This window comes from Xyrauchen texanus, chromosome 30 (genome assembly GCF_025860055.1).
Source record: "Xyrauchen texanus isolate HMW12.3.18 chromosome 30, RBS_HiC_50CHRs, whole genome shotgun sequence".
NCBI classification, from domain to species: Eukaryota; Metazoa; Chordata; class Actinopteri; order Cypriniformes; family Catostomidae; genus Xyrauchen; species Xyrauchen texanus.
This window is the reverse complement of record NC_068305.1, coordinates 29,850,146-30,138,503: the sequence shown is the minus strand read 5'-3', so window position 1 is coordinate 30,138,503 and position 288,358 is coordinate 29,850,146. Positions and strand designations below refer to the sequence as shown.

The 288,358-nt window shown below is 39.1% G+C and overlaps 7 protein-coding genes across 11 annotated transcripts in view; 3 read left to right on the top strand and 4 right to left on the bottom strand.

Moving 5' to 3' along the window:
• Positions 1–13,091, bottom strand: part of LOC127624092 (protein Niban 1-like) — a 14,811-nt gene extending 1,720 nt beyond the window's left edge. The window contains exons 1-14 of one of the 2 annotated variants that reach the window (XM_052098742.1): positions 13,003–13,091; positions 12,042–12,143; positions 9,444–9,574; positions 9,183–9,311; positions 8,980–9,094; positions 7,868–8,032; positions 7,490–7,605; positions 5,534–5,638; positions 4,923–5,085; positions 4,492–4,679; positions 3,871–4,014; positions 3,634–3,744; positions 3,449–3,556; positions 2,561–2,672 (exon numbers count right to left, since the gene is read on the bottom strand). In XM_052098742.1, the coding sequence (XP_051954702.1) occupies positions 2,561–2,672; positions 3,449–3,556; positions 3,634–3,744; positions 3,871–4,014; positions 4,492–4,679; positions 4,923–5,085; positions 5,534–5,638; positions 7,490–7,605; positions 7,868–8,032; positions 8,980–9,094; positions 9,183–9,311; positions 9,444–9,574; positions 12,042–12,093 (1,639 nt within the window). In that variant the 5' untranslated portion in view covers positions 12,094–12,143; positions 13,003–13,091. Of the gene's footprint in view, positions 1–2,560; positions 2,673–3,448; positions 3,557–3,633; positions 3,745–3,870; positions 4,015–4,491; positions 4,680–4,922; positions 5,086–5,533; positions 5,639–7,489; positions 7,606–7,867; positions 8,033–8,979; positions 9,095–9,182; positions 9,312–9,443; positions 9,575–12,041; positions 12,177–13,002 lie in introns of those variants that run through there. The other variant, XM_052098741.1, reaches the window with a different exon arrangement.
• A 2,436-nt stretch (positions 13,092–15,527) lies between these two features.
• Positions 15,528–27,672, bottom strand: trmt1l (tRNA methyltransferase 1-like). Its single transcript, XM_052097896.1, has 16 exons — positions 27,615–27,672; positions 26,643–26,777; positions 26,487–26,549; positions 26,258–26,371; positions 26,032–26,096; positions 24,165–24,321; positions 23,680–23,800; positions 22,965–23,044; positions 22,598–22,841; positions 20,513–20,725; positions 20,180–20,370; positions 19,797–19,875; positions 18,828–18,994; positions 18,647–18,712; positions 18,307–18,436; positions 15,528–17,224 (listed from the first exon to the last, which is right to left on the bottom strand). The coding sequence occupies exons 1-16, from the start codon at positions 27,670–27,672 to the stop codon at positions 17,026–17,028; spliced, it is 2,082 nt and encodes a 693-aa protein (XP_051953856.1). The 3' UTR covers positions 15,528–17,025.
• A 115-nt stretch (positions 27,673–27,787) lies between these two features.
• LOC127623554 (transcriptional protein SWT1-like) lies at positions 27,788–55,003 on the top strand. Its single transcript, XM_052097938.1, has 18 exons — positions 27,788–27,884; positions 28,368–28,461; positions 28,679–28,746; positions 29,571–30,615; positions 31,801–31,845; positions 31,930–32,059; positions 32,170–32,271; positions 32,405–32,593; positions 32,759–32,852; positions 33,145–33,296; positions 34,692–34,846; positions 35,030–35,168; positions 37,820–37,962; positions 38,046–38,188; positions 41,215–41,355; positions 46,214–46,280; positions 46,540–46,607; positions 52,636–55,003. Exons 2-18 carry the CDS (start codon positions 28,378–28,380, stop codon positions 52,721–52,723), a joined length of 2,853 nt encoding a protein of 950 aa, XP_051953898.1. The 5' UTR covers positions 27,788–27,884; positions 28,368–28,377; the 3' UTR covers positions 52,724–55,003.
• A 2,088-nt stretch (positions 55,004–57,091) lies between these two features.
• LOC127623846 (influenza virus NS1A-binding protein homolog A-like) lies at positions 57,092–84,565 on the bottom strand. Of its 2 annotated transcripts, none has more exons than XM_052098402.1 (15): positions 84,395–84,565; positions 72,478–72,740; positions 72,090–72,229; positions 71,661–71,830; positions 66,736–66,811; positions 64,740–64,913; positions 64,281–64,406; positions 62,066–62,173; positions 60,534–60,660; positions 60,182–60,409; positions 59,645–59,766; positions 59,422–59,548; positions 59,143–59,274; positions 58,791–58,964; positions 57,092–58,288 (listed from the first exon to the last, which is right to left on the bottom strand). In XM_052098402.1, the coding sequence occupies exons 3-15, from the start codon at positions 72,198–72,200 to the stop codon at positions 58,032–58,034; spliced, it is 1,932 nt and encodes a 643-aa protein (XP_051954362.1). In that variant the 5' UTR covers positions 72,201–72,229; positions 72,478–72,740; positions 84,395–84,565; the 3' UTR covers positions 57,092–58,031. The 2 variants fall into 2 exon arrangements, with proteins under 2 accessions (XP_051954362.1, XP_051954363.1); XM_052098403.1 differs by having other exon boundaries at positions 72,090–72,224.
• Positions 84,566–101,770: 17,205 nt separating this feature from the next.
• hmcn1 (hemicentin 1) lies at positions 101,771–225,646 on the top strand. Its single transcript, XM_052098916.1, has 107 exons — positions 101,771–102,166; positions 127,146–127,216; positions 137,564–137,722; positions 138,046–138,168; positions 139,751–139,922; positions 140,418–140,524; positions 142,409–142,529; positions 144,252–144,515; positions 144,636–144,780; positions 145,194–145,315; positions 150,785–151,054; positions 158,269–158,410; positions 158,513–158,640; positions 159,099–159,212; positions 159,293–159,451; positions 159,667–159,861; positions 160,230–160,325; positions 161,945–162,072; positions 162,567–162,711; positions 166,705–166,817; positions 167,727–167,886; positions 168,259–168,442; positions 169,044–169,171; positions 171,364–171,630; positions 171,750–171,845; positions 171,954–172,148; positions 172,245–172,375; positions 173,645–173,792; positions 173,922–174,048; positions 174,138–174,292; positions 174,400–174,678; positions 174,939–175,220; positions 176,011–176,119; positions 176,200–176,369; positions 177,672–177,826; positions 177,986–178,109; positions 178,212–178,313; positions 178,945–179,121; positions 179,212–179,363; positions 179,652–179,775; positions 180,242–180,417; positions 182,208–182,304; positions 182,687–182,809; positions 186,447–186,602; positions 186,701–186,982; positions 187,125–187,292; positions 189,889–190,002; positions 190,420–190,506; positions 190,623–190,814; positions 190,899–191,072; positions 191,313–191,426; positions 191,527–191,672; positions 191,766–191,916; positions 192,216–192,398; positions 192,536–192,649; positions 192,810–192,997; positions 193,183–193,279; positions 193,452–193,613; positions 193,722–193,835; positions 194,251–194,453; positions 194,578–194,659; positions 195,767–195,898; positions 195,996–196,145; positions 198,765–198,921; positions 199,383–199,507; positions 199,632–199,815; positions 199,931–200,028; positions 200,213–200,491; positions 200,587–200,783; positions 201,502–201,583; positions 201,683–201,819; positions 202,261–202,402; positions 202,491–202,635; positions 202,718–202,845; positions 202,927–203,083; positions 203,468–203,589; positions 203,685–203,849; positions 203,942–204,049; positions 204,182–204,319; positions 209,360–209,494; positions 209,585–209,854; positions 210,066–210,256; positions 210,336–210,549; positions 210,691–210,825; positions 211,000–211,190; positions 211,454–211,535; positions 211,727–211,996; positions 212,102–212,272; positions 214,211–214,381; positions 214,463–214,633; positions 214,774–214,944; positions 215,170–215,340; positions 215,573–215,743; positions 215,869–216,015; positions 216,142–216,279; positions 216,365–216,486; positions 216,613–216,850; positions 218,174–218,236; positions 218,341–218,460; positions 218,570–218,704; positions 218,893–219,006; positions 219,091–219,216; positions 220,636–220,764; positions 221,636–221,998; positions 223,010–223,129; positions 223,268–223,394; positions 223,655–225,646. Exons 1-107 carry the CDS (start codon positions 101,917–101,919, stop codon positions 224,019–224,021), a joined length of 16,881 nt encoding a protein of 5,626 aa, XP_051954876.1. The 5' UTR covers positions 101,771–101,916; the 3' UTR covers positions 224,022–225,646.
• Positions 225,647–232,183: 6,537 nt separating this feature from the next.
• LOC127623897 (cytosolic phospholipase A2-like) lies at positions 232,184–256,707 on the bottom strand. Of its 3 annotated transcripts, none has more exons than XM_052098487.1 (18): positions 256,538–256,707; positions 254,543–254,651; positions 253,706–253,787; positions 253,323–253,471; positions 252,431–252,544; positions 252,299–252,336; positions 251,728–251,872; positions 242,650–242,786; positions 242,330–242,552; positions 242,066–242,180; positions 240,144–240,281; positions 239,360–239,449; positions 238,766–238,831; positions 238,063–238,260; positions 237,559–237,743; positions 235,875–236,064; positions 234,953–235,110; positions 232,184–233,547 (listed from the first exon to the last, which is right to left on the bottom strand). In XM_052098487.1, the coding sequence occupies exons 2-18, from the start codon at positions 254,567–254,569 to the stop codon at positions 233,410–233,412; spliced, it is 2,193 nt and encodes a 730-aa protein (XP_051954447.1). In that variant the 5' UTR covers positions 254,570–254,651; positions 256,538–256,707; the 3' UTR covers positions 232,184–233,409. The 3 variants fall into 3 exon arrangements, with proteins under 3 accessions (XP_051954447.1, XP_051954448.1, XP_051954449.1); XM_052098488.1 differs by lacking the exon at positions 256,538–256,707 and adding an exon at positions 254,762–254,844; XM_052098489.1 differs by lacking the exons at positions 251,728–251,872; positions 252,299–252,336; positions 252,431–252,544; ... (2 more) ...; positions 254,543–254,651; positions 256,538–256,707 and adding an exon at positions 243,517–245,705.
• Positions 256,708–267,785: 11,078 nt separating this feature from the next.
• Positions 267,786–288,358, top strand: part of LOC127623898 (prostaglandin G/H synthase 2-like) — a 39,514-nt gene continuing 18,941 nt past the window's right edge. Inside the window, exons 1-11 of the mRNA XM_052098492.1 lie at positions 267,786–268,179; positions 268,947–269,063; positions 269,159–269,302; positions 269,504–269,647; positions 270,015–270,196; positions 270,303–270,386; positions 270,598–270,844; positions 271,086–271,372; positions 271,529–271,676; positions 272,240–272,547; position 276,487. Coding sequence (XP_051954452.1) covers positions 268,119–268,179; positions 268,947–269,063; positions 269,159–269,302; positions 269,504–269,647; positions 270,015–270,196; positions 270,303–270,386; positions 270,598–270,844; positions 271,086–271,372; positions 271,529–271,676; positions 272,240–272,547; position 276,487 — 1,723 coding nt within the window. The 5' untranslated portion in view covers positions 267,786–268,118. The remainder of the gene's footprint in view (positions 268,180–268,946; positions 269,064–269,158; positions 269,303–269,503; positions 269,648–270,014; positions 270,197–270,302; positions 270,387–270,597; positions 270,845–271,085; positions 271,373–271,528; positions 271,677–272,239; positions 272,548–276,486; positions 276,488–288,358) is intronic.

The window sequence follows — 288,358 nt, the reverse complement described above, 5'->3', positions numbered from 1 at the left end:
TTACTGATGTTAAAAACAGCACCATCACTATTTGAAAAAAGTCATTTTTATCAAATCTAGACAGGCCCCATTTCCAGCAGACATCACACCAACACCTTATCCTTGAGTAATCATGCTAAATTACTAATTTGAGACTAGATAATCAAATAAATAGTTTAGTTGAAAGCTATTTGGTTGTTAAATGAAGCTTAACTTTGTCTTTGTGTTTGTTTTTGAGTTGCCACAGTATTCAATAGACTGGCATGTCTTAAGGTCAATATTAGGTTAAAAAATGGCAAAACTACAAAGTTTTGTAGTTTGAGAAATAGATGCCTCACATGTCCTCAGCTGACAGCTTCATTGAATTCTACCTGCTCAACACCAGTTTCATGTACAGCAGTAAAGAGCAGACTCGGGGGTGCAGGCCTTATGGGAAGAATTGCAAATAAAAAGCCACTTTTAAACAGAAAAACAAAAAAGAAAAGGTTAGAGTGGGTAAAGAAACAGACATTGGACAACAGATAATTGGAAAAGGGTGTTATGGATCTAAACCCCATTGAGCTTTTGTGGTATCAGCTTGAACGTAAGGTGCATGAGAAGTGCCCGACAAGACAGCCATATCTATAACAAGTGCTACAGGAAGAGTGGGGTAAAATGTCACCTGAGTATCTGGACAAACTGACAGCTAGAAAGGATCTGCAAATCTGTCATTGTTGCACATGGAGGATTTTTTTGATGAGAACTCTCTGAAGTAGTTTAAGTAGTTCAGAATTTTTTTTCCAAATTTGAATAGTCATTTTTCACGTTATTAATGTCCTGACTATTCATTGTGATCAGTTGAATGCCACTTTGGTGAATGAAAGTACCAATTTCTGTACATTCTGTACATTATTCCAAACGTTTGGCCACCGGTGTGTGTGTATATATATATATATATATATTCTATTCCCAGCCTAGGTATACTGTACATATTCTTGCATAAAACATAAGATATAATAATAGCTATAATAATTTTATAAATAGATTAATTTGAAGATTTTTTTTTTTTTAATTATTATTATTATTTTTATATTATTAGGAAACACATGCCCTCATAAAGGTAAAAAATGCAAGGTGCAAATATTGCCCCTTAATGGAAGTTAATCCCTGACACAGTTTTATGGACATCCACAAGTTTGATAAAGTGTCTAAATTAATTTGGAACACTATATCTATTGTTTAAAAGTGTGTTTGTGCTACATAAAAATAAACAAAATAAATAGAACTTGCTTTGATATTTGTTATCAAGTAGCACATTTACAGTATTTTAAAAATCCATGAATGTACAGTAGTTTTAATGCTCATTCTGCAGTGTGGAGCGGAGCGGAGGGGGGCGGGGCCGGTCGGAATATCGCGCGCCCGGTCCCCAATCAGCCTGATGAGGCGCGCGAGGGATAAAGGCGGCCGGTGACGATTGTTCGAGAGAGAGAATTACGGACATGTCCGTCATGTGTGTTTGTTTATGTGTTTTGAGTTTCTCATTAAAATATAATTTATGTTGACAAGCGGTTCTCGCCTCCTCCTTGCCCATCCTTCAACTGTGTTACATTGGTGCCGAAACCGGGAAGGAGGAGGGATGCCCGTCGCGGAGTCCTCGACACTGCCGTCCACCCAGGGAGCGCCGCTGCCATCTGCCGGGGGCGGAGTAGCCCGACCGCCCGGATCGCGGAGTGCGGCCGTCGTCCGCGGGGCAAGTGGGGACTGGATACCCCGACCGCCTGGAGCGAGGAGCCGCTGCGGGGCGGAGGAGTGCCCTGCCGTCCCCAGAGACGCGGAGGGGTCGAGGGAAGACCGCCGTCCGCGAGGGAGGAGGGAAGAAACTCTCCGACCGCCCGGGCGGTAGAGCCGCTGCCAGAGGCGGAGGAGTGTCCCCATTTGCTGCCAGAAAGCGGAGCGCGTTCTACCCGCTGGGGTCGGCGGTTTCACTCCGGTTCAGCCCGGTGTTGGAGCGGCTGTCGTCCGCCTGAGTGTGGAGGAGTGTTCGAGGACCACGCGACGGTACATCAGAGAACCGGTGAGTGAGCTTTTCTCTCTCTCTCTCTCTCTCCCTGTCGCACCGTGTTGGCCTTTTCCTCGCCTATTTTGTTTTTTTTGTTGTTGTTGTTGTTGTCTTCCCTCCTGTCTCCTCCCAGGGCGAGGAAGGCGGGGATGACCACGCGGGACATAAGATACACCCGCCCCAGGGATAGGGGGGTATGCGTCATGCCGGTGGCACCCGGCCTGAGATAACGCCGGGAGGAGTGTGGAGCGGAGGGGCGGGCCGGTCGGAATATCGGCGCCCGGTCCCCAATCAGCCTGATGAGGCCGCGAGGATAAAGGCGGCGGTGACGATTGTTCGAGAGAGAGAATTACGGACATGTCCGTCATGTGTGTTTGTTTATGTGTTTTTGAGTTTCTCATTAAAATATAATTTATGTTGACAAGCCGGTTCTCGCCTCCTCCTTGCCCATCCTTCAACTGTGTTACATGCAGCAATATTTAAAAGTGTTATACTTTATAGTGACTAATGTGAAGAACATCTATGCAAGATCATGTGACATACCCATGCTGACATCCTTTTCCAGTATCTGTTGGAGAATATCCTCATACACGTTTTCCACACTGATGAAGTTGGAGTAATCAGCAAATATATATTGCTGAAATTTTGGTAGTTCCTGCATGGAGATTGCAAAGGGATAGTTTACCCAAAAATGTAAACTCTCTCATCATATATTCACCCTCATGACATCCCAGATGTGTATGACTTTCTTTCCTCGGCACAACACATATGAAGATTTTTAGAAGATTGTCTCAGTGCTGTTAGTCCTCACAATGCAAGTTAATTGTGACCAGGATTAAGACAGTCCAAAAAGTACATAAAGGTAATAAAAGTAATCCATGTCAAGCGATACTCTATGTTAGCAGTAGGTGAGGAACAGATCAACATTTAAGTCCTTTATTACTATAAATCTCCACCTTTGACCAGCCGCAACCATTAGGTGTCTAAATGTGAATGTGAAAATCACTTCTACACCAGAATGTGGAAGCGAAAGTGTAGATTTTCAGTAAAAAAAGTGCTTAAATATTTTTCACCCACGCCTATCATAGAGCTTCAGAATATATGGATTAAACCACTGGAATCGTCAAAGTTCTGGTCGCCATTAACTTGCATTGTATGGACCTACAGAGCTGAAATATATCTAAAAAAATATTTGTTTGTATTCTGCAGAAGAAAGAAAGTCATGCACATCTGGGATGGCAAGAGGGTGAGTAAATGATGAGTGTTTTCATTTTTTGGGGGGTGAAGACTATGTCTATTTTGGAATTTGCACCATGTAAAACAAAGAACCAATGTAGAATGCAGATGATTTGAAGGCTGCTTCAAGGCTCTTACTTCATTGTTATTTTATCTGTCATGATGTGATTGATTCTAATATCTCAGGAAATGTACCTCTTTGAAAGATGTGTCCAGGTGTTTCTTTATGCTGGGTAGGGTGATGCTGATCAAAGCCTCCTGAAAGATCTTCTTTCTCACTGTGCTACTGTCATAGTCAAATTGCTGTTGGACACAGATAAAGTCAATTAGGTAAGCAATCAGACACACAAGTGTTTGTAAATGTATAGTTAAATGCATACCTTCAGAACTCTGTGTTTGGCCTTTTGCATAGCCATTGGAAAGTTGACAGATGGGTCCTCCAAAGCCTTTCGCAGCAGCAGCTCAAAGGTGTACTCTGCATTCTCCATCAGCTGAACAAATCACACAACAGACACGTTGTAGCCCAGAATCAATCACCGTATAACTACAGAGTGTGTAACATCAGTTTAGAACAGGTTATACAACATGAAAGGAGTTAAACACTACAGGTTGTGTACCTGTTGTATGTCTATTTCTGTGCTGTCCTCCAGACGTTTGGTGGAATAGTTGAAGGTTTGCTGCAGCTTTTGAATGTGATCTGCCAGTCCACTCACTTTCTCATAACAGCTTCCTAAATTAGCCGTACTCATTCTAAAAAGAGCCTATAGGATATCACTTCAATGTTATCACTACTCTTTATAGGCTAACCCTTTATAATAATATTCATGTTCAAGGACAAAGGTTAATGTAGAAAATGTTTTTAAAAAATACTTAAAAATAGAAATCTCATTCATGTTTGAATATATTCAAATATGCCACATGACCAATCACGACACAGCAAGTTTAAATATACAGAAGTGCGGATCAGCTAGCAGCACTACTATGGACGGAAAGATTTTCAGTGAATAATGACTTAAATTTCCGTCTTTTTTCATACAAAGCTACTGTAGGACATCATAGACTTATTTTATGTCACTTTTCCGTCTTGACAGCAATATAGGCTTTCATTGTATGAAAAAACTTCTTTTCCATTCTTCAGAAGAAATTAAGTCAGAATATAACTTTTGGTGTGATCTAATCTGTTTATGTAAAATGCTTCCACACATCATGAAGATTTCAAGTTTGTTGGTTTCTCCAACCTCTATGAATTCCTCCCTATGCTCAGCATCTTGGAAGTCCTGACACAGCTGCTCCATCATGCTCTTGCTTAACTGCCGGGCCTCTGTGAATCCCAGGCTGATGGGCACCATCACTTCTTCCAGGATAGCTGGCAGGTAAGGCTGCACATGCTCTGTGCAATACTTCATTGCTGGCTCAGTTACCATGGCTACACATTGGGTGCAGAGTGGAGAGAAGAAATTAGAAACCCTGATGAACACCTACATACACTAACAGAAGCCACATTAGAGTATAGATTACAAAATCGTGAGAACATATTCTTAGTTCTTAAAATGTGTTTTCCTTAGTGGCCTTAGAGAAGCTATAAATTACTACAAAACTCATGTTGTCAAACACACACACACACACACACACACACACAAACACAAACACACACTGTGTTCATGAGTACCTCTGAGTTCGCCTTCCAGGAAAGTTCTAGAGCTGGTGATCTGGTCCATATTGGAGCGCATGAGCACCCCTTGCTGTTTCACCATCTCTTTGCATTCCTCTTTCAGTGCATGCAGTCTCTCCATCAGTTGCATTTGCACCAGGTAATAAGCAGCCTTGACTGTCTGCAGAGGTCAAGGGTCACTGATTATCATTATTTTATTTTTACATAGGTTTTATTTATATCATTCTTTGTTTCTCACTGATGAATTTGTCAGTCCATAACAGCTCTGGAAAGCAATGTGTTTCTGGTATATCTCTAGATTGTCCCGCCCTTTAAGACACACAAAAGGGAAATTTCTGGCCTCCCTGGCCCAAAGCTATTTGGGTGTGTGGTGTCAACTGTCAAATGCAAGTCTGGAGAACTTCAAAGCAATATCAGGAACAATCTGTACAATCTCTACAACGCTTAGTGGAGCAATCTACTGTAGGTGTAATGGCTACTTTAGGAAATACAGGCATCAGGCAGCAGTTGATACACAGTAAGCAAGACCTGTAGACACTGTGGCCTTTCCAAAAAGAGCATTACTGTACTGTATGTCTGATAATGTGGATATTGTTCAAGACACATACCGCAAACCACACTCTCCTCTTGTCTGCCTTCGTGGACTTCAGACATGGCAGAAGTTCCTTCTCCAGGTAGGGCACGAAGTCCTCCATCAACAGATTAGCAAGTGCCTGAACACAGGTGCACAAGTTCAGAAATATTACATGTGCATGCAGCTATCCTGAATAACTAGTGAGAGAAAACACTACAATTCTAAACCACACTTGGCTAAACCATCTTGTGTAAACCACAGACTAGACTGAAATGAACAATGGACTGATATGATCTATTAACCTAAAACAACAAGATCTATCATTCATTTCAGTCATTTCTTAAACAATAACCAAATAATACTCAATTGTGGTGTATTTAAATTAACTGAATACAGCGATATGGTCACAATTTTGTAATTAAAATGGAATACTTAAGTAATAAGCCATGACATGCTTTTACCACATTAAAGGGGGTTGGACACACACATTGTGCCTATGAACATCCCCTCATCTGATGTTGATTCAAGCCTTGTAGTGCATGGCCTTGGGTGGCTTATTTCTTTTATAAACTGGCAACAGAAGCAATATTATAAAAGACACCAATATGCAAATAAATAGTTACATTTATTATTAATAATCAGAATTAAAAATTCTTCCACCAAGTAGTTGCTAAACACTTGATGTGCTGTTGCAGCTGTGCACATACTAGTTATTTACTGTTCTCCCAAGCTTCCTTTTCATACCAGTATTAGTTATTTAATATGTGTGAGACAAACTTGGTGTATCGTTAGTTAATTTTCATGATGGCTGTAACAGGTGAAACTACCCAGAGAAACTTCCTGTGTGCTAGTGGAGCATTATTCAAATTCCACATAACTCTCTGTCCTGATGTAACTGATGTAACACTGAGGCTGGGGTTGTGGAAAATACCAACATATCTGTGAATAAGAAAGGCTTTCATATGTGGGATGGAAGTTGTATCTCTTTTCCAAAAACTGAAATAAAATTCAGATGCATTTCTTCAAAAACCAACAATTTTAATGCAAAAAAATCTACTATTTAGTTATATAAGTAAATGTTTATATGTGAAAGCTTGAAACAAGAGCTTTCTCCCAATGTGTCTTCACAACATGTATTGTGAAAAGCACAATACAAATAAATGTCATTGAATTTAGTTAGGGGAAAACAATATTGCTGGTGACAACTGCCCAATTGTAGGGTACAACGGGGCTAAAGGCTTCTTTGGTTTTATTTTCTCCCAAAATACTATATAACAACAAAAACTACCACAGCACTTTCCTAAACACCTGTTTGTCACTATACACTGTTCCATGAGATCTTTGCATGTGGTGTCTAATGGTTGATTTTGAGGCAATTTGATCTAATTTTTATTATTTTGAAAATTTTGAAAATGTATGTAGCTAATGAAAATCCCTGAAATTAACACATTTCTTTTGAGAAAAAAAAAATGCTTATTTATCAATATCAATTTTGTTTAAGGTCATTAAATCAAACATTTTTCAATTACTGTCCAATAAGTGTAAGGATATTTTATGGGGTAAAAAGCCCCCCTATTGCAGGGTCTAAATCCCCCTATTAAACAAACTGTTTTTCTTAAGTGGGGCGAATATATTTGTTGTGAAAAATGTTCAAAGTGGGCTCACATTGACTCATAATAGAGATTAGTTTATTCATAGAATACTTGAGATTTAATAAAATGCCAAATTTACTTGAAATGACAATATGTTACTCAAAAAAGCATCTTGCTGTCTCAAAGTTATTTGCATTATTTGAATGATTGTGCCCTATATCTACTAAATATATAACTATATCTACACGATATTACTTTAAACCCCCTAGGGGCCTTTTACCCCAGTTTTGGGGTAAAGGATGGTGATTTATATTTTTAGAACATTGTAAAGAGTATTTTTGACATGATGTCAAGGTCTAAAGAAAAGACTGCCAGCACCGATGTGAAAGGATACCTACCCGCACATCACTGCCAATGAGCATATCCCACGATTCATACTGGCCTTTCTCCTGCCTATATATCTGAAGGGCTTTGAGGAAGGCTTTAACCTCACATGTCTTCTTCCTTAGAAAGTCTGTTGAATATAATAGTGCAATAGAAAGTGAAAGAGAGATACTGAAGGTGTACATTATCACAATAGCATTCTTTTAATTTTTATCTCTTTTCTGTTCCCTCCTTTATGTTCAAGTATGCTGATATATATTTCCTAAGGTATGTAATTTACTGAGGCCTATGTAGAGTAAGGCATAGTAGGACGCCACAGCTTTCACTGGGTCACGTGTCACCTTTGTGAACGTTCTAATCACTCTGTGTATTGAATGCAAAGGAGTTGATACCTTTGTTCTGGTGGCGAATACAATCAGATAAGATGGAGATGAATTTAACTAGGTTTTCCTTCACACAGAAACAGAAATAGGAATCCTGACGGTATGGAAGTCTAAGATAAACAGGGAACTGCCCTGGCATGCCCGCCATAGGGGGAGCAAAATCTTCCCGGGCATCTGCAACAAAACACACACACACACACACACACACACATACACTCATTACTTTTCATGTTTACGATTAACTTTATTGCACCATTTCTTGACTAGAGCTATATCCGTTTCATAGTTGAATATTATTTGTTTCAATATGTTTGTAGATTGTGAATACCATCAACATGATCACACTGGAAATCGACATGTTGCTTCCGAATATACGGGTAACCTGAAATTACCGACAAGCGCCATCTCCCATCAGACATTTTTGCATCAACTCAAATGTGTTTACCCGTTCATGTGGCATTCATACTGTTGTGTTTGCACAAGCAGCCTCAAAGACAGGTTCTGGTACCGTGGAAACCAGGAAGTATTTGTATTTACATAAATAATTATTAACATGAGTCGTAGATTGCATTTTCCCTCTAAGATTACATTTTACTCCACTGACAGATAGGTTTAGGGTTGATGTTTGGGCGTAGGACTAATAAAATATGTATTACTTTTTATTGTATTAGATAATTTACTACTAAAAATACAACTTCCATTTGGTGCTCTCTGAGGACAGTTTATCCAGAAAATGGAGTTCACATGTGCCCAAACTTTTAACAACACTTCCAGCTTCGGCCACTGGGGGCAATGCTTCGATTTTCAGTAGGCAAACACTGCACATAATCCACTGAAGATTAGGTTTAGGGATAGGGATTGACATTTACTACTAAAACATGCTATACACGTACTGATTCCAGCAGCAGAATTAACAACCAACTGTAACTGAATTCACAGGGAGATCAGTCTGATACATCATGGTACCTACAACACCACAACAAATTCCTTGTATGCGTGAAAAACGTACTTGGCAATAAAGCTTTTTCTGATTCTGATTCTGAAATTAGGTCTAAGCAAACTTGCATTTTATTTTCACCTTTAATGTATTCATCAGATTCTTATTTTTTATTATTACTTACTGTTAGTGCAAGGGCAGCACTGGTCCACCATTTCCATGTACTTATCTTCTGTAGTCAGAATTGTGCCCCCTGTAGGTAGAAGGCTGTGCAGTGCAGGCACACCTTTCATAAATGTCTGCAGGACAGGGAGTAGAAGACACTGCAATAAATGTTATTGGTTTGTGGTACCCCAAATGTTCATTTCTAGATGGTAGAACACACACCTTGTAGCTTTTGTGGCACTCGAGGACGTAACTGGCACGCACCACAACAAATCTGTCTTTCCATTTCCTGCTATCATCAAAGCACAGCACATGCTCTTCATAAAGTATCTGTCCTGCATCTAGAGGCTCCTGTGTTATTAGACATAATAAGTCAATAAACAGTATATAATCAATGACTGAATGATACTCATGCCTATGTTCTTTAGAGTTATTCTAAATTGTTGGAGGACAATCTGTGAGGTTCACGATTCTGTACCATACCCTTTGTTTGAGGAGCTGTGTGTGTTCCTCTTTGCGTTGCTCAAGTTCATCTTGGATCTGGGACAGGAAGGGCAAAGAAAATTGTTTCCTATAAATCGGTGCAAACTCCTGAAATTTGACATCCACTTCACCTGTAACACAACACATTGCTGAGGTCAGTTTCATTTTTTTAAATACCAATTGTGAATGCTCAGAAATTCAAAGGTTGTCTTGTTTTTAATGAATTTCAATGAATATACAGGTTATTCAAAGGTAGACTGTTTCTGATCTAAACAGCCAGCCTGGCCTTGCAGGTAAACAGTCTAATATTTCCCCCCTTCTATAACTAATTTATACCTCCTCAGCATGAACACAAAATACATGGAATAAAATGATCTGAGTTTTACTTCATAACTTACTATGTCTCATAGTATAATATGTATTTTGTGTTTTGAGGACATCATCATGTTTTGAGGACTCCACTTTGGGCTTCAATGGAGAAGAATGCAGTTAATTAATGAGTACAAAGGATGCAAACAGCTTGTAATAAAGTGGCCACAATCCAAAATCAGAGGAGAGGAAATTGATGGTCCAAATTATGAAATAAGCTCAGTCCAAAGGTGAAAGAGGAGATTGTGTAAATTAACACCGCCTCTGAGGCTCAAAGGATCTCTCAAAGGAAACCTGTTTTTTCCTCTAGTGCCATCTACAAAATTAGCTGAACAATACAATGCTGCTTTAAACAGAGGATATTAATGGATTTTGCAGCCAATCAGACCACGCCCTCCCTACCTGAACATCTCAACAAGCTCTGATTTTGAAACCTATTAGATCTATTGCAGAATCAAATTCTTTTCAATCCAGTTTTTTTTTTTTTTTTTGACAAATGGGCATATCGTGACATGACTAAATTACTTTAATGAGGTATGACTAAAAGTCAATGTTACAATGTGTGTACCTATGAGCATATTACTATTACTGTTACTGTAATTAAATTACTAGCCTATATAATTTTAATTCTAAAATGCAAATTTTTGGTTATGAATGTTGATTGGTCAAAACAGTCTTGCAATTCACTATATAATAATAGCTATGCCTCAAAACTCCTGTTCACCTAGCCACTCACTGTTGTGTAGCACCTTTAATAACATTCTGTTTTGTTTACATGTTATTTTCTAATGAAAGCATTTTTTTTAATTTTCTTAGGAAAATAACATTTTAAATAATTTTTCTTGTAACAATGTGGTAACATTTATGGTTTTATTCAAGTTAAAACTATTTTTGTTTATATATGAAACAACCTGATGACATTAAGTTATTTTTAAGGTTCAGATTTACACATTTCAATTTCATAACAAAACTCCATCAAATTGATTATATGTAATTTTTTTATAAAATTTAAATTAAGTTTTTTGTTTTTTTTATTTTGTTAAAAATTACTCAATTAAAGTTGATAAAATTGTTACGAAACTGAAATGCGTTTATTGTGAATATAGTCATTGCTAAAGCAGTGTTAGGAGTAACACACAGACCTTGTACCGTATTGCAATACAATTATCAAAGAATTTCAAGAGAGACAGAATATCTCTTATATAAAAAGTTCAATTATGTTTAAAAAAAATTTTTTTTTCAATGCCTATGTGTGTAGGGGAATCTAGAAATTTGCCTGAAATAGAACAAACATTTTGATTTAACACCCAAAAATGCCTTGTGTAAAAATGTTCATAGGCTTTGAGACTCTTACATTATGTAACGTGACTAAAATTACAGTAGATGACAGCTGATAGCTATGGCATTCACATCTATCATAAGAAAATTGATTCACAATGGAGCTAAAGTAAAGAGCTTCATTTTCTCTCTCTCTCTGCTCTCTTTTTTTTACTTTGGCATTATATGTCTCTTCATTTATACTTCTAAAAAACAAGTGTTTTGTGAATAAGAGAGAAAGAGTTAATGTTTTAGAAATAACTCGTTTGAGTCTTGAATTCTTTAGCTCATGAAATGTTAAGACGCTTTGTCTACCATATGCACATAATGTATGACACAGCATGACCTGCAGAACCAGTTCTGTATGAACACACTTCATACCACAAAACAGACTAGCACACTAGCAAGAATTGTTTGACAACGGAACGTGCGTAAACACCTGTGACTATACGTTTCATTTAAACAAACATTAAATATACTGTAGAGATGCTGTGTTTGCAGTTTGTTTTTTAGAAACATCATGGGGCTATGAGCAGTTGCTTCTTCATTAACCACAGACACCATTTAAGTTTACTGTCATATGATAGTGCCATTTGTATTCCCTGGCACTGATGAAAAAACAGGATAACCTTGTCACGTTATTGGGTGTAATGCGAAACACCATTTCATGCATTTTACTGTAATGGGTTATCTACAATAATAATAATAATCCTTTTTGCGGATGTTGTCTTTTGTATTTTAACAAAATGATAAAATTATCCAAAGCATGAATACTTTAAGTACAGCAGAAAACAACTTAAATACGCTAACGTCCATTGCTGCTCCTGCACGCGCTAACTCGACAAACTCTTTCTTTTTCAATAAATATTAAAACCACTACTTACTGGTCTCATAGCCATTACAATAACATACCTTTTATGTAGTTGGATGTATTTTCATCCAGTAGACTGGACGATGCTCCCATACTGCCCCGATTTCAGTTCAGTGAAGTTTCAGGTGAAGATGAATTCAACACTGAAGGAGAATCAGAAAGCCGCTCAGATTTCACAAACGTCGACGTCACAGCAGAATCTGGGTGTCTCTCAACAACTAGAGAGCTGTCTAACTAGGCAGCTCACTATGTATTTTTTTTATTTACACATCGCCTTAAAGGCAGGGGCGCAACTACCCCGTGTTAGAGGGGTATGCAGCAACAATTTTGGCGCCCCCACCCCACACCCCACTTATAAATAAATAAGTTTGCCGGACATCATCATGTACGGGCTTCAAATAATAAAGGTTTATTTGAAAGTATATCAGACAGCCACTGTAGGCCTACAGTATATATGTACATATCTATATATATCTATATATATCTATATATATATATCTATATATATATATATATATATATAGATATAGATATATTATTAACAATGTTAACAAATAATAAAAAGTTACAAACAGAATAAACAGTAACAAACAGAATAAACAGTTAGAACTAGTCAGTCACCGATTCTCGATGCCCAATCCAAGTAACAATGTTGCTACCAAACATTCAAAAGCGCTCTTTAGTTTCTACTAAATTGTAACATGGCGTGCCTTTTCACTTGCCCATTTATCTAGTTTTGCATCGAATTAAATGGTTCGTGCCACACTGTTTTCAATTGAAATGACTGCTAATTTGGTTAAGCAATCATTACTCATGTTGGAACAAAGGTATGTCTTTATCAGCTTTAGCTTGCTGAATGATCTCTCCGCAGAGGCAACTGTCATAGGCATTGTCAGGAAAACTCTCAGGGCTACTGTTACATTTGGAAAATAGGTTGGTCAACATAACTTCACACCATACTGGACATTTAGTTTTGTGTAGTCTAACTAATATAACTCCTACCTGATGTCATCACTGGTCTCCTCTATACTTGATGCCATTGCCGACATCATGTCTGTCTCTTTTACCCCTTGCCTGTGTTCTTCTCCACTAAGACATTGTCAAACAAACATTATGTAATAGATTTTCCATATTACTTTTTCCATATCAATAATATTAATAAATTAATCTGTTGGTATCAAGTGGCTCCCTCTACACTTCCACCTAATGTTAGACCTACCTGTTGCCTTCCCTGTCTTTCCTTATCCACCATCCTCACACCTGAAAGAAATGAACTCACTGTTAAATAAAGCAGCCTAAATTCAATTCTTAAATCAGCCTAGTGATGGCATCATATAAGACAACTATTATGCAGTAAGGTTGTGCTGCTGTTGAAATTACATTAACATTTTGGATTTTAAAAAGTACAAATATGGCACACACACACACACATATATAGATATGTAATTACAGGGTCACATCTCTCTCTTCCTTTAAAGGTCTGTGCTATATATATATATATATATATATATATATATATATATATACATATACACACACACACACATAGCACAGATTTTTAAAGAGAGAGAGAGAGATGTGACCCTATAGGGTTTAACCAAAATCTAAATGTAAATATCAGCAACATTATTTTGCATTAAGTTAGCAAACACTTGCCAGTCTGTTAACATTAATATTTGCAAGCCTCCAAGTTTGCTAGCAAATCTATGCATGATTCCATGGTAAACCAGAGATATTGCATTAGTTGTTTTCCAGATTCTTGTAATTTTTCGTACATGCTTCCTTATATTTTTCAGTTTTCAGCTCAGCAACCTCGGTTTTGCATATTCTAAGCTAGCTAGCAACATATTCTGGCTGCTACATTCCCAGTCTTAGCAAACGCTAGCTAGTCTGTTAACATGAATATTTGCGAGCTTCTAAGCACAGACGTCACACTTTAAATCCTACCTGTTGCCTTACACCATCCACTTATTAAGCTGCTGTCGCATCTCCTTTTCACTCTTTCTTTTTCTGTTTTTAGCCCTCGACAGCTTTTTTGCTTTATCCATCTTTGAGTTTTAACGACAACTCACTCCTGCTGCTCACTCAGCGCTCGCGTCGCGATATTACCCTTCTGTCAAAATAAATTCTATGATAGAATCTTATGAGGGCGCCGGCGCCTACTCTAGCCTGTTAGTCCTCTAAAATGTATATAACTTTTTTATATTTAACTTATATAACTTTTATATAAATGTTATAAAACTTATATAAATTGGAATTTTTCTTTCGTTTTTTTTTTTTTTTTTACCATCTCTTTGGCCGCATATAGCGCATACCCACTTTTTGCGCCACTGCTTAAAGGAATATTCAGAGTACAATGCAAGTTGAGCTCAATCACCAGCATTGTGACTTAATGTTGTTTACCATAAAAATGTATTTCGGCTAGTCCCTCCTTTTCTTTCAAAAATCTGGAATACAGTGAGGCACTTACAATGAAAGTGAAAGGGGCCAATCAGTAAACGGTAAAATACTTACGGTTTCAAAAGTAATACACAAGTTTTAACAGAAGAATTAAAATGTGCTATACAATAATTGCTGTAATTTCTGCCTTTAAATAAAATTACATTGTAAGTGCCTCACTGTAACCTCGATTTGCTTCTCTCTCCTCTCTTTAAATGATCCATTTCTCATCCACACCTATCATATCTCTTCTAAAGACATGGATTAAATAACTGGAGTCATAATGATTACATGTATACTGCCTGTATGCTTTTTGGACCACTTGCATTGAATAGAACAACAGAGCTGATATATTCTTGTAAAATTCTGAAGGGTGTAGCTGAATTAGCTAAACCTGTAAATTAATGTGTAACAGTACAAGTACGGGCAAGGAGGAGGCGGGAACAGACTGAACAGTAAACTTAAGTTTAATGTGAGAACACAGACACACATGCAATGCAGCCACATGCAACATGATGGCCCAGCCATGCCCTCCTTGTCACACTCCTCCCCCGCCCGATTCGGGCCATGGTGCCACCTGTCTGTCTAACCCCCCCCCCCCCCCAAAAAAACACCTCTGGAGGGGAGACGCTACTCTTCCGGCTGTTCTGTCAGCCGGTGGTCCACCCCGCCGCCTGCGAACCTGGGGGAGAGATGAGAGGAAGCGCGGGGAGAGGGGAGCGGAGACACACAGAGAGGGAGAGCGAGAGAGAAAGAAACTTGCTTGCCGGCTCCCGGAAGCACCGAAGCCAGTCCTAAACCGCTCCTCCGGCCCCTGGTGGACAGAACTGCTCCTCCCATTCTTCGGTAGACAGCAGCGGTTCCTCCATCCCCAGGAAGATGGTCGCTCCCCTGCCAGATGACAGTGCCGAGGACCATGCGACAGCACATCCCTCCTCCCTCCCGAGTTTCGGCACCACTATAACAGTATAAGGATGGGCAAGGAGGAGGCAGGAACCGGCTGAACAGTAAAAGTAACTTTAATGTCAAAACTCAAACTTAAAACAACATAAAACAGACACACATGTAATGCGGCCGTCTGCGTCTCTCTCTCTCTCAAACTGGCACCTCCAGCTCCCTTTTATCTCGTTCTGCCGCTGATCAGCTGATTCAACGTTGGCTGGCTTGGCCACGCCCTCCTCATCCTTTTTAGTCTAATGATATATTAAACTAAAATAATAAACAGCCCATTGTGATACCACTTGTACAAAAAAGTTCTATGCTGGTTCCATGGTACTGAGATGGCCTCAGGTTGTCATATCATGGTAATAAATGATCACCATTTTAATTTACCATTGTACATACATGACACTCTGAGGTATTTCATAAACAACCTTAACCCTTAAAAATGTTGTACTCCTACTTTTCTAATACAATTGAAACTCTGTTTTGCAGCACTTTTCATGTTACTGTCTCCTTAAGATGAATCGCTTGTGTTGTATTTTTCCTCAATTTATAAGTCTTTTTGGATAAAAGTATCTGCTAAATTAATAAATGTAATTGTAAATGGACTTCAAGGAATTGTAATATGGCACATTTCCTAAAACCATAGTATGTTGTGGTATGTCTTTGTGAAATACAATATCCCTGTGACATACTGCACAGGCTTGATTACAAGGTTTATCACCACAAAAGTATTTTGCTAAATGTTTCCCTGTTCAAATGAACATACCAGCTGTCAATTTAAGTGTGAACATATCAGGGAGGTCTAGACATTGTGCTATGTATATTACACAGGGGTGGCACTAATTCGGAGACTTCTCACAGGTCATATTCAACCCTAAAAAAATGTTTGTGTCCTCAGAAATACAAACATATAAGAGGCTGGGGAGAGGAGCAATGAGCGAGTCAGTCAAATGTTTGTAGAAAAATATTGAAAAGGGGTCCCTGCATATACTAAGGACATGCAACTTTGTACATAATGTCTGGCATCAACTCACAATCGTTAAGCAGCTTTTTTGAGAGGACATCTGACCTCAAGGCAAACACTCCTATTTTTCAATGTTATTTTGTTAATACCACATCTTTGGCTTAATCTTCTTTGTAAAAAAAAATTCATATTTGTTTAGAGTTTTGGGTCAAATGAGGCCTGGATATATTTCCGTGGGATTCACCCAAGCGCTAAGTTTATGTTCTCAAAGTGTTTTGTTCGTAATGAGACATGTCATCTGAAATGTTTTATTGATTTTGTAGAGCATACTGAAGCAAAATAATTAAGTGGAATAAAAAATCAGACAGATCAGACAAGAATCTTTAAACCTTAGAGTCCTTATAAATATTTAAGAGATTAAAAAAAAAAAGAATATCAATACTGTCATTACTCTCATCACAGACTTATTTGTTTAAATCACTATGAAGCCCATAATGGGCCAAAGCGACACTGCAATCAACAAAAACACAAACAACATTTAGCATTAATTAATAGCTGAAGCTATTGTTACAAGAACTTATCCAATTTTCATTGAAAATACCCATCTCTAACAAGGGCTCACAAAGCACAACCAAATTGCTCAAAAAAAATCTTCTGGTTACATCAATATCTGCAAGTCAGAGAGTTTGACGTCGGGTGTTGTCTGGGCTGATAGTGCTGCTTTGGGGGGCTGACGAGTAAGTGGGCACGCTATATTTTGTAAGCACTTCCTTAAACTGCGCCAGGGTGGCATCGGTCCGTACGCCAGTTGGGTCAAAGTGTGTGCGGCTTACTCTGAACCCTGCCTCTGTGAGATACTGCAGAAATTTATTCAACCTGAGGGAAAGAGCTCAGTGTCAGATTTAAAAAAAATGTAAAGACCTGGTCAATTCCAATGGCTTAAAATATTGGGCAAAATTATATCTGTTCTTTTAAAGATATGCTGTGCAGAGAGTTGTATAAAATAAACTTCAACAATGCTATTAAAGTTCAAATAAATTAGCACACTTTGCTTTCTTCTGTTGTTATTGATTTATATTCAATGATATAAGCAGGATTCAAAGGGGGATTGTGACATTTTATATACTCTACATGGCCAAAAGTGAGTGGATACCAAAACACCAAACTCAGAAGTGCTTGTTGAACATTGGCATTAATAGGGAGTTGGTCCTCCCTAGGCCAAATATTTTCTAGTTGAATCAATTGTAAAAAGATGTGTCAAAATGTTGGAATAATTCACCTAAAATCTTTCATTCTCATTTACTCAACCTCATGCCATCCCAGAGGTGTAGGACTTTCTTTCTTCTGTTGTTCACAAATGAGGATTTTTAGAAAATATTTCTACTCTGTAGGTCTATACAATGCAAGTGAATGGTGGCCAGAAATGTGCAATTTCCAAAGAGCATATAAAGGCAGAATAAAAGTAATCCATGCGACTCCAGTGGTTAAATCCAGATCTTCAGAAGCAATATGATAAGTGTGGTTGAGAAACAGATCAATAAGTCATTTTTATTCTAAATTCTCCTCCCTACCCAGTATGTGGCGATATGCCCGAAGAATACGAATAGCCAAAAACAAAAAGAACATCAATGTGAAAGTGAAAATTTATAGTAAAATAAATGATCTGTTTCTCATCCACACCTATTATATCTCTTCTAAAGATATGGATTAAATAACTGGAGTCATAAGGATTACTTTTATACTGCCTTTATATGCTCTTTGGAAATTGCACATTTCTGGCCACCATTCACTTGCATTGAATAGACCAACAGAACTGAGATATTCTTCTAAAAATCTAAAGGGTATAGCTGAATTACCTAAACATGTTACATATATAGGGGTGTTTGCATACTTTAGGCCATGTAGTATAAGTGTACATCAATGCATGACAGTGTATGGAGAGATTTGTGGGAACTGACTTTGGCATGTTCATGCCACGGATGCTGTGCCGATGGATGCTATAGTAGAACGCTGGATGCTCCAGAGATGTGTCTGGTTTTATTTTCTTCAGCACATTTCCACAATCTTCTCCTGTGGTCTTTCTTTTCCCTAAATATAAAAAGTCAAATAAAAATACATTATGTTCTATATACTCTATATATTTATATTATATTATGAAATTTGTATTAATAATATTACTCTATTCTACCACAAACCTATCTTAATATGGGAATAATCTGCTACAAACATCTGCAGTTAAATCCCATATATCAAATATGTCAATGGATGAAGCAACAAAAGACAATAATTTTCCAGTACCTGACTGCTCAGATATATCAGCCTCTTCAATCTTCTGTAAAGTTTTTATTACCACACCACACTCCACTAGAGAAAAAAAAGAAAGAGTTTCTGATTAATCACATCCAAATTGCATTAAACAATGGCTAGCAAAGAAGTGTACTGAAAATGCAGAACCATTGCTGTACTAAACCTCACACACCTTGGTTTGAGAGGGCAGAGTATCCTGGGACAGGGGAAGGCTTGAGAGTGGTGCAGTCAGCCTCACAGATGAGGGTCTTCACAAGAGGCTGGATGTCCTCCATATTGTGATGCACTGCTGCCACTAACATCCGCCTCAGAAAACCAGTATTAAACAGAGGACCAGCCCTGATTAAAAAAAAAAGAGTGAGAGAGAGTTTTTAATATTGATGAATTAAAGGTACGGTTCACTCAAAAATGAATATTCTCTCAATATTTACCCTCTTGCCATCTCAGATGTGTCTGATTTTCTTTCTTCTGCAGAACACAGATTAAGATTTTTAGAAGAATATTTCAGCTCTATAGGTCCATACAATACAAGTGAATGGGTGCCAACATTTTGACACTCCAGAAATCACAAAGTCAGCATAAAATGAATCCATATGACTCCAGTGGTTTAATCCATATCTTTAGAAGAGATATAATAGGTGTGGATGAGAAACAGAACAATATTTAAGTCAATTTTTGCCTGAAATTCTTCCCCTGCCCAGTAGGGGGCATATGCATGAAGAATTTATAGTAAAAATTGACATAAATATTGATCCGTTTCTCACCCACACCTATCAAATCACTACTGGAGACATCGATTTAACCACTGGAGTCTTATGGATTACTGTTATGCCGATTTATGTGATTTTTGGAGCTTAAACATTTTGGCACCCATTCACTTGCATTGTATGGACCAAAAGAGCTGAGAAATTGTTCTAAATATCTTAATTACTCTAAATACTTAAAAGAAAATTCTTAAATACAGCTGAAGAGAGAAAGTCACACACACATCTGGGATGGCATGAGGGTGAGTAAATGAGACAATTTTCATTTTTGGGTGAACTATTAACTATTGGGTGAACCTTTATTTAATAATTTATGCATATATCGAGATGAATATGTGATTTAAAGCATAAAATCTGCATAAATGATGTCATCTCACCAAAGTGGCCCAAGCTCTACTGCAGTTTTCCCTGGCATGCTCCCGTGGCACTGGCAGGGCAGCTGTCTGTACAGATTTTCTGTTGATGCAGTAAGCAGCAAGGTGATTATTTATGCTTAAAAAGACCAGCATTGCTGTTAATCAGCATATCTTATGTTTTAGAGGCTGGTGTCTCCACAAGGCTTCTTAAATAACTTAACCAACAAGTCTTCCGTGGTCAACTAGCTTCCCCAGAAAGGCCGTGCTGATTGCCCAGCATTCATTCCACCAGCTAGACCAGCATAAACCAGCCTGGACAATGGAAGTTCATACTGGTCTAAGCTGGTCACTTCAGCTGGCTAGAATAATGTGGTACAGCTTTGTTTGCAGAAGAGCCCTTTCACCTTCAACCATACTTCCTGGCTTGAGGAACACCCTTTCTTCACACCACTGGCAATGCAAGAGCTGACGCAGTTTCTTAGCAGACTCATCAGCCTGGGTTGGCCCTCTGAGCACACGCACCACCACAAGGACGAAATGCTCGAGAGCAACGGCTAACAGCAGCTCTATCCCTTTGTTGCACCGTGCAGCTGCTCTGCAAGTACATATATTAACAAATTTATTTAAGACCACTGCAAGAAGCATTCTATCCACATCTGAAAAGGGACCCAGATAAGTCTTGTCCGATTGTGCAGTTTGCAAACTTTCAAGTACATAAAATAAATAGGTGATCCTACCTGGCTACTGATGACAACACCATACGTGCTGCCAGTTCCCTGTAGTACTCAGTTCTGACGATCTGGCAGCCATAATGTCTAAGTGTCACATTCAAGGATTTGGAGTAAAGTGAGCCAGTGTCCGTGGATGTCACGGAGACTATGCCCAGATTCCGAACGTTCCGAAAAGCAGCATCCAGATAGTTCACAGACGTTCCAAAGGGGTCCAGGTGTCTGAATTAAAAGAACACTGTGAGAACTTGTTTGGTAGGAACTTTGTCCTTTTTTTTTATTTTGTTTTTTTAAAGGCAACAAAAGCTTGTCTTGTTAGTACTTACTCACTTATGGGTTGTTTTAAAAGAGACCATTTATTTGCACACAAATTTTTACACTCAAATGCGATCCTGGATCCACATCATAGATGAATAAACATAACCCTATCCTTACCTCTAATCATAACCTATCACTAAAAGTAGAGAGAAATAACAGATTGACAAATAATAATAAATTATTAATAATTCCTTACATTTATAAAAGCACTTTTCTAGGCACTCAAAGCACTTTACATAGTATAGGGGTAATCTCTTCAACCACCACCAGTGAGCAGTATCCACCTGGATAATGCAACGGCATCCATAGTGCGCCAGAAATCCCACCACACTCCAGCTATTGGTGGAGAGGAGAGCGATGTAGCCAATTTAGGGATGGAGATTATTAGGAGGCCATGATGGATAAGAGCCAATGGGGGGAATTTGGCCAGGACACCGTGGTAATACCCCTACTCTTTACGAGAAGTGCCCTAGGATTTTTAATGACCACAAAGAGTCAGAACCTCGGTCTAACATCTCATCCGAAAAACTGTGCTTTTTTTACAGTATAGTGTCCCCGTCACTATACTGGGGCATTAGGACCCACACAAGACTGCTTGGTGAGCATCACCTGCTGGCCTCCCTAATACCAATTCCAGCAGCAACATTTGTTTTCTCCCAGGAGGTCTCCTATCCAGGTATTGGCCGGGCTCAACCCTGCTTCGCTTTAGTGGGCAACAATGCAAGAGCTGCAGGGTGATATGGCCACTGACAAAGATAATTCACAGATAAAAATCCTAATTAGGTTGATAGGAATGTTTTTCAAGGAAGTTTTTCCAGAAACATTTGCTACTTGGCAAAATGACCCGTTTGACATTCAACCTTCGGACAAGTAAATTGATCATTCACTTGAGTCCAAAATTTACTTGTCCGGAAACAAAAACAAAAGAAAGGATGTAAGAAAAGAAAGCATCCATAATCATCATTTACACCTAATAGGGATTAAGAACACTGCAGAAAGACGGTAAATCATTACTCACCCTCAAGCCTGTATGCATTTCTCTCTTCCAAGGAACAGTGTTAGTCAGAGTCACTATTCACAGTCACTGCATTTTTTTGTATTTCTCCATAAAATAAAAGTGGATACAGACTGAAACTAATATTCTCCCTAACATCTTTTTAGTTCCATGGAAGTCAGACTGGTTTGGAACAACAAAGGCAAGTTATGATGACAGAATACTGCATTAGCTATCATAAACTAACAACAACTCTTGACTCAACCAACACCCCCCCCCCACCCCCCCCCCACCCCCAAACAACTTTTGGGCCAGTTGCTATGAAAATTCCCGGCCGATTTCTCTTCCCAGTTCAGCCCTGAACAGGAGCAATAGTTTTATTGCTTCGCTTGCATATAGAGATGTGGTACAACACCCTTCGCATGTCCAGTTAACAGGTTTTTACCCATATATATTTTTTAAATCTAAAAGTTCAGTAAATATGCGCTTCCCCTCTGCGCATGCTACACAAGTGAAGGCAAAAGGGAGAGAGGGCGACACGAAAGAGGGAATTACCCACATTTTGAAAGTGAAACATGCAGGAATTTTTAAAATTGTGCTCAATCCCTGCAATTGAGCAAACATTTGTTATTGAGATTTTAGTAAGGCTGCCGGTCCTGTCGGGCAAGTAAAATTCTCTTTAACTTGCCCATTCAAAATGTGTACTTGTCCCGGACAAGCGTTAATGTCGAGCCCTGATGCATGTAGAATTAGGACCAGTAATGCCTCAGTCTCTCACTCACATGTAGTCAAAGGATCTGAGGTGCATGATGACATTGGCATCCATCTTCACCACCTCCACAGAGGCAATGGGTGAGTCTGTGTCTCCGGTTCCTTCTAGCTGTCGGGGCGTGCGGTTTCCTTCCACTCGGATGTGGTTCAAATTACAATTCTCCTTAATCATCTTCACACAGGCTTCGTTTATGTCATTGATAGTAACCTTTACAGAGTTGCGTAGATGCTTTGCCCACTGCAGACCCATTATACCTACAGAAACATAAATTATGAAAATGTATACAAATGATCCTTTCATTATGATTAAATCAATCTGTGCAAAAGCGCAGCAGTGTGAATATCTTTGTTATCATCATGAAGTATCAGTTTTCTTACCAGTGGCTCCAAAAGCATCAAGACATTCCAGTGGATTCCTCTCCTCTGCTAGAACCGCGAGAGAGCAGAATACGAGCTGCCTACAACATCACATAGAGACGATGTCTAATTTTAGTCAATAATTAAAGCTGAAGTGTGTAAATTACAAAAATAAAGAATTAAAGGTGCACTCAGTAATTTTTAGCTTGTGTCACCTTGGACTTACAGTGACACCTAGTGGTGTGGATGCAGCATCATTTAAAATCAATAGTTTTTTTATTACAGATGGCATTGTAGAAATTCACAATCAGCCATGTTTAATTTAATCCAAGAGTGTCCAATAATAAGATGGTTACTGAGATTAAGCGAGTAGTATTCAGCTAGTCATGTGATTCTAAAATGGTTGCCCCAGTGACGGCACCCCTGCCCCTTGTGGAATAAAACATATTTTATAAGGTTACTGATATGACTAGATATGTATAATTTTATACATAGGTTTCAAAATTACAATAAATTTCTTTAGGAGGAAAACCTTTTTAATGGGGAAAAAATTATTGAATGTATCTTTAATAAAGAAATAAGGGTTTGCCAAACACACCCCTATCTCTTATAGGTTGATAAACAGACATTCCCACCCCAAACTGATGTCATTGCACAAGCTAATTAGCTGTGTTGGCCTGGCTGGATAGTCAAACAAACATAGCAATGCATTGAAAGCGCCATAGATTTTTCCTACCTATTTGCTTTCATCTTGCGGCTGAAATAGGTGTCTGTCTTTTGGGGTGTGGTGTGGTTGGGCATGAGCTGGACGTTGGTGCCCAACTCTTTCATAATCTCATAGGCCTGTCCACCTGTGACTAATAGGGACATAATAAGAGAGAAAGAAGTAGAGATAATAATTTACTGCAATTCTAATACAGCTACAGTGAAACTGGCCTATAGCTTATAGCTTGCTGAAACTTAATTTGAGCCATTAATTTCACAAAAGCAATCCCCTTATTACAACAATGTTTCTGCTCAAACCCAACATGTACTTTATTCCACATCAACAAACTGGCATCCATTTTATGTAGTTCTCTTTTAAAGACAATTGTCTCACCCTCTGCTGCCTTGGCAACACAAATGCACAATTATTTGTTATGTCAGTGAAGGACTCAAACAAGGAAGCATCAAAATATTAAAGGATGCAACTCTAACAACATTGGCATGGTAAAGGCTCACCGGGTTCTTCGAAGGGTACATCAGAGCTGCCAGAGAAGCTGGCCTCGGTCTCACCCTTATTGATGTGGCGTTTGAGATGACTGATCATGTCGGTCTTGCGAGCGATAGTGACAGAGCAGACCACACAGTGGTAGTGAGCCACCAGTCTGCTTTGAGTCTGAAGATGAGAAAAAAAACCACAAGTATAAGTCCATACCTAAGACTGATTTTTCCATTTTTTAAGTAATTGAGCAGACTAAAATATATAAATTTATAAAGACCACGAGACAAACAAACTGGGGGAAAAATGCACAATAAATAATAAAGCTATATGTTCTACAAATAATAATAAAGAGGCTTTCCTTGTCCTATCTTGGAAGTCAGACACAATGTTTTTGGTTATTTGATATCTTTAAATAAGTTACATTATTTTAAATTAATACAAATTATTATGATTCTCAAAAATGGTTGATTCCAAAATGATTCCCAAAGATCCTTAAAGAAATATTTCACCCAAAAATGAAAATGCTCTAATGTTTTACTCACTCTCATGATGTTCCAGATGTCTATGACTTTCTTCTGCAGAGCACAAATTACATTTTTATAAGAATATCTCAGCTCTGCAGGTCCATACAATTCAAGTAAATGATGACCAGAACTTTTGAGACTCCAAAAATGACATAAAAACTGCATAAAATAATAAATAATACTCTAGTGGTTTAATCCATGACTTCTGAAGAGATAGGATCATTTTGGGCGAGTAACAGATCAATACTAAAGTCCTTTTTTACTATAAATCTCCACCTTTGACCAGCCCCGACCAGTAGGTGGCGATATGCACGAAGAATGCGAATTGTCAAAAAAACAAAAGAAGAATAAGTGAAGATTTATAGTAAAAATTGACTTAAACATTGATCTGTTCCTTACCCATGTAACGGGAGCCAGCTGGTAGATAGCTGTGCAGTGTGTAAACCTCACTCTCCTGACCTCAAGAGGTGCACTAGCGACTGATGCTGTAGCATTTAGCCTCCTTGTTAGAGCACCCGCCTCCCACATCGGAGACGTTTTGGGTTCGAGTCCCGTTCAGAGCGGGGCGAGCAGGACCGGTTACAATGGTGCCGTGACCCGGATGGGAGTGAGGTTTAGGGGGGTGAGTGTAACGGGAGCCAGCTGGTAGATAGCTGTGCAGTGTGTAAATCTCACTCTCCTGACCTCAAGTGGTGCACTAGCGAGTGACGCTAGAGGCGTCTAGTCCCGTCCGGAGCGGGGCAAGCAGGACCGGTTACACCCACACCTATTATATAGTTTCTGAATACATGAACTTAACCACTGGAGTCATATGGAGTACTTTTAAGCTGTGTTTTTGTTTTTTGCAGCTTCAAAATTCTGGTCACCATTCAATTGCATTGTATGGACCAACAGACCTGAGGTATTCTGCTAAAATCTTTGTTTGTGCTCTGCAGTAGAAAGAAAGTCATACACATCTGGGATGGCATAAGGTTGAGTTAATGATGTGAGAATTTTCATTTGTGGGTGAACTATAGTTTTTAGAATCATGAAGATTATTAGATTCTTAAGAAAAAGAGGCGTAGTGGCTAAAGCACATAGAGAAGTGGTGGCGTAGTGGCTAAAGCACAGGGCTGTTAATCAGAAGGTCATAAGTTCTAACCCCAAAGCCTAGTGCTTTGGATAAAAAAAAGCGTTTGCCAAATGCGTAAATGTAAATGTAATAATTTCAGTAATTTTCCACTAAACATCGGCTCTTCCTTAATGGCGACATTCTATGGTCTATTCTGCCATCTTATGGGTAAAATAATAACATCTCAAAGGTGTATCTGGGAAGAAATGCTTTTTGATTTTGAAAAACACCACAAAACCCTGAACTTACCTGGTCAGAGCCTAGACTAGACTTGAGTTGTCTACAAGGCAGATGGCAGATGCACATCCTTTGGCCTGTGGGAGCATGAAAAGAACCCAAGTTTTTTTTTTATCCTAGTGAATTCCTCACACACATATAATGACTAATATCCTGCTTCACTCAGGCAATATCTTTCAATTGCTTGTTGAGTTAGAAACATACAGAATAGTCTTTTGATCGACTTAATATCAAATACCTTCAAATTCAACATAAACTTTCCAGTGCAAGTTTTGCAGGTGCCGTCTAAGTTTATGACTGTAACAGGCCTTAAATTTCTCTTCTGAACACAACGGACACGATTTCCTTCCGGCTGTGGAAATCAATGAACACTCATTTTGAATATTTGAATTAACAATTCATATTTGTCTTCAGAATTCAGATCCATGTGGAACATTTAACAACTGAGATACTACAGGTTTCTGTACCTCCATTCAAATCCACAAGCATCTCAAGACCTTCCAGTGTGGTTTGGATAGACACATGTCTCTCTGAAATAGAGACAAAAAATATTAATTTCAATGATTTAATCATGTTGAGACACAGGGAGTGTGCCAACCATCACATGTTGTGATTCCCCTTACCTGTCGTGACAGTGGAAGATGTTTGTCCATTGCTGTCCTCTGTTTTCACTGGTTTAGAAGAGGCATCGTGACTGGGCACCTGTTCACACTCCTCCACAGATTCAGTAAGCGTCTTATCAGTATCAGTCCCATTATCTGATATAAAATAGAGCATTAATTCACATGAAACATTTTTTTTTTTAGCTTACTCCAAAACAGGCCATTTTTCCTCCCCCATTCAAAAGATAATAAATAAATTCATTCTAATATCATACATTTTATAATATTATTTAATTGAAAATAAATATATATATTTCAATATAATTATAATTATTTTATTAAATAATTATATATTTTATTACTAGCTTTCTTTTTCTAAAAAAATGAATAATAAAGTTTATAAAATCAAAAACACAGTGCACCTTAAGGCTGAATTTAAATAATTATCTACAAAACAATGTTCAAATAGAGTCTATACGTTGTGATAGAACAAATTTAATTCCAGTAAAGGATAAAAGAAGCATGACTGATTGTTACCACATTTGAATAAAACAGAAAAAGTACAGTGGAGCGCCACCATCCGTTAGTCTATGCATATTTCCATAGAGTAGCCAATAACGCTTTTTGAGGCTGATGTTTCCAAGCAGAACGACCCTATTGCGGAGCTCCGTGGTAAGACCATTTCTATGCAGTATATAGATCTAATTGTAATTGCCATCTAATTGTTAAACTCGGAGAATGCGTGGATTAATGCATTTAATTAAAATGCCAGTTCTCTGCCGAGATACGGAGTCGTTTTGAGCATTTACATTATTTACACCTAGGTCCTATGGTGGAGCTCCGTGAGGAGGCCTATATTTACTTCAGCAGTTTTGAAGTCGTTTTAGAAATATTCTGCATAAAATTACAAAATGTATAAATACTGAGTGTTATTTTAGCAACCTAAAAAACACACTCGAGCCAACTAGTAATGAATAAAGCAAATAATTGTACCTTTAATATTGGCGTCCTCCTGGTGAAGTTGCTCACTGCCCTCTTTGAGCTCCGCCATTTTTTCACAATCTAGCGTACGTAGAATGCGTTCGCAAATACTGCACTCTGAGCGTAGAGAGAGCACACCAATCGTCATTGGTTCTCAAACTACGTCACCTCATACAGCGGAAGTAGTTTCAGCAAGACAGCAGTGAACAAGTTGAAGCAAAGAAATCTTGATTTGTCTATTGTTATTCAGTTTCTAATTAAGCAGCGTTTGCCCCTTTTCTGGTGAGCTCCTTTAATTTCGAATATGCAAAAAATAAAACAAAAACTTACTGGATACTGTAGTCTTAAATTCCAATTTCACAGTGTGAGATTTAAGGTTCATGCTGTACCTGACAAATGTACTGCTTAACCCTGAGTTGTTTGTTTTGATGTTTTCTCTGTCCCTCTCAAGGATGGAATGGATTTCTGTTTGGGATTTACTTACTAAAAATCACTACAAAGTACTACATTTTTGTATGAAAGGAACTAAATGAAATATTATTATTATTATTATTATTATTATTGTTATAAAATGGATCCATGTGTTAATGATATAATTTTTTCTATTATTTTAAATTGTACAGTGTTTTTATTTTTTAAGTGTTTCCAGATGTCAGCCTGGAATTAGTGCATTTCAAGCAATACTGTAACAGTCATCCAGTACTAGAGTTTCTCTGCTGTCCTCTCAAAGGACTAACAAGCAACTGAACTGTGTTTGTATTGCAGAGTTTTCAAGATGTCTAGCAAGAAATCAAAGAAGAAGAAGCACAAAAAAGAGGAAAGAATCTCATCGAGTTCCTTGAGAGAAGATGATAGAAAGGTGAGTAACATAGCGTTTGCTCATCTAGTTATTCTGAACATATGATTTATGCAAGATTCATTATGTCAGTTTTATTTATCTTTTTATATATAGCCTAAGACCTGTTTAGTTCTAATAAGGATTTTCACTTCTCATATTTATGTCACTATGGATAAAAGCATTTGCTAAAATAATACATGGAAATATATTAATTGAAGGGGGTTTGTTTTGTGTATAGGAGAGAGACGCAAAGAGACTCGGCGGCCCAAAGAACAAAAATAAACATCGGCGGCGACGGCATGAAAAGTGAGTCTCGGGGCATAATATAATGGATTGGAAGATGTCATACACTTTTTGTATTGTAGGTGCAACTGACAACTTAGAAAATGTCTCCGTCATCTTTGCTGTTTTAGAGAAGTTTTTATTTCAGTTATTTAAGAATGTCTGAAATTAAGTAAGAAATGTGATTTTTGTAATCACGTCATTTCAATACATAAAAAACATTTAAACAATTTTCAACAAACAAACTAAGAATTTACAATAAAAAAAAATAAAAAAAGAACATAAATGAACATGTAAGAAGAAAATATTGTAGAAATCAATGAAATATGACACAGGTGTATTTTTGCTCCCTGAATGATTTGCTAACTGAGCACTGTTGACTGTTCTCTCTCCTGATATGATTCAGGACCACAATAAACTCTCAGATAAGATACACATACTCACACACACACAGGTGGCTTTTGCAAACCAATTATATCCCAGCAACTGTGCTTAATACTTAACAGTTTGTCAAAAGTTATTAGGAAAGCAGGATGTAACTTGTGCTTGTACACCGGCAACCATCTTGAATAATTACTTAACATGCAGATGCAAAGTGTTCTTGCATAGAATAACTATATAGAATTAACCCTAACTATCATATATGGGCTGCCCTGTGAAAGTTCACAATGAGTGACAGGCTGAAACAGGGCTGTTATATAGACAGGTGTGATATTTCAGTGATATTAAGTGACAGGTAATAGATGTGTTTTCTGCATGTCGTTTCATAGAAAAATGACAGCACATTCAACTTATTCAGAAAAACTTACTGAAGAATTCTTACTGTCATCATTCCCAATTTGTTGCAGTTCTGACAAAGATAAAAGGAGGAGGGCCATTGACTCCCAATCAACAAGAAAAGACAGCCCCAAAAAAGAAAGACTGAAAAAAACAGATGTGGAAATAGGAAAAAGCAAGAAAGAAAGTTCTCCAGAAGGCAAAGCAACTGAGACTTCCAGGACAGTTTTCAAGTTGCCTATCACAAAGGAGAAAGAGAGGGTGAATGCCAAATTGATGAAGCATGAAAATGCAAGTCCCCATATCTTGGGGAGAAGTTCCAATAGACACACTGCAACAAAACAGCCGTCTTCAAAGGAGTTGGAGGAGCAGAAACAAAAGCTGATGTTGAGGAGATCTGCACCTGAGCAGCTTAGAAGTAGACCTTCGCAGAAGGATTCTTCCCCTGAGGAACTCCAGGAGAAAAGGAAAAAGCTAATGAAAAGGTCATTATCACCAGAGTTTCATTCTGAAGCTAAGCGAAGGGACATCAAAAACCTGACCAATAGTAATTTAGCTAAAGTTACATCTAAAGTTCTGTGGGAAATGAGGAAGAAGTTGGTGGGCAGGAGGTACAAGGAGATTGACCAGACTGTCGGTGCTAAGATGAAACAGAGTTCTCATGATAAAACGGTGAATGACTACTCCAAAGAGGCTTTGCCTGTAGTGAAATATGTAGACACTGGAACTAAACTCAAATTACCACCATGTACTAAACACCATGTACAGTCAAATATAGCACCTAGTGCAATTTTAAGAGAAGAAAGACCATCCTCTGGTCCCATGCCAAAAGTCAATTTCAAGATTCCAAAGAAGGCCAATGCTGTTAAAGCTCAGACAAAAACAGATATTTGGAATGTCAATTTGGATTCTTCTGACAGCAGGACTCAATGTAATGTTGGTTCTCCATCCATCTCGCAACAAGGACAGAGGCCTCCAAAGGTTTTTGCTCAGCCCTCTAATAAACCCTTGTCTCTGTGTTCATCACATTCTTTATATTTATCTCAAGTCAAGGAGCTGCAGACTGATAAAACAGAGGCCACGACACCTAGCAATACTCCATGCAAGGCAGAACATGTAAGTGTGTCATGTGCTTATGCTGCGTTCCATTCAAAATCGGATGTGAGTAATTCCGACATGATATCTCCAATCTCAAACAATAAAAGCATTCCATTGCACGATGCTCAGAAGATGGCGTATAAGCTAACAAAACTGCTAGGTGTCCGATTGTCACTAGTGACATCTCTAAGCAACCAAATTGATGAATGATGCTCCAATATTGGCATTTGTTGTACAGACGTACGATTAACAAAAGATAGTATAATTTACCGAATTTTGAACATCTGTCACTGCAGACGTTTGCTAAATGGGTTTTATTATTATAATGTAATGTAGGAACTTTGACTCACCAATGGATATTATTTATAAAAGTGAATGTTTATTATTAACTTTGTACATCTCTCTGGTTCCTACATGTTTGCGTGACGACATGCACCTGCATCTCAGCGAAATCGGAGTTGAAAATTTCCGCACAAGTTTTCAAGCTGGAATTCTGACTTCATACTAGGAAAAGTGCAATGGAATGCCCCTTGAAGTTGGAAATTCCAATTTTCAGAATTGAATGGATGGAACGCAGCATTAGTCCAACGTCATATGGTTTCAACACTTTTATGGTTTTCTCATGTTGTTGATGACAGATGCTGTTACATTCTGTGTCATTATTGTACTATTTTGTTCTATTCTCTCTCTCTCTCTCTATCTCTCTCTCTCTCGCTCGCTCGCTCTCTCTCTGTATCTCAGTGTAGTGTGTCTTTCTCAGGTCTCTGAGCATTGGTAAATTGATCGCTCCACCTTACAGTGAACACTTTGTCCAGTTTGATTTAGGCTATTTTGATTAAATCAAAATGTTAATTCTTTGAGATTGGGGTATTACATCATGTGTTATTTTGTGTAGGCAATACTATTTCACTCTGTGTTCTGTGCCCTCTCTCACTCTGTCTCTCTGTCTGTCTCTCTGTCTCTGATGCCTTAAGAGCCATGTGAGGTCACATCCACACTAATACATTTTCATCAGAAAGCACATTGATTTTGCAACATTTAGGCCTCAAATCCACACTAGAATGGCATTTTCTTCCACTGAAAACAGACAATTGAAAACATTTTCCATAAGTGCATACTTTGGGAAATTAAGGAGTTTTCAAATATTGGATTAGTGTGGATGTGGTCTGAATTTCTTTTAACCGTTCTTTTGTACCATTTCAGATAACTCCTCAGAAAGATGCAGAGACCTTTGACTGTGACCATGAGGTTAGCATTGTGCCTCTCCTTTCAGAATGTAATGTTGTGTATATCTTGTCTGTATGTTTCTCATTCCGTTTCATTTCATTTTAGATGCAGCTGGTCGAGGAGCTGCATCTGGCACGCTCAGAGAGGCGTCTAGTGGTTAACTTGGTGGAGAGCTGTGGAGAACTCACCTGCATGGATATTGATCCTCCAGAAGAGGGTGCCAGCATGATGTTCAGTAATGTCAGCTATAGTAAACTCAAAATATCTTATTGCTGGAATGACAAACTGTGCAATATTTTGTCTGTGTATGGGATTGAATGTGAATTTCTTTCTAACTCTGCACAGATGAAGAACAACATAAACAGGACCTCCTTATCATCCTGGATACCAATGTGCTCCTCAGCCACCTGGACTTTGTGAAGAAGATAAGGTCACGTGGTCTTGGTGGTAAGAATTCAAATGTTTTGTGAACTATTCCTTTAAGATGCATCAATCCACACATAATGAGTATCCATACCCTTTTTTACCTATCCAAATAAAACAAACATTTTGAGAAATTCCCCCTCCTTTCTCAATCTAGTGCTGGGGTTTCCCACTTTGCTTATCCCATGGGTGGTTCTGCAGGAGTTGGACTCTCTGAAGAGTGGTAGACTCTCCAGTAAGGTGGAAGACAAAGCCAGGCCAGCTGTCCAATACATTTACTGCTGTTTGAAAAACCAAGAGCCCAGACTAATGGGCCAGTCAATGCAGCTGGCCTCCCAAGCTGTCTGTGAGTGAACATGCTCTTATCCTGAGATGCATCAGTATTTTCATTTGCTTCCTTGTCTGGACTTTAAAGAAGAGTGTCAAACGTATTTCTTAATCTGGAATACTATATAATATGAATAGACAAAGAGGTGTTCAGTGTCTTTCCCTTGTCCCCTCTCTACAATAGGTGAGACTGGTGTTGTGAACAATGATGACCGAGTACTGCAGTGCTGTCTGCAGTACCAGGCGTTGTACCAAGAGGGAGCTCTTGTACTTTGCACGTGAGTACAAATGCTCCATACATCTGTTTGACCTCTAGACATGTCTGCATTATTGTTAAGGACATTACCATTTTTTTCCTGATCAGTCTTGTCATTTTAGATTGCAAATTAAGTTCAAGATGGCCATGTGTTTGCCTTATGAAGGAAAATTATGTGATTTAATGATTATGTTTCAACCATTAGTGTCACGCTGAAGAATGTTCATTTTGAAGGTAGAGAACAAAACTTACTAATGCTTATATTTATTCTATCTCTCTGTGTTTTGTCTTTTCGATATGGTTTAATTTTTTAGTAATGACAAGAATTTGTGCAGCAAGGCTCTGTTTAGTGGGGTTAAGGCTTTGAGTAAGGCAGACTTAGAAGTGGAGGGAAACAGACCTACAATCATAAACTACCCTCACGTTCATCCCGTTGTGCTTCCCCCTGCTGGACCTGCAACGAAAGGTCTGCTACTGACACCTGCATCCAAAAGCATTGGCTCAAACTTTTGTTACCTCATTAAAGGGATAGTTCACCCAAAAATGAAAGTTTTTGCATTATTTACTCACCCATGTTGTCCCACTGCTGCATGAGGTTTTTCTGTGAAACACAAAAGGAGATGTTGGGCAGTATGTAAGTCTCAGTAACAATTAATTTTCATTGTATCTATTTTCCATGGCTGGTTATTGATACAGATTTCCCAATTCAGATTTCGATTCACAAGCTCTGGAATTTTGATTCAGTTAGATTCAATATAGATTCATATGGGTTTATTTAAGTTGTAATGTCCTTTTTGCTCTCAAATAAAATATATTCTCTCTCAGCTTATGCTGTTAATTATACAGGGGACCTTTTAAACAAGGTATATTTGGAAAATATAAATTTTACTCATTATATTTTATTACTTTTTCATCATTTTAGACACATTTTGGCTTTTAAAAAATTAACAAATGTATTCAGTCAATAAATAATGTGTATTACATATTTATTGGTATATTGCATAATTTGTACTATTTACAAGTATTTACATTGTATATAGTACAAATTATGTACTGACACACATCAAATTATGTACTGACGCCCAATATAGTAATGTCTCTTTAACAAAAACAACATTTCTGAAAACAGCGCCTTTAAATGAGCGCATGTTAACTAGAGAGGACTCTAATGGCTTTACCTCACCTGTGCGATGCTGCATGATTGGAATGTTTTTTGTAGTTGTTCTTTACAGTCAACAACTGACTGTAAAGAACAGAAAGGGTATTAAAAAAGACCGTATTCAATGACAAATGGATTGAATGGATCTCGTCATTGGACACACATTACACGGAACATATTTTACTCTCAACACGCTGTGAAAGGATCTCACTGCTGAACATTTCACAACTAAACTACACAATTACTGGTGAGTGAAATGTAAACATTTACCAGCCAGTTGCCAAATATATTCACTTTAGTCGCATAGCACGAAATTTGGTTGCAATCAAATGTGAGTGATTTCCTCTCATTGTAGTGGGATCTGATCTGATCTGATCTGATCTGGGTTGCACACTGTGTGAAAGCTCGATCTTGGGGTTTAAGAGTCGATATCGAGATTGTTCAAGTGAAGATCGTGATTAATCGGAAAAACAAAATTTTTTACCCACCCCAACTGTTTTCCATACAATGGATGTGAAAGTGACTAACGTACTGCCTAATCTGATTTTGTGTTCTATTGAAGAAAGAAAGTTATACAGGTTTGTAACAGCATGAGGTTGAGTAAATGATGGCTGAATCTACATTTTTTGGTGAACTTTCCCTTGAAAACCACCTTTATAAGTAATTTGTTGCCGTTTTTCACACCTCCCTTGGTGAATGAAGCAGAGAAAGAAGAAACGCAGGAGAGAAGAAACAATGCAGTGGAAAAACAAGAGCTGAGTGAGTGTGTGTCTGCACTTGAATCCTGCCTCCAGTGGGCACTGTCTGAGGTGCTGGAGGAGGAGATGAAGGCTGCCTTTGGAGACCTGTGGATCGAGGTACCACTGCACTCTCCTCAGCTAATGAGAGCTCATTTATCTATATATTTCATATGAGGTTTATATAAAGTCACAGAAGAGCTGATATCCATTAATTAACATGCTTAAGTCATCTCTCTCTAAATGTCCTCATGTCCATCTTCTATAGCCTATAATCTGTGGCCTGTCTGTTTGTATGTGCAGATAGTGTATATGAAATCTCCTTGGAATCTGGATGGTGTACTCCAGTGTTTTAAGAAGCACTGGATTGCTGTTTTTGGAAACATTATGAAGAGGAACCTGCTTACGTGCGTGAAGTCGCTGAGTGACTTTCTCTGTTCAGGTACAAACGTCTGACAGCTTTAGTGATATTCTTTATGTACTCAAATTTGCTAGGGCTGAATACATTTACTTTTTATCATTTAGCAGATGCTTTTATCCATAAACAGCATATGTGAAAATCCATGGATAGTGTAGAATAGAATAGAATTCCATGATAATTTAGAATTTTGTTCGATTCTGCTTTATAATTGTATTCTTTTATGGAATTATACTTTATTATCTTTTAGATTTTTTTCTGAATTCTATACTATTCTATTCTATAATTCTATTAAATTTAATGTTCATCTATTATTCTGTTTGTTTGTTTATTATCCAGTTATTTCCTAGAATTCTGTTCTATGTGTAAGATTTCTATTCTAATTTCAATTTCTATTCTCTCCTGTTCAACTGTATTCTATTGTGCTACACTTTGCATCCTCAAATTAAACATGTTGAATGTGAATATGAATTAATTATGTCTTTCACGTAAGCAAGGCTAATCCTTTTAGAGAGAAAGCCTGCTGGCTTCTTGTATGTCCTTGAGCTATTCATTATGTCATTAAATGTTCCCCTATTAACATTAGTATTATTGGTGTTCGAGTGTGTATATGCCCTTACATGCACTTAAGAGTTTGTGGTTTTGATCATGCACATACTGATCTCATATGGTGTTGTGTGTGTGTGTGTGTAGATTTCTGAGTTTGACCTCGTTCTGTCAGTCATTTATGCTGGAGTATGTGCCTTTCTTCTCTGCTGCCTTTGGCTGTAAGCCCAGCCTGACAGGCAGGAAATGGGTGTACTTTAAGAGTTTCTGCAGGAGTGGGGGGTGGAAAAGTACCAGGGGCCTCCTGTTCGTGGCTAAATGTGCTTTACTGCACTTTGTGGTTTGCCTGGGGTAGAGGGAGTGCCTGACACTGATTTTGAGTGTGTGTGTGTTTGTGTACTTATTTTGTTTCTCAGTGGCCAAGTGGCGATGACCTTTAGAAACTTGAGGTAATTGACAAAATACGAATTAGATGCCTGGTCATGCTTGACCTTTTATCTAAAAGTATTTTGTTTAGTCACCTTAGAGAGTAAACACTTAATTAGAGTTACATTATTTCTACCCAGAGGTCATGACCACTAGACTTTAGAAAGATTTACCAACAATACCCAAGTTAAAAATAGCTTTATATAATCATGCCATAGTTTCCTATGCACACATAGCAAGAAATATTCTTCAGTAACCAGAGGTTTAGACTTCACTCTATTTAGGCTTGACTGATCAACTTCATGTTGTCCTAAACGGAAATTCCATAACGAGCCTGTACACTTTAAGTACACTTGAACTAATGCCAATCTGTTAGTCGGAGCTCTAAATTCTCAGTCAATGTGCCCCATGCTCCACTCAGAACTGAGCTTTAGTCCACTACTAACCTGGTCGTAGATTTGCAGAAACATAACATAATCTACTAAAGACAATAATTTCAGAATAAATGAGAATAAACTAAAATGTAACAATTTATTTGCCAGGTAAAATAATACATTCACCAATTCCAATTAGATAATAATAAGTCAAATTTAAACATTTATCAAAACATAAGAAAAAATAATTGGCACACCTGGTAGAGAAAACTACACACATCAATTGTGCAGGAGATCTGAATACAGATTCCCGAGCTCCTTTGCCATCTCTCCTTAAGTACCAATTATTTCCTTAAGTACCATTATTTCAGATGTGTTTGTTTGATGTTTTTCAGGATTTGGTTTACAATTCAGGGGGTTGTAAGTAGACATTTAAATGAGTAGGTCGTTTGATGTTTACAAAGAATACACCTAATCTGCATACAGCATATGGTTCTTGTGGGGGACCTGGGAGAGGCATGCCCCTGATAGAATACAGTATTTTACTAAGTTCTTAAATCTTACTTGTGATTTGACCTTGCTGAAGGGGAATGAGACCATTTTCCCAGTTGCACTGAGATCTCTTGGATGATACCAAACATGAATGATCAAAAAACCTTTTACATTACAGAACAGGATAAGTCATAACTTAGTTTTTGGTGACTCTAAAGGTAGGGTGTGGCGTCTCAGGTGGAGACAATGATGTTGGTTCTCGCAGAGTTCTTTCACTTTTACCTGAAATGGTGCCTTTTGGGTGTAGACATCCTGGTGCCAGCCTTACACAATGAAAGTGAATGGTGACTGTCATGCCTAACATCTCCTTTTGTGTTCAATGAGAGAACATGAGGGTGAGTAAATAATGACAGAATTTGCATTACTGGGTGAACCATCTCTTTTAAAATGCTCTTCTATTGTGAAAATAAACTTTACTTCTCACTTCTGTGTTTCTCGTCTCTCCTCTCCTCTTCCCCTCCCCTCCTCTCTTTTCTTCAGCAGTGACCCAGCCCATCATTGCCTCCAGATTAGGGAAATAGAATTTATTAAAAAACACGAGATCTCAAACAGATTTTCTATGAAAATACCAATAAAGGATAATGACTGGACTGTTAATGAACGGTTCTACTGAAATATATCGCCTGAAGGGAAGGCATAGCTGGAGAATCAAACCCATTATATGCATGAGTGCTCTGTTATTTAATCGCCTGCTTTAAGGCCTGTTGATCATGAATAGTTCACTTTCAAAACTCACTTTCTCCTCTCAGTCACACTCACACATCTGTCTTTCTGTAGATAGGTCCATAGAACACAGATCTGTTCTCAGTGCTGTGAGAAGGGCTATAGAACTGTTGTTGGGACTAGCTGGCAGATCCCAGTACAGCGGTCATGTGGATCAAGCTCTCTCCACCCTTCAAATGCTACAGCAGAAACTACAGGTCAGTCTCAATACGTTAACAGTGGATTATTGTTTAATTGCTGACCCTCATTAATTGTGTGTGCATGTGTGTGTGTGTGACAGTTTCCGCAAGCTCCGATAGAGGTTGAGGACAATGACACACTGATGGCAGAGCTAGATGAGGATGTAGCTCCACCCCCTCTGACGTCATATCAAGACATTTGGGTGTTGTTTGAGAGCATCTGGAACAATGTGTGTCAGATTAGGTGAGAGATGGGATGGGAAAGAGTGCCGTTCCATATCTTTTACATTTTCATTACTGTAATAAAGTAAATAACATGAACATGCTTTTATCTTTCATATTCAAAACACTTTAACTGGGCATTGTTATTGCTAAACAATAACACAACTATTTTATTAACCTCCTGAGACCCGAGCATGACTGCTGTATGTATTTTCCATTTATTTTTTCGATTTTTAACTAGCAGCACCTAATAAACAAGCAAAATAACAAATAAATAAATCCAGAGCAAATAGTTTTAGTATACAGTAGTATAGTAACCCCTATTCAGTGAATAACTTAACCTCCAGTTTGCTGTCTGTCTGCACTGGTCTCAGAACAGTTCGTAATGCACCTTATTTTCATCGTAACTCCATATAAATCCTCTGAAAGCAACAATTTTCAGCTTTTGGATAATCCCATTGATTCTCAATGTGAAAATGCACAGTAAATATATTGAAACGCATTTACTAATGTTAATGAATTTACATGTTTTGTACAATGATAACAAAATAAAATATAACAAAACTTATATTAAAATGAAGTGACCCACAGATGTGTTAGTGTTAAAAATTATTTAAAATAACATGTTTTTTAAACTTTTGGGGTAATAAGGTCCCAATTTCCACATATGTGGACATCATGTTTATCAGTGCGCTGACATGCGAAATATGAATGGATGACGTTACATTTTGCAACCAAATAGGTTTCAATGAAATAACTTTTTTGTTGGCACTGCGCCTCATCATGTTGTTGTGTCACGTGAATCAGTGCGGCAGAAGTTTAACCATAAAATGACAGTGTAGAGTGTTGTGAACAGTATTCAGTCGGTTTAAATTATTTGAAATGATGTGTTGCATATAGCAAAGCCAAAATACAATGTACATACATGTGGCGTACGGTCACACAAGGTTACGTATGTTTACTTTTAATATTAACTACATGTGTTGTGTGTTTTTAATTCCTTTTATTACAGCAAAACTCTGTAACAGATATGTATCTAATTTAACTATCACATTGTCATATGAACAACAAGTCAATAATTAGACTGATTTAATTAATTAGTTTGAATAAATAAATAGATATTTTGTAAACTTTTTATTGGGATTGTTTGTGTAAATTCAGTTATTATTTTGTCTTTGTCATAGTTACATAACAGATATATCCCACAAAACAAAATAATAACAATTTACACATCATCCTGTTCAAATTTTTACATCCTATTGGTTCTTAATATAGTGTGTTGCCTTTTTGAGCATCAGTGAATGTTTGCACCTTTTCTAATAGTTGTGTATTAGTTTCTCAACTAATAATAAGTGTCGAAAGTTGGATGTCAACATCATATAGCCACTATTGGGAAGATCTCTTTCCCGGACTTTCAGTTTCATCATACCACGGTGGTGGAATAACCTTCCCAACTCAATCCGGGAAGCTAACTCACTCTCTATCTTCAAAAAACGGCTATGAACACATCTTTTCCAAAAGCACTTAACCGGTCACAAAAAAATAAATAAATAAAATAATTTACATTTCTTGTTGCACTTAAATCTGTTTTGTATACTATTCTGATAATAGTCCGAAACTTTGTAATATGGCACTTTTTGTACCACTGTCTCCCTAAGATGATTCGCGGATGTTTTTCCGAAAAGAGAGCTGAGCCGAAAGGCAAAGCTCTCGATCTACCGGTCAATTTTTGTTCCTACCCTTACCTATGGTCATGAAGGCTGGGTCATGACCGAAAGAACTAGGTCGCGAGTACAAGCAGCCGAAATGGGCTTCCTCAGAAGGGTGGCAGGCTTCTCCCTTAGAGATAGGGTGAGGAGCTCAGTCATCCGTGAGGAGCTCGGAGTAGAGCCGCTGCTCCTTTGCGTCGAAAGGAGTCAGTTGAGGTGGTTTGGGCATCTGGTAAGGATGCCCCCTGGCCGCCTCCCTAGGGAGGTGTTTCAGGCACGTCCAGCTGGGAGGAGGCCTCAGGGAAGACCCAGGATTAGGTGGAGAGATTACATCTCCAAACTGGCCTGGGAACGCCTCGGGGTCCCCCAGTCAGAGCTGGTTAATGTGGCTCGGGATAGGGAAGTTTGGTGCCCCCTGCTGGAGCAGCTGCCCCCGCAACCCGACTTCGGATAAGCGGTTGAAGATGGACGGATGGATGGATTTTGGTACCACCTTTTCAAGCTTCAAAATAATTCTAAGTCTAATACATTACTGTTTGTGACTCATGCCTTGTTTGGAAGGAATACAGTAAGGTTTGGTGAGAAACAAACCAATATATAATGTATTAGATAATGAAAATGCTCTTCGACTGTTGCTATGCTGTGTGCGTTCATGAGAGTGCACGATAGCAACAGAATACGCTGCGAGATGGGGCATTCAAGTTTTGCTTTAGAACCATCTGCAATATTATCAACAGAAAACACACCACACCTCCACACAAACCAGAGAGCAGAACTTACAAAACATGTCTATAGAGTTTTCCTATGCCCAGCCATAATTGTTTAATTAATCGCTGCATAGCTTGTTCAGAATATTTTATTGGCTGCGATCATGGGTAGTGCAGTTATTCAGCATACATAAAAAAAAAAAAAAAAAACAGTTTGTAAATAAGGTTGAAATAACGCATATAACATTGATTACATCGATTACCACCACGGTAGGTCTGTACCGGTTATAAGTTAAAAAAAACAATTCCCCAATGTTAAAAATGAATGGGAGCTTCCAGAACCAGACTGTTGTGCTGTAGCATTGCAGTAAACTCTTTAATGTAATATGTACTTAATGTGGATATTTATAAACATGCTCTGCTAAAATCTTAATTTTTAAATGAAATGCTAAAGGTCAAGTCATGTATCCATAATGTGTGTAATTTAGAGTGCTGATGTAGGATGAGGTTTGTACTGTCCACTGAGCTCTTACCATCAACACACAAAACAGTTCCAGAAACTGACACTGCACTACTTTACTGTGACACGCCACTAATGTGTTGTGATCTTTTTCTGTCTGTTTCCTTCTCAGTTCAGCTCTGTTCTCAGCATTCCACTACACTCCAGGAACCACTGAGCCAAGTCTACTGCCCACCTCATCCCTACCTCAGGAAGCCCTCTCCTGCCTGCACAGGGTTTCCACTGTAGTCAAACAGCTGGAGGCTCTTCAGAGGTACACACACACATTCTTTTATGTAACGATTCTGGTTTTAATTCAGATAGCTCCTAAAGGTATCCTTAATGATATCATTTACAATTATTTTTGTACTTTTGATAAAGAAATATTTGAAAATAATAATTCCATTTCTTATGGCATTTACTGCTCATGGCAGTCTGTTGCCTAATGATGAGATCATTTCAAATATCAACTTAACAGATATAGCAAATCAGCAATAAATTAAACACAATTCTTGCTAAATTTGTGTTTTTAATGTGGCACAGAGGCAGACTAATGCAATCCAATAATTGGCCCTAGCTTTATTTTAAATAAAAATGTATAACAAAACATTTTAACATATTTCATTTATTTAATCATTCATTCATTCATTCATTCATTTTTATAAAATACCACTTATTACAAGCAAACTTATTAGAACTTCATAATGTATATCTTTAACACTTGTACTCTTATCAATAGAGAACCCCATTCCATAGTTCAATCACTATTTTAACTAAAGTAAAAAAACTAAACTTATGCATGGGTTTTATGGGCTTTTTGACCTTATTTACCCCTACTTAGTTACATTAATTACTCTATTCACGTTCATAAAAAATAAGCATGTTTTGTTATCTTAATTTCAATAAAAACATTAATTTCAGTCAATTGAAAGATTGTCAAAACATAAAAAAAGTCATGCATGGGGCTTGGGTAGCTCAACGTGTATCGATGCTGACTACAACCTCTGGAGTCGTGAGTTTGAATCCATGGCGTGCTGAGAGCCAGGTCTCCTAAGCAACCAAATTGGCCTGGTTGCTAGGGAGGGTGGTGTCACATGGGGTAACCTCCTTGTGTTCGCAATAATGTGTGGTTCTCGCTCTCAGTGGGGCACGTGGTGAGTTATACGTGGATAAATTGACCCAAACAGTGATTAAGGAAGGGATAATTACACATTTTCAGATAAACAACCAGTCAGTTACTATAGCGATAGTCATTGGCTGTCATGTTATCAGCTACTCAGCATTTCGAATGCCACTGTACATCTTACATAAGATAATAGATAATAGATTTAAACAAGCACGTGCAATTACCAATCTGAAATAGATTGTTGCAATCATTGTGGTTTCGCTGGTTCATTTTCTTCTGCCTCAGGATCTGAATCGGGCACAAAACGTATATGGATCAATTACAGTTCTGGCCATCTCGAGCATCAAAACACATTACACACAGCCTGAGAGAGGGCGTGGATTTGGCACAAAGTTAGCCAATCACAACAGTGGGTGTTTACTTCAGTTTCTGAAAGAGGTATTTTTGACAGTGAGTAAAAATGAGGATGGAAAATATTTCAACTTTATTGGTGAAAAAGACTATGGAAAACTATGCTAACTTCATAACTAACTTTGAAAAACATAATATAAAACATACATTTGGGGTCAGACATTTAAAAAATAATCCCTCACAGTTCAGCAAGTAAGTCATTTAATAGAACAGTCTTATTATAGTCATTTGTTCAGAAATCTGACTACACTGCTTGCACTGTATATTTTGTGCTACAGATTCAGTAATGCACAGTAAACACTCATATTATTATATTTTAGTACGGCATTCCATCTGCATTGGTGAAAGAATGTATATAAGTTTACTAAAAACTTATAAAAGTCTTAATAATTTGGTTCCATTCTTTTTTTTTTAAATGGTGTAGTCCTGAATAAGAACGAGTTCTTGTTTCCCAACCCTAAGGTTTATCCTCAGAATAGTCTACATAAACTCAGTATCAAACCTTCCCCTGATCCTGTATGTTTATGTGACTCACATCTTTGCTCAGCATTCCTGTCGCCTTTATGACTCATAGCAGAGGGACATCTTAACTGCGACATGGCTATTTTTCCTCTGAAATAAGATCTCGGCATCTTTCGAGCAATCACTTTGGTTGATGAAGCGTGTCATAGCTGTAGTCACGCACAAACAGTTTTGCCATGTCTTAAAGCTTGCTTCCCCTCACTAGCATATTAAACTGCCTGCTCATATCATTCAAGGTCTTGTTATAAATGATGTATCTCTAAGAAAAAAAATATGTCTATACTAAATCTGAACTTGGTTTTATAGAAGTAGGAAAGTAGAACATATGAAGAGCTTTACATTTGGTTTGTCAAATAGCTTGTTCCTGGTTGCAAAACAAGTTTGTGGTCGTAAGTAGTATGCCAAGCATGCAATAACCCAAAACTGACACACAGTGATATTGAATAGAAAACTGTAGAATCAGATGATGCCGTGCATTTTTATTTATATACTCGCCCTCATGTTGTAACTTCTAAACCTGGATGAAGAGGAGAGGTTTAACAGAATGCTCTCTTCCACACAATGAAAGTGGATGGGGACCAGCATTTGTCAAAGTCAAAAAAAGTGTACTTCGACAGTGAATTGGCTTGATTTTCTATATTATTAAATATATTATTTAGTCTCAATGTATAAAACAGCCCACTGCTATACAGTGAGACTTTTGTTCAACAGAGAGGGATATTACGCTGGCTCAACACTGCAAATTAATTGAATGATGAATTTGTAATGTGAAACGTTGTGCTGCGTTGTCAGCCTAATTGATCATATGCTCCCTTATTCTCGCAAAAGACACCACGTTCCTGCATCAGTGTGTGCAAAATTGATTTGCTCACCAACTTGTTCACAGTATTTGGCTTTACTATGATATACTATTATTATTCTGTCTATTTATGTTGGTCTTTTTTGAAGACGATACAGTGGAAAAGCAGATTCTTACATGTTAGTTTATGAGGTCAGAACCTTCAAGTGTCCTCATTCCCAGTCACATGATCACATGTAATTATGTGCCCTTCAACTACATTAGTCATCTGCCTGAAATTGATGTCACCCTTTACCAATCAATCCTATTTTCTGATTCACTTATGCTGATCACTGGGTCTCCATTGACTGATAGTCATTGCCATAGTGTTCATATAGGCTTCATGTGCATGTTGTCTTTCTTATAGGTTTATTTTTTTACTAAAATGTTTTGTTGTGTATTTGCATCTCTGCTTGCATTCTTGAGAGAAATACTGTAGAGGGAAGGCTTTCAGAGAAGACAATGTTTGAAGGGAGAATATGGCAGGTTGCCATGGATACGGCTAGACTCTATTTTATATACGAAAAGCTTACAGATAAGTCAGAGTTAGAATATTTAGTTAGAGTAGAGTATAAGTCAGAGTATTTTCTCTCTGTCTTGTCCTGCCCATTGAATTACTCTACTTTTTCTCATCCCTCCTTTCTCTGCCATCTGCATCCCTTTGCAGTCCATGCTGTTCTATTCTTGCTGTTTACACTGTTCTATTCTTGCATTCGTCTCATCTTTCGTCAACAGTCTTAGAGCTTGGTAGAACATGTTGGACATATGGTTGTGTGTCCAACATGTTCTACCAAGCTCTAAGATGTTGGTTTAAAGGAATTGTTCAACCAAAAATGAAAATTCTCTCATCATTTACTCAGCCTTATGCCACTCAGCCACAATTTCTCAGCTTGTTTGATCCATACAATGCAAGTGAATGGGTGCCAAAAATTTGAAGCTCCATATATCACATTGGTCAGCACAAAAGTAATCCATAAGACTCCAGTGGTTAAATCATTGTCTACAGAAGTGATATGATTGGTGTGGGTGAGAAACAAATTAGCATTTAAGTATTTTTTACTATAAATTCTCCTCCCTGCTCAGTCAATCTCCACTTTCACATTCTTCTTCTCTTGTGTTTTTGGTGATTCACATTCTTCATGCATATCGCCCCCTACTGGGCTGGGAAAAGAATTTATAGCAAAAAAGGATTTTAATATTGATCTGAATCTCACCCACACTTATCATATCACTTCTGTACATATAGATTAAAACTATGGAGTCATGTGGATTACTTTTATGCTGCCTTTATATGCTTTTTGGAGCATCAGAATTTTGGCACCCATTCACTTTCATTGTAAGGACCAACAGAGCTGAATTATTCTTTAAAAAAATCTTATTTAGTGTTCTGTGGAAGAGAGAAAGTCATACACATCTGGGATGAAATGAAGGTGAGTAAATTATGAGAGAATTTTCATTTTTGGGTGAACAATCCCTTTAAAGTTAGAGCTGTATTTTTGTTTAGCATTTCATTATAGGTCTCTTTAAATCCATTTTTTAGAGTTTACCCATGTCATATAGTTAGTGTACAATATGCATTATTTCCATACTAATGAATCTGACATTTATCCGATGCTTTCTTCACCATCAAGAGATTTGTGGGGGGGGGGGTGGGGGGGTAATTGTTAAAATGTAGAAATATGCCTTGTTACACTGATGCATTTAAGAAATATCACACGAGCAGAGTACTGTTGTACTTAGTACCAGTACAGCATAAATTAAAATGTATTCAAATTCTGGGGACATATTCGTCACGCTGATATTCAGTAATGTAAAGTGTTTCATATTGCTTGTATACAGTACGTTTGGCCTGAACGGCCCATTATTTAGTTTTGCTCCACTAACCATTCAACCATTAACTGGATTAACTGTTGTATGTCTTAGAGCAGTGAACATACAGACAGCCTGTCTGTAACAACATGCACACAGACAAGTGTGTTGATACAAACAGTGCTGTTTTACTAAATATCACTCTTGGAACACAGCTTGTCCAATCAGATTAGAGGACAAGAACTGTTATATAATATGGAATTATAAGCATGATTTTGATTGTTTGAATGGTCTAAGCATATCAGCCAATTACCACAAATAATATACACAATTCATGTTCTTCGTTTTCTAGTAAGTGCATAGGTGGGACTTTATGTTATATGTGATGTTTAAAGTAATGATTAATAAAGGTTTGTCCTTCTTCAGGGTATTGTCTGTGAATAGCAGTGTAGAAGATGCTCAGTCACTTCTCTCCTTCATTCAAGCCAGTGCGGTAAGAACTAAAGCCTTTTGGCAGTGTTACTGTATGCAAAATATGCTTTATTGGCCACACAAAAGCTTTATTTAATGTATTTTTTTCTTCGGTCTGAAGAACTACTTCATTGTTTAGATCAGATTCAATAACTGACCGTCGAAAGGCCTAAAGTCAATAAAGCATTCACAATAAGTAGCTGTAAAGCAATGATTATACAGAAGGACGTGTGTGTTGAGGTTTATTTTGTGTTCTTAAAAGACATGCTTTCTGATTACAGATTGCTGCTATGGAGCCACGTTTCACTGCCAGGGACCTGTTTGATTGCTTTTCAAAACAGGAATACCGGTTAGTTCAGAGTCATGTGAGATTGAGTGAACAGTTATATTCATTACCTTATCTGTAAATCAATATCACAAGTGTTTATTGTGCTTGTAAACTGGCCATGTGCATAATGCATTTTATTCTGTTCTTAGTATTTCAACACTGCCCACCTAGTTCACGGGAATATGAAAAACCTGTCATCATTTACTCAGACTCATGTTGTTTCAAACCCCTATGACTTTCTTATGTGGAACACAGAAGGAGATATTTAGGCCGAATGGTATGTCCCAGTCACCATGCACTTCATTGTATGGCAAAAATAATTCTGCCTAACATCTCTTTTTGTGTTTTGGAAATAACTAAATGATGACACAAATCTTCATTTCGTGGGGAACAAAAAGCAGATAAGCTTTATTGCTGAAGTTCGGTACACTATTCTCTCTGGTCAGTGCTTGTTTCAGCAGGTATCCGCTGTCTCAGAGGAAAGTTGACTTTCCACTGTCATGGCGTTATTGCATCACAAGCTAAATAAAAAAAACATAATAAAAAAATCTACTCGTGTCCATTTATGACCTTACACCAATAAAGGAACAGCGTTTATTACATTTACATAACCACACGCGTTGTCGACTTATTAAGCATAATCAGTGAAAGAATGTGCATGTAAATACACTCTGAATAAGCATTTTACATGCCCGTTCTTACGATTAAGGGATCAAGAGAAAGCAGTTTAACACACCTGGGTTTCTCCTGGAGAACACAGCTTACATTGCCATGTAAAAGCATAAATGCCATTTTTACGGGTGTTTGAGGAGTGCACGTGTGCGTGTACAGACTGATAACAAACGTCAGTTGAGGGAGCCCAACATCAAATCAACATGCCACAAAGGATTCAACATTTCTGAGATTAAAGTGTAAAAATCACATACACCAAAAACTATACCATTTATACACACCAATGTAAAATATCGACTGTCCCTCACGTTTGCGAATATGCGCTCGTACATTGGGGGAATCCCAGAGTTTTATGTAAGAGGGATACCCCACTTTTGCAGTGCAATTCCAGTGCAGGTGGCTTTGGAAATTAAGGAAACATACACAGCAACAACTCTGGAATATCTGGAACTAAGGCAAAGCAATGGAGAATAAAATTGTGAAGGGGAAATTACATAGCTGTGGATAAAGCTGCTTACTTACTGAGCCACTTGTATACGGTTGTATAGAGTATGCCACTTATACAGTGCATGTAAACAGGAACGCCACTTTCACGCAATAAGATGCTTTCTGGTGTCCATATATACGTAATCAGTCTTCAACAACTTGGCCCCCTGATACTAATGTGAACTTTAGTATGCAGAAGTTACCCAGACAATTAAAGGATAACAGGTAATTTATATATAGATGTCTTAAAGGTACAATTGCTAAAATAGCCTGATTTATTATTAGGGCCAGAGACAGGGTGGTCACAACAGAATAAATTATTTGATTTCCATATGGTTTGGTTTACAATAATCCCTCAAAATTGTAGAATATTTTTGTTTGTTTGGATAATTGGGATCGTCATACTTGAACTGGATGTTTAGAGTTAACCTGGGAAACTACTAGGAAAAGCAAAGTGTATTCAACTTTTTTTGGAAAGTAATATGTTCCTGGAATTGGACAACATTGCAGAAATGTTTGTTCAATATTCAGAGCATTGCTTTATTGTAATTTGATTCAAGCCTCTTCATTTTATGATGTAGTTAAGAACAGTGAATCTTTGTCCTCTACTTCATTCTTGTTATGGTTTAGGTCTTTGTTTTGGATAGATGTTCTGAATAGAGTGTTCTGACATTGCGTTGCATGCGGTGCACTAACTCTCACTAATGTGACACATGTGTAATAACAGGTTGTGTTGAAAACTGTCCTCTTGGGCATTTTAAATCACACTTTAGCACTGAGAAAGACTTCAGTGACATAAAGAGTGAATTTAATTATACATCACCTTTCCCCATTTGCCTGAAAAAACATTCCTGGTAACAATATTTCGCAATATATTCCCAGTAGTTTCAGAGGTGTTTGTGGAACTTGCCTTGCCTGGAAACTAAGATGTTAGAATTATCTATCTTGCTTTATATAGTTTCACACCGCTAATGTGCTGATTTTGATGTTGCATCGGGCATATGAGGAGTGCAGAATATTTGCGATAGATTAATAATATTATTGACCAGTAGATAAATAAAGACTAATATGTTTGCACTAGAAAATATTTGGATTTTCAGTAGGGTGTTGTTTTCTGTCATGTTACTGAAGGAGAGTCTGTGATTAAGCTGGAGAAACTAGCCATGTCATTCCCTTAGAACTTTGTGTCAGACAGGATTAGACAGGATGGCACAATTTCCACACATATAATGCACAAATTCCAGACTGCTCAAACAATTTATTTTTAATAAAATTTTCCTAGGAAAGTGAGACTGGAAATCAGACAGAAAGACAAACAAAAGAAGAAAAATGTATGAATACTCTTTAAAGTGAAAGATTATTAAACTGACCTGGAATAACCCTATATTATATGGAATGATATTTGTGCCACTGGTACTTAAATTTAGATTTTTAGCCTTGAATATGAATATAAAATGTAATATGCAGTAAACTTGAATTACATTAAACTTGACATTCAAATGTAAATGGCACAACTAAACCCCACATTGCCACTACTAGACCACTGTTCTTTTTTCCTCTAACAAACTTGACCTGTGAGCTGCGTTATGATTGGTCAAGAAGGAATTTGATTACATACAGGCTCAATTGCTTTCTGAGCACCCCAGATTTCTTTGTCGATTTGTACCACATACATTTTCATTTTATGTTTGGTGTAATTGAAGTTAAAAACTGCATTCTTCATTTTAAGTAAACAAATTAAGGTGAAATGACATCCTAAAATTGTAATACAAGTCCTAATGACACAAATATTATTCTATATATTCCCTACTAATTCCCAGAATGTACTGTAAGAGTCAGTTGCTGGGCTTCCATCAAACTGTTTTTAATGAGAATGTTAAATTTGTACTTAAAAAAACCTGCCTGAAAATGCTTTATATGTGCATAAACTCAAAGTTAGCTTAAAAGCTTATGTGCTAGGCAGAGGTGGATTGTCTACATAAGAAATAAGTAAAAATGTGCATCATGTAAAAATGCGCTTTTAGGCGATGGAAACTGTTTATTCGCACAATGATGACGTGTTTTGACCATTTGTGCACATGTTCCCACTCTTTTTTTACAACAAAACAATTCTTCGAACATAGCCCTGGGCAACATTCAGAAGTGTTTAACCCACAGATGGTCATTAAAGTGGTTCCACACAATCCACCAGAACAGTTTTGAACGCAGGCGCTCCCAGGTATACGGAGGCTGGTGGCATATGGGTATAGCAGCCATTTCAGCCCTCATTATATGAGATATTACATGCATTCGTATTCATGATATACTGATATTCAAGTCATAGGGAACTAGGGAGTGGAAAGAGGCATACATTTAGACAGCAGGCAAGGAGGAGCTGGATTACTCTGAGATAAATTTTCACCCAACCTTTTTTTTTCAATCTGTTTGTTTAGCTGTGAGCAGGTCTTGAGTTCCACTTAATACCTGTCGAGACCTTTTGCTTGGAAAAATAATTTATTGAGCTACCGAACCTCCCAAGTCTCCGTAAAATACAGTGTCATCTAAAAGCCAAACTAGTTCACTTCTGGTTTGTTAATGTTTTTCACGTTTGTAACTCTGTGAGATCACCACTTGCAAATTTGCCTTTGTTTGTGTTTGTCAAGGCTCAGTCAGATCATGTCTTTAGGGACAGAGAAGAGGTTCATTGATTAACATTATCGGCCATGCATATTGCTGCTACACTCTCACATACACACACATTTCTAGAGTGGTTGACAGTTGATCGTTAGCGGCTCACTTACCTCTGTCGGGTCACTGAGCCGTGACGCCTAGCATACATCACCTTGCATACTTACAGAACTCCGTGACCTAATTTCACACGCTAATCCACGTGTTTCAAAGAGTGCTTTAATGGGTTTGTTCTGTATGTTAACGGACAGGGCACAATGACCTGGTCACATTCCTAAACCACAGTGGCAGGGCTGAATAACTTACAAATACATATGAAATATGTTTTTGTACACTATGTATGTGTATTACTCACATTATCTCTTGTTTTCAGTTGTGTGATTGTAACCTGTTACATAATACACTGGTGTCAGTAAGTAATCAAGCTTTGCTTCACTGAATGTTTCATAACTTCAGAATGGCACTGGTCATGCGATTTTTGACATAAGCTTTACATCGTTTGGGCTGTCACAGCATGTGATATTGATGTCCTTAAAATGAACCCTTGGAGTATTCTTTAATAGAAAGGAACAGGATAGGATAAATTCAATAAACAGTTACACTGCTATGCGATCCTGATAAAGCCGGGTTCACACTGTACTATTTTTCATAATGAGTTAAGGCTGCTTGATGTCTGCTCAAAATTCTGTTTAAAGACAAAATGCCGCGTAAAAGCCAGACTAAATCCCGCCTGCTTGCTTTGGTTCTGTGTAAATGAAATGCAGCATCCGAGCAGCATTAACAACAACTTTTTTAAAAAGTAGAATTTAACTATTTCATTAATTTCTCATTTCTATTCAGAATTTTTAATTAATAACTTTAAAACATGAATCTCATAGCATTATTTATGTAATCGTAATTGCTGTGTAAATGCATTTATGCCTGCTCTGAGCAGCATTAAACATTCTGTGTAAATACACCTTAATGTCACTAGTTGCAGCTTCTGTGCCACCTGTCAGTTTAAAGATAGCTTTAGTGAATTCCTCCTTTAGTGACTCGGTTCCTCGAGCCTTTTAAATAGTAATAAACATATGGCGAAAACAAGTGTTTACAGACTTTATTCTTTTAAAGTGTCACTAGTCCTGCAAAACCTCACTGGTGTGATGATATACATATATGCTGTCACTGGTGTGATAATGCCAGTAGTTCTCTCACTGGGTTCAAATGTGCTGTGACGGTAAATTGCGCAACAGGATGATCGCAGCACATCTCAAAGCTTGCAATAGATGCGTACTGCATCCTCCTGTCCTTCCAAGTTCGTTCTTCCAAGGTAGCTTGGCAAGACTGGTCTTCATAAGAATGCAAGTCTGTTCTGCGTTCTTAGAATTGAGAAACACCCCTCATCTAATTTTAAGTAATAAATATATAGAGAATAAACAGAAATACAACTTTTTCACTCGTGCAATCAATTTTAAATAGAACCTGAAGAAGGTTGCATGACCGAAATGTATCAATAAATGTGTATTCATTTTGCAAGCAACAGCAGTGTATGGGATTTTTTCTAGTTCATTCTCTTCAGTGTTTTTCAGGTGTGCGGAGGTTCTTCTTTTTTGTTTAAGAAATAAATATCTTCAAAATGTTCTCATCAGTTCTCTGCAAAGTCATTTCTTCAGTCACCTTCCCTTGACCTCTTTCACTTCCTATCTACAAGACTTCCACTTCCTGTTTGTATGCTCAGGCTCTGGGCGGAAGTTATACTGTGTGAAGTGAAACTGCAGGAACAATCAAGGTCACCTCACAACTGTTTGCACAGGTCAAATCTTCAGCACTTGCTTTACTGACTAATGATGACCTTCATTCATTTTGTTTCTGTTTGAATCAAATGGAAAAAAAACGATATAGGCTTCTTTGTTTTACGCATTGTTTTATATAATGGATTTAAGAAGCTGAAAAGTGCTGTAAATGATACCATGTATAAAAATGTCTGTACTTGACAGATATTAATGAAATGGTTGAATTGTTGCGTTTGTAGTGTGCATTTTCTCACCACACAGGCACACAAGCATGCTAAATTGGCTTTAAACATAAACACTTTTTTTTTAGCAGTCAGGTCAAATAGGATGTTTTCCCCTTTTTCTTCCACATACTGTACTATTTTTTGTACTTGAAAATGTCTGATAAGGGAATTCTATTTGGGCTTAAAACATTTGACAGAAGTGTTATCTTACTGTGTGTATGTCTACAGGGAGAAGCTGTGTGTGGGTTGTTCGCAACTGTCTGAACTGACTGCAAATCTGGATCGCTGTGCTGCTGCTCTGAGTCCTTGGACCTGAAGATGCTTGGACCCAACCTGATTTTGACGGCAATGCCCTGGTGGGACAGCACGCTAACGCTTTTTAACGCTAAATAAAACAAGATATAGATGTGTGGTTTTGGTGCTTTAAACTGTTAGGGAGTAAGATGAATTGCTAAATCTCCAATCTCTGCCCTGCCACTCTGCTCAAAATCCTTCTGACATTCAGGAGCTGTTGTGGAAACAGGTTATTATGTATTCGGTTGGAAACTGAGGTATTAGTTCACAATACTTTCTCAAATGGCATTGCTCATCACTCCTCCGAGGCTTTGTATTATTAAATTAGTTAGTGCGGCAGTGAGTCACATGTCGATGCCAAATTTCTCGGCCATCAGTCTTGCCCAGGAAAGTCTATCTAGAAATCCACTAATTTGTTCCATGGTTTTAAATACATCATTTTTGTCTGGTTTGCTGCTTTCCTTGAAATTTTCACTTGTCATAACTTTTAGTTCTGCCACTGCAAGATTCAATGCACCAACATTAAGAGCATTACTTTTTTCTGATTTCAAGCTGAATGACTTCCAATTTGTCTGAACAAGAGCTGATTCTACAAGTAAAAACAAAATGTGGACCACATATTACGGAGATCTGTTTACAGTTGAAGTCAGAGGTTTACATACACCTTGGCCAAATATATTTAAACTCTGTTTCTCACAATTCCTGACATTTAATCTCAGAAAATATTCCCTGTTTTAGGTCAGTTAGGATCACTACTTTATTTTAAGAATGTGAAATGTCAGAATAATAGTAGAGAGAATAATTTATTTCAGTTTTATTTCTTTCATCACATTCCCATTGGGTAAGAAATTTACATAGAATTTGTTAGTATTTGGTAACATTGCCTTTAAATTGTTTGACTTGGGTCAAAACTTTGTGTAGCCTTCCACAAGCTTCTAACAATCAGTTGCTGGAATTTTGGCCCATTCCTCCAGACAGAACTGGTGTAACTGAGTCAGGTTTGTAGGCCTCCTTGCTCGCACACACTTTTTCAGTTCTGCCCACAAATGTTCTATCAGATTGAGGTCAGGGCTTTGTGATGGCCACTCCAATACCTTGACTTTGTTGTCCTTGAGCCATTTTGCCACAACTTTGGATTAATGCTTAGGGTCATTGTCCATTTGGAAGATCCATTTGCGACCGAGCTTTAACTTTCCGCCTGATGACTCAAGATGTTGCTTCAATATATCCACATAATTTTCATGATGCCATCTATTTTGTGAAGTGCACCACTCCCTTTGCAGCAAAGCACTCCTACAATGTGATGCTGCCACCCCCATGCTTCAGGGGTGGGATGGTGTTCTTTGTCTTGCAAGCCTCACCCTACTATGGTCTTTATGGCCAAAAAGTTCAATTTTTGTATCATCAGACCAAACGAAGTTTCTCCAAAAAGTAAGATCTTTGTGCCCATGTGCACTTGCAAACTGTAGTCTGGCTTTTTTGTGGCGGTTTTGGAGCATTGGCTTCTTCCTTGCTGAGCAACCTTTCAGGTTATGTCGATATAGGACTCGTTTTACTGTGGATATAGATACTTGTCTACCTGTTTCCTCCAGCATCTTCACAAGGTCCTTTGCTGTTGTTCTGGGATTGATTTGCACTTTTTGCAACAAACTTTGTTCATCTCTAGGAGAAAGAATGCGTCTCCTTCCTGAGCAGTATGATGGCTGCGTGAACGTGGTACCTTCTGGAATTTGTGAATTGCTCCCAAGGATGAGCCAGACTTGTGGTGGTCCACGATTTGTTTTTCTGAGGTCTTGGCTGATTCCTTTTGATTTTCCCATGATGTCAAGCAAAGAGGCACTGAGTTGGAAGGTAGGCCTTAAAATACATCCACAGGTACATGTCTAATTCAGTACACCTCCTATCAGAAACGAATTGGCTAATTGTCTATAGGCTTGATATCATGTGGAATTTTCCAAGCTGCTTATAGACACAGTTAACTTAGTGTATGTAAATTATGAGCCACTGGAATTGTGATATAGTCAATTAAAAGTGAAACAATCTGTCTGTAAACAATTGTTGGAAAAATGTTTTCATGTCCTGCACAAAATAGTTGTCCTTAATGACTTACAGTATAACTATAATTTGCTAATATGAAATCTTTGGAGTGGTTGAAAAATGAGTTCTAATGACTTCAACGTAAGTGTATGTAAACTTCTGACTTAAACTGTATGTTACTTTTTCAGATCTACGCAGTGTAATCTATGCAGTTCTCAGGTTTTGAGATATTTTTGAGTTGTAAATATATTTCATTTGTATTAAAGTGTGAATAGTTAAAAAACAATAAATTTTTCTTTTACGTATATTTTCATTTTGATTAAAATGTTTTATTATTAATGATGTGTTATGGCTTTTATTGTCACATATTACTTGAGGATGTCAACCTAGGTTTCTGGTTTGTAAAAGCAGCACTGCTACCTCACTGCTGGAGAGGCCTTACAGGATTAGGGGAACAGTGATGATGGTCGTCTTCAGATTCCACCAATGCTCTGACGTAAACAAGATAAGTTCATAGGTTATTGAGGAGTAAGGATGTGATTTTATTATTAAGTACATGATTATTTACTACTTTTGACTGATTTTGCAGTTTTATTTAAAAGAAAATGGTTACACTTTAAGGGTCCACAATAATGCACTAGTAAAGATGAATACGATTTTAAGAATTAACTGAATACATATTAAGGCTGTTTTAGCATTAATTTGCAACTTATGTGGAGAAACTAATGTATTTAATTCTCCATTTCAGAAATGTATCACATGTCAATTTCACAACTATATTTAGCCAGTAATTAAGACAAATTAGTATTGGCTTTATAATGCTTATCAAATATTGTAAATGACTCAAATATTCTATTAAAGACAACTGGACACCCTATTTGAAAGTACAAAATGTATCTACTCAAGTTATTGGTTAGTTGTGCATTTATTAGGTGGCATTCAAGTTTATTTAAATATATTAAGATAAATAATTATGACTAATTAGTACTGGTTTTTACTAAACTGTTACAAATGAATTGAAATTGACTAAAGTGAAACATTTCTATTTGAATGAATCAAGTTAATAATTTGACATTTATTACGCATTTACAGTATTAATAGTTTATTGTAATTGAAACAATTGTAATTGGTTGCGTAGTGGGCTAAAACACTAAACTGTTAAGCAGAAGGTTGTCGGTTCGATCCCCACAGCCACAACTGTGTCCTTGAGTAAGGCACTTAACTCAAGGTTGCGCCAGGGGTATTGTCCCTGTAATAAGGGATCTTTAAGTCACTTTGGATAAAAGCGTATATGTAAAACAAACCAATAACTTGAGTTGGTTAAACTTTCACTTTTGAATAGGGTGTCAAGTTGTCTTTGATGAAAGGTTTGAGTAATTTAATAGAAACAGCTTTGAAAAGCCAGTATTAGCCTTAATTACTGCCTTTATATTGTTTAGTAAACTTAATGTATGATCTCTGAAATGGAGCATTAATTACATTACTTTCTACACAAATATGAGACACTTAACGGTTAAATCAGAAAAAAGTATCAATAATCTTATCTAATTATCTTGTCTTATTCATGCTTCACTAGTGCACTATTGTGGACCCTTAAAATAAAATGTTACAGAAATATTTGTAATATTCTAAATTCTTTTAATATTTAATACATCCGTTTTTTTTTTAAACATTGTTAAGAAACTGCAGAGTTGTAAGCAAGTCCTTTTTAACAATTATATTTTTATCTCAGTTTAGATTACAGGCACACATTGGAAGGTCGTTTAGTGCCTTCTTGCTTAAATCCAGTAGGTAGTCAGTGCCAGAAAGGACCTGCAATCCCTCCTGTACACCATGTGCTTTTGGGTCACTTCCTGCTAGCATGACTTGCATGTGATTTGTCAGGGATTAAGACAGGTTAACATTTGTGAGTGAATTTGTTGGACAAGTGTCAATCCAAGAATCAACTAATAAATAGACAGATGATAAATTATCCCTTGGGCTATAAAATGCAGTATGGAATTGAAGTGATTATGACTGAGGATCAATACAAAACTTCAAGGTTAAAACACAGCTCCACTTTGGCATAACATAATGCTTTCAAGTGTTTCACTCTGGAAAATATAGCCTTGGCCTTACTTTGCGTCATCTGATCCCAAACCCACTTCTAAAGTAAACCCTTGTGTAATCCCAGCAGAATTTAATCCCACTAAAATTAAAGTCTAGAGATGAAATGTGATAAAACACCTCAATACAGACTCCAATTAAATGAGGCCTACAATGTTAAAACTCAATTTACTGCTAGATTAGCAAGTATTATCATAAATACATTGATGGCAATGCTTGAAGAGAAATGACCATTAGAAATACTTCACAGGTTGAAATGGTTTATTAGTAAGTAAATATCAGCTCATAACAGAAATTTCTTCTTGAGAAAACAAAACCTTGGAGCCAAAAAACTCTGTCGCTTCCAAATGCTATACAGGAAATTTAAAAAGAGGTGTTAAGAAAAAAAGCATCGTCTCACAGCATGAATCTGTCAAAAATGGTAACAAAAAGACCTAATTAGCACTAAAGCATGATCACCTATACGCATGTTAAAGTCTAACTAAACTGGCACTGATTTAAAGTTTATAACCTCATGAGTGTTGTGCGTTTGCTAGCTTGTCAAACTACGTATCTACTGGTTCCTTAGCAGTGTATCAAAAATATAAAAAAGGCCATCTTTAAAGATTGGTACAGTAATTCTGCATCACAGCTAATGACAAAAGGAAAGCCATGTATTTAATCATTTTGCAAAATAAGGCTTTGTATAAGCATGGCGCTTTACATTTATTGAGCTAAATATCACTTGATAAAGCATAGAAACACTAATTCAACCTGAATCACTTCCTAATGGGTTCAACCAGCCAATCCTATCTTCAACTCTGACAATCCTTTCCTGATAAAATTCATAAACTACTCAATTCAAAAGGGTACACTTAATGTGCAATAAATGTTGGCATCCTTGATGAAACAAAGATTGAAAGAAAAATTAAACAACAATATATACACAACACAAAAAATAAAGTATGCAATATGCAAAGGCTTAATGTTGCTATCAGCAACCCCCCCCCCCAAACGCTGTAAGAAAATTCGGTCTCCTGGGTGACTTCAGTGAAGAACCCCCCCACCCCCCCATCCATCCCATTCTCTACACCTTTCAAGATCCACCCACCCGCATACATACAGGACATCACAAAGCACGATTACATCACTAAGCCTGTTAGTTTGAGTGAGACGACCCCCCCGCATGATTCCCAAACCCCTGGCTCTTAGGAATTGTTGGAGGCATCTGCACAAGGACTCCATTCGTCTGTTTTAGGGTTGTAGGCCTCAATTGAGTTGAGGAAGTCATTTCCATCAAAGCCACCAACGGCGTAGATCATGTCACCAAGCACGGCCGCACCAGAATTGCTGCGTGGTGAGTTCATGCTACCCAGCATCCTCCATTCGTTCCGGGAAGGGTCGTACACTTCAACACAACGCAAGGCATGGGAGCCATCGAAGCCACCGACAACAAAGAGTTTATCTGAGAGGGAGAAAACTTTGGTCACTATTGGCAACACATTAGTAACTACAGCTAAATCAATGGCATTTTTTGGTGAACTGTAATTGTATCCTGTCATTTGTCCTGTTCTGCTTATTAGTCATCGACCGATTGTATCTAGAGAGCAGAGCTGTTGGAGGATATAATGCGATAGTGATATCTCATAATTTACTAATAGCAAATGACATGCACAAAACATTTTTAAAAATGTAACTGGATAGACACTGGATTTCCACAAGTTGAGCGGTTTGTGGAATTAAATCTGTTGAATGGCAAACTATTCTTGTGGTAACAAGAGACGACGCAACAAAACGAGCTGCAACTAGTTGTTTTACATGTCGAACAGATTGCTCAATTACACCCAGTAGCCGGTTCTTGTTGCCATCAAAAGTCTGGCATACAAAACGAATCGGCCAATAGGAATACTGATCAGTTGATGTTGGTATTTATAAAGAGTATCGGCCAATATATAGGTACTGCTTACATTCATAGACGACCACTCCAGCTCCTCTGCGGGCTATGTTCATTGGGGCAATGAGGGTCCAGGTGTTGTTTTCTGGGTTATAACGCTCCACACTGTTCAGACAGTTCCATGACTCTGCTCCACCAATCACGTACATAAAGCCATCCAACTCACACACAGCAGCCTGATGCCTCCCTATATATTCCAAAACAACATTTAGGATAGCATCTGCAGATCCTACTCTATTATCTGCCATTTCAACAATGTAATCCCCACTGTATGCCTAAATTAAGATCTCTAAAGTACCTTAAACCTCATGGAAGCACAAATTATAGTATAATCAGGGACATTTTGTGACGTCAATGTGACTTACTGATGTTTAATGGGGCACAACTGGTCCAGGCCTTGCTCACAGGGTCAAAAACATCACAGTTCTTCAGACCTTTCTGTCCACATGGATCTGATCCCCCAACAACAAACAGCTTGTTGTTCAGAGAGCAGACACCTAGAAAATCAAACAAGCATTAATGTACTAAACCAACTATATTCTCTAGTGTCACTCAAACATACATCCATACTGGAAGGACAACCTCAAAGCCTCGTCATAGTGATATAATTGTTATGAGCTCCAAGATGCCATCTCATTCCTTACCTGCATTGCAGCGATTGGTCCTCAGCTCTGGCACTTGACTCCACTCATCAGTATTGGGTTTGTATGTCTCTCCACAACTCAATTCGTCAGAATGTCCATTGGACCCACCCATCACATAAAGCTGACCCTGGTTGGATAAAAAAAAAAAATATGAAACAATTATTTTACAGCACTTTGTGTGTGACCACCTTAATGCACCTTTGACTTTTGAAATGATACACACCATCAGCACAGCCATCTGAAATCGAGCCCGTGGAGTCCTCATGGGAGCGATGAAAGTCCAGCTGTCAGTCTTCAGGTCGTAACATTCCACAGTCCTCAGGCACTCCTCACGGTTGTAGCCCCCTGAATAATGGATAGCCCGTCAGACAGTGTCTCTCAAATAAATGAGGGTTCCAATACTTAAGCAATGAATTTCCATGATCTTTCCGGAAATTTTAAAAAATCTTTTTGATCCAGACCAATTCATTATGAATGATTTGCTCATAAATTGGACAAAACTATGGCTGGTAAGTTTTACTCTACACAAGAGCAATATCTAGCCAATTAAATATTTGGGAAAAATGCATATTTACTATAAAAATGTCCATGATCCTTCAATTACTTTTAATATTTTATTTCCAGAACTTCTCCAGGCTTGGAAAACACCATTTTGAAATTCTCTGATATTTCCAGGTTTTCCCCAAGACTGTGTGAACCCCACGAGGAGAGATATACAGAAATTATTTCGTTAGAATCAGAGATGTCTCCACCCACTAACCTGCTGCGATGAGTCGGCCATTGAGAGCAGCAGTGCCCAGGCCGGAGCGAGCATAGTGCATAGGTGCCAGCAGCTTGTCCTGCTCCTCTTCCAGTGGCTGGCTCTCAAAGCTCAGGCTCTTGGTTAGGCAAGGTGTGGCAGAGGGGGAGGCCTGGGGACTGCTGCGCCCATGCAAAAAGATCACGCACAGCATGCCATTCAACACGGCCAGACACAGATATGTACTGTCTGTAGAGATAGACAGAAGAGGGTGACTTGAAAGGACTCCATCAATTTTGATTGTAGAGCATTTGTTCCATAATGAAACACCAATTTCAATGATCTAATGACTGTAAGAAAGGTGTTGACTTACTGGTGATCTTCTCTGAAGCAATATATTTCCACTCCTGCTTGTAGGACTGTTTTGCGGTTCCGGGGGAGAGACTGACGGAGGAGCTGGTGCTCGGCTGTCGGTATACATTCTCACGTGGGGGCTTCTTCTGCAAAGGCACAGTGCAGCTACAGTCTTCGATCCCATGGTCCACACATACACAACCTCACACAGACCCAGACTCAGGTGCCCAACTCAACATCCTACCAGTTCTGATGCTTGGCCTACATCAGGTTAAACTTGTGATATCTACAGTAAATAAATCTAATCTGAATGTGAAGCCACACTTGAAGCAGCACTAAAACCCAATCCACAATTCCACACACATCAGATACACTAGGGTTGGTGTGCTCAATCCTGGTCCTGGAGATCGATCTTCCTGCAGAGTTTTATTTGCAACCCTACTCTAACACGGCAGCTTAATTATGTACTTAATTATTATGGCTGTGTCCGAAACCTTGCACTTTCATATAGTGTATTTAATGAAGAAATTAACTTGTCGACCATCGATGAAGTAGGTTCTTTGTGTATGCAGGCGTTTACTGTAGAAAAATATTCCTGAACATACTACCTTCGCTATGTTGAGCATCATACTTTGACCCATGTGTTCTTTGACGTGCTAACTACAACTACAAAAACTCATATTTTGTTAAACAAGAATCATAGACAGTCAGCATAAACGTCATCCACACGACACCAGCTTATAAATTTATGTCTTCTAAAGCGGCCCGATCACTTTTGGTGTAATAAAGATATAGATTTAAGTACTTTAACTCTAAATCATGCTTCCATTTAACAGCATTAAGCGCATGTGACGTAACTGCATTGGCATTTGAAACACGTGAGAACTAACGCACATTAGTCACAGCCGGAAGAGCAGTGCTGTTTACAAGTGAGGAGGAACGCTGTACAGTAGCTTAGTTGGTTTTGGTTTATCGGTTTCTTAAGATATTTTTTCAATTTTTCTACAAATGTGTTCTGGATAAGAAAGTCATACATGCCTAGGATATCATGAGGTTGAGTAAATAATGAGAGAATTTAAATTTGGGGGTGAGCACTTGGGTGCCAATGGGTTGCATGCCATTTTTCCCACAACTTTTTGAATCTGATAGCTTCTCAGCTCCCGTGGACTCATTGGACAGCAAAGTGTCCACATCATAATCTCAGTAGATACAGTAGGTCTTTCTGATATTGTTAACCTACTGTATCACGAATACTTTTCAAAAATCAAGAATTTTCGAACATCCTACTCATTTGACAGCTTTTTGCATATTTAGACACAAGTGAACCTCAAAACTTTGATTAGCAGGTTCAGGTGTGTTTGATTGGAGTAAGCACTAAACTTTCCAGGAAGGTTGATCTCCATGATCTTTCAGCTCACAACATTCATCAGACTCAGCAGCCCAGCACAACAGCTGCTCTGTTAGCATACAGTTTAAGTCTCAAAAGCAGGCTGTGTTTGCTACGGTCCTGCTGCGGTGCAGCCTGAGAAGAGCTCGGCTCTGGATGTGTACCTGCACAAACTGGATGTGGTCATCCTCAGTGCCGAACATCTCAGCCTGCCCATCAAGCAGGCTCCCATCGAGCAGCTTGTGATCAGCCGAATAGTACAGCGTTTGCACCTGCAAAACACACAGCAACAACAAAACCTATGTGGCTGTCTCCATGGCAACAGAGCACCCAACTTCATGGGTCAGGGGGAGGGAGGAAAGTAAAGGAGGATAGCGCAACGCCACTTGCTCTCTGCTGGTCTGCAATACTCTGGTGAAAAAGCTTCTGTAAAGAATATGAAAAGTGTAGCTTCTATACAGGATTCTGGAGAGGGACATTTCAAAAGATCTTCAGCACTTTCTGACCAATCACTGCACTGAAATCAGCTGACTCTGAATGACAATACTGTTGACCACAAAGCAGCCTGGGAAGCCTTCATTTGTCAACACGTTTGGAGAGGAAAATAAGAAACCAAGCTCCATGTGCATGTTTAGCAGTCATCTGGTTGGCATTTTCTCAGCTGAGGAGGTTAATGAAGTCAGACGTCATCAGACAAACTCTTAAAAAGCCGTTTAAAACTTTCAGAGCTCCATAATGAGTGTTATGTCCATAAAGGAAATATGTTCTTCGCTTGTGTACAGTCTTAAATAAAAGTAAATCCAAAACCAAAATACAACACACAAACAAAAAATCTAATTGAAGTGAAAAAAAGAAAAAAAAAAAATGTCCGTGTGAATGTCCCCAAAGATAGATCAAAGGAACAAGGAACAGAGTAGAGACTTCAGATTCTAGAACATCCTTTAAAACTGTGCTTTATTTAGGACAAAGCACTTCGCAGGTGCCGTCATGAAGCCTTTGAGTTGATGGCTCTTTTTGTTTCTTTCATATGCATTTAAATCATTGGTTTAATTTAAAATTTAGATGTAAAAGATGTAAATCTGAAGTATATCATAGAAGCATAAATCATCCTCATACATTCCACATTGAAAATCTTGGATTTAAAATTTAATTTAAACCTGGAAATAAACCAGGAAAAATGTTAAATAAAGAAACGGTATTACAAATAAATAATTTTGTATCTGTAATAATTATAGGTCATTATTCTAAGCAAATTTTTGACATTAACCAAGTCTTTTAACAACTGTTTAAAAAGGTCAGATGCTCTTTTAAGCATTCTCAAATCATGCTGGGGTAACATGGAACATCAGGTTTGGCACAGATTAACTTATTCTTTTCAATTCAACCTTCGATTGAAATTGCTGATTATATCATTAGTAATGAAAAAGAAAGAAAGAAAGAAAAAAACGGTTACATTTTCACAAATGGTCTTTTGGACCCCAATGTATCTGTGCTGCAAATTGTGAAAATGAGCCATGTGAACTTCCTGAAAGTACCGGTACATATATGAGGAATTGTGCCAGAAGCTTTGATTTACTTAACTAAACAATGTGTGCTTTTGAGAGTTTGCTAATGCAATAAATTTGAGTTATTTAGCCTTAGTAAATGGAAATCTATGGTGTATTTGCCACACTGTAATACTCAGAGATTTGGAGTGTCATTTTGAATGTGTACTTTTGGTGCGTGTGTTTTATTAAAAGATAGAGGCCTAGCACTCGTTTTGCCACGGCTCCCTCTTTCTTTCTTTTTTCTTTGCTTTCACTGACTCATTACCCTGGAGGGCCCCAGTCTTGGCTTCTTCAGTCTTGTGAGAGTCTTGCTGATGTTTGCTCTAATAAACCTAAGGAGAGATAAATCAGCGGGGAGGAAGAACTGTTAGTGCTGGATCCCAGAGCACAAAAACACACACACACACACACACACACACAAACTGCTTAAAGAAAACCTGCTTAAAGAAAAGAGAGATGTCATTGAAAAGACAACATGCAATGTCACTCTCTGGGAGACAGATTAGCTGCAGCAGCAACAGTTAATGTACAGAACTGAGCAATCAGGAGGCTTTTAGTTCTGCTCACCTGGACTAACCACTCGCCTTTGCGGAGGGTGTAACAGCCCCATTCTGTACCTAAATGTACACTCTTAAAGGCCCGGGGTGATTTTTGGGTGAAGGGGGAAAGGAAACAAAAAAAAAAATGGAAGGCAGAGAGAACAAACCCAAACAACCTCTAGCGTTAGGATGGCTGGTGTGAACGGACCTGTTAAATCTGTGAATGGGATGAAATACGAGCGGAAACAGGGAGGGAAGGGAGAAAGGATCTCACAGTGGAGCACAATACTGACCTCCTCCATCAGTCGCTCCAGGTGTTCACCGTTTTCCCACAGGCTGCGTTGCACCCAGCCAATCACCTTAGAGTACAGTTTCCCATTACTGGGCAAGGTCAGGTTATCCTCCAGCATCACCTCCAACTATAAACACAACCAATGAAAATAAACATTAAGCTTATTAATGCATGTTTAGCATAAATCCATTAGGTACACAATAAAGGATTTAACACCATGGCTTTTGTGATCTTGAGTATACTTTTTATAGGTGAGTCAAACTGCATTTATAGGAGGTTAAACTGCATTTTGTTAATCAAGACTTATGGACCCCACTGCATTTATAGCACTATATAGATAGTTATATTGCACAATATTGCTTAAAATAAATTACATTTGTTTTGAGTATAATTAATCTGTTTTTGTATTGTTTTCCAGTGAATAAGAAATTATTTTTAGCAGTTTAAAAGGTGAGCTCACCTTAAGGCGTGGCAGCTTGAGGAAGTCCTCCTGCTCCGACACCTCAAAAAGATGCTCCTGGATGTAACTGTCGATCTTGCCCAGTAGGCGCGCATCTCCCATGCAGCTGGCAAAATTACGATAGGAGATGGCACTCTGGGAATCCATCTTAGAGAGTAGGTAGTCACCACAGATCTGCAATCAAGTATGAAAGTGTCGGTTACAAGGCCTATAAACTGCATTCAAGTATTCAGACCCCTTTTTTCACATTTTGTTAAGTTGCAGCCTTATATGAAAAAATTATAATTTAAAGCATTTTATCATAAGTCTACACTCCATAATGACAAAGCAATAACCAGATTTGTAATAAATTTGCAAATTTATTTAAAAGAAAAACTGAAATATCACATAAGTATTCAGACCCTTTGCTATGACACTTGACATTTAGCTCAGGTAAATCCCATTTCTCTGGATCATCTTTGAGAGGTTTATACACTTTGATTGGAGTCCACCTGTGGCAAATTAAATTGATTGGACATGATTTAGAAAGGCATACACCTGTCTATATAAGGTGTCTCAGCTGAAAATGCATATCAGGGCAAGAATCAAGCAAAGAAGTCAAAGGAACTGCCTGCAGAGCTCAGAGACAGGATTGTGTCATGGTACAGATCAGCGGAAGGCTACAAAAAAAAAAACTTTGGCTGCATTGAAGGTTCCCAAAAGCACAGTGGCCTCCATAATTCTTAAATGGAATAAGTTTAGTAACCAGGACTCTTCCTAGAGCTGGCCGCCCAGCCAAACTGAGCAATCAGGGGAGAAGGGCCTTGGTAAGAGAGGTGACCAAGAACCCGATGGTCACTCTGGTTGAGCTCCAGAGATCATGAGTGGAGATGGGAGAAACTTGCAGAAGGACAACATCACTGCAACACTCCACCGATCTGGGCTTTATGCCAGAGTGGCCAGACGGAAGCCTCTCCCCTCAGTGCAAGACACATAAAAGCCCGCTTGGAATTGCAAAAAAGCCCCTAAATGACTCTCAGACTGTGAGAAAGAAGATTCTCTGATCTGATGAAATGAAGACTGAACTGTTTGGCCTCAATTCCAAGGATCATGTCTGGTGGAAACCAGGCACCGCTCATCACCTGCACAATACCATTTATATTTACATTTACATTTATGCATTTGGCAGACGCTTTTATCCAAAGTGACTTACAGTGCAATTATTACAGGGACAATCCCCCCGGAACATCCTGGAGTTAAGTGTCTTGCTCAAGGGCACAATGGTGGTGGCCGTGGGGTTCGAGCCAACGACCTTCTGATTAACAGCCCTGTGCTTTAGCCACTACGCCAATACCATCCCAACAGTGAAGCATGGTGGTGGTAGCATCATGCTGTGGGGGTGTTTTTCAGCAGCTGGGACTGGTCAGCGTTGAAGGAAAGCCGAACGCAGCAAAATACAGAGATATCCATAATGAAAACCTGGTCCAGAGCACACAGGACCTCAGCCTGGGCCAAAGGTTCACCTTCTAACAGGACAATGACCCCAAGCACACAGCCAAGACAATGCAAGATTGGCTTAGGGACAACTCTGTGAATGTCCTTGAGTGGCCCAGCCAGAGCCCGGACTTGAACCCAATCGAATATCTCTGGAGAGACCTGAAAATGGCTGTCCAACGATGGTCCCCATCCAACCTGACAGAGCTTGACAGGATTTGCAGAGAAGAATGGCAGAAAATTCCCAAATCCAGGTGTGCAAAGCTTGTCGCATCACACCCCAAAAGGACTTGAGGCTGTAATTGCTGCCAAAGGTGCTTCAACCAAGTACTGAGTTATGTGTCTGAATGTCAATGTGATATTTCATTTTTTTCTTTTTAATAATTTTGCAAAGTTTTTTTTTTTTTTTTTTTTTTAAGCGTTTTAACAGAGGTGTAAATACTTTCTGAATGAACTATATCTCAAGTAAAACTCACTAATACAGAGCATGACTTATGAATACACAAAAACGTGCAAATTCTACCTGCTTCACTCTATCCATTTTGAGTCGTTTCGCTGCGGAGTAAACCTCCTTAACCAGTTCTTTATCTGCCTTCAACCTGCCGAGAAAAACATTAAAGAACCTCAGAAATCCGTGCCCAACACAACAGAAAAGACACAATATGGTAACTGGGCTGGGCGATAAGTCTTAAAACATTGCGTCTCGATATTTTTCAGCCTATTGGTGCGATTCAATATATATCTCAATAATTATGTATTTGCTCTGATAAAAAAAAAGTAACACTTTTGAGCCATTTCAGAGGAACCATCATTTCATTCAAATAGTCATTGTAGCAAGTAGATTCAATATTTTAAAGACATTAAACAAAAATCTATTTAAAAACAATTAGTTTTTCATCAAATAAACACAAGGAAGAATGAAATCCAATAATTTTCATAGATAACCACTTTATATTTATATTTCATATACAATGATTCATACTAGCTTAATAAAAAGCATTATTTACCTTCAAATGTTTTTACTTATACATATTTGTGAAGGAACAAGGTGTGCAAAGCAACTTCACCAACTTATTTTTTAATAAGTTGAAAATTGCATAATACAAAATTATTAAATGAAACACGTCAGGTTTATTAATATACTGCTGAACTTTCATTATTATTATGATTATTAGATTTTCCTTATACAAAAGTTAAATATTTCTGTCCCGTTTACTTCACCTCCACCTGGGGCTTTTATTTTGACACTGAAAGTGCTGTCGTATTTACCTCAACTTCACAAGAAGTTATTATTTTGGAGGGTCAAAGTGGTGATAGGGTAGTCTGGAGTGGGGATTTTAATGCACATAGCACTTTATGGGGAGGGGCAGTGACCGATACAAATGGCCAGGTGATTGAAGGTTTGATGGACATAAAAGAACCTGGTATTCCTTAATGATAAGAGTTATAAACAGGTGGATGTGACTTCAGGTTTGGAATCAGTACTTGATTTAACACTTGTATCAAGTTCTTTAGGAGGAATTTTTAATTGGGAAGTGTTAAGGAAATATACAATTGGTAGTGTTCATTTCCCAATAGTGAGTTCAATTATAACTACCAGTGAGTTGAGGACGAGACAAGGTGCTTCAGTAAAATGGATATATGAGAAAGCTAACTGGGGAAAATTTAAGGATATGAGTGAGGATGGATTGAAGCAGATCTGGATCAGTGAAGGAAGTAATATAGAGATGATAAACACCAGAATAGTTTCTGTCATAAAGAATGCTGCAATGCAGTGTATTCCAAAGAGCAAAGGACAGAGGCAGGAGAGAGGATAGTACCCTGGAGTGAAGAGAACTCATAATTGGCAACATCTGATAATATATAAGAAAGCTCAAGCGGAGGTGAGAAGAACAATAAGGGAGGCAAAGAGAGAATATTGGAGAACCTTTTGTAATGAAATGGGTAAGAGTACTCCAGTACAGCAGGTTTGGAGTATGATCAGAATTCGGGTAGAATATGAATATCCAGTGTTAAGTATGGTAGAGGAAACTGCAGTGAGTAATAAAGAGAAAACTGAAAAGTTTCGAAGGGATTTTACTAAAGTAAAGAGTTCAGATATCTTGACAAGTGAGCATGGAAATAAGAGAGAAAATGTTAAAAGAATATCCTAACTTAATGGGAAGAAGGGCAACAATGGACAATCTTTTGTATGTTCCTTTTTCCTTTCCTGAATTAAAGGGAGCATTAAAGAGAATGAAGGAATCAGCTCCAGGGCATGATGGAGTAAGTTACAGTATGTTAAAACAATTGAGCGTGATCCTAATGTAATGTAAATGATGATTACTGACTGACTGATGTAGAAAAATGTTTCTCTCAGTATCAGAGTGGATTTAGGTGTGGGAAGGGAACAATGGATCCTATTATAATTTAGAAGCAGATATAAGGAAAGCATTAGTAAGTAAAGAATCGGTGGTATTTTTTTTTATGTTAAAAAAGCCTATGACATGTTATGGAAGGAAGGATTACTGATAAAATTAGACCAGATGGGAATAGGTGGAAGACTATACAATTGGATTAAAGATTTTCTATTTAAAAGAAATATAAAAATGAAGATTGGAGAATCTATATCTACTAATGGTTTGGTAAGAGAATGGAACCCCCAAAAGAAGTGTCATAAGCCCTTTACTGTTTATTATCATGATTAATAATTTATTTGCATCAGACGACATTAATAGAGGCAATGATTGCTCGCAGAGGACAGAGCCCTCTGTTATCAAGGAAGAAAAGTAGAGTATACTGTTCAGAAAATGCAAAGAGCCTTAAATCATGTTGATATATGGTCCCATAAGAGGGGTTTTAAATTTTCTGTGGAGAAGACTCAAACAATCTTCACAAATAACAAAATAAGAGAGGATTTGTAACAGGTAAAGGTTGGCGGGGAGGAGGTGGGAACCGGCTGAACAGTCAACAAAGTTTAAATGGACAACATAAACTTAACCAACATAAAACACAAGGACACACACCACCTTGGCCACATGCATCTCTCTCGAACTGGTGCTCCGGCTAGGCTTTATCCCCCTCCCGGCTGATTAGCCTGATTCAGGGCCAGCCGTGACCTCACAAGCCGACCCCACCCTCCTCCTCATCACAGGATTTAAATTTGAAATTTTATAATAAAAGTATTAGATCGAGTCTCAGTAGTGAGATTCCTTGGTATGGGGTTTGACAGTAGAGTCAGATGGAGGATGCATATAAATAAAATTGTAGAGAAATGCAAGGATTTTAAATGTAAAGAGGTGTATGTCAGGACGAGAGTGGGGGGCGGATAGAATGGTTTTTAAGACCATTTATGCAACAATAGTACAGTGTTTGATTATGGATGCATTGCATATGGATCTGCATCCAAACCTCAGTTAAGTAAATTGGAAAGAATTCAGTCACAGGCATAAAGAATTTGTTGTGGAGCCTATCCATCTTCTCTAGTTTTGGATTTGCAGTTGGAGTTGGGGGAGATGCCACTCCATATAAAGACAGCAACTGCCATATTGGGTTAATTTAAATGGTCAGAATGAACATCATCCTACCAAAAATGTGTTAGAAGTGTGCTGGGAATATGAAAAAGGCAAGAGTAACAGAATTGGTTGGATTGTTGATGACTCAGTCCATGAAATGGGTATTGGGGAAATGGGTAACCAATAGTAATATTACCACCATAACTTAGGATTTTGCCTAAACCTAGTGTTGACATCTCTGTTGGATGCAAGGTAAGAAATGGTTCAGAATGAACAAGAGGAATGCATAGTGAGGGAACATATCTAGTCAAAATACGGTCAGTACACAGGTTTTTACAGAGGCATCAAAAGATCCAGAGAAGGGGCTGGAGGGGATTGCTTATACTATCCCAAAGATGAGTGTCAGAGGGGAAAGGGGTATCTGATCATGTTTCAGTGTTCACAGGAGAACTTTTAGCCATTATGATATCAATCAAAGGATATATGATTTGGGATAAATTCATGCTCTCATTTGTTCAGATTCTAGCTCAGCACTGTTAAGTCTAGATGCTCAACAGTCTGACACAAGACAGGATACAGTGTTTGAGATCCTCAAGATCTTATCTATAATGCAGCAGGCAAACATAAACGTTTAGTTTTTGTGTTGGAGTGGAAGGGAATGAGGAAGTAGACAGGTTGGCAAAACAAGCTATGGTGAAGCAGGTCATTAATATGCAAACAACATATAGTAGATAAGAGCTCAAATCAAAAGTAAAAAAAAAAACAAATGACAGCAATGTTGGAATAAGGAGGAAGAAGGCAGACATTTATACTCAATACAACCACTGGTGGGAAGAGAAGGAATTAGGGTTGACTCAGTTTGGGGCACACAGGACTTAATATAGTGATGCATCTAATAGCAAAACATCCAACAGGATTATGTGATTAGTATGGGGTCAGTGAATCAGTAGAACATGTAATAATGAAGTGCAGGAGGTATATAGAGGAAAGACATAAACTATCAGAAGAATTGAGGAAAGGAGAACAACAAATAACACTAAAGAGTCTTTTAAATCCAGTAATGGGAAGTAGTATATCACCATTGATACAGTTCCTGAAAAGCACACATTTAATTGAAAGAATATAGGTAGAAGTTGGATAAGTAATTAATAAAGGAATTAATTAAGATTAGGTATATAGTATAGAATGGCATAAACAAGGTTATTTTTTCCCCTTCTTTCTTTCTGGGCTGTGGAGGGGCTCAGACCATACGTTGGAGGAGCTGAACACACGTCGCAGGTGGAGGCTTCAGCTCTGATTGGTCCAGGAAGAGGGGGGCTTCAAAGAGGGGTAGTCTCTGTTATTATGTGCCGGATTTGTACATTTTTATTATAACTTGTAGCGGTTACTAATGTTTGGTATTACGCAAATGCTTGATCCTGCATTACTTTGAATTCACAATGAACGTGAACTGATCTGAGAGCACTGCCATGCGCATGCACACAGATCAGCATCAGGGGTTTGTTTGGAATGACACACAGACTGCGTTTGTCCGTCTTTAAATCGCAGCTTTTTGTGGATTAATAATCACATATGATATGACCAACTTGCCATTTTTTATGTTATTTTGATTAATTGTGCATTAAATGAAGGATCGTGGAATTAGTATACTGATGCACCCTTTATCAAACTTTATGGCCAAATTAAATCACATTAAAATCATAGCGATATTAACAATATTGGTCAATTAAACATCTTCAGCAAAATTTACTTGATTATATAATTAATATTTAATACATCGCCCAGCCCTATAGGGTATTACAACAGAAACTGCTGCACACAAACTGCTGTTTTTTTATATGCAAATTGTGACTCCTATGATGACACCACCCACATCTCTTAAAATGGCCCTGATTGATCAGTTACATATTGCATCTTTGAGTATATCACAATGTATGTGCAGTGTGTCTCATACTGGGCAGTGTAAGCATAGTTGAGAAGGATCTCCACAGCTTCAGGGTCCAAATCTTCAAACTTCACATGGGAGATGCCATGAGGCTCCAGGTCGCTGTTAAAGATCTCAAACAGGTACGGACTGCAGCAGGCAAGCACAGCCCGGTGAGCCATCAACTCATGACCGCATACCTACAGAGGTAAAAGAGCAGAGGTTAACATCAGCTCTGTAATGACACCTTCACAAAAAGGCAGGCAGCATTTTGATTCCATTTACTTACAGAAAAAGCATAACCTTAAGTATATCAAACAGGTAGAGAAACTATATTTTTACATTTTCTGAAGAAAATTTAGCACGTGTGCTTACTCTGTCATATGTTTCAGCTGTGATCAACACCTGCTGCAGGACTTTTCATGTCATAGACAATAAGGTTAAAAGAGCGTGTGTTACCTGAAGCCTCACGTCACAGAACTGGCCGTTCTTTCTAAGCGCATTCATCTTGGCCACGGTGGAATCAAGGAAACTTTCGTCCTCAAAGATCAAATATCCGTTGGGAATCATTTTTGCCTGATTTTGAAATTTTGCCTGTGCTAAAGTGAAACAAATACATGTTTGGGTCAGTGTTTAGATTTTACCTCAGAACACTTGGTGCTACAAGTGTGGTGCAGTCTCTATCCCACACTCTGTATCTTACATAAACAACACCCACCCACAAATAGACACAATATACCATTCATCTGAGCTGCTAGGCAAAAAGCTGTCAAAGTCTAGAATCACTACAAATCCATCCTATTGTGCACACATAATACTCAGTCTCATGTATAAGTAATGCGCTTACCTAATACTGAATGACGTACGTCTGGGGCAGATAGTTGTCTTTTGGAAATGCGTGAAAAGGCTTTAGTGAAGCTGAACCTGGGAGTGCCTAGGTCTTCCTTCACTACAAAGTGGGTAGACAAGGCAAATCCAGGCAACCAGTGGGCACGTTAAGGGGGGCAGAGGTGACTCAAACTCTCAGGCTTAGAGTGACTGCAATCAAGTCCTCAGGTGTCCCGTTGGCTATAGACTCAAACCTTTTCTGTGCTGGTCATGCATTATAACCTGCAGGACACAGAACAAAGGGTCAGGATTTTGCTTTGTTAGTAGGGCAGCACATTTAATTGAAGAACTAATCGCGATTACGATAATGACTGGCACATTTGCAGCATTTGATTTAAGTCTGCTCCTGTTGCATAAAAGGTTTCTATTTATGACTTGTTTTGAAGTAGTTGAGTAGGGATGTCACGATTACCCAATTTCACAATTAACCGTGATTAAAATTATAATGTTATTAAACCATAAGAATTTGGAAGCTACGGTTAAAAACTGGAAAAAAATAACCATGTCTATTTTAAGAAAATTTACAAAAAGAATTTGTCTTTTCGGTGTGGGTCTAACTACTTGCGCCGTGTGTGTGCCCTGCCCTCTGCCTGGCTGGTCAGTGAGGCTGTTACTATGGTAACGGAGTTCACGAGGTGATTGTCTAGGTAAGGCTGGGCGTGTGCAGAACATGTACTTTCAGCGCACGCGAAACTCTCAAAATGAAAACGTGGTGGAACAACGTGATCTCCCAGAGTTGTATCTGCCGAAGAAGCAAATTAAATCAGCTATTTGGAAGCATTTTATCTAAAAATTGATGATGGAAAGTGTCAGCAAAATTGGTGAAAACATCTCATGTGTTCCAGCACCTGAGGGGTCAGCATCCAAAGATTCATGCCTAGATGAAATTAATAATTCTACAAAAAAACACAGTAAATATTATATGTAGTTTACTATTTACATTTTGGTAAAGTCAAACACTGAATTGAAACTGTAAATCAGAAGAGTTGTTTATTTTAAATTTAATTTATATTACAATTAATTAGGGCTGTCGAACAGGTGGTACTACAAGCTTGAATTGACAAATTTTTAGACAAAAATGAACGCGTTAAAAAAAATGAACGCACTTTAATCGCAATGCTTAACTGAGAAATTCAAGCTTGTAGTACCACCTGTTTACACACATTAAACTGCACCTGTTTACTGTGTGAGCAACGAACAGTTTATACAGTGAAGAAAACAATTTCTTGCGTTCAAAACACTTGGAGCGCAAATGCGATCTTTAAGGGATCTTAATATGTGTTTAAAGATTGAGTATTAAACTATATTTAACTTGACACAGTGACCTAAACATTTTATTTTTATGACGCAACACACCCCAGACGCGACACAAGCATGTCTGACGCAGGTGGTACGGTCTTTACCTCATACATATTTAATTACCAACAAGGTTAAGGATGTGTCCTTTAAACTGTTACACCGTTTTTACCCAGTCAATCTTTATTTAAGAAACATGCTCCCTGAAATAGATCCACTTTGCTCCTTCTGTAATGCTGTGATGAAGTTTTTTTGTTTGTACGTACCTCTATTTTAACTAGTTTTTCTTTGCTTTATAAAGACGTTTTATTTGGTTTTCACAGATTTGATAACCAAAACAAACCCTCACAATAAATCTCCTACTGATTGACAAATTCACTTGTGTAATGGATTGCTGTGAACTGTATGCCAATGACTGACTTATGATCAATAATATGGTAGTAAACAATACATTGTATTCTAAAGCCACTTTTATATTGTCTTATCAATGACTAACTCTTCTGCTACAAGAATGTAATGCTTTTATATTATCTGAATATTTGTTTATTTTATATATATATATATATATATATATATATATATATATATATATATATATATATATATATATTTGTTTATTATTTATATATATAATTTTTTAATATTTAAAGTTAACTATGTATACTTATTTCATCATTATATATTGAATTATTGATATATGAGGGGCTTTCTCAGCAAATATTTGTATATGCGATTAATTAATCGGGACACCATGTAATTAATTTGTTTACAAATTTTTATCGATTGACAGCCCTACAATAAATTATTAAAAACACTTTACAAGACAATTAAACAGCCCTTAAACAGATTTTATCATAATAGTCGCAATTTTTTGTTTGACAATTAATCGTCAGCCAAATTTCATAATCGTGACAGTCCTATGCATGCCATTGAAGCGATGGTAAGCCTTTCCCTCACAGCCTTGTTTTCATTCCAGTTATGGCATGGCAGTAATGTGAATAAGGTCTATCACAAAAATCTGTATATGTAACTAACGTTATGTTCCATTCAACCCAGAAAGTCGGAATTTCCAACTTCCTACTCAGAATAGTACAATGGAACGGCCCTTGAAGTCTGACTTCCAACTTGGCAACTTGTGCAGAAATCCTCAACTAACTGGAGATTGGAGATGTCAAGTAGCAATATCCAACATCCAACTTTAATAGGAATGCAGCATTGGAGCCCATGTGCAAACATAACAGATTTCAAATTGTGTACTTCCAAGCATCCTGCACTAGCCGAGCAACTACCATTGTGTTTATTTTTCCAGTTTCTCTTTGTAATAATTTTTGTCTTTTGATGATAATGTCCTTTATAGGTGCTGTATGTAATATTTTTACTGTACTAAATCATAAAATGACCATAACATGTCATTAGAGATTCAAATTAGGAAACATGCTAAATTGAAATACTGGCTTCTCCGATAACAATGCTACAGCCAGAATATTCTATTTTGAAGTTTCCATTCCAGGCCGGAATTTCCGTTTATGTTTTGACCTGTGTGATCCCGCCCACTGCCCACTCACCAATAGTATTTCGCCACCGCCGGGTTGCCAGAATTGAACAAGTTTGCAGGAAAAACAACACTGCGTGCTGAAGCCATGGAAGTCAGCAAACGATCTGGATCAGAGATAACAGATTCCACCTGACCTAAACAGCCACGCCATCAATCTAAAAACCACCATGACCAGAGGCATAGTAAAACAAGGATAAATATTGGAGATGCCTTTGGAAGATGGAGACAGCTTAAAGCCCAGAAATCCTTTAAAACAGATGCTGAGGTGGCTAATTTGTGTGTCAACATTCTGGCAACCCGCATGAGTCTGGGGCAGGGCAGACAACTCTCCAATATTTTGAATTTGGACCCATTTCAAACACTTGTTCTCAATCTTACATATATCACCTTTAAATGTAATCAATAATTTTCTCATTTGTCAAAAAAAAACTAACTACATGCTATCTTGCGCTATTTTTTTTGTTGAAGTTATTTAGTTAAAGTTATATTTTCTTCAACTGTACATTTTAATTTAAATTGTATTACAATCATGATGCGCCTTTTTGTTCTCGTTTTCACAGGCAAAATCAACTAGCATTTTCGTCAATAATTTAATTGATGACATTAACAACTTTCCAGGTATTATAGACTTTCTTGGAACAAGCAAACTAGGTGTTATCATGATGACAACACCTAGTGGGATTATCTCTGGTACAATGATTACATCAGAAAATCAATGGCAATTTCTAGAACACTGTACCAAAGGCAGTGACCCTCAACACAATCAAACTAATACTGATGTGGAATAAACAAACACAGATGAAAGGTCATAACACGGCGTAAAGAGCTGATGTGCCACTCTAGTGCAGAGATGCTGCCTATCAGAGACTGACTCAGCTTTCCCATACTGATATCTTTCATAGAGTTGACAAATATGCTTTAATCGGGATCAGCCTTAACTCCTGCAGCACAGTCATGAAATGGTCTCATATAGACTTAAACCAGGATGCAGTCTAAATCTCAACAGACAAATTCAGAGCCTCCCAAGAAACCCTCCTGTGGTCAAGCCCTGCTCCCCTTTCTAACAATTTGCATACAAATTCTCTCTATTCTCCTCCTGTTAACCACTTGGCCACTAACCCCTCAATCACACCCACATGCTTCCAGAAATTTCCAAAGGTCTTTTCAAAGTAATTTCAGCCAGAAAATGGCCCAATTTGAGGGGTGGAAATGGATGGGGGATGGATTGTTTCTTATCCAACAAATCACTCAGGAATTTTTATGGATTTATCACATTCCTTCAATGAGGGCTACAGCTGTGTGGAGATGGAAAAAAGCAAAAGAAAACAAACAAGCTACAGTGTGTGGAATCCTCATGTTTTACATGAAAACTGCTGGTATTTTTCCACTCACATCCACTTCAGTCTCTGTTAATGCAAATGGGAAAGCGAATGTGCCAAACAGGCAGTAGTGGCCTATAGATAATCTCGATCAGCTCTAACCTCCATAAGTGTTTTTTTCATTTTAAACGTCATCAGAAATGCCTAGGTCTTAATTTACCTAAAGCGAAAATACAGACAGTCTCCTCTTGACGTGGCATGCGAGAAACGATTTCAAGCATAACACTAACCAGTTGCAACGCGATAAGACTCCAGCAACAAGCAATCTGTCTGTCCACACTAGGCGTAACACTGCAATATTCATACACTAAAATGATAAAATGACAAAAACTAACAAAAATAACCCTGGACATTCTGTTTATTGAATGAAACTAATTTTCTCACTGAAGCTGCATTTGGCCATATGCTGTCCACTGCCTTCCCCGAAGGGGATAAATATAAAATCACACACATATGCAGGGCAAAGTTACTTAATGAATTGCATCCTAATTCAGTAAGCAAGCCGGTTTGGCTCCACCTTTCGAATTGGGGTGTGTGTGACAGACCTCTGACTGAAGAGAGCGAGACCTCAAGCACAACATTTAGTAGGTGTGTGACACCCTTGGCACAAAACCAAGTTGTTCTGATCCGTCTAGTGAGACGCTGGCTTTAATATACTGTAATGAGAAGGATTTTAGACCCATTTCAAATCTCAATGTTAAACCAAACTATTTCCTGGCAAACAAGCATAACAAAAGGTCAAGAATGCAATACATTCATTTCAAACGTGACTGTTTCCACTATTAAAAAGTCTGAAATGTCCACTTACAAGCTGGTGACCTTAATCTGAGAGCAGTTGGTCCACTTGGAGTGGAATCATGATCTGATACTTTAAACCAGGGCATTAACAAGTCAAACAGCAGATAACGCCTATGGTGACTCAACTCTCCCCATTGTGTGCTGACAACCACAGCATCCCCATAAAATAATTGACAGATCCAAGGGTAAAATGATAAAAAAATATGGGCAGATGTTGAAAGACCTTTTTGTGTGTAATTCTTTTGTCCCCACTGGCATGCAGTAAACAGCATGCTCAGTCAGTAAGCGTGGGACAGACAGTGAGACAAGAGGGAAAGAGGAGAGAATGGGTTGGAGGGAGGCAAAACACACTGCAAAAGTTGTTCTATTGACTCTGTGGAAGCACTCAACAAATAACCCGGATTGAGCAACAAAATGAATGCATCGCTTAAGGCCATGCAAAAAAAGAAAAAAGAAAAAGGAACTGGGGCTGAATGTGTTCAACGAGTTCCTTGTATGCAATCTTATATAGTTCTACCAGTCTACGATCCCATGACCACTGGCTGTATGCGCGTGTATGTATGGATGTGGTTAGGCATTAGTCTCTGTCATGAGACTCTCTTTTTATTTTTTTAGCAAGTCACACATTTATTCTGGGATCTCTGCGAACTCGGTTTAAAAAAATATATATATATATAATGTATTTACTTCATTAAGTGGCACTCTCGCAGGCTTTCAAACATTTACATTTATTCATTTTCCAAACACAAAACTGCCTGCAGCACATTACAGATATAAATGTAATCAGTACACCTGTTCCCTGGGAATAAAGCCCATGACTTTGACCATGATTTTAAAAGGGAGAGTTAATCCTTTTATCATTTACTCATCTTCATGTTGTTCCAAAACCAAATGACCAAATGAGATTAGGCAATATTTTAGCATACACTTTTATAGAATTATTTTTTCAATGAAAGTGAATGGTAACCGAGCAATCATTCTGAATAACATTTCTTTGGGTTCCATGGAAGTAAGCAAGCCCATACGGTATTGTAACAACATGAGGGTGATTCAATAATGACAGAATTAAAATTTTTGTTACGATTATGAAATTTGGCGGATGATTAATTGTCAAAAAATAATTGCGATTATGATAATTGTCTCTTTAAGGGCTTTCACGTTTAACTGTCATATAAATTGTCATATTTCTTAAGGCCTGCTTTTTTCAGCATGTGTTCTTCATACGCATTAAGAAGTAATTTTTACATATTTAATAATGTAATATATATAAAAAGATGTGTTTTGAGATCCTTGCATTCGGTCTGTTGTGTTCCGTCTGTTTGAACAGCCTCTGGCCTGGGCTAATAGTCTGAGCCGCTTCACCACAGAGTTCATAAATCTGTACTGAATAAAAAAACAACGTGGTATTTCGCTATTATTATGAAGCTTGAGTCTGGAGTAATAGGAATCAGTGGAAGTGTAACACCATGTGAAATGTCTATTGAAGCGTTTTCCCCCTTCATTTTACTTTTGACTTAACGTTTGAGAATATGGTCCAACTAAACATTTTTATTTATTTATTTTATGCACATTAGTTGAAAATGCCTTGCTATGTTGGGATTTTACTAGTCTATTTAAGTACTTTTTTACCCCCCAACATATGAACCCATCATACCCATGTGATATTATCATCCATAACCTAACATTTTGTTCCTCCTCCCACAGAATATTTCATGTATACTGTGTTGTGCACGCATAAACTCAAGTCATGCTTTATATCATAATCTCATTTACACGCACAGGAAGCAGTGATTTCACATCCCTCAAATCTGTTTCTGTTCCATCTGCCTACGGATGACCTATTTGGTGGTGCAATACTTCATTTGTAAGGGAAATATGTGCAGCAAATGGCATACTCCTCAAACTACGAAGCATTTGCTTGTGTATTTCAAGATTTTGTGAAGATTCCTCAGTCAACACTAAAGAGTGAGAGATAAAAGGCTGTTACTTACATTTACATTTATGCATTTGGCAAATCCAAAGCGACTTACAGAGCCCTTATTACAAGGACAATCCCCCCAGAGCAACCTGGAGTTAAGTGCCTTGCTCAAGGACACAATGGTGGTGGCTATGGGGATCGAACCGACAACCTTCTGCTTAACGGTTTAGTGCTTTAGCCCACTACGCCATGACCACTCTGTTTTGTTGGCAAAGACTGACACATTCTCAGCATATTGGCAAAACCAAAGGAAAATAAAGTAGCAGCAGCTCATCTTTTCTAAATGGAAGAAAAGTGCTCAGCTGTGTACTGCATTGTCATTCCTCAATTTTTCAGCCTTTTGTGTGTGCTGTGATCAGTGTGCATCACTGTAGGAGACATTTTGTATTACGGACTGTTTTTTTAACATTCCACACGTAGTGCAGAATTCAGTTCAGGCGATTGCTCTGTAAGCTCACTCCTTAAATTGTGTTCTCCCATTAACCTTTCTTCACACAGGTTAGTGTTTCATTAGTGAGGTATTTAGATAAATAAGAACTGCACTCTGTAATAGCTAGGATAATAATAACATCCCTTGAACTCTCAAAAAGCTGCCCTTTGACTGCTCACTGTAGTCTATTAATTTACAATAGAGTTAAAAAAAAATAGACTTAATTTTTTTTTAACTGTAATTACTATGATGGAGTAGTGATGAGGTGAATCGTTTCCATTTTTCATTCCATCTCTGTAATTATGTGCTCTGTTTAAATTGCATTAGCTCTTACATCAGACTGTGGGTTTTTGCTGTAGTTTCTATTAGTTTAGATCAAGAAAGAATTCACAGATTTTCTGAATTATGTAACTCCTGGAAATGCAGCTCAGAAAATTGTAGAGCACATCTGCATATATTTGTTTATTATATAAATTCCACCGAGTTTCTTCCACAGCATCTCACGATCTTACACAACCGTTCAGATTTGTCCGTTGTTATTTATTTTCGTTTTAAACTGCAGTCACTTTCCTTGCTCACCCATTGATCCGGGTATCGTTCGTTCATTTGTTTTTGCTTTCATATATAAAAACGAAAAAACAACTCCTTTTTTCGTTTTTTTCATTTTTTTTGAAAAACGAAAAAACTAAATTATGACTTGATTTTTGGTTTTCCCGTTCTTGCACGGAAATCAGAAAAACGACTTGATATTCCGATTTTCCCCTGTGGGTGGGGCTAAATCTGATTGGCAGGATATGCATTCATTGTTTTTCAAATTAAGAGTTTTCCAAACACTGTATTTGTTAGCCTGTAAAATTAATAGTCTATATGCATGCTATTTGTCACCCAATTATTTGGCTTCACTGACTGAAAAAATCTATTGAAATAGCCTAAATGTAAACATGTTCACGCATTGAAGTTGTCACGGTGGTTATCAGACAAAAGGCTGAATGGAGAGAAGGCCCTTCTTATAGTTTATATTGCATTCCATCGCAATATAGGTTACTTTTGCCGTCCCTATACTCCTGCTCACTACAGTTTTGAGGATGCCTTTCAAGACAGTCATTGGCAAACACCTACAGTAGTCAACCAAAATGCCTATTATCACGCAAGAAAAAATAAACCAGTCGCATTTGAAGTCATTCAGCGAAATGACCGCCAGGTGGCGCAAATGGATATTGTGCAAAACAGCAGCAATTGCCGCATTTTGAAATGTAAGTGGGGTTAATGTCAGTTAACAGTAAAGATGAAATACTACAACTATGGTAAACAGAATAAAACATTTTTAGCCCAGAAAAATAGAAAAAATAGAGACAAGAACAATATATAGCCTATATATTTCATATTGTAGGCCTATCTTGACGTCGGTTGGCGACATAAGCCTATTCCCCGGGCCGGGGAGCAGCGCGATAACAAAAAAAAAAAATCACATAAACTAACAAAAATAAATTAGGTGCAATTAAGCTGATATTTTTTTACTATTCTATTGAGGAATGAAAGGAATGAAGAGCGCTTCTCGCTCATGTGAGCTGAACACACACTGGAGAAACGAATGTTTGGGCATTTCTCAGTGAGTACACTCATGGCCGAGTGGTAGAACTTACGTTACGATCATGACACGGGTTCAAATCCGAGCAAACACAGCAATTTTTATATTAGCCTATTAATGCATTTAATACCATATTATTAATGCAGAGATTTGTCTAGTTCTAAAACTGTTACAGCATAGTTTTTTGCTCATATAATAAAATTACCATATACTTCCATTTTACACTAAGGAACAAATATTATCCAACAGAATGACTTTACATTTGTATAATAATTTCAAAAGCAGTTCTATATTAAAAAAGCTACTTCACCAATAGACTATATCAAATATATAAAAATAAGTAACAACTGTTACACTTTTGAATCATGAATTAATAATCTCATAGGCCTACAAATATCCACATTTGTCATCTGAAATGTAGGGTAGCTTTCACTAAGATGTAAATGAAATTATATTTCAATATGCATGGAAACACTTACAGAAATTTTAGCTTGTTACATGCATTTATTTTGATTAAGTAAATCGTTGAAACATCAGATAATCAATAAAACATGAACAATTTTTAGGCAAATCTTTTTGTTGTGTTTATTAGACACATCAACGCATTTTTGAAAGGTGTGCCATTGTAGTTCACTGCCTCATCAAAAAGAACAGAAATGTCAGGCCACTGTTCTGTGAAGTGCTGTTCCACACTGGCTCTGTCCTCTACTGATGTGATGGGATTACTGCCAAACATGGACAGCCTGGTCAGAGTTGACCCAACTTCTTGATGATACATATCTGCTGCAACAGAGGCATTTGGCAGAAACACTTCATCAATCTTTTTTTAGACAATAATCGCACGACCTATTCGATATTCTATAATTAAATCAACAAATCGAATATTCGAAAATCGTGACTCATCCCTACTGCTTTATTAATGTATTCAGTGTAAAACCCGGACACCCCCACACAAATGTGGCTTTTTGTTAATGACTGTCCTACTACAGGATTTAACACAGAGTAACAGCTCACTACCAGTTACAAAAGACACTGTAACAGTCTGTCACATGCAATTCTAGTTGCATTTTTCATCAATTAATTTCTTAAATTATCCATTGACTATGTTCTGGCCAGCCATCAAGTGTCAAAAATATTTTTTGGCCCGATGCCAACCTTACTCTTCGACCCCTGGAATAAAGGAATCAACTCCCTCATTAGAGACTTGCCGCCACCTAATGGCGGTGTTAGTTTCATATAGTTAAAAAGTAGACGTTTCATTTTTTTTCCAATAATTTCATATTTCTACATACAATTTTTTACATTTAAAACATTAATCTCTTAACATAATTTATGCAATTATAATTTGCTGTGTATGTGTAAATCCACATGACACAGGCTAAACAGCCTGGGTCAATCTCAATCCAAAATCTCAATCCAAAAATGTATTATATTGATACCGACTTCCTTTTATTTGGTCATAGTAACCATACACCAAACACAGTGTCTTTGCATTCTGACTGAATTTGTTGACTAAATTTAAGAATCTGACATAAGAGGACAGATGACAATCCTGCATTATATTGTATTATAATGACGATGTAATATAGCACTAAACTTTGACTATAGCCTGCATGTGGCATATTACTAGGAACCTCAAAGCATATTTATGTGTATGTGCATACAGGCCATAAATAACAAATAGACATTATAGAAAATATATTATTCATAAGAGTTTTTATGAACTTAAATATCTAAAACAAAGAATAAATGTATTATTTAAATTTGTATAATGACAACTGTCAGTGCGTGAACAGGCTTTTAGGCTTGAATTTAGGCTATTTCAATAGATTTTTTCAGTCAGTGAAGCCATATAATTGGGTGACAAATAGCATGCATATAGACTATTAATTTTACAGGCTAACAAATACAGTGTTTGGAAAACTCTTAATTTGAAAAACAATGAATGCATATCCTGCCAATCAGGTTTAGCCCCACCCACAGGGGAAAATCGGAATATCAAGTCGTTTTTCTGATTTCCGTGCAAGAACGGGAAAACCAAAAATCAAGTCATAATTTAGTTTTTTCGTTTTTCAAAAAAAACGAAAAAACGAAAAAAGGAGTTGTTTTCTCGTTTTTTCGTTTTTATATATGAAAGCAAAAACAAATGAACGAACGATACCCGGACCCCCATTGCCCTTTTTGCACATTTTACGCAGATTCTGCTCAAGTTTATCACTACTATCCAAGGCTGCAAGCCATTCATGAGCTCAAAGGTACAGCAGAGAATTTGCTGATTCAATATGAGACCAGCTTTTTAGCTACTGTAGACACTAATGTACGCCAGAGACGCATGCATTTTTATTTATTTTTTTATAATAATTTTTTGCCAGACATTGCTTCAGTGTCATAAAATGTATTATGTACGTTTTCCTATTCGTATCACTGCTAATATATAGGCAGATTATTAGATCAGTGTTCCAATCAACGCTGATAACGGCTACAACCAATAACATTCGAAGCTGGATATGATTGTTAGCAGAAAATATGAAAATCTCAGCTTGACAGTGCAATCACACTGCTTTAAACACGATCACGATCACACTCTCACACTCTCTCGCTCTCTCTCTCATGAAAGAAACGCACGCGGTTATCAAGGAACGAATCCGGCAGGTTACAGCCGGTTACAGTGCAACATAATGCACTCGCGTGAGTACAAACAAGTATTTAAGCGTTTAAAACAAATATATATAAGCAAATCATATTTACTGATGTGGCTGTAAAGATCCAGTTAATTATCGAATCCTAGGAGAACTGGAGCTGCGCGCGCAACGTCACACATCACTGACTGGTTCGCCAAGATAATGTCTTACCTGATCTGTTTGACAGTAGACGATGCTAGACATATTTAAGGTCAATTCAAAGCTGTTGATTGTGGATATTGCAGAAGCAATAGATGTGGTACGTTTCAGCGTTCGTACAGCCCTTTCGCTCAGGGTCTCGACACTGATCAATGTGCGCGAGCTTGACAGCGTCGCTGGCTGAAGCACGCGCTTAACAAAAGCCACAGGGCTGTAGCTTGCGTGACGTAGGACTAGAGCTCCGCCTGCGGAAAAGTACCAACTGTGTGTGTGTGTGTGTGTGTGTGTGTGTGTGTGTGTGTGTGTGTGTGTGTGTGTGTGTGTGTGTGTGTGTGTGTGTGTGTGTGTGTGTGTGTGTGTGTGTGTGTGTGTGTGTGTGTGTTACGGTCGGAGACTTTAGTCTGGGGCAAATGGCTGATAAAATTAGTTTAATTTGACGGAATTTTACCCTGATTTTTTTACTGCATATGTCTGTTTTGCTTTAGAAATTACATAGTTCTTCCTTGCATATTGTGTGGTGAGGGTCATTTTAGCCTATATATTTTGTCACTTATCAGTGAGTCTTTGCATAAGGCCTCAAATGAGTATCATGTGTCCTAATTATGGCTTTCTAGATTTCCAGTATACATAGTCCTTTATCTCTACACATGTGAGGAGGAAGCTTAGCGTCTCCTGTGATGGCAGCAACGTATGTGACGTCAGAACCAAAGACTTATTCTGCCTCAGCCAGCGTTGTAAATCTTAATTGGATCATGGATCAGCTCAACAAGTCAAGACTGTGCTAAGCTGCCCTTTCTGTAACTGCCAGCAAGTGTAATTCACTGACCGCACAATGCCAGTGACAGGGGCTCTAGAAACATCCTGGCCATTGTGAGCAAATCCTGGCCAACAACTGAATCGACAAGGATTTGTCCACCCATGGATCAGGTTTTTTTCTTTTTTCTTTTTAAACATAGATGTATGCATAACTGAAAAATAGGATTAACTGGAGATCCTGTTTGCATGTGGAGCCATTGTAGCCCTATCAGGGAGCCAAGCAAGCATTTGTACTTGTTCTGGTCTAATTACTGTATTTTTTTGTCAACTCATTCCTAAGCAACACGACCACTCATGTGTTTTCCAAAATAACGTTTTTTCTGCACCATAAAACGCAGGATCATACTGTAAAAACAATGTATTGTTATTTTGTGATCCTCAGTGGTAACAACATAGGAAATAGAACTGATGTGGAAATATACTTTTAATATCTTTTATTTAATATCTTTTATGTATTTTGGAATTTCAATAAATCTAAGAGTTCACTTTAGGGATCAGGGATCGTGGACTGAACACCTCCATTGAAATAGGTTCAATGTATTAATCAGATGGTTACATACATTTGTATTAAAGGGATAGTTCACCCCAAAAAAAAATCTCACATCATTTACTCACCCTCATGTCATCCCAGATGTGTATGAGTTTCTTTCTTCTACTTAACAAAGATTTTTAGAAGAATATTTCAGCTCTGTTGGTCCTCACAATGCAAGTGAATGGTAGCCAGAAATTTGAAGCTCCAAAAGCAAATAAAAGCAGCATATAAGTAATCCATACGACTTCAGTGGTTAAATCAATTTCTTCAGAAGCGATATGATAACTGTGGGTGAGAATCGGATCAAAATGTAAGTGGTACTCTTTCACTTGCATTGTTAGGACCTACAAAGCTGAAATATTCTCCTAAAATCATTGTTTGTGGTCAGCAGAAGAAAGAAATTCATACACATCTGGGAAGGCATGAGGGTGAGTAAATGATGAGAGAATTTTCATTTTGGGGTGAACTATCCCTTTAATTAATTAATGGATTAGAAACTATCATAATCCAACAATGAACAATAGTACATATAACATTTAACCATATATAATAAATGCTGTAAAAAAATGTTTTAGCTCATAACATCCAATGCTGTATTAACTAAAGTTAACATATAAAACCTTGCTGTAAATCTGTTCCGTTCTTATCACAGTTCCACAATTGTTACTTACCACATCCCATTGCACTAAAAGATTGTTTACACAGTTTTTGAGAGCTAATATGAAGCATATCCAAAACCTTATCAGACTGATGAGATTTGTGGTGTCAGTTTTGACCCAGTGCAATGTTCATGTGCCATCAAGTTTCAAACAGATACACAGCCAATCTGACGCCTCATGCTTAATTGGATCATTTAATCACATTTTGTGTGTGTGTGTGTGTGTGTGTGTGTGTGTGTGTGTGTGTGTGTGCACGTGGGTAATTGTGTGGTTAGCTTGTCTGAAATCCTCAGGCTCAATCTAGTGGCAAAGATGTGTTCTGACAGCAACAGTATTAAGATTTCAGGTGCGAGGCCTTGTCTCACAACATCAACTAACACATGAGGCGTCCAGGGAATGTTCTCGTCAGGACATTCAAATCAGCACAGCACTAAAAAGGAACAAAAATACTTTGTTCAGCAGAACGAAAGCTCTAAAAGGGACTATAACTGTGGACTATACAAAACCTTTGCTGTTAATTGTCTCTCTAGCATGCTAAACCCCAACATGCTACTTGATTGAGTGTGATTTTGCATTCATGTGAATATTGAATGGTTTTACAGAAATTTGTTTGCTCATTTATGATGAATGAGGCCAAGTGGATCCAATTCAATCAAAATTGGAGTTTGGTTGCTTTTAGTGCTTAACTATTATCTTTGAAGCCACCAATATCACAGTGCACTCCTCAGTTTATTAATGTAACTTTTTTGCTGATAAGCACATTCAAATTGCTGTCTTTTGCTCCTAGGAAAACAGACCACAAATACTGATGACTCATCTTGAACTACACAGATTTTTGTCCAATCAAATGCTCTAGAATGAGAACTTCCCTCCCCCTATATACCTCCTGCAACTGACTAGCACATAGCAAATCATGTTTTGTGGCTAATGCCTACTGGCAATTAAAAAAAGAGACAAGCCGTTCAGTGTCCTGACTTTCAATAGTAAATAATATGTTATCAAAATAACATATTTTACCTTGGGGTCTTAAAGAATAAGTGCAGTCTCAAAGATGGCTATGCTCACATGCAGCTAACATACACTATGTTAAGTAAAAACGGGGTCACAGTGTACTCATAAAGACCAGATAAAACGTAATTAATGCATGCTTCATGAAGTCATATGCATTAACGATGTAGCCTGGTCTTATGAAAGACAGCTAGTTTAAATTTGTGTTATGTAGGGTGATGGTGTAATTTCTAGTAGTTTTGACTGCCAGAGACTTTCTTCTGAGTGAAACACTAATAGGGGATGCTGGGAGATTTAAAAGATTGCTGTTTATGTCATGTTTTTAACGTTTAAGGGATAGTTAATAAAAAAAAAAACTGTCATCATATACTCAACCTCATTGTTGTTCTTAACCCGTATTACTTTTTTCTTCTGTAGAATACAAAAGGAGATGTTAGGCAGTATGTTAGTCTCAGTCACCATTCAGTAACCATTGCATGTTTCTTTTTTCACACAATGAAAGCAAATGGTAACTGAGGCTGTCATTCTGCCGAAGATATCCCATTGTTCCACAGAAGAAAGGAAGTCAAGTGGGTTTGGAATAAACATGAGGGTGTGTAAATAATAACAGAATTTTCATGTTTGGTTAAACTATCCCTTTAAGATATTTTTTAAGTTATTTGCTATATGTAATCACAATTTCATGTTATTTGTTATTTATTAGGTTATTAATAGGTTTCCAGGATGCAGTGAAGACTTCATCCCTTTCTGTAATATTCCTATGGACATAAAAGCAGTTCATAACAAGCTTTTAATAATACCCATAAATCCCTCAGAATAATACTCTGTAAATCTATACAGTAATAACATTCATCCCAGCCAGTGGTTTGTAACGTGTGTTCTGTTCACTTCATTACTCATAATATATACCAATTACATGAGTTATTGCAGTGTGTTAATTTAAAAGACCGAATTACTCTAGAATAACAAAGAAATCATCATAGATTAAGAACTGTGCCAGTAATTTTACAACTTAAATTTGTTCATTAGACTTATGAGTTGCAGACGTTCTGACTGCTAGCATCTGATGCTGCAACCTAGTCATTAATTCTCCAGCAACCGTCTGTCTGACACATTTATTGTTTATATCGAGCAGCTAAATGTAGCAAGTCTAATTTCATTATTCTGCCGGGCTGGTCATTTTTCACTCTGGAGTTTTATTGCAAATATCACACAGTAATCATAACAAAATGTCAGATTTGACTTATGGAAGCAAATTAACCTGTTTTATGGTAAAATTAATTCTGAGCATCATTATTTCCAGATAAACAATTTTGTTAATTTGTTTAAAAGACTCTATAGGTAGTCTGATGTATTTAAAACTTCTTTGCAGGAGTTGTAGGATGCAATATTTTTACCGGAGACAAAAAAATCACATGTGTAATCTCTTATGACTAATTAATTGCAGGATTAGTAGAGCCTAGACAAAATGATGGAGCCTAGACAAAAGACAACCCAGTGACTGTGGATGCATTCTTTAGACCTGCAAGACACCCGGAGAGGAGAAATGAATCTTAAAGAGATGGCAGTTTTATTTTGTAACAATCTAAACCACAGAACATTCAATGATACTCCATATGCACAGAAAGCCCACGTACATTAAAATGACAGTTGGATAGTTTGTATATTGTGAAAAAAAGATAATAACAAGAACATAATACATTCTAGGACAGCTCTGCAGGAGCTGCACTGTCATGACTGGAAATAGCCTCCCGAGAACGTTCGAAAGATGGCTGATAGTGGACTGACTTGCTAAAAAGACGTTGGTCTAGTTTAGAGTGTTGGAAATAGAGAAGGAAATAATAGCTGTGCTCTACATTGACCACATTTTATTAAAAGCAAGGCTACAATTAAGCACATTGCATTCTGGCCTTTATTGTTATTATGCAGGCTAAAGCTATGACTGATTGCACAGGCAGAATCCTATTTTACACACACACCCTTGTCAATAAACATTCTGTACTGTGCAAATGTTAGATGTTTCACAAAAACATTTGCCTTCAGATTGTTATTTTATATGTTCTGCTTTAGTGTGTCACTAAAATATATCAATTTTAGATTTCAAAACATACCTTTTACAAATAGAATAAATAGACGTTGAACAAGGAGTCCTGCAACAGTTGGTAAATGGCCTTCACAGAGCCCAGATACTGTATCAACATCATTGAGTCACTCTGGGATTAAATAAAGAGAAAGAAGCAATGGCATAGGGTGGTCACACCAAATATTGATTTAGTTTTTTCTTTTCTTATTTTTTTATGTTTTCTGCACTTTGCATAATGTTAATTGATAAATAAAGATTGTTTCTGCCATTATTATTTTTTTTAAACATTGTCACTATATAATATTTTTTGTTGTGCCTTAACCATTTGCACAGTACTGTATCTCTATGAGAATGCTTGGTGGGTTATGAATATGAATAAGTAATTAAAAAAAATTCTGAAGAAATTATGATTTTTGCTACTAGCCACTCACCACTATGCTAGTGTCTTGTAGGTGGTTGCCAAGATGTTGCTACAGTATGTGGTTGTTAAGGTGTTCTGAGTGCTTTTTTAGCTGATGTTATGCGTTTGCAAGGGTGTTATGGGTGTGTGACAGACTTGACAGATTTGTTTGTGTCTTTCTAATTACTAGTAATAATAAATAGACGGGGTGTATTTATTGATTTTTTATTGCTTTAACAGTATTTGCTATGCCTTTATTTCAGCATTCAACACCCAGCTTTCAAGGGTATCAACTAATCTTGTAAATATTTAACAGTAAACAAGTAATGATTCTGTATAGCTGGAGCAGCGTTATGAATCGGAGTGTGGAACTGCCCTGTTTAAGCTTGCGGGTCAGGGTCATATCCACACAGACTGCAACACATGAGTCTTTTCCCCCTTGACCCCATTCTAGACAAACAGCAAATGGATGGCACCATGTCAATAAAGGGTTTAAATTTGAACCATCATATGACTAGTTGAGGGGACTGCCATTTCACTGTGACCCCTAATATCTCATGCTGAATCAGGGGAACTGATTAGTTTGATGGGATTTTGCACTGATGGCAAGAGGCTAAAAGTGGTATGATCAAACTAGCTGTGATTGGATGAATGCTGTGGAAAAAGCTTCAGCAATGGAAAACCCAGCAATGGAAAACCCTGTTTACATTTGCATAAAGTGAAAATATGAAAAGCTGCTGCCTTTAGAAAGGGAGAGAAGAAAAGAGCAGTCTGGCCATATGAGTTAATGTGTGAATGCACAGCAAATTACGGAGGGTGAAGAGAGATATCAGATATCAGTGAGAGATAAGAGGTTCCCAGGTTACTGTATGATCATATCATGTGCTTTCTGAGAACTGAATGTACAGTAAGCAGAGTCCAAAATTACCTTTTTGCCACACCTGCCAATGGCCAGGAGAATTGAAAAAATGTATTGGTCATAAATATTGCTTGCCTGCCATGAAAATGTATTTTGTATAATTTGTTATAAAAAAATATTCATATCTAAATGACAATGTAGTTATTTTGCTGTTTTTGTCCTTGCTAATTCTCTTTCTTAGTCTCTGTCTTTTGATTAAATTGTACCTGTCAAAAAATGTAAGTTTAGCCTTCTTAGTTTTGTTTTGGTGGCTTAATACAATGAATATTCCACATAAAATTTTTTTTTGACTGTTTGGATGCCTTTGATTTAAATTGTGCATGTCACATACATACTCTAAATAAGGGTCAGGTTATCATTCTTGCAGTTTGACTTTAAATATAGTCCCTAATAAGGTTACTGGTCAACTAGCATTTTATTTACTCACCAAAGGCAACTTTTATTTGAATTTGTCTCTTGCCGGAAGTTAATTTTTTACTCTGCCATCACATTACTAACATTAAGATTAACATTTAAATTCTGAAATTCTGTTACATTGTAAACATAGTAGGCCACATACATTTTTGGATTGTATGATTGTTTAGATAATAAAAGATTATGAAACTCAGTATTTGTGTGTCAATTGTTTGCATTTGCTCAGTGAGTGCTGACAGGTTTATAGACAATCAATGTGCTTTTATCTCCTCCAATATAAGTGACTCTTTTAGCTGAGTAAAGCAGGCTTTATCATTTTAAAATCATCTCTCTCTCTCTGTCTCTCTCTCTCTCTCTCTCTCTCTCTCTCTCTCTCTCTCTCTCTCTCTCTCTCTCTCTCTCTCTCTCTCTCTCTCTCTCTCTCAGCCCCCCACCTCCTCCTCTCTTTCTCTCAGTCAAGTGTTGTTCGAATAGGCAAATCTCTTTCAGGACTCATGGCCATAGCTTTACTTTATAAAGTTTCTGCCCTTCATCAAATGTCACTGTGTTCTAAACAAATACATTCTCCTATGCACAACACATACACACAAGCATAATAACATTTTGAAAGCCATGCAAACATGTTATGCATTAAGCACATTGTTGATTCAGGATGAAAAATACCCCGGCAGTAAAATCAAGTTAACCACACAGACAAACACAAGAGCTCTGTGTGGTTCGGAACATTTGTGCTTGGATTCACATTCATGTGGTGCCCATAATATTTTGTAAAAAAAAGTACAATAATTTCTTGAATGTCTTTGCCCGTATTTGTTTATTCTTGTTTTTTTTTTTTTTTTAGTTTAATTTTAAAGGAATATTCTGGGTTCAATACAAGTGAAGCTCTATTAACAGCATTTGTTACATAATGTTGATTTCAACTAAAAATAATTTTGACTCCTTGTTTAATAATAATACAAAAAAGCAAAATCTTGACAATCTCACAGTACGGCACATTCTTATGTCTATCTCCACTCTCCCTGTTGCAAAAACAGCATAGTTTTTGGAACACAGGCTACATTAGCATGTTTCCCACAGTTGTTTGCTCAGAATGTTGATGTAGGTGTAATCTGTTGTTGTATTGAAATGTTAATGTATAAGCGTGTCCCCACAGCTCCTCTACGAACTTGTGGCCCTTTGCCTTACTGGATCTCTGCACACAAACACACACACACACACACACACACACACACACACACACACACACTTAAAGGTGCCATTTTGACATCACTCATCATGACTTATTCACATGCTCATACCAAGCAGGCATTACATTTCTCCCTTAAGTGATTCACACATGATAAGAATGACCTTCATCAATGCTTAAAGGACTTATTTTATCTCATTCTGTCTGCCTCTTGACTGACAGCAAAGAACTCTGTGTATTTTATAGATCTGAAATTATAATTGAAGTGACGTACAAGCTGTTTATCCTTTCCATTTGAAAGCTCTGACTGTTGAAGTGTGAGCGTACAGACGAAGCCGGTCAGTGCTTTCAAATACAAAGGACGATACAGGAAGGATATAGTTTATTCAAGGACACAGATTAAAGGGGGTCTGGGTAGCTCAGCGAGTATTGACGGCGACTACCTACCTTGGAGTCACGAGTTCGAATCCAGGGTATGCTGACTGACTCCAGCCAGGTCTCATAAGAAACCATATTGGCTCGGCTGCTAGGGAGGGTAGAGTCACATGGGGTAACCTCCTCGTGGTCGCTATAATGTGTGGTTCTCTCCCTCGGTGGGGCACATGGTGAGTTGTGCATGGATGCCACTGAGAACAGCTTGAAGCCTCCACACATGCTATGTCTCCACGGTAAGGCACTCAACAAGTCACGTGATAAGATGCATGGACTGATGGTCTCAGACACGGAGGCAACAGAGATTCATCCTCTGCCACCCAGATTGAGGAGATTCACTATGCCACCATGAGGACATAGAGCACATTGGGAATTGGGCATGCCAAATTATGGAGAGAAAAAAAGGATACAGTTAAAGAGGATAGGTTAATCAGTGGCAGGATATTCAGCTTTAGAATTGGGAGAGGATTCAGTATTGAGCACAATTTTGTTCTATTAAACATTAAGCCAAAACAGTTTAAGCTGTGAAAACCTGCTGTTTATATTTGAGGCATATAATGCTGCCAGAGGGGATCTGCTTCAGCTCAAGTGCACTCATACACATACACACTTTTATTAAAGGAATAGTTCACCTAAAATTGAAAAATCTTAATCTGTGTTCTGCAGAAAAAAAGAGTCATACACATCTGGGATGGCATGGGGGTAAGTAAATGAGAGAATTTTCATTTTTGGGTGAACTATTCCTTTAAGCCACATAGAAAATAGATCAAAATTACAAGACAAATCTCTTCTCAGCAAAAGGCCTGGTTTAAAAAATCTTAAGTGATTTTATGTCCAAAGAAGTTGCACATGATTTCTGCTATGATAATGAATGACCTCCCTTTGATTTAAAAAATGACCTTCGATCCAAACATCAGCGCTGCTTACAGTAAAACCAAGTGACTCTAATTCACCCCCATTAATTTAATCTGTGAAACTATTCATGCTCAGTGTGCTTGTGTAAACTGCTTATGTAATATCATAAATGACTACTCTGTGTGACCCACAGAAACATCCTTTCTACTATATAGTAGGCACCAAAAGCTAGACTATTTTGCTTTATTTTCTAATTGAATGTACTTTTTTAATAATAATATTTGTATATTAGCATAAATGCTATATTCAGTGGCATGCTGATATAATTCTTATTTCAGCATATTATGACAACTTACTGTCAGTGTAATATTACATAGAGTGAAGCAAGAAAGAAAGTATAAAAAAAAATTAAATATCTTTCCAAGCCTGTTTGCTCAATGACCTTGTTGTCACGGATGGTGTGAGTCTTGTGTCTGAGAACAAGCATTGTTTCATTGGAAACAGGATCAGTGAGTGTTGTTCCCACATACACACTCTTCCTGTTTGGCATTCCATTCTGAGACTAGAGACGGACAAGTAAACATGACCAGTCAGCCCCTGTACACAGGCTGAACATGGAGTATTATGCAATGTTTGAGCCCAGAAAAGGTATTTGTTATGGGAAGCATTTTACAGATGGATTAGCCAATCAGTGTGTGTGGCTCTACTTCTGTATATTGATATTGATAGTGTAACTACTTGAACTGACAGTCTATTAAATCAACAGTGTGTTTTGGTGCCATATATTTATTAAAACATGTAAATTGGTCAGGGAATAGTATATTCTTACATGGGCTTAGGTGGAAACCCCTGCTACTCATTACCTCCAGCCAGTATCAACCTGTTCCATTATCTTGTGGCCGGTGCACTATGTGTACCTCTTTCAGTGCCAAACAAAGCATTGTTGTGTGCATCATTACTATAAGGTGACCAGAGTTCTGAAATGAAAAACGGGGACATTTCGTGTTCAATAGGTCATTGAAATGTCATGTTACTTATTAAAAAAGGGGACAAATCGAATTTGATGTATTTTGACCATGTTGAATGAAGTAATGTGCTGAACTATGCATTGTAAGAAATCATTTTAGTTAAACTTAAAAAGGGAGTAAGTAACCTGGTTATTTACTGTTGAAATAAAAATTGATAATTAAATAATAATTTTAATAAAAGGTCTAGTAAACTAACAATTAGTGGAATTAACTCTTCTTCTATTTTTTTTTTTTTTTTACATTATATCATTGTATTGACATGGTGCCATTGTACTCAAAAACACAGATTGTTATGTTATCTGAAGAAATTAGTAAATCTAAGTTGATCTGGCAAAAATCTAAAATTAACAAATCATGGAAATATTTTTTTACAGTGTGGTATATCATGCTCTGTTGAATACTGTAGCCTGTGTCTGGTCCAGTTCTTAGTGGAAAAACTGGCCAGACCAAGTAATCAGTAAAGGAATACAAATTAATGTTAATTTTTTTGGTTTGGGTTTGTTACTTGCAATGTAATATTTCACTATGAATGCTGTCTTGAACTCTCGGGCAAAAACAGGGACATTTACGAGAACAGATCCAGTCAGGGAATGTCTGGTCACCTTGCGTTACTAGGATAAAAAATGGTGAAGACGACACAGAATGGCAAGCCCAGAAAAAAAAACGGCAGAGAGAGGTTTTTTCTTGCCACTAGTGGCAGTTCATATGGCAGCTACACAACATTCCTCTAGGCTTCATTAGGGCAGCACTTGTACCCTTCTCTCATTTCTCATGCCTCATTCTTTCATTTGTGTGGGTCATTGTATTAATTCGGTCCTCTTGGTGTCTCCATTACACAATCATGTACTAACTATAGTATATAATAAACTGTGGGATATATATTTACAATATGTACTGTATATCTTATTGCACAAAACCTGTTGTCCTTATGAACATACTGTATGTTGCCAGTGCAAATTACTAGTGTATTGTGTGGTTTGCATGTAGATTTAAATTTTGTATCTAAATTGAAGCAGAGTTTACACGTTTGTATCAGTGTATATCTGTGTGCATTTGTGCAAGTGCAGTGGACTGGATTGACTTGTGTAGTCAGACACAAAGAGGGTCTTTTTGGGGATTAGGCGCAGTATATTCCCTAGGATTAGGGCTATTGAATTACAGCACTGAGGGTGCTTCATTAGTGTTCAGTTTGTGTCGGATGTGGGGGCGGATGGAACAGGGTGTCATGTGTCCTGTTTTTGGGAAGAACAGCACATGCTTACGTTTGTAAAACTTGATCCGCATTGTTGATGTCAATGTCAATAGATGGTTTTTTTATAGACTGTAAATACTGACGCGCTAACTCAAGTGTAACAAGTGGGTCATAAAATCTCAACATGGCTTCCAATTCACCAAAATACATTTTTGGTCAAGATTTGTGACTGTAGTTGTGGGGGTGAATGTGGTGAATACTGTGTACTGTGTTCACTATGGGTTTGTATGTTTGTTTGTTTTTTCATAGAATGGTAATGTCAATGTTCTTATATATGAAATTATTAAATACATTTATTTACCAGTTTTTCCTCTTCTCTTTTGCTGTTCTACTTGCTTTTCTCAGCAAATAGGAACATTTGAGAAGGAAGTTCTGCATCAGATCGTCATGGTTGTGGTAATGCCTTTTGGGAGGTTGCATAAGATTGGGAAGTCTATTGCACAAGCCAAACACGTAGAGAACTTTCTGTATGTTCTGACACAATTGACAATCCCATCCAGCAATTAGCCTTTGCACAGTATTGCATTTCTCTGGTTTCTCCCCATTTAAACAGCACTTTTTTAGGTTGGCACCTCACTGTTAAAATGGCAATCTAATTGGGTATACAAGTAGGTAGGTAAGTATTCTGCGACTGTAATGTGTAACATTCTTGCAGGTTGACTTTATGCAAACATTTACTTGGATTCGTTAAGTGTAGACGTTTGCATTTGTTTTGTGCCTAAATAGAATACAATTTTAATAGAATTTTCCCACAAGAATTCCTGGTACAGTATTTTTACCTTCTTAATTAAGTCTAAAACTCATTTGACTCAAATAGCGCTAATTATACCCAAGCAGCCTTAAGTTCAGCCTTAAGTTCTTTAAAGGAAAAATTCTGTCATCATTTAATCAAAATTAGATGTTAGGAAAATGTTAGTCTGTCACCATTCATTTTCACTGACCCCATTTACACCTGGTATTAAGATGCATTTTTGGTGATCTGATCATGTGTGGTAATGATCTAGGGTCTAAAACGTTTTGTGATCAGATCACAAAAACCACATACGAATGTGGTCAAAAAGCATATGACCACATCTCATTTGAGGTGTAAATTCTAATCGTTTCTGTATGCGTCCTGGCAGCAACGAAGCCCCACCCTCACCTGTCAATTAACCACTGCGCTAAAACAAGAGTTTAAACTTTGCTGGTTACAAGCGAAGTAACTAACTAAGGAAATGACTAACTGATCGGAAATGTATCAAGCAGATACATGTACAAGCATGAGAACTTCAGTTCACGGATCTTCTTCAGTGTGTTTGAAATCAACATGCAGGGACTTATGAGAAAAATATACATCTGCAGCTCAGGTTAATATAAGTAATACACAATATAACCGACAGTTCTGCTCAAAATGTTGCTTTTGTGCTTAGATTAACTTTCAGCTGCATCATGGAGAAATAGCACTCCATTTTTTTCATGCTTTCTTTGTATTTTCTGACTTTGTTGAGCTTTAATTTCATGAAGTAACATGCTGATATGGTGATTGATGTATGCTGTCATGAAACAGAGTCCCTCCCCTCCAAATCCAATCACAAGTGGTCACAAGAGATGCATTTAAGTGACCAGGTTGAAAAAGCAAATGTGTCTCACCTAATACCAGGTGTAAACGGGGTCATTGCATCATTTTTTGCAATGCAGTGAAAGTGAATGGTAACCAGAGTTGGGTGTAATCCAATGACAAATAATTATTTACTGTAATCAAATTACTTTAAGTAAAAAAGTAGTGTGATGCATTACATTTAAAATTGTGTAATACATTACAGTTACTTTCAATTAATTAAATTACTTTTAAGTACATTACTAGGGTTGCACATATTTCTCTAATATAATTTATGTGGAATACATAACATAAATTACGTTAATATTGCTTGCATTTCTTTGCCAGCTGAAGGGCATGTGCCCCGTAACAAAAGCAAATAGAAAAAAAGGAGGATATATAGACAATAGTTTGAAATTGTTTAGCAGCAAAGAGTTTTAGAAAGTAACTGAAAAGTAAAGTAATGTGATTTTTAGTCATTAGTAATGTGACTTTTAATCATTATAAATCTGACTTTTCCAATGAAGTAATCAGTAAATTAATTTGATTACAATTTTAAACTAGTATTTATTACTATTTTGTAGTGTTTTACTTTTTTAAAGTAACTTACCCAACACTGAGGTGACTTAGTCGCTAGTGGGCGTTTCTACTGCTGTCACTCTAACGTTATTGGTGGACTGCAAGTCTGTCCATGTCTTTTGAAAATCTGATCACAGATGAGGCATTTTGACAGTAAAACTAAAATATCACTCTAATTTGACAAGGATTCCGTTTTCTTATCTCTAAAAATGCATATTCTGCAGGGGACATTGTTTTTATAAACCTGCAGCAGTGCTCAATGCATCATATCATTAGTAAGATGAATCTGTCACTGTACAAATCAAACTCTCTCAGACTGCCGGCAGTTTTTTTCCATGCATCATTTTTTATTAAATCCATGCTTGTGATTACGGACTAATCATATAGAACTGTGAAATCGCTAACAGAATCTTCTCCTCTGTCTTGCCTGCACTCAACTCCATTATCTCGAAGTAGACGTTAACATGAGCTCCACTGACACCCGCTTCACTCCTAATGGTTGTCGCTCTCAAAAGTTGCTCCTCATTTGCATAAAGTTAAAGTTTCTAACTTTCTAGTGTCACTCGCCATGCCCACATCTAGTTGTCAGAGGTTGCTGTCGTTCGTGTCGCCGGAAGTCACCAGCTCTCATTGAAAATAATGAGAACTAGTCGCTTTGTCGCTGGAAGTGTTGCATGTGTTTTGGGGGCTTGAGGCTGTCATTCTGCCTAACATCTCCTCTGTTCTATGGAAAAAAGGCAGTCATACGGGTTTGGAACAATCATTTTTGGGTGAACTATGCCTTTAAATATGTGTGTGTGTACATACATGTGTGTGTAGCTGGCACAATATCTTTTTTTGGTTATTTTTTCCTAGCTTTGTGTATCTTGGCAGCAACCCACACTGGCAGCCTGCTGGTCTTGGGCCCTGATTCAAACCCGCAGCCAGCAGATCACTAGGCATATCCAACATAAACATCCCCGCCTCAATTCCATATCATCCCCTCAAGCCAAAGGAGAAATAAGATAAACACATGTGTGTCATCATGGTGAGACCATAAAAAGAGGATCGCATGAGAGAGAGCTCATAATTGGTCAGTTTCTGGTCAACTTGGTAAAGCTCTGAGAGCTTTAAAAGTGTTGCCTAAAGGCTGAAGTTTTTATTGCATCTGAGCTCCTCATCTGTTATCATTTTGATGTTCACACGATATTTTAATCTAATATAAATGAAACTAGTCTTAATATGTATTAAGGTTTGTCTCATATTAATTAGTCATTGGTGGTATGTTTTTAGCTTTCGTGATATTGCATTTTAATTTTAATTCATCAATAAATTAATAGTATTTGTTAAATTCTTTACATTTTCAAATATTGTTATTTTTATGTATCTGTGTTGTGTTTTCTTTTTTGCTTTTCCCATGCAATTTTTGTTGTAAAGGGTTTTCATGGGATTTTAGATCATGCTGATTTTTCCTGATATGTTGCGCCCTCTTTTGGACAAAATCGAAACTTCTATCTTTTTCTTATGTGGGGGTGCTTTGAGATGGGTGAGAGTGTGGGAGAGTCAGCCACCCTTGTAATCACTCAAGCCCTTGGCAGCATTGCTTTGAACTACCATTATTATGGAGATCAGGATTTTTATTAGTGTTGGACTAATGGACCACAGTCCATAGGAAATTGGTTGCTAATTGGATTTTAGAGAAGTCTAATTTTCTTTCTTCCATTTAAAAATTGAAAAGTATCAGGTGTTACATGCGAGAGAATGGAATGTATTTAAGGAATTAAGAAAAGAGACTGACCTATCCATTAAAGAGATTACAGGGTTTTGTGTGAGTGTGTTTTATTTTATTTTTTTAGCTTGAGCCACATCTATTCATATGGTGAAAAAACTTCAGTTGTTCTTATTTTTGCTCTGTATTTTTTGCTAATTTTTCCAGTGTCAAACATCTTTCTTCAAAAACACACCAACTCATTTACATCAACACAGAACTGTGAATTAATGACAAACTATTCCCTTTCCCCCTCCTGCCAAATGCCCTAAATTTAACATCTCAATCAAACAAAATTGCATTATTGTGTTGTGGTCTGACGGATGGCCAACTCAAAGCTTCTCACCAGGATATATTTATGAACTGGTCTACCGTGCATGGTTCTCTGTTTTTGGCTCTTATTTTACTACTCCATTATGCCTACACACAAAAATCTGCTGACGCTCATCATTACTAACTATAAAGTCTTGCTTTACAAGCAAACATTTCATTGACTCCAGAAATGTACCACCAACCCAGTTACATCATTTAATATTTTCAGCTGTTACCTTTCACAGGCTGACTTCATTTTCTGTGCACAAGTGGTGTTTTAGAAGAGACATGTTGTCTCAACATCTGTCGCCTGCCATTAGGTGGTGGTATAATGGAACAAGAACAGGCCACAGAGCATTGGACGTGTGTCTGTGTCCATGCAGTCCAGAGATCCTGAATACATTGAATGGCTGATAACCAATTCTGTCTTAATAATTGACATAAATTAAGCCTTTTTTTCATTTCAAATTTATTTGATATCTACTTCATTGAATATACTGAATAATAATGTGCACAATTAAAATGTATGTTTTTTTGGGAGATAGGCCTATACTGGTTTTTATTTTAGGTTATTGATTTTATTCTGTTATTTATTGTTTATGATGTTTTACAGTGTATCTTATTGGGTTTGATGGGTTACTTGGGAAATAGGCACAGTTTCATTTATTTTCTCTCAAAATAATTATTTTAAACAAAAACTACAGCACTTTCCTTAACATTTGTTTGTGGTGTGCAATGTCTAAAGGTTTATTATGAGGTCATTTGATGTAATATTTAATAAGGTTTAAAATGTTGCAAATTTATGTTGAAAATCTATGAAATTATCACATTCATTTTGAGACAAATTACTTATTTGTCATGTTCAGTTTTAATCAAGGTGATTAAATCAAAGGTTTTTCAATAACTGTCCAATAAGTGAAAGGAGAGAATTTGTGGTAATCACTGATGAAAAATAATAGATTTGTTAAGAAGAATGTTCAAAGTGGGCTCACATTGACTGATCTGTTAACAATGGAGATTTGTTTGTTGAATAGAATAGGCTATTTCAGATGTTATAAAATTCTAAATCTGACTGAATCAGGAAATAATAATAAATGGTACACATTTTTTAAGTGATAATTTTGAATAAACATTATCTTTATTTGTTACTCAAAAAAGCATCTTGCTGTCTCAAAAGTATTATTACAATGTTGTTAATTTCAACGGTGTTGCGTTGGGTGTAAATACAGTAGCCTATTTTTAATATCATCCAGGATTTATTTTTTTTTTAATTTTTTTTTTAATTGGATAAGGTTTCATGTTTCCTTTTATCCAATTCATAGGTTTGTCACAATGCACAGGACACCCTCAATCCCAAAAAGAGCTTCAGACCAATCCGCACACAACGGTTTGATATAGCGAATTCGCCTGAGGTGCTTGTTGTCTCGCGCCTGGTGAAACGAATTTATTGGATCAGCAGTTAGAAAGGCGACAGTTTGCTGAGAAACTTCAGAGGAGGAGGACGCGAGCGAGAGAGTCACGCGCACACGCTGAAACAACTCGCAAGCATCATCGCACAAACAACGGGGTTTTCCCCTTTTTGTCTCCCGAAAGACTTTATTTTTTACATTAGTGTCTGCTTTGACATTTGAAATGTCTTGCCAATTTCCTTCAGTTAGTCGCTAAATTTTGTATACATTTTTTTTTCAGCTGTTTTGCTGAGGAACAGAGGTTCCTCTGAACTGGGAGACCTCAAGATGGACTTGAGACTTTTGTCGTTTTTGCTTTGTCAGCTATTAGTCTTTGTCGTTTTGTCAGCAGCACAGGACACAAAAGAAAACATCCCAGAGGGAGCGTCGACCTTGGCGTTTGTTTTTGATGTTACCGGCTCCATGTACGATGATTTGGTGCAAGTGATCGAAGGAGCGTCGAAGATTTTGGAGACATCGCTCAGCAGACCCAAGAGACCACTGCACAACTTCGCCCTGGTTCCCTTTCATGACCCAGGTACAAAATAACAATAAACATGACTTTTCAGTATGTTTTATTAATTTCCGTTATTCCATAATCTATAATAGGCCTACCTAAAATGAAAATTAATAAAATTACTCTGTATTGGTCTTTACGTTTGTTCACATTTATGTTCTTACAGAACTGAATTTCACTTCACTCAGTATCCTTGTTGAATTTGAGTAAAATGCCTGTTTCTGTTTTGGATGTTTGAATACTTCTGACTAGTTTTTACGGTAGAATAGAAACTTTGTGCTTAGTTTTCCCAAGAACACTGCTCCTATCTGCGGTCTTGTGAATTACATATCAACACTGATGCTGACTGACCTGTTGAATGAATGCAGCTGATCTAAATACGTTCTTGTTGCCAGAAACACGACAAATCTGGTAGTTTGCTGAGAGCTGCTTGTTATGAATGCTGAAGCGCCTCGCACCTACGGGCGGTATCAAAGCATTGTTTGTAGCTACCAGATGTTCTGTGTGGTGAATTCACTGTCATTATCATTCCGTCCATTCAGTCGGAACAACCTTGGAAGCAAGCATTTGACTGCCTGCTAGTGCAGTCTTTTTTCCAAGCACCATTGTGTTACTGTATAGGACGATAATGTTACTCTATAGCTCTAATGATCAGGTATTTTCAAAGTAGATATGCGTGAGTTAAAAATCATTAAGTTAGACACATATGCACACATACTGGACTCTTTTTGTCTAAAGTAAGCCCGCATGTTCAGAAGTCACTAAATGATTGATCAAAAACAGACTCTTTGGCCGGTGGCACTCTCATCTCCAAACTTTGTTTTTCTGAGAGCTGAACATGAAGTCTCCATCATGTGAAAAGAGAAGTTGGATGTGTTTGACTATGTAATCAGTTGCGGAGCTAGGGGGTGGCCGTGGCCACTATGGACCGAAGCCTGGCCACCCCATTCGCAATTGTTTTAGTAATGTTTTTTAGTCATTTTTGGGCAGAATTTAGTTCTTTAGAGGTGAAATCATCTCTGTACAAATGTAGAAACTTAACATGTATGCACACCAAGGGTGTGTATCCACACAGTCTGACAATACAGTCCGACAATATAAAAATGCAGCCCGAAAATTTCTGTGCCAACACAGACTGATCGCATTCCCCTGACTGGCCACCCCTTTGAAAAACTTTTGTCTCCGCCCCTGTCTATAATTAGTTGCTGCAAATATGAGTTCACATTTACTCAGCCTTTTTAATCTTAACAAAGCCCAATGACACCTTGTGGAGTATGAGGTGAGAAAATGACATTTAAAGTGTAAACGTGAAGATCAAGCAACAACTTGTTGTAAATATGGCAGGAAGGACAAAAACTATGTTTCTAGAATCTCCACAAGCCTACAAAGAATGAGCAAGAGAGTCTCAAAAGAAAGTATTGTCTCAAGAGATGTAAAGCTTCCCCTTCTTCATTCCCAACCTGAATCTGACCTAGAGTGTCCAAACACAGCGTGCCAAATACATTTTCCATCCACTCCTTGGGGCGCTGTGGAATTTCTTTCAAGATGCACGCTATATCTGGTTATTGCTTCAGAATGCACTGTCCACTGTAACTAAATCAAAAGATTTGCAACACAATGAAGACTCTTTGAAAGTGAGAGAGAGAGAGAGAGAGCGAGAGAGAGACTGAGAGCGAGAGAGTAAGCCTCTTCCCTTGCAAAATGGTAAATCGGTATTCCAGATGTGTGCAATCATGTACTGAAATCAGACTGTTTCCTATTTCTTTGCATTATTGCAGATCGTTTTACGAAGCCTCACAGATGGGAGACACTGCCAAACAAGTGGAATACACATTATTTAGACAACACATAACATGAACAGCTTGTTTGTCAAGAAATTGTCAATCTGCGTGGAGCTTTCTGGAAAGCGTCTATTCATTTTATTACACAAATAAAAAAAAAAAAACAACATGCTCCCAGGACAGGAGGCCTGTTGTTGACATTTAGGGATCTGTGTATAGGTATTGGTTTTCATTCATTTTAGTAATTTGCCAAATGTGGCTTCTGCAGTTTCAGTTGTGAATTAAGGTATGCATACCTGCCAATTTATAAATTTTTTTTGTAACATGCAGAAGAATGCCTTTTTGAGTCCTCTACTTTTTAGTCAGAAGTTTGGGTCCATTTGTTTGTTTACCTATCCAACCAAGAGAAATGCTCAGGAATGAGAGCTCTAATTGGAGAATTTGAAGAGTTTGCCAGTTCTAGAAAGAATATCTGTAATTAAGGTATGGGTGGAAAAACATGCTTATTGACTAAAAAGATGAATCCCCTGGTAACTGTCTGGCTTTGACCTGGAAAAGGATATAGAAAATCCTTTGGGCTCTGAAGAAGGGTAAATAGCTAGAGGAGACTTCAATGAGTTTCAGACGTCCAGAGAGCTTTTAAAGAGCAATTGGCTCATTGATAAGTGTGTGGCCACAGGCACTCTGTGCTACTGTTTCATGAGAGTCCAATGATGTGCTTCCCACACACACACACATACATGTATATAAATGCACATAGACAGACTTACATGTGTTTATATCTGTGTGTTTATGTGTGTACATGCGTGTGTGTGATTTTGTGCTTAGATATGATTGTCAGGGACTTAATACGTATGGGGATACTGACATCTGTCTCTGTCAACCCACTGTACATTTAGCATGCTAATTTGTCATTGTAACACTTGCAGTATATGTCTTTAATACCATAGATTCATAGGTTGAAGAAAAACCGGTAGTTCACACATTATTTCATTCCAAACATGCAGGGTGTTAATTTTTTTTTCTCCATAAAACACCAAAATAAAAATTTAAAGGATCTTTATGCAGCTCTATTCCACACAACAACAGTTAATAGTGACCACATGCTGTCAAGCTTAAAAATGAAAAATTATAGAAGCAAGTATTGGATTTTGGTCAGGCTTAATGGAGATGGCGATTTAGTCACATCAGAGACTAAATCTTTTTTCTTATTGTAAGATGTAGTCAAACCAGGAATATTTATTCAGTTCATACCTGTGATCCTAATACTGCCAGGAATGGCAGTGAAAAAGTATATACATTTTATAACGGACAATTTGCAGAATGATCAAAGGGGATTCTTATTGGACCATTATTCCAGGGGACTGGCAGAATTTCCCAGGTTCCTGAAGATCCTGATTGTGGCTGGGTGGATATGAATATCGCTCACTCTGGTGGAGAGAAGGGGCTTTATTTTGTTTTGGAAGTCAATGATAGCTTTCATTTCCAAAGCAAATAGACCAAGAGCTTTTGTCTTTCTCTTATGGAAGAAAAAAAGTTTACTTATTTTGGTGTGAGCTCTGAAGCCTGATCACAATTATATGAGGAACATTTTATGACTGGTGATATTTTTGCTAAATTATATTTTGTTGTTCCTACACGTATCGCAGCAGTTCTGGGGTGAAATGTCCACTTTGTGGTGCTAAAAGCATGTTCAAATATTTCCCAAACAGAGGAGGTTTTGAGAACTCTGTTGAGTTGTAAATAAACAAAACCTACCTCCATACCCTGAACCTAATTTATAACATCATAAAAAGCAAATGTGAGATGAAAAACAGATTATTTGTTAAAGGAATAGTTTACCCAAAAATGCAAATTCTCTCATCATTTAATCTCATGCCATCCCAGATGTGTATGACTTTCTTTCTTCTGCTGAACATAAATTAAGATTTTTAGAAGAATATCTCAGCTCTGTAACTCTATATTTAATTTAATTTAATTTAATTTAATTAATTTAATTTAATTTATCAATTGTCACACATTATACATACATTTCTGCATATACATGATGAAATTATTTATTTTTCACATACAATGCAAGAGGATGATAATCAGCACATTAAAGCTTCAAATAGCACAGACACTCCAGTGGTTAAATTAATGTCTTCTAAAGCAATACAGTAGCTTTAGGTGAGAAACAGATGTATTTTTAGGTCCTTTTCATTATAATTGTTTACTTATGGTCTCACTCCAATGCGTGTTCATGAGGGGACCTAGTTTATGTAGCCTCTCGCTTAACGTAAGCACGTTGGCATGTTCACATAAGAACTGACATGAAGCACCCGGAAGTGCAGCTCAATTTGTTTACAAGAAAACACAGTTCACAAGCTTCAATGGTTTGCTTTCATTTGAGCATGCCAACTCGCTTACGTCACATGAGAGTCTGCGTGAACTGGGTCCTCTCATGGATGCGCATTGGAGAGCAACCAGAAGAAAACAATTATAGTGAAAAGGACTAAAATATTTATGTTTCTCACCCAAAATAATTGTATCGCTTTAGAAGACATTAATTTAACCACTGGAGTTGTATGGATTACTTTTACTATGACTGTCTGTGCTTTTTGGAGCTTTAAAGTGCTGATCACCTTTCACTTGCATTGTATGGACCTACAGTGCTGAGACATTCTTCTAAAATTCTTCGTTTGTGTTCTGCTGAAGAAACAAAGTCATACATATCTGGGATGGCGTGAGGGTGAATAAATTATGAGAGACTTTTCAATTTTGGGTGAACTATCCCTACATACTATAAATAAAACCTACCTCTATACCCTAAACATTAAACCTAAACTTAACCGATAGTGACATAAAAAGAAATGTGATATAAAAAACACAATTGCTGATGAAACTTATGGTACTTCTGTGAAACTTTTGGCAGTTTCAGTACTTATATGATGCCTTAGTATCGCAAGTGCAACACTCTATCAGTTGAGCTACCAATTTGATTGCATTGAAACAAGCTTTTAAATGTAGTTGTTTGTGTAATGCAAACAATAAAATTGTTCACAAGTCATGCGCTATAGTAAAAGTCTTTTGATGTCATAAGATGGCATTAAGAGTAAGAGGGTGAAAGGTAAGTGTTTTATGAACGGATAATCTTTCATGCTACTTGTAATTTGTGTGAAAGGGAATAAAAGTCATTGTTGTTGTGTCTTCTCTTTCATGCACAGACACACACACACACACGCGCACACACACACACACACACACACACACACACACACACACACACACACACACACACGTTGGTGCAGCTATCCTTATGAGGACTCTCCATAGACAAAATTATTTTTATACTGTACAAACTATAGATACTATCCCTAACCCTACCCCTAAACCTAATCCTCACAAAAAACGTTCTGCATTTTTAAATTTTCAAAAAAAAATAATTTAGTATGTTTTGTAAGCGACCTGAATTATGGGGACACAGGACATTTCCTCATAAACCACATTTATAGCATAATACCCTTGTAATTACCAGTTTGTAACCTAAAAAAAGTCCTTGTAAATCACTTAAAACTGCCCCCCCCACACACATGTTGGTCTACCTATCATTATGAGGATTTCCATAGACATAATGATATTTATACTGTACAAACTATAGATTCTATCCCCTAAACCTAACACATCCCCTAAACCTAACCCTCACCAAAAATTTTCTATATTTTAACATTTTCAATAAAACATTGTTTAATATGTTTTTTAAGCTATTTATATTATGGGGACACTAGAAATGTCCTCATAAACCACATATATAGCATAATACCCTTGTAATTACAATTTGTAACCTAAAAAATTGTCCTCGTAAACCACATAAACACACACAAACATTTCAAATAGTGTATACTGACAGCCAGCTTTGTGAATAAACATCGGACTGACATGCTTAACACCAGCTGATGCCTTTAGAGCTGTAATAACCTCCACATTCTTGATGAACATTCAAGTTTGTCATAGGTTTTCATCTATATGCTATCATCTGGTTGGCCATATCTGCTCCCTATAGTTAAACCTGTTACAAAATCTTTCAAAATTGGGTAGGAGGAACAACTTGGAGCTTAGATGCTTTTAACGCTAAACATTTTCAAAGCTCATTCCACAACTAAACATCTCTTTGACTCTTTAGGTGCTTACTCTTAGAGTCTACATTCATCTTGGAATACCCCTAGATTACAAGGGTATTGGCGTGAACACTGTCCGTAATGATGCCATTAGGGAGGAATTTGTGGCGTTGGGTAGGGTGGGGTAAATAGGGTTTCAGAGTACGGTGTAATTCTCTTGCCTCATCTCTTTAATAATGAGAAGAGAATAAGATAACGCTCTCTAATTTAAGAACAGTGCTTGTGCTGATTCCAGTGCCTCAGGTGTTACACAAGAAACTATTTTTAAAAGTGCTGCTGTACCCAGTAGTTACTGTAAAGCAACAAGTGCACTGTTGATACTCAGCTATTCAAACATCTTCAATTTATAAGGAGACTCATGAAATTCTATTTTATATGTTGGCAAAGAGCTCCTCTTTAATACATACAGTATTATATATAACTTTCATTTTTACATTTATGCATTTAGCAGAAAGTTTAATCCAAAGCCACTTACAATGCAGGTATACAGATTTTGTGTTCCCTTGGAATCGAACCCAAGACATTGGGGTTGAGCAGAGCCCAAGACCTCTAGCAAGTGAGCTACAGTATAAGAATAGGAACAGTATACTGTATATGTTGTATTTGTGTTCAACTATTTATTTTTCTAGCAGGGCACTTCACAGATTCAATACAAGTTCTATGGGAAACTATAAATGTCATGAGCAATTTGCTGCAGTTTTTGGGATTCCATCTAGATTGTGACCACACATTTGGCAGATGAATCCTCTTCTGAACAGTAGAACTTGGGTTGGCCTTCACAACTTCCTCCTCTTAGTTAAAAAAAAAAGGATGACTTGATTTGCATTGGTCTGTTTCTACCATGTTTGATGACTTGAGTCCATACTTTTTGAGTTACACAGCTTTTTTTGATCAAGCATGAAAAATGCATGTGAAATGTGTAAATCTTTGTTTGAAATTAAACATGCTGAATATGACATGTTCCACGCTTCTTCTCTTTTATCTTCAGAGCTGTCTTATACTGCATTTGAGACACAATGAGTAGGTTTCACCAGACAGCTGGAATGCTCTTAAGGTTGTAAAAATTACACATTCTTGTTTTTACATATCTAATTTTCTTAGAAAAACATTCAGAAAGCTCGGGATTAGCAAGAGATTCATAAAGGATTTGATTAGCTTTCATTTCATTTTTTTTTTATTTCTCCCAACTCATGACCCCTGATTTGCATTACTTTCTTATCGGTCTATTCACATCTCTCTTCATCAATTTCTGTCTCCCTGTTTTTCTCCCAGGGTAGTCACTGTCTTACTGTTGAATAATTTCCTGAATGGCTGAGAAAATGCCACTCAGCTCCCAGATGGCATGTCAGCATCTGCTGTGCATGTGTATGTTATGATCTTTGGCTTTAAAGAAGTCAGAGTGATGGAGACCATCAGACCAAAAGTTCAGGCTTTATCTTTAGACCATTTTCCACCTTGCTGAAAGTTTTGTGGTGTGTGCATGTGAGAAGTCTGAGAAAATTGATGTTAGACAGAGTCCTCTCTGGTTTTGTGGTTTTGAGTGAGTGTAGCATTTGTGTGGTCGATAATTTGGATGATGGTTTAGGTCTTTGTCTATACGGCATTGGATAAATTGAGACAAATACTTGACATCAAAGCAGCAGTTGCCATTGCTGTAGGAGTTTGTACACTTTACATCATGTGTAAGCACTTGCCCACATGCTTACAGCGACCTGATAGAAGGTCTATAGGCCCAGATCCTGAAATACAACTGATGTTTCTGGTTGATAAATGATTGTATTTTAAGGCTAATGGAAGCCATATGTTATGTGGTTGTAGATGCCTTTGCATATTGAGCTGCTTTGATTTATGAGGCATTACTCAAGAAAGACGAATTTTAGGGATTTAAAGGATTTAAAGGGATTAACTGTTTTGAATGTGAACCAGATCCTAACTTACATTTTTTTTATACTTTAAAGCATAATCAAAGAAAACTGTGTGAAAAGTTGATCTGTCCACTTATGTAAAGTACCTCCTATCACTTCTTTTAACTCTGCCAAAAATTGGACATTGAGTCAAATCATGAGCAAAAAGACAAAGAGGAGGATTTTATACAGTCAGACATGCCCTGAGGGCTCAGTTCTAACCAGCTCTAACCCTCTCTGTCACTATGAGATGCCTAAATTGAATGAATGATGTGATGCTTACTACAAGTCTTCCTGATAGAGCTATTGCTTCTGCTTCCATTTCCTTTGGTCTTCTTTCATATTACTCTGTAATAGTGTTTTATACAGTTTTTCTGCTAGTTTGACAATATCACTTGTTTATATCACAATTTTTGAATCCATTTGGTGACAAACTACTATGATGCAAATTAACAAGCTGTCCCCATGAGCGCACAGCTGGATGAATAGATGGGCAGGGGTGGACTGAGTCTTTCTCACCCAATCAAACATTAGGTACCTAGGGTATTAATTAAAATCTTAATTTGTTTATGATTTGTACATTTGTAAAAAGCAATCTGAGGGTGGGCTGTGTGTTGCAATCTTTGCAACACACAGTTGCTGTAGACCACCCTAACCAATCACAAAATTGCTCAAGAAATTTGTAGTATTTCTTTGTTTTTGTCATTGGCCAAAGCAACAACACATTCTACACTCAAGATGCGACTTCACTCTGCTGCAAACCGGACAGTCACGCAAGTGAAAATGTTAATACAAGATAATTTTGTGCAATGCATAGTTTTTTTTTGTGCCCCAAAAAAAGCCCACAATTCTATTTACTAAAAATATTACTAAAATATTGTGACGAGGCAGGCAAGAAATGAGGATCTACATGCAGCTTTATTAAACTGAAAAATAAATAAGTTAACTCAGAATAAAAGGAAAAGAAAAATACAGGGAACCTAGAACAGAGCATAGACAAAAGATGCAAAAACTGACAAAGGAAACAGGGAAAACAAGGGCTTAAATACACAAGAGAAAACAAGGAACACCTGGGGAAACAATGAGGGAATGAGAAACAATCAGGGACAATCAATCAAGGAATAAATCTACAAGGACTACAAAAGGCACACAGGAAACTAAACAAGAATTCCAACATAAAAGCACAAAAACAAAGGACAACAGGAAATATGACAAATATACTAAAAATTATAGTGTTTTTTTAATAATTTATTTCTTAGTAATGGATGTGGTATACCAAGAATAAGGTTGTCATGGCCCAATTTAATCTCATTATTAAATGTAATGCTTATCTGTTTTATTTCTGTATTAAAATATATGATTAATATGGGGAATAAGTATATAATATTGCTATAATGGGCCTTATGATCTTCACAATTATGCCAACTACTCTCTTTCACAGACATTTTATACTGTAGGTTAATTTAGTGTATATAGTTATAAAAACAAATAATAATCTTCTTCTATAAATATTCTCTCCTGACAGATACCTCCACAGAGCTATAATCTCCACCTATGACATCTCTAAATTGGCCCCTTACGTTATGAAAAAAAAGCAAAAATCACAGTTCCAGAAATAAGAAAATACAGAAATACAACTGATTGGGGCCAGTCCATGAATATTAAAACAAAGTTTCAAAAGTGTAGCTTCAAGATTTAAACATTATACTATATATGTTAACATGATTTTAGTGAGAAATTGCGTACTACTCATATCTGTGTAAAGTAATACAGTATTACTGTTACGGTCCTGTCACCTCGTCAGGTTGGGGTTTTGTCTGATGGGACCGTGACATCATCATCCCATGTGTATGTTCTTTGTGTGAGCACACTGGTCTGGTTGTGATTTACCACTGTGCACTCTTCGGTCGGTCTTGTTTCATGTCCGGATCATGGTGTCTTGAGCAGTATAGGACTTCCTGTATGGTTCGGTTTCAGTCTGTGTTGGGGTCCGGACACTCATGCTCCATGTTCTGTTTGTTTTGTTCTAACTGTGTAGACGTTTTCTCCCTCACGTGTTTCAGGTGCCGCTGGCACAAGGAATCAGCTTTGTGTGTTATGTTTGTTGCTGGATTGAAATGAATGTGTTCAGTGTTGAAGTGTGTTTGGTGATAAGTAACTTACTTCATTCTCTCTGCCTAGTTGGTCCTGAGTCGTATATCTGTTTGGTTGCCCGTCTCTGCCCACATGTTGGGAGTGTGGTTGCGTTCCAGTTTGCTGTACACTTGTTCTCTGTGCTCACGAATCTTCAATGGAGGATTCCTTGTCTCTGTCCGCATGTTGGGAGAGTGGTTTCCTTCCAGTTTGCTGTACACTTTTCTCTGTGCTCACAAATCTTCAATGGAGGATTCCTTGTCTCTGTCCGCAAGTTGGGAGAGTGGTTTCCTTCCAGTTTGCTGTACACAAGAGGCTTTATCTGAGGTTTCCTCGCGGCTCTTCTCCTCGCTGCCACATATCCTGCCGTAGCGCTCTTCAGGGAGGATTCCTCAGAACTCTGCTTAAATTATTATTTGAACTGTAAATAAATCCTTTGAACTGTTCTTCTGTCTTGGGTCTACAACTTTGTTATCATGTGTAATGGAACTTTATCATTTGTAATCTAATAATTAATGATGTAATGTTGAAGTATGTAGTGTTGTCACAGTACCAAAATTTCAGTAGTCGGTACCAATACCAGTGAAATTTCACGGTACTCGATACCATTTTCGGTACCAAAGCAAAAACAGGTTACTAAACAACACTCTTTTATTAACAAAGTTAACAAAACATTAGCAGCATAACTAAGAACAGAAATATGCCATTGAGCAACACTTTAATTTAAATATATTATTTTTGAAGTATAACAAAACTGTACAATGTATGCTTAAAGTATTTTTGAACACTTATATAAGATTCGCTTCAACTTTTGCAACTTTTACTTTAAGTTTTTACCAAGTACAAAATAAAACCTAAATAAACAAGCATACAATAGAATGAATAAAAAACAATTTCCAAACTAATGTGCAAGTGCTCTTGTATTAATAAAGCTGCATATTGCCAATTTTCTTCATGATAATAAATGCACAGTGACATATATTATGATTAAATAAGTCGCAAGCCATCGCATTCTAATCCAGCTGCATTAAGCGTTCACACTCGAGGGCCGCTCATCTGCGTTCACACAGATGAGCGTCCCCGAGGCAGTCTTTCTCAGCCGGGTGCAGTTTCAATCTCTCTCCCTTAGATCGGGACATTCGCGCAACTCATTGAAGAGGTGCTTACCACACAGAGAAATGCCGTTTCTGAGTTTAAAGTTATTAACATGACCTGCTTCTGTATTATTTGAACTTTAATAAAGCTATAACACATTAAATATAACTGCATTTGTAACGCCGGGATGTTTCCTTTAAAGAGCTCCGCTTATTCAACAACAAGACTGCTTCTAAATTTACTTTACCTAATACTTTGGGATCTACATAAAATGAAGCTGTGAAAGTTTAGAGTACATCTGGACTGATCTGTGTAATTCTTCTCCTCAGTCAGGCATGATCTGCAGTCATCAGAACTCACGCGTTATTACAGTTTAATATGATTTAATTTTACGTTAAATGAGATCAAACAACTATTCAACAATTACAATTTTTCTCACAATTTACTTATTTTCGACGTTGTCGATAATGTAGAATAATCTTTTTAGCCCTAATGCAAATTATATGATTTTAAACTAACCTGCTTTGGTTGCTTGAATTAATCCGGGTGTCTTGTCTTTCAGGTGCTTTATTAAGTTTGATGTGTTTTTCTTTTGTCAGAAAATTGCGAAAGCACCGTTTACAAATAGGTTTTTGCTAATCTATGATGTTTCCCTTTTCATCAGCCTCAAATACAAAGAATTTCCAAACCTGGCTTTTTCCACTTTTCTTTTCGACAAGATTCAGTTGAGACTCCGCATTAGCTTTGCTTGTCGCCATCTTTTGCTTGTTGTGAGAGTTCAAAAGTTCCCGACTCTGCATGGGTACTCCGGTACCTTCAGAAATTACTAGTATCGTAAAAAAATTTTGTTTCAGTACCGTCATGTTACCGGAGTACCAGTATTTTTGACAACACTAGAAGTATGTATCAATTATGGCTTATTTAGACTGCATAGGTGAAACATTAATTAAAACTGTTATGTCAGATGTGAAGGGGGAGGAGAAATTATGCGTGCATCAGGTGCTTCAACACAGAAGTCTTCCGCAAAGGATCCTCTGGTGTTTCCTCGCTCAAGCATCCTTGGGAAGCTTCCTCTGTCCTCGATCCTCACCTCCTAGAGGTGCAAGTAGAGGATCGATATGTCCTTCATCACTGACTTTGAATGGTTTCCGGGTCATGGGCTGAAGGACAGAGGAGCAAGGACACGAGGATGCCCATTTTGAAATTATAAGCACCCTTAAATTAGAGATTAACGGAGAAGGGAGGATAATTTATGGTAAAAAAAAGTACTTACTTGTAAATATTGACCTGTTTCTCACCCACACCTATCATATTGCTTCTGAAGACTTTGATTTTACCACTGGAGTCTTATGTATTACTTTTATGCTAACTTATGTGATTTTTGTAGCTTCAATTCAAAGACAATTTGGCACCCATTCACATGCGTTGTATGGACCAAAAATGTAATCTAAAAAGAAATGTATCTAAAAATCTTCCTTTTGAGTTTAGAAGATGAAATAAAGTCATACACATGGCATAAGGGTGCTATTCCTTATATAATTTTAACATGTTGTGCTATAGTTTTGAAACAATGTATATTTTAGTGTTTACGGACTGGCCCCCATTCACTACCATTGAAAGTGCTTTGCTGTAATGTAACTGCAATTTTCGCTGTTTTATAAATAAGGTAAAAGCCGAAGTTCTTTATTTATTGATTGATTTATTTTTTGTGGTAGTCAACATTATGCCACAAATGCTGTCGATTGAGCTTAACTTGTATTAAACCTTGAAAACATTCCTTTAACATCCATCTAGATGTTAAAGTGTGAAAGATACCAAATTTTGTGCCACTTTATGAAAGCCGGAATTTTAAAGTAAAGTGTGCTTTAGGGACACTAATGGCTCTCAGCTGCATTCCAGCTGTATTTAGCTAAATCCAATAAAGAACACATACTAACACAGCTCATGAACCCTACAGATTTCTGGTACAACAACAGGATTTGTCTTCCTAAATTAGACATCATTTTTGATTATTTCAGAAAGTTGTGTCAGATGAATGTCTGAGCTTTCTGCGTGAGTGGAGGGTGCTGACTTTAATCTAATGATGTGTTCAAATCATCCTGCATTCCCTCCCTATTATCCCCCATTATAGCTGCATGATGGCTGATTGTAAGTATGTTTTTGGTCTATAAAGCATTAATTACATGCAGATGCCTGACTTCATCTTTCAGCATGGTCAGTTTGGAATGCAGTTGGCTACATGAGGGACTTTCATAAGAATTATTTGATATTTATTAAAAACTATTTATTTGTGTATCCTCAGGAAGAAGTGATTATTACTCTGTGTGCTTTGTAAGTGTTGTATGCTCTTTAGTTTTTATTATTTCAGTCTTTGTGGTGCTGGTGGCAGCTGCAATCACATACTTAGGAAAACACCTTGCTCTGTTTTGACAGTTTTATGGGGTGCTGTTGTTGCATTACCAGCCATCTGATAGTGTCAGTCAAATGCAGGACCGTCCTTCAGAGGACGCCTACTGTAAATTCTGAGCTTCTCTTATCCAATGACATATAGCAAGGCTAACCAAGCCAATCATGCTGGCTTAAATTGGAAACAGATGGGCTTTAGACCCCTGGGCATATCCTGAGTTGGGTTTTGCCCCTTGCCTTCTGATGTGGTCAGCAACAACAGACTTCTGCTCTTTATCATTAACAAACACTTTGTAAGAAGGTCTTCGGCAAAGATTTCACTATCTTGGATTTTGCATGATCTTTAGACTAGGTATAGGCACGGGTACTCAGGTACTCGGACGTGGCAACAATGATCGTTCATGCGTGATGTGACTTCTCACTTAATTTGAAATTCAGTGACAATCACCTGACAACTAAACACAAACGTGTCAAAGAGGGAGATTATTTTTAATTTTGAGATTGATTACATTGTAATTTTGAGATGTACATAGATTGTCAGAGACATCACATAGCAACCAGACTGATATACGACGCTGCAATGCTATTGTTACAGTAATCAAAAGAGAGTGTATAATAATAAAGAGACGATACACTGGAACAACAAGATGCAATGCTGCAGCCAAATACGTTTGTCAGACATGTTGTTATATATACAGTAATGTACATGCCATTGCCCCTCGAGTACTCGACGTGTACTTAGTTAGAGTACTCGAGTAGACAAAATGACCAAAATGCACATCCCTACATTAGACCATGCATAAAACATGTCTGCATGGTGCAAAGCCCAAGAGAGGCGTGACAATGACAACGTTTTCACACATACCTGAGTTCGCTGGATCAGCACGGGAACAGCTGAATTGTGTGATATTCTATTCTTGCAATGTTGCTCTGCAAAAGTAAACAACTATAAACTCGATTTTACATTGTGAATAACAATTAAATAGCACATTCTTCCTATTGGCATGTGTCATTCTGTATTTTCCCATTACTAAAATAGTTCGTCATCGCATTCACGTGTAAAAATTGATTTCCATTTGTTCTCTGTTACCTCTAGGTGCATTCCACAAAGACTGTGGAGTCTATCCTGAATTCTGGGTGTGCCAGTGTGCTGGCAGCCCTGGCTCGTAAACAACGTAGAATTGTTCTTTTTCATTAGTCAACTTTTTTTTCTTTCTGCTTTTCTTACAAAGGCTTACTGTTTTGGTAGTTTCCTGGCACGATGTTGAACCAATTAAATTATTATCATACATCAGAAAAAATATTTCTGTTCCTAGAAGAGTCTGTGCAAAATATTTGCTGTCAGAGTATGTTTTTAATAACTTGCTGTTATTTCATCCAAATGTTTAACGATTCAGTATAGTGTAATTTCTGTTAGTAATTTGGTGAATTCATTGTTATGTTATTTCTGGAGAAGTTTGCTGACTGTAACTGCAGTTTATAAATAAGGCTATCAAATCCACATAGACCGTATTGGATCTACCCCAGAATGAGTGTAGCTTTTGTTAGAAATTGAAAACTGAAAGGGTCCCTGATGATTTACTATGAAAAGACTCTTATATGAAGTTTGCAAAGAACTAAATCAGTTTAAAGATTTGTAAAAAATAACAACTAAAACAATTAAAATAATTTTAAGTATCTACACTAGTATCAAATTACAATCCACTGCCTGTAATTAATGCAATGTGTTTACCCCTGGAGCATAAACAGCATCTAATTCTCTTAAATTGTTCATTTGCACAGTACATAGTGAGTTTGATTCAGAAAAAAAAATTAAACAAATGTTCAGGACTGTTAATATAATTGCTTCCACATCTATATAAACTATATAAGAGATGTGGTGGAGGGCTACTAACTAAACTTCCACAGTGGCTTCCCAGTCTCCATGCATCGTTTTTTTATTACACTGAAAAGCTGAAGTGATTTGGCCTCTAGAGAAGAGAACTTATTTTATGAAAATGTGCTTTTAATAATAATTACTGGGAGAGCATATTTGAACAAATTTGAGACCATTAGCTTAATAAATCTATTCTTGAGACTTTTTGTCTATAGATTGTCCCAGTGTCAGAAATGAACTTTTACATTAAGGAGCAAGAGAGAGAGAGAGAGAGAGAGAGAGAGAGAGAGAGAGAGAGAGATGTAACTTGGGCTAAAATAGAATATTAAAAACCATATCAGATGTTACAAAAAACAAATTCTTCTGAATGAGATTTTTTTGCCTGCAAATTTGAATGTTGGGGGCATTTTTGTCACATTCGTTGGCATTTTTGCCCCGAGCCCCATTAATTTCTTAAGTTCTGTCCAGTTCTTTGGCCATAGATCTTGGAAAAAGACATGGTAGTGATTTTCAAGGCTTTGATTGGTTTTAAAGGGTCATGACATACTCTTTTTTTTTTTCTTTCTTTTTTTGTGATTAATATTTTTTTATTGATTCATATATTAAACACCCCCACCTCCCAACCCCACCCGACCCCCAACAACACCCCAGTGGTCACACATGATTATAGACACACACAAAAACAAAAAATCACAGAGAAATCACACACATTAACCACTACACCTCTCTCTCCACTGCCCCTCCCTGAGAGCCCTCCAAAAATGCCAGATATTTGCCTAATTTCCCCACGATCATGATGCTGGTTAAGACCCAATTTTTGATATGCTTAGTCTCTATATTAATGACTGCCCCATCGCCTAAAATACAGAGTCTGGGGCAAAATATTATTTGAGTTCCCAAAACATCACACATAAAACTCTGAACCTTCAACTAAAATTCTTGGATCTTAACAAACCACCAAAAGACATGGGTTGTGTCTCCATCATCTGATTGACATCGCCAGCAGGTGGGTTTGTCTTTAAGACAAGCCTATACAATCTAGACGGTGTCCAACAGAATCGATGTAAAATCTTGAATTGCATAAGGCGCACCCTTGCATCTCTAGATACAGACTTGATATTTTTTTCAAATCCTAGCCCACACTCCTTACTCCAATATCAAATTAAAATCTAACTCCCATTATCTTTTGATACAAGTTAAAGCTCCATCCCCAGACTTTGAATTATCAGGGCGTAATACACTGATGCCTCATGACCTTTTCCAAAAGCAGTAAGGTGAGCAGTTTAGGAGGGTGTATTGTACTCTCAAAAAAAAATAATAGAGCAGCTGTAAACACATAAAAACTAAGATCTGGGAATCCCAAACTGTTGAGCCGATTTCTCAAAAGATCTCAACACTCCACTCTCATATAGGTCACTGAGTGTAGCAACCCCCCCCCCCCTCACAATCAAGTTTGACCAGCAGAAAGGGGACTTATTAATACATCATTTTGGTTTCAGACATGTGCTTGAGGTAACATTTAAAGAAATTTAGGAATTAAACACTCTGGACACTTGTGTTTCATACCGAGTGCAAATGCGAGACAATGGGGTGTAATTTAACTTCTCTGATTAGATTGATTGAAAGGCTTTGAAATGGCGAAATAGGGGCAAAAACTGTTCAATACAAAACCAGATAGGGGCTCTCTCAGGTGGAAGGGACCAATGAGCCAAATGTCTTAGACTGAATGCATAATAATCAAACAAAATCTTGGGTAGGCTTAGCCCACCTTTGTCAATCATCCTATGAAGTTTACTGAAATGTAATCTGGGATTTTTACCATTCCAAATGAAAGACATCGCTATGATATAAAATTGCTTGAAATAAGAGCAATGAGATGTCTATAAGACCTGAGATGTTTCCAATTGAGCAATCAACAACAGATGAAATGAGGGACTTAGATATAAATAAAAATCTATTCTAGAATAAATCTTATTGACTGATGAATAAAATGTATAGTCCCTACCAGATGGGTTCAAAAGTCTCCAAATATCTGTAAGACCAAGATTTGTACACATCCTGTGAAGCCCCAATGTTGCTCTAGGGGGCTTGCACACTTTTGCTTCACTATGATCAAGGTCTGAGTCCAACAAAAGATTAAAGTCTCCTCCCGATATTATATCATGAGGGGTACCAGCGGCTTGCAACATCCCTTCAAGATCTATAAAAGCCCTGATCATTAATGTAGGTTCGTAAATATTAGCCAAAATAAGACTAAAACAAACTCCCGCTAGTAGGTTGAATAAACAGAACCAGCACAAAAAGAAACAAAAAAGTCGCTCAGTTCCTTGAACAGTCAAGTAAATGTTCAGTGAGTCAGGTGCACTTGGCTGCATCATGAGTACCACAAAATAACTTACTTAGTCCATTGATTTTATGAAGGACAATGTGGGCATGTGAATGTTTTACAGCCATCCTTAGCATCTATTCACAATTTGGCTTGGAACATTAGTGCAAAAGCGAGTTTCTTGTATTCCTTGAATTGATCACGTTTCTCTCTTGTCGAATTCCCAAAGCCTGGGAACAAGAAAATGCAGTGGTTTTTCCAAGAAAGCCTTCCTTTACCCCTCGCATCGCATAACACAAGAGCTTTTTTGGATGATCTCAGAAATTTGGCCAGAATTGTTTGGGACCCGTCTCCCTCAGCAGATCGCCGTGCTTTATTCCTGTGAGCTCACACGATTTCCAGCTTATGGCCTGTTATGTTGAGCAGACTCAGAAAGAGCTGTCCAGGAATTCCACCATATTCTGACCCTCTGCTCCCTCAGGAATTCCAACAATACAGACGTTATTTTTACGACTACGATTCTCTATATCCTCCAGCTTCTCTCAGACACTCTACAAATCCACCTTGGTCGCTAGCAGATTAGCGGCTAATTCCCTCTCTGATGACTCCATATAATTGATCCGTTTCTCGACGTACCCCACTTTTGCAACCACCTCGGTGAATTTCGTCTCCATGGCAGTGACTGATCGGTATATTACAGCAAGATCCTCCAAGTCAGCAACGACCTTCGTCAGCATTGCCAACAAGTTCAACAATTCTCGCAGAATTTCCTGCACTTCACCAGCCAAATCTGGTCCGCGGTCTTGCCTGGGGCATCAGCTTGAGCATGTAAGTGTCTTTTAATGTCTTCAGAACCCGAAGATTTTGAATTTTTTGGCATTCTGTATTGTCTCCCTAGAACAGTTATGGAACAGGGTGTATCGAATCTCATCGGTTTATAACAATAATAGTGTTAAAACTAGCCAAGTGCACAGAGCTCGCCATTCACGCGTCCGAACCTTGCATGGCACCATGCGACTCCGACATACTCTTTTTTTTTCAATATTTTTTATTATTATTATTTTCCCTGAGGTCCACATCAAAAGTAAAGCTATTTTTGCCACATCTTTCAATAGCAGTTCCTTTGCAAAGCTTGAATCATATTGTGACTGGTTCACAAGCAATCCATGCTGAAAATAATCAAAATAAGTTTTGAGTTCTGAAAATTCTACAATGTTTGTGTTGTACAATGAACTCTTATATGTCAAAAGATCAAGCAAACTTTATTCCTCGTGTGTTGACTTGTGTGGATTGTTTCCCTACTGTGCCATCCTTTCAGTCCACTATAATGTTTGACTGCCCTACCCTTCAATAACGGCCTCTTTTCAAATCCTGCATTACATTGAAACAATATTACAAAACAATCATTTCTGAAATCTTTCTAATGTTGGTATTCTTTGGAAGGATATTCCTGTGTGTCAGGTGTTACACACAGCCAGTAACTGTCACAGTCTGGCCTGACTGTGCCTCTCCTGACTGTCTGTCTGGCAAGTCTGAGTGTTTTCTTGTGTTGGTCTTGTCTCTCACTCTCTTCTTGTGTCTTGCAGGTGCCATGTTGAGAACGGCAGCTCCATTACCCAGACAACGGCTTGTAAACAATCATTGGTGGCACCTGCTCCCTTTCAACCCTTTCCCTTCTTAAGCGCCACTCATGTTTAGTCATTGGTTGAGTCAATTGTTGTTGTGCTTGCTGTAATACAGTATATTTGTCTCCAGTCAGTTGGTTCCTGTATCTGTGATCAGTTCTGGATTGAGTTTTTCAAGTATATCATTCAGTTTCTATTTTTCCCCCTTGCCGTTGTTTTGATTTGTACTTTTAGTTTTGTAAATAGAAAGAAAGCAAGCCTTTATTATTGTCACACATTATACATTTGCATATATATATACAGTGAAATTCTTTTTTTCACATATCCCAGCTAATCTGGGGTCAAATAAAGCCCACATCATTGCATCTCTGCGTTTGGATCCTTCCTTGCTCTCGTGCTCTCTCTGCGTTTGGGTCCTGCCTTGGTCTCGTGGTCTCCATGACAGAATGATTCAATCAAACATGGACCCAGCAGAAGCAAGGAACATTTCTTTTGATCCCTCTCCAATAAGAAAGGAATGGGCCTCTCAAAGTACCGCTCTGCTCAACCGCACAACGGCCAGCTTCCAGAACGGTCGTGGTTTTGGCATCTGCACTGTGGAGCTGGTCAGTGAGCCTCACAGGTGGTGCCACAGTTGAAACAGCTTTTCCTTTCGGGCTTGGACAATCCAGACTTAGAGATTTTTGTTTTATCCTTCTGGGATCTGGTGGACCATGTGTGTCACCTTGCGGAGTATAAAAGTCTACTGCAGAGTTGGAATGCCTTGTTACCCCGGGTACTGTGAGGAGGAATCTCACAGCTGACCCTCAGGAGGCGAAGGACCCCACTGGTGAACGCCAGGAGGCAGAGGAGCCCGCTGGTGACAGCCAGGAGACAGTGGTCATTCCTACTTCAGTGGTCTCAACCACGGCGCCCGCGTTCCAGCCTGTCCAGTTCCTCCTGGTCATGTAAGTCGTTCCCCTGCATTCCAGGCCATGGAGGGCATTCCCCATTCGCTTCCAGTGGAGTATTATGGTTTACTTTTATACTGCCTTTTGAACCTTCTGAGTTGACCTTCACTTGCATTGTGAGGACCAACAGAGCTTAAATATTCTTTTAAAAATATTTGTTTGTGGTTTGCAGAAGCAAGAAAGTCATACACATCTGGGATGGTATTAAGGTGAGTAACTGATGAGAGAATTTTGTTTTTGAGTGAGCTATCCTTTTAAGCTTGGTTTTAATCGCCCAAATGTTCTTTTTCTATGCTTGGGGCGCCATTTTTAGAGTGCTATGTCTTAAGAAGTTTTTATATTTTTGTGCAAGCAAGCATGCAAGTCTAGGTGCAAGTGGGCTGGTGAAATTGCACAACAAAGAGCTAATAGGCTGGGTCAAATGTAATTTAATTCTGAGGTTTTCTCCGGTAATTGCACCATCTGCGTCCTATTATACATTACATTCCCTGTAAATCAATGGCAATATACAGTGGGTACAGAAAGTATTCAGACCCCCTTAAATTTTTCACTCTTTTTTTATATTGCAGCCATTTGCTAAAATCATTTAAGTTCATTTTTTTCCTCATTATTTTACACACAGCACCCCGTATTGACAGAAAAACACAGAATTGTTGACATTTTTGCACATTTATTAAAAAAGAAAAAGTGAAATATCACATGGTCCTAAGTATTCAGACCCTTTGTTCAGTATTTAGTAGAAGCACCCTTTTGATCTAATACAGCCATGAGTCTTTTTGGGAAAGATGCAACAAGTTTTTCACATCTGGATTTGGGTATCCTATGCCATTCCTCCTTGCAGATCCTCTCCAGTTCTGTCAGGTTGGATGGTAAACGTTGGTGGACAGCCATTTTCAGGTCTCTCCAGAGATGCTCAATTGGGTTTAAGTCAGGGCTCTGGCTGGGCCATTCAAGAACAGTCATGGAGTTGTTGTGAAGCCACTCCTTCGTTATTTTAGCGGTGTGCTTAGGGTCATTGTCTTGTTGGAAGGTGAACCTTCGGCCCAGTCTGAGGTCCAGAGCACTCTGGAGAAGGTTGTCGTCCAGGATATCCCTGTACTTGGCCGCATTCATCTTTCCCTCGATTGCAACCAGTCGTCTTGTCCCTGCAGCTGAAAAACACCCCCACAGCATGATGCTGCCACCACCATGCTTCACTGTTGAGACTGTATTGGACAGGTGATGAGCAGTGCCTGGTTTTCTCCACACATACCGCTTAGAATTAAGGCCAAAAAGTTCTATCTTGGTCTCATCAGACCAGAGAATCTTATTTATCACCATCTTGGAGTCCTTCAGGTGTTTTTTTAGCAAACTCCATGCAAGCTTTCATGTGTCTTGCACTGAGGAGAGGCTTCAGTCGGGCCACTCTGCCATAAAGCCCCGACTGGTGGATGGCTGCAGTGATGGTTGACTTAGTACAACTTTCTCCCATCTCCCGACTGCATCTCTGGAGCTCAGCCACAGTGATCTTTGGGTTCTTCTCTACCTCTCTCACCAAGGCTATTCTCCCCCGATAGCTCAGTTTGGCCGGACGGCCAGCTCTAGGAACGGTTCTGGTCATCCCAAACGTCTTCCATTTAAGGATTATGGAGGCCACTGTGCTCTTATGAACCTTAAGGGCAGCAGAATTTTTTTTGTAACCTTGGCCAGATCTGTGCCTTGCCACAATTCTGTCTCTGAGGTCTTCAGGCAGTTCCTTTGACCTCATGATTCTCATTTGCTCTGACATGCACTGTGAGCTGTAAGGTCTTATATAGACAGGTGTGTGGCTTTCCTAATCAAGTCCAATCAGTATAATCAAACACAGCTGGACTCAATTGAAGGTGTAGAACCATCTCAAGGATGATCAGAAGAAATGGACATCACCTGAGTTAAATATATGAGTGTCACAGCAAAGGGTCTGAATACTTAGGACCATGTGATATTTCAGTTTTTCTTTTTTAATAAATGTGCAAAAATGTCAACAATTCTGTGTTTTTCTGTCAATATGGGATGCTGTGTGTACAATAATGAGGAAAAAAAATGAACTTAAATGATTTTAGCAAATGGATGCAATATAACAAAGAGTGAAAAATTTAAGGGGGTCTGAATACTTTCCGTACCCACTGTAAATGAAGACTGCATGTTCATAAGAATTTGGTAGTGTAAATGGGCTCTAAGTAATGCGATAGAAGAATAGAAATATGGACTATTTGTGTCTTCCATTGTTTAGTGCAATAACTACATCCTTGCTGTGAACTCTCTCCCATTTTGTCTGCCATCATTCCAGTGCTATGGTGTTCAGTGATGAAATACTACATAGGATGTTCCTGTCACACCTGTGGTCTTGATGGTCTTACAGGATGCTTAAAATATGCTGTGCTGCTCTCCCATTGTTCATTGTTTTGTGATGTATATTTGTTACATGTTTCCATGTTTATTATGTTATGTTTCATTTCTGTACAGCGTCCTTAAGCTTTTAAAAGGCGATATACAAAATAAATGTATTATTATTATTATTACAGATCTACTGATACTGACAGCTCTTTAATATCATGGTGGATCCCCCAAAATGTAGATGCAAGGACTGAGTTTAGACATTGCGCTGAGAATAGACATGCTTCAAAGACTTTGCACATACAATTTCTCAGGAAAATAGCAAATTGCAGTTTGCCCCAATTCTTTACTATACAATACACCCACAGTTTGTATGCATATTCCCACAGATTGTACAACCACTCTGACAGAGCCACTTGCTCTTTGTGCTGGCACGAAAATGTGTTTAGAATAAGCATTTTCACAGGAAAATTTGATTAGATGTAGTGCATGTGCTGCACCTAGCGTGGTCACAAAAACAGAGCCATTAAAGGGTTTCTCATATACTGGCAAAATATGAGAACTTTGAAAAGAGTTATGCACGCATTTGATTATATAGTGTTTTAAAAGAAGTTACATTAGACCGTAACGTTTGTCTTTCTTTAAATAAACTAAAAGAAACCATAAATCAATTCTAAAAAAATTGGGCTGATTATTGTAATGTACTGTATGCAAAAAGGAGAAAACAACATATAGTGTCACAGACTTCACAGACTTGGCACTATAGTTAGCTGGACTCTTTGTATGCTTCCATGAGGGGGAAAAAATAAACATGTTTAACAGTTTTATAGCTCATCAAACCTTGAACAAAGAAAGCTGGAAAACTAAGACAACATGGCTTCAAAAACAGAGCATGATGTCATTGGCCTTGCACACTGACACAGGCAACTGCAACAAAATGACCTCACACCAGATTTCCTCCGCTGACAGAAGAGCATACCTGAGTTATAAGGTCTTTCCTATCATGAAGGAGACCAGCTGACGTGAAAGGAGATGAGAGCGTAATAAGAACAGGCTGGCCTTTCACAGCAGAGCCACTGCAAATTAGACCCAGAAGGGCTACCTACCACAGCCTTCATGGTTAATTAATTTGATATTAGCTCATCACAATCAATCAAATAAAAATCTTGATGTGGTTTTGTGTGGTTGTTAGGTTGAAAGGCTGCAATTTAAAAAAAAAAAATATATATATATATATATATATATATATATATATATATATATATATATATATATATAGTCTTTTTCAGGGCGGTTTAGTTGGCTCCACACAAACAAACTCCATCTCTAAACATGGTCTTAACTCAGTTCTCTTACAACATGATGCATTGTGAAACCTAAGGACTTCAGGTTCATTTTATTTTCCACATTTGTGGTATTTTAATATAATTTCCTATTTTATTTTTTTTAATTTTGAAGTTGATGTGATATGCATATGTAGTGGGATGACAGTATAAGGAGGTGTGTATTTAAAAACACGTGGAAAATAAAAAAAAAGATTCTGTGAGCATTAAGGCTTCAGGGCTTTAACCTGAGCTCTTATCACCTCTGCTTGAAAGTGAATAAATAGCGACATACATATACTGCTGTTATATTATAACATTCTAATAGAAGATATAATAACAATGATTCAGTAATATATAATGATAATTAAATAAGTTGAGTGGGTTACTGAAATAACTGGATATTTCCTGCATGTTACAACTACTGCAAGTTGTATCATAGATTTTAAAATGCTTGAGTTGTCAGATTTGTTAAAAAGTGTAAACTAACCCAGAGAGAGAAAACATTCTGTCTTTGAATGTGTTGTATTGAGGAGATGCCACTGTATAGAAGGAAGACTTCTTATCTGTTGAGTTTCACTAAGACTTGTCCCTCTTATTGTCCCTGTTCCACACACACGTCAATGAAATCCACAAGTTATCCCAATCTTGCTTTCTGAATGATACTCCAACAAAAGAAGTATTTGATGGCCCTCTGCGCCTAGAGCTTGTACCAAAGCCACAGTCACCTAGGTAGAGACCATGAATCTGTACAGTACTTATTCTATGCATGTATTTTCAGATCTCTTTAGTTGTTTTGACTCCAGTATTGGTGTTTGATGTATATTTCCTACCACTCCTCCACTTTTATGACTCCGAAACCCTCCTCGCACTGAACAGGAAGCTCCTTGTCAATCCAGTTCAACTGTGACCCTTGATCCTAGACATCCGCCACTGGCTGCCAGCAAAAATATTTGGCATCTTTGCGGACAAAAGAGAAACAGTTTTAATCTATCAATCTAAGAGGCCATTTGACTGTGATCCAACAGCTTACATTTTTGCCTCTAACAGCAGTCGTTTTGTTTCTGCAGAGATTGGACCCATTACAATAACAACAGATCCAAAGAAGTTCCAGGATGAGCTAAGGGAGCTTTATGTCCAGGTGAGTTGACACAAACAAGGGATAATTCACACACAAAAAAATAAAAAATCTGTCATCACTTACCTTCATGTTGTTTCAAACCCATATGAGTTTCTTTATTCTGTGGAACACAAAAGGCAATGTTAGGCAGATTGACAGTGTCACTATTCATTTTCGTTGTATTGAAAAAATATGCAATGAAATTGAATGGTGACTGTGACTAACATGCTGCTAAAATCTTTGTCTGTGTTCTCTGGAAGAAAGAAAGTCATAAAGGTTTGGAGCAACATGAGGGAGATAAAACAAAGACAGAATTCTCATTTTGAGGTGAACTATCATTAAACATCTTTGATCACAGGTGCAGCATGTGTCCATTTGGATTCATTTTCACTCTATAAATGTGTTCACATCAAACCATTGCAGAGTACATCTTAAGATTGTAAATGTCTTGGTTATACTGAGAATATTTATCAAAAGTTATATGTTTCCTGTGAAGCTGTGTATATTCCACCCATGGGATGGCATCTTTGGCTCGTATACCTATCTGGCAAGCAGAATTATTTAAATTAGCATGAGGTTTGAGAGATGTGTAATAATTTTAATAGAGGTGATCTGGATTGTACAGTATTCATTGCAAGTTTGGCAATTGAGAGACAGTTGGTATTGTGTGGAGTTGTTTTGCCTTGGGAGCAGTTTCACATGGGCACTCTATTATAGAAGCACTGTCCTCTCAAAACAATGCCAATGTATCTGCCTTGTGCTTCACATCACTCTTAGCATTTGTCCCAGCTGTTTCGGCCAAAGAAGAGGAAATGCAGGCACCCTGATTAAGTGCAGTTCTATACTGCTATAAAGAAAGTGTTTATTTCTTTCTTTCTTTTCTTTTTTGAGGCAGAAGTTCAAGCAGAGCAGGATTTGGTCTAGTTAATTCACTGCAAGTTTGTGTAAGTGTGTGTGTGTGTGTGCATTTTTCATTTCCAAAACATTGGCTTCTAATGGATAAATCATGCAAATTGCAGTTGCTGTTAATGTCTTTTCCAGCATTCAGAGAAGAAACTGTCATTTTAAATGAACTACTAGGGTACATTCTGAGAACCTTTCCTACAATCCGGTTGCTGTTCAGTGTTTGGGTTGCTTTGGGTGTGTTATGTGTGTGTATTTGTTTGTGCAAAGAACATAAAAGGAAAGATCACTTGCTTCCAGATGTTTCATTCAGACACGTGCCTTCTAGAACAAATAATGAAGAAGACAAGAGTCATCTTTGATTTCCAATTGAGAAGAGACAGACATGCATACTGGGGCATAGGAATGATTGAAAACTGGGGGGGACACATTCTAACACCCAGTCTACACCAGACACAAGCGATGCATCACATCAAAAGCAATAAAACCCATTAAAATCAACGGTGCTGTCTACACTGTCCATTGCGCTGTCCCATTCCATTTTCATACTGCATGCTCTGGCTGCCAACAACACAAATAAGCGGTTTAGAACGTTCCTGTCGACTCATCTAGTGTAGATAGCCTCAAGCCGTTACTTTGCGTCAACAGACCTGGTTGTTCTCATCAGCCTCTCTTCACAATAAGACAGTTTTAAAGAATTTAGATTTGTTTTAATGATTGAAAATGTTTTATATATATATATATATATATATATATATATATATATATAAAATAATCATTGAATTTAATGACTGCTGTCAAACATTTCAAACATTGGTCCAGTCAACCAGAACCAAAGAATCAAAGCACAAAATAAAACTGTCAGATATGATCTTACCTGAACAGTTTCACTAATCTGTTTTCTTTTTTTCTAAAATAGATATGCCACAAATATCACAACTACCATTACTCTAAATTCAATACAATAGCCAAACAAAAAACATGGAAAAGTAAAAGAACAATATATTGTTTAGAAGTATACCTTGACATTAGATTGTTGTTGTCACACACAAGACACATGACTTAAAAGAATTCCTGAATGTCTGTCCCCGTCAGTTTTTGGCTGGTCGTTGTAAACGCAGCAAAAAAAGAAATGTCCTCACTGCTTTTATTTTCAGCAAACTTAACATGTGTAAATATTTGTATGAACATAAAAATATTCAACAACTAAGACATAAACTGAACAAGTTTCACAGACATGTGACTAACAGAAATTGAATAATGTGTCCCTGAACAAAGGAGGGGTCAAAAGTAACAGTCAAAAGTAACAGTCAGTATCTGGTGTGGCCAACAGCTGCATTAAGTACTTCAGTGCATCTCCTCCTCATGGACTGCACCAGATTTGCCAGTTTTTGCCGTGAGATGTAACCCCACTCTTCCACCAAGGCACTTGCAAGTTCCTGGACATTTCTGGGGGGAATGGCCCTAGCCCTAGCCCTCACCCTCCGATCCATCAGGTCCCAGACGTGCTCAATTGGATTGAGATCTGGGCTCTTCACTGAACACTGGAAGAACACTGACCTTCCTGTCTTGCAGGAAACCACGCACAGAACGAGCAGTATGGCTGGTGGCATTGTCATGCTGGAGGGTCATGTCAGGATGAGCCTGCAGGAAGGGTACCACATGAGGGAGGAGGATGTCTTCCCTGTAACGCACAGCGTTGAGATTGCCTGCAATGACAACAAGCTCAGTCCGATGATGCTGTGACACACCGCCCCAGACCATGACGGATCCTCCACCTCCAAATCGATCCCGCTCCAGATTACAGACCTCGGTGTAACGCTCATTCCTTTGATGATAAACGCGAGTCCGACCATCACCCCTGGTGAGACAAACCATGACTTGCCAGTGAAGAGCACTTTTTGCCAGTCTTGTCTGGTCCAGCGAAGGTGGGTTTGTGCCCATAGGCGACATTGTTGCCGGTGATGTCTGATAAGGACCTTCCTTACAACAGGCCTACAAGCCCTCAGTCCAGCCTCTCTCAACCTATTGCGGACAGACTGAGCACTGATGGAAGGATTGCACATTCCTGGTATAACTCGGGCAGTTGTTGTTGCCATCCTGTATCTGTCCCGCAGGTGTGATATTCGGATGTACCGATCCTGTGCAGGTGTTGTTACACGTGTTCTGCCACTGCGAGGACGATCAGCTGTCCTTCCTGTCTCCCTGTAGCGCTGTCTTAAGCGTCTCGCAGTAAGGACATTGCAATTTATTGCCCTGGCCACATCTGCAGTCCAAATGCTTCTATGAAGCATGCCTAAGGCACATTCACGCAAATGAGCAGGAACCCTGGGCATCTTTCTTTTGCCGTTTTTCAGAGTCAGTAGAAAGGTCAATTTGGTGTCCTCTAAGTTTTTATAACTGTGTTATAAACTTTTTATAACCTTAATTGCCTACTGTCTGTAAGCTGTTAGTGTCTTAACAACCATTCCACAGGTGCATGTTCATTAATTGTTTATGGTTCATTGTACAAGAATGGAAAACATTGTTTAAACACTTTACAATAAAGATCTGTGAAGTTATTTGGATTTTTACAAAATTATCTTTAAAATACAGTGTCCTGAAAACGTTTGGTTACGTATGTAACCTCCGTTCCCTGAGGAAGGGAACGACACGTTGTGTCGGAGAAGCGACACAAGGGGTCTCTCTTGAGCGCCGATATTCACCTCTGACCTATTGAAAAGGGCCAATGAGAGTTGGCAGTCAGTATTTGCATACCCCGCCCCCGCATACGGGTATTTAAGCGGGGCAAATAAGGAAGTTTAGTCAGGATTTTTCTGAGGAGCCGGAAATGGTCCGGCCACAACAGTGGCTCGGTTCAGCGACATGGTGGAGGAAAGACACAACGTGTCGTTCCCTCCCTCGGGGAACGGAGGTTACATACGTAATCAAACGTTCCCTTTCTGTCGCTCTCTCCACGTTGTGTCGGAGAAGCGACACTAGGGGACCCATTCCAATCTTGCCATGCGCTGAACCGTGTACGTGAACCGCCGATACAGAGGCGGGCAGGGATTCCATCCAGTGCCATGCATCATCCATACCTGGCTGCACGTACCCTTCCCCAATGCCCCATAAGAACATCGGAATCCTTTTGGTTACCCTGGGAGGGGAACAAGGCGATGTTTGTCAACATGGGAACGGGCCAGCCTGGCTGGGCCTCTTTTCTCTCTATGTTTCTCGCATAGAGCAATCACGGCCGGGGTCCTTACACGCATATAGGGAAGGGGGTCTTATCCCAGACCCTGCGGAGACCACACCTGCCCTTTTTCTTGGGGAGGAAAAGTGGTAGACACGTCACACGCCCGTCTTAGAGCTCGTGTGGAAAGTATGGCGCGGTGGTAGATCCAGCCTCGAAAGGGGGGAGTTGCTACAGCACGGCGACCGAGGCAGCTGTAACTGCCAAAGGGAGACACGGGGATCCGCTCATAAGGGGACAGAACTGTGAAGTTACACACAGGGGGAGTCCGAGCAGGAGGCCTTACCTGTGGAGCACCTATACCAGTACAGGGTAGCCATTAGGATACCCGCAGTGGCTTGGGTCGAGTTCCTCCGCGGACCCCGCGGGCCCGACTCGGATTGGGGCGCCCTGGGAAGAAGGCGCACTACTTTACCTTGACGTCAGGAAAAGGGCGCTGGGCGCAAGCGATCCACCCGGCCAGGTCGGTCTACGTGTTACCGAGTTCTACGGGCTCGGACCTGACAAAACACGAGACGCAACCGACTCAACGCGGAGGTTGTAAAACCTTGCGAAGGTGTTGGGTGTTGCCCAACCCGCGGCTCTGCAGATGTCTGCTAGGGAGGTGCCCCTGGCCAGTGCCCACGAGGACGCTACACCCCTTGTTGAGTGAGCTCGGACCCGCAAGGGTAGGGGCACGGCTTGGGTGTGATAAGCCATTGTGATGGCGTCGACAACCCAGTGGGCGAGCCTCTGTTTGGAGACGGCATTCCCTTTCTGCCGTCCCCCAAAGCAGACAAAGAGCTGCTCAGAGCGTCTGGTGCTCTGTGTGCGGTCCAGGTAAATGCGCAGGGCACACACTGGACATAGCAACGAAAGGGTTAGGTCTTCCTCCTCCCGGGGCAGCGCTTGCAGGTTCACTACCTGATCTCGGAACGGTGTGGTAGGAACCTTGGGCACATAGCCCGGTCGCGGTCTTAGGATCACAGACGTATCTGCCGGACCGAACTCCAGGCAAGTGTCGCTGACAGAGAACGCTTGCAGGTCCCCGACCCTCTTGATAGAGGAGAGCGCGATCAGCAGGGCCGTCTTAAGGGAGAGGGCCCTGTGTCCAACTGATTCAAGCGGCTCGAAGGGAGGTCTCTGGAGTCCTGCCAAGACTACCGAGAGATCCCAGGAGGGCACTAGGCCTGGCCGGGAGGGATTCAACCTCCGGGCGCCTCTCAGGAACCTGAGGATCAGGTCGTGCTTACCCAGAGATTTGCCGTCTACAGGATCGTGGTGGGCGGCAATAGCAGCAACATACACCTTGAGGGTGGACGGGGACAGCCTCCTGTCCAGCCTCTCCTGTAGGAACAGAAGCACTGACCTAATCGCGCATCTGTGCGGGTCTTCAGCTCGGGAAGAGCACCAATCTGCGAACAAACGCCACTTTAGGGCGTAAAGGTGCCTGGTAGAGGGGGCTCTGGCTTGGTTGATTGTATTCACAACGGTCGCCGGTAAGCCGGCTAGCTCTTCCGTGTCCCGTCCAGGGACCAGACGTGGAGGTTCCAGAGGTCTGGGCGCGGGTGCCAGAGCGTGCCCCGTCCCTGAGAGAGGAGGTCCTTTCTCAGAGGAATTCGCCAGGTAGGAGCTGTCGCGAGGAGCCTGAGTTCCGAGAACCAAGTCCGAGTGGGCCAGAAGGGGGAACCTGACCTTGCACAGCACCGGTGCAAGAAGGCTCACTGGGGGAAATGCGTACTTGCGCAGCCCCGAGGGCCAGCTGTGTGCCAGCGCGTCTGTCCCGAGGGAGCCTCTGTTAGGGCGTACCAGAGCGGGCAGTGGGAGGTTTCCTGGGCGGCAAACAGGTCTACCTGGGCCTTGCCAAACCGTTCCCAAATCAGCTGGACCGACTGGGGGTGAAGCCTCCACTCCCCGCTGGGCAGGCGTTGTCGTGATAGCGCGTTGCTACGACGTTGAGCTTGCCGGGGATGTGAGTGGCACGCAACGACCTGAGTCGCTGCTGGCTCCATAGGAGGAGACTGCGGGCGAGTTGTGACATTTGGTGGGAGCGTACGCCGCCTTGGCGAGGACATGTTTGTCCCGAACTAATGGGAGGAACTTCCTGAGAGCAAGAAGGACGGTCAGCAACTCCAGGCAGTTGATGTGCCAACGCAGCGGGGCCCCTTTCCAACGGCCCGCTGCTGCGTGCCCGCTGCACACGGCACCCCACCCGGACCGGGAGGCGTCGGTTGTGACCAGAACGCGTCGGGACACCTGCTGCAGGGCACTCCTGCAAGTAAAAAGCAGAGGTCTGTCCAGGGTCGGAGTGTTTTGAGGCAGGCGGGGGTGATTCTTACCCGATGCGTGCCGTGGTGCCATGCTTGTCTCAGGACTCGAGTCTGGAGCCAGTGCTGGAGTGGTCTCATATGCATCAACCCCAGCGGCGCGACCGTCGCGGAGGACGCCATATGCCCCAGGAGCCTCTGGAAAAGTTTTAGAGGGACCACTGTGCCTGGCTTGAATGAAGCGATGCAGTCCAGCACCGACTGAGCACGCTCGATCATGAGACGTGCTGTCATTGAGACTGAGTCTAACTCCAGCCCGAGAAAAGAGATGCTCTGAACCGGAGTGAGCTTGCTCTTTTCCCAGTTGACCTGAAGCCCCAAGTGGCTGAGGTGCCGGAGCACCTGGTCTCTGTGTGTGCATAGTAACACTCGAGAGTGTGCTAGGATGAGCCAGTCGTCGAGGTAGTTGAGTATGCGGATGCCGGCTACTCGTAGCGGGGCAAGGGCCGCCTCTGCGACCTTCGTGAAGACGCAAGGGGACAGAGACAGGCCGAAGGGGAGGACTTTGTACTGAAACGCCTGGCCGTCGAACACGAACCGTAAGAAGGGTCGGTGTCGTGGCAGAATTGAGATGTGGAAATACACGTCCTTCAGGTCTACCGCTGCGAACCAATCTAGATGCTGAACGCCAGCCAGAATATTTCTCTGCATGAGCATTTTGAACAGGAGTTTTAACAAGGCCCGATTGAAAACTCGCAGGTCCAGGATTGGTCGTAAGCCGCCGCCTTTCTTGGGTACAATGAAGTAAGGGCTGTAGAAACCCTTCCTCATTTCGGTTGGAGGGACGGGCTCTACCGCGCCCTTGGCTAAGAGGGTCGCGATTTCCGTGCGCAGGGAACTGGCATGCTCGCCGTGTACTGCGGAAAAGCGGACGCCCCTGAAGGGGCGGGAGCCGGGCAAATTGAATTGCGTAACCGAGTCGAATGGTCCGGTGCAGCCAGCGTGATGCGTTGGGAAGCGAAAGCCACGCTTCCCAGCTCTGCGCTAGGGGCACCAAAGGGATGAGTATTTTGGACGTACCCGGCGGGGCCTCGCAGCGGAACGGAACAGGTAATGCAGCGTCGGGCGGCTTCGTTGCGGCCTGAGGCTGAGGTGCTGAGAATAGACTCAAAGCACTTACCTTGCTCCGCGCACCCGGCAGGGGGCGGGTTCGTGACTGAGGAGGAGGTCTGATGCTGGCGTCCTCTGGACTCGTCTGAACCGGCCAGCCGGGTGGCAGTCGAGGGCAAGCGGAAGGCGGGATCGCTGCGTCCGGTGTACCGGGACTGTCGTGATCTGAAAGCAGATTGCCGTGAGAACGGCATTTGCGGGCCAGGTGACCCAGAGGGGCGACCACGCCAGGAGGTAGGGCTACCGGGGCATAGATTGTACTAGGGCTGGGACGACGCGTCGACGTAATCGATGACGTCGACGCAAAAAATACGTTGACGCAAAATATGCGCGTCGATTCGTCAGACCAAAACAAAGATGGCGGCGCCGGAGAGTAGAAGCAAAACGAGTGGCTCCTCAGACTACCAGAAGTGCAAGGCGGCACGCACTCGTTCATCTAAAGTGTGGGAATTCTTTAATTTAAAAGGAAAAAATTATGTGATATGTCGTCTTTGCAAAATGGAGATGGCTTTCCATTCTAGCACCACGGCAATGCACCAGCACTAGGGCTGGGATGACGTCGACGCAAAATATACGCGTCGAATTGTCAGACCCAAAACAAAGATGGCGGCGCCGGCGCCAACACGAGTGGCTCCTCAGACTATCAGAAGTGCAAGGCGGCATGCACTCGTTCCTCTAAAGTATGGGAATTATTTAATTTAAAAGGAAAAAATTCCGTGATATGTCATCTTTGCAAAATGGAGATGGCCTTCCATTCTAGCGCCACCCGGGAGCAGCCTCAGATGACAGAGCACCGTAAGTTTTTTTTCAACTCCCCACTTTGCACTGGAGTAAGCTATAATACGTTGTCGACACCTAAAGTTTTCGCTTATAGCTATTAATAATGCGCTTATAGCTATGAATGTCGTGAAAAATACATAGAGGACACTGACAACGTGCTGACAGACAGGACCAAGCAGGTAACATTTAATAAAGTCTCAACTTTCAAATTTGGTCATTCAAAGAAAATTAAACCATAAATAGGCCTACTATTTTGTGGCTCTTTAATGTGTCGTGACAGATTGCCTCAGTTAAAGCTGCTCGTGAACCGATCATCTTTTCCTTGGTTAATTTATAGCATCAAATAGGCTAAACATGAATGTAGCCTACATTAGAAGGACTGTTGTTTTAACCGCGGAAAGACGTCAGTACAGTAGCCTACAATCCATTATTCAAATCCACCGACGTTAATCTTCTCTCTCCTGACTACTTTGTCGGACAAAAATGGCGTATTATGATTGATTGATCAGATCGCCAGTCAATCAAACTCCCGGCAAATTTTTTTTTTTTTTTTTTTTTTACATTTTATACACCCCTACCCCTGATGAAACAGGTAGTACCGGTGTTGTCACAAGTCGATTAATCGAATCGAAATCGAATCGGACTGGAAAAAATGAATCGTTAGATTAATCGATGCATCGAAAAAATAATCGCTAGATTAATCGTTTAAAAAATAATCGTTTATCCCAGCCCTAGATGGTACGCAACTGCCCTATCGACCTGGGGAATCGTGCCGTATCCGTGGCGCTCTCCTCCGTCGAGGGTGGAGAGAGTGGAGCGGGTGGCACCTAGACGAGCGGAGAGCGGGGCTCTCCACGTAGACGTCAGCTCATCATCCACCTCCGGGAAAAACGGGACCGGAATGGCGCGCTGCCCCCAGGAACCAATCATCCAACCGTGAAGGCTGTGGGGAGGATGGAGGGTTCCAATCCAACCCCACGCTCACGGCGGCCCGGGAAAGCATGTCGGACATCTGAGCGTCGGCCTCAGCCTGGGCCTGCTGGCCCGAAGGTGGCAGTCCAGGGGAGTCCTCGGCGTCAGACACCGCACTCTCCGATGCAGCGGCGAGCTCATCCGCTTCGGACTCGGGAGGATAGTGTAGATTGCTATGTGTGTCTGTCATTGCTGGCAGGTTGTTGGGCTCATTAATATTAATCCTGTTGTCTGCGTTCACTCGAACTGATTAGCTGAATTAAAACACGGACTGTGAGTACTAGCCAATTGTATTGCCACTTTTGAGTTAGTTCCGCCCTCTGCCTAAGCAACCAAATGGCAGAGAGTTCGCCGGGGTCTTAAAGACTTCGGTTTAGGCGAACGGCTGCACTTTTTTTCACTTGCACTACAATTAAGCAAATTATACTTATTAAATTGTAATTATTATTTCTCAAAAAGTGGGGGGAATGAATTTAGTAATTTCTAAAGGTTAATGGTTCCTACACCCCTGCATGCATATATCACCAAACATGGATGTACACAAACAGTTGATTTTCATCCATGCCAGTTTTAATAAAGACATTTATGTAACTGGACTCTTGGAAGTCATCTAATCCAGGCTCTCAAGTTGGGACCAATATTGCGCTGGACAGGCAATTTCATTCCAAGGTCAACATCAGTTGCAGGCATGACTGACTCCCATGACAAGCATGCAAAACATTTATGCTTTCATGATTAGGCCAAATCTGCTTGCTATCTGCCCAGTTGTTTGCCCATGTCCAACTTGTTGCAATTAAGATAAATATTTGGCTTTAAGGATTTTGAATGTTCCACTGACAGAACACACTGACTATGTCTTCCATTAATGGAAAAGCCTCAGTCCAAGTTTGATGCTAAAGTGCTAAAAGTTTGGCCTTTTTCTCTTTTTGAAAGATTTGCATATACAAAGAAAATCCAATGCTTTTTTCTCCAAGAAAATACGTAAAATAGTATCCAGTTCTTTGCGTCTTTTACCACATGATGAATACTGATATTATGAGAAATAATGATGGTAATCTTCAGGGAGGCGGAGACTGCCCAGAGATGAGCATTGGAGCCATCAAGATCGCCCTTGAAATCTCCTTACCAGGGTCCTACGTTTACGTGTTTACTGATGCCCGATCAAAGGACTACAAATTGACCCATGACGTTCTGCAGCTGATTCAGCAGAAACAATCACAGGTAATCCAACCATTTCCAGTTAACTCACTCATGTCCTCAACTAAGTATTTTGTTTGTTCTTTTGCTCTGTTACACTCATCTGTTTTGTAGCTCGTTCTTTTCTGGTCAAGAAAGGAACTTTGTATTGTGGCACTTTCTTTTCATGATGTTTAACTTGTGTTGTAGCATTCCACATTTGTGAGTCATTTTGGATAAACGCATCTAAATGCAAATTAATTAATGTAAATGTTATGCTTATGCACCTGGAGGTGTTATTCCATTAACTGGAAATGTGCAGTAGAATAACACCACTAATGGTCTGTGTTGTGTGGGTGTGTGGACAGGTGGTTTTTGTCCTGACTGGAGACTGTGATGACAGATCCCACATCGGCTATAAGGTGTATGAAGAGATCGCCTCGACCAGCTCAGGACAGGTGTTCCATTTGGACAAGAAACAAGTCAATGAGGTGAGACACTCATCTGATTCATTTATTTAGACATTGCTATGTAGTGGGTAAAGTGTCCATCCACAGTGATTGAATTTAGCTGAATGGTAGAGCCGAATAATTTGTTTATCACCACACAACTAAGGTCAGCAGAATCCGTTCCACAATATACTGAATGTTAAGTTACAGAAATAGTCCCCCTGACACATAACATGAGTTTAAGTGTCTTGTTTAAGGGCCCAATGATGATAACTCAAGTATGAACTTTTGTGAAGTCCAAACATGCAACCTCTGATTTTTATACACTGGACTAGACCATCCCATATATTTTGAAAACTTGTTTGACAGGTAATTAGAATGAATAGAACAAATATTAGACAGGTGCAACTTGCCTTCTATTGAAGCTTTTTCTTCATTTGACCCTGCTAACATGGACATATGTCCAGGATACTGTTTTATAACTCATAAAATATGGATCTTTTAAATTTTCCATGAAATTCATATCAATCTTAATATGCGTCAAGCTGCTCCAGAATGTTTATGTTAGAATCAAACACGAACTGAAATATTGGAGGAGACATAACAGAGTTTTTATTTGCAGTTATAATTACATGATATTTATCAAGAAAACAAATGTAGGACAGCACTTGATTTTATCAATTGGGATCTGATTGGATAGTGAAAAGCGGGCATTTCATACCAGAATTGAGCCAGGTGGTGGAGGGCAAGAGTTGAGAAATGAAGAGGACTTGGTGACTTATAGTAAACAGACAGTAATAAAGTTACAACATTTAACAAAAGATTACAAAGACAAACATTGTGCACAGTTGAATCGTGCACATTAAGACCAGTAACATGTTTTAAGAAAGCCATGTTTTAATTTTATATTGACTTTAAAGGTTACATAGAACTCCTCTTGATTTTAAGCAATTCTACTTGTACATTAAAAAATATAATTTTCTACACTTATCAACTGTTTGTGACAAGGGGAATTTTGACAGAATGTACATGTGGAGTCTGTGCTTATATGTCATGAATGCATTTGGGTATCAATGTGTGTTTGTTGAGGGGCCAGAGAGATGAAAGGCATAAAGACATGTTAACCATGACCTATCAGCTAAACCTCAGGAGCTTAAATGAAGAATGGCAGAAGTCAGATCTTGCCTACCCAAGTCTTGGCCTCTGTTAGCTACCTTGACAACTATGGGAGCTGAAAAGTAGGACACAGTTTTTAGTAGCTGGGATGATGGAGGAAGACCTTGCAGTTTGGCACTGGATGTCCACTCGGGCCATTTAGCCTTTAGAGAAAATTAGATAACTAATTTATAGGTGAAAGATATTTTTCTTTTATTGTCTGGTGATGAACAGACCTCCCATCAAGGGGTCGGACTAAGAGGACACATGCAACTCGCAATCATTCCTGTGGCATTTACATTTTTGTCCTAGTCTGTGGGTTCATGGATCCATAACTGTGTAAAATAATCTGTAAACTGTATTATATGTCCATCCACCAATGCATCCATCCATCAATCCCATTTGCCCACTACTGTATTTACTGATGAATTTATCTGTTCATCTTTACACTGTAATCCTTTCACTGCAGGTGTTGAAATGGGTGGAGGAGGCAGTGCAGTCCTCTAAGGTTCACATGCTCTCTACTGATCACCAAAATGGGCTTACTAATACCTGGCAGATCCCCTTTGACCCCAGCCTGAAGGAAGTGACTGTTGCCTTAAGTGGCCTTGCACCAAACATTGAGATACGAAATTCTCAGGGTAAGAAGAGCAACGCAGAATCCAGACACATTGTGTAACATAAGATTTATGTAGTCTTAGTGTTATTTGGTGGGTATTTGTTGGGCTTTGTTGTCATTTATATTCAATTATTCAATAATTCTTTTTCATAATGACTACAACAAAACTGCCATTGATTTTGGTGCTTTGTTTTCTGAAATGTATAATATTTGATGACATATAACTTTGTGCACTCGAGTCTGCACACTTTTTTTTCACATTTTCTGAGCTGATTGTGGGGCAAAAACAACTGAATTATTCAGAATTTAATGTTTTTTTTTTTTTTTTTCAAATGTGTTAAAAGGAGATGAGAGTACTGCACTCTTATTTGTAGCTTATTTGACAGCATGATCTAATTAGCCAAAATATTGAATAAACCAGCATGCAAGGGGCAAATGATCCTGTGCAGGCCTACATGTAACATACATAAATGAACCTTAAAAGATTGTAATATGAATGTACTGCATGTGCTCCTAGGAAAACTTATTGGAAATAAGGAAGGTTTGTCTGAACTTCTTCACATCCCTAACTCTGCCAAAGTTCTCAACCTCAAAGACCCAACACCAGGAATGTGGACCATAAAGGTAATTATCAAGTTTATCACCAACTAAGATGCACAAACACTGTCAACATGTCTTTTGTGTCTTTGTAGATGATTTTACTTTGTAACTAGTAAATTGCTAGGCTGTTCTATCTCCTGAGAATTAGGTTAGATCACATTGTGAAGGTTAGGTACGGAAGTCCAAGGCTGTGTGGTGAAGTCATTGATGTTGTCGCTCTGCTGCTGTCGAGGAGTCTTGGTATGGGCCATTAATTACCCCGTTGTGTGATAGGCAGGAACAGAGGGTTGCTCCAAGATACCCAAAGTCATAAAAGGCCAGTTAAAGGAAATGAAAACATTTTTGCAAACTGATTTGTGTTCCCCGTGACTCGTGTGCACTCTTGGAGGCCTCTCAAATGCTGCTCAATCTGTTCTCTATATCTGTACTTCGAGTTTGGAGAGCAGAATTTTCAATCTACTTTTCCTCTCAACTAGTGAGACCTTTGTCTGGCACAATGCATGCAGCATCCACCCTGTCTATCTGTCAATTTCTTCCACCCAACCTCTTCCTCTCCCTCCAATATTCACTAGTGTGTGAGTCTTAGTATTTGTGCTTTAGTTACAAACTCTCTGCAACTCACCTGCCACTTCTGTGCCCCCTGATACCTAAGGATATCTATCTCACCCCCCCCACACACACTCACTCACTCTTTCACTCACACCCAGTTCATATGTTATCTCTGTTTCTTGTAATTATTTAATGCTGTGTAATAATAGTTTTAATATAATGTCATTGTCATACTAGAGAATTTCATTAAATTGTAATGTGTTTCATGAATACAAACGAAAATCCAAACAGAATGTGTAACAACTGAAATGAGGTGAAAAAATAAAGGCCAAAAATAATTAGTATGATCACTTCTATTACTCTCTTTATTTGAGCCTCAGTGCATTTACTATAAACTCATGTGCTCAAACAGCCTATCTCTCACAAGAACTTGCCACTGAAATAAGAAAAACTCTTCTTATATTTATTTCATGCCAAACAACTTTTGAAAGTGTTTGTTAGAAGAAAGCAGGCAGATTGTGATCACTTTTTGTGAGGTTTGTCCCATGTTTTTGGTGGCATCCTCCAAGTTTTACTGCCTCATGGCTGATTTAGGTTGGATTAAAGAATGTTTGACATTAATTATGCTTCCAGTTTTAGTGCTTGACTGTGCTAGTTCAAAGTGGGCTTTAAAACTTCAGGATGAATGGATGTACATTTTTATCTTAATCTTTTGTTAATTGTTCTGTAATGGCCTTTGGTGTTGGTCAGCTTCCCATTCTAGTTCTGAGATCATCCCCTGAACGACCCCTTGCCCCTTTTCCCACATCCTATGTCTTTCCTCTCTCTTAGTCCTGCGGCCCTCTCTTCTGTTTCTCTTCATCTCTTCAATGAATCCCTCAGGATCTTCTCTTCACTATTGACCCTAGCTATGAAGGTTTCTTGGCGTCATACCACGCAGTGCTTCACGGCCAGTGATAATTCTTTAGGATGGTTGTAATTTTAAAAGAATGCAAGCAGAGGATGGGTTACCATGGCTCGCCCTGGAGCAGTTAGCTGCAGACAACATCGAACATATGCCAGGCTCTCAGCACCAAAACACTCTTAAAGGACAGCAGAGAAGGGCAGGGATCATGTGTAAATGACTGGGACTAATCAGTCTGCCAAAAGTGAAAGAAAGAGAATCAAACTAAATTGTTCCAATGTTTTGGATTTTGAGCTTATTGTATCATAAATTGGTTTAGGTGTGTCTCGCCTGTGCATCTCACTATAAAGAGCAACTAATGTCATAGATAGGAATGGATTCTGTTATCTTTAAAAAATACTGTGTAGCTTATGTTTTTTTATTTATTATATTCTTTTGTTGTCATTTGACCTCAGACGTCCAGTGAGGGCAGACATTCGGTTCGTATATCAGGCCTTAGCACCATTGATTTCCGTGCAGGCTTTTCCCGAAGACACACGCTGGACTTCAAATTGACGTCCAGCAGGCCAGTCCAAGGTGAGTTAGTGATCATGTTTGATGTCATAGAAGGTAGGTTTTAGGACGTGTGACTGATTTTGTTCCTGACAAAGGTATTACATTGGACATTAAAGGGATAGTTCACCCAAAAATAAATATTCAGTCATTGTTTACTCACCCCTTTTTTGTTATAACCCAATATGACTGTATTTCTTTTTCTTAACACAAAGGGATATTTTCTATGTTAATCTGAGGTTTTGTCCTGAAAAACTAGATGTGAGGAGTGAAGGTACATTCTTTCGTTCACTTGGTTTCTATTTTCGGCATTGGTGGTGGGTAACCCCGCCTGCTGTGATATGGCACCGGTCCAAAAACTTTCTCATAACAGTATATTGAAGGCAGCATATAATGAGACAGTTACAAACTACATGATGTTGGCAGAGAATGTCAAACTTACCGAATGAGATACTTTTGCATCCTTTTGAAGCTTGAAGAGGTGGTCAACATAAACTGCAATTGTATGACATCACTGAGCACAAGTTTTTCATAATTTCTCCCTTTGTGTTAAGAAAAAGAAAGAAAGTCATTTTGGGTTACAGGGCTGGACTGGGAAGAGAAATCTGCCTGGGATTTTACATGGCAACTGGCCCAAAACTTGTTGAGGTTGGGGTGAGCCAAAAGTTGTGGAGCAGTTGTGATTGGGGTTGTGTTCCGTTCTTCATAACGCAGCAGCTCATTTTAGCTTATCGTGGGCCCATTCGGCACGTGTCACGGCCGACCCACCGGTATCAATATTACCATAAACTGCATTGTCCCCACAATATGCAAGTAAACCTGAATTTAATATAATCTGGACATATTTTCTTTTGCTTTGCATAGTTGTGTTCATGGTTTTTGAGGATGAGGGCATGTAATGCAACCTGTCCATGTTTTCATCTGCTTAATATGGTTAGGTTGTACCAAGTGACAGATGATTTGCTAAAAAATACTGTGGAGGCTGAACAAAGAACTAGGAAAAATGTTCTCTAAAAGTTGATAAGCCTATTTGTTTTGCTAGCTTAACTATGCATGGTTAGTTGCATTTATAGTTGCATGTATTACTAATATTGTAGTACCCATGATTTTTGGCAGAAACCAAAGCTTTTGTGCAATTACCATGGTGTTAGTACAGTAATATGATGATAATATAGTAACCATGGTTAATTTTGTGGTTACTGTAAATTTACAAAAATATCATGGTGAAACCATTGTTACTGTAATAAAACTAAGGGTGTTTTTCTTAGATAAGATTAAGGGGTAGGGGTTAGTGTGTGTCTGTGGGACTTTAAATAAACACACTGCAGTGATGCCCATACTGTATGTTAATATTTAAATACGGTGTGCAAATAGTATCTGACACAAGTTGCATCAGGTTTCAAATAGTATCTACCATTATTTGCACCAGGTTTGGGGTGCAAATAATATCTGACACTATTTGCACTGGGGTGTAAATAGCATTTGCCAATATTTGCACCAGGGTGCAAATAGCATCTGCCTTATTTATTTGCATTTAGCATTCTTTTCCCCCTAATGTTACCAAGAAAAGAAATGTGTCAGTTAGAGTTCACTGTTATAATTCTTCTATACTGCTGTTTGTGTTTCTGTCTGGACCACACACATTGTCAAATTTATAAGGTCATCATAGTTGCTGTTTATTTGAGCATTTAAAACATGTTTTGGTTAACCTTTCTAACCTCTACCCCCCCACACACACACACACAGGAATCCCCACCTACATCCTGCTGAACACCACAGGTCTTTCTCCTCCTGCTCGTGCTGACCGCCTGGAGCTTATGAGCATCACAGGTAATGTAATGAAGACGCTACCCATTCGCTACTACCCTGAACGACGCCCTTTCAGCATTTGGAACATCACTGAGTTTATTCCACCCAAAGAGGCCTTCTTTCTGCGAGTCACTGGCTATGACCGTGATGGCTTCCTCTTCCAGAGAGTGTCTAGTGTCTCCTACTCCAGCATTGTACCAGGTCAGATTAGTGTAGACAAATCCCACCAGAAAGTATTCAATCCAAGTATCAAATATACCGTATGTATGTGGGTTCTATTGTATTTTACGCTCTGTGTGGCCTTTCATTCTTCATTTTTAGATGCACCCAAAGTAATCATGCCCACTCATACCCCGGGTTATTACCTGCAGAAGGGAGGTATTACTTGCTATGTGGATAGCCTGATCCCCTATACCTTGCGTTTCACCAGGGAAGGAATACGTCTAGGTGTGGAGCAGCTCTTCAGGTATTAATTCATTTAAGGATATAGGGCAACTTGACCTGATGCAAAACCATGTACATTTTCATATTTTCTTTTTCAATGTCATAGTTAGCTTTGTATTATAAAGCACATATAAATGTGTAAATTGTCTATAGTAAATTTATACTAGACATACTGTATGATGAAAAACAAGATTTCCCTTGCCCTAATTAAGAACCGAGAAACCATGACTAACATTATAAGTGGACTCAACTTGAAATTAAGCATAATTCTCAAGGCTGCAGATGTTATATACTGATGGTTATTATATTATCTCGTTATATACTGCATCTGCCCAGTGATGGTGGCCTGATGGCTATAATGTTTGTTATTGTATCTTTGTGGGTTTATTTTGGAAAGGATTATTTTATATGACATTTTTGTTAAATCTATTATAGTGAGTCCTCTAATGCATCATGGGAGATTGCCCAAGTGTCTCTGAAGGATGAGGGCTTTTATGAGTGCATCGCCATCAGCAGTGCCGGGACAGGACGTGCTCAGACCTTCCTTGATGTTTCTGGTTAGATTATCACTTTTCGTTTTCATCTGCATTAAATACTGTTAATACGTGTAACAGACATGGTGAGATATTATTGTATCTATTAATCAATGTTCGCATAGTCTCAAGGAGATTTCCACAACTAGATGAGCACTCAGGCATGCTGCCTTTTTTAACTGTTTGCATGACTGAATGGTCAGGCTATGTGTGTAACTCCTATACCCTGGTGTGTAATAGATATCATATGAGGAATTTGAGAAAAAATAAATAAATAAAAACGAATTATTGAGATGTTTTGAATCTGACATGCTAAGGGGCATTCTCTCATGTATACTTCAGAGAGAGTCTGTGTATATGTGTGCATTAAAGTGTGTGCAGGCTCTATTTTCGTTAGTGCACAAAGCTTAGCACTACACGCTACAACAGTGCGTAATGTCTTATCTAATTATCTTGAGAGCGCTAATTCTAAGTGTAATTTTCATGCCAGCGCAAATCACAATTAGGCGTGGGTGGGAGTGTCGCACAAACTATGGGTGTATGTGCGCAAACTGTGGGTGTATTGTATTGTAATGAAGTGGCACAAAGCACAATTTGCTATATTCATAAGAAACGGGTCATTTCAAAACCACGTCTTATCTTAGTGCAAAGTTTTAAGTCGCAATGGGAGAAAGGTGCAGCAGGTTGTTCCTGGCAATTTACTTATCCTTACAGGCTCCATATGGTTAGGATTAGGGTGGGTTTAGGGCATCTTCTGCATGCCAGGAACAAAAAGAGGCACCCTTTACAATGGGTATTTAAACATTGTCCAAATCCTGAATGTATTGAGAAACATCAAATTAAGTCCTAGACAATCACTGTTGTAGCCATTTTATGAAACAAAAATGTTTTTGTGTTAAACTATCTAAATAGATCATGATTTATTTTTCAATTATTATTATTATGATGATGTTTATTTTTACAATTGTATTTATGACCTTATTTAGAAATCCTGTTGTCATAGAGTGATTTTAAAGTCACTGTAAAAGTGGCCAGTGGAAGAATTTGGAGAGAGTAAAAGGTTTGGATTTGGAGACATTAAATCGACCGGTAGAAGTGAAATGTGTGCCTATACAATCACTGTTAATACTGTCCATGATTTGTGTCAGTAGATGAAAATGATTAATAATACTTAAATTCTCTATAATTTAGTGGAGCATATATTCAAATTCTGATGAGATTCAATTCACGAGAAATTTCCAATGCATACAAAAGAAGCTCGTCACTGTCTTAGAAATATTACTGACATTCATCAAGGATGCAGTTTATGTGCTTGATTCCTCAGATGAAATGGGCCAGTCAGAGTCTTCAGTTTACTTCATGCTCTGAGTAACACACACATGTTGCTCATGAAAAATCTTCTGTGTGTTAGTTAGTGTGGATACAGTTTGACTCATCAAGGATTCAATGTGTACTTGCATTGAACCCTGTCAAACTCTCTCGTATGTGTGTGGCTTCACCAGTGGAGCTTGATTGATGTCTCTACACATCTCCATCTGTATTTACCTCATTTTATTGAGGATAATTAATTGTTTCTGTGCTCTTTCATTATCTTTATGTGCAGAAGGTTAAAAAGAGGATAATTACTTGTTCTCAGGGTGTAGAAAGGAATATTAATAGACTAGTAGATTAACAGAACATAACTCTAAACAAGTACAACATCTATCAGTTATTTGATTGCAGTTGACCTGAGGATATTAGCTCTGTTTCAAAAACCTAATGAGTTGCTTTGACTGTATTTTGGCATCCTAGGCACGTTCGGCTGTCCAAATGTGGCTAGGATGCCCAAAAATGCTGTTTAGGTAGCCGGCTCACATGATTTGAGTCACAGCCAATGTCCTCAGGTCAACTGCAATCAAGTGGTTTGTAGGTTTTGTGCTTGGAAGCAAGAGCAACATTTTTATTATTGGATGTTTTTCAGTAAGATAAATATTTTAATGTTTGGTTTAGTGCTGCTCAAGAACTCAGCAAAATAAATGGTATAGTATGCAGTAACATGTAATTGTGGTGGTGCAAACTGTCACTTCTCTCTTTTTATTACTTGTGTGTTATTTAAATACTTGTTTCACAATACAGAATCAGAATGAGCTTTAATGCCAAGTGTGCTCACATACAAGGACATTTTTTGGGGGTGATTGGAGAAACAAGCAAGTGCACACAGAACATTGCAGTGAGACAGAGAATATAAAACAATGTAAGAGTATAAATAGACATACAATAAAATAGGACAAATAAAATAGAATGGTGTATGTCAAGTCAAGTAATTTTTATTTGTATAATGCTTTTCACAACACATAAAGTTTCAAAGCAGCTTTACAGGAAATAATGCATTAACAAAGTTACAAAAACAAATGAAACTCTAATATCTATAATGTCTTACAGTGATCATTGTGTAGTTTGATTAAATATGATGGTAAAATGTGTATAGAAATTAAATAATAATTGTGTTTAGAACCCCTGTGAGCAAGCTGAAGGCGACTGTGGCAAGAAACACAAAACTCCAGAAGATATTGGTTAATGGAGCAAAATGTGGGGGCCAGTTCCCCTCTGGCTAGACAACATGAATATAGTGCCAATATTAGTTATTTGTGTGAAGTGCAAGTCATAGTTTTAAAATAGTAAATTAAGTAAGAGTGAAGGTCCAGTGTTTTAAAAATAAAAATAAAATGTTTAAAAACTTTAAGATTAGTGACTAATGTCTTTGAAGTCCATCCTGGATTAACTGCAGTTCACATAGATGCATTGCCCTTTTGTTAGTTGGCTGATTAATTATTTTTTGGCAATTAAATAATTATCTATGTATTCCATTTCAAGAGTCTAGTCCATCAATAGATAAAGGTGATGCAGTCAGAGATAAATGATGAGGTGCATCGCAGTTCAACCTTCAGGGCATTTCATTGAGGTTCGGTGGGGTCCACCCTAAATCCAAAGTTCAGGCAGTGGAATATGACGTGTCCGATGTCTTACAGTTGGAGTTGGCATCAGTTTATCCTCTGAAGTAAAAAAACTGAAGTGATGTCTTGCTAGCCCCAGCTGTAGTTTGTTGTCATCTCAGCGACACGTAGCAGTGGAGTCTGACACCATGGAGGAGTGGAGCTGGAACTGGCAGGATTTGAGTAGAGACATGGAAACAAATAGAATAATATTAGCATAGATGTCATTCAATAAAGCAGCCTAATTGTGGATTGATGGATAAATTAGGTGTATGCCTGGCTAAATGGATGAGTCTTTAGTCTAGACATAGTCTAGAGTGTGTCTGCATCCCAAACACCTTTAGGGAGACTGTTCCATGGATTAGGAGCCAAATATGAAAAGGATCTACCTCCTTTTGTGGATTTTGATATTCTTGGGATTATTAACAAGCCAGTATTTTGTGATCATAATGAACATGACAGAATATAGCATGTCAGAAGGTCACTTAATTACTGTGGAGCTAGACCATTCAATGCTTTGTATGTATTTAACAGAATTTTTTAAATCGAAATTTAACAGGTAGCCAATGTAACAACAATAAAATTGGACTAATATGATAATATTACTTGGTTCTAATCAGCACTCTGGCAGCTGCATTTTGAACCAATTGAAATGTATTTATTGAATTTGCTGGACATCCTCCCAATAATGCATTACAATAAACTAGTCTAGAGGTCATGAATGCATAAATACATTTTTCTGCATCAGCAACAGAGAGCATGTATGGTACTTTAGCAATATTTCTCAGGTGGAAGAATGATGTTCTACAAACATTGGACATTTTCAAAGGATGGCTTGGTATCAAATATAACACATAAGTTCTTTGCAGAAGAAGATGACGTAACGGTACATCCATCGAGAGTCAAATTATATTTTAGCTGCTTATTTTTTGAGGTTTTTGGTCCAATCATTAGTACCTCTGTTTTGTCAGAATTGAGTAGAAGGAAATTGTACATGCAGTGGTAATATATGTGCAAGGTAGGGGTATGTACAGTTATTGAATTAAATATGAGTGAATTTACATATGTAAATTACATATTTATACATTATTCCACTATGGGAGTCCTGAAGGCAGTTTAATTGTTCATGTGGTTAATGGCTTGAGGGTAAAATATGTTCTTGTGCCTGGTTGTTCTGTCGCTGAGTGCTCTGTAGCGCCGGCCAGAGGGCAACAGTTAAAAAAGGGAGTGGGCAGGGTTAGTGGGGTCCAGAGTGATTCTACCTGCACGTTTCCTCACTCTGGAGACATACAGGTCTTGGAGGGTGGGCAGGGGGGCACCAATAATCCTCTCAGAAGTCCTGGCTGTACATTGTAGTTTCCTTTTGTCTGGTTCCTTTGGTGGCTGAACCAAACCAGACAGTTGTAGATGTACACAGGACAGACTCAATGACAGCGGAGTAGAACTGAGTCAGCAGCTCCAGTGGCAGGTTGAACTTCCTCAGCTGGCAAAGCCTTCTTCAAAATGGAGTCTATGTGGGTGTCCCACTTCAGTTCCTGAGAGATGGTAGAGCCCAGAAACCTGGATGACTCCACTGCTGCCACAGTGTTGTTCATGATGGTGTTGGTGCGGTATTTCTCCTGAAGTCCACGATCATCACCACTGTCTTGAGCGAATTCAGCTCGAGGTTGTTGTGACCACACCAGACAGCTAGCTGTTCAACCTCCCATCTGTATTCAGAATTGTCACTGTTGCGGATGAGGCTAATGACCATGGTGTCATCTGCAAACTTAAGTAGCTTGACAGAGGGGTCTTTTGCAGTGCAGTCATTCATGTACAAGGAGAAGAGCAGTGGAGAGAGAACGCATGCCTGAGGAGCACCATTGCTAATAGTGAATGTCCTGGATGTGATTTTTCCCCAGTCTCACTAGCTGCTGGCTATCTTTCAGAAAGCTGTTGATCCACCAACATATTGTGGTTGGCATGGAGAGCTGGGTCAGTTTGGTTGAGAGAAGATCAGGCATGAGATATTGAAGGGTGAAGGCCTACGTATTGTTATCTAATATTGAACGTAGAGGAAAGAATTAATGAATGGAAACTAATTTTCAATGTCCCATTTTCTATTTATCCATGGCTGAACTATTTCCCTGGCTGTGCTGTCATAGGGACACTGGTTGATTAGCAGAGTGACAGAAAGAGCCTCCCTTATGAAATGTATGTGTTTCTGTATAAATTCCCCGCTTATGCCCTAATCCACACATCTGTCAACACCCTCCCCATTTCCCTTCACATTGCACACTCATTGCACAAACTGTCAGATTCGCAAAGTTCACAGACATCCAAAGACCTTATGAGAACTCAGAGATACCTGAGAAATAATTTTCTGAAGATGAACTGATTCAGATGTCACAGATTAGGCTGTTGACATCATTTGCTTCTGAATAAACACTGAAAGCATTTTGTACATATAGTATGACACATGATTTATAACCATGCCACACATTATTCTCTTTGACTCATTATTGTCTTTGTATTTGTGCAGAGCCTCCTCCAGCTATCACAGTGCCCTATAATGCAACAATGCCTCCTGATGCAAACGTGGTTCTGACATGTCTTGTAGCCAGCACAGTGCGCTTTAACTTGACCTGGCAACGTGGAGATGTGGATGCCAGATTGGACCAACGCATGCGGGTCACCGCCAACCTGTCCTTGGAAATCCAACGGGTCACTCCTGATGATGTTGGCTGGTACACCTGCATTGCAGCTAATGAGGGTGGAATTTCTGCCTCACGTGTCTACCTCAGTGTGCAAGGTAAGCGTATGTCTATTGAACTTGTGTCTGTGTGTATTTTTGTGTTATTATTTAAGCAATTAGCTCAAGAGGCTGTGTATTTCATTGAATTTACCATGGTTAAGTGGTGTTGTTTGGCATGACACAAAGCGGAGCAAAGTATACCGATCAGGGGTGGAAAAATAATACTCAAGTAAAATTACTGTTACTTCTTTAAAAATGTAGTTTGAGTAGAGTACCTGTCCTAAAAACTACTCAAGAGTAAAAGAGTAGCTCATTTAAAAGTACTCATGAGTAGTGAGTATTGAGTACTGGGTTGCGAAAGCTATGCCCCTTTATAATAAAAACTTGATGCTGCAATTTAAAAATGTAGCACACATACCGTAATTTACATTCCCTTTTATGGCTGTTTGCCAGAACGAATAAAAAAAAAGGTATTTTATAGTTGTTTGTGATTGACAACTTTTAAAATACATAACTTATCTATGATACTGTTAACACAATAAATAAAAGGGCAACATAATTACAGAAATTAAGAGGAAAAAGTTATTTTCAATATCATAATGTATGAAACGATTACATTAAAATCAGTTTATATGTATGGTCTAAATTTCCCTTAATGCAGACTGAGAGAGATATTGTTGCACATAAAACATGTTCAAAACAATGCAAGGAATGCAAAAAAATAACCACTAATAAGCAGGGTCACGGCGCGTCATGCCCCGCACAATAGAGGCAGTAGAGCAGTTGTTTGGTACAGGGGCCACATTGGGCTTTAAAGGAATAATTCACACAAAAATGAAAATCCTCTCATCATCTCACCTTATGCCATATTAAAAATGTGTATTACTTTCATCAGCACAACACAAATAAAAGATTTTTAGATGATTATCTCAGCTCTTTTGGTTCATTCAATGCAAGCAAATGTCAGCATACCTCCATTGCTAAAATATTATTCTAAAAATCTTAATTTGTGTTCTGAAGAAAGAGAGTCATACACATATGGGATGGTATGAAGGTGAGTAAATGATGAGAAAACAATTTTTTTTAAGTAGCACATTGGGGTGGATTGTCCTCCTTTTGAGATACAATGTTACACATTGATTTAGTTCTTGTATTTTGTTAAGCCCAGCAATTGTTGTGTTCTCATTCTAATGCATGATGCCCAATTTTGGAATGATCTGCCTGTAGTATTGCTCTACAAAGGTTGATACTTTTCTGTCAGACATTAGAAAAACTTGATAAAGGCTATATTTAGGCTATATTAAGCATAATTATAAATTATATTATCATCTCTACTTTCCTGGTTATTTATTATACAAATTAATTCACTCTCTACATCAGGGGTTGGTAATACATCAGGGGTTGTTATTATAAAAAAATACACTATTATTTAAAAATATTATTAAAAATGTCACTGTTTCATTCTATTACATTAATACCTTTAAAGCTACTCAAGTTATTCAGCAAAAAACAGTGAGTAATTTTCTCGTTTCCTTGATATTGTTGTTTGATTAATAGCCTTTTATATGACATAGCCTACTAGACAGTGCTCAAGTCGGTTACATGTACTGTACACTTCAAGTCCAACATTTTGATACAAATATGCTTTTTGTCCCAATGTTTACGTACACTTTAGACCAAACCGACTGCGTTTACATTAATGCCTCATCAAGACGGGGGTATTGGTGGAATTATAAAGTGTATTTGATCGTTTAGTCACATACCCACATTAGCGCACAAACATTAGCCACCTGTCAATCAAACAGCACTCAGCTACAGACATCAGGAAATACAAATTCAATCTTTTATATTTTATCTAGATCTACCAACCAGTGTTTGTCTTGGTATCATGATCGATGTAATGAAAACCCCTGTTCTAGATGTAGAACAAAGGTTAAGTATAGAAAATACTCAAAAGTTTATCATCGATATCTTCTTTTTTTTCAGATAAACGAAGATCTTAATCTCTCACATCAACCCAATAATCTCAGTGATAGATATCCTATTTACAGGCTATATTATAGACACTGATATCTAGCTTGAGCAAGTTAAACTCATATTACACAGTCAAGCTATTGGCCTTTTTCACTGCGAAAATCCCTTTTAGGCGCAGCTGTGATGTTCAGGTGTTGAACTGTGTTTGAGAAATCCTCCACATCCATAACAGTTGGTGCCAGATCTTCAGCTGCCGTTCAAGTTGCCGTTCAAGTGATTTAATTTGATGGGAGTCACGAGACTCTCCCTGGCCAATCACGTTGATGGATAAAAATTAAATCAGGACAGGAAAGTACTGAACACAGACGGTGGGAAAATAGTGCGTTAAAAGTACAGTTACAGAGCTTAATGTACTCAAGTAAAAGTAAAAGTATACAAATTTAAAACTACTTAAAAATAATTTTTATGTAGTTTCAATTCCTGGGAAAAACTACTTAGTTACAGTAACGTGAGTATTTGTAATTCGTTACTTTACACCCCTGATACCGATCAAAAAGGACTTTAAACATGGCTCATCGAATCAGATTTTTTTAGCCAGAGCTATCTGTTTTATAATTAAATTTGTATTCATTTTTATTGTACCAATTGTTATTATTACATCAAAGGTCAAAAACAGTTCACGTTTTAATTAATGACCACATTTCTTTTCCACAAAGTATGTTTAAATTACTAGGTACTAGGAGCTCTTGTAATGCATGCATAGAAAGTGCCACATGTCTCTCAGCAGCTCATTTTCTTATTCCTCTCTAACACAAAATATGATTTCATTGCTACCTTGCTGTAATATTTCACTGCAATATTTTATAACACTTGTGAAAGTGATTTACACTGGGCTTGCTCACTGTTTTAGTTCCTGTAGTTTCCATTGTTGTTTCAAGATACACTTCTCTTACATGAAATTAGGAACACTGTGAAAGAAACTACTCAGCACTATGTCTGTTAAAGCATTGTGCTTTCTCTCAATGGGGAAAATAGTCATCCCATAGGAAAGAAAAATCTCAACTGTGACCTCTTACATATCTCAATTGTTTCTCCAAAGAGATGACATGGAGGGCAAAGGAAAAAAAGTTTCCATCTGCTTCTCAGCTTTGTCTCCTTCGAAAAAAGATCCCTGTAATATCACATGTGTCTTCTTTAGAGTTTCAGAAGGAATCTCAACAATGTATCATACTGTGCACTCCCATTTGCCAAAAAACTAACATCAAAAGAAAGAGATTTCAATATGAACTCTTCATATCAATATGATGAGGCCCAAATGATAAGGATCATGCTATCCTTTTTAACATTGTTGCTACTTTTATTTTATGTTATCAATTGCCTCATAGGTGTGTGTGTGTGTGTATATGTATATGTATATTTATATGTATATGTATATGTATATGTATATATATATATATATATATATATATATATACCTTCCAAGCCATTTTCAGATCTGCATTTTTGGCTATTTGTCTAAACCCTGAGGTCTCATGAACAATAAAAAAGCAACCACTATCAATTTCTGGGATAAGCTGTTAAACCAAAAGTTGAACCTCAAAATGCAGGGCTTATACAAAGACATGTCTCAGTCTGGTTGAGATTCTAAAGGGTCATGAGATATTAGTTACAGAATCATGGCTTGTCTTCTGTTTCTCATAGTAAAGTAATTTGTAAGTTAGTCATGCTCAACTGTTGTGGATTAGTAAAAAGCTGTTGAGATTTGAAAGTATGATGAATGGAGTTAGATGGATAGATGTGACATAAGTCTGTCCTTTATCATGATAAAATGTGTCAAGCCCCTGAGAGTCCCAGTAGGGCTGGGTTTGAGTTTATAACCTGGAGAGCGGGAGTGACATTTACTGCATAGTTTTACCTCATTGCTGACTGATGAGTCTTTTATTTTTCCAGAACATTCTTTCCAAAGGCCTGAAGAACGGGTTTTCCCTGCGTCCCACTTCTCTCTGGCTCTGCCTCTGTTTTTCCCTGTCTCTCTCTCTCTATCTGTCTGTCTTTGTCTCTGTCTCTCAAGATTCAAGTAGCTTTATTAAAATGGTAAAAAAAAAAAAGCTTTACCAAAAAAAAAACATTGCCAAAGCATTAGTAACTTTATATACATTTGTGCACATGTATGAAAAAACTGAAAATGAAATTAAGTACATTGAAATTAATACTACTAATAATTTTTTTTTAACTAAAATTGATTCAGTTAAAATAGTAATAAAAAATAAAAACAATGCCTGTTTTACTATTTACACAAATCTTTCTGTTTCTGTCCCTGTGTCTGTCTATATCTCTGTCTCACTTCCTCTCTCTGTTTCCTTTTCCCTTACCCTCTATTTTGTTCTGTTTCTGCTCTTTAAGCCACTTTGTACTTATTGTGTGTCAGTCTTTGGCTTTTTAAACAGCTGTCACCATTGGACTGATGCTGTACATATGTGTGTGTGTATAAGCACCACCTGCTAGGATTCCAGTGCTGTATTAGTCATTATGAGCCCTTTGAAGTGGGACTGCTGACACAGAGAAGTCTGGGCAGTCCACAGTGATCTGCCCTAATCCCTTACACAACATTACTTTGACCTGCAGTCTCCAATCAATGTTTACAGCCTCAGTCCCTCTAACACAAATACATGTGTGTCCTACAAGCCCCGAGAACCAAGGAATGTCTAGAACTTTACACACCCATGATGAAAAAGTTATATACAGTATCTGTAAATGGGGTCATGTCAAGGAATTTTTTGCTAACTATCTAATGTTAGTAAAGATTTTTGCAAAAAAAAAAAAAAAAACTGCATAATGTAGTATTGCATGACCTTTTTCCACCATGTCTCTGGCCTTCTGTCTGAAATGCTCAATTTCTGCATACTTTCTCTTTAAGACTTTAAAATGCACACCCATTGTGTTATGATTGGCTAACATATTTGCAGTGCAAACACAAACTTACACTCTTAGAACTGTTTATTTTTGTTGTCCTGTTATGCAGCATTCTGCAGCTCATTGGACGCTTGTCGTGTTTAATGTGAGGGCACAGTGAGCAAAGGAAGTGTGTTGTTGCTGAACTTAAAGATTTAACCTATGTTAACCTGTTAACTCGACATGAATATAGAATTATACAACGTATCTGCTAGTGAGTGACATAAGCAAAAGATCGCTGCTGCTTATAATCAACTAAGCTGGCTATAGTGCAAATGTGCGTGATTGGAGTGATCTAGTTTTGTCTGTCACATCGTCCCACTCACTTAATACAACACCTTTGTAAAGAAAGGCAGAAGTAGCAAACCATATTGGCCATATTAGGGAGGGTAGAATCACATGGTGTAACCTCCTCGTGGTCGCTATAATGTGTGGTACTTGCTCTCGGTGGGGCGCGTGGTGAGTTGTGCGTGGATACCGTGAAGAATAACAGGAAGTAATTTACCTTATACTGACCTCAAGCATACCTGGTTCTTCTCATCATAGGAGCTATATTGCCCATTACAGTTCGGTACAGCATTGTTTTGGATGTTCGGCAAGTTCCGTCGCAAAATACACATCATAAAATCTGTCCAATCAGGTTTTGACCTTATCTTTATGCCTTTTGTTTTGTAGCTTAGGTTCGGTGTTAAAAATGCCAGTGTGAACGCTAAGTGAACTAGGACTAAATGTATAATTTCCTTTTTAGTCTGGACCAAGAGAACCAAAAAGTGTGAACACACCCTTAGATTAGCCCCAGGCAAAGAATTGTAGATTGGGCATAGCGTCAGTGAGTTGTTAAAGTTTTGCCCTTAGGCAGACAGAGTCTATTAGAGTACACTTTAGTGAGTAAGACTTGGGAAAATTACAGCTTTTAATGCTACACACAAAGTGACCTCAACGACAACACTTTAACTGCCTGAGCATGCATCACACAACAATTCTCCTGCGCAGGCATAGTTACACTTGTATTCACAGAAGCCTCTTTTTATCTCTCAGATCTAATTTTGAATGAGCTTTAATCATAAAATTAGTGTTCTGGAAATTATGTCACTCACTCCAGTTAAATGTTACATTTACAAAACTGAAGAAGACCTCTAAAGGGCTGTACCCCATTGAGCATGATAGCCTTGTTAATAATGCTCAAGTTTATAATTTCTGTCATAATATCTCAGCGATCCTGTACTTAAAGATTCTGTCATCCATTGCTCACCCTCATGGCGGTCCAAATTTTGAAGAATGTTGATGCTGCTTTTTTTCTGTGCAACACAAGGGAATGAGGACTAATGCTGTCAGTCTCTAAAATTCTTCATAACATCTCCTTTTGTGTTCCACAAAAAAGGTTTGGAACAATATGATGGAGAGTAAATTATTTAAAAAAAATTGGGGGGCGAACCATCTCTCTGGGCATGATGTCACACATCCTGCTCTGCTGGGATCTGAGACAGGCAAAGACTGAGGTCAGCGAACAGTGTACACACACATCATATTGGCTTCAGTAGGTCGTTTTGACAGTGAGGTACAGTGAGAAAACACTTTCATTCAGCAAGGACTGTACGTCATTAATTGATCAGAAACATCCCTCAACTTTAACAGCTGAGAGAATCTGGAACCAATAATCCCACTTTAGTGGTTGTGCAAAAAGGAGAAGGAATGATGGGAGATTTGCTGTGAAATGAGTCTGTCTGGAGCAAGAATCTTATCATGGGTGTAAAGCAGGACATTTTTAAAAGGGTATTGTGGAGACATATGAACATATTAGAGTTGTGTGTTCATGTTTGTAATTAAGATTACAATCACTAATGACTTAAGTCACATACAAATATTTGTCTATGAATATAATTATTTTCATGAAAGTGCTTGCCCATGCAAAATTGCTGCCACAATGCTTGGGTGTTGTGGGGGATTGCAGGGGCATTGCTTTGTGGTTGCTCAGTTGGTTTTAGTGTTTATGCTGTTGCTAGGGTGATCTGGGTGGTTACTAGAGAGTTGCTGACTCAGTTCATACTTTGGGTTATGGATTTAAACAAGGTTTAAATTCTTTTTAATCAAGTTTTCAATTTGTATTATAATTGTTTTCTTTATTTTATTATTTTTTTTTAATGTATTTTTTTCTTTTTTGATACTTCTATATATATTTTGTTCTGTACATGCTGTAGCACTTTGAGTCTGCGAAAGGCGCATTACAAATAAAATGTATTATATTATTATTATAAGGTTAAATTTATGCTTGATATTAGCAACGTAACTTGATGAACAATTTGGGTATGGTATTCAACACTGTAATCAAACTGTTTTCACACCAGAACCACCAATGGCGATGGTGGATCCGCGGAACCAGACGTTTCAAACTGGTCAAGAGGTTTGGATCAGGTGTACAGCCAGAGGCTATCCCTCACCCAAGGTGGTGTGGACACACAATGATATGTTCATTATGAGTTCCAGCAGGTAAGAAACACACCAAGCTTAGTTTGAAGATGCTCTCTATTTGTTTTCCATTATTGTACTCGGTTGTGCTGTGTTCTTAGCCTGTTGTGCTCTTGTTACCAGGCACAGAATGACCCCTGATGGCACACTGGTCATCAGGAACACAGTGCAAAAAGATGCAGGGACTTATGGCTGTTTGGCTAGTAATGATGCAGGAACAGACACTCAAACTGCTATCGTCAGCTACATTGGTCAGTGCTGAGATCAATAGCTTGACTTTGCATTTATTCACCCTAATGTGGTTACCACATGACTTTCTTCCATGGAAAACAAAAGTGAAATTTTGAAGAAAGTACTGGTTGCTCTTTTCCATGCAATTAAAATGAAAGGGGACTGGATCTTTCAAGCTTTGTAAAGGATGCAAAAGCACCATTGAAGTATCAAAGAAGTGGTTAAAATGACTAATGTGCTATGTTCTAAGTCCTTATAAGATTTGTTCACAAATTGGACATTAACAATTCCTTCAACAGACATAAATAAGGAAGCTAGTTAGAGCAACAAAGAGTTATTTTTTCTGCTAAACTATAAACTCAGTCAAACAATCTGCAAAAATACTGTAAATCATTGTGAAATCTGACATATAGAGTAACACCCTGTAGTTCTACACTAGTCTTTAATTATGCACCCTGTGATCTTTGTTCTTCTATAGAATCTCCACAGGTGACAGTCCCTCACTCTGAGCTGCTGACTGGTCTAGGACAGACAGTCATTATGGAGTGCAGGGTCACAGGAATTCCAAAGCCTGACATCCTGTGGTACAAAGGTCAGCTGGTCAAATTATCTTCTTTAAACTAATTCTGTATTGATTGATACCATCAAACCTAATGTATGTTTGATCTTTAGGTAATGTACTGCTGAGGCCATCTGCATTTTGGAGTATGGACCCTCAGCTTGGTACTCTGAACATTCAGCAGACTAAGGACACATATGCAGGAGAGTACACATGTGTGGCTGTTAACTCAGCCGGCTCTGCACAGGGGTACATCAAGCTGGATGTGGGCTGTAAGGATATTTTATACACCACACATCTAAAATAAATTAGATAATTATTTGAAGGATTCCCAAACCTACTGATGGATGATTTATTGAAAAAAAAAAATATTTGTATTTTTTTCAGTTTGGAAAAGAAACAAATAAAACTATGGATAAATAAAATCCTAATATGAGTCATCTCATCTTACAAATAAAGCTTTTGGTCTTTCACCTGTATTCCACAGCTGCCCCTCAGTTCACACGAAAGCCTTCTGATCTTGCTGCTGATATCGGCACAAATATTACCTTACCATGTCACGCCCAGGGTCACCCAGAACCTCAGCTCTCCTGGAGACGAGAGGACAATGGCGCTCTCCTCTCTCAGCACCATGGTCCCAGTACTGTTACTCAAAAAAGTGATGGGGACCTTTTCATCACTAGTCAGTGTCTTTCTCTTTCTATCTCTCTTTAGGCCTGTTCACACTCCATTTTAATGTAATTAAAATAATATTATTTAAAATGCAATTTAATTTAAACTGAAACAATGCATCTCAGGTAAAGTTTCTTAATTGTTCGGAACTTAGTTTTGGTTTATATGTTTGTTTTTTTGAGAATAACCAAAATTCAGCATCAGACTTGCTGTGAATAATTTACTTATATTTATTGTTTGAAAATATTTTATGCTTTCATGTCGCTTCAATTGCATCTGAATTGGTGTGAACAGGCCTTTTCTTATGTATTTCAAGATATTTATCTGTATTTTACAGGTCGCAAAGGTTAATATCTTTTTTTGTCCTTTGCATTTTAGACCTTTGGGTAGACGATGAGACCACCTACGTATGTGAAGCTCAAAACAATTTTGGAAGAATCCAGACCATGGCCAAAGTCACTGTTACTGGACTAGGTAAGACATCTGAGAGGTTCTTCACTCATAAATGCTGTATAATGTTTCAAGTTTATACTGATCCCTCTGTCAGCAGAACACTTGAAGCAAGAAGGTGGTGTGGAATATTAATTGTTTTGTACTTCCGTCATCTTAGTCACATGCACATTTTTTTTGGCTTAATGCCGAAAAGCATGAGTTTGAAAGACGCTCAATGTGTTTGAGAACATATGAATGTATAAGGCTCAGGGGTACATGTTTTTCCAGTTAAGAGAGAAAGGCTGCTTTAACACAAGGTCAACACAAAGTAAAATTCAATACATTCTCTGCAGATGGGGATATACTGCACAAAATCCATGCAGGGCATTAAAACATCCATAATACATGTCAATTGTAGTGTCTGTACCTTAGTGTTTAGATTACGTTTTGATTTGAGGTTGTTTAATTACATTTTAAATGTTAGATCGGAGCATGTGTTTTTGTATTTGAAAAAGCTCTTATTTCATACATGCCTGCTTGAATAGGTGTCAGCTTTGCCCTCAGAGAATCAAAGGCATTAAGGCTTCTTTCATAGTTTTGTTTTTGATCAAAGTGTTGTAGACCGGGCAGTGGCTGATGGTCCATTTCTCTAGCTAAAGTGTCCTGCGTCTCTGATTTTTTTACCTGATTTGAGCTGTTAGTATCAACAAAAAAATCTCATCAAGAGTCAGTTGGTTTTGTCATTGTAAAGTACACACTGTGTGAGAGACCTTTAGTGTCTGCATGCTTGCATTTTTATATGTTGTAACAGATCTCTACTTGTTTGGGAAATGAGGAAGCAGGAACCAGATAACAATCAACAGACTTTTAATAAAACACTGACTGAGACTTAACATAAACAAAAGCGCGCACACACGAAAACGGCTGCTTGCATCTCACTTTCTCTCTCTCTCTCTGGCATCCCTGGCACCTCCTTTTATCTCTCTCCCGCTGATTGGGCAACTCAGTGCCGGGCGTGCACCATCTCGGCCCGGCCACGCCCCCCTCCTCGTCACATATGTATATGGCATATCTCTCTGTGTGAGTGAGTGTAATGTGTCTCAGCTGTCCCCTTTGCTGAGCCCTAATACCCAAATTACACTTTTTATGTGTATTCCAAGGTATCTATGGAAACTCAAAAAGCAAAACACCAGAGGTGCGGTTAGTCCACTGAGTTTTCAGTGTCAGTATTTCCAGTGGAGACTTGACTCCACTGTTCTTGATTTAATCAAACAATCTTACTACAAACAATCAGTTCCAGTATTGAAAAGCAGTTATTCCAATATCTGTTACTTTTCCTGAAGATAAAGTTTAAGAGAATGCATAATACCTCAGTAATAGAGGTTTTGGTGTGAATGGCTCCTTTGCTGTCAGAATGGTATGTGTGATGGGTGGACTTGTGTCTGGACACCATATAGAAACTATCTGTCACTTCGAAATTGCAGCATTCTCACACCATTCAAAGCGACGGAGTGATTTGTTTGACTTCTACAGCTGTCAGCTAAAAAGCTATATTTCACTGAGCTGTATGCACAGTATATACAGAGCTTACAACTTTTAATTTCCATACAACTGTAGATATTGCCATTTAAACTCTTGTGTGTGCATATATGTGTGTGCAGTATCACCTGTGATAGCGCTGAGCCCCACATTGGCCAATGTGATAGAGTACCAGCAGGTCACTCTGCCCTGTGTGTTACTGGCTGGAAACCCTCTTCCTGAGAGACATTGGCTGCATGACAATGGCTTGGTGAGTTTACACATCCTCACACACTAATACTCTAATTAAATATGACCAATAATGTTCTTAAAAACAAATTGAATTTCAAGTTCACCCTATTAACTTGTTTGATAAATGCCCCTTGTTTCGTGCACGGTTCAAAAAAAAAAAAAAAATCTTTATTCATATTTTTTAATAAAACAATTTAAAGACTTTCTCTGTGTCTGAAATGGCAGAATCTTGTCTCTGACATAATCAAGGTTGTTCTGGCAGGGAACATATTATTAACTAGCCTTATTTTGCAATCCTGATGGATAAAATCAAGTACCACCTTCCTTTATTTCCCACCCTACTCTACATTATCTAAAACATTTTAGTTTTGCTTGGATATACAGTACATCATTTATGCAAGTTAACTGCTCTGTGAATGTCTTTCATGTTGTCTGTAAGTAGTCATGAACAATCAAATGTTTCAACGTGATTGTGATTAAATGTGACTGTACATTTGTTTGACCATGTGACAGGTTACATCAAGTCCATATGTGACTGTGAGAAGTGATGGTAGTCTACATATAGAACAGGTCAGTCAGCAGGATGGAGGACAATACACCTGTTTGGCTGAAAACGTGGTGGGATCCAGCAACCACACCACCATACTTAACGTGTATGGTAAGATATAAGACAAAAACAGACACACACTGCTGTAATTCTGTCACAGTTTACTATAAGCAAAATCCAACCTGAACTACACACTGTATAGGGCTGCACTATTATGACAAAAATTATAATCCATAATTGTTGATTATTGCCCTTGATATTGAAATCACGATTATGAATGTTGATTAAAAGTTTAATCAATTTACGTCACAAAATTGGCAACTGCATTGTTCTTCAGAGTAGTAGATTTCAATGGTGGATATGAGCTGCGCTCCAGTTTCTTTTAAGCATCTTTTAAGCATTGAATATTCTAATAATGTTTGTTAATGTCTGGCCTAATAAAAGTTATTTTAAAGGGATATCTTTGCTATAGAAGAAATATATGTAGGTTCTTTCTGAACTATTGACAAAACCAGTTTTTACTTGATTCTATATGCCTGTGTGACATGTAGCAGGTTGATGAATATACATCCCCACATGTTTTACACACCTCTAAAGCTTGAGAAAGGTGGCATAATTATCAAAAACTACCATCAGATAAGCAATATGTGTATTTACCTCTTAAATTATTGGTTCTTGTGCAGTAAATAAAATAATATATTTAACGTTCAAAGTAACGTGCTGCGTTCAGTAAGCGCTGTGGTGGCGAGATATGTGCCCATTCATCCCTTTAAATCTTCAGTGGTGATCTTGTTCATGTAAGATCATTGTTAGAATATATTTGAAAATATTAAAAAACAACCATCTTTGCAATCTGAGTTTGTGTGATTCTGAAAATATGTAATTTACCAATAGCAGCTGGAATGCAAATGGATCTTATTAGAGCAGACGCAATAACAATGACGGTGATTCATTAAATGCCATTCATGCTATATTATGTTGGATACACCACCAAAACAAGCTTTGGACTGCTTTTTAATTTATTGCTATTTCATATTAATCAAATTCACATTGGCCTACTTATTAACATGATAAAACGAAACTGTTAGTACATTTTTAATAAACTGTACACAGAAATTGATGAGCCATACAGTGACTGCAGTTTTATACTGTTTGAGCCCCGTTGTTCAGCGCTAGCTCACTGATGACCCGCACAGAGTTCTGCACTCTTACAAATGGTCTCATTAATAATGAAGCTGTCTAATCAGCATAAGAAATCAATTATTTGTTATGTACCTTACCTTACCTTTATTATTTATTTTTATTCAACAGCTTCTATTAGAGTGTCAGGTGATTGTTTCTTCAGTAATAATTTTCCTGTCCCACTTCGAACATAGGTGAAACATAAAGCAAGCATCTGGGCATTAGACTGTTTAAAATTTTGCACTCTAGAATCAGTTGTCATTACTGACAGAATGGAGGACTAATTTAAGCCCTTCTAGTCAGTGAGCCTGTCACATTTATGTTTAAAAACAGAGGGAAGGTGTCACACTTTATGACTGCTGTAACGAATTCACAAGATGGGCAAGGAGGCAGGAACCAGCTGAACAGTAAACATAAAACTTGAATCAAACAGAACTCAAACACACCAAACTGCAAAACAAACAAAGATGCACACACACAGCTTCATGCGTCTCTCTCTCTCTCTAACTGGTGTCTCCGGCTCGTCCTTATCCCCCTCCCGGCAGATTAGGACGATTCAGTGCCAGGCGTGCGTCCTCACGGCCCGGCCATGCCCTCCTCCTTGTCACTCCTTGGGCAAACCTCTGGCTTGATGAACTCCCCTCCACTCCCTTCCTAGAGGGGAAATGTCACCCATTCCAGCCACCCTTCGCCAGCAGGTCCTCCCCACCTCTTTGGACCATTGGAGAGATTAGGGGAGGGAGAGGGGAGAAGGAAAGAGCCAGGGGAGAGACATAGAGAGAGAGAGAGAGAGAGAGAGAGAGAAATTGGTTCGCCTGGTCCTCTGCCACTCCTTCGCCCCCTGGCGGACGACAGACGCTCCTCCCCTGGTGGACAGCAGCGAATCCTCTGTCCCCTGGCAGACGGCAATGGCTCCTCTGCTTCCTTGTGGATGGCAGCAGTTCCTCCGGCTCCCGGTGGACTGCAGCGACTCCTCCATTCCCTGACGGATGGCAGTGACTCCTCCATTCCCTGGTGGACGCCAGTGGCGATGACTCCACGACAGCGCATCCCTCACCCTCCCAGGTTTCGGCACCAGTGTATCGGGTTCAAAGAAATGAAGCGGCAGATGGCGATTCCAACTCAGGAATGTCACTTTTATTGATATACAAAATAAAGTAAGTTCGCTCAAACGTAACGATGCAGCTTCAATTCAACGGAAGCAGCCAACACACCAATAGCTTCTCAGCTGGGCTCTCCCTCTCTCACACTCTGAGGACTGGCCCTTTTGTTTCCCCCGTCTCTCACTGTGAACACAGAAACAAGCAATTACAAGCAATTCATCTCAGATGAGAACCCTTACCACTTACTCTATATCCAGACAATGCTCAACCATGCCCTTGCCTCCAGAACTGCCTTTGACTTTGTTCTGTGCTTTATCACTGCATCAGCAGTATAAATATTAATTACAACCTGGCAACTTATAATCATTATTGTATATTTAAACGATTCCTTACTATGTACAGCGATCTCTGACCACTTTTTTCTTTTAATGGTCTGTCATGATATGACATATGAGATATGTCATACAAACATACTGTACATGCTAAACTTCTCCAAATGCACCGTCCACGTGCGCTTTCCTGCTCCACCCACAACCAGTGATAATTTCAAGCAAGCCGGATTTGCATTTTCAGTGTTTCAAGGCATTAAGCCCAGACAGTCAAGTGATTAACACCTCACACTGAGAGGTGCTAATGGGCACTCTGTCTCCCTCTACCTGGCCAGTGATTATGTTAATGAGGCTAACACCTGCATATCATTGGAAAAATCAGCTAGTGTAGAGCCATCTTTAAAATACTCAACCACTGCAAAAACACATTGTTAATAGAAACCATTGGCGCAACAGGTGCAGACTTAAATTGAATGCTAAAATCATCTGTTTTCACAATTACGTAGTCGTGGCAATTTGTTTTTCAATTAATTGTGCAGCCCTAATACTGTATAAATCAGATCTCGGATCAGACCTGTTCTGAAAGATTTTGATTATTCTAGAATCAGACCTCTACTTGCAATTCTTAATTGAGAATTAATTCTTAATTGCAAGTAGACAAGATACCCTAGATTAGACTTTTATCCACTTTGCACTCAAGGAATGTGGTTGGCTACACATTGCGGTTCTGGCTGTGCCAGAAAAAGCTTAAAAAGTTGAGACTTTATGCTGATATTCAAAAGTTAGGCTCTACGGGACTATGTACAATCAGACTTGTCCCAGGGGAATTATGGAATGAAAAACCAAACCAGTCAATAAAAGCAAGCTTGTAAAAATCAGACCGGTCTTAAAAAATGACATCATGCAGGATTACGCTTCCCAAAACAGACTTCCAGTTTTGATCAGATCTGTATTTCAAAAAACCATGCATAATCAGTCCTGTTGTAAAGGATTTATTTTCTGTGTAACCAGACCTCTATTACATAGCCCAGTCCTCTGCCTCCTCCCTTCCATGACTGTACTGTATACAATAAGCCTTTAGTTCTATCTTCCCCCTAAAGCAGATGCCTTCATCATTCATTCTTTTCACTTGTGAGAATTAAAAACAGAACCAGCAGTCTGAGCTGAGAACTTCTGCAGAGAAATAAAAAATGTACTGCAATTTTTTTTTTTTTATGTGATCACTGTTGCCTTCACCAGTCTGCCTTCACAGATAGAAATCATTTAGGTTGAACTCTCTGAGACTACATTAGTTTATGCAGTGCTTGGCCTGCATACTATACTAAGAAATGCTAAATAAAGTTAAGTGACAATGTCAGGGACAGGGATCTCTATTTTCTGCCATACATTCATATATAAGATGCTCTGTGTAGTGATGCATTTGTAAGTATTTCTTAATCCCACCTTATACTCAGCCAAGTGTTTCTTCTATATGTGGTTTCCCACTCTAGTGATACCCAGTATACAATATGGACCTCAAATCTTCAGTACCATTGAAGGGAGACCTGTTTCTCTGCCATGTCGTGCACATGGAGTCCCCAAACCAGACATTACCTGGTCTAAGGTATTTCCCTATCTCAAAGGAATCTCTCTATCTATCTCTGTCTCTCTTTCTCTCTCTCTCTCTCTCTCTCTCTCTCTCTCTCTCTCTCTCTCTCTATATATATATATCTCTATCACATACACACATACACATACAGTATATTGTGAATTAGGACAGAAAATATACTTTTTAGAGTATGCTTGAAACTTTAAAAAAAACCAAAGAAAAACGTTTTAGAGAGAAAGCAACAATTGATCATACCAAATCCAATCCTCACAAAGCTATCATTGTCATGGGTAATGCAGTGTAACCACATTCAATACATGTTTTGCCACTTTACAACTTAACAAATGCATTATTTCACTTTTCATAAGAATTACATTTCTTTGCCAGTCTGGACAATAAACATGCCAGTCCCAGAATATGTTACTAACCACTACGCATTCCCAAAAGTTTGGTGTGGCACCATGCCAATGTGTGGGCTTACTTTTGGACCTATAAATGTGCTATAGGGTATATAGAGGTGAGGGAAATGTGATGCTGTTAAATTGAACAGCAGCTGGAGATTTCTGATCTCACCACACCTTTATATTCTCTCTGTGGTTTATCCAGATCAGATTTGAGAGCTTTCAGAGACAGTTCACCCCTGGATTAGCCTTTGCTTTTGTGGTGACTTAAGATTTTTCGTGTGTACATTTTGATTGTTAGGAGCTTGTTTGACCATTCAAACTCAAAATTTTCTATTTTTGTAAACTAAATCATTAAAATCCTGACTGATGGTTCACATTTGTCCTGCTGTTTATCAATGTAGTTTTTAATCTGAATATCTATCTGTGTATCTATCTCTGATCATTACAGTCTTACATTGCACCCTGATATTGTTTTTAAATGAACTGATGATAATGACATTTTGTGATGATGTTTTCTGAGCGAGGGGAGTTGCTTGATCTGAATGGCAGTGCCTTTTCTCTGGGCGAGGATGGCAGTCTTCACATTGTCTCCCCCTCTGGTGAAGAATCTAGCGAGTTTGTGTGCATGGCTACCAACGCTGCTGGATACAGCTCCAGAAAGGTCCAGCTCACTGTCTATGGTTAGAGCAACTTCATCTACTGATCTCTCCCTTTACCTTGAAACATTTCATTTTCATCTTTGCTTCATGTGTTCCAAGAGCTTCCTTCAATGGTTCTGTGAAGAATGTCTTGTGTTTTCTTCAGTTTTTCACACTGTCATTAAACTTTGTCTCTATCAATAAGAATGTGTCTTGTTTTCTGTGGCTTTGCATGTTGATCACTACACTGTGTGTACTAAACAATACTGGGAATTTGTTCTTCATCATCTAGTTTATCACTCTCATTGTTTCTGTGTCTTTGTGGACTGAGATGTTTTTGTGTATTTATGTAATACTTATGTGGATCCTGTACTCTCATTAATTTGACTTGCATTTGTTTGTGGACTTGTGCAGTGAGGCCTAGGCCGAGCGATGCAGGTGGCGTTGGAGCAGAGAGACTGAATAATTCAGATGGGCTGTTGGAGATGTCAGTAAAAGTGGGTGAAGATGTCACACTGCCATGTGAGGTGGAGAGTGTACCTCCTCCCATCATCACCTGGGCCAAAGACAAGCAGCTTATCTCTCCCTTCTCACCCAGGTGTCACATTCACCTATGTTTAATTTTTTTATGTCACTTATATTTTTATGATCTTTGGAGATCAGAGCCTACATGGAAAATGTGTAATTTTAAAAATGTGTTTGCCACACAGCAGGTTTATTTAAAATGAACTCGTTAAGGCATAAACATGAAAAAAAAACAAGAACATTTTAAAAGAATGGTGACCAGTAATAGGACTTAAGGTATACTTTTACCTAGATTTATTGTAAATCTAATGTTATATGTCAACTGCCATGTGATAAATACTTTATACCTACAGTACAGTATGTCCTATTTTAACTAATTCTAAACTAATTTTAACTGACTTCACAATAAAGCTTTTATGCAAGTAGCTTGCTTTTCTCAGCATTGTTTTTCAAGTGTTGAGGTTTATTGTACAGCCTAAAGGCATAAAGACTGTGGTCAGATTAAAATTACACATTAATTAAACTCTCTTTTTTAGCTTACCATCTAGTTTACAGAGGAGCTTCTGAAATGACGAACACCTGTGTGGTTTTACGGTACATGTGTAAATTCAAATTGTTTTCTCCCCATGTCAAGAATTAAAAATTATTTCCTTATTTGACCTTTTCTTTCATAGACACACTCAGCTATCATCAGGCTCTATGAGGATCACAGAAACACATGTGACAGACAGTGGCCTGTACCTCTGTGTGGCTTCAAACATAGCAGGAAACTTCACTCAGACGGTCAAGCTCAGAGTTCTGGGTAGGTGAAACAGCAACAGTTAACCTTAGGCAATGATCTATCTCAGTTTAAACACATTTATTTACCTGAATGCTTTCACAGCTGTAAGTTTACCCTTGTAGGTGAAATGTGTTTATTAAAGCTGAAATACATTTTGATGCTGTTTAGATTTATCTCATGAAGTTGTGAGCACACATAGGCCCTGAGGTGTTTAAATTAATCACAATGGCACATTGGTCATGCTATGACATCAGGCTTAAATCAGTCATATTTTAATAGATCTTTTGTGAGACATCCTGAATTGATTTATAAGTTCTCTGATCTAACCCACATCTATAAAACAAATATTTTGAATGAAAACCACATGTAAAACAAAGCTGCATGAGGATCATTAAAGACTGATTATTGCATGTTTAAATTTCAATTTCACATGCTACACCACAGTGCCATAAGTACATCCACATGTTTACATTTCACACATGCTAATGTACTGATACCAATTCATTTCTGTGGCTTTTGCATGACCTTTCCAGTTGTTCAAATAATTTGATAGAGACTGATGGTCCAGAAATCCTTTTGTATGTCAGGAACAGATTTAAAGAACAAAACAGTGTGCAAATGTATCCAATAAAATAGACTGATGCTTTCACGCTAGCTTTCAGGCAAGGTTTGCTTGACAAAGGCAGTCACACATCAGAACACTTTCCTCATTTGATTATTGCTCAGATTATTCCCTCCAAAAACCTTTGTGTCACATAGATTTGCCCCTCCCCTTTGAAAGATATTTTAAAGAAGCAAATTCAGTAAACCGACTCTCCTTTAAGCAGATCATTTTTATATAACACATCTGATTTATTCGATGTTCTTTCATACAACTGTTAAAGGGGAAGTACACTCAAAAACAAATAATCTGTTTTATCCACTCAAAACACATGGTTTCTTTTTTCCTTTGGAACACATATTTAGCTTAATGTCCAACATGCTCTTTTCCATACAATGAAAGTGGATTGTAGGGTGTCAAGCTCCAAAATGTAAAAATGAAGAGTGTATTTTTTGTATGACTAGCAGAACCACAATGGAATAGCAAAATAAATAAATAATAATAAATAAATACAAATCTCAAACTACTTTAAAACACTCCCTTTGTCTGCCATTGGTCATTCAACAGGAAGTTATGTGTACTCCTTTAAACAACAACATTTTATTTAAATACTGATGGAGAAATCTACCCTTAAACTACTTTTTAATATGATGGCTTACTGAAAATACATTGAGTTTATATGCATAAACAAGTTGGGCATTTGTTGATTTCATAAAGTGTTGCACACTGTACATGTGAGTGTGTTTAAGTGGGTGTTAAGAGGCCAAGTGAGGATCAGCACTTCTTCTGTGCTGCGGCAGAGCTGGCAGTACTATATATGAGAAAGCATGGAAAGAAAGATCAGCTATGCCTCCATTGCTCTGAGCAAACCCTGATACAATTATAGATTCCCATTAACATAAGATTCTCACTGAGCACACTTAAACACATCTGTAACTAAAATTATTTATAATGACTGCAATTAAACCCTGAGTCACTTTAATCTTGGATTATAGTCCTCCAGACGACCATGAGCAGATACATTCTAACTTAGTCTGAAGAATGAGAGGGACATAAAAGGGGAGTGCGCTATTTGATTTATCACAGCTAGCAAATGTCTCATCAGAAAGATTCAAATCCAAAAGATGTGAGAAAATTATCATTAACAGCCAAAGGCAAATAAGGACAGGTTTCTATTTTTGAGTACAGCCAAAAAAAAAAATATCTTTTGAATACTTTATAAGCAAAAAATTATACCAAATCACATGTTAATGTGCAGATTTCCCACTGTTTCCCACAAATGCAAGAGAACATGTTTGCCACTTTGTCCACTTTTCTTTCTCAGTTCTTTCTCATTTTTATGCACAAATTAATATTCTGTCATTAATTTACTCATTCTCATGTTGTTCCAAACCCATATTACTTTCTTTCTTCCAAGGAACACAAAGGGCAGAATATTAATTTCACTTTCATGGCATCTTTTTTCTATACAATAAAAGTGAATGGTGACTGAGACTGTCAGTCCCTATCATCTACTTTTGTGTTCCACCGAAGAAAGAAAGTAATGCGGTTTTGGAACAACATGGGGTTGATTAAATTATTACAGACTTCTTCATTTTTTTTGCCCCCTCAGTTCCTCCCAGCATCCGCACAGGTCCTCGTGCCATGAAAGTGCTCGTTGGGCATGCCATAGACCTGCCTTGTGTTGCACAGGGGGTCCCAGAACCCTCTGTATCCTGGCTGAAGGATGGCACTGCCCTTCTGGACAGTTCTCTGTACAGGATCTCAGATGGAACTCTGACTCTGAGCCAGGTGGGGCTTAATAATGAGGGTGTCTATACCTGCGTGGCCTCCAATATCGCCGGACATGATGAAGCCAATATTCAGCTCCAGGTTCAAGGTCAGTCTGGAATTGGCATATAGAATTGTAAATGCAGCAATTCAGCTTGAAGTGGATGAAATACTACATGTAATCATATGGAGATTGGCTTTATCATCCACGGCCTCCTTTCTCTACAGTCCCTCCCGTTGTGGAGGTTTCTGAGCCCCCTTTCAACAGTCCCTTACAGGAGAGAGTGGCTAACCAGCAGATTGCCTTCCCCTGCCCTGCCAAAGGTGAACCCATACATTCATCTTCACAAATCACTAATTATACACCTGGATTACCAAATGCTTACAATATAAATGCTTGTTTCACAACTCCCTGTCATTTTACTTATGCAGGTACCCCTAAGCCAGTAATAAAGTGGTTTAGGAATGGTCAGGAGTTGACAGGAAAGGAGCTGGGTGTGTCTATTTTGGAGGATGGCACACTTCTCATCCTAGCCTCAGTGTCACCTCTCGATAATGGGGAGTACATCTGCATGGCTGTCAATGATGCTGGTACAACTGAGAAGAAATACCAGCTTAAGGTCAATGGTTAGTGCAACAGTTTAAAACAATTCTTAAGCTTGTTATCCTGGCTCCCCATTCATCACATTTCATCCCATCTGTGTCCTCCTACTCTTCATCTAGTCCCACCTGATATTCGAGACTATGGCCTGCTGTCCAATGTCTCTGTGGCAATGAATCAACAGACTAGCCTGGTGTGTGACGTCACAGGTACACCTGTACCTGTCATCACCTGGTACAAAGATGGAGTTCTGGTCAGTTCTTAATATGAATTCACTCATTTACTAATGCATGAAGCATACTTTCTTAAAACAGTTTTTAGTTGTGGAGCTATGGCAGTATTATATTTTAACTGGTTGAAGGAATGGTCATACTTTTCACTTTTCAGCTAACTTCTTTGTTTCATTTGCATTTTAATCATTTATCTTTGTCCTGAGTCAACCTTAGTCAACCATTAAAAACATGAAATAAAAAACTGATCCCAGTTACTTTCTTAATAAACATACATAGTCTTATTGTGCATGTTATTATAAAAAAAAAGTGTAATAATTTACTAAATTTCTGTCTTTAAAGCAACTTTTCTGCTGATCTAACCAAGGCCACACCAGTGGAGAATACTATAATATTAACAAGTAATATCATTGCCTAACATGTTCTAATTAAATTAAATTCACTTTATATATTATTTTTGGAAAAATGTCACATTAAAAAAGTAAATGCATTGAGAATGCCAATTCATGTAGTGTATATATGTGCATAAACCACTTTATGTAAACCTAATGAGAAATAAATTGCCTTTTCTCCATTACCCAATGAGACCAATCACAAATTAGTTATTTCCAATCGCTGGGTTTGAGCTCCAAGAACAGGTCATGAAATGCCAGTGCCTCTCATAAATCTGCCTTTACAAGAATCAATTCCAGAATCAAGTGTTTATCATAAAAAGACCCATTAGGAAATCTCTAATCACACTGCAGGAACAGCAGTCTCATGTCAGCTAACTCAGATTAATGGTAGCATACAGCCGACTTTTGGATTCTTATAAAAATATTTTCATGATAAACATTACCTTTTCTAATGACGTTTTTGTGGTGTACGAGTGTGGAGCGGAGGGGGGCGGGGCCGGTCGGAATATCGCGCGCCCGGTCCCCAATCAGCCTGATGAGGCGCGCGAGGGATAAAGGCGGCCGGTGACGATTGTTCGAGAGAGAGAATTACGGACATGTCCGTCATGTGTGTTTATGTTTGTGCTTTGAGTTTTATTAAATATGATTTATGTTGACTAGCCGGTTCTCGCCTCCTCCTTGCCCATCCTTCAACAGTTTTACAACGTGTAATTATTTATCCTGATCAATTAAAGCCATTGAATCAGCTTCATAAAGGTTGCAGCGTGAAAGAAACCGCAAGGTGGTTTTGTAATGAAACTAACAGTGAGTGTGATTTGGATATGTTATGTAATTTTGAATAAGTATTGAAGTTGTTATTTGTCATTATTTAAATAGCTGGTTTTACTGTTTAACCAGGTGGTTCCTAGCAGTAATGTGCAGATTCTTCAGAAGGGAAAGACTCTAAATCTGCTGAAAGTGGCTGTTGAAGATGCTGGACGTTACAGCTGCAAGGCTATCAACATAGCAGGAAGCACAGAAAAAGACTTTTACTTAGATGTTTTGGGTAAGTTGTGGTTTTATGTTTCTTTTCATGTCACTAGGGAAGATATTTCTTATATGTATGGTATTACCTAGGTTTGCTTTTTTTACAAGTTTGCATTATGTCTTTACATATTTGATTTCCTCCGTGTAGTTCCTCCTACAATCATTGGGACAGTTGGGTCACGTGACCTCTCTGCCGTGCTCAATCAGGAGATAATTTTTGAATGCAGAGTCAAAGGTGATCCTTTTCCAACAATTCAGTGGTACAAGAACAGAAAGTAAGTAAAGAACCCTTTATAGCTGGTCCATATTTTTTGAGACAACAATACTAGGATCATTAGTTTAATCTCTCTCTCTTTGGTTTTAGGCCAGTATTTTTGGGTGACCCCAATATTGAAGTTTCAAACCGTGGACAACAGTTGAAGATAAAGAGTGCTCGTTTAGGTGACCAGGCACGATACCAGTGTAGCGCCACTAACGCAGCCGGAAAGCAGTCCAAGGAATTTAACATTAGTGTTTTTGGTATGCTAAAAACAAAATCTGTTACAACATGAAAAATTTGTTTCACATCAACAGAATATAACTAAATTTCCTGCATTTTCTGTCTGTCTATCCATCTGCCCACTCAGTGCCACCAAGTATTAAGGGAGGAAATGTGTCTTCTGAGGTGACAGTGGTTCTGGGTAATGTGGTGACTCTGGAGTGTGAGGTACGGGGTGTGCCTCTCCCTTCCATCACCTGGTTTAAGAACGGAGAGGCCATACTGTCCAGCAGACAGGCCCAGTATGAGGACCGAGGACAGTTCCTCAAGATCCTTAGAGCTCAGATGTCTGATGTTGGACAGTACACCTGTAAAGTCACCAGTGTGGCCGGTACAGCTGAAAAGGTTTATGAGCTGGATGTCTATGGTGAGGACTAAGGAGTGCTTTATTGTGGTTTTCTTTTTTTCTGGATTGTCTGACTTTCTAGGATTTTTAGCTTTTTACCTTTTGTTACCTTGTCTAAAGGCCTATTCAATCAATGGCTATATTTTGGAACAAAAAACATGCTCAGCTTGATTTTTAAACAAAATAATATTAGCTATTAATATTAAATAAGTAATAATAAATAAACGTCTTTATATAACACTTGTTCACATATGCTGTTCTCTGCTTTTTCCATTATGTAGTTCCTCCCTCTATCACTGGGGTCTCTGATGCTCCCACAGACATGAAAGTTGTGCTCAGTAAATCTCTGATTTTGGAGTGTGAGGCTCAAGGTCAACCTCCTCCCTCACTAACTTGGCTGAAGGATGGTTCACCAGTGACAGCTAGAGAGAACCTGCAGGTTCTAGAGCAGGGTCGAAAAATCAAGATCCTAAATGCACTACCATCTGATGCTGGTCGATATGTCTGCGTGGCAACCAGCATTGCTGGAGAGAAAGAGATCAAATATGATGTTAGCGTTTTAGGTATAAATATATTTACACACACACACACACACACACACTTAAACAAAACAATATCTGCAAAGACACTTCGTTGTCTAGGACATGGTAGAATAGTAAAGCTCTTCTAGATGTATTCTTGTCAACTGGATGTGTTACTCTGCTGTTGAAAGACCTTTTGCCATTCATCCATGTAACTTCATCCAAACAATACTGATCCTCTTCTCATTCAGTCATTAGGTAAATCTAATAAAAAATGTGTAGCAATCCTCAAAACTATTGTACCAATATGTTACATTTTCACCAGTCAAGACAAGAGTCTTGCTAAATATTTTCAGGCACCCCATTCTTCACTATCCACAGGAATTTAGCCGGAACTTGGTGTCTCGTGACGTGTTTATGTGTGCATGAGCCAGACAGATCTTGTTCGGCACATGGAGCTTGTGAACATCTGGACATCACTACTCTAATAATTCATGTGCAGCATTCATTCAATCCAAATTTGTGTTGTACATTCACTGGAATGTCTGTGCAGGAAATCAAGAGCAAAGTTGCTTTATGAGACAATAAACTGGTTAACAATGGAATGGAGATTAAAATAGTCTGTGATAGAAACTTAAAGAGACAGCATTTGCTGATGTGACTGAAGCATGTGGCATTCATTAACTATCTATGTGTGTCTGTGAGTAGAGGTTCTCACGCATTATTTCAAAGACAGTGTTGATCCATGCATTGTTTGATTAATAAGATGAACTAGTTCCAGAAATGCTGTAGTGTTTGATAGATTCTACTCTTATTTTGTTTGTTTATTCAGTTCCTCCTGTTGTTGATGGGGCAAGTGACACCACAGACACCACTGTCATCATCAACAATATTGTTGAGCTTGAGTGTCACGCTACAGGCACACCTACACCAACAATCACGTGAGAACACCAATACACACACATACTCACACTTATGCACAACTCTCTCGCATCTGTAACCTCACTCTCTTTCTCTGAAGGTGGCTAAAAGATGGTGTGCCACTGAGGCAGGGCGAGGGAGTAAGGATCACATCTAATGGCCGTCGACTGGTCATCTCTCGTGCTCAGGTGTCTGATACAGCAGTTTTTCACTGTGTAGCGACCAATGAGGCTGGAGAAAAAGAGAGAGAGTTTAAAGTATCTGTGCATGGTAATGATCAGATTTTGGTTTTATATTTAAAGGGATAGTTCACACCAAAATGAAAATTCTGTCATCATTTCAAATTCAAATTCATATGACTTTCTATCTTCTGTGGAACACAACCATTGGTGTTCGGTAGAATGTTAAGGACTGACAGCCTCATTCACCATTCAATTTCATTGCATCTTTTTCCATACAATATAAGTGAATGGTGACAGACTGCCAGTCCCTATTTTTCCACCTAACATCTTCTATTGTCTAAAGCACTGTGCTACGTTCAAAGACTGAACACTACATCTTATCCAATTTCTGTGAGTGCTAATTTTAAGCTCAATTTTTGTGCAAAGAGCAAGTGGGCATAGGTGGGAGTGTTTGCTCCATCTGTGGGTGTATGCGCACAAGCTGTGGATGTATTGTATTGTAAAAAAAAAAGCAACTCGCAATTTGCTATTTTCCTGAGAAATTGGTCATTGTGCTGGGACTTTTCAAAGCCACGTCAATAAATGAATAAAAAAATTCATTTATTGAATTTCGAATCAAATAAAATTCGACCAGTAAATATGAAGCGCTTATTTTAATAATACAGTACTTACATTCTCTATAATTTAACAGAGCCTACATACAAATCCTGAACCAAATTTTCCATGCATATAAAATTAACGTGTCACTGACATAGAAATATGCCTGACATTCAACAAGGATGCAGTTAATGCTCAAAAGAATGTGCACATTCACATAGTCCATATTTCTATTCATTTAATTCGTTGCATACAGTCCATTTACACTACCAAGTTTTTTATGAATGTGCTGTCTTTAGGGAATGGACTATATAATAGGATGCAGATGCTGCAATAACCGAAGAAGATCCTCAGAATCAAATTGCACTTGACCCAGACCATTAGTGCTTTGCACAGGCAATTTCACCAAACCCATTTGAACCTAGACTTTGTGCATGCTTTCACAAAAATACCAAAACTTCATGGCCATGGCCTTTGACTTTGTGCTGCGCTTGGCACTAGCACTCTTAAAAGAGGGCCTACAAAGTCAGACAGGTTTTTTTTAAACAAACATGAGAGCGAGTAAATGATGACATGAATTTCATTTTTGTGTGAACTATGCCTTGAATATCTATAATTTCCTAGAAATATTTAGTTGAATTTTTGCCTCCTCTGCTGACAGAGGGGATATTTTAGGTAACTTTTTACAGGCTTTTACTTGTATCTTTTATGTTCCTTTAAATATGTTTCAGATACAAACATGTAGTTTTGTGGTTACATTTTTCTTTCTATTTCTGTGGTATTTGTCTGTCAGTTCCCCCAACCATCCGTTCTACTGGTCCATCTGAGAGGTCAGTGGTCCTCCACATGCCCATCAGCCTTCAGTGTGTGGCCAGTGGAATTCCACCTCCTAGCATTACATGGCTTAAAGATGGCCATCCTGTGGACACTACACAAGAATTCCTGAAGGTCAGACTCCAAAGAATGACTTTAGTTCCCTAAAGCCTTTTAAAGGAAATAAGGTGTTTGGCAAGGTTTATTTAACCACACTTACCCAACAGTTCTGTTTTATAATACAGTTGTACTCTTCAATCTCCTCTGTCTTTATCTCTCTGGGGTTACATGTAGCTGGAGTCTGCCGGCAAGGTGTTGCATATAAAGCAGGCCAGACTGGATGGTGCTGGGAAATATACATGTGTGGCAACTAATGCGGCAGGGGATGCACAACAGCACATTCGGCTCAATGTGCATGGTAGGAAAAATATTTTTAACTTAGCTAAATGGTTGTACTTAAATACCTAACATACATCTACATTTAAAATGAAGTTATTTGTACTGTATATGTGTTTTGTAGAACCTCCAAGCATTCAGCATGCTGGAGAAACACTCAATGAAACCATTCTAGCTGGCTTCCAAATTCAGCTGAAGTGTAAGACAACAGGAAGTCCTCTGCCAGGTGAGTCCCACATTTCCCCTGTCTTAGGACAATATTAGGGTTCAGCTCAATTTGTCAACTTATACTATACACTAAAAGTATGTACTTCACTTTTGGACAGTACGTATCAAGTAAGTGTGTATCAAAAGAGTGCGCCCGTATACTACCACATCGTGACATTTATACTAGAGACCCCTTTGTCATGTACCGTTTGCATTTGCATGTAAACGTTTTCATCCATTTCAACTCATTACCTTAAAATTAATTATTGCTTAACTTTTACATTCATACATTTAAAAAATTTTGTAACAGTTTCAGCTTCTCATACCTCTCCACTTTTCTTCTACTGAAAATAAAGTTGTCACAAACTCTTCCTCTTCCATTGCACAAGGGGTTTAAAAGAGTATTAGTAAGATTGAATGAATTTACACTTCAAAAATTCACAGGAAATGTGTATCATTCGGGCACTTTTGGCTTAATGTTTTCAACACTGATGATTTGGGATACACAAATTCTAATCTTGCATTCTGTCTAGGATGAATAGTTTGCAAACTGGACTCCAGGTTTAAATTTGCACTTGCAAATAATAGATTCCAAAAATAGAGATAAATGCATGTATAGTTTTGACTGTGTGTTTTCACTCGTGCTGTAGCTGTGGTGTGGTATAAAGATGGCCATCCATTGAAAAGCACTGCTGGAGTGAACATACTGAGCAGAGGCCAGGTGCTGGAGATTGACCGTGCACAGGTGTCAGATGCTGGACTCTACAAGTGTGTGGCCATCAATGTGGCTGGCAGCACTGAGCTCACACACAGCCTGCAGGTGTACGGTGAGTGTGTTTGAAGGAGTTGGTTGTCAGTTTTTCCTAAATGTTACTAAAAGTTGTCACTGTTTCCTAATACACTTTTCTCTCTTTCAGTTCCTCCCACTATTTCCAGTAATGGAGGAACGATAACAGTGGTGGTGAATAATCCAGTCAGGTTGGAGTGTGAAGCCTCAGGAGTCCCTGTGCCCAGCCTCACCTGGCTCAAAGAGGGCAGCCCTGTCTCCAGCTTCTCAGATGGCATCCAGGTGTGTGTTTTTGTCTGTTGGTGGTAGAGTGGGGGTTTGGATACTGTAATGTGTACATATCCATATTTTTTGCGCTCAGCTCCACCAGCTTTGCTGGGCAACCAGCTTAACCATACGAGCAAGATGGCTGTGGTGGTTCATCAACTAAACTAGCTTAAAACAAGCACTAACTAGCATAAACTAGCTTGCAAATGCATGGGAATTCATACTCCTCCAAGCTGGTCTTTTCAGCAAGATAATTACAAGTTATAACCAGTTTAACTCAGTGTTCAAATTTCTCTCTTTTAGGTTTTGTCAGGTGGTAGGGTATTGACGATCCTTAGCGCACAGGTCAGTGACACTGGTCATTACACCTGTGTGGCTGTGAATGCAGGTGGAGAAAAGCACAGAGACTATGACCTGCGTGTGTACGGTGAGCCCAGAAAATTCTCTCACTTCAAACCCAGTGGCTTGTTTGCATGTAAATAATTTCAGTTGTTTCGAGTCTTAATTCATATGCTGACGGCTTATCATTTACACAGAAAAACAAACTGATGATTGTATGTGATTAGCATGAATATGAATCTTGTCAAAAATCACTTTTACATAAAGAGTGAATAATTTCTAATTTGTCATGCCAGTATGTCAAGTTGTTTTTAGCTCAATTCCCTGTTTTATAGCTTGTCGTATGGTTGACTGTGCTGAAAAGCAGACTGAATAGCTATGGTAATCATTTGTGAACCATTAACGTGTCTAGGAAATGTTTGGATTAGTGCATGTGTCTGAACACATGGCCAAGATTGGCGAATCATGCCAATGTTTAATGACTGTAAGAGATCATACTGCTTTCAGATAAAGAAATATTTGTGTTTATTTGTGTGTGTGCTTTTGTCCCCCAGTGCCTCCCAATATCATGGGTCAGGAGGTAAACAGCACAGTTTTTATTGGTCAGACAGTGCAGCTGCAATGTAAAAGTGATGCCATCCCTCCGCCTACACTGAGCTGGCGGAAAGACGGTCGACCATTCTTTAGAAAACCAGGACTGAGTCTATCAGAAGACAGCAGTTTGCTTAAGGTACAACACATCAACCAGCATGTAATTGCTTCATGACTGCTTCAGTTGCTTCATGGTGACTTGAAGCTTGAAGGTTCATGGTAGTGTAATATTGCTCATTCTTAGATTTAGGGGTTTAAACAAAGAGCCTTGTTGAGGAGAGGTGTGCTATTACTTTTCAGACATTGGACCATTGGAATATTTTTGGACTATAAAACATCACATTGACTTACATTGAAGAAGTGACCCAGGCCATATCAAGGAACCATTATATCATAGAGACTTGAGTCTATTGACTTGGACCAGTAAACAAGGTTCCCCTTCTGTCACTCACTCGACGTTGTGTCAATTGTAGTGACACAAGGGGTCTTTCTTGAGAGCCTCACGTACCTCTGGATTTGAGAAAAGGCCAATGAGAATTTGGCAGACAGAATTTGCATGTCCCACCCTTGGACATATGGGTATAAAGGGAAGCGGACGTGCGTCAGTCAGTCAGATTTTTTCTTCGGAGCGGTTGTGCAGCAGCAAGCTGAGTTTCACTACTGCTCCACTCACCTCTATCAGAGCATTGCTGTTGGATCTACGGTGCATTTCCATCAGCTTTCTGCGTGCGTCTCTCCTTCCCACCGGATTGAGGATGACCTGGTTGTCGATGGAGGCGATTTGGGGATGGCAGTGGGCTCGGTTTCGCCGGGTACCTCCCCACGAACCACCCACCCCCCAGCATGCTCGCTTGCTTCCATCCGGGTTCGAGGTGAGGGCGGCTCGCCTCACAGCCAGTCCGCATTCTCCTCCCTTACTAGGTAGGACCAACCACCGCGCCACTTCCACGTGTGGCTTGACAACCCATGTGACGTATTGGCCACATGTTACCTCCCCCCAGCCTGGACAGGATGTGGTCTCCGCAGAGTCTTTTCCCCCTGAAAGAATAGGAACGGAAAAGAACGCCTTCCCCGACGCGTTTTATAGCGTTAAGATATATGTCGCTCTATGACGAGAAACAAAGAGAGAAAAGGTCACGACTGGCCGGCTTGCTCCCATGATAGTCATGTTGTTTGTTCCCCCCTCAGGGGTGCTGGGAACCTAAGAACTGCATATAACACTTTTTTGAGGCATTGGGGAGGGTTACGTGCGGCCGATACAGTTGCTTTTAGCACGCAGTAGCTTGCTTGCACCTGTGTCAGCAACTCACTTAACACGGTTTAGTGCATGGCGTTTTTAAATGGGACCCCTTGTGTCACTACAATCAACACAATGTCAAGTGAGTGACAGAAGGGGAACGTAATGGTTACTATTGTAACCTCCGTTCCTTGATGGAGGGAAAGAGATGTGTCCCCCTTGCCATGACACTAGGCCTACCACAGTAAACGTATTACTCTCGGCTCCTCAGTGCAAAAACCTGACTGACAGACGCACGTCCGCTTCCCTTTATACCCGTATGTCCGGGGCGGAACATGAAAATTCTGTCTGCCAATTTCTTATTGGCCTTTTCTCAAATCCAGAGGTATATGAGGCTCTCAAGAAAGATCCCTTGTCGCTACAATCGACACAACGTCTCGTTCCCTGCATCAGGGAATGGAGGTTACAACAGTAACCATGACTTTTTCTACTGGCAAACACTACACACATTTTCTGCCAAAAATTATATAAAAATGTTATTGAATTAGATTTTGCATAATTTTGGGTTAAAAAGGAAAACAAAATTGTGTGTTACAATGACAAGGAAGGAGCTTGTTGTATTGTTTTTCTAGTTTACAAAGCATTATGTTGATGGTAATGTTTTGATTTTGGTAATGGTTTTCTATTGACAGATAAACAGTGTACACGTCCAGGACACAGGCAGGTATACATGTGAGGCTACCAATGTTGCAGGAAAAACAGAGAAGAACTATAACCTGAATGTGTGGGGTGAGAGCTAATTGTTTTCTACTGTATGTCAGACATTACAGGCTAATGTACCATGTTGCTGGCTGTTAAATTGCTGTCATTGCTTTATTTTATATTCTAACAGGGATTTTGGGTGGTGATGTCAGTAGAGATGTAACCGTACAGTCATGAGCCACTGTATTAAATTCCCCCCACCCCTGTGTGTGTGTGTGTGTGTGTGTGTGTGTGTGTGTGTGTGTGTGTGTGTGTGTGTGTGTGTGTGTGTGTGTGTGTGTGTGTGAAATCTAGGATGGAGGAAGCATGATCTGATCTATGACCTGTTTTACAGTAACTGCAGTGCATGTCAAATTGTTTGACTCTCTCCCTCTTTTTGTAAACTTATAATCCACCCCCTTTTTCCCAGTTCCTCCCAGTATCCGTGGATCTGATGAGGTGTCTCCTCTGACTGTGATTGAGGGCAGCATCATCACGCTTGTATGTGAATCCAGTGGGATCCCTCCTCCCAGTCTCACCTGGAAGAAAGAGGGTAAGGCTTATCTTCACTGTTTTCATCATCACCATCTTCCATATCCTTATAACTTTATAATTATGACCATCCTTGCTACATTTATCTTCAACTTCAGCCTCCTACTCCATCTGTTTTAACTAGGGCTAAGTGCTAACAGAAGCATTACTATTTCTATTGGTCATACTTAAGGTTTGGGATTTGACAAACCCCTAACTTTAGGTTTTAAACTTTGTTCATATCTTGTCCTGCCAAACTTTTGCTCAGGCAAGCATCTCTTGCATTTTCTTGAGTGAATTAAAAAATGTAGGTGTCTTGGACTTCTGGTTTAACATCTGTCATGTGAGGTCTTAAAGTCAGGAGATCTGCAAACCATCCTTTAAAATTTGCCTCAATACTGGATACAGTGTTATCTTTTGTGACTTACACAATCATAGATGATTTTTACAACAGCTGTACCTGATTTTTTTTTTTATTTATCGGAGTTGATACCATGTCTACAAAACATAGAAAGAAGGCTGATCCGACTGCTGCTTGTGGACCATCGTCAAAATCGGCTAAGTGTGACAAACATTCCTCGCCTGAGAGTGTTGCGATTATGGCTGCCATTAAAATGCTGGAGAGGGGAATTTATAGAAAAATTTTATGCACTTGCCGCCGTAATTTAAAAAGATTTGGAATAGGTCTCAAATTTGTTTCTTGGATAAAAATGATGTATATCACTCCCAAAGCATCTGTACGTACAAATAATATTACCTCTGATTATTTTTCACTATGTCAGGGAACAAGACAGGGGTGCCTCTTCTCTCCTCTTTTATTCACTATTGCCATTGAACCTTTGGCAATTGCACTACGTGCTGACACAGAGGTGCAAGGTGTGTTTCATGCTGTTCTAGAACATAAGATTTCCTTGAACGCTGATGATCTTCTCTTATTTTTTTTGAATCCCCTTGTTTCAATTCCCAAGTTCTTTCAATATTGGACTCATTTAGTACCTTTTCAGGGTATATGCTGAATCTCTCTAAGAGTGAATTATTTCTGTTGAACTGTGCTGCGTTAAAAATCTCATATTCAGGTTTCCCATTTTTTAATTGTTAATAGTCAATTTAGGTTTTTGGGTGTTCAAGTGACTCGCAGGCATGCTGATTTGTTTAAAGCTAATATTGTCCCTCTATTCAGTCTCACAAAGTCTTTGTTTCTGTCATGGAAATCCCTTTCTCTTTAATTAAAATTAATTTTCCCAAATTTGTATATTTATTTAAATATTTTCTCATATTTATCCCTAAATAGTTTTTTACCAACCTGGAAAAACTTATTTTTTCTTTTATTTGAAATAATAAATTATAAAGGCGAATAAAGCAAAAACACCTTGTGAAGCCGAAAGAGCTGGGTGGCTTAGCTTTGCCAAACTTTCAAACTTATTACTGGGCCACCAATTTTAGAAATGTGTTGTACTGGGTACAATATGGCCTCAAGCAGTGTAAACATCTCTGGGTTCAAATGGAGGCTTTTCTTTTCTCTGCTCCCCTATTCCTCCCACTCACAGTATTGATCAATAACCCAACGGTTTAGCATTCTTTGAGGATCTGGTCTCAGGTTTGTAGAACACTAGGTCTTGGAGTCTCTCTCCAGTTTCTCCCATCTTTGGCAATGTATCTTTTTCACCCTATGTTTTTGATGGGGCTTTTAATACCTGGAGAGCACAAGGCTTAGTAATAATTTGTCAGTTATTTATTGATAATAACTTTGTTTCATTTTTACAACTTAAAGAAAAATGTAAGGTACCTAACTCAGACTGATTTTCAAGTAAATAGTTCTCTGATTTTCCCCCTATTCCAGCGATATAGATCAGCATAAATGGAAAAGGGGTGCCATTTCTAGAATTTACAGTTTAATAAATACTAATGGGCCATTAAAGTTTCTTTGTGAGGATGACATGAAGATGACAGTGGACGGTGACACTTGGGACGCTATCTTAGAAAGAATACACAGTTCCTCAGTTAATTCTAGGCACTGCCTTATACAATTTAAGGTATTACACTGTGTCCATTAGTCTAGAGACCAACTCTGTTAAATATTTCCTCATCTTGACCCCACCTGCCCACGATGTGCTGTAGAGCCAGCCTCTTTGTGTCATTCATTTTGGTCTTGTCCTATATTATGAAAGATTTTGCGATTTATTTATTATAATTTGTTTTGTGCTGTTTTTCAGACATTTTGCTATGGTAATAGACCCCAACCTCCTGACATTCATATTGGGTGTTCTTCCAGAAAATATGAAATTAACAGCTATAACAACAGAACTTTCCACACTGTTGGCCAGATAACTTATACTTATTAATTGGAAGCTACCATCTCCACCATCCTTGAAAAGATTAAATTTGAGCCTTTTTTACACTATTTTAAGGAGACAGGCACTTATTAAAATCTGTTCTTTTCTCATTTTATTTTTGTGTAGATATATTTCTCCTTTCTTTTTTCTAATGTTATATTATAATTTGACTGTGATTTAAAGACCCCCTCCAGTCAAAATCAAGTTTTTAACCTTATTTACATGTCCATATGGTGTTTTTTTATATGCGAGAAGACATAGCATGTGTAAAATCAGCAGTCAACGCCATGGCTGAGCATTTTCACCTTGGAACTGCAGTGTACAAAGACAGTCTCAAAAACACAGATTCAGACAGCCAGGGTTTCATACGTCACAAAGCTAAGGAACTAATCCCGTCAACTTGCGGGGTGGGGCTTTACATATCAATAACATATGCTACGGAGAAGTTGCAAAAGGACGCAAAATGTGAGCCTTCATGTATTACCAAAGGATCTGAAAATATGAAATAAATGGGTGCAGTTTATTTGGAAAAATTGTAATGTCCCTGCAAAACTTCCAAAGAAAACTCAGGTTTGTAGTAGTAATTTTCCAGAGAACTGTTTTGAAAATTTTACCCCACAACAGATGGGTTTTGCCACTGTAAAGCGGTTCCATCAATTTATCCTGCGAACACAGCGTGTACGGGCCAACATGTTGATCAAGTTTTTTTTCTTGTGTTTTATAAATCTGCAGTGTGCTATATTAAGTTAGCCAACATTAGCATGCCAAGTTGTAGAAAGCGCTACATAAAATACATGACCATTGTGATACATCGACTTGTAGGCGACCCTGTACAATTCGCTCTTCTTCATTTCTTTTCCAGTTCAAACATATATGGCTGAATTACTCCAATATTACCACTTGCCATTGTGTAGCATTTAGTAATTTTACAGTGTACAGAGTTTAAGGTGAGCAGGTAGCCCAAGCTGCAGGCGAACGGTGAGTGGAGATGGAGGCAGGAACTAATTTGCATATTCATAGATCCACGCATACAGAGGCAAAGGTGTAGACTTATATCTAAGCCATTTAAGGCATGAAAGGATTGTTTTCATGGAAAAAAAACTTTTAAATATGTAATTTTGATTAACAAAGATTAGTTTTAGGGGTTACACCAGTAACTGGAGAGGGACATTTGTCTTTTTAATTTTTTAGATTTGACTTTTGTAGTGTATGCTAACTTGTAAGGATGTCCATGTCATCCTCGTAATGTGAAGCTCTGTCTTGAGTGGGTTTTGTAATTGTATTTTTTGAATAAAAAAAAAAGGTGTCTTGATGTCTATGTCTCAGGCTCAGAGCTAAAGGGAGACTCTCGGGTGCGTGTTCTGTCTGGTGGTCGTCAGCTGCAGATCTCCAGTGCTGAGAGAAGCGATGCTTCTTCTTACACCTGTCTGGCCTCCAGTGCAGCCGGCAATGTAATGAAAGAGTACAGTCTGCAAGTTTATGGTACCTCATTCTCTCTCACACAATATTACAAGCACCATTAAAGGATCCCGTAATCCCACTTTTACTACAATGTTTGTTATTTCCTTTGCACCAAACAGCTCGTCCCTTCATCAGCTCCTCAGCTCAGGGTCAGGATGAGGAGACAGTGACACGTGGTGGAAATGTCACCCTACAGTGTGAAGCTGATGGGGTTCCCAGGCCTGCTATTACATGGTTGAAGGATGGCAGACCTCTGAGCACCAGCCGCAGGGCTCAAATACTTAATGAGGGCAGATTGTTACACATCCAGGATGCTCAGGTGGCCGACACTGGACGATACACCTGCATCGCTGTCAATGTGGCTGGACAGACTGATAGGAAATATGACATCAACGTACATGGTAAAAAAGAAAGAGAGTTCAAGAGAGAGAGGAAAGAGAGATATATATATATATATATATATATATATATATATATATATATATAAAATTAGGTTTTGTGATGTCATTCACAAATTTTCACATTTTATATGTGTCTCTTCAGTTCCTCCCACCATCATCGGACAGACATTGGTGCATGAGAATGTGAGTGTCGTTGTGAAGAATCCGGTTGTACTTACCTGTGAAGCCTCTGGAATGCCACCACCAGCCATCACCTGGCTCAAAGATGGCCAACCAATCAGCATGTCCAGCTCTGTTCGAGTCATTTCAGGTATTCATTTCTGCTTCTTTGACTGTATTTGGCTTTGATTGGTCCAAAACGTCTACACCACACAGTATATCTCTGCTGAGTCCAGGTAAAAAAAACAGTACCGGCCAAAGGATAAGGTTAACCAGGTGTAATAACTCAAATAGAAATAGGTGCAACATGATAGTTACAGTAAGTGGCCAAACACCACAGATCAAAGGATAATTAAAAAGAAAAACAGCACGACAGATGTTCTCATAACGTGAAGGCTCTCCATTAATGACTTCCAGAGTAAATACAGACTGATCCTCTGCCAACAGCAAGTATAAGGTACATCCATCATTGTAACCTCAGACATCATAAACTACCAGAGGTCACCTCCGTAAAGTAAACCACATTGTAAATTAATCTGTGCTGAGCTATTCTCAGACTGTCAGCTGGGATGCCACAGACATGGAGCTGTACAGGAAACATAATCAAAACTCCTAGTAAAGGGCTCCTGGTATAATATTGAAAACGTTATTCCGATGGGAGTAATAAACATGTGACCACATTATTGATCATGACAGCACTGTCTCAGACCATCCATTGTCCATTCACTGACCATCTGATGTATATTGCACACAAAATAGCAAATTCTGGCAAATCCGATCAGATTGGTTGGCTTTACAAAACTTCCACGAGTAAGAGCACAGTTTTTTTTATTAATCCGCCTGGAGCTGTGTTAAGTAGGTACCAGGTTGATACTCTTATTACTTTTGAGGAAGAACCACTCACTGAATTTGCCAAAGTTTAAAAAGCTATCAGCATCGGGGCCTGGGTAGCTCAGCGAGTAAATACGCTGACTACCACTCCTGGAGTCGTGACTTCAAAACCAGGGCGTGCTGAGTGACTCCAGCCAGGTTGCTAGGGAGGTTAGAGTCACATGAGTTAACCTCCTCGTGGTCTCTATAATGTGGTTCTCACTCTCGGTGGGGCGCATGGTGACTTGTGTGTGGATGCCACGGAGAATAGCGTGAAGCCTCTACACATGCTATGACTCCGTGGTAATGCACTCAACAAGCCACGTGATAAAATGCGCGGATTGATGGTCTCAGACGTGGAGGCAACTGAGATTCGTCCTCCGCCACTCAGATTAAGGCGAGTCACTATACCACCATGAGGACTTAGAGCGCTTTGGGAATTGGGTGTTCCAAATCCGCACACACTGACACACATATTGTACATATGCACACACACATAAAGACCCGCACAACACATAGAGCCTTGATATAAACACACCCCTTTCGAATTGATTAATACAAAAGTTTATATATTATCCAAAATAACTTTTAATATCTATGGAATGCACCTTCATGTTCAATCTTTCTCTCTTTCACCCAGATACTCACACGTGGACACATACATACTGTACACACACACACACATACAACACTTGCGAGCAAGACACCGGGCATTAATGTCAATGGACCCCTGTGACTCAATACAACAGTTATTTAGCAATGGAAAAGCTACACTGCTGCTGAGAAGTCTACTTAAACTAACATATTGTCGATTTGAAGCGATGTTACTGCTGATGAGAGTCGCAGCAAATACAAGTAATCCTGCACGCAATCTCAGTTTTTTTCCTTTGGTTCTCTTGCTCATGCACCTACACCCACACACATGCACTACCTTGTTACTCCAGTAAGTGCTTAAAAGCAGTGGGCACAACCCATCGTTACTAGTTCTAAAGTAGTTTTCAAACTAGCAATGAAGGCTTGGGCTTTATCAAAGTAAGACGCTGAATCTGTGGTTGAAAAATGTTGTTTCACACACAAGAGCATTTTAGGGACATAAACCCCAAAAAGTGTCTTGAGATAAAACCCTGAAAGTGGTAACCATTGTATAAGTGGAATAATTGACTCCGGCCCATTTAATTATTGAAAAATAATGCACACCCGAGGTGTAACGGCCACTCTTTATTATTTTTCAATAATAAACAGGCCATTGTCAATTATTCCTTATATTATTTATTTCAGATAGCCCCACCTTAAACAACATGTTAAAACAAAACAAACTGTGGTTGGTTACTTAACAGGTCATTTCCTGTCAAAGGTGTAGTGGGGACCACTGCAGGAAGTCTAGCTATTCAAGACTAGGGACACAAGGGAATGAAAGAAAGGGACGTATTTGTTCAGGTGATCAGCTTAGAGCTCTCCTGAGGAATGAAAATTATTCGTTTACAGAAGCTGTGAGTGAAAATGGGATGTTTGCCTTGTGTTGGTGGGTTAAGCTCTGTTTAAACAGCTGCTGACTTAAGGTCTCTAGTTTCCTACCAAACAATAGGGACATTTATTCAGCCTTTTTTTCTGAGACAAAGTGAAACTCTTTCTCGCTGTTTGAGCATCTGATTAATTTTTCATTTTGCAGATGCAGCTCCCCTCAGTAAATACCAGATTCTTGATTTATAGCCTATTAAGTAATTCCCTAAGAGAACAACGCACAGTCTATCCTTAAGCAAATCTTTTTCCTGAATTTTAGTATTTGTAGAAATCATTCAGTCACAAAGCCAGCTGTGCTGTCATCAGTTAAGTGACAGTGGCAACGGATGATTTTTTATATGTCAGTGTCTTTTCAGGTGGGCGAAGCCTGCGTTTGATGCATGCTGTAAGCGAGGATGCAGGGAGATACACCTGCATTGTGTCCAACTCTGCTGGAGAGGAAAGGAAGAATTTTGACCTCAATGTCCTAGGTAACACAACATTTTACATAGAACAGTTTTGAAATGTAGGCCCTTTTCCAAAACCTAGTGAGCTGCCTCTCTGTTTGCTGTGTTCATAGACAGTTATTTTCTAAGGCAGCATCCTAACCACAATTGAAATGACTGATTTGAAATGGTCTGCTTCCAAAAAAATGTTTAATCGACACTGTCCGCAATTTTGGATGGACATTTTCAGAGCTTGTCACAATGCTTTCTGGCATTGCTTTATTTGCAAAGTATCCATGTGATGTTGCCTTAGAATCTGGCCAAAAAGAGGTGTCTTACAAGGCAGCATGCTTTAGTTGTGCTGCTTACTGCTTGAAACAGCCTTTGCCAAAAAAAATTGCCTAAGCAGCTTTTAAACAAAGCTTTATTTTAATCTGTAAATCTTTGTTTGATCAACCTCAGTACCACCCAGCATTGTAAACGAGGGCACAGTGGAAGATGTGAAGGTGAAAGAGAGACAGAATGTCATCTTTGCCTGTGAAGTCACTGGTAGGTGACACAAATCACTGGCCTGTCTGCACAAATATGCAGACAACATATGCTCTCAAATTCCTCTGTGTTTATGTCTTACCATTTGTTGACCTTTAATTTTTTGGGTTGCCTAGGTAATCCGGTCCCAGAGATTACATGGCTGAAAGATGGGCAGCCTTTGGCAAGGGATACAAGGCTACAGGTGATGTCAAATGGCCGTTTCCTGCAGATCAGTGGATCTCAGGTGGCAGACATTGGCAGGTATAGCTGCTTGGCCTCTAACAGCGCTGGAGACAGGACCAGACACTTCAACCTTAATGTTTTAGGTATATTTATGTTGCAAGATTAAATTGTGTCTCCAGTGGTCTTTTGTTAGTACATTTGAACCCTATGAATGTTTCTGTGCCCAGTCTCTCCCACGATTGCTGGTTCTGGTCCTGAAGGCTCTGCTGAAGAGGTTACTGTAACTTTGAACAGCCCCACCTTTCTTGTGTGCGAAGCGCAGTCATACCCCCCTGCCATCATCACCTGGCTCAAAGATGGCACACCCTTTGAATCCAGCCGCAATGTCAGGGTACTTCCAGGTCAGATCTTAACAGTTCCAACTTGCACTGTTCTGCTGCTTTTAGCTGTTTAAAGGGTTTAAAGGGAACTATCTCTTTAAAGCTAAATTATTACTTATTTTTATGCTTAATATGTCTTACTTCCTTCTTTAGAATTGTGATTAAAACTTTAACAGATACTGTAATAACCTGACTGCACTAACACACATTACAGTTTAGAACACTTGTTATCCTACATCTCACTGCTGTGTCTGTCATCAGGTGGCCGCACTTTACAGATCCTGAATGCGAAGGAAGAGGATGCTGGGAGATATACATGTGTGGCGACTAATGAGGCTGGAGAGACTCTGAAGAACTATGAGGTCAAAGTTTTCGGTGTGTTAGAGAGACAACATCACCACCTGTTGGTGTATAGGAATGTAACATCAATGTGTCAGTTCTCTGTAACCCGTTAGTAAATGTCCCTTTCCTGCAGTCCCTCCAGTCATCAATAAAAATGACATTCCAGTAGAGGGTCTGGTTCCTAAAGAGGTGAAAATCAAGGTTAACAACACCCTTACACTGGAGTGTGAGGCTCAGGCTATCCCAACACCTACATTAGTGTGGTACAAGGATGGCCAGGTATAAAACACATATCTCAAAAGATGCAAACTTTTGCTAGGTATACAGCTGTGATTTTTGAGTCTTGACTCTGCTGTTTTTCTCTCTCCATAGATCCTGAAAGCAGACGGTCACCTCACTATTACAGCTAACGGTCGGATAGTTCAAATTAAACACACTCAGATTTCCGATACAGGTCGTTACACCTGTGTAGCCAGCAACATCGCTGGAGAAGATGAGAAGGACTTTGATGTAAATATACAAGGTGAACTGGGTTTTACAAGCTTGAGTTGAATAAGAGTTAGAATATCATAGTGAGGAACTCCACTGACTATCCTTTAAACTCATACAACCAGTATGCAGAATTCAGTAGTCATTAGTTTGCTAAACCATAACAAAAAATAAGGAAGATTTCTCCCTCTCGTGGCTGCTTTATGTATTGCTAAATGAATGGCTATACCAAAGAATACACCATTTATCAGCTGTTTTCTACAACTTGTATCTATAAATTGTTAATGTTGTCTTTAGGCTTTAACTCTAACCATAATCCTGTCTGTATCTCAGTTCCCCCTAGTTTCCAAAGCTCTAGAGACTCAGGCCCTGGTAATTATGGAGACGTGAGGGATGTCATTCTTAATAATCCCATCTCCCTGTACTGTGAGACCAATGCCGTACCCCCTCCTGTACTCACCTGGTACAAAGACGGACACCTGCTGTCCTCTAATGATAAAGTACTCATCCTGCCTGGTGAGAGACTAATTACCGGTAGTTACATTTTGATATGTCATAGTAAAATAATTTGTTTCATATGTTGTGTCCTTGCTGTTGTGCCTAATTGTATAAGAATTGTATTTTTTATTTTGTACCTTTTATTTCTCACACAGGTGGAAGAATCCTCCAGATCCCTCGGGCACAGGCAGAAGATTCTGGGAGATACACCTGTGTGGCTGTTAATGAGGCTGGAGAAGACTCAATTCAATATGACATCAGAGTGTTGTGTGAGTCCAACCTGAATATGTAATTTTCACGTAGAACCTGACTATTAGCTTTTTCTTAATTGCTGAAAATTGTCAAGAGGAACAAGTAACATGCAACGTTTGTGTTTAATGTTTATGTGCTACATATGTGCATATTTTAATGATGTCTTGATTGTGATAGTGCCCCCCTCGATTCGTGGAGTTGATGGTGACCTACCTGATGAAGTCACAGTACTGGTTAACAAGACCAGATTACTGGAGTGTCAGGTGGATGGAAGCCCCACCCCTAAAATCAGCTGGATCAAAGACAGTAAACCCCTCACCCTAGACAGCACACACAAACTTCTGTCTAATGGCAGGACACTGCAGGTGAGAGACAGAAAGCTTTCACATCAACACTGATACATTAGTGATTCATTTTAAATATTTTCAAGTTAAGGAATAGTTCACCCAAAAATGAAGTCATTATTTACTCACCCTCCATAGAACACAAAAGGAGAAATTCTGAAGAAAGTATGTTTCATAAGTGCCATCTGTTTGTATGTGTGTTACAGATTTTGAATGCACAGGTGATAGATACAGGACGTTATGTGTGTGTGGCTCAAAATCTAGCCGGAACAGCAGAAAAATACTTCAACGTCCATGTACACGGTGAGATTATCTTAAAGTAAGACCTATTAAGATATTCTAGGTCAAAAAACTATCCCCATATTTCTTTTTTTTTTTTTGTCAATGTTTTTCAATGTTGATGAATGTGAAATGCTGAATAACAGATTAAACATACATGCATAACTGGTTACATCATGATTGTGTTTGTTGTCAGTGACTCCCTTTATTGTGGGCATCAGAGAGGAGAATGTGACAGTGGTGCTGAATAACTTCATCTCTCTGAGCTGTGAGGCAATTGGACTCCCGCCTCCCACCCTCAGCTGGGTCAAAGACGGGAGACCTTTACAGGCCAGCACCAATGCACTCATAATGCCTGGTACACACACACATTATATGAGGAATATATAGTCTACACTTGATACATATTACACATAAGTTGCTCTTCTTCCACTCCGTCTCTTACTCTAGTTCTCTCTCAATCTAGGTGGTCGTACTCTCCAGATCCTGAAAGCGAAACTGTCTGATGGTGGGAAATACAGCTGTGTGGCGATCAACCCAGCAGGAGAGGCCCAAAAACTCATTTATCTTACAGTATATGGTTAGTATGTTTCTGCATGAGTGTATGTGTTTGGTGTTTGTGTTTTAAATTTGCTTGTTATAAACCTGGTGTAAAACATTACAAAAGTTGTTCTGATTAATTATATTATTTTGTTGAATACACCTACAGTATAAATGCAGGTGCTCCATAGTCCTTCAGTTTCAGATATGTAAGAAAATGCTATTTGAGTAAAGTAGAAAATTACAGTGTTTTGAAGTGTAAGAATACATTTAGTTCAGTTCCTTTTTGCCCTGGTGCCATGGATTGTAACATCCATTTTCTTTTCACCACAAAGAAAAGCCTACTGTAGAAACCTCACTCACATTTGACAAAAATGACATGGTTAAATAATTTTATATTTCATGATTTTTTACTCTGAGGAAGTTATTGACCTAAATTTATGTCATCTCTTTAGTGCCTCCCAGTATCAAACAGAGCAGTGGAGATTCTCCAGTGGTGTTGAACGTGCGGGTAGGCAAATCCATCACTCTGGAGTGTGTATCTAATGCTGTGCCTCCTCCCATCATTGCCTGGTACAAGAACGGACGCCCCATTACTGAAACTGCCAACCTGCGAATAATAGCTGATGGACAAATGCTGGAACTGAAAGAAACAGAGGTGTGCTTAAACAAATTAAAAGCGTTTGGTTTGAATGAACATTTAAACAAAAGCATTAATAGAAAAATCATAGAAAAGAGGAATGTATAATTTTATCTGCTCTACCACTCTTTCTCTCTTTCAGGTGTCCGATATGGGCCAGTATGTCTGTAGGGTCAAAAATGTAGCCGGTCAAGTGGACAAGAACTTCCATCTCAACATACATGGTGAGAAATTACAAAATGTAACTTCAGTTTGTGATGCAAAATGTAACTCCTTTTGTGTTGTTGACTGAAGGTTAGTTTGAGACTAAGACCTTGTTTACACCTGATATTAAGATGCACTTTTGGTGATCCAATCACATGTGGTTAGCGCTAAATACGGGTCTAAACAATGTCTAAAATATTTTCTGATCTGATCACAAAAATCACATATGGAATTTCATAAACAAAGTTCAGGAGGAGCAAGTTCAATTAATCTGACCTATCACATGGCCAGAGTAAGCATATATAAACAGCTGCTTACCTCACGTGGTATTGATTCTTCCAGCTTCCCTCCACTTTCCCATCTTCACCTATCTATTCATCAGTAACTAATCTAAGTCCGGGGGGTATTCAAGCTCACGTCAAGTCTCGAGCCTTCACCCAGGACAGTGACCCAAATACATTTACACTATCCTCAATGCAGGATTATATTAACTTGCAAACTACTGAAACGAATGTGGTGAGAAATGCACGTGACCGCATCACATTTGAGGTGTAAACAGTAATCCGTCCTGTATGCGTCCTGGCAGCAGCGAAGCGCCTCCTCTCACCTGTCAATCAATAACTGCGCTAATACAAGAGTTTAATTTTTGCTGGTTACAAATGTTTTAAAAGGTAAAAAAAAACATCTGATCGGGAAATTAAAAAAAGCAGTTACATACAACTTTATGGATCTTCTTCAGTGTGTCTGAAATCAACATGCAGGGACCTATGAGAAGCACAAACATCTACAGCTCAGGTTAATACAGGTAATCGACTCAAATAATGGACAACTCTGCTCGAAATGTTGCTTAGATTAAACTTCAGCTGCATCTGGGATAAATAGCACACCATTTGTTTTTGCAAATTATTTGTCTTTTCTGACTTTGCTGTGCTTAAATGTCATACATACTGTACTACAACGACATAGTGATTGATGTATATCGTACATGTGGAGTCCCTCCACTCCAAATCCGATCACAAGTGGTCACAGGAGACGCATTTAAGTGACTAGGTGTAAACAGCGATGCGTCTCATCTGACCACAAACCAGGTTTAAACGGGGTCTAACAGAATTGAAACCTTTGTGCAGTTCCCCCACGGCTGGACGGCCAAGCAGTGGAGCGTGTGGTGGAAACCATCAGCAATCCCATCAACTTTGCTTGTGATGCCACAGGAATTCCCCCTCCCTCTCTCACCTGGCTAAAGAATGGCATAGTCATTGGTGAGAAAATCTAACGAAAACTTACATGTAAGCTTTTTCTTACTTCACTATCACGTTTTAAACTTGGCATATGCTCGTGTTTTTGTTTTCTTTCTAGAGAACTCTGAGTCTCTGGAGTTGCATATCCTGTCCGGGGGCAGTAAGTTGCAGATTGCCCGCTCACAGTTATCTGACAGCGGCATTTACACCTGTGTGGCCTCCAATGGGGAGGGCAAGGCCCGCAAGAACTACCATCTTACAATACAAGGTACAGAAACATAAACAAGTAAACATACAGGATAGAGAACAATAACACGTGCTGAAATAACATTTGCAAAAAGGTCTTAAAGGAATGGTTCACCCAAAAAATTTTATTCCCTCATAATTTACTCACCCCCATGCATCCAAGATGTGTTCTTTCTTTCTTTCTTTCTTCTGCAGAACACAAATTAGATTTTTAGAAGAATATATCAGCTCTGTAGGTCCATAACTTTTTGAAACTCCATAGCACATATAGCCATTAGGGCTGCCACAGTGTATAGTGTTACCAGTTTTACTCGGTACAAGGGATAACAATATTATAATATATAATACAATATTATACTGGGTAAAAGGGGGAAACATTATGAATGGAACTTCCAATATCAATACAATAGCCTAACGAATAGAATAGTGTAGCAGAAAGTTCATATTTGGGTCAAAAGGAGGCAGTTAGACATGGCGATTCCAACTCAGGAATGTCGCTTTTATTAACAGAAAATAAACACGTTCGCTTAAAGTGCAAGGGTGAAGCATCAATTCAAGCACACAAACAGCATCTCAGCTGGGCTCTCTCGGGCCTTTCAGTAGACTGTGCTGTCTTTTATCTCCCTCAACACACACTGTGAACATGGACATGGTAATCAGTCACAATTCATCTCAGGTGGGTGTCCTTTCCGCTCTCCCTCTCCACAGATGGGCGCTTGACCATGCCTTAACCTCCACAAATAGCCTTAAATAATAAACGGGAGAGCCAATGATATATGAACCTAAATAATGCAATGAAAGCCAGATGTTCTGTACCACCTTATCAAATTACACAGGCAGCCAAGTATGCACACTGACAGAAGGCATTTAATTGCAGGTAGCGAATATAATGTGCATGGTGTGTCTCGGATTCGGAATGACTCAAGAAATGTTGTTAGACACAGACACGTGCTTTAAGAAAAACATTTATGATTATGGCAACGTTCCGGCCCCAGCGGCTCCCTGCCGCGGTCCTTCTACCTAGGAGTTTGAGGCCGTGTTGGTTAGCACTGGGAGCAATTTGGGTTTTCAATGGGAGCCGCTCTGCCGGGAAACCTCCCGTGGACCTCCCATTCCCCAGCACTCTCATTTGCCCCAGCGAGTTCTGTGATGGGACCGCCGACTCATCTCAGGGCGAGTTTGCGATCTTGTTCGTGGCTCACGAAGAGGATGAGCTTTCGATCATAGCATCGGAGAGCAGGCTGTTTCAGTCTGACAACTGAATTTTATACAAATATTGTGAACAAATTTCTTGAAATTTCCCTTCTGAAACAGCAAAACTGGGTCCTGGGTTGAAAGGTAATAAAACACCTGCATTAAACCTGCAACAACCCACAATAAGTGATGTATTTGCCCAGACGACAAAATACCTGACCGGTAGCCCATGATGGAGAGAATGCACGGATGAAGCAGGTTCATTGCCAAAGAGATGTTGCCCTTCACAACTGTTGAAAAGCCATCTTTCAAAATTATTTACACCTTCTAATTGCACGTAATTTTTTTCGGTTTCATTTGAATTTTTAGTTAAAATTAATGAAAAATAAAGTTACAAGTTTGAAATCAAGCTGCCATACGTTATTTTGTAGGCTATTGCTTAACAAAAATTACCCCATAGTACCACTAGCATCTTACCAACAGTAATACCGGTGTTAGTCTGTTTGAACGTGAACACCGCACCGGTGTGAAAATGAAGATATTGTGGCAAGCCTAATAAAAAATCTAGTAATATATTACACTCCAGTGTATTCATTAATGTCTTCTGAATTGATGCTAGGTGTGTGTAAGGAATAGGTAAATATTTAAAACTTCTTTTACTAAAAATGTTAGCTTCTGGCCAGCTTGTTGACGATGGAGGAGTTCAAACTGCCTCTTATGTGATGTAAGCAGGAAAGCCTTCTCTACATAGATATTCATATATAGATACCTTATTACCAGACGTTCCTATGGACCTTGATACTGTTTCCACAAAAAAGCAGTTTGTGGAGCGGTCTGAGCAAGAAGCTCAATCTGAGGGATCTCCTCCATTCACCTGCACTCAAACCGATTCAAACTTGTTGACCGTTCTGTTGATATATCCAACCCAGCCGAATGAGGCATCCATGTATGAATATCTATGCTCCTCTAGTCTAGTGTAAACAACACAGCACTTCCATTTTTGTTTCCCGTATTTCATGTGACATATCTCGCATGAAATTGCCAACTTGCTTATGTCACATGAGAGGCATCGTGCATTCGACCCTCGTAAATCTTTTGTAAAAATACGTTTAAAATACTGATCTATTCCTTACACACACCTAGCATTTCACTTCAGAAGACAATTAATCCACTGGAGTCTTTTATGATTTATGGATTACTTTTATGATGGCTATATGTGCTTTTTGGAGCTTTAAAAAGTTGGCACCCATTCACTTCTATTTTATTGACAGCTGAAATATTCTTTCAAAAATCTTCGTTTATGTTCTGCTGAAAAAAGTCATACACATCTGGGATGGCACGTGGGTCAGTAAATGATGACAGAATTTAAATTTTGGGGTGAACTATCCCCTTTACATTTGTTTCTGCTGTTATTAGATATATATCATATTTTTTGTGTGTTCCTCAGTCCCACCCACCATCGCAGGCTCTGACTTACCTAGCGAGGTTAGCGTTCTGCTAAACGACAGTATCCAGTTGGTGTGCCATGCTGTAGGAACTCCAACCCCAGAGATCCAGTGGCTGAAGGATGGAAAGACCCTTAGCAGAAATGGCCAGAACATCAAGTAAGATCTTTGTCTGTGTGTGTGAAGCTCAAGATTATGCTGTTAAACTGAGTCTGTTTTGAATCAAAATAAAATAGAAAATAGATGCTAGGAAACAACAATAAATCTACAATAAATAGTCAAACCTCTATTGTTCTTGCTGGCTGGAAGGTTAGCTGATTATTTTGAATGAATACATTTTTGAAAGATATGCTTGTAGATTTATGACACTTAAATCAGTTAAAACGTACTTGTTGTCTATATGACAATGTCCAAATAAATAAAATTACAATTAAAATATATATTCCAAAATATATGGTTGTAATGCATGGCATTTTAATATTAAAAAAATACTATGTTGCAAAAAAAAGTATTGTGTATTATTGTGCATGTTGTTGTTGCAAAAACAGAGTCCTGAAAACAGAAAGTTTGGTGGCAATACTAGTCAGCAAATATGAGCTAATTTTTCTCCACGCCTGCAGAATCAGTCCTGATGGCGGCACACTGACTATGACAGCAGTCAACACATCAGACAGTGGGAAATACACTTGTGTGGCCACCAATCAGGCTGGAGAGGAAGACAGAATATTCAATCTAAATGTATATGGTGAGTTTTATCTTTACAGGGTTCTTCACTGCATGAAGTTTAATTTTGTAATAACTGAAGAAGGAATTCAAACCGAACAGTAGTATATTTCCAGACATCTGATAACTGCATGTTCTGTTCCCAGTTCCTCCGCTGATCCAGGGGAACGAGCCTGCTGCTAAGGAACTGACAACGGTGCTGGGCAGCTCAATAAATATCGAATGTCTAGCTAGTGGTTCTCCACCTCCACAGCTCAACTGGTTGAAGAATGGCTTGCCGCTGCCATTGTCTTCTCAGATCCGCTTGCTGTCTGCGGGCCAGGTCCTCCGGTAAGAGATCTCGCACTTTCAAATCAAGATGTCTAATTAATGGAAGATTTCATGTTACTGAATGCCTGACATCTCATTGTAATTCTCCATGTCTGATGGTAATTTTCTGTGTTAGAATTGCCCGTGCACAAGTTTCAGATGGAGGCATTTATACTTGTGTGGCCTCCAATAGAGCGGGAGTGGACAACAGACACTACAACCTACAGGTGTATGGTGAGTTAACCTGTCTGTGTGTATTTCTCGAGATTTATTTAAATTTAGATGCCTTTACTGTGAAAACATTCTGCCCTAAACATTTTAATAACATATTTGTGTGATATTGCTGATGTTGTCTTGTTTTGTAGGACTACATCCATGTATACTGAACAATTTAATTTACTGTGTCAATTTTTCTCAGTTCCACCCAGTTTGGACGGGGCAGACAGCACAGAGGAAGTGACAGTTGTGAGAGGAAATACGGCCTCTTTAATCTGCAACACAGATGGGAAGCCCAGCCCTACCATTACCTGGCTAAGAAATGGTGTAGCACTGCCTAAAGATGCGCACCTGTCGCTCCTTAATCAAAATGCCACCCTGCAGCTTTCCCTTGTGAGAGTCAACCACACTGGACGCTACTCCTGCACTGCACATAACCAGGCCGGAGAGGCGAGCCGTCACTTCAGCCTTAAAGTATTGGGTGAGAGAGAGTCAGAGAGATTTATCAACAATACAAAATAAGACAAAATTCACACCTTCTTTCGCAGTCACATTGACATCTATACCCTCTCTCAGACCCACCGCGGATCAATGGCTCTGGTGTGCCCACTGAGGTCTCTGTGGTCGTGAACCATGTGCTATCGCTGGTGTGTGAGGCTGAGGGCTTACCTGTGCCCACTCTCACCTGGCTGAAGGATGGACGACCGCTGCCTCAGACAGACAGCATTCGGCTCCTCAGAGATGGAGAGGTGCTCACAGTTGCTTCTGCTCAGGTAAGACAGATGACTACAATAAGAACTAAAGGTCTTATGTCAAATTAGCCAGTAAGTATTCTTTTTCCCATATTTTCTGGTGCATATTCCATCTCCCATGCTGCACAATGTGACATAAGTTGGACATTTGTTATTTCTAGAACAATGCTCGTATTAGTCACTCAGCCCTGGCCCTGAATTTAAAATTAGCGCTTTGATTGGTTGATTGAAAAGTTGCTCCAGGAACACACACTACATGGTCAAAAGTATGTGGAAACCCAAACACCAAACCTTTATGTGCCTGTTGAACATTTAATTTAAAAACCATAATAGTGAGATGGTGCTCCCATTCTTAGCTTCCACTCTTTTGGTATGGCATTCCATTAGATACTGAAGCATTGCTGTAGGGATTAGCTCCTATTCAGACAGAAGAGTATCAGTCAGGCCAGGCTCTGAGGGACACTGTCATGCAGGAACAGAAAAGGGCCCCATTCTACTGAAAATGTTTGTCTAATGAGATTGCATTGATTTTTTTAATGTTCCTCTTAGAAATGTGTGTTGCTGAAATGGCCTAACCTGTTAATTAGAAGGGGGTGTCAACATATGTTTTAGGCAATTAGTGTATCGTACTTGTGTAAATAGTTTGGTGTCTACTGTGCATGTATGTTATCTTCCATGCTCATTTGTCCTCTTTTGCTAAATTTGTTTTTAACTTTATGTTTTGCTAACATACATGCAGGTGGAGAACACTGGACGATACACCTGTTTGGCCACCAGCCCTGCTGGAGATGATGACAAAGAATTTCTTGTCAGAGTACATGGTAGGTCTTAGAAGTCATTATCTTTTCCATCATTTCAAAGTAAGATGTCACCACACCTAATTTGCAGTAATCACATATAAAGACCATATTTGCCAACAGTTCCACCCAACATTGCTGGAGATAGTGGTGTCCAAGGTGTGTCTGTTGTACAAAACCGACAGGTGACCCTTGAGTGCAAATCTGATGCAGTTCCACCTCCAAAACTCTCCTGGCTTCAAGATGGAGCACCTCTGAAGGTATCATGATGTGAAAGTATTAGGTTAGGGAAAAGCCATGATGTGAATGATTAGGTCAGGGGTCGGGTCGGCAGCTTGTGGCAAGCATGCAGAGTATGCAGTTATAGTCACTGGCCTGTGATAAAAAACACACAATGTGTTTTTTAAATATATATTTTATTATGGGTGAAATAGCACAGAGATTATCAAGACATTTTTAAATTGGCACTTCTTGTCAAAAATGCTGAGTAATAGATTAGGTATTCTTGGGTTTTATATGCAGATAGATGTTTGTTTTTAGAGTTTTCCTGTTTATTTGTTGTCTTTGTTGTTTATTTGCTGTCTGTTTCACCGCATTCAGTTGCACTCCAAGGTTGTCAGTGATAGAAAAGGATAATTCATGATGAGCTTACTTGCCAGTTTTGTTTGTGAGGCTTAGCAGCTTTTCAAATCCTTTTCTAGATGTCTCCACGGGTTCGTGTCTTGTCTGGCGGTCGTTACCTGCAGATCAATAACGCAGAGCTTGGAGACGGGGCCCAGTACATTTGTGTGGCAAGCAATGTTGCTGGGGAAACCAGGCGTCACTTCAACCTTAGTGTCAATGGTGACCAGAAATTTCTTGTGTCATTGTTTGTTTTACTGATGTAAGCAGATCTTAGTATATTAAATTGGTAAAATGTGTCTATCACCAGTTCCTCCCACAATAAAAGATGGTCCTCAGTCTGTGTCAGTTCATATCAACCAACCAGTGTCGCTAGAGTGTATTGTGAATGGAGTACCTGCTCCACGCATTACCTGGAGGAAACATGGATCCATCCTTGCAGGAAACAACCCTAGGTCAGCAGCACAAATTCAGTCCAGTTCACAGCTCTCAGAGTGGTTAATAGGAAATAACACAATGCATGTGTCATCCATTTAGGTACAGGTTTGGTGAGGATGGCTCACTCCACATCCTCTCAGCCCAGGTGACTGATACAGGCCGCTACCTTTGCATGGCCACCAACCAGGCAGGGACAGAGCGTAAGAGAGTAGATCTGCAGGTATATGGTAAGTTTTGAAATTTGAACATGTGCTTTGAAATGCATACAGTCCATACAGTAAAAATGCAAATACTTTCTCCCACCCCAGTGCCACCCTCCATTGCAGAGGGTCCCACTAACATTACTGTGATGGTGAATGTCCAGACCACCCTGTCCTGTGAAGCTACTGGCATCCCCAAACCCTCTGTCAGCTGGACCAAAAACACTAAAACTCTCAGCACTGACCAGGACCAGAATATGTACAGGTTCAGCCAGGTTTCCTCTCTCTCCTTTTATCACCTGTCACTGTATCACCAACCAAATGAGTATTACTCGCCGTTTGATCAACATTATACTCTCAAGTCAAAATGAAATGGCATACGCAATCCATTTAGCTTCTGTAATGTGAAGGATTTCCAAGTAAAACAAGATGTTCATTTAAAAAAAACTGTAGGGCAGGACTTGATTTTATCCATAAGTTATTGCTTGAATTGAGAAAAGTGGACGTTTCACACAAAAATGGAGCCTGGTGGTTAGAGTATGAGGGATTGGTGAATGTCAACCAAAAGGAAAGTCATTCCAAAGGAAGTGCAGGTTATTACATTTTGATGAAATGCTATGAAGACACACTGTTTTTTTTCTTTCTTTAGGGTTTTGTCATCAGGGTCTCTGGTTGTCATAGCACCCACAGTGGAGGACACTGCATTGTACAAGTGTGTTGTATCCAATGAGGCAGGCCAGGAGAGTAGGGCAATTCAGCTGACTGTACATGGTGAATGCTCTATTAACACATGTGACATCCATCCATAAAGATCTTTATCTGTATGAGAACTTCAAGGGGAGTTCCATGTTTCTTTTCTTCTACAGTTCCTCCCTCTATTGCTGATGAGGTCACAGAGCTTGTGGTGAGCAGACTATCCCCAGTGGTCATCAGCTGCACTGCCTCTGGAGTGCCTCAGCCTATACTATACTGGAGCAAAGATGGACTAAGAATAGCTAAAGATAGAGAGGGCTATAAGATACTGCCGTCAGGTACGCTTTATGCAGTAATGGAGTAACAAAAAACAAAAAAACATTACGTTTATTGATCAACTTCTATGTGTTGTTTTCCTTGTCTCTCTTAGGTCCGCTTGAGATCACTGCTGCAGAACTGAGTCACTCAGGCCATTACTCTTGTGTGGCCAAGAACGCTGCAGGCACTGCCCAACGACATATTCAGCTCACAGTAAACGGTAAGAGACAACAAGTCCCAAAACACTTTCAAACATGCATCTTTATTTATAATTTTTTTTACCTAGTAAGATCACGTATGATATGCAGCCATACATCTCAGTTAACGATTGCCTGTCTTTTCATTTTCTTAGAACCACCGGTGATACAGTCACACCCCTCAACACTGGATGTGATCCTGAACAACTATGTGACCCTGCCCTGCAGAGCAACAGGCTCTCCACGCCCAACCATCACTTGGCAGAAAGAGGGCATCAACATCTTTACAACAGGTGAAAGCAAAAGTTGCCACTGAAGTAGTAGCATGCTAAACTTGTTTTCCAAAAAACATCTCCTGGAAAAATTAATAAGGACATTAGGTACCTACTTTACTACCTATTAAAAAATTGGACATGTTGAAAACATGTTTCAGCCTGAATTGTTAGATTGGTTTACAAGTAGTTTATTTATTTATTATCATTTGGGATGCTATGTGTATTTAACTTCATACACAAAGCCCAGTAGTGTCTACTTCTGTCACTCATTATTGCCCATATGTGACTTTCACTATGTATTGAATGGTGAATTAATGAACATGTGTGTAAATACTTTAATGTAAATTAATGTGTAATTGATGTAATGCCTCTGATGCCAATGTTATCTGATGGTTACATGTTATGATGGACATGAGCAGAGAGAAATTTTCAGGTTCTCTTTCTAACATTCGTTCGGTATCTCACTATGGGTAACACCTCGGCCATGGCCAGTCCTGGAATCAACAATAACACCCAGTTTGTGAGGAGGGAGTCCCACCTCCCTATATAAACCACTGTCATAGGTCCCTACTTCATTCTCATTCTCTTCCCCGTGAAGATCTTTGGAAGCTATCCTCAGCAGGACTCATAAGATATGGTTGTTTAAGAGTTCATCAGGCAAGCCATTCAGGTACGTCCCAGAACGTGGCTGTTCTTTTTGCGAGAATATTCACTGTCAAAAGTGAATATATTTTCTGATGTATTATATTGTTCTCTCCAGGTGGCGTGACCCAGCATATAGAGGTGGGTTTACGTATTTTCTGCTGAGTTTCATACTATTATAGCTTCTACCTCTATGGCAAGAGAATTAACACAGAGTCAAGTGGCATGTTGTGGTGAACTGCTTCTGTGTTCTTGAGTTGGGGTTCTGTCATGGCAACTGCAAGCTCATCGAGCGGCAGAGCGAAGGGGAAGGATCCCTCCCGTCCGTGCACTTGTGGATCTATGATCTCGCCGAAGGATTCCCACCCACTATGTATCGCCTACCTGGGGGTCAGGCATGCACAGTAGAATATGAATAATAAGGATCCCTATTTTTCTCCAGCGGAAACCCAGCTGCAAGGACAGCATAGCTAGGGTTATCTCATGGAGGATATCTTCCTCCCCTCTTTGAATCGGCCCCTTTAGTGAGGGACAGGGAAGAGGAGGAGGATGACGCTGATGATTGTCTTTTGGAGGATGATGACGAGGAAGATGAAGACGATGCCATTATCCCCTCTTTTCCTCCTTCCCAGCCGGGTTGCGCTATGGATGCAGCACCTCTCCCAAGGAGAGCTGGACCTTATTGAGATGAGTAGGATGGCGGCAGCCAAGCTCTCCATTGACTGGCCATCACAGCAGACTGGCCAGGGTACAGAGAGGGATCTGTACGGTGGCAAACGGCTGCCGTCTCGTGCTGCTCCAGTAAAGAAATTTATTCCAGCCATCCCAGAGTGCGTTGCAGAGATGTGTTGCTTTTGGGACAAGACTTTTTCACACAGCATGCCCATTAAAGGTTACTCTACGCTGGATGTGCATGAAATGGAGGATCTGGGGTTGTCCAGGCCCCCTCCAGTCGAGGTGTCTGTGGTGAAGCACCTTCACCCCGATCGTCAGGCATTTTTTTGTGTGCCCTCTCTTCATTACCGGGATGGATGGAGAGATTGTTTGCCTCTATTTTCCAAAAGATCTACCAATCTTCAGTCCTAGCTATAAGGGCTCTTAATGCATTGTGGGAAGAGATCTCCATTATTGTGGCTCTCAACCTACATGCATCAAAAGGGGTTGTTTAGAGCTTTGTAAAAAGGGGTTATCGGCTGCAATTTGATGTAAAACCACCTCTGTACAACAGTTTGTTAGTGTCAACAATGATGGGGGAGTCAGCTTGGATTTTAGTGGAGGAAATAGCCATTTTGCTGAGCAAAAGAGCAATAAGGATTGTGCTGCTGGAGGACAGCCATCAGGGCTTTTACTCCAGGTACTATATAGTCATCTCCAAGAGAGGAGGTCTTCTCCATCCCATTCTGGATTTGCAAAACCTCAACAAATACCTCAGAAGGTACAAGTTCAAAATGCTCATGCTCAAAACACTCTCAGTTTATTCGTCCCAGAGACAAGAAGTGTCAATCTGAAGGAGGCATCACACAGAAAATTCTTAATATTTGCCTCTCAGGGAGAAGCTTACGAATTTTTGAGGGTGAGTTTCAGACTTTCATTGGCACCGAGAGTCTACAGCAAGTGTATGGAGGCAGCACTAATGTCGCTGAGGTTAATGTGTTTTAGGGTGTCCGCTTATTTAGACAATCTACTGCTCTGTGCGCTGTTGCGGGAGCAAGCATATTAGAATGCTTATGTCTAATTGAGCAAATCTGGGATTCAAAATAAACGAGACAAAGAGCTATCTGAGCATCAAATAATTTATCTGGGTCTCAGATTGAACTCCGATTAGTATCGAGCGTTTCTGTCAGAGGAACGCAACGGATCAATTTGCGGTTGTTTGTCCCTTTTTCAGAAAGGGAAATAAAGTCTCATTCGAGTTGTGTCTACACCTATTGAGTCTGATGGTCAGTCATTCCTTTAGGACTACCGCGAATGTTTTAGCATTGGAATGCAGCGCAGCACTTGTGTCCTCGCAGTCACTTAAATTCGAAGAGTAAGAGTGACGTCAGAGGGGATGCTCGCTCTCCGTCACTGGAGAATCCTTGCTTTCCTTACACCTTTGGGAGCGGTCTCTCTGAGGAAAGTGGTGATGACAGATGCACCAATCACAGGTCGGGCACGGTAGGTGAAAGCAGAATAGTGAGAGGAGTTTGGCCTGCATCAATACACAACACGCACATACAATTTGTGGAGTTACTGACAGTGTTTCTAGCATTGAAACACTTTGTACAGTTGCTACAAGGCCACAATGTCCTACTCAGAATTAACAACATGACAACAGTGGCATACATAAACAGACAAAGGAGCAAGTGTTCACAGCGGCTACACAGCCTGGCACAAATTCTGATTATGTGGAGCGGTGCACGCTTTTTCTCATTACGGGCGACACACGTTCCAGGAGTGATGAATATGGGGGCAGATCTCCTGTCCAGGGGGAATCCTCTTCACAGAAAATGGAGGCTTCACCCCCAGGTGGTCAGTCAGCTGTGGGAGAGATACAGGTTAGCTGCCGTAGAGCTCTTCGCATCGCACCAATCAAAAAGAGCTCCTATTGGTGTGGATGCTCTAGTGCATCCTTGGCCAAATGTGCTACTTTACACATTTCCTCCACTGAGTCTGTTCATTCCAACTCTAAAAAGAGTAAAAGAATATGGTCACAATGATCACTCCAAAATGGCTGGGGAAGCTAATTAAACTTTTGTGCGCCAAGCCTTAGCAGCTCCGGGACCGTGTAGCTAAATGGTCTGCACTTATATAGCGCCTTTTTAACCTTAGCTCTTTGATCCTGGCCCTTGAGAGGCTAAATTTGAGTGTCACGGGTTTACCCCCCATGGTGATTTAAAGAATTCATAGCGTGAAAGCTGCTTCAACGCGCTCCACGAATGATCCGAAATGGACACATTGTTCCCTTTTTATGTTCTGTGGCAGATGATTTGTTTTTTCTGCAGGTTTATTTCACTGCCATATTGCCTTGTCACATGGGAATTGACTTGAATACAGTGAGTCAACACCTGCTTGTTTGCAGGTTTATGAGGGGCACAAGACATTTGAACAGGGTGTCAAAACCACTGATTCCATCATGGGATCTGTCTGTGGTCCTGAATATGTGCTTTCTCATCCTCCCATTGAGCCAGTTGAAAGTATAGAATTAAAACTCCTTTTGCTAAAGGCAGCTTTATTATTGGCCTTAACAACTGCAAAGCGGGCTTTGTCATGTCATCAATTTTATGCGCTTTGCGGTGGATTTATCGAGAGTGTCTCTTATTACAAATCCAGCTTTTGTGCCTAAGGTGAGCGACTCCACGCTCAGCTGTAAGCCGGTGGATCAAAAAACGTTTCACCCATCGCCTTCTTCCTCAACAGAGGACGTGCCGCTTCACTTTTTGTGTACAGTTCATACTCTACGTTTTTACATAGAAAGAATGAAGACATTGAGGAAGAGTAATAAGCTTTTTGTTTCTTGGGCTAATTCTAGTAAGGACAGACCCATATCACTACAGTCTTATTGGTTAATAGAGGCTATTATATTAATTTATAATAGTCTGGGGCTGTGACCTCCGGAGTGCTTGAGAGCTCATTCTACCAGTGGCATGGCTACCTCATGGGCGCTGTTTAAAGGCATTTCAATCCAGGACATTTGTGCAGCTGTGAGTTGGACATTGCCTCACACATTTGTCTGATTTTATAGACTGGATGTCACATAACCATCATTGGCTCAATCAGTCCTTGGTGTGGGTAGTCAATCTGTTGATGTGTACAAATAAAATAAAATACACACACAAATCAACAATAACAAAGTGAAGCACAAGTGTATTATTTTGATGCTCTGCTTCGGACAGCATATCTGCAATATGAGAGTTGGTTATATCCCATAGTGAGATACCGAACAAATGTTAGAAAGAGAACTTTATGGTAATCACGTAACACCAGTTCTCTGATAACTGGAGTGAGGTATCTAACCATGCTTCCCTCCTTGCAGTTGCACAGAGAAGAGATATGCGGAGATTGAAGTAGGCACCTATGATTTTTTATATAGGAAGGTGGGACTCCTTCATCAATGCAGTGATTGGTCTGTCAACTGACGGTCTGATTGTTATTGGTGCTTCCAGGATTGGCCATAGTGAGATACCTCATTCCTATTATCAGAGAACCGGGGTTAAATGATTAACCTAAAATGTCTGTCCTCTCTTTCCACAATGGCATCTACTCTCTAACATCCCTTGACGTTGTGCCAGTCATTACTATGCCAACCAATGTATAAATACTGGATATTGATTACCCTGTCTGAACAAACTGACCTGATTTCATTGCTTGCAAATTGACAGTCACAAATTGGATTTATGAGCAATCTGTACATACCTTAATGTCTTTCTCCCTTAGGAAGTGGTTTTACAGTGCTTCCCAATGGTGGTCTGCAGATATCTAAAGCCAAAGTGGAGGATTCTGGAACCTATATGTGTGTGGCTCAAAATCCAGCAGGCACTGCATTAGGCAAAACCAAACTCAGAGTGCAAGGTTAGTATCACACAGAATCTGTTCCAATTTAAGAAGACTGTGTGGAAGGATCTCTCAAATATTACATACTGTATTTCTCTTTGCCTGCAGTGCCTCCTGTAATTACTTCTAACATCATGGCGTACACTGTGGCACTGGATGCATCTGTAACTCTGCAGTGCTATTCAGAGGGTTTCCCATCTCCCTCTATCACCTGGTACAAGGACGGGCAGCTTCTAAGCGAGTCAATGCGCCAGCGGGTTCTTGGCACAGGGGCACTACTAATCACTTTTGCTCAACCTGGAGATACAGGCAGATACACTTGCACTGCTGCTAATATGGCTGGAAGCATCAGTCTGGAAATGAGCCTCACTGTACAGAGTGAGTCATGGATTATTTTTATATAGTGATCAATATAAAATAATGTATACTAAATACTGTATAGTGATCTGTATAATAATTGTGATTAATATATTGTAGTTCCCAATATAAATAGTTCATTGATTATACGTTGATACTCCGGTAGAATAACTTCAGTAAGGCTGTCAGGCTGTCTCCTGTTATTATTACAACCTCTCCCTCTCTACCTCAGTCCCTCCCTCCATCCGTGGCAAAGAGACAGATTTGTCTGTGGTGGTGAACAACCAAGCTCTACTAACCTGTGTGGCAGAAGGGGTCCCACAGCCCACCATAACCTGGGAAAAAGACGGTATTGCACTTACCGACACCACCGGCGAATACACAATCTTACCCACCGGAGAGCTGCTCATAGTCACTGCACAGGTCAAGGTTCCAATCATTCTTGTATTCAAATTGTTTATTTATTGTGAAATTTTTCTGATGCATCTCTCTGTATCTGTAGCCTGAGGATTCTGGGAGTTACACATGTGTCGGCACCAACTCAATAGGACAGGACAGTCGCACAATTGGTCTATCCATCCACACACACCCAGCTTTCACTGAACTCCTGGGGGATGTGTCTCTGAACAAGGGAGAACGCCTCCTACTGACCTGTGGAGTCACTGGTATCCCTCCACCCAAGATCACGTGGGCGTTCAACAATAGTATTATCCCTGGTATGGATCACGCCACTAATTCTGTTGCTAGATTTAGGAGTTTTCCTCTGTTCAGCACTACTAATATTCAATAGTCTGTGATGCATGAATAAGCTTGAAACAGAAAAGTGTTATATAATACATACTTGTCTCTTCCCACAGCCCAGTATGATCATGGTAATGGCCACAGTGAGCTAGTGATTGAGCGTGTGAGTAAAGATGACTCAGGCACTTACTCCTGTTCAGCTGAGAACAGCGTGGGATCCATCAAATCTCTGGGATTTGTCTATGTTAAAGGCAATCAACTGCACTTTTCACAGTGTCTTAATCTGCTTGTGGCATCACCTTTTTCTGCACTCATTTCATGTACAATTGAAACACAGTGGGCCAAGTCAATTATGACTTGTTTATCTATTCCAAGGTTCTTCGAGTTTTTCCAATAGCCTCAATGTCTTTTCTATCTTTCTTCAGAGCCACCAATAATATATGGAGATGTTCATTCAAATCGCATTGAGCCACTGGGAGGGAATGCCATACTCAACTGTGAGGTGCGAGCTGACCCTCTGCCCACAATCCAGTGGACCAAAAAGGGCATCAATGTGCAGATTAGCAACCGAATCCGCCAGCTTGACAACGGATCTCTAGCCATCTACGGCACAGTGGTACACAACACAACAGTCCTGACTTCACACATCAGTCAAAGACATAGCTGCACAAACGCAAAGCATTTAAAAAAAAAAAAAAAGCTGTAAAATTTGTTGCTTTGGAGTAATATACATTGTGAAAAGCGCTATACAAATAACTTTAGTTGAGTCAAAGTTTTGTATAAACTTTAACCCTTGAAATATAATGTTATTAATAAAAATGTATTTTTAGAGCTTCTCTATTCATTGTATTTCTAAACTTTTTTCCAAATCACTTGCAGAGTGAAGATTCTGGAAACTACAAGTGTGTGGCCACAAATGATGCAGGAGTAGTGGAGAGAACAGTCACGTTAACTTTACAGAGTAAGTAGTCTGATTTTAAAACAATAACAAAATATATATATAGTGTATATATAATTATTTTTTTTTTTTTTTACTTTGTCATCCTTAGTCAGATTGTCACATAAAATACTGTATCTTACAAAAATAATCTCTCATTTGCAAAATATTATACTTGCTTGTGTTACTGTAGTAACATCAGTGCTATCCCATAGGTTCTCCAACCATCACTGTAGAGCCAGTGGAGACAGTGGTAGATGCTGGTTCCACAGTGGTGCTAAACTGTCAAGCAGAGGGAGAGCCCATGCCTGTCATTGAATGGTCTCGTCTAGGGCGCCCCCTGTTGGGTAACGTGCACATTACTACATTGAATAACGGTTCTCTGCGGCTCAGTATTGCACAGAAAGAGGACACAGCTGAATATGAGTGTGTGGCCCGAAATCTGTTAGGCTCCGTGCTTGTGCGTGTGCCCCTCACAGTGCGTGGTGAGTTAAAATGGCTTTCAGTCTTTTAGTCAGTATTCCGACTTTTATTATGGAGTCACATATATTATAATATGGGATTGAATTATATGTGTTTTTTTACTATAGTTCATGGAGGGTTCTCTGAATGGATGGAGTGGGGAGCCTGTAGTGTTTCCTGTGGTACAGGAGCACAGAGGAGACTGAGACAGTGCAATAACCCACTACCTGCTAATGGAGGGCATCACTGTATTGGTTCAGCAACAGAAACGCGCAGCTGTCAAGGCAAACCTTGTCCAGGTCATTTAATTTTTTTCAACCCTTTTGAATCTTTTGCTGCTTTAGACTAGGCCCAGCTTTGGTTAAGTTTCCTAAACACTAGTATTACAATCAAGAACAAAAAAACGGTTCAAGAAAAAAATAAATAACCCAGAAAAATAACTAAATGTTTAGCAGAATGTAAGTGAAAAATGGAACAAAGTGATTTTTAATTATTCTGGGCTGAAAACTTTATTTTTAAATGCTGGTAACCGGTTATAAGCGGTTAATTTTGTTACAATATCCTTTTCCTGAAACCAAAGGGTTTATCACCGTACATTTTTGGAACTACACCACTTCATGTTGCCCAAAAAAATTAAACATCACTTTGATCCTGAAGGAAACTGCAGCATCACACATTTCTTTGCCTAAGTGCCCATTGTGACCTTTTTAACAAATATGTATAATTTCTACATGTACATGCACAGCTAATCCAGGAACAAAGAAAACATAATTAGAGATAAAAAGAACATTTCTCAGTTGTTTCCAAGCTTTCACTGAATTATTGTTAGAAAAGATGCATTAATACAGATTTTCCGCTGACTCAGAAGCAAATCTAAAATAAAAAACTGTTAATTAAATGCTTGTTGTGATTTTTATGCTGATAAATCCATCACACATTGAGCCAAGTGGCATATTTTGGGCTTGTTTTTCCAGACCATGTTGATTGTTTCTCTTGTGAGATCTGAAACACTGCAAATTGGTATTTCACCCACCCCTTATCACAGAGTATTGTCATTTTTAAAAGAACATTATTTGTTCTAACCGGTAACCTTATGGAAAGGAGGCTGTGGAACTTCTGAACTGGAAAGAAAAAAATCATTTTTTTGCAACAAACCGAAATAAAAACAATTTGTTGCGCAATTTGCAATTATGAGGGTGTTATGACCCATGTTTCAGTAGAGTCTCTGTTTTAAACATCAGTTGCAAAAACAAAATTTGTTAAGTTCCATTCATTTTTGTGAATCAGTTCACACTGTTAATTTAAATTAATCTATTAAAAATGTTGCTATTAAAGGGTTAGTTCACCAAATAATTATCCCATAATTTACTCACCCTCAAGCCATCAAAGGTGTATATGACAGCCAAACGCAATCAGAGTTATATTAAAAAATATCCTGGCTCTTCCAAACTTTATAATCAGAATTAATGGTACCTTAGATTTTGAAGCCCAAAAAAGCGCATACATCTATCTAAAAAGTAATCCATACGGCTCCAGGGGGTTAATAAAGGCCTTCTGAAGTGAAGCAATGTGTTTTTGTAAGCCGGAGATTATAGTTTATAAATGCATCGCTTCGGTTCAGAAGGCCTTTATTAACCCCCTGTCATATACACCTAGGATGGCTTGAGGGTGAGTAAATTATGGAATAATTTCCATTTTTGAGTGAACTAACCCTTTAAGAAACACTTGCCTCATGACTGCTTCTCAGCTTGGCATTTTTCATATCGTCACCTTCCTAAAATTATGTCCTAAGTAATTTTTTCAGGTTTTTCTGAAATTTTACCAGAGGTGGCCAACATCATGAGGAGATGATTTAGGCAAAAACATAATTTTTGTCAAAAAATGACTTCGTAATAAACAGCAACATCTACCTCTATATACATTTACTAAAACACTTTAATATCGTCACTTTCCTAAAAGAATGTCCTATGTATTGGACAATTTCTCTGTGTGAATCAGGCTAAAATAATGCCAACTAAAAACAAATGCATTTGTTGAACATAAACAAAAGGCTTAGATAATTTTGTAACCATGTTGTGTATATTGGTGGACAACATGAATATGATTAATTAGATTTTTAGTTTTACAGTAAACATTTGGAATCTACTTTCAGTCTCTGATTGAACAAAAACATAATTTAAACCTTGTCAGAGAAAATTCATATATTGATTGTTTTTTCTTTGTGTGTATGTCTGCAGTGGATGGTAATTGGTCAGACTGGTCTCCTTGGGAGGATTGCTCCCGCACCTGCGGTCAGGGTAACAAGACTAGGGTGCGGAGCTGTAGTAACCCTGCTGCACAACATGGAGGCAGAGCCTGTGAGGGCAAAGCAGTGGAGGCCATCATGTGTAGTATTAGGCCATGCCCAGGTGAGTGGTGGAACATACCTTCTCTTGCAAATGCATGAGCATAACTGTTTTTGTCAGACTGACTGCCTCCTTATTTGTCAGTGGCAGGGAACTGGGGTACCTGGTTGCCATGGAGCCCTTGCAGTGAAACATGTGGTAAAGGGATGCAGACAAGACTCCGACTGTGCAACAACCCTCCACCCTCATTTGAAGGACCATCTTGTGTAGGACCTGACACACAGACACAAGTGTGCAATGAGAGGAATTGCCCTGGTAAGCGTATATTTCAAGAGTATATTTTATTCAATGTTTTATTCTTTCCCCAATCTCAGTTTAATATAAAGATCTAATCCAATCCAAGTTTAAAAGCTAAAAAGTTGCATTGGCTTATTCCTTTTACCCCTCTTCAACAGTGGATGGAAAGTGGTCATCCTGGGTGAGCTGGGGAGCATGCAGTGTTTCTTGTGGAGGCGGTACTAGGCAAAGGACACGTCTGTGTACAAGTCCCTCACCCCAGCATGGGGGGCGTCAGTGTGAAGGAAATGACATCCAAATTGATTTCTGCAACACTGAACCCTGTCCCAGTGAGTAAACACATTCTCTATTTAACACACACATACACAGGACCGTTTTTAGGCATAGGTGAACTAGACAGTTGCCTAGGGTGCCACCTGTTGGGGGGGGGGCACCAAAGAGGAGGCCCGCCGCCATAACCCCCGCCCCCCTCCCCGACACACACACACTCATTCACACACTTCTGTAATGAAGATTACATTGAGTTGAAATAATCTCTCCATCTCTCTTCATAGTCCATGGTAACTGGGGCCCATGGAACAGCTGGGGCAGTTGTAGCAGAACCTGTAACAGTGGTCAGATGCGACGTTACAGAACATGTGACAATCCTCGACCAGCTAATGGTGGCAGAGCATGCACTGGATCAGACGCACAAATGCAGAAGTGCAACACAATCAGCTGCCCTGGTAAAGCAATCAGATACACACAATGCACATACAGTACATAGCACAAACAAATAACAACACACAACCTATGTTTTGCATGCATGAATAAGCAAACTAGTGATGATATACAGTAGCATAGAGATTATGATTGACAAGATTACTTTGAACTTGATTAGAGGATATATACTAAATTTGATTATTCTAGAGTAATTTTGTCTATAACACTTTTTGCGCTCTGTGTTTGTGTATGTAGTTGATGGAAAGTGGGCCTCATGGCAGTCATGGGGGGAATGTTCAGCATCATGTGGGGGTGGAGAACAGATACGTGTCAGACTCTGTAACAATCCATCACCTAGTAACAACGGCCGCACCTGTCCTGGAGACTCCAGCCAGTTATCAAGATGTAACGTACAGCCATGTCCAGGTGCATTTCAAACTAGCCTATAGGGTTCTCTTAGAAATTGTTATTTTCTTATGATTGAAGGGGAAGTTGTTTACACACTATATTTTAGGATGCATTGTTTAAACGTGTTCACCTTTCTCTCTTAGGTGGCCCTCAGAAAGCCAGAGGGAGTATCATCGGAAACATTAATGAAATGGGTTTCGGCATTGCAATCCTCAACGCCACCATCACCAGCAGTCCCACTGGAGGGAGAGTTATACATGCCACCATCACTAATATTCCCAGGATTCTGGGTCAGTCTTTGTTACTCATTCTATGTTTCCCAAATGAAGAAGTCACCAACACACTGTATGTTGTGTTTTAAATGCTGGTCATGCCCCCACCAGGCCAATAAATATGTTCTATGCATCATTCTTTAGGCCCTGCTATGAGGAAGTTGATCTCTATCCTGAACCCCATCTACTGGACCACAGCACAGGAAGTTGGTGAAGCCATCAATGGCTACACGCTCACAAATGGCATCTTCAGACGAGAGACTCAGGTTGAGTTTGCCACAGGTAAATGCAATTGTCTTACTTAATGTGTAGCAATGTTTGAAAGTGACTGTTTTCTTTTTTCATACTGTGTTTGTGTTGTTTGTAGGTGAGATTCTAAGAATGACCCATGTGGCACGGGGGCTGGACTCAGATGGAGCACTTCTACTAGACATTGTAGTTAATGGACACATCCTAAAACTGCCCTCCAACACAGACATCAGTCTCAAGGTAGAAGCTCTTTTACTGTTAGGAAATGTTTTACCTCAAAAATTATATACTACACAATTTAATTTTCATCTCTTAATCCCATGTAAGAAATCTATTGTAAAATCTAGTTTATTTTTTAAACTCTAGGACTACACAGAAGACTACATCCAGACTGGGGCTGGCCAGCTCTATGCTCTTTCTACACGTATGTTTAGTATAGACAAGGTGAGTGTACCTTACTCCTGGAATCACACCATTACATATGGGCCCTCCAGAGGCAAGATGCCCTATCTGGTGCAGACACTCCACGCCTCTGCAATCAACGCTCTTTACCACCCTCTAGAGGAGATGCTGGATTTCACCATCCATGCCACTATTGCTAAAGGTAAAATACACAAATAAATCAGAAAACAGTTTCATTATGCCTCCTACACACTACACGACTTTCAAAGACATTGGATCGTGTTACTATTCATATTACACAACTGTCTGTCTTGTCATATTAGTCGTAGTGTTTTCAAATTACACGAGGAATCGGCGGCATTTCACTGTTGACGAATCCCTGACAGCTCTGCCTGTACTCCAAATTACGTTTCCCAACGGAAAACACACGAGAAGTGATACGAGATACTAAAACAAATGCATGATCATATGTTATGCATTTCAGAATATGATGTGTATGTTTTTAATCGCCTAAAGGCATCATATATTTTATTGGTTACAATATGAAAAAGTACCTCATACTGAAAAATCTATCTATTTGTTTACCTGACTCTCCAAGAGAATTGGCAATTTCTCTCCAACTCTTCTCTTTCTCCACCCGGTTGTGGTACAGTTCAGATGAAACATCAAATCTGGTGCTTCTGCCAATGTTCCGCAAATTTTTCCTCCATTGCGTCGGTCCAATGTGCCTTTCTTGATATCGCAGTCTGTTGCAGGTACATCAGGACTCACACTGAAACTTCCCATGCCCCGTTTCTTGCTCTCTCATTGGCTATAGGTCAACACTGTAGTTGTATTCAGTCAAAACACATTTCACATTGTGCGATTTAGAATTGCCGACTGGTCCAGATATTTAACATTCTAAATATCTAGCTGACATCGGCGACGCGTCGGCGATTCTCTCAGATCGTGTCTTTGATAATTCATACATTGCTATCATTGCACACGGGAGCGAGCTCTGATTTGCCTACGATTTCGGGCTTTTGTTGGCGATCACCACAAAACTGTCGGTGAGTAAAAATCAGGCTTAAAATCGTGTAGTGTAAACTTGGCATTAGGGATGCATGATATATTGGTGACCATACTGATATTGGCTAATATTAATTATTTTAATGACTTTTTACTCTTTTTTTTTTTTTTTTTTTTTTTTGTTATTGGTCCGATTAGGCCAGTATTAAAAGTGGTTATCCATCCAAGTGGACAGTAAATTGTAATGCTTTGATACCCGATTTCACTTAAAGCACATAAAACAATTTAGTGATAGGCTACATAAAAACGGACAAAACAGTTTAGATTTATTATAGTGGCAGTAATATTGGTTACCACTTACAGCATCAAAGTAATTTGTGGCCGTTGGTATTAACACCAAATTTCTGTTGGCAAATTATGTTGTCATAGTTCAATTCCATTCAAACTGTTAAATGTAAAATTTTGTTGAGCTTCAAATTGTTTCCCCTCTCTGATTTAAATACACTTTACTCTTCAGGAGAGCGCAGTTATCAATGTCCCAAGGGTTTTCAGCTGGACTCCATGGGCCCATACTGTGCAGGTACAGACAGGAAGTATTTAGGGTTTATTTATTTAACATTTATGAAAATATAGTTTTTTCACTGAAGGAAAAACATTTGTTCTTGTCTTCCTTTCCGGATGAAGATGAGAATGAGTGTGAGGAGGGAAATCCTTGTTCACATGCCTGCCACAATTCTATAGGCACATATTACTGTTCCTGTCCCAGAGGACTCACCATCTCAGCCGACGGCAGAACATGTCAAGGTACGAGACACCCTCAACTCACATATAAAAGAAAGCAGGACTGGTCTGTTATTTCTCTAAATTAGAATAACATTCAAGGCTGTGAAACTGCTTCTATTGTTTACCCTAGATATTGATGAGTGTTCTTTGGGTGGGCACACTTGTCACAATGGACAAGATTGCGAGAACACCATTGGCTCATATCACTGTGTGACGCGCTGTGGGCGGGGCTTTAGGAGGACAGCAGATGGGCTGAGCTGTGCAGGTTCACAATTTTTCCCAATTGCATGTTTATGTATATACTGTTGAAGTATGTATATTTTTTTTATGGCTGCAATACCATTTTATATTATTATATTTTATGTTAATTACCAATAGGTCTGCCCTCTGGCAATTCATCAATGCCTGCATTCTATCATACATTTTAATAGCTTGTTGTGATATCTTTTACAGATGTGAATGAGTGTCAAGAATCTAACCCCTGCCATCAGCACTGTCTAAACACCATTGGCAGCTTTCGCTGTGCTTGTGAACCGGGGTACCAACTCAGGAATCGGCGCTGTATTGGTACGTTACAGATGACATATAGCTTAGAAAAGGGGTCAGTAACACAAAAGACTCTGCACTAAAAGCTTTTCTTTTTCTCCTTAGACATAAACGAATGCAAACAGAGAGTGTGTCGCTCAGATCAGCAGTGTAAAAACACACGTGGTGGATACACTTGCATTGACCTCTGCCCTACTGGCATGACCAAAGGAGGCAATGGCACTTGCATAGGTTTGTGTTTGACCACACTTCAGAGTTTACTCCTATCTTGTTAAGTTGCTTATATTTTGTGTATAAAGTGCTCTTAGAGCGTTTTGTTGCATGATGCCTAACATTTAATACAGGTGAAGTGTTGAACCTTTGTGCTTCTAGTGCAGACATGGGCAACATAAGGCCGGATCAGGCCCTCCACATGGTTTAATGTGGCCCGCGGCTCATTTATCGCAAAAGCGTTTTTTTTCAAGCGTCTCCACAAGCATTGAACATGCAGAGGGTTGCCAGATAAGAGATGTAACACCCCCGATTTATGCTTGCACAAATTGGAAATATTCTGCCTAATATTATACTTATTTTGTGCAATCTGGCAACCATGCATGCAAGTGCGCTATTTCTATATCTTGCTTTCCCCTTTGAAGAGACTTAGCGATATGTAGTGCAATATTCTGCTAAAGGAAAAGTGTTATACGCCTACTCTCCATTCGTGTCCATAATTGAGGCTCATTGTGATGTTTGGTGCTACTTTGTAGGTAAACCTTCTCAGTGATTAAATTAAATATAAAAGTAGATCTCGGCATCATTGACATGCGAGCAAAAGCAAGCCAGAGACGAATATGTATATGCATTTTTTATTTGTGCAATTTAGAAATGTTGAAGTCCCTTCACACCTGTATGTTAATCTAACTCTTGCAGTAATCATTTATCATAGTCATGCAGCCGGTGTTATTCAGTTGTGTGCTGAAAGTCAAACCATCGAGGAGACCCTCATCATGACACTTTTAGCATGTAAATGGGTAATGATTTAGAAAAAAATAAGTAAACTCGCCCGCTTTGCGACAAACATTAAAAGTTCTATAAATTTCTAATTTTTTATTTATTAAAACAGACCCCTGATGTAGAGATTGTTAAATTGATTAATAAATGAACAGGGAAGTAGAGATGGTAAAATAAATTAATAAGCTCAGCCTTTATTCCGTTTTTTAATGCCTGATAGAAAAGTATCTACCTTTTGTAGAGCAATATAATATTTTAGGTAATTGCAGAATAGTCTCACTAGTCACAGATACACTACAGAAAATTGAGTAAACAACTTTTTCTGGGCTTAAAAGATACAAAAAAACAAATCAATGCAGAACATTGTATCTCAAAAGGAATACAATGTGGCCCCCTATGCACTACTTATAGCCTGATGTGGCCCCTTTACCAAAATAGTTGCCCACCCCTGCTCTAGTGGCACCAAACTGCATTGTCTAAATAATGATTGTTTCCAAACAAACGAAAGCCCACAGAGGCTGTTCATTGTTGGTGCCACTATTGTTTCAGAAATAACATATTTCTCCTTTTAATATATTTTATTAATAATTTTGTAAAGGATATTAAATAATTAGTGTCTTTAGATTAATGAAAGAATAATGATTTGGATTCTGTTTGCAGACATCGATGAGTGCCATGATGGCACTCACCAGTGCAGGTATAATCAGATCTGTGAAAACACCAGAGGGAGCTACCACTGCACCTGCCCCAGGGGGTACCGCTTTCAGGGTGTGGGCCGTCCCTGCCTTGGTATGTAGCAAGTCCCCCACACCTAACTTAAACAACCTAACATCCTGGGCTGCTGCCTGCTGGCAAATAGAAACCTGCATCTGCATCAAACCTTCAACTTTTCCTTCATTCTTTCATTGCTGTTTATTTCTGTCACTTTTTGTAACTTCAACAACCAACTCACACTGCACAAAATATTTTTTTAATCAGTATTTTGTCTTATATCTAAACAGGATGAATTAACTTTTTTTTATTTTAATTAAAATTTTGTAACCCTATTGTCAGTTCTGTAATTATTATTTAAACTGAGCATATGTTCGGTGTAAGTGGTTGATAAGAGTGGCAGGTGATTTTGTACTGGTAGGTAGGTCCACTCTCACAGCAATGCCAGCACGACTGTCATGGCTCTGTCCTCCCACTTTATCTATCACTTTTGATCTTTTACCTTTTGCTTTAGATCCCCATGAAGTGCTGTACTTTGCAGTTATATTTCTTGAATATCCTCAAGTGGACATTCAAGTTTTTCTTTGGTCTTTCTCAGTTGTGCTTTTCTTCCCTCAGAGTTTCAGGACTAAGAATGTATTCACTTATATACTGAATTGCATTAATTACTATAGAAACAATACTCCTTATTAAAAATTACTGAATTCAATTAGCATTTTTGCATGTAACACATGCTGGTATTGAGGGATTGATACTCATCCCTAGTGTTTTTTCTCATCCCCCTCCCCTTTTTTCTACTTCACTTTTGCTTTCCTCTGTCTTTGATCTGCTCATATTCATCCCATCTTTACTTCCATTCCCTGTCCCTTTACTTTCCTTCTGTCCATTATATTTTCTTCTTGCTTTTCCCCATTTCTCCTTCTCTGTTTTGGGCTTGCTTTGAGAGCAGACATAAACGAGTGTGAGCTGATACCTGTGCCCTGTGCCTATCGGTGTGTGAACAGTCCTGGCAGCTACAAGTGCCTCTGTCCACCGGGGCTCCACCTGCTGGGCGATGGCAAGTCCTGTGCTGGACTAGAGCGCTTGCCCAGCTATGAGAGTTACTCATACGGGTACAGAACCTCCCAGTCCTCTTCTGATCGGAGCTCCTACCAGCAGCACTACCATAGCCTGGCCTCCCAGAGTTACCACTCATATACCCCCATCGGGGGACACTATGAAGCCAACAGACCATCCAATGCCCCTTCACGCAGTCGTAGAGACACTAATACCTGCCCTCCTGGTTTTATGATACAAAAGGGCCGGTGTTTAGGTAACTACAAGAGTAAATGTTGAACTCTAGTGGAGCTTGGGTTGTCAAATGGTTGTCAATTTCATATACCGGGTCAGAAGATATGACACTGCATTTTATTCTTTACCTTTCTCTTAATAGATTGTAAACTGCTGCTACTATGCTCAATGATCTCCTAAAACATTAAAAGGAAGCAATACTGTATGTGTTATATTGCAATATTATGTGAATGACATTAGGGTCATGCATAAATGTAAACAAAATTAAATACTAATTAAAAAATATAATAACTTGTCTATATCGGACACATTTCAGTGGCTTGATGCTGTCTTCAGTACACTGGATGCGTTAAAGGGAACATTCAGACCAGTCAGCTGTGAGCTTGAATAGATATTTTCAATGAAAATCCACTTTTATAAACTTTTACTTATTATAGAACTTTTATTATAATGTTATTTTTGCTAAAATTGCACATACATGTGGTTAGAAACAAAATATAATTTAAATTAGTAGATCAGAGACCAGAAACATCATGAGCTGGCTTTGATGTAATGGTCAGTAGAATATATATATATATATATAAAATGACACATGATATTTGGTAAGTAAAATAATTTTATTTAAGATGGATGGGTTAATAAAGTGACTGGAGTAGCTCTGCAGCGCATCAGAAATAGAACAGGGCATCCGTCAACTGAATTGCGATGCAGCATATGCATTCAGTGCAGACTGCATCAGTAATTGTAATGGGAGTGATTTACTTTAGATGGAATGCAATGCTCAGGGTGTAAGAATAATAATCACGTTAATCACTTAAAAATTATGTCAGAAAGATTAAACCATCATTTCTAAATGGAGGAGACTGACAGCATAAAAGGGTTGAACAGAAAGTGAGGGACAAAAACAAATTCTGCTTTTTTTCAGTCTATAAAACTAATGAACCTGTAACAGTGATAACTGGGAATGTCCAAATTGACTGGTTTCCAAAGAATGAGTAATTAATAAATAAATGTTTCTTTCTTGTGTTTGTAGACATTAATGAATGTGAACACAGGGATACTTGTCAACATGAGTGTATGAACACACCAGGCAGCCATAGGTGTTTGTGCCCTAATGGCTATCATCTTATGACCAACGGCAAAACTTGCCAAGGTAAGAGAAATTAGAGATGAGTACTCACAATATGTGTGCTTAGTTCAAAAGAGCAAGCTAGCAGATTAAAATGTGCTATTACAAAGTAGGCTTAAACATTTGCATTTCTCACATTTGGCATGGTCTTTATATGGACAGACATAAATGAATGCGTGGAACAGAATATTCAGTGTGGTGCAAACAGAATGTGTTTCAACATGAGAGGGAGTTACCAGTGCATCGACACACCTTGCCCGCCAGATTACCAGAGAGATCCAGCCACAGGGTGAGACAGCCACTTTTTTCTTACCATTACCTACTTTTATTTAAAGGCATAGTTCACCCAAATATGTAAATTCTGTCATCAGTTACGCACCCTCAGTCACCACTCACTTTCATTCTGTTTCCAAAAAAACAAAAAAAGCCCAATATCTTCTTTTGTTTAGAACAGAAAAAGGTAAGTCATATGGGTTTGGAACAATGTTTGGGACGGGTTTGAATTAACTTTAATTCTCTGGTTATAACATTTGTTCTGTTTTCTCTCAGTTTCTGCCATAAGAATTGTCAACCCAATGATCTGGAGTGTTCCTTGAGCCCCTATGCACTGGAGTACAAACTGCTGTCCCTGCCCTTTGGCATTGCTGCAAATCAGGACCTGATCCGGCTGGTTGCCTACACTCAGGATGGAGTCGTCCACCCCCGCACCTCCTTCTTAGTTGTGGATGAGGACACAAGTCTGCCCTTCGCCCTGAGAGACGAAAACCTCAAAGGTGTTCTGTTCACAACCAGACCACTGCGTGAACCACATACGTACCGTATGAAGGTGCGAGCCCTCTCTTATAGTGCTGACGGAGTGATAGAGTACCAGACCACCTTCATCGTCTACATCGCTGTCTCAGCCTATCCCTACTGAGAGCACTTTACTACGTCCAGACCACAAAAAGAGAGCATGGTGCAGTTTTTGTACATGCATGACTGAAAAGTGTATGTGTTAGTATGAGAGTGTGAATGTATGTGTGTTGTAGTTGCAGATCCGCCACTTGAAGAGATTCACACAGGTCATGAACAGTTCAGGATGAACTGTCCCTTTAAAATTTAAGACCGCTGACTGGGATAGCAGTTCAGCCAGTTCTAGGCATGGGTAAGAATCCTTTGTCAGAATGTAGAACAGACCAACTTTACAAGACTATGGGTGGTAAATACATGTGCATATGTCTACCTATTAACTTATTGGGAATTGCTTGAATATATGAAAGAAACTCAATTCCCTCCATCTGATTGGTTGCTGTCTATAAAATGAGATGGGAAAATGGTTTTATTGGTTGAAATTTGTGATTACCAACATGAGGAAAAAAGGTTTGGTGTTGAGACATATACATTATGTAGTAAAAGTGAAAATAACACCCATCTCAGGTAAGCACTACCTTTACTCTGGAAGAGAATATTGTCCAGCAATAATTATGCAAAGATCATTATAGCAATATCTCATTATTACTACAGGTTCATACACATTTGGTGTATTTTGTGTAACATGAAGTCAGTAATCAAGTTGTATTCTATTTTCATTATATGTATATAAGTTTTTTTTATTGTTTTATTCCTTTTTTTAAAAAGCAATAAAAATGTACAATTAATTCATTTTAGATTCACTTGTACTTTAGGGCAGAGAATCATACTGGATTTTTACATTTAATACTGCACACCTATATAAATAGCAGCACTTTCCTCAATAAGCCACAAATTGTGTGAGGTGGGAAATGATGTGAAATTTACTATTTAGAGTTAGGGTTTGTTCAGATACCTAACCTTAAGCAATAGTGATGATTGCCTTTGCAATACCTGTAATAACTTTATTCTTAACGATTTCACACAAACCAGAAAAAATGCACCAGTATGTCTGTGAAACTATATATTCACAGTATTATGAATAAATTGTGTTTACCACTTCTGTGTGGGAGAATTTCCAGGTAGTAGCCTGCCTAGCTCACACACGAAAAACTAGAATCAGGGCGCCCACTCCGACAAGGTTAATTGACCCACAGTCCCACACGGAGATATGATATCATTGACGTGACTTGCAAATGAGCGATAGATTTATTTTGTGCGGGCGCCCCGGCAAGATGTCGCCTATACCTAAATCCGCTAGTGATCACCGGCCTGCCCAACAAGCTATCAGAAATGGTGTAATCAAATTCAGTTGATTCACGTTATTCATTCTGTTGACTTGTAATTTTAAGGAAAAATATGATCGCGGAAGTTTTTGATCATGCTGATTTGTCCGCAGTGAAGATAAGCTTCAAAACGTGTATCGAGTACACAGTGCAATTTCTCATGGACTCAGGATCAATAAAAACGTAGCCCCCACTTTGCGTGTCAGAATGTTTGAAACCATGTGCTACACGCTATCATATAGGCCTATTTTGCTATTTAAACAGCATAAAATAATTAGAGCACAATTTACTTGCTCAAAAAACTCTGATATTATTATTATTATATTGCATTTATTGCCACACTTTAATATGTGAATTATTAAATCAGAAAATGAACACATTTAACGTTGTCCGGCTTTTATTTGCTTAATGGATAAAACAACAGAGCGACGCGCTCGGTTATTGGGGGGTTAATGAATTTCAAAAATCTGGGCAAAATTATTTATTGAGGAATTCTGAATGAAATGACTGTCTGTCATGTAAACACGGAAATACAAATAAAAAAAACCACTGAACTCAGGTGTCATCATAAATAATCGTGATCTCAATATTGATCAAAATAATCTGATTATGATTTTTGACATAATCGAGCAGCCCTAATCTACATTACTTCTGCCTGGCTTCAAATGTATGCTTCCTCACCTATGGAAATGAACAACTTCACTATTTCACTTTTACCAATTTTTACCTTTTCAGGTAAATGGGTGATTCTGTAACTATCTTGACCTGATGTCCTGAACTATAGGCACCGACCCCAATATAATACAGCAAACTGAAATTAGGAAAAAGCTTGTATTTGCTCCATAGGCTATAGCTACATTAGTAAAATATGCCATCTGGTGGAAAGTATTACAATTTTATATTTTGATGACAGGGCTCTGGAATGAAAGCATAATATCATAGAATTCTTGATTTTATGCTTTAATGGCACTGGGATCAAATATTGTAATTTAAATAGATTTGTCCTTGAAGTCCTGAGAGTAACTATTTTATGTACACAGTGTATTATAGGATAAAGGTTGAAATATAAACATTCCCCCAAAAATACACGCCTTTAGCTAAATTTATGCAGTTGGCATTAACACAGCAAAAATGATTGAACAAATTAAATGATAAAGATAAAAATGTCCCGAAGGTCACACAAGGGTTAAAACTTCAAGATACAGTATTTATGCTAACCGAAATAAAATAATTAATACACGCTAACAAATATGTTTGCTTGATATCAATCACAGACCATGAAGTGGCTAATTTATCAACTGAATGTACTGTTATTTTCCTCCCTGATGCTGCCCATTTAACTGGATGTACATCTGAACTTTGTAGTCATTTACCTTGACCGGTATAACTAATACAATCTTTAACTTGACCCTGTAATGATGAAACATTAAGATTTTTTTTTTTTTTTTTTTAAGTTTCAAAGCCTGAATGTCACTAAATTGTTGGAATGACCTAAATTCAATATTTCATATTTACAGATTATGCAGTGTATACCAGACCACAGAACCCTAAACCCTAAAAACAATTAAATAATTCACAGTTTTAACAGAGGAATTAATGTAAGTGCTTTTATAAAATGATAAGCTTTACATTTCTGCCTTTAACTTCTTAACATTCTGCCTCTTTTTGTGCATGAGCTTGAAAACGACATACCCAAAGTAAAACTCTTCCAGTTCTTGAATCCTTAGGTCTACAAACACAAACTTTGGCTCATTTGAAAGTAGACACTTAGACATTTGTTATTCAAGAGTAAAAATGTATTATTGTAGTATAAAAAAGTTTGTTGGAGCAATTCATATGTTTTGAATGGTGACCACAAATATTATTTATAAATACATTTATTAAAAAGGCCACTAGGAGGCGCCAATAGACCACTTGTAGTAACTCAGTTACTATGGAAGTGGTTCAAAACACACTATTTGTTTATATTTCAGTGTAACAATTACCACACAAACCAAAATATACATGAAAATATAATTTGTATTATTATTTAGCAATATATTATAATGCATTACATATATATTTATGCATTTTATAAACGATGTGCAAAGAACATTGCAATTTGAAATGTTGCAATGGATAAACATTTACATACAATAAAGATGCTTCTGTTAATTTTTTTCTCCCATAAAAATGCTAATTGAATTTTTCAGAGTTTTTTGTCTGCCGTTCACCCAGGGTCTTTAGCCACTGTCTCAAGCCAGGGAGCCTCGCTTTCCCCAGCTTTGATCCCCGTAAGCGAAGCCTGGAGCACACCTGCTCCCAATGCAAATTGAACGAAAAGATGACTAAGTCAATGCATTTGGGGCAGGTGTGCTCCACGGTCTAACTCACTGTGAGTGATCATCTCAGCTTGAATGACATGAAAGAGCCCCCTGTTATAATCAATAACTTCCATTTTCAAGGAAATGATCATTACTTTTATTCTATATCTAACAACACTATTATTATATAGCCTACTCTAAATAATGATGCAGATCATTAGTTTGAATGTAAGAAATAAGTTCAAATGTACTAAAATGTTGGTTCAATATGCTGATTATATCTTATTCACAGCTCCCCCCAGGTTGAAAACCGCTTCTATAACTCTTCAGTGTAAATGAGTAAGACTTACAGACACGCCCTAATATTAATGTCTTCACCTTAAAAATATAAAGCCTTTGAACACCCTGTAAGAGCTGAAAGATACGTGGAATTCAATGTATTGTTGTGTTAATTATTAACAGTCGGTTAATGTCATGCTAAGGTAATTTGTCAGTGTTTTGTATGTTTTGTTATTTTCACTCCCTCATCTATCTTTGCTAGATTGTTGTTTGGTGTGAAGTAACTAACTTCACTCTCTCTGCCTAGTTGGTCCTGTCTCGTGTATCTGTTTGTTGCCCGCGTGTCAGTGTGTGGTTGCCTTCCAGTTTGCTGCATGTCAGCTGGGTTTCCATGGATGATAGCTTGTCTTTGCCCGCGTGTCGGGAGTTTGCCCTACCCTGCTGGATGTTGTTCTGCACCTCACTAAGCTTCAATGGTGGATTTCATAAATCTATTCCTGACTTCCACAATGAACACACTCATTCTACAAATACATTCTTCACGGACTGCCCTGGGCTCGGCCACAGCACGTGCGCTTCTTTGTCATCTCTCCCTGCTGGATCCTTGACATCCACAGTGACTGCTCACATTTATTGTAAATAAATCCTTTGAACTGTTTCTCTGCATTTTGGGTCTGTTTGTCTCGCTATCACTCGTTACAGTTAAATTCATAGCAGGAGTCACTAAGTATGTGATGTCATGATGGTGTGGACAGCAGATGTTTAAAATGGGTGGTTCATACTTCTAAAGACTTTTCATCTCCTTCTGTCACATTTGCATACAAACACTTTTGCCTCCCCAAAAGCACCATACCTAAAGGTCCGCCATTTTATCTACGACGCACATGTTTACATGTTTGTAAGGGTATATAAGGAAGCTACATCTTAAGTCTGAGACATCTTGTGTCTTAAATTAACATGAGTAATAATTTATGTAAACTCTTTCATTGATACATAGTGCAACTCATGATGAGAGTGCATTTTAGCAGTAGAACAGAGTATGAAGGACCCTCCTTTGAAATCATATTATTTGGAATTTGAAGTCGGTTAATTCAGTGGGAACTTTCAGAGTGGGCTTATCTGATACCTACTCATCAGTTGATCATGAGTTGTAGAGAAAATCTGACTAAGATGTCTGACTAAGAAAATTTACAGCCTTGCGAGATAGGGAGTGGAGCATGGCCTGGCAAAAGCAGGGCATGGAGCATGAGACCAGGGTGGAGCCAGTGGAAGGTGGAGCCATGAGAGGCTCGAGGGGCGAAGCCATAGAAGGTGGAGCTGTGAGAGGCTCGAGGGGAAAAACTGTGGGGGCTTGAAGGGCCAGGTTGGAGCCGGAGACTCGGAGGACCAAGGCAGGTCACATGATGTGGCAGATGTGGTAACATGGCAAGGCAGGGCCACTTGACGTGGACGATGTGGTAACATGGCATAACGAGGCCACTGAGGCTTGCAACATTGGCTCTGGGATGGACGAGGCTTGCAACGCTAGCTTGTTGGCTGTGGCAGGCGTGGGTGTTGGCTCGTTGGCCATGGCAGGCTTGGGTGCTGGCTCGTAGGCCGTGGCAGGCGTGGGCTCGTAGGCCATGGTAGGCATAGGCACTAGCTCGTAGGCTGTGGCAGGCGTGCGCGCTGGCTCGTAGGCCGTGGCAGGTGTGGGCGCTGGCTCGTATGCCATGGCAGGTGTGGGCATTGGCTTGTGCAGCAGAGGCAGGTTTGGGCCTCGACCATGGAGCAGAGGCGGGCATGTGACATGGCATGGAGCAGACTGAGGCTGCCCTTTTACATGGCATGGTGAGATTGAGGCTTGGCTGTGACAGGGCATGGGGCAGACTGAGACGTGGCTGTGACATGGCATGGAGCAGAATCAGGCATGGCTTTGACATGGCATGGAGAAGACTGAGGCATGGTTGTGACATGGCATGGTATAGACTCATGCGTGGCTGTGATATGGCATGGAGCAGGCCGAGGTGTGGCTGTGACATGGCATGGAGCAGGCCAAGGCATGGCTGTGACATGGCATGGAGTAGATTCAGGGTCCGGGGCAGAAGGTGGTGCATGACGCGGGACCCTGGCTTGGCGGCCATGACGTGGTACGCTGGCTCGGCAACCATGACGTGGGACGCTGGCTCGGCCACCATGACGGGGAACTCTGGCTCGGCCGCCAAGTCTGTGGATGGCTGTGACATGGCAGTCACTGGAGGAGTGCATAGTTCCTCCTCAGCCACTCCTACAGTGAAAGATAACTGCTCAATTGTAGGGCTAAATCAATGAACTGAGCCAGACTGAGGGTAATTCAACCGGCAGGCATCAGGGAGGTGATCTGCTCATTCAGCCCAAAACGGAAAAAGTCCTTGAGGACAATATCATTAAAGTCCACCCTGCAGGCCAGAGCGCAGAAGTCCTCCACATATTCCTCCAGGGGATGATTCCTCTGATGTAGGCATAGGAGCTGAACTGCTGGGTTCATAGTAGGTATTCTGTAATGTTGGCTGGCAGGCAATGAAAGGTAGACAAAGATAATGATGATGTGAAGAACCCAAGTGCAGTTTATACATAAATGTGAAATCCAAAAACCATGAACAGGAACAGAAACAACGTGACCTGACCAGACCTGACATCCAAACAACATTACATTAACACAAAACCTGACAAAGGACCATGGCGAACATGAGGGTATAAATACATGGACAAGGGTAACAAGACAACCAATAAACAGACAGAACTATAAACAAGATAACAAGACTAATAAACTTAAACCAATGACAAACTAGAACTGATAGCAAGAAGACAATAAACCAATGAAAACAAGACACATGAATATGGAAGGAAACGCATAACTATAAATCAGGAACTAAACTTCCAAAATAAAAGACATAAAGACAAGAACAAAAAAAGACTTCAGAGCATGACAATTTACATAAAAAATACAGTCACAAGTCTGATGATCTTGTCAGTTCACAGATGCAGCAGATGTATTAGAATATGTTGGATGTCAGAGGGAGGAATTCACTAAGAATTGTGCTTTATGATAGCATCATTAATTAGCATTTTAAAATATAATTCAGTTTATCTGCATCTTTACCCTATTGTGTCATTAGCGCTGAGTTTTGTGAATAAGGTCTATATAATGAGACTTATTTACACAGAAAGTGTAAATAAGAGTGTTTGTAGAAAGAATGACAATGACGTAATTTAAATGCTCACTTTTATTGCAATGCTGACTTCAGGAATAGCTAAGATGCTAATCACTCAGATGCTAACAGACAATGGAGGTTCAGGGTAAAAGAAATGACTCGGCGAGATCTCTGCATCTCAACTGAGGCCTAAAATAACAAGAGTGGGCTATAACCGTTCAACAAACCAGCCTTAAATAATGGTGGGTGCAGGTGATTGGCATGGTTTCATGTTTTGTTTTGCCCCTCAGGATGTTGCTTTTTAGTTGCGGCACTCCCTTATTTCGTAAACTTAAATCTGATGGTTGACTGGGGCTAGACTTCTCATATGATGTTGTTTTAGAAGTTGCGATTGAAAACATACACAAACATTCTAAAAGCCCAAAGGTTTTTTCGAGATCATTGTTGGAAAACTTTTCATTTATACTTCAAGCCTTCAAGAAATAAATCATCTTTATCAAGAGATTAGCTTCTATTAGTAACTTAAAGGGATAGTCAATTGTATCTGAGTGGCTATTCACTTTGTAAAAGAGGCAAAAACAAACCTATCGTTCGGTGTGGAACTTCAATAGACTGCCCTTTGAAGGTCTCTGCATTGTTCTGTCTTTTCTGAGTGCTGAATTAAAGCAATTATTGTTAATTTACACTTTTCAAATTGATTCTGTTATTAATTTTATCTGACTCCAATTTTATATTAATCTGACTCCAATTTAAATGGACCTCTAATTCAGATTAAAGCTCTAATTACTTGCTGATCATTCTTTTAATATACAATTTTTAAGTTATTGATTACTCTAAATCCTATTCTATTCATTGTCCTTTTGATCAGTAATGCAAACAGAGTCTTTAAATGTATTTCTCTTACCCGGCTATATCCAGGGTGGTTTTTCCTATATTAAAGCTCCAGTATAGTTCTGTTCTAATCAAATTCATACTGAAATTCTTTGAATGGCTTCCTCCTATATTAAAGCTCCAGTAATGATATAAATGATTAAATGAATTTCTTTAAATGGCTTTCTCCTACCTGGCTATATCAAGGGTGGTTCCTCCTATATTAAAGCTCCAGTAAAGATATAAATGATTTCAGAGGAATACAGAATAAATCAAATAACAACAATTTATTTGCCAGATAGGATTAAAAACTTAAGTTACAAAATCAATCAAAGCCAAATTCATACATGATCAGAATAAATAAGCATTCCTAAAAATAAAAGACAAGTCAAAGAAACATACCTGGCAAGACCACAAGCAATGGCAAGCATGGGAGATCTGGCTTACAGATACCTATATTAAAACTGCAATTGTGTGCGATAATCTGACTACAGACTCCTCCAGTTCTGGGCCAACTTTCCTTAAATATCCAGACAGAATAAACATTGTGTACCAAATGGTATTATCCTTTGAACAATGAGAATTTGGGGGTGAATGGGTTCTTGATATCCTGACACACAGGTAAGGAGGGGAATAGACCTCCAGAATTATACAGTATTTGGCAAAGACCTTATAACTTTGTTGCCATTAGTTTTACCAACCTGGAAAAGAGACCGTTATACCAGTCGCACTGAGACCATTTACATTTTACCAAACATGACAAGTTACATTACTTGTATACACCAGTTATGATATTTTGTTACATACAGATCTTAGGTGAGTTTGCGGTGATTCTGAGCTGAAGGGGAATGAAACAGGATGAGAGGGGAGAGAATGGGACAGATGTGGAAGGGCAAAAATGAAGTGTGAATTTGCAATCTTCGTTTATTCGGGTGCCTCAGTAAGAGATGCTAATTGTGAGAAAGTTCATATATGTTGATTTTCTCCAAGATCAAACATTCGCTCTTGCCTCCCTGGGAAGTTTTGTCCTTTGAAAGCAAACACATTGACACCCCACCTTACCACTTTCATTGCATCTTTTTTTTCCATTCCATGAAAGTGTTACACGAAAGCAAGAAAGTCGGACAGGTTTAGAACATCATGAAGGCAAGTAAATTATGACAGAGTTTTCATTTTTGGTTGAACTATCCCTTTAGGAGACATTATGAATCTTGAAAGAAATTACCAGTATATATGTGTTTACATCTGCTTTGAAACTATGTAATCACCTTTCACTCCCACATCTCAATGTTAACAATTAGACTGTAAATTATTTACAGTTTTCATGGTATAAGTCACAGGGATTTCCTGAAAATGTGCTCTTTTTCTTTTAAAGGCTGGGTGGAAATGTTCTGGGCACCAAACCAAATCATCTTGTTTCACATTTATTTCTGAGAAAAAACAAAACATTTTTCATGATGAGACATGTGACATCTGTAAACTTCCTGTAGCCGGAATCCACCTCCTTATTGGCAAGCTTGACCTTTGGACTCCCTCTTTAAGCGTTTTTTGTTTTGAACTTCAGAGAGAGAAAGTGGGACAGAGCAGCGAAACGAACCCTCCTTCCTATACAAGATACTGTCCTTTATCGCTTCTTTGATGACCTAGACAAAGTGTGATAGAAAATATCAAAAATGTGACTTGCAAGTCAACTTTGATACAATCTGAAATAACTGCATTGATTGTATTGCACTGAAATAATGTAAAATGCCTAACCTACAATATAAGTGAATCATACTGTTGCACTGTCCTACATAAGCACACAGTTTATTTGATCCACCTTAGCCAGTATTTCTTCAGAAATCTAAGTACCCACATTGTTCCTAATGTAATCCCATTGAAACAATGAAAAGAAACTAGTAATATCAATCTTTTTCTAAGGTAAATTACAGAATTTTGATGAAAGTTTTTATAAGTTTTAAACACTCCCCTGCCCCATCTTTTATTGTTCAGGTAAACAGGTAGCACCATATAAACTCATGCCAATGGTTGAGTCAGTTGAGCCGCTCAAACAAACAGATTGTAATTATTTTTGCTGCCACAAAAGGCACATTATTTACACTCTTGACCTTTAAAGGAAAAGTTCACCCAAAAAAGGAAATTTCTGTCATTATTTACTCACCCTTATGAAATATCAGATGTGTATAGCTTTCTTTTGTAGAACGCAAACTAATGTTTTAGAAGAATATCTCAGCTCTTTAGGTCCACACAATGCATGTGAATGGTGATTACGTTTTTGAGGCTCCAAAAGCACATAAAGGTAGCATAAAAGTAATCCATACGACTCAGTGGTTTAATCCATGTCTTCTGAAGCGATCTAATTAGTTTTGGGTCAGAACAGACCATAATATAAGTCCATTCACTTTGGTAAATGGTCTGCACTTATATAGTGTGTATATATATATATATATATGGAGTTCAGTGTCTTGCCCAAGGACACTTCGGCATGTGGAGTCATGTGGGCCGGGAATCGAACCGCTAACCCTGCGATTAGTGGACAACCTGAGCCACAGCCACCCCTGGGGTATAACACTATAAATCTTGAAATCAGCAGTCTCCTTTGCAATCATGATTTCAAGCTCAATTACACGTCCAAGCACCATCTATTGCTTTGTGCATGCATCAAGCTCTAGGAAGTGTAATCGAGCTTGACATCATGACTGTGCCAAGAGACTGCATTGGCAAGATATACAGTAAAAAAAAAAAAAACATTTTGGTCTGTTTTTTAGCCAAAACATATTGGATCGCTTTAGAAAACATGGATTACTTTAATTCGGCCTTTATTTGCTTTTTAGAGCTTCAAACCATTTACATGCATTGTATGGACCTACAGAGCTGAGATATTCTTCTAAGAATGTTCGATTGTGTTCTGCAGAAGAAAGTCATACACATCTGGGATGGCATGAGGGTGAGTAAAAGATGAGAGAATTTGTATTTTTGGGTAAAATATTCGTTTAAGTGGAATTTTAACAGAACATTTGAAGGAGCATGGACTAATGTTGAACTAACCTCAATGTTGTTAAGTGTGATGAATTCCATAAGGTCATGCAACTGGGTGAAGGCTTTGTTGGAATACTGGAAGTTGAAGGTGGAGTAAGGTGTCTCGGGGTCATCGAAGATGTCGAAGTCTGCAAATTCTCTTTCTTTGTCCGTCTCTCGTGGAACCCCTTCAAAAATACACCACACACTTTTGTTTAAAACATTTTGAAATGTTTAATGTACATGTTTTCTTGACTAAGAGCAAAGAGTCTATTACAAGTCACTAATACACTGTTGACTATGTTAAATACTTTTATTATTTATGCGAAGGTTGAATTGATTAATTAACAAAGTTACTCAAAAACATAATTATCGCCTTCAAAGCAAATTAAAACTGAAGTGTGTAAATTCTGCAACACTAGGGTCATATCAGATAGAATCACAAACAGATAGTCCCACCCCCAACTCATAGCAGTCAATGTTGTTGTGTCGGGCTGGACGGGCCACTTAAAAAAACAGAGGAATTTTTATAGCACCACAGAGACAGTGGTCACAGTTTACAATTTACCTGAATGGCTTGCTTATAGTTGTCTCTGTTTATTAAGCTTGGATAGGATAAAGTATCTTAACACTTAAAAAGTAATACAGTTCAGTGAACTAACAGTCTGAAGCACAGATACATATAGAATACGCCCACTTCTTACATCATATAAACAGATATGTAAATCAACAAGCTCATAAAACCCTCAATCCCAGTACTCCCTACACAACCTCCAACTAACAATTGTGCAAATCACAGGACGGACTAGGACGCACCGGAAATATCTAGAATTTAGGAGATTACTTTACTTGTCGGAAATTACTATAAATCTGATTATATAATGCTGACTTGTCCATAAAAATCCCCCAAGTGCACACACACATCGATAAACAAAAACAAATGAGCACACACCTGGGGCTTTGAAAGTCCTGAAGTCAATATTGACCAGAACAAAATGGATGACAGTGGGGCAGTTTCGTTCTCCTTTTTTGGGCTTAAAGACATAACACTCTTTCAGCCCCTCACGATCACACACCTTCGGGTCAATCTTAGGAAATGGAAGCTTATTCATTCGTGCCCATTTCTCAGCCAGCTGAAGTTCCTAAAGTAAACCAATCAAAACTTGTTGAAAACATGTGTTGTATTTGCATGCAGGAGCATAATATATATGGTAAATGGTCTGCACTTATATAGCACCTTTTTTAACCTTAGCAGTTCTACAAAGCACTTTACACTGTGACTTATTCACCCACACACTCACATGACAGCAGAGCTGCCATGCAAGGTGCTAGCCTGCCATTGGGAGCAACTTGGGGTTCAGTGTTTTTGCCCAAGGACACTTCGGCATGTGGAGTAATTTGCTAACCCTGCGAATAGTGGACAACCCGCTGAACCACCTGAGCCACAGCTGCCATATATGTGTGTACATACTGTAAAAGAGCTGCATACAGTATATAACACTATATAAGACATTATATATATATATATATATATATATATATATATATATATATATATATATACTTTATAAACTGTATTATATATACTGTACTTAATCAGCATGACTACATGAGTGTAGAAGTTTAATTCACATGAATTTCAGAATCTATTAATACTGTATTTATTATGACCCCCCTGTTTATGTAAAAACCTGATGGTCCATATTATTCCAGCATGATCTGAGAATGTTCCAAAGAGCATCTTGTGTTTCAATAGCTATGTTTCCATCCAATTGTGAATTTAATTTATGTGAAAAACCATACTATTGCAAAAACACTGTACGAATAAAGCCGCATTTCCATCCCATGCATTCAAAAGAACAAAATCACGTCACTTCCAGAGAAATTGTAGCAACTGTAACATTAATTAAATACTTGCTGTTAAAACCACACACACACACACAAAACAGTGTAAAGAAATTGTCTCTTGTCTGCGAGCTGATTATGTCTTTGCTGTGCTGATCTGTAATATATTTTTCAAAAGCGTCAATATGCCTGCTCGGGACACCTCAAGTTTTTATTCAACTTATTTTCTCTGCAAACTCTATGCAATCTTTGGATTTTCTAGACACCGTTATTTAAAGATGACCAGAGCAACATTTTAGATGCAATGATTGGTGAAGTTATGAACGAGTTATTCAGTCACATTACCTTTTTTATGCAGATCTTGTATTCTTAATAAATGTAATAGGAGTTTATTCTGTAAATGTCGTTCCATCATAGTTTATCTGCATTTCTTCTTATCTAATAAAAACTGTATCTACCTCAAACGAGCATGTACGTTTTTTTTATGTGCATGTTTCCATCCACCATTTTTTATGCGATATGCCAAAGTGCACATATAAATACATGGATGGAAACCCAGTTAATGAAAGCAAGAAAATACAACCTTTTGTACAAGAACATGGTCACAAATTTGCCTACACTTGATAAATTACCTAGAAATAGTGCAGAACCTTGACAATTTCTTCTTCATTTTACATCATAACCTTTCCTTTTTTACAGTGTGTCAAAATCTTAAAATGTTGTTTATTTGTAAGTTTACTGTAAAAATCCAAGATTTTCAATGTGGTTTTAGACTGTACATGTGTATTAACCATAAAGGGAGGACTAGAGTCACTCGGCCGGGCAGAAAAGTCAAAGGAGATGATGAGGTCAACACCCCTCTGAGGCCTTAGAATCAGAGGAAAAGGGAGGTTAAAGGTCAAGCCACTGTCCACTACATGGATCTTCCTGCTTTTCAGATCCAATGGCTCGTGGATGCAGTCAAACTCGAACGGGTCTGAAAATGTCCAAAATCAGAGAAAAAAAAATATTTATGACAAAAATGAAAATTCTGTTATCATTTACTCTCATGTTATTCCAAACCTGTATGAACTTCTTCCATCGAACACAAAAAATGGATGTTAGGCAGAATGTTAACATCAGTCACCATTTACTCTCATTGCATCTTTTTCCATACAATGAAAGTGAATAGTGAATGAGGCTAACATTCTGCCAAACAGGTTGATAATTCTGTCCTCTATCCCTTTAACACTTAACACGTGTTAATCCATTAAACTCTTAGAAACCTATGATCATAACAAAACATAAACTCTGACCTGTGACAGCATCAACCTCGTCCTCTGTGCCACTAAGAGGCTCAGCGAAAGGGGAAAGTGTCACATAATCATTGAGGTTTAAGCCCAGCATGAAGTTGTGTACTTTTCCTGCTCTGCCTTCTCGGGTGTTAAAAAGAGCCCAGTCACTGAAAAGAGAGCTAACCATATGCTGCACCCAGCTTGCTTGATACTCTTCCTCTGTAGGTGCAAGATAAAAACCAAAATCATTGCACTGTTTGCACTGATATTAAGGGCACACAGGGTTTTTAATCAGTCCATCTTAAAACCACTTTGTGTATACAAGGTTGATAAAAATCAGACTTTTTGAGGATTAAATAAATTTGCTAATCTTTGAAACCTATTTAGAATTTAGTTTGAAGTACTCAGTAGCAAGTTAAATAGATATCCATTTGTTTTCTAACACATGTCTACAAAATATTCTTTGGATGGGAAAATACTGATCAGAAGAGTACAACTGTTCGTGTAAACTGCCTCATCATTATTTAAATGACATTTTTTTCTCACTGGCCTATTATTGTTATATGATCTATTTCAAATAAACCCACCCTTAAACAGCATGTCAAAACTAAATAAACTGTGGTTGGTCTCTTTAAATATTGGTTAGATTATCTCCAGAATATGCTGCTATGTGGACCAGATAAAAAGGTTGAGAACCACTGGTGTAAATGGTGTTAAATCTCACCTCCATTTGGATCCTCGTCATTGTCTAGACTGTCCACTCCTACGATGTGTCCTGGTTTGATCAGATCTGTAGAACAAGCAGCAAAGACATCAGTAGTCAAAAGCCACTCTGTAACCCAACTACATTTTTTGTTTGTACATAATTTGTTTTTCCAAAATTGAGACTGGGTAACACCAATATGTGTGTTTGTGTGTTTCTTTGTGTGTGGGCACAAATAATGTACATGTCAGGATGTTTGCATGCATCTGCATACCATTTATATATAATTTCGAATGCCACCACACAGGAACTCAACTGTTGCTTCATTCAACCACAATTTCATTAGTAATCACACATTGGTGTAGTTGCTTGATAACCATCTTATTAATCTAAACCCACAATCAGACTCCCAAATACATCTGTCATTATAATAAAAAATTTTGTTTTACTCCTTTAACTTTGCTCTAACACAAGATAACTCATGAATATTTTTATTAAAAGAGCCTTATAATACAATGCAGATACACGTATGATTAAAAGAGGAGGCGGCTATAAAATTGATCTTGGATCTGTAGAAAACACTGACATCAGGCTAGAAAACCTGTCTGATCTAACCTAGTTCTTCCTCCATGGTGCTGCCTTTTGTCACATCATTAAACCCCAGAATTCTGTTGAAGAGGATGGAGAAGGCACTGCCCCACACACCTGTACAACATATACACATAAACAAACACTGTATCCCATCTACCAAAACAGAATGTTGTATAATTTAGTACTGACAGGCTAAATCTCAGGTCAGGGTCATATTTCACCCCCAAATCAAAGAAAAGAAAACATTATGTAAGAATATATTAAGAATTAAGCCTATTTTAAGGACAATTAAGCTAATTTTCAAGACAAAAATCCCACTATCATTAGTCTTTTTTTTTCTTTATAAAAACAAACATTTCTTATTTCTTCCTTTTGATTTTTGATGTGACATCTGACCCAAAATGTTTTGTGAGATTTATCTGTCAATCTTTGTTTTTATTTCCTAGGTCATGTTCTAAAACTATATTTTAGTCAGAAAAACACAAGAAAATTTGTAAATCTGTTATGAAATCTCACAATATACACCCTGGTAGGACTGTTCCTTTAAAGAATATAATGAAATACTGTGTGAGAATTGAATTATAACACAGATAATAATAAGATATTATATCTTATCTTGCATTACAATTCAGTAAAGGTTGAGTTTATTGTAAATGACTGAACCAACACCCTTAATAAGCTGACATATAACACAGAGAGGATTCCAACATTACAGTGGCACACATTTCTATAAATAAAACATGACATAATTTCACTCTCTTCTCCTGATTCTTTACCAAGAGAGATTCATAAAATTAAGACTTCTCACCCATAAGGAAGTGAAGAGGGTTCTCTTCGTACTTCTTGACCACATGTCCTCTGAAGAACTTGCTTCCGAAAAGGTCAGGGGTCATGAAGGTTCCATATTTAGCAATTCCGATCTCATACGGACTAAACTCCACCCAATCTATCAATTATAATACACCAAAAGAAAAAGAAAATACAGAACTGTATCCACAACCAACATAAGTCTGAAAAACATGTCCATGACAACAAACAAACAGTAGTGATTGCATTCATAACATACCATCTAATCAGGCCTATTTCAAAAAATGTATGTTGACAAATCACAATGTTAGAAAACAGAGTATTAATTGATTCTAAGAACCACAATAAAGAATTGCATATTTCAAATTGTTTTGGCAAGGTGCAGCGTTAGATTAGATTTCAGTTTCTGGAAAGTAACAGTTATTAACGTATGTCACTTTTGACAAAGGCAGTATGAATCAACAGCATTTTATACACAACACAAACTATTTTGCGTGAGACGGCCAGCAAAAAAATGTGAAGGTTTAGGTGTAGACAAAGTAATTAATGACATTGGGAGGTACTGACAGCCACCACTCTTGTAGTCTATTGTGGAAGCAGGAGTGGTTCAGACTATTCAAGTAACTGAATGACAAATGCCATGCCAGGGTGATTCCTGGGAAAATTAGAAATTGTGGTGGAACTTCAGAGAAATCTTGCTTTCTAATTTTACAAAGCCAACCTTAACATATGCATCAGAGCTTGTAAGAGCAAGTCAAATGGTCTAGACAAATGAATACTGACAAAAATGTTCCACTTATGATTTAATAGATGGTTATTCAATAAATCAGTGTCTAAATAGTTACCTTTGTTGCACCAGTTATATAGACTGTATTGAAACCTGGTAACTACTAATGCGCTAATTAAGCTGCTACGTTACTTGGCAGCCACAAACAGCCTAAAGTTAGGATAATTAACTTTATTACTTAGTGGAACAATTTTTATTTTGATAATTCTGAATAATACAATTGATTGTTTATTGAAACAATCAATTGATTAGTCTCTTTTATTGTATTTTATCATAAGCAACATGCCATGTCTGTGCATCTCAGTGATTTTACCATAGGTACATTTTACATTTCTGGTAAAATCACTCTAATGCTCTGCCTGTTGTGGCAGATGTAATGTAAACCTTTCCTCTGGTTAGAAAACATTTATTCACTTAAAGTTAATAATCCATTCCTCTATTCTTCACGTAACAGAAAGAGCAATTGTTAGCTCAGATGACATGACTAACTCAGTCATTTGCCAGTGTGTGCTCCTCACTTTAAACTTCACAGAGCAATGCATTCTGCTGACGTAGTGTTTTTATACCAGCTTGTGCACAATTACAATAGAACGATGAATGTTTGACAGACAGACTTTTAACAACAAATATGTGTGGCGATTCAGGGCTTTCTTAGTGCTTTGAAAAGAACAATGCCAATCCTCTTTGAACTAAAAATAGTAATTTTACACGTAGGCTCACATACTTTCGCTCATCTGTTCACATAATTGGATTATTTCCATGCAGTTCAACAGGTCACAAAATATTGATTTGAATTTTGAACTTGTGATTTTGAACAGAGACAGTTGAGTGCTATGAAAAACATGGAACTAGCACATTGAAGGAGATAGGATGCCAGCGACAACAGTCAAATATACAATTAAGCGGCATTATAAAAAATATATATTTGACAGCAGAATGTCCTGACTGACCAATCAGAATCAAGTTTTCCAGAGAACTGTGTAGTTACGGTTTTCTGAACAACCCATGCTTGTTAAAATAATCATATAAACACTGACGCAAAATAAATTGTATAATAAATACATATTTATTTTCAAAATTTGCCAATAGTTTTGATCCACAAAAGGACAGAACTATACATACATGCACCCTTTTACCTGCAAACTTAAGCTCAGAGACATCTGGTTTTACATGTAGGCAGGTGAACAAGGGCAGAGGAGCCTGAGCTTCGTTGATCTTCTCTTGCAAATCACTTAACTTGGTGTCCATCATCTGCGGAGTGAGCATGAGGGAAAGATCAGGATCTGAAACCTATTTCAATCTACCAGGGAACAATCCGAAAGAGAAAGAGAGGTGGATTGTGTATTTCTGACTAAGGACAAAAGAAAAGTAAAGATCTTTCCAAAAGAGCAGATACACACAGCTGGAATAAGGGTCTCGCCAATCAACATTCCAAAGATATCTGTGAAGGTAACAGGCTGCCCTGCGGTCTTCTTGCTCCACAGGGAATGCACATAGTTAGTGATATGTTTGGGATGGAGAAGTCTGAGAGGGTTACTACTGACACGATTCATCAGCTCCTGGTTGATCTGCTCTGGGCCTTTAGCAGGGAACTCTGGGTGGGAGTACAAAGTGGACATGTACCTATGAGACACAAAACAGCAAATACCGGTTTGCACCAGGTTAGAATGGATGGATGGATGGATGGATGGATGGATGGATGAATGAAACATCCTCATACCATGTGGATCCAGAGAGGCCAGCAACATAGGTGACGCAGTCTAGAATGCCAGACTCGTACAAAGCCTTCATAACACCTGAAAATCCAACCATCGCTCTGAAACCTCCCCCTGACCCAAGCACAGCTATCACTGGAACCTTGATAAAAGAAATAAAGTCTGCAATAAGGTTCTGTTCAGTAACATTAGTAATGCATTTAGTATCATGAACTAACACTGAACAATATTTTTAAAGCATTTATTAATCTTGGTTAATGTTAATGAATAAATATGCATGTTAAATGTGATAGGAGGTGTTCTGGTTGCTGCCGACACGCTGCACGAGTCTGTTTGTTTGTAGCTTGTCTGTTTGTTTGTTTGTAGTCTGCTTATTCCTCTACGCTCATCATTTTATCCTTTGCCATTTTACCATGTGCTTCGTTTTCTTTCCCGCTTTTTAACTTTTTCAACTGCGTATATATATTACTGCATGCACCATTTTCTTTTCTTTTTTCCGCTTGTCTACATCTTGCATTTAGACTGTGGGCATTCATTTTATCCTCTGTGTTTTACACAGATTTTTGCATCAGTCTCAAACATCTACTAATCAGGAACCAAAACAACAACAGCAGACATCGATTCACATCAATCACAAACCCTCTGCGCTCAAGAACAACCATAACAACAAACGATTGCGGTAAGTCATAACCTCATGTTATTGATTCCTGCATTGCATGCCACATGTTTACTATAGCTTCTTCCATCAGCAGAGAGGGATTTACATTTGATAAATGTAAGGAATTAGTCAGGCTGACGGAGAAGGTTAATGAGATAGAGGCATGCATCTGATCGCTAGTGGAGGTCAGTGAGAAAGAGAAGCTGGTACATACTGATCCTGATGCGGGTAGAACAGTGAGCAGCACACGCACTTTGGTTCCAGCTGTAGAGCACCCGCAGCAGAGCGTTTGGGTGACGTCTTGGTGGCATACTCGCTCAGCAAAGCGACACCATTCTTCCGTTCCTGTTGGGGTTTCCAATTGATTCTCCTCACTCAGTGATGCACCCATTGATAATCATTTTGAAAGTGCACTTGTTATAGCAGTTTCTATTTTAAGGAACATGGAAATAGAGACTCCAGCCATTGCTAAATGCATTTGAGGGCTCGGCATCTGACATCAGATCAAATTTGCAAGTGCTGGCTAATGCTAAACATAAATTTATTTTTAATTGTTATTCATGTCGGCACTAACAATGTCCAACTGAGTCAGTCAGAGATCACTAGAGATAATGTTAAAGAGGTGTGTGAACTAGCAAATATTATGTTAGACACTTTAATAAGCTCTGGCCCCCTCCCTGCTCATCATGGTGACGAGGTTTAGAATAGATTAGTGTCACTGAATAGCTGGATGTCTGAGTGGTGTCAGGAGAATAGCATAGGACTTACAGACAAATGAGAGTTTTTGGGGTAAACATGCACTGTCCTCTCTAGTAATTTGGCTCATAATTTTAATAGTGATATTATTTGACTAACTGGGGCTCAGGTCAGGAAGCAGACAAACTGGCTAATCCGAATGTCTGCTAGCTGCCTTGAGACATCACACAGGTCACAGAAACTACAACACATAAAGACTGTATCACCAAAATATTACAAAGAGACTGTGTCTTTTCCCTGAACTACCAAACACAAACCCGTGAGAGGGTAAATCATTTAGAAAAAAAATGTATTATGTTAAAACTTGAAAATAACAAATAAATTTGAAGATAAACATCATATGAAGGTAGGGCTAGTAAACATTAGATCTCTTTCAACTAAAGCACTAATTGTAAATTTAATTATTACAAATCATAGTTTGGATGTGCTCTGTATGACTGAAACCCGTCTTAAACTGGATTAATATATTAGTTTAGTTCCTTGGTGAATTTGCTCATTTTCCATCAGATCTGTGTATAGAGATTGAATTGTTGGTGACTTCAACATTCACATAGATAATGAAATGACACATTGGGATAAGTATTTATCGATATTCTCAACTCACTTGTGACAGGACCAACTCATCACCATAATTATACGCTAGATTTAATTCTGTCATATGGAGTTGATGTTGATAATATAGAAATACTGCCAGAGAACAATGACATCTCAGATCATTACTTCATCTCTTGTATGCTGCAATCAGCTAATGTTACTCAATCTACACCATGCTATCATTCACGTAGAACTATTCTTTAGACCTCTAAAGATAACTTCACTAATAATCTTCCATATTTGTCTCATAAACTCAGTAAGCCAAAAGGTCTTACTAGAAAATATAAATACAGTCTTCTCTAGCACTCTTGATAGTGTCTTTGATTAAAAAAAATGAAAGAAAAAAGCCCTGCTCGGAAAATTGAGGGCAAGTGGAAGAATACAAAATAAGAGGTATTTTGCGGTGTATGGAAGTATAGTGTCTGTAGCTACAGACAGGCAGTAAAAGCTGCCAGGTCAGCATATTTTAGCAAACTTATAAAAATAACCACAACAAGATATTCCATCGCAGTACAATAGTTACGACTTTATGAATTTCTTTACTGATAAAATTTAAATCATAATAAATAAAATTGGAACTATGCAATCATCTGTCACATTACCTCATATAACAGTGTCTCATACATTTCAAATACCCCGCACACTATTCTCAACTGCTTCTCTATGGTGAGAGCCACTCTATCTCTTATAAAGAGCAAACTGATGCGCCAGCTGTCTCACCACGCAGTCAGACTGGGTGCAAAAAACTATCAAGTACAGTTATACGCTCCAAGTTGCACACCTGTGTCCAACATGGGTTGGGGCATGCTGTGAGATGGACACGTGGCTTTTGGCACTTGGACAGGTGCGAAACGGGCGTGGCACATCAACTGCCTTGAAATGCTAGCTGTTTTTTTAGTGGTGAAAGCTTTCCATTCCGACATAGTGAATCATCAAGTTCTGATTCAGTCAGAAAATATGTCAGTGGTAGAGTTCATAAATTGCCAGGGCAGCACTCGATCACTGCCAATGATCCTCCTCATGTGAAGCGCGCGTCATCTCCTCTCCACTATTACCCCTCCCCCTCCCAATCCCCAACCCCACTCTGACCCTCAACAACATTCCTGTGGTCATACATGATTATAGACACACACAAAAAAATTACATAAAAAAAACAAACAAAACAAAAATATATTAATCACACAGATTTAAATATTCCCTCTCCACTGCCCCTCCTCAAGAGCCCTCCAAAAATGCCAAATAGCTGCCCCATTTCCCATCAAATGAATCCCAACTCCCCAGCTTTCTACATGACGCTTCCTCGAAAAGCCACCACCTTCCCCATCTCCGTGCACTATTCTTGAAATGAGGGCACTCCAGCAGACTCCCATCCCCTTAAAACAATTTGTCTGCTGATCATGACACTGGTTAGAACGCAATTTTTTATGTGTTTTTCTCCTATATCAATGACTGCCCCATCACCTAAAATACAGAGTCTGGGGCTAAATGAAATTTGAGTGCCCAATACATCACACATAAAACTCTGAACCTTCAATAAAAATTATTGGATCATAACACACAACCAAAAACATGGGTTTTGTCTCCATTTTCTGATTGGCATCGCCAGCAGGTGGGTGGGTCTTTAAGACTAAGCCTATACAATCTAGAGGGGGTCCAATAGAATCTATGTAAAATCTTGAATTGCATAAGGCACACCCTTGCATCTCTAGATGCAGACTTGACATTTTTTTAGAATCCTAGCCCACACTCCTTACTCCAATATCAAGTTTAATTCTTTCCCCCACAATCTCTTGACAGAAGTTAAAGCTCTGTCCCCCAGAATCTGAATTAGTAGGAGTAATACACTGATGCCTCATGACCTTTTCCAAAAGTAGTAATCATCACTCCCAGAGTATCTGCCACTTTAGGGGGGCGTATGCTACTCCAAAAAATAGTACAGAGCGGGTGGCTCAGCTGTAAATACCTAAAGATCTGGGATTCCAAACATTTTCAACCAAATTTTCAAAGGATCTCAACACCCCACTCCATATAGGTCACTGAGTGTATTAATCTCCCTCAACAATCCACTATGACCAGCAGAAAGGGGACTTATTAATACATTATATGGGGTTCAGCCATATGCTCAAGGTAACATTGAAATAAATGTCCAAATTAAACACTCTGGACACTTTTGTCCATACCGAGAACATATGCGAGATAACGGAGTGTAACTTAACTTTACCGGTTAGTTTGATAGAAAGGCTTTGCAATGTCGAAATAGGGGCAAGAACTTCCTGTTCAATACAAAACCAGGGAGGGGCTCTCTCAGGTGGAAACGAGCAATGAGCCAAATCTCTGAGACTGAATGCATAACAATAAAATAAAATCTTGAGTAGGCCTAGCCCACCTTTGTCAATCGCCAAATGCAACTTAATGAAATGTAATCTGGGACGTTTACCATTCCAAATGAAGGAATTCGCTATGTCAAAATTGACTCGAACTAAATCAAACAAATTTGCTTGGGCCACTGGAAGGCGCCGTTACCGGACAGAATGTCAGAGCCAAAGCTTTGGATTTAGACCAATTGACTCTGTATCCTGAGAACTTAGAAAAGGAATTAATATTTCTGTGGAGCCAAGACATAGATCTAGTAGGGTTGGAGACAAATAATAAAATATAATCTGCGTAAAGCAAAAATATGTGCCACACCTCCCACCACCACCCCTGGAAAATCCTGGAACCATTAGCACCCGTGATAAGAAAGGAGGATGATTTTCCAGGGGTGGTGGTGGGAGGTGTGCCAACACTGTCAGGTGCCCCTATCCAGAGTAAAACAGTCTTAAATTAATCCATTTGTTTGTACCACCGCTACAGGGTGTCTATAAAGTTTTCCAATAAAAGAATTCCCAAACCTGTAAATTTCCAAAATCTTAAAAAGATAATCCCATTCTACCATATCAAACACCTTTTCGACGTCAAATGAGATGGCAGAACATTCACCACTAACCACATGATATTGATGAGATGCCTAATGTTATCAGAATGAATCCACCTGATCAATTTAAGAAATGTCATAACTTTTTTAAGAAATTCACAATATTTTTGCATCTAGCTGATCATGGTAATTGGATGGTAACTCTTACACTCACTTTGATCTTTGTCCTTTTTAAGAATCAGACTGATCCGGGCTTGTGTCATGGTTGGCAGAATTTGGAGCAAAATTAGAGCCAGTTCTGTAGCATAAGATCAAAACAATTCAGTGGCCTGTAGGCAAGGCCTTAATTACCTCGCCAAGCTCCTCCAAGGTTATCTCAGAACTTTGCTCAGTTGTCAATTTAGGAAGTTCTAATAGTTTCACAAAGTTTCTAATAGCTTCACCAGTAGATGAAAACGTGGAATTATAGAGATCAAGATAGAATTCTTTAAAAGCATTATTAATATCAATGGCTGAGGTAAATATTTCACCACCTGCAGATTTCACTGAAGGAATGGTAGAAAAAGACTCTCTCTGTTTTATATATCTATCCAGATGTTTTCCTGCCTTGTCCCCTGCCTTGTCCCCTGAATAGCCAAAACTCCACCTTCTGCAACAAAATAGTATTATATTTGTATTTCAATCAGGTCAATTCTCTGAGGCCATTAGATGACATTTGGCAATTCAGCTCTGCTTCAGCACTTTTAATATTCCCTTCCACTTCCACAAGTTCTTGTGCTTTTGAATGAGGCATACTGTATGATCCGACCCCTAAGAACAGCCTTAAGTGCCTCCCAAGCCACGCCCACAGAGGACACTAAGGACCAGTTGGTCTCAATATAGACACTGATTTCAGTCATTTAATTTTTTGGAAATCAGGATTTTGCAAAAGGGATACATTAAAGTGTAAACTATATGATTTATTTTTCTCTCTGTGTGTGGCAACATCTCTAATCTCACCAGGGCATGATCTGAGACTAAGATATTTCCAATTGAGCAGTCAACAACAGATGAAATGAGGGACTTAGATATAAAATAAAATCTATTCTAGAATAAATCTTATGAACTGAATAAAAAAATGTATAGTCCCTACCAGATGGGTTAAAAAGTCACGAAATATATACAAGACCATGATATTTACACATCCTGTGAAGCTTCAATGTTGCTCTAGGGGGCTTACACACTTTAGCTTCACTATGATCAAGGACTGAGTCCATCAATAAATTAAAATCTCCTCCCAGTATTATATCATGAGGGGTGCCAGTGCTTGCAACATCCCTTCAAGATCTATAAAAAAATCCCTGATCATCAGCGTTAGGTGCGTAAATATTAGCCAAAATCAAACTTTGCCCCTGAATGTCTGCTAAAACAATAATGGCTCTTCCAATTTTATATTAAATCTGTTTGAGAAATTTGAATTGTAGATGTTTATTTATCAGTATTATGACTCCCCTACTCTTACTCGAGCCAGCACTAAAGTAAATATGTCCACCCCATGTTTTCCCAAATTTTTCAACTTCCTGCAGGGAAAGATACATTTATTGAAGAAAGACTATATTTCTTACGCTTAAGAAAAAAAATAGCCTTCCTTCTTTTTAAGGGGTGCCCCAACCCATTCACATTCCATGTGGAGAGAGATAACCTACTCATACTAACATTTGACATATTGATATAATTAATAAATTAATTGGGTGTCAAAAACAAGATTATACAGACCACATTCCCCATTAATGCAACACTCAAACCCGAAAAAAACAATCAGAAAAAAGAAAAACATGTGCATTAACCCTGTGCACGACAGCACCAACTGGCATCAATTCCTCTAAACTCAAAAAGTCCATGTACACCAACGAGAGCACCCGCAAAAACATTGCCATCGGATTGCTCAAGTCCAGTGCTTCTGAACAAATTTTGTGAGGCAAAATTACTAACAAAAAATACTTTGTAAAACAGACACTCGCCAACAGGGAGAATAAACAGAAAGAACATGTAGCTTCATTCACAGAACTGTCTTGAAGGTGTGTTCCTCCACAAAACAAATTCCAGCTGATATAAAGCCATTCAGTTTCCTAGGACAGACAAACAGTTGTTCAGTGAGCTGGCTGTTATGAGTGCTCATCATTCTAATGTCCCTTAATACTCCACAAAAACAAACTCCAGCCAACAGCAGGCACAAGCACAAAGAACGAACAGATTCATCCACAACTGTACCGAAGCAGTATTATTCAACAAAACACACTCCATCCACTAGGCGGAACCAGTACAAAAAGAAAGAAAAAAGGCATCCCGGTTCCTCAGATGATCAAAAGTCAATTCACTCGGAGGCCACATAAAAAAATAAATAAATACAAAAATACACCATGACTTACTCAGTCCATCAACTTTATAAAAGGCATCCTTTATGTGAGCATGTAGATATTCTGTCAATGCAAAAGTTTCTTGAAGAAGTGTCATGCCACAAAACAAACTCCAGCTGAGACAATGCATAAAGTAACAAAAAATGGCATCCAGCTTGCACAGTCGAGACAGTCAGTAAGTCCACTCACACAAGAAATGCCCAATGGTTTACTCAGCCATAGTTTGTATAAAGGTCAGTGTCTTTTGGGGGCATTAAAATACTTTGCTGCCATCCTTGGTGTCTATTCTCAGTTTCATCAGTGCAAAAGCAATCTTCCATTGATGTAAGAGTTTCTTACATTCCTTGAACCGATCGCATTTCTCTCTTGTCGGATGATCTCAGAAATGTGTCCAGAATTAAGCAGGGCCTGTCTCCCTCAGCAGATCTCAGAGCTGGGAAATCAGCTCGCTTGATTTCCAGTTTATGGCCTGTTATGTCGGGCAGTCTATTTTGGATGCAGGCGGATTAGCAGATAATTCCCTTTCTGATGACACCAGATAATCGATCCATTTCTCAACATCTGCCATTTTTGTGACCAACTCAGAGAATTTTGTTTTCATTGCTGTAATCGATCGGGGTATTCCAGCGAGATCCTCCAAGTCAGCAACAACCATCGTCAGCATCATCAAGATGTTGGACAGTTGACGCTGAATTACTTCTCCCGACGTGCCTTCCAAACCAAGTCCCCGGCTCGCAGGGCCACCAGAGGTTTCAGCTTGATCACGTAAGTGTCTTTAATCTCTCCTGAGTCTGAGGATTTTTACTTCTTTGCCATGTTTACCTCAAAGAGCAAATATATAACTGTTTACACAAAACAGTAGGTTATATAAACAATTCGATTTCAATATTTCACAGAGTCATTTTTATGTTCACCCTTCTGTTAGGTAAGCACTGCTTACCTTGCTTTTATGGACCGCACGTCCCTGAATAATCTAAATGCAATGACTGTGACTGTACGTCATTAACAAAAGTATGGAATGTAATTTCCAGTCTTTGAGACCTCCACTGCTGTATGTTTTTCTTCATTTTCAGGGTATGAAATCCTTCAGTATTAATACACCAGCCTTGTGAGTCCTCACAGGTCTCTGCTAACACCTCCTCTTGAGATTAGGATTCCATTTATTCCATACATGCTGCTAGCTGAACCAAGACTGCACTAGCAAAGACAAAGGTAATACGCGAATAAAACAAAGATTTCAAAATAAGGGGGAACAATAACACTCAGAGGAGCAAACCTTGGCCAGTCATCAAAGTGCTCAATTGACTAAGAACTGTAATAGTCAAGCGTTTTAACTATTTAATCATGTCTAGTTCATCACATGTTCGATGTGGCTAAATATCTTATGTGTTACATAATGACTTTGCTATAGTAATGTAGAAATCTGAGCTGCCTTAGGGAGTTCTGCATCAGTGGTACTTCTGAGTTGCATGTTTACTCTAATTATTGTTTCACGGAATGTCTTGGCTATCCGCTACCATAAAATGTGCACTTTGTGTGTCTTTGTGTGTCATCTACTGTACATGACACTCTGATGTCATCTGCATTAAAAAGAACTTTACTTTCTCATGCAAGAAAGACTTTCTCCTCATTCAGGACATGCTTACAGAAATAATGGCAGTGAAAACAGAGAGCAAATTTATTTGAACCTATGGTTCTCCTGGTTCCAGATATGAGTAGTAACCTCATGCCCTGGGGGAGAAAGCACTCAATGCATGGCTAATACCTCATGAGGAGAAGAAGGGAGGAATGAGGGATTCTCCTTGTGCAGCAATTTCTTGATGCCCAACATGACCCGGTCTCGCCTGTGTTGTCTGTACAGCTTTTCTTTAGGGCACAGATCCAAACTGAATCGAAGGTCAGATGCTGAACTGAGAACAGTAAAAAAAGAGAAAACAAGAAAGTGGCTCTTCAATCATACAGTTATAGGGGATAATAATATGTACACTCCCCTAATAGAATAGTCCATTATGGAGAAGGTGTGTAGAGGTTTCAAAGACCTGAAATAAACAGATTTACTATAAGAAATTAGTTCAGTATCATTTGAGATCCCACAAAATAGGTTTGAACAAGAAGCTAAAAGAGACTGAAGAGTAACAAACAAATGCAGCCACACACGGAAAAACGGTTAGTTCTTCTCTGATGGTCAGCTATTCTCTGAAAGGTATCCTAAGATAGTTAGCTCTTCCATTAGCTGCTCATCCAACAATTATCCAGAAACTATGGGTAAAATTGTTGGTTTTGAATACTATTGAAAAATAATCAAAATAATCTCTTATTTGTCCTTTAATACGTACCACTCCTCCAAAGAGAGCTCTAAGAAAATATTGGTTGTCTGTAAAAACAACAATAAAAAACTTTATTAGCAGAAAGAAAGAAAGAAAGACAGACAGACAATAAGAAAGAAAGAATGAAAGATAAATCCTTACTTTTCCTATAAGAAATGATGCAAGTTCTGTTTGTCCAACTTTGAGTTTAGAGACATCATATGAAAATGTACCCAACATTTCATCCACAAAACAGTTTGCATCCATTAATGTCATCTGGAAACAAAAGACAGGAACCATATAATTTACTCTATGTCAGTCAACTTTTAACTAAACTTGATCACCATAAACAGATTCCAAGAAATGTTCACATTACTACAAGCAGTTGAAACAGCGCAGGTTGAAAATACAGTAATAAAAAGAGATCTCATTAATGTCCCAGAAAATGAAATTTCCAAACATTATAAATGAACAGGGATGTGAATATATTGTACAAGGAAGTGCTTAAGTTTTTATACAAAGATATTCGTAGGTTGGCCTCCCAAATAATGGAATGAAATACTGCGGCTCTTTGGTGATCTCTAAATGTTGTTCTGTTTTTTTTTTTTTTTTCATTTAAACATTCTCTGTTGACCCAACACATCAACTTCTGAATCAACCAATGGTGCGAGTTTGGGGCTGGACTACCGGTTTGACCACAGACAAAAGTATGTTTGGGAAACCTGTTTGGAAACATGCTTGAAAAACTGTTGCAGTGCATTTTTAACAGTGTAATTATTCTGCACTTATTTTTAAAATATATATATGCAGCAGGGCCGGCCCGTGGCATAGACAGAATAGGCAAATGTTAGGGGCAGCGTCCACCTATAGGGGGCACCCAAATGAGTGAGTGATATATATTTATTTATTTATTTTTGCTAATACTATTTTAATACTATTAATTCGAAATATTACAAAAAAGCCCCCACAACAACATAACTACATAGCTTATATTTTCTGTTGCTCTCAGATTTGAAATTAATCAATTAATCGTAATTTGACATTACTTTTTTACCTTTAACATGTTTTCTTGATTGGGGTCTAGGATGAATTCAAAAGTCTCATTCCACTCTGGATTGATATCGTTGTCTATATTTCGTGTTTTCTTCCTGCTCTCATGGGAAGTGGGTATGAACAGCTCCACATATGGGTCTGGGGTGTCCACTACAGGAACAAACATGTTTAGCTAGTGTTTTAGCAACCTTCATGTCCTATTGTGAAAAATGGACAAATTAAATCTTGTCCTTTAAACTTGTGTTTTTAATCTGAGATTATCTGCTTTAGGTAGATGACAACAATGCATGATTACATAATGTCTAGTGACTTGTGTATCTACAAGTTCCTCAATTTCGCCATTAAAAAGTATGTAAAAAAGTACAATACAAATCTATAACTCACATAGGTCTCCGAGAGTTCCTTTGGTGACATTTTCGGCTCGCAACACTTTGACTTTTAATTTGTGTGAGATTTGAGGTTCAACCTGAGAAATGAAGATAGCACTTAATTTAACAGTTCTGCTGCTACTACAACTTCCCCTCCTCCTAATGCTACTACTACTATTGTTCATCAACAACAATCAACAACATCATAAATATGTAAGTCTTCATTTTAGATTATCTGGAAATATACATTTCTAAATTATGAGAAATTTTTATATTTCTAAAAATCTAAATTTCTCATCAGTCTAAATTTGAAAAAAGAGAAGTGGCAATAAACATTGCAATGCCTTTTTAATCCTTTTTCACACATCAGCATTGCAAGGCAGTGAAAATTCTCAAAAGTACACTTTACAATTAATAAAATTTAATGTGCAGAGAATGTGGAGTCAAATAACGGTTGCACTATGTCGAGTAAACAAACGGCTAATTGCTTGCTCTGTATTTTTGGCAGATATCACATGTTCTCTGTTTCTGCTTGCATCAGTCATCTTAAAGTTTACTAAAGGTGGGCCATATGTCTCACTTTGCTCTATACTCCTAAGCTTATAGGGAACCAGAATTTAGGCACTTTCGCCAACGGAAAAAGAGCCTATCCAAAAAAAAGCAGCAACCCTAATCTTAAATTGACCAGAAACAAAAGAAGTTCTTGGAAGAGAAAGAATGCCTTTCCCAAAAATTATAATTTGTGTTGAGAAACTGCCTCAGCTTTAGCTGACCACACTGAAAGCCAAACTACAGCGCTTAAAGTCTCTACTGTTTTTATTAGAAGTAGCTTTAAGAATTTTGTTCTACTTACAAAGATGTGATAATCTGTGAGTGGCATGGTTGCTTCACAATTTAGCCTCCCCAGACCTCTTCAAAGACTTTTGCTCCAGGAGAAGTCCTTTAGTAGTGATACTGGATATCTAAATGTTTTAAAAGGCAAAAATAATGGGTTATTTCTTTAAAATATATAATTCGGCTCCCAGGGTATATTTTATTGAAAAGCAAATTAATTACTGGATTTATAATTTACATGAATATTGGCATTACTAGCATTCAATTACATGATAGGCCTATTGTATTATAATGTTCTACTACAAATGGGAAATAAACACAAAAAGGGGCATGGTGTGTGTGTGCAAGCGTGCGTGCGTAGAGTCTGCAAGAAAGACAAAAAAGGGAGGTGATTATGGACATACAGAAAAAATGTTGAAATGAACGCTGTGAAAACGGGAAGTGTGCAGACAAGAAACCAAGATGTGTCTGCGAACAGGATAGAAGTGTAAAAGTCTTACTTCCATAATTGGGCTTAGGGCTGCATTTGTGCACACAGGAAAATGGAAACTACAGGACGTTAATTACATTGATTAACTACTACATTAATTAATATCATCAGCATATGAGCTTTGTATGTAACATTATAAATGATTGCTTGCATTATGAAGTTCAAACTGTGCAGCATTTACCAAACAGCTGAGAGTAGCATTTCTCTGATCAAGTTAAACGTGCATCTTATTGCACATGAAGTAGGCTACATGCTGTTCATTTGTCAGCCATTGCACAATATAGTAGACTACTTATTTATGTAAAGAAAGTAACATCAATTATTAATGATGGAAGGCAACCACAGTGTCCAACTACATTTTATAGACTAAACTGAGTTAACTTTAAATACATTAACACTAAAGCGCAGCATTATTTTACCAGGAACCGAGATCACGAGAAAAACGTTAAATCAGTCCTTGATCAAATCCTTGGGACGTGGTCTGGTGCTGTTGGAGATAAGAGAAAACCGCTTTTTGATTTTCAGAGCACGTTCACTTCGCTGTGTGTGCTGTTCATGGTCACGTAGACACGAGAAAAGCGTCAACACTGCCAAAAGCACATCGAGTTTTTGCATACTTCTGCGCTGTTTTCCCAGTTGATTTTCAATATAAGCATATGCGCAAGACCGCTTCTCGTGCAGAAGGGCCGCGTTTTCAGACGCAGTGTCAGGTTAAAAATAATGTCAACTTCTATAATTGCGTCTCGAGACACTTGCAGTCTCTTATATCATATGCTTTGTGCTGCGTCGAGCTTTTTAGCGCAAAAAAAAATATGTCATCGGTGACATTATTGCAGGCTGCATCTGATTTGGAGTATAGTCACGATACTGTACGGAAATTCAAACCATCAAACAACTGTGTAACACTTTATAATAACTATAACTATGAGCGTTACAAATATTACGACATACAAAGATATTTGATTATGGCCTAAATAGCCAAACACATTAATGCATTATTAATGTAGGCTACGGTACAATTCTGTTACTATAACTACATCGGTCTATAAAGTGTTGGCGAGCACTGCTTTATAACTTTATTTTTCCTCTTATCACAATATAAATAACGTATATAAAAACAAAGAATATAACGTATATATAAAAAAAAAATAACTGTACTACGCTTTATTTTCTATTATCTCATGAAATCAAATCAAACCAAGTTCATTTGATTGCAAGGACTTCTCGGGGCGAATAAAAACACTGCTCATGTGTTTTTGTCAGACAAGTGCCGTTACCGTTATATGACCTGTTACAAAACTCTTGCAACAGTCCTGTGGTGTGACTGCAAAAAGTGCAGCAGTGACCGTGCGTAGCTACTAGAAGAACTGGTATTGTATTTTGTCTTTTTAAAACAGACTCCATTCTCAAACAAATTCATAGTCATTTGCATCACATTTCGCCCAAGCAATAGTCCTTACTGTCCGTAGAAACACCTTTGCACAACTAATTAAACGCCGTGACAGGATGTGAACAACAGCTTACCTGTCGTTAACTAATTACAGCCTTTGTAATCAACTTCCAGGTATATCAGGAGAAAAAGCCAAGTCAAAAAGATGTAATTAGCACCCTTGGTTTAAAGGGAGTATAACTATACTATATGGGAATTAAAAATTGGACACTGAAATTATGCCTGAAATGCTCCGATGCGCTTTGCCTGCCTAGCAGATGTAAGGGATCGTCTGAAAACTCCACCCACTACGTTAAAACATAGTAGATGTCCATTCATTCAATTGACGTGCAAGTTATACATGAAAAACAAAACAAACAAAAAAACAGTCAAATATATTTTCTCATTCAGAATGTTGTAGTAAATTCCCATACTGATTTACTACAGGTGAGATTATTACAGTATGTTAAATTATATGAGTACAGAAATCAATTATTTTAAAAACAATTCTATATATTTGTTTTTACTGTATCTGCTTCCTGTAATATAGGCTTAACAGGAGAGATGGCATAATACATTTGGATCGCTGATGAAAAGAGAGATCTCCACTATCACTTTTTAGAGCACGGTGCTCATAAAATCGCTGTTGTGGAGAGGATGCTTTAAGATCTGACTTCCGTAAATGTATATCAAATCTAGTATAGGCCTAGATGTCCTTTCTGATCATTTCCTTTACATATTTTTAGTTATCTGCTCTGATGTACTGTTGCATCCTGTGCCTCAATTATAGTCAGACTCAGGTGTTTCTTTAAAGTCCACCACCAGCTTTTTTTATGTTTGTGATATTCAGCTGCAAGACATCCACCAGCTTTTTGTAATCTCCATTTTCAATGCAACATCCAGTTGAAGTTTTGCCTACAAATTTAATGCAAGGAAACGACTCGGTTACTAATGTAACCTCGGTTCCCTGAGAGGAGGGAACGAGTATTGTGTAAGTAGCTTTCGCTATGGGAAAACTCTGTTTCTCGAGAAATATTGAAGTCTTTATGTAAAACGCATTGCAGCTGCACAGCAGACAGCAATGAGCGAGGCAGCTCGGTCATTGGCTGTGCTGCAGCAACTTGCTCGAACCAATGACGGGGCAACTCTGAACGCGCGACCAATGGGCGCGTGCTTCGCGCTCGCGCGCTCAGAGCCCGCCAAGATGGCCGTGGCTTAGGGCTATATATTAGGCGCCCCGTCATGAGAGTTCTTTAGGTTCAATCGACTGAAGCGAACTGACCAAGCACTAGCACGGCAGCTTACGCAATACTCGTTCCCTCCTCTCAGGGAACCGAGGTTACGTTAGTAACCGAGTCGTTCCCTATCGAGAGGTCTCTCCTATTGCGTAAGTAGCTTACACTATGGGAACACCATGCAAAACGCCGTGCGTGCTGACTTGGCTCTATAAAGCCAGAGGCAGATGCCTGAGCCTTAAAGCAAAGTGATTATTCCACGAGCCGGCCAACGGCGAGCTACATAATGGGATAGTATAGAGCGCCTTCCAAGGTGGTCCATGGTGGGGTGCTCATAGTACAAACACAAGCACATATCTTATGTACTGAGTTTTTATGTACTGATATGCATAAAAATCCTTTAAGTCAGTCAGAGACGGACCTATAAGGGAGGAGATAATGCTCAGCATATACATACTCCAGTCCATTCTATAGTCAGACTGATAGAATGTTGGAATGCAATGAGGGGACCTGTAGGTTATAAAACCTGATAAATGTCGAAGGTGAGGCCCAGCCTGCCGCCGCACAAATATCTTCAATGGGTATCCCACTCGACCACGCCCACGAGGAGGCCATGCTCCTCGTAGAGTGAGCTCTGACGCCTAAGGGGCATTGAAGGCCCTTGGCTTCATAAGCCAGCGCTATAGCATCCACTATCCAGCACGATATTCTTTGCTTTGAAACTGCGAGACCTTTAGTGCGGCCGCCAAAGCATACGAATAATTGTTCCGTCTGTCTGAACAGGGCAGAACGTTCCAAATATACTCTGAGTGCCCTGACCGGGCAGAGTAAATTAGCGTCGCTTTCGTCTGCTGGGGACGATAGCGCTGCCAGAGATATCACCTGTACTCTGAAGGGTGTGGAGAGCACTTTAGGAATATACCCGTGCTTTGGCCTAAGGACAACTTCTGCAGTCGTTAGGTCCAAATTCCAGGCAAGCAGCGCTTGATGACAGCGCGTGCAGGTCACCCACTCTCTTGACTGATGCGAGCGCCAGCAAGAGCGCAGTTTTGAGCGAGAGCTGTTTAAGGTGCACGGTTCAGAGAGGTTCGAACGGGGCACTCTTGAGTGCATCCAGGACCGTGGCCAGGTCCCAGATCGGCACCGAGGGGGGGCGAGGAGGGTTCATCCTCCTAGCCTCTTAGGAAACGAATGATTAGGTCGTTTTTCCCTAATGAACGTCCTTTATCAGGATTGTGTGACGCCGCTATGGCAGCCACATAGACTTTGAGCGTGGAGGGTTTGCGGCCCGCCTCCAGCAGCTCTTGCAAAAAAAGGCGAGTACACTTGGTATCTCGCACGATTTGGGGTTCAAGCTCTTGGTATCACACCAGTCACTGAACACTTTCCGCTTTTGGGCATATAAGCGCCTCGTAGAGGGCGCTCACGCCTCAGTGATGGTTCTCAAAACTCCACTGGGGAGGTTCTCGGGAACCCGTTGAGGGGCCATGCATGGAGGGCCCACAGATCGGGGCGGGGATGAAGAATCATCCCGTTGGCCTGCCTGAGGAGGTCTAGCCTCAACGGAATCGGGCATGGGGCAGATTGCATCATCTGCATCAGTTCTGGAAACCACGTCTGGTTTTTCCAGAGTGGGGCTACCAGGAGCACTGCACATTTCACTTCCCTGATCCGACTGATGACCTGAGGTAGCATCGCGATCGGGGGAAAAACATACAAGGGGCAGCTCGGCCAGACTTGGGCGAGCGCGTCCATGCTTTTTGAGAAGAAAAGGGGGCAGTGCGCATTTTCCCTGGAGGCGAAGGGGTCGACCTCTGCCTCGCCAAAGGTTTGCCATAACCACTGAACCGTCAGGGGGTGGAGAGACCATTCTCCTGGGAGAACCTTGTCTCTGGACAGCATGTCCGCTCCCTGGTTCAGGGCGCCTGGCACATGCGCTGCTCTCAGCGAGCGCAGGTGGTGCTGTGACCATAACATGAGCTCCCTGGCCATAGAGTGCAGGGAGCTCGACCTGAGTCCACCCTGGCGATTTATATACGAAACTACCGTCATGTTGTCCGTTCGGACCAGGACGTGTTCGTTTTTCAGGTACGGAAGCAGGGCTCTGAGAGCCAAGGCGACTGCTTTCATTTCCAGACAGTTTATATGTAGGCGCTTTTCCGGGTTTGACCAAAAGCTGGAGACAGGCCTGCCCTCGTAAAGGGCCCCCCATCCTATTTTGGAGGCATCTGTCGTGATCATTTTTCTCCGCGTATTCACGCCCAGACTCATGCCGGTTTGATACCAGTTGACGGCTTTCCAGGGCGTCAGGGCTTTTATACAGCCGTGATTCGCTCTGATCAAAAAGTGGCCCGAGCGCCACGCGTGAGTGGGGACACGGCTCTTGAGCCAGCGCTGGAGAGGACGCATGTGCAACAATCCTAGCTGGAGTACAGCTGATGCCGAGGCCATGAGACCGAGCATTCTTTGAAATCGTTTGACGGGAGCGCTACCGTTCTGAATTATGTTGCAAGGCGTCGAATAGAGAGCGCGCTCTGATGAGAGGCACGCTGTCATCTGCACTGAGTCTAGCACTATTCCCAGAAAAGAGATATTCTGGCTGGGGGATAGCACGCTCTTTGCAAAATTGATTCTCAGACCCAGGCATTCTAGATGGCTGATAATCCAAGATCTGTGCGTCGTTAACTGACCCTCTGATTGTGCTATGATTAGCCAATCGTCGAGGTAATTCAGTATTCGCACTCCCGCTGTCTCAGGGGAAAGTGCCGCGTCCATACATTTCGTGAATGTACGGGGGCCAATGATAGGCGAATGGTAGTACTGTGTACTGGTATGACTGTCCCTCGAGCGAATCTCAGAAAAGGCCTGTGATGAGGCGCTATCGAATGTGAAAGTAAGCGTCTTTCAAATCCACTGATAGAAACCAATCCCCAGGGCGAACTTGCGCGAGGATATGTTTGGTTGTTAACATTCTGAACGAGCGAATCATTAAAGCTTTGTTCAGATGTCTGAGATCTAGGATGGGGCGGAGGCCACCGTCCTTTTTCGGGACGAGAAAATAGCGGCTGTAAAAACCCGCCTCGCTCATAGAGGGAGGAACAGATTCTATAGCGCCCTTCTCTATCAGTTTGAGCACCTCATCATCAAAACTCTATCAGTTTTGAGCGTAGAACATGTGACACATCTATCCTCACTTTCGTCTCGACCACCGCTGAAAACGGGGTGGTCTGCGAGCGAACTGAAGTGAGTAACCGTGTTTTATTATGTTCAAAACCCATTTCGGCATGTCGGGGATTTTTTCCCAGGCTTTTGCTCGCACAGATATGGGCTGAATGCTGGCTGGGGGCGTGTCGCAGTGACGTATGGGCCCCACCGGCAAATTGCCTTGTGCTAACACTGAGTTTACAGCTCTCAGAGGCGCAGGTGCGCGCTGAGCAGCCGTGTTGAGTGCCGAGTGCAGGGGTGCGTGTGAGAGTACAGGGACGCGCGCTATCTCTGAAATGCTTGCAGCATGAGTCGGAGAAATGCTTGAAACTGTATGGACAGAGTTTTCGGGTGGGGGTGCATACATCGTAATAGGCACGCGCGCCACATTCATAAAGCTTCCCGCTCTTAGCGGGGAGTCTCTTGGCTCGCGCATCACATCTGTGATGTTTGCGGCATGAGACAGAGAACTGTTTGAAACTGTATGGGCAGCGCTTATGGGTGGGGGTGCATATACTGTAGTAGGCACGCGCGCCACTTTCATAAAGTCTTCCGCTCGCAGCGGGGTTTTTTTGGCTATGCATACAGTGTTTGTGTGTAGGGGTGCATGCATGGCAGCAGGCACGCGCGCTACTTACTGCTCTCAGAGGCGCGGGCGCGCGCTGAGCAGCTGTGTTGAGTGCCGAGTGCAGGGGTGCGTGTGAAATCACAGGGACGCGCGCTATCTCCGTAATGCTCGCAGCATGAGCTGGAGAAATGTTTGAAAACTATATAGACAGTGTTTACGGGTGGGGGTGCATACACTGTCATAGGCACGCGCGCCACTTTCATAAAGCTTCCCGCTCTTAGCGGGGAGTTTCTTGGCTCGCGCGTCGCATCTGTGATGCTCGTGGCATGAGCTAGAGAACTGTCTGGAACTGTATGGCAGTGCTTATGGGTGGGGGTGCATATACTGTAGTAGGCACGCGCGCCACTTTCATAAAGCCTCCGCTCATGGGCGGGTTTTTGGCCATGCATACAGTGTTTGTGTGTAGGGGTGCATGCATCACAGCAGGCACGCTCGCTACCTTTATAGTATTTCCCGCTTTTACTGGGGAAGTGTGTATAAATGTGGGAACAGTGCTTGTGTGTAGTGGTGCATACATGACAATAGGCACACGATCTACATTTATGGGGCGGCCAGCTCGAGCTGGGGAAGTATTTGGCACTGTTTGGACAGTATTGATATGTGGGAATGCGCACTTTAGTGTGGACACGAGACCCCTTAGTGACACAGGCAGAAAATGTGATTTCTGTGTGTTGCCGTTAAAACGGCGTTTGATTGCAGGTGAGCGAGTTCTGTGACTGGCCCATTGACTGCTGTACAGACATTTCCAGCCGCCTGTAAGGGGACTAGGTAATGTTTTACACCTTTTTGGAGACGGGAGGCACCGCCCTGGCTCGCTGCTGCTGCTGAGGCGGTCTCTGGCGGCTCTGTGACGAGCTGGATCACTTGGGCAGGAAGTGACGCATAGCCTGCGAATCCTTCCGAGCTTCAGTGAAGCATTCAGTGAACTCTCTTACCGTTTTAGACAGGATGCGGACGATCTCTGAGTCCATGCTGGTGCCCGTGCTCGTGTCCGGTAATGTCGACGGCGCGGGGTCGAAGGCCGAGCCCGGCCAGTCGTCGGATGCAGCGTCAATTGGAAAGGCTGTCATCCTTTTCACCGTCGTCCCCTGATGCGCCGAACGAGACGAGACCCACCGCTCTGTTGGAGGGGTGCTGGTCCGCCTGCGTTGAAATGGACTGGCGGCGGGGAGTTCTCAGGTAGTGGTGAAGCACGCGGGGACTGGCCCGGCGTGACGTCACTGAAGTCCACGTGCTCTGGCGGCCTCCGTGAGCGGCGCTTTTTGTTGCGCGGCTCGAACAGAGGGGACAGCAGCACGGTAGAAGGCTCGTTCGCGGCGAAGGTGGCAAAGCAAGCGCGCAGCTCGGTGAGGCCCAGGGAGTCACATTCGGGGCATCCGCCTCGAGTGAGAGCAGCTTCTGCGTGGTCAGGTCCCAGGCAGCGAGTGCAAATGATGTGACGATCCCCGTCAGGAAGAGGGCCTCTGCACGATGCGCAGGCTGAAGGCATTTGCAACAACGCCTTGAAAAATTACTCTTTTACTCAATCAAAAAGCGTCGCAGAGGCGAGCGCTTGCAGTAAAAGGATATAGTGATGCGCGCCGGATGGCGTAGCAGAAGGCTTCGAAGGCGGCTGAAGGGGCCAGCGTCCTCTTAGCGGTCCTGCTGTAGGCTTTTCGATGGCGGGCGAAAGACTCCAACAATCCGGAGGATCCAGCGAAGAGAAGGTCTTTGCTGAAGGAGATTAAATCTAAAGAACTCTCATGACGGGGCGCCTAATATATAGCCCTAAGCCACGCCCATCTTGGCGGGCTCTGAGTGCGCGAGCGCAAAGCACGCGCCCATTGGTCGCGCGTTCAGAGTCGCCCCGTCATTGGTTCGAGCAAGTTGCTGCAGCACAGCCAATGACCGAGCTGCCTCGCTCATTGCTGTCTGCTGTGCAGCTGCAATGCGTTTTACATAAAGACTTCAATATTTCTCGAGAAACGGAGTTTTCCCATAGCGTAAGCTACTTACGCAATAGGAGAGACCTCTCGATAGGGAACTGTGTTTGTATGAGTATTTCTCCAACTGGATGTTTATTCAGATATTTCATTTTATATGAATATAATACCTGATATAAAAGTAATTGTAATGTTGAGACAGGCTGATGACAGGAACAGATGATGACGAGTGAACCCAAGTATAATAACGTGAAATCCAAAACGAAACAAACATAAACGACTTGACAGCATTAGTACACCAAAACAATACTCAACAAAAGACAATGGCAAACATGAGGGCTTAAATACATGAACATTGGTAACCACATGACAGAGACAACCAATGATGAGACTAAACAAATGATAACAATGAAACAAGAACCAATGATAAAACAGAACTGATAACAAGACTCATAAACATAGACCAATGAAGAGACAGGACTAATAAACATGGTGGAAAGAGAGGGTCACATGACAAGGAACTAATAAGAACAAAACACATGAAACATGGCAGGAACAGGAAATCACATGACAAGAAAGAGGAAACAGGAACAAGGAACTACATTTTCAAAATAAAAGACAAGAACACAAAACATGAACAAAAACACATTAAAATATGACATATCCCCCCACTAGGGTCGGCTTCTGATGACCAAACATAAACTAACAGAGTTCAATAGGGAGCTGGGGGGGGTGGGGTATATGAGGCATGGTCTGGTGAGACAGGGAGTGGAACATGGCTTGGCGAGACAGGGCGTAGAGCAGGAGACCAGGACGGAGCCGGTGGTGGGTTTGGTGGCAGCTCCAGGAAGGGAGCAGGGTCCGGCGGTTTGGGGAGTGACCACGGGGCAGGGACGGGAGGCCTGGGAGGCGGCCACAGGGCAGAGGGGACAGAGTTCTGGGCTGTGGCCGCTGGATAGGGTTCTGGACGGAGCTGCTCAGAGGGTGGGGCTGTGAAAGTCTCGGGCACTGGACGTGACAAGGGAACAGTCTTAGTGGCTGTGAGCACAGAGAGTGACGAGGGAACAACCTCCATGGTCATGGGCACTGGCATTGATGGGGGAACAGCCTTTGTGGCTGTGAGTACAGAAAGGGACAGGGGAATGATCTCTGTGGTCATGGAAACTGGCAGTGACAGATGAACGACCTCCGTGGCCGTGAACACTGGCAGTGACAGGGGAACGACCTCTGTGTACATGAGCACAGGCAGTGACAGGAGAAAGGTTTCCATGGCCATGAACACGGGCAGTGCCTGGGGAGTAGGAGTCCTTCTTCTCCTCTTCCACTTTTGGACAGCCATGAGCACAGCTGTGGGAGAATTGGCAAGGCAGGGCCTGTTGAACAGGCATGGCAGACGTGGTAGCATGGCATGATGTGGCAGATGTGGCAACATGGCATGATGTGGCAGATGTGGCAGGCATAGCAACATGGCATGAAGATTTAGGATTGGCAGGTGTGGCAACATGGGATTACGAGGCATACATGGCAACATGGCATGATGAGGCTTGCAACGCTGGCTCGTGGAGCGTGACGGCCATGATGGGGGACTCTGACACGACAGCCACTGTAGGAGTGCATAGTTCCTCATCAGCCTCTCCTACAGTGAAAGATGAACCGCTCAGGGCAAAATCAATATCAAGGACAATGGCATACATGAGGGCTTAAATACATGAACATGGGTAACCAGTGAGACAACCAATGACGAGACTAAACTAATAAACATGATAACAAGGCAATGAAACAAGAACCAGTGATAAAACAGAACTGATAACAAGACTCATAAACATAGACCAATGAAGAGACAGGACTAATAAACATGGTATAACAAGAAGGTCACATGACAAGGAACCAATAAGAACTAAATACATAAAACATGGTGGGCACAGGAAATCACATGAGAAGAAAGAGGAAACAGGAACAAGGAACTACATTTTCAAAATAAAAGACAGGAACACAAAACATAAACAAAAACACATTAAAACATGACAGTAATATTACTGTGATAATTCTGGGTAACAGATAAGTAGGACACCTGTGGTACTTTATTTTTATTTAATTTTATTATGATCCCCAAGTTTTTATGTTAATGCTGTCATAAATTGTTTTCTAAACTTAAGCATATTTACTACATTTCCATTAACAAAATGTAGAACAAATTCATAATGAATTTTCCACCAAAAAAGTTTATTGCTATTATTATTTTTTTTATTATTCCTTCTGTAAAATTGTTTTAAATTAATTTGGGATCTTCTGTAAAGAATGTGACAGGCAAGTCAATTTGCAGTGTTTTCATTTTATTTGAGTAAATAACTGAATAAGTTGTTGCTAATTAACTGGCTTTGAGTGACATTGGAGATTTTGAGGGATACAATGGTTTTAATCAATGGTTGTTTTATTCAGGATCACTTGCATCAAGTGTATCAATATTACTTTCATTTAAAGTATTATTTCATTATATGCTTCTTTTCTGGGCTCTCACTGCCCAGCCATTCAAGGGTAGAGCAGGGACAACAGAACTGAATATATGAAAGTCCAATCAGAGGGCAAATTAATGAAATCAGGGCAAGAAAAATGTAAAGTAGCATTGGTCTCAACAGGCAGAGAGGCAGAAACCCAGATGAAAAAGCCTTAATCAGAGACACACAAGGAACATCCAAAGCTCCCTGAACAAGTAACAGGAACAGACAGAAAGTAGATGATCTAACACATGAAGATCAAGCAAAAGGCCAAATAACAGGTGTATATAACAGAGTATAAATTCATAGTGGAAAAGAAGACAGTGGCACAATAATTATGTGGTTGGAGGAGGAAAAGCACAATTATTCTAATTCAATTTCAACTATAATATATTATTGTACTCATATTGTTATAAATACTGTAATAATCTCACCTGTAGTAAGTCCATCTATACTCTGGGAAGTTACTACATCCTTTAGAATGTGAAATTATCATTTTGGGGAATTTTGGTTAATTTCTTTCTAAAATAATAGATAACTGTATTTATATAATTGATCATACTGTAATAATCGCACCTGTAATATGCCCATCTATCCTCTGGGAAGCTACTACAACCTTTAGAATGATCAAATGTATTTTACGGTTTTTTGTTTTGTGTTTTTATGTATAATTTGCCCGTCAATTAAATGAATGAGTGGACATCTACTATGTTTTAACGTAGTGGGTGGAGTTTTCAGACGGTCCCTTACATCTGCTAGGCAGGCAAAGCGCATCGGAGCATTTCAGAATGTCGAACGTAAAACTAACTTTACTGCGGTGAAGAGGAGGAGGTGCTAAGAAGTTCAAAATGCTTCCTATGATCCTATCGATGATAAAGTCTCCACTGCGCTCTGCAGTATCTTGTCTGGTCTGATCCTATCAATTTTTCCCCTCACTGTAAAATTACACTTTGGTCGAATACGGTCAATTGCGTGCAAAACGAGCATTATGTGATAAAGGAAAGATTCTCTCTTGATGTAACAGCGGAGCTCAATATACTAGCGGACCTGTTGTACGGTTGTGTTTCATTTATCCACAAGGGGGTATCATTACTTTGTCTAAAGTCTAAACGACCATTATTAGCGTCTTTACTTGGATTCTTAAAACAGTTGCCATGTTATTATCACTTGGAAAATGGGATATCAGTTTAACTGTCCTGACGTGCGTCCCCGTAGTCATAAAATATTCTAAAATGTCCGGTAACTTTATTATCATCCATCATATTTAATATCGCACGAGTTTTTGTTTGTTTTGTAACGGTATGAATGATCTGATAAATAATACACTACATATAAATAAACCAAGAAGCTAATATATTTTGAAATAGCCCCCATAGGCTTGTCGAGTTATTTTGTGGCATCTTGTAATCCGATAATCAGCAGGTAGCCTAGGCCTACTTGAAGGGCGTAAATTTGGTTTGAAAATTGCACATTATTTCCTTATAGGCTATACGGAACAAGTCACATTTTAATTTCGCCCACCACATTAAATATTAACCAGTTTTGTGTGTGTGTGTGTGTGTGTGTGTGTGTGTGTGTGTGTGTGTGTGTGTGTGTGTGTGTGTTGTTGTTGTTTTTTTAAGATTAAACAGGTTTAGAACTGACCGCTCTCCTAATTATGCCGCATGCAAAACTCAGGACTTACCAGGACAAATAAACATTTGTACATGACAAGTCTGCTTGTTTAAATCTATGTATTTCAAGGATTGGAAATATATATATATATATATATATATATATATATATATATATATATATATATATATATATATATATATATATATATTTTATTTTATTTTATTTTTTATTTTTTTTTTCAGGTTACGCCAATCGGATGAAAATAAAACTTAAGTTAAGAAAATGTTCTCTATGTGGTAAAATTGCCCATATGATGGTGGGGACATTTCTGATTTTCTAAAAGTTGGTTGGGACATGTCCATACCATCCCTACCTAAATCTACGCCTGTGCTTCATACCAACAAATCAGTAGGCTATATCACTGTCTGCACTTTATCCGCGTTGTACTCGCGCGATGAGTCATCACCTCCTCAACATACAGTATAACTGCACCCTTCTCACTGAACAGTTTACTCATTCTCTGATCTGAACCGGTGAGGAAACATCTAAGGACTCTACCAATACACGCCACCGGAATGAAGAGTATCGCGTTGTTTATTCTTTTTTTGCTGCTGAGGCTCATGGTTTGTCAAGGAGGTAAGTTATGCACTGCAAATCTTAGGCAATAATATATGTAGATAATAGTTAAGGGGTTTTCAAAATGGGGTTCCGGTACCCCAGAAAGCCAGAAGGGGGTGGAAGAGGCACAATAAATAAACAACACAGGCACAATAAATAAATAAATAAATAAATAAATTGTTGTTGTTGACATTAACCAATTTTATTCTATTAATAGTCATTATAATTTAATTTAGAAATAGTAACTATCATTACTATTACTACAGTTTGCTTTCTAATGAACGGATTTTAAAGATGTCTGTAAATGCTTTGGGACAAATACATTTGAATTTAATTGAAAATGTTTCTATTCAGGTTTATACATCTAACATTATTAGTGAAAAAGATGATGATGAGGAAAAATACACTCTCCAAAATTAGCCTTATAATAAATTAAAATTATTTATAGATAGTATTTTAACAATTTAATAATTTATTTTAGCTTTAGTACAACAACAATATAAACTGCAATGATTTAATTTAGCTGACATGTTATCTTTATAATATCTCTAGCTTTTTTTTTCCACAGTAAAAATTTCAATAAATACAAGAAAATATAAAGCTGCAGTTATATTTTAAGAAGGGAGCACCTCACAAGGGGATCATATTTGGGGATCGTTGGCCTCAAAAAGTTTGAAAACCACTGGTTTAGCCTGTATGTCCTAGTCTTATGAATAATTTCTACAGACATAAGGTCATTGAGTCAAGTCATCTAAAATTGAAATAAATCTATATTTTTGTTGCAGCTAACTCCTGTTGCTCTCAGCCTTGTCAGAATCGAGGTGTTTGTACCTCTCTGGGATCTGACTTGTATGAATGTGACTGTACAAGCACTGGATACTATGGCCAAAACTGCACAACACGTACGTGAAACCTGCATGTTTAAACATCTGCAATATGTACTCCTTGTTCTTTTTCAAAGCCCAACTAATGTTTTACTTTGGTGTTGCTTTTACAGCTGAGTTTCTCACATGGGTAAAAGTTTCTCTGAAGCCCACTCCCAAAACTGTGCATTACATTCTCACCCATTTCAAAGGCTTGTGGAATATTGTCAACAAAGTGTCATTTTTGAGGAACGCCATAATGCGTTATGTACTAACATGTAAGTTGAGACAAGCTATTTGTTATGAAAATCTTCTTCATGCCTGAAATGATCTAAAAAAAAAATTGTTTTTAATCAAACTTTCATTTTGACTTTCATCTTTGGTGTAATGTAAATGAAACTAAATGTGACTTTTAGCTATAATACAAATTTGAAAAGAATAACTGTAATTTAAAAAGTTTATTTTCCCTCCTGAATCAGCACGAGCCCATCTAATTGAGAGCCCTCCTATATTCAATGCTGATTATGGTTACAAAAGCTGGGAAGCCTACTCCAATCTCTCCTACTACACCCGCACACTGCCCCCTGTCCCGCATGATTGCCCAACGCCAATGGGAGTCGCAGGTGAGTCTTTTTCTCTACAGACCTGTTTTATCACATTTCTTAGCATTTGCTAAGAACCTCATTGCCCCATCACATCACAGCTCGACAGCCCACAGTGGAAGCCTGCAGACTCAACCTGCCCATCTGCATGCTTGGTTGTGTAGAGGAGAAAAGTATACAAGAAGCTCTATATACATAGGTCGAGAGATTACTCTCCATCAATTAATGTCATTGAGGCCAGACACAGCTTTGAAGTTGCTACAAGCTGGGAAGAAAATGAGCAACTGCAGAAAAGCATTACAAGCACTTTAGGTGTACCCATCAGGAATGAAGATATAAATATATTGTGGACGTCTTATTCTCATAATTTATTCTTCTCTCTTGGCAGGTAAGAAAGAGCTGCCAGATGTGAAGCTGGTGGCTGAGAAACTGCTCCTCAGGAGAAAATTCATCCCGGACCCTCAACGCACCAATCTTATGTTTGCTTTCTTCGCCCAACACTTCACACACCAGTTCTTCAAAACTGACATGAAGAAAGGTCCAGCTTTCACAAGAGCTCTTAATCATGGGGTGCGTAGCTTATAAAATTACATAATAATAATAGTGGAACAATGCACTGAATGAACTACTGGCATCTAAAATATATATTTTTTTAATGGTTGCCTTGTGTCTATAGGTTGACTTGAGTCATATATATGGACAGGACCTTGATCGCCAACACAAGCTGAGACTTTTCAAGGATGGCAAGCTGAGATATCAGGTATGTATCCACCCCCAAATGATCTAAAATAACACCTCTTACAGTTCACTTAACTCTCAGTCATCTCAAACCCTCCCGATTAGGCATTTTTGCTCTTTCTCATGCTTTTTATACTTCTCTTCCTCTTTCATATTGCAAGCATGCTATTTCAAAAACAGATTGGTTGGGGAAAATTTCAAGTAACTAAATTCAAGTTTATTGTCTCAACCAGATTGTAGATGGTGAGGTGTATCCTCCAACAGTCAGTGAGGTTCAAGTAGACATGCACTACCCTCCTCATGTACCTGAAACCCATCGTTTTGCCGTTGGTCATGAAGCCTTTGGACTGGTTCCTGGACTCATGATGTACGCCACCATCTGGCTGCGCGAACACAACCGCGTATGTGGTATTTTAAAACAAGAGCATCCGTACTGGGACGACGAGAGGCTGTTTCAGACCACACGGCTCATCCTGATTGGTTAGTAGACTAAAATGAAAATGTGAATTTGTTACATGTGGACAATGTTTTATACAAACAAAATGTTTGTGATAAGTATACTAGATGGTCAGGAACAGGTCAGAATGTACCTTTTGGGGCTGTGACTTAAATATATTTTCAAATATTTCTTTATAGAATGTTATCTTCATACTTTCCATGCTATTTGATCAAAAGGTTGTGAACTGGATCTAACTGATAACTCTGTATTCGGACTCTACAGGTGAGACAATCAAAATCGTGGTTGAAGATTATGTCCAGCACCTAAGTGGGTACCATTTTAAGCTCAAGTTTGATCCTGAAATTCTCTTCAATGAGCGTTTCCAGTATCAGAACAGGATCTCATCTGAGTTCAACACCCTTTACCACTGGCACCCCCTTATGCCTGATGATTTTCACATCCAAGAAGAAGTCTACAATTACAAACAGTTTGTCTTCAACACATCTATACTGACTGACCATGGTGTCAACAGCTTGGTTGAGTCCTTCACCAATCAGTTGGCTGGAAGGGTAAGCCATAATGATGGGGTTCTTTCTTGAAATGTATGTAATAATAATAAAATTCTTATTTAACTTGTGTTGGATTAGCCTGTTGGTAGGTATTGTTACAAGGTACTGCCCGAGGTGAGGGTTCTGTGAATGCTAAACTCTTCTCTTTTAATCCAGGTGGCTGGAGGGCGTAATGTTCCCCCGGCTGTTTTGATGGTGGCCATGAAATCAATTGAAGACAGCAGGAAAATGCGCTACCAGTCTCTCAATGCCTACAGGAAACGCTTCAACATGAAGCCATACAAATCTTTTGAGGATATGACAGGTAAGGGATGATTTACTGTATATCTTTCCATCCTAAGGTTGAGCATTTTGGCTAAAGTATTTTTTCTTGACAATATCTCTAATCTGGCTCGAAGGTCTCATAATTATCTTCTTCATGTGAACAGACAATTTGAGCACAGTACAGGCAGCTGTTCAAACAGCTAGGTCTGCACACTATCAATGTGATAGATAAACACTCTAAGAAATGTCTTTCTGTTATCATAAACAATGAATGCAGATTAAAGGATTTAGATTCTCTTAACAAATGAACTTGGAGGAAATAAGTCAAGATTAAAAAAAGACTCCCTCACATAAGTTTTAGTTCCAAATATATGCAAATTATATCTCTCTCTGTAAAAAGGGTGCACATAGTTGGAGCCAAGTCAGAAATTGGGACTCTTTGAATAACAGTTACACTTCTACACTCTGCCCTAGCACACCTGTGTTTTGATAGCATACCTAGCATTATTGCAATTTAACAAGACCCTTGGGATACTGTAAAATAGGTATTATTTCAGAGGACAAGTTGAGTTGACTGACCTCTGTACTTTCTTTATGTTTTAGGAGAGAAGGAGATGGCTGCCGAACTTGAAGGGATGTATGGGGATGTAAATGCAGTGGAGCTTTATACCGGCCTGCTGGTTGAGAAGCCAAGACTCAACGCCATCTTTGGAGAGACCATGGTGGAGATGGGTGCCCCCTACTCCCTCAAAGGACTTATGGGAAATCCCATCTGTTCACCTGAGTACTGGAAGCCGAGCACCTTTGGTGGAAAAGTGGGATTTGAAATTGTTAATACTGTTTCTCTGCAGAGGCTGGTTTGCAATAATATCAAAGGGACCTGTCCCATGGCATCCTTCTATGTGCCTGATGTAAAATATTCAGCACCAGCCACTATTAATGCAAGTACTTCCCACTCGGATCAAAAAGTCAACCCAACAGTTTTACTTAAAGAACGGGCCTCTGAGCTCTGATAAATATCTGTTGTAAGAAAATTATAAATGTATTATTTATTAATTTATAAATATTATATTTATTTTATTTATTGAACTGAACTATTGAATTTTAATATTTTTGTAATAAAAATGTGTGTACGAATTTGATATGATTTATTAAAAAAATATGAAATATGTGTATGTTTTAAAAAAACTGTTTACATTAGACCTCAGATTTCAGCACTGCCATAATCTAAAACATAATCTTTTCCAGTTTCATGGTTTTACTTGAATAAGATTCTAACTGTTGTTTACAAAGTTTACAATGATTTAAGCTGTTTTGTTTGTGTTTACTTTCTACCTTTTTTCTGCCTCTGTTCTCTTATTATCTACAATTAAACATCTAAACATTTCAAAAGAATAGTAACTCTCTCAAACAAAATCACACCTGTTTAATCTTGAAAAGTATTGACATTTTATTGTTTTTCTACTTGAATGTTTTATAAATGAATAAATCCCAATAAATCTAATTCCTTAACCTTTTGTTCTATTTGCTGTAAAGTCTATGAATGCCTCTTTTGCAACAAGACATATTACAGGCGATCTGAGCAATTGCAAATAGTACTGTAATTATATTGTATACATTAAATGAAAATATTCACACATCTAATAGCAAAGCAATGAATATGACTTTATGATGGTGGATGATGTCTTTGGAGAATGATTTAAAAATTAAATGTGTAAGGGATTTCCCACACAGATGCACGTATCAGAACCAACATCTAGAAACCAAATTTAGTTGGTGCAATTAAATGTTCAGGCAGTAAAAAAATGCAGCAGAAATATTTTGAGTGGATTACAACAGTCATAATTAAAAGCAAATATAAACTCAGACGATTTATCAAAATCAGTTAGACCAGCATTTAGAACTTTCTGAACGTACATCTGTCATTATCAGAGATGACAGAATTGCAAAGCACTATTAAGTCATATGCAGTGGTGGACAGTAACGAAGTAAATGTAATTCGTTACCGTACTTAAGTAGCTTTTTGCGTATCTGTACTTTACTGAAGTATTTAAATTTGGGGAGACTTTTACTTTAACTCCACTACATTTCAAAGTCAAATATCTTACTTTTTACTCTACTACATTTTCAAAATCAGTCGTTCATTTTTATTTATGAGTGGATAAAAACGTAACTGGTCAAACGAGCCACCAATCACAGTACAGCGCGCGCGCGTTTTGTTTTGAACTTGCCTTGGCGGCATCTACTAAGCGCGAACCAGGGGTGTGTTTCCCAAAAGCATGGTTAGCCAACTATGGTCGCAAGTTCCATCGTTATCATCATAGTTCAACGAGTCGGTGTTTCCCGAAACCATCGTTCCAACGAACATTCGCAAACAGCATCGTTGTGTGGTTAGAAGCAGAGTTTCTTGATATTATAACATGTGGGCTTAATAAATTATTATCCTTAGCCAAATAAGCAAGATGACATTCAGTACAATCAGTATCTTTTATTTAGAAGACATACAAATGTCCTTTATGTCTTTTAGTTTGTCAATAGATTTAAAGCACCGTTTTTGAAGAGTGCGCATGTGTGAACGTGCTCTAGTGCGTAAGAACGATGATTGAATCTGAAATAAAGCAAATAACTGAGAAAAATATGAGATAGTCCTCAGATGACATGTCCGTAATTTATAGCAAAACATCTAGCATTAATTCGATCACAAACAGATTCATTAAAAGTAGTTTTTACTCCACCACATGTGTGACATCATTAACCAACGTGGTTGAACAACCAATTTGCGACAATACGGTTTCGGGAAACAGTCGTGACTAGCAAGTTGATTTCTTCAACAGTGCATCGTACTACGGTAGTGGAGCAGTTATGTCGTTGTACGGGAAACGCACCCAAGAGCCGTTAAATATGAGAGTTGTGAACATAGACGGTTGCGACAGTGATCTCGCCGCCGCGCGGTCACGTGATTCGTGTAGCTCTCAATAGTTCCAAACAAATTGCGTTGCCAGTGATTTTAAGCGGGGCAGAGAGCAGCAGCTATTATTGCAGCAATTATCGGTTAATATTGACGCATAATGTACATTGCTTATTATGTTGACACTAAAATGACTTGCATATAATAGCATTTTTTTTTCTGGGGAGTAGCAGAAACACTGCATTAATACGTTTTTGTGTTTAATTTTGGAGGGAAATTGGCTGCTCCCATAACATAGAATATTTATATATATTCTATGTATGTGTGTGCCATGCATGCGTGTGTGTGCGTGTGTGTGTGTGTATATATATATATATATATATATATATATATATATATATATATATATGTGTGTGTGTGTGTGTGTGCGTGTGTGTATATACATATATATATTTAATGGCGTTGTGCATGTTTATGTGAAAGTATCATAACATGTTAATAATTATGACCATAGACACTCGAGAAAAATATATACAGTAAATACTGTAAATGTATTATCCCCAATGGGAACAGTCCCCTTCCCTCCAAAATTAAACACACAAAAAATGTATTCAATTAAAAAATGTATTCAACTCAAAGCACTTTACATAGTACAGGGGGAATCTCTTCAACCACCACCAGTGGCGGCCATAAACATTACGTTATGTTATAATACGTTATTATACATTATGGCCATAAAAAATCATAGTACTTGGATACTTAAGTACATTTGAAGGCAAATACTTTTGTACTTTTACTCAAGTGAATGTTTAAAGGCAGCACTTCTACTTTTACTTGAGTAATATTTTACCTTGAGTATCTTTACTTTAACTCAAGTACATGGTATGTGTACTTCGTCCACCACTGGTCATATGTTTGGATAAATTAAGTTTTAACATTGAATTTATTTAACTAAGTAAAATGTGAGCAAATTAATGGCTTCATTGATTTATCAATGCATAAAGTACTGTACGTTTTTTCGAACAAAATGTTATTCGATTTAATAACCCAAAAATGTCTGACTAATACATTTTAAAATTTTGTATTTAATGAATAGATTAAGCAATAAACTTCAAGCATAAACCCATTGATGTAGAGGCACATCGAGGTGCCATGTGATATAAAATGTGTGATGAGAACGGATTATTTTTCTTTACTTCTTAACATAAACCAATATTGCCACTCAAATCAATTGAAAATACAATCAAATTCAACCAAATTCTTTTATTATTATTATTGTTTTATTATTATTTCAGTCAGAACTGTAAAACAGGAAATACATTTGTTGTTTGCATACAGCAAGTAATACAGTAAGGAGTCATTCACACAGGGCACATAAAGATTTTTTAATTAAGAAACAGAAGAGAAATTGGATACACACATTTTACAGAACCATTGACCCATTTCCTCAAACTTCATACACAAAACTCATTATAAAATACCACATTTCCAAAATCTTACACAAGGAAAAACGTCTAGGTTACTATTGTAACCTCCATACCCTGATGGAGGGAACAAGGCATTGTGTCGAAGAAGCGACACTAGGGGTCTCTCTCTTGAGAGCCTCGTGCATCTCTGAACTTGAGAAAAGGCCAATGAGAAATTGCCAGACAGAATTTGCATGTCCTGCCCCCGGACATACAGGAATAAAGGGAGGGCGTAATGTTTTTTTGCCCTGATGAGCTGAGAATGAGTTTCGGCCATAACAGTGGCTCAATTCAGCGTCGTGGCCGGGAGGACACAATGTCTCGTTCCCTTCATCAGGGAACGGAGGTTACAACAGTAACCTATACGTTCCCCGCCTGTCGCTCACTCGAAAAAGCGACACTAGTTGCACAAGGCGCCTCAACCCTGTTTGGAGGCATCTGTGGTGATCAGAACGCATCAGGACACCTGCTGTAAGGGTACTCCTGTCCACAGAAAACAGAGGTCTGTCCAGGTTTTGAAAGTCTGGTGGCAAGGTGGGTGTGATGAACACACGGTGAAGCCATGCCCATCTCGGGACTCGAGTGTGGAGCCAGTGCTGAAGTGGTCTCATATGCATCAACCCCAGTGCCGGGACCGCTGCAGAGGATGCATATGCCCCAGGAGCTTCTGGAAATATTTTAGAACAACCGCCGTGCCTGGCTTGAATAAGGTGAGGCATTTCAGCACTGACTGCCTGCGCTCGTTGGTGAGGCGCACTATAATTGAGACTGAGTCTAACTCCATGCCGAGAAAAGAGATGCTCTGAACCGGGGCGAGCGTGCTCTTTTACCAGTTGACCTGAAGCTCTAGGCGGCTGAGGTGGCTGAGCACCTGGTCCCTGTGGGCGTATAGTAACTCTCGGGAGTGGGCCAGGATAAGCCAGCCATCAAGGTAGTTGAGTATGCGGATGCCCACTTCCCTTAGCGGGGCAAGGGCTGCCTCTGTGACCTTCGTGAAGGCGCGAGGGGACAGGGACATGCCTAAGGGGAGGATCTTGTACTGATACACCTGGCATGGCACAACGCATTCAGCAGTGTACACTTCACCTCACCACCTTGCGTGTGGAAATTGCTACCCTTCTACGAAAAGGTTGCGATAGGGCCTGTCCCTCCAGCCGACATGAAGAATGGGTTTTACAGCCACTACTTCATTGTACTGAAGAAAGGCGGTGGGTTGTGGCCAATCTTGGACCAGTTGCGTGCCGTGGCGCCATGCCCATATCGGGACTCGAGTCTGGAGCCAGTGCTGAAGCGGTCTCATACCTGAGGTCCCCAAACTTGTTTCTCGGACCTCACGCTCCTCGTGTCAGCCCCTCCCTGGAAAATTCCCCTGTTGAATGACCTTCTTTCTCAGGGACGGGGCACCATCTGGCACCCATGACCAGACCTCTGGAACCTCCCCGTCTGGCCCCTGGATGGGATGCGGAAGACCTAAGTGGCCTACCACCCGCCGTGGTAGACATGATGGCTCAGGATAGGGCCCCCTCTACGAGGCATCTGTATGCCTTGAAGTGGCGTCTATTCGCTATGTGGTGTTCTTCCTGACTCGAAGACCCCCAGAGACGTGCCTTTGAGTCTGTGTTTTCCTTCCTACAGGAGAGGTTTGGGCTACTCTCATGTGATCCTGATGTCCCGCACGGGCTATGTGCCCAAGGTTCCCATGACCCCATTCAGGGATCAGGTGGTGAACCTGCAAGCGCTGCCCTAGAAGGAGGCAGAACCAGCCCTTACGTTGCTGTGTTCAATGCGCAGTTACGCAACTATTTGGACTGCACGCTGAACTTCAGAGCCTCTGAGCAGCTCTTTGTCTGCTTTGGCAGACAGCGGAAAGGAAGCACTGTCTCCAACCAGAGTATCGCCCACTGGATCATTGAAGCCATAGCTATGGCATACCACGCTCACCACGTGCCGCCTCCTGCAGGGCTATGAGCCCATTCTACCAGGAGTGTGGTGGCCTCTTTGGCCCTGACCAGTGACGCCTCTCTAACAGACATTTGCAGAGCAGCGGGCTGGGCAACACCCAACACCTTTGTGAGGTTCTACTATCTCCCGTGTCTTAGCAGGAATGAACAGGTAAGTCCGGGACAGTCGGCCGGGTCTATCGCTTGCGTATAGCGCCTTTCACCTCACTGAGCTAAAGACGTGCACTCTTGACTCCCAGTACTGTTCATAAAATGTGTTCCCTGGATGACATCCTCCTAGCCTTGTGGCAGACAAGTTTACGGAGAAGCTCGCTGATGGCTCAGTACAAGTGCTATCTAAGCCCTGTACTGGAGTAGGTGCTCTCCATGTGCTGGTTCTTCGTAGGTAACCCCTTGCAATGTATATCTTCAGCTCAAACTTAATTGTTGGTAAACTGCGTCTTACTTGGGTAGAGGCCCCTCTGCCCTAGTCACCATGTTTGTAGAGTGTCCTCCCCCATTGGGTAGGACCTACCATGGGACTTCTCCACATGACAAACTTCCGGCTACACTCTGCAAGACCATGTGATGCATTTCCAATCAAAATGCCCCCCTCTGGGCGTTTGGTGTTTCAACTCAAAATGCCCGTTCTCCCCCGGGCGGGTGTTCCCCTTGGGAGTGACACCCCCCCTCCCCGACGTGGTCACTGGTGGTCCCAGTCGGTTGACAATGTTTCACTCTTTTTGAGGAGAAAAAGAAAAAAGAAGAAAAGGGCAAGACTGGGCTAACCTGACCCAATATTTTGGTCAGTCAACTTGTCCCCGAAGGGCTGTTTGACGCTCATAGCAGCGCTGGGGAAGGTTACGTGTTGGCCTGGTGCGCTGGCTACAGGGCACACAGTAGTCTGTCCATCTCGCACCGCCGGTTCACGTAACACAGTTCAGCTAGTTGTGGCGTTTTTGTAGTGGACCCCTAGTGTCACTTCATCGACATAACGTCTCATTCCCTCCATCAGGAAATGGAGGTTAATGAAGTAACCAGGACGTTATTCTAGCTACAGTATAATATTTTTTATTTGGCAGCACTCTCTTTCCAGCTTCCCTAAAGCTTATTTAATTTAATTTAATTTCTTAAAAGGGACAATACCTATTAATGAACATTTTCACAAACGTAAATATGTCAGATTATAGCCTTACACCGTGTCCTAACTACATGCGACGCTGCGACACGCGATAAAAGGTATCTTTTCCATGTTAATCAGAGTTTTTGTCCTAACCACACGCGACGGCGACACGCGAAGTTTCTAATTTAGAAACGGTTCCTATTTCTGCGACGTCGCTGCTGACAGATCCGCCCACACAGAGATCTCATTGGATGGAAGTTCTGCGTGTCATGAATATTTAATCATCAAACATGGACGACGAGGAACTGATTGTCGAAGTTCAAAGGCATTCAATTCTCTACGATAAATCCCACAAATTCCACAAAGACATCAGGAAAAAGGATTCCGTCTGGAGAAGTATAGCTGAAGCATTGAATACACGTGGTTAAGTTTAGACTTTCATCTACAGCGAATGAATGAATGAATGTAGCATTTAGCTATAGTAGGCTACTAATGACGCATCAACCTGTGTAAAACAAATTCCGCTTTATTTTCAATGTAAAGTAGAGTGAATAGGCATGACGATTTGTGTCCCTGTATCCAGGGGTGTCATTCCAGACAATCTACTGAAATACAGGCAGGGTGGGGAGTCGCAGTGACAATGACAGTAGTCCGAGCTGTGCACGAGGCAGATCTGGCCGTGCCCGCGCTGCTCGTAGCAGAGGCGCCGGCGGTGTGACACGGGGCAGAGGGGCTATTATGCATAGTCTGTCATATGAATAATATATATGTGCCCCATATATGGAATCAGAGTGCCTAATGTATGTAGTAAATGGAAAATTTCACCTGTGGCACATACACTGTCCTCAGTGCAGCTTCTCTAGTAAGCAACCCTGTTCGTGGAGAAACAAACCAACAGCCCACATTTTTAACATCTCTCTATACTGACCTATATTTTATATATATATATATGTAATGCAATGTTAATAGTTATTAATGATTTGAACTAAAATATGGTAGTTTACCATGGCGTGTAGGTCAATATATATTTTTATTATGTACTGTGTATTGCATAGCATATTATGTTTTCCCATGCTGATTCAAATCATAAGCTAGTGGCAAAAATATATCCAAAATGTGCATGGATTAAAGACAGTACAAAACAGTTCAGCTGAAATTAAACCATTTTATTCTGAACTAGAGAAATTAAAAAAAGATACCACAAGAGTAAATCATGGAAGTTTACGACAATCAGATTTGCATCAATTCAAAGTGTTTGATACAACACATTTTTAAAGCGTCTCCAAGAACTACATTTGGATGTTTTCAAATGTATTGATCAGAAACATGCTGCCTGAGAGCTGAAGTAATCTGTAAACTTCTCTGGCACATTTGATGCTTCCAGGCTTCCTCTGTTGGGGCGTTCAGTCAGCCCCCTCAAGGACACAACTTCAGATGCCTCTCTGAGCCAGTGTTGTGCTTCACCTGGGTGTGTCAGCATGTTGTGCAGAATGCATGTCACAACAATCATGGTGTCTGTGGTTACAAACTATAAACTACTGTCTACTACTGTTTATTTTTTATTTTTATTGTTTGTTTTGTTTTTGTAAAGGCTATGTTGAAGCACATTTGTGTGGTCTTTTATAAGGTTGATGGAAAAATGTTGTGTTGAGCAATTTTAAACCAGTTGCTATGAAATAAACTACTTTAGAGATTTTTTTTTTTCTGTATAGTTGTTTCTTCTATGCATAGTCATCAATTGAATAGTCTTGTATAATGTCATCATCATTTGTGCCCCAAAATGGAATTGCAATATATTTACCTTAATAATATAATTTTCATATTTATATATCTATAATTGTGTTTGAGGCATTCACCTAATAACAGTAAAAACAATAACAATATTTGCATTTAACTATGGATAAAAAAAGTGCTTTTACACAGACTTTCTTGGCATATAAGCCACTTAAGACAGCTTCTTTGACAATTTGGTAAAAAAATAAAACAACAGTACAGTGTATTTTACTTACCTTAGTGTTACAGCAAGGCGTTGTTGTGGCTCAACTGGAACACGGTATGATGTGGTCTGCTTCCTCAGGTCCTTCCCAACATAGGACAGCACATTCTCCATATCAGTGGAGGACATACGGAAATAATTTAAAAAACGTGCCTTGTCCAGGAAAAGTTCCTGCACTAGGTTGTGATAGGCCCCTTGCTCTGCTCTTCTTTGATTTATTGGATGCACCCACATCCTCGTCTTCCTCCCCTGTAATAAAAGAAAGGCCACTACTCTCTTCCTCCTCCAGAGCTGTCATTTGAACGTCGGACCTAAATGGGGGAAATAATGAATGCGATATTTCGTATTCAACAATCTCATTTGTAATCTTTTTTGGTCATTAATAATCTCAGGTGTTCATTAGTTTTTTGTATAGTATTAAAATTGTTTCATTTGAGTTTATATAATTATAATTTTCCTTCCATCCATAATAAAGCGACGGGATGGATATGAATTTCCCTATGAACAAGATCGAATAAACTGATTTTCATATGAAGAAATTACACTGGTTATGAGTACACATTATTTATTTTTAGTTAAAAATAGGTCACTGTGCCACAAGCGATAATGGATAATTTACCAATTTTGAAAGCATATAATATAGCGTTCAAACTGAATTCTATGCAACATACAACTGTACTTCATAACAAAATTAGTCAATGAGTATATTTTGTTAATGTTTTGATTTTTAATAATGTTATTTCTTGATTTGATTATGTCCTTACCCATTTCCAATGCGAGTGCGGGCCAGCAGTGCGCTTTCACAGAGAGACTCCGCCCACACGCTGTTCTGAATGGCTGTGATTTTTGATTGACGTGTGGCGTCTCACAGTCGCGTCGTGTCTAGTGTGGACAGACACACTTGCTGTCGCTGGAATTTTATCGCATCGCATGTAGTTAGGACACGGTGTTAGGCTAATTTCCATCTGCAGATCCTCTTATACCATGGTTGATGACACATCTTTCACAGTAGATCTCATTTGATATATTTCTGCATTTTGTCTTCCTCTACCACCTCATTACCTTTGTTGTTCTGTGTTTTTTCATGTTTCAATGAGCAACTGTTTGACTTTTATAGAATTGAGACAGTGAAGTTTTACATTTTGGTTGATTGTGTTTGCACGGGTGAGACTCCACCACGAAAACTAAGAGCACATTGGGAAATGGGCAAATTGGGGAGTAAAAAAAATTGTAAAACAGCTTAAAGGTGAACATATTTTAACCTGACACAACATCTTAAAAAAGCAGAGTTCATGGCACAAGAGGCAACAGTCAAAGATGAACTGTGTAAAAAACTGTGTGAATGGCCACTATTCCCTCCTCCATTGCTTATGTTATGTTTTGTCATGCACCTCATGATGGACATGAACAGAGGCACAATTTCCAGCTTTCTCTCTGCGTTTGCCACACTGACAGCTTGTTACTCTCAGTTGTTGCAGAAATTAGTCACTTGGCATAATGCTGACACCATGTAGACAGTAGCTTACCGCAATATGACTAAACAGTGCTCAAACAAACGGATCCAATTACTTAAAATTTATATCATAACAGAAAACCTATGACTAGACAGTTGCTGTAGATGCCATCAAGATTTCTACATCTCCCAGGTTTCCAAATTGTCACATTGCTACTCCTCCAGCTGTAGATATTGTATGTCAGGTCTAATAGGCAAACTGAACCAGTGACCTCACATCTAAGTGAGAGATATATGGCACAGATCGTGGCCATGAGTATAGCTTTTGACGAGAGTCATCTGATTAGACACTGTAATTGTCCAAGTGATTAGCATTTCGCATTTGTGATCATCAATAATCCTACAGGAGCTTACATTTCCTAAAGCCAACAGAATGAGGTCCAACTAGCTCCCTTCTGTGGGAGGACTCAGGGACTTTCGCCCATTCTCTGTTATTAATTGGCGTATAATTGGCACCGTGGGCCAAGGAGGGAAATATTGCAGTGCGCTTGTTTCCACTGCCTCAGTACAGAATGTCTTCAGTGATTGACTGCATAGGCTGTTTTCCTCCCTGGTCACAGGACATGACGAGAAAGCCTGTGTGGCCGTGAGCCTCGAGAGGAGATACGTGCCATCTCACAAGTGATGAGAATGAGAGGAAGTTGGACTCAGTTCCTGGTCACTTTCCAGTATAAGAACTTGGCAGAGAGAAATAGATTCAGAGGAAGAGTGCTAATCAACAGTCATTTAAACATGAAATGCAAAAAATCAGGGGGGAATTTCATCCTGTACTAAACTCTGAGTAAAAACTCACTAAACTCAGAAACTCAATGACAACCACTGTGAGTCACATTACATGTTCTTTGAAATGACCAGGGGTGTAAAACTACAGATAAATTGTGATTAAAGCTGAAGTATGTATTTTGTGCACCACTAGCATGACCAAACGATTTACAAAACTAATGATTGTTTTCAAATAACTTTCCCAAAAACTGCTCTGTCTGTCATACAAATACAGAGTTGGTGTATTGATTGCATCACAGAGCCACTGTTAAGTCTTTGGACTAGTCTGGGTTTGGGCAATGTTTTTCGTGTTTCATGTTTTTTCCCTGCTTAGTTTGTTTTCCACTTGCCTTTGCCGGCTGCTATCTACCAATTAATTAACTGATTAATTTACTCTTTACTCACACTTTTTCCCATCTCCCCTTGCCCTAATTACACTCCCTATTTAACTGCCTTGTGGCTGTGGTTTCGTTGCAAGAATGTCTTGCATTCTCACTAGGTCTTGGTCAGTTGGTCGGTCGGTCGGTCGGTCGGTCGGTCGGTCGGTCGGTCGGTCTGTCTGTCTGTCTGTCTGATACTCAGTCTGTGTTCCAGTGCATTAGGTTTTCCTGCCAGTTATCTGACTTAGCCTCCTATCTGACACCTTTGGATTAGTCTGCCCAGCTGGACTGCTACTTGTTTACAACTCTGCCTGTGTTGACTATACTACTTCCGTTCATTATTGGAATTTGGAGTCCCTGGTGTTGCAGTTCTCAGTTAGACTCCTGCAACCCAGCTTCTGTTCTCTTGCAGACTCATCTGAGTTGTTTTGTGTTAGCTTTTGTGAATTAACTCTGAGAATGAATGTTCTTATCTGCTTGTGGATCCTTCAGAATCGCATCATTCCCGCCACAGTGTTTCACTGTTCAGGGAAATCAACCTACAAATGGCTCATTTATAGTCGTCTTTGCTTTTTAAGCTGAAATTGAAGAAAGCATGTTTACTTTGAAAAACTTATGTGTAGGTACTGTGGGTACTGTCTTTAAATTGAAGTCAAATTATCTAGCCAAAAAATACTTGAGTGGAAATCTCCACATTGTTAATTGTCCTTGAGTGTTCAAAAGCGACAAGTAAAAATGTTATGTTACATAAAATTGTTGAACCCTAAAGCTGGCACTACATTAGCAGACTCCAAACAACTCGATTTTGGCAGAGGGTGTCACACGTGGACAGTTTTGCTGAGATCTCGCTCTCTCCAGTGGAGGTATGGTACACTTGCTAATGAAAAATGGTGGAGGGGTGACAGACATACCTACTCACTGCAGCTCTCTCTCTCTCTCTCTCTCTCTCTCTCTCTCTCTCTCTCTCTGATCCCCTGTCATGTGAAGCTTGCCAAAATAACAACAGGAGTACTACTTGAGAATAAACAATTGTAATATAATTATTTAGGAAGTGATTTATGTAGTTACTTTCCCTTGTGAAAGTGCTTGATTGTGTATTTATCCCACTGAGGATTGCCGCAGAGTGCGTATGTCCACAATGATAGGATGTTTCCCTCTGGCAGATGATAAAGTCCACTTCGTCTCCTGCTGCCTGACTGCTGATTATGTCAATTTAGCTTACACCCGAAAATCACTTGAAAAATATACAAATAACATTTGTATAATTTGTATAATTTTCATTTTTGGGTGAACGGTCCCTTTTACATCTTAAATATCTGCACACACTGCAGCTGAGAGGAATCTAAATGTAGATAGGATGTTTACACCATGGTGTTTACCTTTCTCTGTATCGAAACTGTGAATAAATTTTTTTTAAAGAAAACTGTAAATCTGTCACTACTTGGCCTCATCTCTCACACGTATGAGGTAATGCTTGCAAGTTGATATCAGTTGGGTCCTGGCAGAGATGACGGTGAGTCAACTCATCAATGATGAAGCCTCACCTTGCCACACAGTTTATGGACGTAGAATTATATTTATAAACATTCTCAGACCATAAAAGGAGAGTAAAATGTAAAGCATCTTCAGTAGGATGTGTCACTTGCATCCTGCCTCACATTACAAAATCTACTGTCACTGACATGTCTTTTGTTGTTCTGATTTGTAATAACTTTGTTTGAACATGGAGAATAAGGTGAAGTAGTATATATAGAAGGAAACTGATATTAAAAGTGTGCAACTGTGCCTGTGTACATGTACTTCAAACATTCCTTCCGCATTCAAAGTGCATTTACTTTCTTCTACGGAAGAATGGAAAATTCCCAATTCTTCAGGCAACTGCACAAATGTACAGTAGTATGTATTTTTCCTCAAAGAATACACTGTCAACAAATACACAAGACATAAATTGAAAGAATAAGCCCACACATATAGCGCAAGGCAAAGTTTCTTTAGTAAAATGTCTTTTACTGTAAAAGTACTCTTTCTTTTTTTGAAAGAAACGCGAGTCTGACCATCACCCCTGGTGAGACAAAACCACGACTCGTCAGTGAAGAGCTCTTTTTGCCAGTGCTGTCTGGTCCAGCGAAGATGGGTTTGTGCCCATAGGCGACATTGTTGTCAGTGATGTCTGGTAAGGACCTGCCTTACAGACCTACAAGCCCTCAGTCCAGCCTCTCTCAGCCCATTGTGGACAGTCTGAGCACCAATGGAGGGATTGTGTGTTCCTGGTGTAATTCATGTAGTTGTTGTTGATATCCTGTGCCTGTCCCGCTGGTGTGAAATTTGGATGTACCAATCCTGTGCAGGTGTTTTTTTTTTAGAGTCAGTAGAAAGTTCTCTTCAGTGTCCTAAGTTTTTATAACTGTGACCTTAATTGCCTACCGTCTGTAAGCTGTTAGTTTCATAATGACTGTTCCACAGGTGCATGTTCATTAATTGTTTATGGTTCATTGAACAAGCATGGAAAACATTGTTTAAACCCTTTACAAAAAAGATCTGTGAAGTTATTTGGATTTTTACACAATTATCTTTAAAATACAGTGTCCTGAAAAAGAGTTTATATATATACAGTATATACTGTATATATATATAAATGAGTGCATTCAAAAAACATATACAAATCTTTTATATACATATTTTTACATATTCATGGAAGCCGTATTGGAGACTATGTATTAAAGAAGAAAATTAGCTCAAAACTTAAAACGTGTGCCATACCTCCACTGGAGAGAGCAAGATCTCAGCAAAACAGTCCACGTGTGACACTGCCAAAATCGAGTTGTTTGGAGTCTGCTAATGTGGTGCCAGCTTTAGGATTCAACAATTTTATGTAAAATTTTTATAGTAACTGGGTCCTGATTCTGATGTCATCTGCAGGTGACATAAAAAAAAAAAAAGACTTTTAAACAGTTATTGAGAAATGTTTCTTATGCCCCAGACACTATATTGACATTAAACAAATTGAAATAAAAAATGACAAAAGAATAATGTTTTGCTGGGTCAAAAAAGTAAATTTTTAAGGATCCATTTCAACTATATGACAAATTTCCAACTGAATTGAGTCATCTTTAAATTATGTTCATATATTGTGAATTCAGAATACATGTCAAGTATTGAATTAAAATTAATGAGGCAAAATTCCTAAGTTTTAACCAATGCAGTTTGGTAAATGGCAAAGCAACTATAACACATTTTATTCTTAACAAAGTTCAAATTAATTCAATAATCAATTTGTTTAAATCTTACTTTTGCCAGGAATATTTTTTGTGTGAATACACACACACACACGCATTGCAGTATATTACATATAAATACTATGACCCTCATACAGAAAAAAATGCATGTGATTCAAGAAGAAAAGGGAAATGATAACACTAGATTTCTGCCAAATTATACTGTACAAGTATGACATATTGGCCGGAAGTACCAAGCCTTTGAGCAACAGAAACATTTTGAATTATTGTTTGATCAAAGGATGTGTCATAAACTGTATCATTATTTAAATCTTTGGCAAGTACTTGATTTTTGCTTTCTGACTTTAAGGTCACAAGAGCAATAAACTAAAACTTGTCTGGTCCCCAAACATACATGCAATGACTATTTTTAAACTAAGTGACAAAATCCCCTCCAGGAATGTAACACTAACTGTTAAAATATTTCCTGTGTGACTGTGTGTGTTCTGATATGCATTAGTGAATGTGTGTGGGTGTTTTATGCGAGAATGATGCACTCCTTTACAAAGATTTACTTCTGAAGAATCTGCTTGACTTGACTTGATAGGTCCTGACAACCTTTCTTTGTAATTAGTGATAACACTATAATTCACATACCTTGCTGACATAGTTTCTCAACTCAAGTAAAATTTCATTAAATATCTGTCTTCTGACTGGGCTGAAATGAGTACCTGAGTCACATGCATAGCTTCAAATAATGCAAAGAATTTCATAGTAATTTTTCAACAACATAATATTAATGTTTTAACTTAAGAGTTCAGAAATAAATATTTGGTGGAATAAACCTGATTTACAATCACAGCTTTCATGCATCTTGGCATGCTCTCCATCAGTCTTTCACATTGCTGTTGGGTGATTTTATGCCACTCCAAAAATTCAAGCAGCTCAGCTTTGTTTGATGGCTTGTGACCATCTTCCTCTTGATCACATTCCAGAGGTTTTCAATGGGGTTCAGGTCTGGAAATTGGGCTGCCCATGACAGGATCTTAATCCGGTGGTCTTCCATCCACACCTCGATTGACCTGGCTGTGTGGCATAAAGCATTGTCTTGCTGGAAAAAAACAAATCTCAGAGTTGGGGAACATTTTCAGAGCAGAAGGAAGCAAGTTTTCTTCCAGGATAACCTTGTACTGTACGTGGCTTGATTCATGCGTCCTTCACAAAGGCGAATATGACTGATTGCAGCCTTGCTGAAGCACCTCAAGATCATCACTGGACCTCCACCAAATTTCACAGTGGGTGCGAGACACTGTGGCTTGTAGACCTCTCCAGGTCTCCATCTAAACTATAGATGACCAGATGGAGGATCAGTGATGATCTAGAAGTGCTTCAGCAAGGCTGGAATTAGGCAGATTCGTC

Bases quoted from the DNA above. Each gene is read 5' to 3' on its own strand.
- trmt1l (XM_052097896.1), bottom strand. From the start codon at position 27,672: ATGGCGGAGCTCAAAGAGGGCAGTGAGCAACTTCACCAGGAGGACGCC. The intron at 26,097-26,257 runs GTATTTGATATT...ATGCTCCCACAG, and splicing joins AGTTTATGTTGAATTTGAAG to GCCAAAGGATGTGCATCTGC. The intron at 24,322-26,031 runs GTAAGTTCAGGG...TCTCATCTTCAG, and splicing joins CTAGTCTAGGCTCTGACCAG to ACTCAAAGCAGACTGGTGGC.
- LOC127623554 (XM_052097938.1), top strand. From the start codon at position 28,378: ATGTCTAGCAAGAAATCAAAGAAGAAGAAGCACAAAAAAGAGGAAAGA. The intron at 32,060-32,169 runs GTAATGTCAGCT...AACTCTGCACAG, and splicing joins GGGTGCCAGCATGATGTTCA to ATGAAGAACAACATAAACAG. The intron at 33,297-34,691 runs GTCTGCTACTGA...TGGTGAATGAAG, and splicing joins TGCTGGACCTGCAACGAAAG to CAGAGAAAGAAGAAACGCAG.
- LOC127623846 (XM_052098402.1), bottom strand. From the start codon at position 72,200: ATGATTCCCAACGGATATTTGATCTTTGAGGACGAAAGTTTCCTTGAT. The intron at 64,914-66,735 runs GTAGAATTTGCA...ACTTGATTGCAG, and splicing joins AAATGGATAGAGTGAAGCAG to ATCTGTGGTGACTACCTACT. The intron at 58,965-59,142 runs GTAAGTCACATT...TGGAATATATAG, and splicing joins TTGTGCCCCATTAAACATCA to GGAGGCATCAGGCTGCTGTG.
- hmcn1 (XM_052098916.1), top strand. From the start codon at position 101,917: ATGGACTTGAGACTTTTGTCGTTTTTGCTTTGTCAGCTATTAGTCTTT. The intron at 194,454-194,577 runs GTGTGCTTAAAC...TCTCTCTTTCAG, and splicing joins TGGAACTGAAAGAAACAGAG to GTGTCCGATATGGGCCAGTA. The intron at 194,660-195,766 runs GTGAGAAATTAC...ACCTTTGTGCAG, and splicing joins CTTCCATCTCAACATACATG to TTCCCCCACGGCTGGACGGC.
- LOC127623897 (XM_052098487.1), bottom strand. From the start codon at position 254,569: ATGCCACTCACAGATTATCACATCTTT. The intron at 251,873-252,298 runs GTACGTATTAAA...TACTGTTCTCAG, and splicing joins GAGCTCTCTTTGGAGGAGTG to TTCAGCATCTGACCTTCGAT. The intron at 235,111-235,874 runs GTGTGTGCTCAT...GTATTTTTGAAG, and splicing joins CAGGACTTTCAAAGCCCCAG to GGGTTCCACGAGAGACGGAC.